The sequence below is a fragment of the Panthera leo genome, chromosome B4, assembly GCF_018350215.1.
Source record: "Panthera leo isolate Ple1 chromosome B4, P.leo_Ple1_pat1.1, whole genome shotgun sequence".
In the NCBI taxonomy this organism is placed as follows: Eukaryota; Metazoa; Chordata; class Mammalia; order Carnivora; family Felidae; genus Panthera; species Panthera leo.
Window position 1 is genome coordinate 113,739,809 of NC_056685.1, and position 270,193 is coordinate 114,010,001.

A 270,193-nucleotide genomic window follows, 5' to 3' on the forward strand; every position below is an offset into this window, starting at 1 on the left:
TCCTGTGAGACTTCTATAGCATATGAAAATCTCATTGGAAACTTCCCCTGGACTTTACCTCCCTCAACCCCATAGTATATAACCAGTCTCTCCATCCATCCCGGACAGCTCTTTCTGCCCACAGGTCCTGTCCCCATGCTTTAATAAAATGACCTTTTGGCAACAAAGATGTCTTCAAAAATTCCCTCTTGGTCGTCGGCTCTGGACCACCCCACCATCTCCCCAAATACCTCATCAGCCCCCAGTGAACCTAACCTCCTAGCACTCGTCTTCAGTGTGTGTGGCCTGGACCTGCAACTCACTTCTTGCCACCTCCAAGATTAGGTTACAAAAAGACCATGACCTCTGTCTTGAACACTCACCCTGTCCTGGGACACCCGCTCTGAGGGAAGCCAGCTGCTATGTTGTGAGCCGCCCTAGGGAGAGGCCCACTTAGCAAGAAGTGATGTCTGTAGCCAACAGTCAGGAAGGAGTTGAGACTGCCAAGTGACCCTCTTCCACTGGAGCCTCAAGGTGATCACAGCCCTGGCCAACCCTTTGCTTGCAGCCTCTTGAGAAGCCTGAGTCAGAGGCTCCCTGCTAGGCTGCCCCTGTGGGGTTTTGACCCACAGAAACTGTGAGATAGTAAACATTTCTTGGTTTGTTGTTTTTTGTTTTTTTTTTTTAATTTTTTAATGTTTATTTTTGAGAGAGACAGAGACAGAATGCAAGTGGGTTAGGGGCAGAGAGAGAGGGGGAGACACAGAAGCAGAAGCAGGCTCCAGGCTCTGAGCTGTCAGCACAGAGCCTGACGCAAGGCTCGAACTCACGAGCCGTGAGATCATGATCTGAGCCGAAGTCGGATGCTCAACCGACTGAGCCACCCAGGCGCCCCAACATTTCTTGTTTCACAGTCACTAAGTTGTGGGATAATTTGATCTATAATGAGGAGACAGATCCATGGTTGAACGCGAAATGGTGACCCCTAATGCTTCTAACAGATTCACCTGTTAATACTCTTATCCCTATAATTATCTGTGGGGGAGCAGAATTTCTTTGGGTCCCTGACATGGTAGCAAATAGGGCTTGGTGAGTTTGCACTTGAAATTTCAAATATAAAAAGCTCTGCTTTCCTGTCCTTATCTGCCCCTGTCTAGCCCAGCACCTGCCTCTTCTAGAAGAGCAAATCATGTCTGTGTCATCAGCTTCCTTTATGAGGACCTCTCCTAAATTATTAAGTGTCTTTTTTTGTATGTTTCTGTTCTTCTTTAAGTCTCTCTATACATAAGCATGTATATGACATATTTTCCTTATATATTGATACAAACTGTCAGCTCAATTATATGAATGAATGAATAGGATTGTATTAAATGTGCTATACATTTAATAAAGATGTGCCTTTATCCACAGGGAAACTGCAGAGTCATTGTGCTAACTGGTAAGTGCTTGTAGCAAAAAAGGAATGGAAACTGCCCTTGCTTTACTAAGGAGCAATGGAGCAGATTTGCACCACATAGAACAATTTACCTCCTAACCGAATATGAAAACAGAAATCGTTAAGTGTCATTTCATCACCAAATAGTTCATCAGTAAGAGTTCTTTTTCAGCATCTCTCACTTTCCCATTATAACTGCCTCTCCATGAGTTTTATTTTCCTCATATAAAGAAATAATTTTTGCAGACAAACACTCTCTCCCATTTGTTCAAACTCAACTCTCAAACTCTGAAAAGCTCATGACCCCATTTGGCTCTGGAAAAGAGAGAATGAGGATCCTCTACAAATGAACCCTACTATAGAAAGACAATTAATTGGTCTTCCGTGGTGGGTCAGAAGGATGAACACCACTGTGAATACAGAATAAGATATCCTTGCTCTTGTGAGGCATATGCACACACTCTCAATCTCTTCCCCCAAAATAGCTATACTTTTCCCAATTAAAATCTGAACAGTGATAAGGATTTAAACCTCAGTGCGTAATTGGTTACTATGTGATGCTTAAGATCTCCCGAAATACAAGAGAGTTTCCAAAGCCGGATAGGCTCTGTAACGCCACACATTAACTTTCCCAGAGGAGAAAGCAGGTAAAATATCCTGCCTCATAAGCAAACGAGGCACTGACTTTCATGCTTTAGGGATCACATTTGCACATTCTGGAAGCAAACATTGTGTACAAAACTGTCACCAGGTTGACCCTTTCCTCACAATGCTTCTGCCTGATGCAATTTCCGTCTCATTAGAGCCATCTATGCAAATAAGATGGAAAAACAGGCAGCCAGGTTACCATTAACAATGAGGCGATGCAGTGTGGATGTGTGTTGTGCTTGCACGCACACACAGCTGTTAAAGGTGGGGCTGGGACCAGGCGATGTACGGTTTTGTCAGCCCGGCAATTCTCTGCACGTAGAAGGCACTCAGTAAATACTCGTTGAGCGAACCACTAAATTTGATTCTCACAACAAGTTATGAATTAGAGCTGGTGTTCTTCCATTTTACAGATAGGAAATCAGAGATTCACAGGAAAAAATGTCTAAACTTACATAACAAGGAATTAGAAAATCTGGAAATCAAATCTGATCTTTTCACTTTTGAGTTCGTGCCTCTCTCTATCATTAAGTAAAAGCACTCAGTAGACCGAATCTACTGTATTTACAAAGTGTCTATAACGGTGCAATGCTATGATTGTTTTCATTACTTTGTTATTATTGCTAATATTGCATCTTAAGATCTTTTAGATGAACAAAATGTACATGAGCTTTGCCTTGCAGGAGTATATCATTTAGGAAATAGAATAAGACAAGTACATAAATAAGTATTTGTGGGGCAGGCACCTGGGTGGCTCAGTCGGTTAAGCCTCCGACTTTGGTTGAGGTCATGATCTCGCAGTTCATGGGTTCAAGCCCCGCATTGAGCTCACTGCTGTCAGCCCGTTTGAGATCCTCTGTTCCCCTCTCTCTCCGCCCCTTCCTTGCTCTCTAAATAAATAAATAAATAAATAAATAAATAAATAAATAACTATTTGCTGCAACCTGGACAAGCTTGGCTTGAACCACTTTCCAAGATTCAACAGGGGCCCCAAGCTTTCCACCGGGTCCAGTGGGAGTGGGCACATCCAAGCTCTTGCTTTGCTGCCTGTGCTGGCTCACTTTGGGACCACGCTGCAACAGACAGACATGTGCACATGGCCACACACCGAAAAGATTTCCGGTTATGGTAGAATTTACTGAAGGTTTACAATAGCAAGGTTAACATCTAGTGGTGCATTCCACTTCAAATTCAACCGCTGGTTCAGGTTAGACAGTAGGTCTCTCCGTTCTTAAGATGCCTTTTAGCCAACCAAGCATCCAGGAAGTTTGGCCACTTCACCCCTGAGGAAACCCAGCCACAGTGCTTGTCTGGATGTCTTCTTACTACCTGCACACACACACCCCTCTTGCTCCGCTGTCCTTCATCTCCTTCCATTTATCTTTCCTAAAGCACAAGACCTTCATCTGATTGTCCCCTTTATAGGAGTATAACCATCACCTTTGTTCTCTTGGCTCCTGCTGAACGCCAGCACCATCTTGGCCTGCAAGAACCTTATCAGCGTATCAGTGTTTTTTCCTCTTGAAGAGTTAGTCCAGTGCCAGCTGTTAAAATAATCCACTAAATACCTTGTTACAACTGTATTATTCCAAGGTTGATTGAGAAGCTTAAGAAGATAAAACAAAATTTGTAGATAGAAAGAAAAGGAAGACTTCCAGTTATAGATATTGAAATCTGAAGTGAGGAGGTTAGAAGGCAGAAGGGAATCCCAGGCAACGGGGACCCCATAAGCAGAAAAGGGGCACAGTTCTACCCGGGAAAGATGTTTGTTCCAGGACCCAGGATTACAAAGATAGAAATGGGGGAAAGGATGGGGAAAGCACTCTGAAGTCAGAGTGTGGAGGGGTTTGAAGAGAACTTCATTTCAGTCTATAGGAAGTGGGAAGCTATTTTTGAGCAGGAAATTATTTTACAGTCTCAGGGTAGGGATGAGAAATAGAGAAGATCATTTATCAGCACAGAAATAACTTTCCACAATAACAAAGAAATGTGCACGAAGGATGAAGGAAGACCAGAGTTCAGGTTCAAGAGTTCTCCAGACCGAAATGGTCTGGAGAACTGACCATTCTCCAGACCAGCCAAGCGAAATGGTCTTGGCTCCTTAGGAAGCTCCTTAACTGTGCTGACCACAAGGTAAGCAATCGCTCATGTCTGCCACTGTTGTCCGTCAACAGTTGTGATCATCCACTGATTACGATTTTACCGCTGGTAGTTTTCCTCCAACTTGGAAGAGAACAAGGATCTCACCCTGCCTGTGATACTCCTCCTAACTATGAATAGACTTTGGCCAGGAGGTGCCAGTTGTGAAGGTGTCTGAAGGCATAATACATAGGAGAGTGTGTAATCTGACTATTGATACACAAACAATTTGTACATAGACTTTAGAGTGGGATGGATTTGAGATGAAACCTAGTTCTGTATTTACCAGCCATGTGACCACAAGCAGGTCAATTAACTTCTTTGTGAGGACCAGATACAATTGTAGCCTAGATTACATGAGTGAACCTCTGTCAAACAGATTCAAAGAGGCAACGTATGCAAATATGAAATGCTCACTAAATAAAAGCTATCGTCATCATTATCGTCACCTTACTCTTCCTACACCAAGATGCTAGGGAATTGAGCAGAAATGCCATGTGTAGGTCTCTCCTACTGTACTTTCCTGGGCATCAGGATCCCTACATAAATCACGTTAGGGTGCTGCCTCATCCTGGCCTTGCCAGTGATAAAAGATGGCTGACCCCAGGTCTGTTCAACTTTCCTGTCAGCACACCCTTCTGCCCTGTCACCACCTCGTGCCCACCTCCTTCCCCAGCACATCCTGTTCATACTCAACTCCAGGTTTTATTGGAAAGCGCTTCTACTTCTCTGTGCTTAGCCAAATCCCAATGCTACTGCAACAGGAACTGGGCCAGGCGCTGGGAGAAACACCAAGATAAACGAGGCCTAGCCATGCCCTCAAGGAGCGTGCAAATCAGCAGCAACTGTGTCTTATTCATCATTCTGCCTCTGAATCTTGGCACAAAGAACTCTACGTTGCTGTTGCCACTATTGTTGTTATTGCTTTTGTTAATATTTAAGTGCTTGCTATCCTGAAGTAGTAAATTAGTCTTTAGTTCCGATGTGGAACTCTTTTCTTGCACTAGAACTCGGGAGAATAATGAAAAGGGTAAGGCAGATAGGCAAAGAATAAACTAAGCATGCTTTTAAATAGGCTTTTACTGGTGTATATTTGATTAGGAAGTACCGTGGCTAATGAACCAAATGTTAGAATCAGAACAATCTATAGTAAGCTTCTTGGAGCCAACTCTCAGAGATAATGACAGAAGCAGGGGAGCAAGAAAGGATCAGAGAAATCTATAAAATAAATAATAATAAATACTACTGATAAAAATCTAATACCTAGGGGCACCTGGGTGGCTCAGTCGGTTAAGCAGCTGACTTCAGCTCGGGTCATGATCTCGCGGTCCGTGAGTTCGAGCCCCGCGTCGGGCTCTGGGCTGATGGCTCGGAGCCTGGAGCCTGCTTCCGATTCTGTGTCTCCCTCTCTCTCTGCCCCTCCCCCGTTCATGCTCTGTCTCTCTCTGTCTCAAAAATAAATAAACGTTAAGAAAAAAAATTTTTAAATAAAAAAAAAAAAATCTAATACCTAGATCCATAAAACAGAGATACTCTATGACCACATAGTCATTTTGCTTCTCCCAAATCAAAAGCCATTGTTTCTCACTATTTCTTTGGCGCAACAGGTGCTGTGAACTCACACAAGACTACGCCCTGAGATGGTTCTTCAGTTCTGATAAGAACGACCCCTCCTTTGTTGCTGAGACCTCCACAGGATAGAAAATTCTTAAAACATGGCCAAAGACAAAGCTGCCAGAATAAGTGTTGCCGTTAAGTTCTTTGGTGTCACAGATAGTGGTTATAAGGCCTGTGGATGTCTTGGCTTACCTGAAAAAGGTAAAAATGAGGATTCCTGAGATGCTAATTGATGAAGGAAAAGTCATAAAATATACATGGTGGTATCATCGTCCTCAACATTTACTATGAGTGGCTTTATAACAAAGGCTTGGCCAGTGATGGGCTTTGGAGAGAGCACTGAACACGGAACCAGAAGTCAGGATTCCCAGGTTTCGATGCCAGCAGCACACTGGAAGCTGAGTCATCTTAGGAAAATCATTTAATATCACTGGGCTTTCTTTCCATGATTGAAAAATGAAGGTGTTTCGACTGGTGACTCTGTACCTTCCTCCGAGGAAGTTCTCTTGAGAAGGCTGTGCCAGGAGGAGAAGCCATTGTCACCATCCATATTTTCTGTGACTTTCTTTTTGTTTTCAGCCAAATGGAAATTTTTGAGACTGATTTTGCTGCCGGCAGAAACCACGGGAAAGGAAGGAAGCACGTAGGAGTTTTGACCAAAGGTATCTAGAAGCTAAGAAATAAAAACATGAGAAAAAAATAGATATAATGAGCCAGGATAACTCAGTCATGGACCTTCTAATGAGACAACTGTGTCTGCAAAACAGTGAAGTAAAACCACATTCAGAACCAAGGAAAACATGTTGGAACAATGAGTGAAGGATGCTTCCATTTCCCTAATCTCTGGACAATGCTAATATCAGGAGAGAATAATTAGAGCCAAAACTTAGCAAAGTTAGCCTTAGTTTATGGATCCACTGAATTAGAATTGCTTAAACAGGGGTACCTGGGTGGCTCAGTCGGTTAAACGTCCGACTTGTCATGATCTCACGGTTTATGGGTTAGAGACCCACATCAGGCTCTGTGCCGACAGCTTGCTCAGAGTCTGGAGCCTGCTCCAGATTCTGTCTCCCTTTCTCTCTGCCCCTCCCCCCACTCACACTCTGTCTCTGTCTCTCTCAAAAATAAAGAAACATTTAAAAAAATTAGAATTGCTTGTATATCCTTCAACAACAACAACAACAAAAAAAACAGGGTTCTGCTACAGGGTTCTGCTGATGAGAAAATGTCACCAACATCAAAGTGGTGCTTAAGTATGGGGCCTTAAACATTTTGAAATCCAGTCATTTGGGAGTAGAACAAGAATTCACTTGAAATAATCCCAGAAATAAATATGAAGGATCTGTCCTGATAAATGTCAAGACTCTATTCCTGTGGTCTTCCCAGGACAGTTTTAAGTGAGAAATATATATGGCAGTGAACGGCCATTGGAGTACATCTGCTTCATAATGTGAATAGGTTCATTCCGTATGACAAAGGTGCCATTATTATGCCTTGTGACTTATAACTTCCAACGTCCTTCTCCTGACAAATGTTACTAGTCCAACGACTGAGAGAAGCAGAAGTCAGATAGACCTGGTTTGAGTTACAGCTCTGCCGTTCATTAGCTGAGAGCTGAGTGACAATTTGGACAATGTACTTTACTTCTCGGAACTTCAACTTCTACATCTATAAAACAAGGATATGATAATGCCTTCCTCCTGGGGATTTTGAGAATGGGTTTAGAAAACTACCTAAAATATAATACAGGGACAATAAATTGCTTTTATCTTGTTGTTGTTGTTGTTGTTGTTGTTGTTGTTATAACCTGCAAGGGCATGGTCCTGGAAGACTTCTTTTTTTAAATACCAAAAAGCTATGTGTATATCCATTTGTTTGTGAGTTCCCAGTGACTTAGAAGGGTTGAAATATATGGGCCTTATATGAATTCAGGGTGGAGGTGGTTGGGGGAAGCTGCTATGAATTACTGGGTCCAAGATATTTCTTTCATCTAGTAGTGGTAGTAGCAGCAGAAGTAGCTAATAGAACTAGTAACGAGGCATCATTTCAGCTGCAATACTAGAAAAAACGAAAAGACCTTTCTATGTAAACTGAGACTGTTAGCTATGTTCCTCCCTGGAGACATACGCTAAATCTTGCATGAGTTGAAGACTGGCTTGACAGAGGCAGAGGGACACAGCTAGAAGCTGAGAAAAAAAACAACCCAGTTTTTGATAGTTACATGAGCTGGCATTACAGATGAAATCCAGAAAGCCCTAAATGCATGGCCATTTTTCCCTAAGGCATTTATGAAGTTTCCCACAGTCTTGCGATGCTTAGGCAATGAAATTTCACAGAAAGGAGTACTCTGTGACAAGCATGCCATAGACCTCATCCTTGAGACATCTAACAGAGGTGGACCAAAATTAACTAAATTCAGTGTTTACGTATGTGACACCGAGTCAAAAAACTACAAGACATGTCAACAGTCATGAAAAACAGGCTAGTAATCAAGAGCAAGAAAAAAGCAATACAATTAGGTCCACATATGACCCATACATTGGAGTCAGCAGACAAAAACTTTAAAATAGCTATAATAAATGTGCCCCCCAAATGGTAGAAAGCTGAGAAAAATAAAAAGGAAGGTAACACAGAATCGTATCTATTAAAATAAGAATGGAAGTTCTAGAACTGAATGAATAAAATATCTGAAATTAAGAATTCATGGGTGGGTTTGACAGTAGACTAAAAGTGGAAGACAGAATTAGTAAAATCAAAAATAGGTCAATAAAAAATTTGCAGACTGAAGCCCTGAAGTTTAAAAAAAGGGGGGGTGGGGAGAGAATGTTAAAACAATGTTCCAATGTTAAAACAATTTTGTATTCTTAGAATAAGAATATTCTTTGAATATCCTTTGAAGTCTTAGAATAAGCCACCCCCACTGCAGTCGAGCAGCGCCTCTCCAACTTATGTCAGTCCAGCTCTTTCCCCTCTTAGAAGGTCAAAACACTACAGCTGACATCCCTTGGCTTGCCCCAAGCTAGAGCCTGAGCTTCCCTCATCCTATTATCACCACCCTTAAAGACCTGAGGACCAGGAGCTGGGCCACAGCCACAGGTATCCTTGGTTAGCATAGAAGTTTCTTGCCACCATATTACTGCTCCAGGATATAGCCTTCTGAACACTGACAGAGCAGATCTTCATTCTGACACAGCCCTAAGTGTTACAAGTGTTTATTTATTTAGAGCCAAAATCTGCCTCTCTCTAAATTACAACCTAATTCTGGTGTGAAGCTATCCAGAATAAGACTATTACCACACAAAAGTTGTTTAAATGCAGGAGGGTCTCATATACTCCCAGCTGTCTCATATAAGCTAAACATCTCCATTTCTGTTGACTAAACCTTACCTCTCTGTTAAGTGCGACTCTTTTAGATATCTGTGATAGAAACCTAGCCAACCTCGGCTTTAAAAGGGAGAATTTATGTCACAGCTGGGAAATGTAAGGGATTAGAACTGGCTTCATGCATCCATATGCTTTATTTTCCTTGAGTTGACTTCACTTTGGAGAAGGTGTTTCCAAATGGTAGCAGGTATGGCCACGAGCAAAGCCCAGTTGACGCCATCTTCACAGCATGTGATTGAAGATCAAGCAGTACCTGCTTCTTGGAACCCTAGCAAAAGTCTTGATTGAGCTGGATGGTAATTCTTGTCAACTACCAACCAATCACATTGGTGATAAACTGTTCTGACTGACCAGCCCTGGTTCTGTGTTGAGTGGAAGAGGGAAGGAAAATCAGCCCCATTCCAACCAAAAGAAAAAGGATACAATTACCAGAAGGGGCTGAAGAAAACCACTCTCATCTAGCAATGTCCTGCTACAGATTACGGTGATATCAACAGTCTTGATTACATTTTTTAAAGTCTGCACAATGGTGTTGGAACTTGTGAAATAATAAGAAATATATATTTTGGTTTCTGCCCCTGGGTCCTGACACAGAGCTCCTAAAACCCTTGTCATCCCCGAAGCAGTAGGGGTTCTTAGAGCATCTTTTGTTCCAACATTTGGTCTTTGACCTGAGTTCCTGACACAAAACTCCTAAATCCCTTGGAATTTCCTGGGTGATAGCAATGTCTTTTGTTCTAATGAGATGACTGGGTGAGCTCCAGAATAGCTCTCAGATGGGGCTGGTTATCAGAAAGATGGGTCATAATCAGCAGCATGGAATGTTCAACCCTGTCCTCTATCCTCTGAGGAGGGGAGAAAGACCAGATATTGAGTAATAATCTAGGCAGTAGTAATGAAGCTTCAATAAAAATCTCTAAAGTAGAAATTTGGAGAGCTCCCAGGTTGGTGAATACATGTATGTGGCAGGAAAGTGGCATACCCCAAATCCATGGGGACAGAGCCACTCTTGTATTCCTTATCATAGCCTTTATTACATAATAAACCAGTACATGTAAGTATCTCCTTGGGTTCTGTGAGCTGTTCTAGCAAATTATTGAACCCAAGGAGAGGGTTGTGCGACCTCAATTTACAGCCAATTGATCAGCAACACAGGGTACAACCTAGGATTTCTAATTGGCGTCTGAAGTGGGCACAGTCTTGTGGGCTGAGCCCCTGACTCGTGGAATCTGCCGAATTCCAGGTGGATCGTGTCAGACCTGCACTGAGTTGTAGGACACCAACTTGGTGTCAGAGAATTGGTCAGCATGTAAAAAACCCACATATCTGGGTACAGAGTGTTGGTGTGAGTAGGACTAGTGGAAGCAGAGGGAGAAAACAGTACCAGTCCCATCCATAAGGGTCATGACCTAATCGCTTCCCTGAGTCCTCACCTAATACCATCATATTTGAGGGTTAGGTTCCAACATATGGATTTGGGGAGGACATGTGCAGACTATAACGGGACCTAACTTTACCTATATATTTTTCACAGAGCAATGTGGGGAATAAGTTTAGGAGTTCCCTGAGCTTGCACCAATGGGTTCACAAGGCTTCGGACGAAAGCGTATAGAACGGGCAAACAGGTAAACAGGGTGATAGACCACCACAGCAGCGTGAAATTGCCTGGAGATAATTAACAAAAGAAAGGTACCTTGTTGAGCCTGAGGTAGCATGCACTGTCCATCTTATCCCCTAGAAAAGTTAAGATCAACAGACATGCTACCCGGTGCCTGCCATCTGCTCGGCACCAGGATTTTGTTTTGTATTGACCCAAACCCCTAACACCACATATCTTCAAACCCTCCTTTCTCTCATACACATGAGTTAATAATCACTGTTTCTCTGTCTCTTTCTGCATGTCCATCACGTTTGTAAGCCTTCTGATCCTAATACATATGGAGCAAGGACCCTTGCTCGGGGTGGGGGGGTGGGGGGTCTTGTCTCCTCCTAGACATTAGCCTCTCTCGTATTCAATTCTGCATCTGCTGTCTGGCTGACAAGAGAGAACTCCAGACTCAAAGTCTGCCACAGGGCAACACGTTTCTGTATTGCTTATATCCATCCACAATATATAAATATAAATACATGTATGAGCATGTACACACACATACACGCTCATATTCTTTTTAAAATTCTATAAAGCATGCTGAAATGCTACAGTTAGGAAGTGAGTACATACGAAACTTATTTCCTTTTTTGTATGATTTAAAAAAAATTTTTTTAAATATTTATCTTGAAGGAGAGAGAGAGCATGAGCAGGGGAGGGGCAGAGAGAGAGGGAGACGGAGACAGAGAACCTGAAGCAGGCTCCAGGCTCTGAGCTGTCAGCATAGAGCCTGACGCGGGGCTCAAACTCATGAGCGGTGAGATCATGACTGAGCTGAAGTTGGATGCTCAGCCGACTGAGCCATCCAGGCGCCCCTGTATGATTTTTAAACACTTCTTTAAAAGCTTATTTTTGAGAGAGAGAGGGCAAGGGAGGGGCAAGAAAGAGGGGAACAGAGGATCTGAAATGGGCTCTGTGCTGTCAGCAATCAGCCTGATGCAGGGCTCAAACCCATGAACTGTGAGATCATGACCTGAGCTGAAGTCAGACCTTTAACTCACTGAGCCACCCAGGCACCCCAATTTTGATACATTTTTAATATCTAAAAATAAAATGTAATAAAGAAAAATTTTAATCTCTTTCATTGTGTATCCTAGTCATACACCATTTTCTTGGATTTCTGTCCTACTTCAATCAGTGAGGGGGGTTGTCTTGTGTAATTTTGATCATCTGTCCATTTCATCAGCCACACCATCTATCAGGGGCATCCACAAATCTGATAAGCAGGACTTCTAATCCATCATACAAACATTTATAAAAATGTTGATTGACACAGAAACTTGTGACCCCTCTGTATAGCCTGCTGTCCAACTTACCTTCATGAGTTTTTTCAGGGTACAATTGATCCCCATTATCCTACCTGAACTCCAATTTAGCCCACATTTGCCCTGAAAGATAGCTGGAAAATCTTTGTTAATTTCCACGTTAAAATTAAAGTATACCTCATACACATACAAAATTCTCCTTACATATGAAAAGCAGAAAATAAAAATATAAAGCATTGGTTTTTCAGACAGTGACATATAGATCCCTGGAATCTTTCCTGAGTTGATTGACCCTGTGAGCTGAGTTTCTAACCATGTACAAAGAGCACTCCTAGGCTAAAACAAATTGGATAGCCACCAAATACAGCTATCTCTGTCTGCTAAAAGAAACAAGAAATGAAACTAAGTAATTCCAAGTGATTATTTAACTTTCTAATGTATTATCAGCCTTGTACACTGATAATTCCCCAACAAATGCACTTGCCATGCTAATCAGTTTCTGATTATAATAATCTCCGGAACAACAACCTGAGAAATATTCCTGCATGCAAAGAAATAAAAAATATTATCAGGTAAGGTGCTTTTAGTCATAAAAGTTTAAAGATGACTTTATTTTTATATAATAACTGTAGGTTGTACAACAAATAGTATATACCTATTACATTTTGAAAAATATTTCCATCTATATACAACAAGACAGAAATATGACCTATCTCACAAAGTCCCTTTGCTTGAGAAGGACTCATAATTGTCATTTGAGTAAATGGATCCACCTTCTTTCCATTTAGAAATGATTCTAGTTTGGGACACCTGAGTGGCTCAGTCATTAAGCATCTGGCTTCAGCTCAGGTCATGATCTCACCATTCGTGAGTTTGGGTCCCACTTTGGGTGAGCTAGAGCCCCACTTTAGTAAAACACAAGCCCTTCATGAGCCCCACTTCTCTCTCTCTCTCTCTCTCTCTCTCTCTCTCTCTCTGCCCCTCGCTCACTTGCACTCTCTCTGTCAAAACAAACAAACAAACAAACAAAAGAAATGATTCTAGTTTATGTAACAAACCATGTTTTCTCTCTCCACCCCCCACTTCCTTTGCTGTCCTCAGGAACATTTTCAGAAGAGCAGAAGGTTTATGCCTCTCCGTTTCTAGAGCTCCTGCTGCTTCTGCTTATTCACCTCCTGAAGTCTTAATTCTCTGTTTATAACACCACAGTTGGCTACTGTGGAGATAATTTTGACATAATCACACTAGAATTATGACTTGGGGACAGAGAACATAGTGAGGTGGGGGAAGTCTTACAATGGTTCCTAAACCACAACGAAAAACCAAAACCAGGATAATTTTCAGCCAAATTATCTGTTCTAGCTTTACTACATTTACAAATAAAATTCACAGACTCATTTTCCCCCCTATTGGGCTTTTAAGACTCATTTCTAGGGTTATTATTGCAGTCATTAACTTCTTCACAGCCAGAATTCTGACAAGGGAGGCAAACTCAGTCACTTTTAAAATGTCATTACGAAAAATTGGTTGAGTCAAGCTGGATGAAATGTGCTGGGTAAGCCAGCAGCAGCTCAGGACTTCAGCACCAGTCAGAAATGAATTTCACACGTAAATCTCATCTCCACTCTTTCCAAAGTAGGCGATTTGCTGCTGGTTTAAGCAACATCAGTAGAAATTCATTCACGGAAGTCTAAGTGTTACTGTAAGCCCCTGTTGAACGTCAAAGCAAAATTCAAAGCAGCCCACACTACAATTAAACGAAAGAAATAGACCCCACGGTGCCTCCGTTGGGTGTAGGCAAACACAGATGGGCTGGTACAGAGCCAGGGACAGCCTAAGGAATTGTGAAATCGTAGCTGTGCCTACTTCGTGGGTTTCTGTGATGTGTGGTTGCTTGGTTTATTTCTACTTCTCCAACTGGCTTCTATCCCTCAGAAACACTAAAATCATACTTCAGGCCAATCTGATGTCAAAGAGTAAAAGAAAGATATGGCTCAAGAGGTTGGGGATGTCTCTGGTATAGCTACATACCAATTCAAAAACATTTTTTAAAATACTTTAAAATTTAAATTTTAAATTTTAAAATAATTTTCAAAAGTTAAATTACTATCGAAAAGACGGTAGTTGGCACCGCCTATTGGGCCCCCCTCCCCAAGTCACACTCTTGAGTAATCCCTTCCCTAAGAAAGTGGGTAGGACCTATGATTTGCTTCTAATCTATAGAATATGACAAAGGTGATGGAATGTCACCCCTGTGCTTATGTTACAGTAAATCTACAAGACTCTATCTTACCAGACTGGAGGGAAAAACTGCCCCCTGGCCTTGAAGAAGCAGGCTATAGTATGATCTGCCTATGGAGAGGAGAGTATGGCAGGGAATTATGGGTGGCTTCTAGGACTGGAGATCCTCAGATCTACCATTGCAAGGAACTGAATTCTTCTGACAACCACATGAGAATTCCATATCCAGGATTCCTAGATGATGGCAAAATAAAGACAATTTCAGATATGAAACCGTTTGGAATATGTACTGCCTAGAAACCTTTTGTTTTTTTTTTTTTAATGTGTTTTATTTATTTTTTGAGAGAGAGAGAGAGAAAGAGTGCTAGCAGGGGAGGGGCAGAGAGAAAGAGGGACAGAGGATCTGAAGCAGGCTTTGTGCTGACAGCAGAGAGCCCAACATGGGGCTCAAACTCATGAACCATGAGATCATGACCTGAGCCAAAGTCAGATGCTTAAACAACTGAGCCACCCAGGTGCCCCAGCCTAGAAAACTTTCTTAAATAAGTACCTCAAAGAGGTTGAGATATATTTAGAGGCATGGAGACTAATAATTTTAAACATGGTTTCATTGAGTTGTATGACCCTAAGACCTACAAGAAAACTCAAATAAAAATCCTACCTCTTTCAAACACTAGGGAAAATTTTTTTTTTTTAGAAATTGGCCAATTCAAAGATATGTATTAGCCAGCAAGTCATATAAACAAGTAAGCAAACCAGGATATAATCTGTCAGCCCAGACGTACTTTTTTAAGGACACTGTTTACTCAAGCAGAGCATACATAAACAAAAAAGTGCTCCTAGCATGAGCATACCAGAGAATGAATTTCCACAAAGACAATACACCCAGGTACCAGCACACAGATCAGAAAATTGAACATATAAGCATCCCAGAAGCCACGCTCCTGCCTCCCCCCAAAGATAAAAACCATCATCCTAACTTGTAAGACTATTGATGAACTCTGCCCATTCTTGTTCATGTGAATGGAATCACAGAGTCTGGCTTCTTTCATTGAACATCATGTTCAAGGCTAGAGCAATTGTTCCTTTATTTTCATAGGTTAGTATATCAGTGTATCTGTCAGTTGGCGATGGACATGATACTGAAATTAGCACTGGGGTTTTTCCAGTTTGGGGCTATTATTTGTAGTGTTGTCAGAAGAAATAAGACCACATACACAATGACAAATAGGACGCAACACTAGCCTCAGGAATATTGTAGGAACTGGCAGAGAACGTGGTGAAATGGATGCTGTTTGTCCCATCTGAAACATAAAGCCTGTCCTCAGGTCTACTCCTTTTATATAGATACGGAAGTATTGGAATATGGACATCGCGTTGTCAGATTAGTTAATAAAATTAGCACTTTCTTTTTTTAATTAATTAATTTTTAAATTTACATCCAAGTTAGCATATAATGCAAAAATGATTTCAGGAGTAGATTCCTTAATGCCCCTTACCCATTTAGCCCATCCCCCCTCCCACAACCCCTCCAGAAACCCTCTCTTTGTTCTCTGTATTTGAGTCTCTTACGTTTTGTCCCCCACCCTGTTTTTATATTATTTTTGTTTCCCTTCCCTTATGTTCATCTGTTTTGTCTCTTAAAGTCCTCATATGAGTGAAGTCATAGGATTTTTGTCTTTCTCTGACTAATTTCACTTAGCATAATACCCTCCAGTTCTATCCACGTAGTTGCAAATGGCAAGACTGCATTCTTTTTGATTGTCAAGTAGTACTCCATTGTATATGTATACCATATCGTCTTTATCCATTCATCCATCGATGGACATTTGGGCTCTTTCTATACTTTGGCTATTATTGATAGTGCTACTATAAACATGGGGGTGCATGTACCCCTTCAAAACAGCACACCTGTATTCCTTGGATAAATACCTAGTAGTGCAGTTGCTGGGTCATAGTGTAGTTCTATTTTTAATTTTTCGAGGAAGCTCTGTACTGTTTTCCAGAGTGGCTGCACCAGTTTGCATCCCCACCAGCAGTGCAAAAGAGATCCTCTTTCTCCACATCCTCACCAACATCTGTTGTTGCCTGAGTGATTATTTTAGTCATTCTGACAGGTGTGAGGTATCTCGTTGTGGTTTTGATTTGTATTTCCCTGATGATGAGTGATGTTGAGCATTTTTTCATGTGTCGTTTGGCCATCTGGATGTCTTCTTTGGAGAAGTGTCTATTCATGTCTTTTGCCCATTTCTTCACTGGATTATTTGTTTGTTGGGGTGTTGAGTTTGATAAGTTCTTTATAGATTTTGGGTACTAACCCTTTATCTGATACGTCACTTGCAAATATCTTCTCCCATTCTGTCAGTTGCCTTTTAGTTTTGCTGACTGTTTCCTTCACTGTGTGGAAGCTTTTTATTTTGATGAGCTCCCAACAGTTCATTTTTGCTTTTGTTTCCCTTGCCTCTGGAGACGTGTTGAGTAAGAAGTTGCTGTGGCCACGGTCAAAGAGGTTTTTGCATGCTTTCTCCTCAAGGATTTTGATGACTTCCTGTCTTACGTTTAGGTTTCTCATCCATTTTGAGTTTATTTTTGTGTATGGTGTAAGAAAGTGGTCCAGGTTCATTTTTCTGCAGGTCGCTGTCCAGTTCTCCCAGCACCATTTGCTAAAGAAACTGTCTTTATTCCACTGGATATTCTTTCCTGCTTTGTCAAAGATTAGTTGGCCATACATTTGTATGTCCATTTCTGGGTTCGTTCTCTATTCTGTTCCATTGATCTAAGTGTCTGTTTTTGTGCCAGTACCATACTGTCTTGATGATTACAGCTTTGTAATACAGCTTGAAGTCCAGGATTGTGATGCCTCCTGCTTTGGTTTTCTTTTTCAAGATTGCTTTGGCGATTCGGGGTCTTTTCTGGTTCCATACAAGTTTTAGGATTGTTTGTTCTAGCTCTGTGAAGAATGCTGGTGCTATTTTGAAAAGGAATGCAAAAATAAACATTTTCTTTAAAAAGCTTGCAATCCAAATTTTTCTGTAAAATCTCTTAATTTTTAACGTTGGGTTAATTTTTTTTAAGCTAAAGGTCCAATCAGAACTCCAGAGCTTTCTGTCTCAGATGCAGATATTGATGAAAGAAAAATAGCTTGTGGACTTTAGACTGCACGGGACACATCCCAGGTGGCTTTCTCCACAACCAAGATTTATCCTGATCCAATAACCTAGACCAGAGACAAAAGCATGCAGAGAGCTCCCCCTCTACAGTATAGCTCCCCCTCTTCACGTGTCACACTGAGACTTAAAGGGCCACCTTCACTTTCAAGGCAGTTGCCCCAGGGTCTTGAAGGAAAAGCTGACCTAGGGATTGCCTGGTCAGCCAGGGCTCCCCTCCCCATCCAAAATTCCTCCCAACTGTCCTTCTCCTTAGAAGTTGCGCTATTTTCTTTCTTGGTAATAACTTTGTGACCTTTCTGTAGACTCTTAATTTTCCTATTTAAGTTACAACCAGAGGTTGGAAGTTTCTGGATGGGGATCAAATATTCCATTATCATGTCTCCCGGGAGAGACAGTTTTATAATCATGCATGCGTGAGGAGACTAGGAGATAAAGGACGACCTTCCTTCTACAAACCAAAAGCTGAAACATTCTATTCATTTTTCTTTCTTCCTAAAGTGAAACAATTCATTTCTAGCCTTGGCAGGAACTCAGACTCTTTTTTGTACTGGCTTCATGCTGGTAAAATAGAGAAATGCCCTTGATGCCTCATTTTTGGTATGGTGGTGGGGATAGTGGTAATGGTTGAAAAGGGAGGAGTTCAAGTCATTTTCCACAGTTCTAAGTGAGTGATGTTCTAATAAGGCCAAAAGGGGAACATTAAAGACTAATGCAAAGTTTATCGCAAAGCCAAGATGGATAAAATTAGACCCGGTTTTCCCTATGGCAACAGTTCTCAAATTTCTAACAAATGTGAAAATCCCCCCAGGAGGACTTGTTAAAACACAGACAGGCAGCCCCACCCCAGCATTTCCAGTGCAGGAGGTGGGGGAAGGTGAAAGTTTGCCTTCCAAAGGAGTTACCAAGAGATGCTCATGCTGCTGATCCAGGCACCCCACTCTGAGAACCACTGACAGCAGAAACCTTCACAAGAAGTACATGTAACGATTCTAAGCAATGAACACATCAGTAAATTAGGCTTAATTCAAGTTTGTTTGAATTTGTTTTTATAAAGATTCTGCAGATATTCTGTAGCATTGCATACATTCTTGGGTCCTGCTTAAATGGGAATGCTGTACCTGCACATATTTTTCCATTCCCATTTTAATTATTTGAAGATTAACACTCACGGATTTGTTCCCAAGTACGATGATCATTTCCTCTATTATTCGGTGCTTATCAAAACAGCCCACGAATTAAATAGAGCCACACAAAATGTTTTCAGATGCAAGCAAAGTCAAGTTGAAAGGAATGATTCTCACAACTTTAGAGAAAATAAAGAGAAGAGAACCACCTCGCAGAACAATCAGTGACTATTACTGAACACCTGGAGGTAAGGAAAAAGCCACATTTGCATCATTTCTGAATAGGATCATCCATTGTTCAACAAAAACAAATCACCAGACTTTGTCTTAGCCGGTCTTAGTCTTAGATTCTGAACTTTCTTTCCTTTGGGCTTTTTCATAAACAAATAACTAGAAAAGTCTCTAAGGAGGAGAAAGGCCAGTTCCTCATTCAAATTCGCCTCAAGTTCACCTGCACTCGGCCTGGAGAGTCCATAGTTACAGGTGTGGAACCTGTTCTTCCAAGCCTTCGCCTGGCCATTCACTCTGGATCTGCTAACTCCCTTGTCGGGCCACACTGGGACAACGTCACCTTCGGAGGTAGACCATCCCACTGGTGGTAAAGCCAACATTCTGGGGCTGTTTCCCTCTCAGACTTTCCATTTGTTTAGATCCTGTTGCTACCAGTTTCTCTTGGTTCTGGCTGGCTGGTCTCTTCAGGTCTGAGTAGAATGGGTGAATCATTAATCTGTGTGGTTTAAATTTGAGGACACAGAGATTCCTTCCCCGACTGTGTGGGTGGTGTTTCCTAGGTTCTTACAAGGCTTGGGAGGTCAAAGCCTGGTAAATCTTTTTAATGATCATGTGTTGTGTTTGTCTTTCAGAGAATATAAAGGAGAAGAGTTAGCCTTACTTTTCTGTTACCTTTTGACTCCTTACCAGATCCATGGGGGTAATCATTTAGGGAGGGCCTCCCAGGAGCCCATGCATTATATCCACTAATCCCTGCAGCCACCCAGGGAGGGAGGTACTCTGACGCCCTTTCATAAATGTGGCCTGGAGGCTGACAGAGGGGGTCACAGGCTAGCTGGCAGTGAGGTGGGGATAGCCAGCAGGTGGTAGACTCCAGAGACTGGGCTCTCTGCTCTCTGCAAACTGCCATCGAGAGACCTGCTGTATTTAAAGTTTCTCCGGTTCTGCGGTGAATCATGTCAGCCATCACTGCTGCTTTAGTTCCAATATTTCAGACACCGACCAATAAATAGTATTTAATGACTCTTACGTTATATGGGACATAATGACTTCCTACTGGCCACAACAACTGGAAACAAAATCCAAAGCAGGGTCCTAAACCCTCAGAGGAGGAGAAAGAAGTCACAAAGACCAAGGGGAAACCCAAGGACTAAGAATTCTGATAAAGCTCTTCTTCAAGTGCCTATGGAAACGTACTGAATCCTTTAGTGGTGTTGCTGCCTAGAACTTGGACGTGGCTATAAAGGAGAAAATAATACAATTTCCTGGGTGTGTATGTATGTGAAAGTACCTGTACCTCAACTTGGCCATTTGTTCCTTGAGAGAATGAGGAATAGGCCGCTCCAACTCAGGAGCTGAAAAGAAACCTAGTATCATCAATGGTGACAACAGGCCTCTCATTCTTCTCCATCAAAGCGGGTAGCAGCCTTTCAAGCAGCAGCAGAAATTATTAATCTTAGAACAAAATCAGTTCAACCTCATTGTAGCTAAAATGTAAGTTTCTTCGCTGGTATCACCCTCTTCCATCGTCCCCAAAATAAGGTACATCGCAAGGTACGTCACACATTTTTGTCCTACATGTGAAGTTTTGTAACTCGGCTCAAAATATTAAAGCAAATATTTTTTTAAATGTTTATTTATTTTTGAGAGAGAGAGAGAAAGTGAAAGAGAGAGAGAGAGAGAGAGAGCGCGCAAGTGGAGAAGGGGCAGAGAGAGAGAGGAAGACACAGAATCTGAAACAGGCTCCAGGCTCTGAGCTGTCAGCACAGAGCCCGAGGCAGGGCTCAAACCCACGAACTGTGAGATCATGACCTGAGCCGAAGTCGGATGCTGAATCAACTGAGCTACCCAGGCGCCCCTCAGCAACTCAGTATTAATAATTGCAGATTTCTTTTGTAGGTAAGAGTCGAATTGACTTTAATTTGTATCTAAGAAGTTCCTTGAACAACTCTCCAGTCTAAAATCTAGTATTTTAGTTTCATTTGGCCTTAAACCAGATGAGAACCAGACAGTAAACATAAAAGAACATGGAGTCCCCCAAATCAATGTCACAGTATTGTCATGACAACATCATAACATTGGACTCCTATTCTTTATTGATGTGAGAACCTATGAATCCTCTCTACATAGGGTCATTGGACCTCTATGCCTGAAACAGACTGGAAGAAACAAAGGGGAGAGAGGCTGCTTTAGGCAAGTACCTCAACTGTAATGAGAAATAATGAATATGAACTTGAGAATATATCGGTGTGAAGCCATTTAGTCATATGCTATAAAAATCTGTAACAATTATTGTATTCTTCATAAAGCTATGGTAAACATAGTAACAACCATTGCATGTCAACTAGTACTATGAGTGATAATCAACATAAAGAGACTAGGTCATCAAGAAAAGATATACAGCTGTTCAGTGTTCTCTATTATCAAGTTGAGGAGGTAAATAATACACTGTAGAAAAAGATCTACTAAAAAGTGTTGTCAGTGCAATTAAAATCATGGAGTACTAAAGAAAATTATTAGTTATCCTTAAAATTTGGCTATTCAAATGTGTTCATTCCCAATGCATTCCAGATGGCTGAGTTTTGCTTTAGAATTACAGACTTGCTAAAATTGTTACTGGAGATCCCATAATATGTGATCAATTACTGATATGTCATCTACAAACAAGCCATGCACAGTCTGAAACCACTTCCCACGTTGTCCATGGCAAAGGAAGATAGTATCTTATCCACAGCCCCACACCAGGCCTGTAAGTAATTGAGAGGTGACTCTTACACAATCTTTAGCAGGATGAGTAAGGATCAATGCTTTCCCACACAAAGCTACTTTCTTCATATGGTAAACTACAAAATAACAGAGCTGTAGTAAGTCGTTTCCACGTTGCCATGGATCAAGTTGTCAAATGGTATAATCAGTTTACCTTGAGCATGAGAAAAGTATAATCGAGAGATCATTCTGCATTAGTGAATCCTAGAAAGCACCTCTAATCACAAGAAGTGGGGCATTTGGGTGACATATGGGTTTTTCTTTTCAGATTTGCAAGTTATTTTTCCAAAATACAAGGATAGACAAAAACCTAGAACGCCTTTTGCAAAATTCTTTACAGCGATGACTGAAACCATGCTTCATCCTGTAATTTAAATCTTGAGGGAAAGGGTTTTGTTGTCGTTGTTGTTTTTTTCTTAATACATATATATTTTTAAACTTTTATTTATTTATTTTTAAAAGAGAGAGACAGAGAGCATGAGTGGGGGAGGGGCAGAGAGAGGGGGGGAATAGAAGATCCAAAGATGGCTCTCCATGGACAGCAGAGAGCCCGATGCAGGGTTCGAACTCAAGAACTGCGAGATCATGACCTGAGCCAAAAGCAGATGCTTAACCAACTGAGCCACCCAGGCTCCCTGTTCTCCTTGTTCTTATAGCCTTATATCCCTGAAATACACCAAAGCATAAGATAGATAGATGATAGATTAGATTAGATAGATAGATAGAGAATGTAAGATGTTATGTATGTATAGATGTATACATGTATACATGTATAGAGAATGTAAATGTTAATGTATATTTAATTGTCTTAAAATGGAATAATCAAAAGGTGTTGAGCTTTGTGGCTTCAGAAAGTCTCATAGGTCACTAAGGTTCTTAAAACATTTTTTGTTTCAACCTGGAAGGCATAAGTAAACAGTATACAAATTTCAACATACAAAGTATTCAGATGGGAAGGTTGGAATCGTTTATGTAATTTATCCTCAGAACTTAAAGGATGCTAATAACTGGTTTCTACCGATGTCCCGTGACAAATTAGAGGTTTTCACCTGAAATTTCAGATACCTTTTTTTTCTCACGTTGCTCTCCCTCATTTGCAAAAGACTGCACACTCTGCTCTTCCTCACTAAAAATGCAACAACCTGCATGTAAATTTTTCCTCTGGAAAAGGGCAAAGACATACCAGAGGAAGAGTGGCACTTGAATTCAGAAACTGAACAACTCCAGTGTTGTCCCAGGAACAGCAAGTCCAACAATGTCCCCTGGAAGCTTCCGGCAATAGGGGCTCTTAGCCGCATAGGAAAGATGGAGCCACCCTGCCCAGAGATGCAGATAAGAGGCTGTGGGGCGTCTCCTCGGTTCTCCATGAGGAGTCTGTCAAAGAAGCACTGTGAGAACCAGGAGAATCTTCTCCACTTTGACCAGCAAGCCCCAGACCGCATCTCTACGTCTCCCACTTACAGGAGATTAAGGGGCAATGTCTGTGGAGCGTTGTCACACTGCTGCCTGAGCAAGAGACCTAGGAAGTGCTCACCTGGAAGGAGCCTGGAAGCCAGCAGGAGCCTGCAGGCTCTCCATGTTACCTCTCCAAGAGTCCGCCTGGAAGCCCAAAGAATTCTTCACATTCTCTATCGCCCTTGAGACTCCAACCAAGATTCCCTCCAGATCCCCAAAGGTCCTCAACACAACTGGCTCATTTGAACCCCGTCTCCTATCTACGGCCATATCACCCTGAACACATCCAATCTTATCTGAACCCCTTCTCCTGCTTCAGCCCATCAGTGGGGGGTCTTTTTCCCAGGCCTCTCTTCCAGAGAAAGGAAGCCACTCACCACCCAGCCCTGCCACAAAGCCTCCTGATTCTCGGGTAATATGGTGTCAGACCTCCCATGCTCGATCAGAGCACTACAAGGCAAGATGGGTCTCTGGGTTGCCATATTACCCCAAATGCCACGAGGTCCTATGATGGGAGACAGCACAGGAAGTCACACACTTTTCAGGACATGTTGGCTCCAAGTAGTTTGGAGAAGAGGGAGAACAGAGGTCTAGTTCACTTTCTTCTTCTAGAGTAGAAGGTCAGGTTAGCGATGGTCTGTCGGCCATTGGATATAGTAGAGGCAGCCCTCTTGCGATCCAGGCCATTGAAGACAGCGTGGTAGGGCTAGTTTAAAAGCAGAGGAAGAACGAATTGTTCAAATATCTAATCTTCTCCCCCTCCTCACCAAAAAGAAAATATCCAGAACATTTTAGCTAGGAAAGTTCATTGCCTCTCTTTTCCAGATGTCTGCTTTGGAATTTGGGGTGGATTTAAGCAAAACTGAAACGTACATGTGAAAAACTTATTTCAGAGAGAATTGCACCCAGCCAGCTGTGCACGTCTTTATTTTCTCTAATGCTGTGAAAACTGTCCACTGCTGACTTTTCCCTCTCTGTGGCTGTTCTGACATAGCAAACCTGATGGCACATTAATCAGGGCACTTTGCTTTACAGCCCCTGAGTCGCTTAACATTTATGGGTGACAGAGTCTTAATTTCAAGAGTCTCCTTGAAAGGCAGAGCATTTTGCTGTGGCTTTTTGGGGCAAGGTATGACGGCCACATGCGGTCATGGTTTTCATTTTGAATTGCCAATGACTTGGCCCTGTGGCTTAATTAACATCCACTTAGTAATTGGTTTTGTCAGGCTGAGAAAATATAAAGGCCAGAAACATTCAACAGCTCTTCAAAGAGAAACTCGGAGGACAAGGATAAAAACAGCAAGATGCGCTGTTTGAAGCTAGGACGACCTTTCAAAGGTCTCTTCTGACAGATCGTGTCTGTCTTTGAGAAGCAGGTAGACTGTGTCAGAAACCAGCCCTGGATTTTCAGCATGGTCCTCAGGGATGCGCCGGTGGGCTTGCCATTCTTCCCGGGGATGAAGAGCCTCTGTGACAGCAAGGGCAAGATCCATGCTCAGTTTCACCCACCCCGTTTGCAAGCTGGGCAGGAAAGCCCTTATTTCATTTGGAAAGTCACGGAGAAATTGTCAGGAAGTGGCCATTGTTTTATTACAGGACCTCAATCCTCAAGCAAAATATCGCTGTTTTCAGTCGGAGGAATGCGATCCGTGTATGCCATCTTTGTTGATTTTAGCCCTCTTAACCCCAGTTGACCTAAACATATCGACTAAGGCTGAGGACATCTACAAAGCCACACGGGAAAATGCAGATTATCGCGTCAGTGTTTCCATTAGCTATTCCTATATGACCAACCACCCCAAACCTCAGGGGCTTAAAACAACAACCAGCTATTTTTTCTTATGTATCTGTGCATCTATCAGGTGTGAGTTGAAGTAGGCTGGTCTCAGCTGGGTAGTTCCACTCTGCATGTTCCTCATCCTTTTCACGGAACCAAAGGGTATATTCTTCTTATGGTGGAAGGAGAGGTTCGGGAAGACACTTGCAGCATGGGCTCGGTGTCTGTCCTAATTCTACTGGCCAAAGCAAGTCACATGACTGAACTCAGTGGGGGTGGGGTAGGAAATTATGTGTCACCTACATGGGAGAGCACGGAAGTGTTACTTGGTAAAGGGTGTGGATACAAAAGTTGGTAAAGAATGGAATTATTGATACAAATCTTCTACAGACACAAATGAGAATAAAGCTCTAAAATAATACCTGATTCAGGTGTGTCAGAGGAAGGGAAAGAGAGAGCAGTCTCAGAGAAAGATGATGATGTTAGAGTCGATCATGCAGAGTCTAATAGGGTGTTTGGGATTTTGTTCCTTACCCTAAGAGCAGTCTGAAACCACTGACAGGACGGACACGGCCAGATGGATAAAGGGTGGACATGACATTTAGGTGAGAGAGGACTCCAGCAGAACAATTAGAATGTTCAGATACGAGAAGTTAGTAGGCTAGGCTCTGATGAACGCACCGGAGTTAAAAAGAAGTATTTCAGTTGAGGAGGTATTAGGAGGTAGAATCATCTAGACTTTGTGAATAGTAGACCATCAGGGTGAGAGGAAGGAAGTTGTCAAGAACGACCTCCAAGCTTCTGGCTTGCATCTCTGGGTGGCAGATAGTTCCATTCACCAATCTAGGTAACCATGTGCGGACGGGTGAGGGAGGAGAAGAATGGGGGAGGGCGGGTTATAGGTCTTGATGTCAAGTTTGGGCATCTGACCTCGGCTCAGGTCATGATGCGGTTCACGAGTTTGAGCCCTATGTTGGGTTCTGTGCTGACAGCTCAGAGCCTGGAGCCTACTTCGGATTTTGTCTCCCTCTCTCTCTGCCCCTCCCCCTCTCGTTCTCTCCCTCTCTCTCTCTCTCTCCTCTTTCTCAAAAATAAAACATTAAAATAAATTAAAATTTAAAAAAAGAATGCTTCTTAGAGCAGGTAAAATCTGTGTGCAGCTCTGATTATAAGATGGAGTTAGCAGACATATAGTTTAAGTGATAGGACACAACCAGCCATTTGCAAAAGATAGCACGCAGGTAATTTTTACTGACATGCAGAATCTTTGTAAGATGATAACAGAACTAGTTTTGGTAAATTCAAAGGAACAACTTGGCAGGGAACGTGGGTGACTTAGTCAGTTACGTGTCTGATTCTTGATTTGGGCTCAAGTCATGATCTCACGGTGGTGACATTGAGCCCCGTGTCAGGCTCCACACTGAGCATGAGCCTACTTAAAGTTCTCTTTCCCTCTGCCCCTCTGCCCTGCTCTGTTTTTTTCTCTCTCAAAAAAGTGTTTTTAATAAAATAAATGAATGAATGAATGAATGAATGAATGAATAATATGTGTATTAAATGATATAAACCATGAGCTAGCAAACTACGGCCTCTGGGCCAAATTCAGTCCTCCATCTGTTTTCATAAATAATTTCGCTGGAACACAGCCACACCCTCTGATTTGAAAACTGGTCTTGGCCCTCTTACAAGCCAATGGCAGAGTTGCACTACAGTCACTACAAAGACCATAGTGCCCATCGAAGCCTAAAATGTTAACAACCTGGCAGTTTATTAAAAAAATTTGCTGACCCCTAGGATATTCAATGAAGAAGTGCTTGCCTATATGTGTATCAGTCAGTCACAACATTTTTTGCCTTATAGAATAGACATGAACCCTTTTGTAAAAATACTGATTCTTCTTTTATTATGGGGTTTTAACATGTGGCCTGACAATTGAGCAGGCTCATATAAGTGAGGGTCCAATCTACTCTCAGTTCTGAAATCAGCTCAGGGTTATGACCTTGATTCCAGGTTTTCGTGAACTTTTTTTTTCTTGCTGCCATTCCCTCTCTCCCTCTGTACTATTCCTTTGCACTCACACTCACTCCAAACCTTCTCCTATCACCAAAATACACCTTCTGGAAAAAAAAATCTTTACAGTTCATTCTTACTAAAGTGTGAAGGACTTTAGGCTTAAGGGATATCTGTGCTCATCTTTCCAAGTAGAGCAGTGTATCCTTTCCTTTTGGGGGAGGAATTGCTCCCTAAACCTATGTCTAAGACACTGCTGCATTTCTTTTCCATTTGTCTGCTTCCAGAGTCAAGACCTTCCTGAGGGCAGAGACCTCTTATTTACCTTTAATCTTTGTAAGACGATGCCTCGGTCACTTAGTCGGTTGGCAGGCAGACTGGCAGGCGGCTTGACTTACAGTGTCACTTATCAATCCCTGATTTATTTGCGTTTTGACAGAGGACATGACTTGAGGCCAAGCGATGAAAGGGCATTGGTGGGATTTTAAACATCAGGAAGCAAACAGGGAGATTTTATGGGCAGGGAGATCTTTCTAGCCCCCTTAAAATTTATAACAGAAAGCCATCTGCCTCACTTAATTTTTCAGTCTTCCCTGAAGCTGAAAACGGAAATGGACAAGCCACCTCTAGGAACCATGCTGGGCGTGTCTGACCACAGCAAACCCCTCAGGCATAGGCTCCTCTTAAGAATGTAACAGACCCCACCTACTCCCTCTCAGGTTTCCCTTAGGAATTTGACAAAAGACCTAAGTATGGCCCCAGACCACCCCTCATACAATGGAAATGAGCCAATCAGGAATGGACAACCCAGCACCTAGAGCTCTCGGGGTAGAACCTGAGAAGGAACAAGGGGGAAGGGAGGGGGTGGTGACCAGAACCTGTCCCCTCTCTGTAAAAAGAGCTTTCCTACTATTCTTCTTTTCTAATCTTATATTCTAATAAATTTTTGCCTGCTGCTCATTTCGTGTCCACCTCTTCATTCTTTGAAGCGGCGACACAATGAATCCTGAGTATTGTGGGTAAAAAGCCCTACAACAGTAACATCGGCACAAAACCCAAATAGCAAGGTATTCGAAAATCTCTCGAGGAAGAAACCAGACAAAAACATTGAATGCCAGTAAGACATCCCCCACCCCCACCCCCTCAAGTCAGATCTGAAGTAGCACAACATAGTGTTAGGGAGCTTTTAGAATCAAACTCCCTGAGTTTGAACCCTGTTTCTCTCTGGCAGTGTGGTCTCAGGCATGGTTCTTAACTCAAAACCTCAAAATCTTCATCTGTGAAATGGGGATGCAAATAGTACTCACCTAATAGGCTTTGGATGTGGTAAATAGAGCAACACAAATATTAGTGTTTTGGTTTTTTTTAAACCATGTACTCATTCATTCATTAAGCACTTCCTGTATGCAAGTTACGGACCTATTCTTTCTAAGATATTCTGATCTCAGAGTAAAATGGTCTATCACCCGAAGTTCATCTGAGGTGTCTGAACATTAAATTCAATACAATGTTATATCCTCCACAGACTTTTATTTAAAACCTGACATACACGTAGCACTGTCTCTAAAGCTTGGGTGTCACCAGAGAGGGAGAACACCCTGTCCTGGCTCTTGCAGAGCCTACAAGCTTGTTAGAAATGTATTAACTAGAGACTAATAGATTGTATATTGATTGTTGGGTTGTTTGTTTGTTTGTTTGTTTTTTAGCTTTTTTGAAAGATTTCACACTCCACAGGATCATATTTTACTGGATTGCACTTTCTTTTTTTCTCTCAATGTTATTGAGATATAATTGACATACAACATCGTATAAGTTTAAGGTGTATATTACAACGATTTGATATATGTATATATTGCAAAATGATCACCACCATAAGTTTAGTTAACATCCATCACCTCATATAGTTGCAACTTTTTTGCCCTTTGTGGTAAGATAGACAGCATGTTGTTAATTAGTCAGAAGAGGGGACTGGGGTCTCAGGGAGACTGAGCTGGGCGTGGCTGGAGGGCAAGGCTGCCGGCCAGCTTCCTTTCACAGCAGGAACCTTGTGTTATTCTTCCACTGGCATCAGCTCCTCTAGAATGGACGCTCCATGTACGCAGGGATCATGTCTGTTTTGTTCATTCCTATATCCTTAGTGCCTAGAACACAGCCTGGCGCATTTATTTAAGAAAAAAGGAAGTTAGTCGGTGAGTTAGTTAAGTTAGGACAAGCCTGGTAGGGGAAATTGTATTATCCCTTTTGTGTTTTGTATATTTTCTCCTCCAGATACTTTTCTCCCTCCAGCATCTTGTAACCTTCCCCATCTTCCCAGCCTGAATTGTGCTTCTCTCTTAAGTGTACCTGGAGTTGCTGGGCATTTGCACAAGTATTGCCTCTTCCCCCTGGGCTGTATTGCAACTTCCATTCCACAAGGACAGTAGCCTGAAAAGCTGGTGAGAGCTGGCAGCTACCAGTACCAGCAGCTGCCCTGGGGGTGGCCCACATGTGTGTTTGGTAACTACTGCGGGGTGAGCCCTGGAGGTCACAGCTTTGGGAGTTCTCCACACTGATGAGACTCCACAGGCTGGCTCTGTTCTGTGTTGAAACTGGCTTGTTAGGGATGAGTCTTCTGTATGTTCACTCCACATTCATGAAGGGGCCACTATGTAGCAGGCCCTGGACAAGAGCCACAGGCTCCCTGTCCTTTCTGAAGTCTCAGTTGGATTCTAGAAAATGGAATCTTTTGGTAGAAAGTTGAGCTGGAAATTATAGTCAAACAGGAAAAGGAACGTTCCCAATTATCTTCTGAGACTCGTAATGGAAAAATGTATCCCAGATTTCACCGACTGGCAATCTATTTGTCATTTCTCTGTTGATTATTTTAAGAGGGGATATTTGGGGCGCCTGGGTGGCTCAGTCAGTTGAGAGTCCAACTCTTGGTTTTGTCTCAAGTCATGATCCCAGTGTCGTGGGATCAAGCCCATGTGAGGCTCCGTGCTGAGTGTGGCACTTGTTTAAGATTCTCTCTCTCCCTCTGCCCCTCTCCACAGCTCATGTGCTCGCTCTCTCTCTCTCTCTCTCCCTTTGGCCCTCTCTCCCCTGCCTATTCTCTCTCTTTAAAAATAAAATTAGGGGCACCTGGGTGGCTCAGTCCATTAAGTCCATTAATCCACGGCTTGTGGATTCAAGCCCCGCATCAGGCTTTGTGTTGACAGCTCAGAGCTTGGAGCCTGCTTCGGATTCTGTGTCTCTCTTTCACTCTGCCCCTCCCCCGCCCATTCTCTCTCTCTCTCTCTCTCTCTCTCTCTCTCTCTCTCTCTCTCAAGAATAAACTTTAAAAATAATAATAAAAAAATTAAAATTAAATTAAAATTAAAAATAAGAAAAAATAAAAGGAGATAGATATTTTTTAAGATTGTTTCTGATTCTTTTTTTTTAACTTTTTTTTTTTTTTTTTTTTTGAGACAGAGAGAGACAGAGCATGAATGGGGGAGGGGCAGAGAGAGAGGGAGACACAGAATCGGAAGCAGGCTCCAGGCTCCAAGCCATCAGCCCAGAGCCTGACGCGGGGCTCGAACTCACAGACTGTGAGATCGTGACCTGAGCTGAAGTCGGACGCTCAACCGACTGAGCCACCCAGGCGCCCCAAGATTGTTTCTGATTCTTAATTTGCTCCTCTTGTATAATCAACCCATAGTTCTAAGCAAGCGTTCCAAATTGCACTGTCTCTCTTGCATAGAGTAAAACACCATGGTTCTTAAAATAGAATACCTACCTTGTCTAGTCACACAATTACTGGAAAACCACCTGCTGGAAAAGGTATATTTACCATGAATTTTACTATCAGGCAAGGATATCACATCCGAGGAATGCAGCCTGATGAGCTTGCCTGGTAAGAAAGAAACCACTGGGCAACATTCATAGCAGGAGGAAGAGTCAGATTATGCCTTATCCAAAATATAGTACCTTCAATAAGATTTTTACGCCATTAAGACACACTTATCACCATAGGGCAGCAGCTAACCCCCATAATCTCTAGTATTTTTCATTATTTTCCTTTAAAATTTGCACCCAGGAATTAGAAGCCAACAGTTCTTGGTTTAAGCCCATTGCAAAAAAATGCAAATGATGCACTAGTCATATTTCTAAAGGAGGAGCTTTCATTATTCATCTTCAAATATTTCTGCCAAGATAAAGGTCACCGTATAATTACTGCTCCCACCCACTGGCCACTGGCATGGAAACTGAGAGCAGTGATCCTAAATCCTTGGTTCACCAGAGACAGAAAGGGTCTCACTACAGGTGTTTTCCACATAACCAAGCTGAGGCCCAGGAAGACCCCATGCCAAGGTCAAACGTAATGAAGGTCAGAGTTGGGAATCAAGTTGGCCAGTGCCCTTGCCACTCACTTGCACTACCCCCTTTATTAGTCTTCTGTGGCCTCTATAATAAATTACCACTAACCAGGAGACTTAAACAAAGAGAAATTTACGCTTTCACAGTTCTGGAAGCCAGAAATCCAAAATCAAGGAACTGGCAGAGCTGGGCTCCTTCCGAAGGTTCTAGGGAAGGACCTTTCCTTGCTTCTTCATCCGGGTGTTCCTTGGCTGGGGCTGCAACCACTTTAATCTCTGCCTCTATCTTCAGATAACCTTCCTTCCTCTCTATGTCTATTCTCACCCTGTCTCTTATTAGTACACGGTGTAGATGGATTTAAGGCCCACCCAGATAATCCAGAACAATCTCATCTCGAGTTCTTTCATTTAACTACACCTGCAAAGACTTTAGCCAAATAAGATCCCAGGTACGTGTTCCAGAGTTTAAGACAGGGACCTATCTTTCCAGGAGCTTCCATTCAACCCACTCCGTTTCTTCTTCTACCCGATGTAACCATCATTATATCAATTAAAAAATAAATAAATAAATGTAGTGCTCTAACGTGGTTTGTAGTATCTTTCTCTTCCCCCTATTTACAAGTCCAACTTGCATATTTAAACTTTGAATTCTGGCTCTGTGTTCACTAGAAAGGCAACCTTAAGTAAGTTGTTTATCTTTCCCTATAAGCTTCAGCTTTCTTGGCTCTAGAATGAGAACAGTAAATTCTACTTTGCAGGGTGCTTGGGAAAATCTACATGATAATGATGTTAAAATACTTAAGTGGCCAATAAGTGCCAGCTGATTTTAAATTAGAATAAAATATTTACCAAGACCAATCTGTTCTTTACCATGTGTATGCATTCACGGTCCACGGTATGGGGGTTGGGGACACATCTCCACCAGCCAGAAACTCTTCTGGCACTAATGTGTAAGAGTAGGCTCATTGTTGACTGTTGATGCATGGGTGTGTGGCCTGCTCAGCAGTGGGAGGAGAATTCTCTGGATTCTCTAAATTGTTGCTCTCCCAGCCCACACCACGGACCTTTGAATCTTCAGTGGAAGATAGAATAAGGAGCCGTTCTGGTACCAGAAAGGAGACAAGATTATTCCAGCAACTATGGGACTAGTCTCTTGGGATATGACTCCCCTGGGGCAACACAACTCAGGATTAGAGTGGTTGTGTTTGGGTTTCTGGATGCTGTGTGGGGTGGAGAGGGAGGGGAGGGGGGATAGGCTGACCAGCCCAAGAGGGCTGCAAAGTCTGGGTCAGGTACCTGGTTACACAACCTCCTGGGTCCAGAATTTCATCCTGAAGCAAATAACCAGAATAGCCAAGCATCGAACGAGCAAACAAAAAAAGAAAAATGCGTTTCTCAAGGATGTTTGTTTAGTTGTACGCTTCCAAACAAATAAAGGCAGGATAAGTTATACTGTATTTACACAGAGACAGCAAACTGCCAGCCCCACCCCAAACCCCAAACATGTTTGTATTTATTGTTAGTCCATCTCCTAGTCTGACGTCTCTGTGAGGAAATTAGGTTTCAAAACCTTCCTTCCACCCCCTTCCACACAGTATGCCACTACCCTATGCACACACCATTTTGTTTGGGGGAGGGAAATAAAAAATTCTGAATTTGTTCCAGTAATTGTTTCTAGTGAATAATCAGTCCAGAACTAGACACAAGGATCCTGCACGCATGCCATTTTTCCATAGAAAGCAATTCTATTTGTAAGAACAAAACGAAGATAACCAGTTTGGAATCACCAACACCCCTCTTACCATGAGACCTAAATTCAAAGTCATTCTGAATTCTCTGCAACCATTTGCATTAACGTCATTAATCCAATGATCCTAACAGGCCTGGCTGCCACAGACATGGGGTTCTTGAGAGAGTACCCAGAAATCTAATCCACTGCCAGGCATGGGTGATGCAGGGGCAGGTTTTCTATACCAATTCATGTCTCTTCATGTTACTATATGCAGATGTTCTTTCTTATTGTTTTCCTAGGTCTTCATATAATTACCCTGTGGTTCTTGATATTTTTATCAACCCATGGCTGCTTCTTATGAACATAAAAGGGCCATGTCCACACAGATTCTGTTTTCCCCTTCCAGGGCATGCCCACCTTTCCAGAATGAGCATCATTGGGTTTTGAACACCAAGGCAACAAAGCCGAGGTCAGGGCTCAAGGGCTGTGCCAGCCAGTTGTCTTCCCTCTGCTCCATATGTGCATACTGAACTCCCAAACCTGGCCTGTGTGCTCCCAAATGGATGCTTTATGTCAGAAGGTATCCTGGATAAGGTAGAAATGGACAGAGTAATTTAACTACCTCTAATGAGAGCGGGGGAGGGGGGAGGAGGATTCATACTGAACTTTGCTGTTGTGAATGCATATGATTACTTATTTATGACTTAGAATGGAAAAGCACATTCATTAGAGGACTGTCTGTGTATCTTTCTATAGATCAACGTGTCTATCCCTTTAAGAAGCTTATTTGAATACCTGCTCTATGTCAAGTGCTATGTGAGGTACTTAGGTTCTGTAATATATAAGACACAGCATGAGCCTTCAATGAAATCATTATAGAGTAAAAAGACAAGGTGAGGGTAGAAGAGGGAAGGAGAGAGAGGGATGGCTCTTCCTGAGAGGATCAGAACAGACTTTTGGAGGAAGAGAGTCAAAGCTGGAATTTAGACATGTATGTGGGTTTGTTTACCAGGCAAAATGGAGATCAGAAGGCAGATGGGAGCTACCTGAGCCAAGGTGTGGAGACGTGAAGGGCAGGGTACATTTAAAGAACAGCGAGCAGCTTGCTATCACTGGATTACACATTCTGCAAGAGTTCATATCAGGAGACGACAAATGATGATTCTGGGCGTGTGAGAACCCTCACATGAAATGTTTACGTTTCATTTATTCAAGAAATGTTTGTTGAGCTCATACTAAACAGAAGGATTTAGAACAGGAGCTAGGAGCTTAGGGTAAGGGAGGAGATAAGACATAAATCTGCAAACCACCTTATAAAGTAAGACACTTTCCATGAGGGAGGCAACAGCAGAGAGGTATTTCATTCGTGTGCCTCAATAACGATGGATTGAATACTAAATGAATACTCACTACATTAAGAAGTAAGACATGTTTGGCAAGGAGCTGGCAATCTAGTAGAATAAATAGAACATCATATCACAGTTTATTCAATAAGCAATGCAATAGCATTTATTGACAGCTTACTAAGTAAGTTCCAGACACCGATCTAAGTGCTTTATGTTGATTAACTTCAATCGTCCTCACCCAATAGGTAAATATCATTATTGTCTACATTTCACAAATGGCAACATCAGGCCCAGAGAGGTTATTAACTCCCTCAATCACAGCTAAGATTAAAATCCAGACAATTTGTCTCTACATTCTTAACCATCACTCCAGAGAACTATGGAAGCAGGGGAGAGAAACACAAGCCAGCCTAGACATGGCTGGGGAAGACTCGTCCTTTTATTCCACGAGTAGTTATAGGATTATAGTTATAGCTTATAGAATCTTAGGAAACTACCAAACTTCTGATACTCACCAGATTATGAAACATCTAGAGTTCAAGTTCAAGGGTAAACCTTTTCCCCAAAATCCAACTAGGTTACATTTCTCACTCACATGATTAAAATTTTTCCATGCCCCATCCAATCCAGGTTCATCTATCCCCTCACACACCAACTCTAATCATATGCTTCTAGGATCTTTATCAAGAGAATTATAAATTTAATGGGGAAACTGCTAATATTTCTTTTCAGGGATCCCCTTACAGGCTCCCAGCATTTTATGTTATCTAATGGCTTTGGAATGGCACTGTGAAAATTCCTGGCTGGATGTGCAAACTGTTCATTTATTATGTATCTGTCTAATTATCTTACATCCAATGAAATTAGAATATATTTCTCATTCAAATCACTGTAACTTTTCCATCTCCTAATTCAGCCCCCTCTATCCTCATAACCACTATAGGCATTGGGTTGGCAAATAGCAAGAAGGGGAGAATTGTAAGAAGTTAATGATTTTCTAATCATCTCTAATGATCTTATTATGAAACCTCATCATATATAGACGGTAAAAGAGTCACAAGAGGTCCAAATGCCAAAAGATGACCTTGTTCTTAGAGAAAGAAGTCCAGGATGGAGAGATCTGTGTAAGTTAGGATAGCATTTGCCTCCAGGTAACAGAATCCAACTAGAATGACCTAGACAAATAAAGAGTGTTTCTCCTGTAATATGACCAGAGCCCAGGCCAGGTGTCAGCAACCTGCCAGGCTCCTTCTGTTTTTCTGTTCTGCTGTTATCTTTGCAAGACCACTGGTATGCTTTCAGATATCAAGCCATATTCCAGACCACAAGAAGAGCAAAGATCAGGGATGCCTGGGTGGCTTCGTTGGTTGTGCGTCTGACTTTGACTTGGGTCATGATCTCACAGTTCATGAGTTCGAGCCTCACCTCAAGCCCCATGTCAGGCTCTGTGCTGATAGCTCAGATTCTGTGTCTCCCTCTCTCTGTACCTCCCCTGTTTGCTCTCTGATTCTCTCTTTCAAAAATAAATAAACATACCATATATATAAATATTTTATATATATATATATATATATATATATATATATATATATATATATATATAAAAGACAGAAGCTATTAACTCTGTCCCCTTTGAGAAAGTTTTTCCAGAAGCCACATCCTGCAACTCCTGCTTAAACCTCATTGCCATATTTGAGTCACATGGCCTCAGAGCAAGTCAGCATGTTAATTCTGCACCTGCCGCCAAGCAAAGCAGGGTTTTGGTAGCAAGAAAAATGGAGAGCACACACATTGGGTTAGCGCCTAGCAGTACCTGCACCATTATCTTAAAATTTTCCAATGAAGATAATAGAGAGGGAGAAGACCAGAGAAAGATCAAGTCAAAACAGATTTTAAAACTCAACGGCACACAGCTAATTAAACACCAGCCTAATGTGAAGTATTTTCCCTTTTAAGTTACTTAACAGATAATCCCTGGCCCTAAATCTCACAAGATGACTAGGAGTCGGGCTTGGGGAGGGCAGGAAGAGGGCAAACACCGCCAGTGTGGGCCGCTCTGTGTGGAAATTACAATCCATTCCCTGTTTCCAGAAAACAAATTGCAGAGTAAGGAATATCAAGAAGGTAAATGGGCCAGGTCATGAGACGCTCACGTGTGTGCTTAAAAACATGACTTTCTGGTACAAGACAAAGAGCCGCTGAAGTGTCTGAAGCCAAGAAGGACTCGGTCACGCATACATTTTAGATAACTTGGATTCCAAGGGGGTGCTGGTGGCCACATCCATGGATCCTACTCACCTGGGAGGCAGTGTGCATCTTTTGCACATGATTTACACTTCTGCCTTTGAGGGCTTTCTCCTGGTATCCTTCTGAGTCAGAACATTTCAGTCAGGTATGTTTGCATTGACATTTCCAGGTAAGCTCTCCCGTTTGTGGGTCAATCAAAATCGTGAATGGTCAATAAGCCTCCCAAAGGTGTTGAGTACATGCGAGTGAGTGAGTGAGTGAGTGAGTGAGTGTGTGTGTGTGTGTGAGAGAGAGAGAGAGAGAGAGAGAGAGAGATCACAGCCCTCCTGTGCTTGGAACGTGCAGTGGCCTCCAAGTCCTTCCGAGAAAGCGGCCATTAACCTGGCAGCTAGCAGTCACTTCCAGATGCCCAAAGGAGGCCCAAGGGAGGACCCTCTCTGTGTGCCAGCTCTAAACTCTCCTTTCATCTCTCAAGCACAGGTTCTATGAGTCTAAGCAGAGTTTTGCGGTGCTCAACTTCCCTGGACTTGATGTGTTCCCATGGGAACATTCTGGTGTCAGATGTAGCTGCAGATTACCTGTTCCATCCCCTTCTGCTACCGAACTCAGGTCCCATTTGCTCCTTCTCCTTTCACTGCAGACATGTCATGGGGACAGCTATTGTGACGAGTAGGAAAGGGGGTCTTCAAAATATTTCATAACTAATAGAACGTGTGCAGTAACCAGTCAGAATGCATGTGTCACCAATCAGGACAGGTATCGGCCATGAATTACTGGAACCAGCTGAATACCAGTCTTGGTATTAGGCGTTAACTTACAGAGATGTATAAGGTATGGGTCTTCTCGCAAAATCTCCTCTTGTCAAATAATTTACCCCAGGTCTAGGACCTAGAATAGGTTCACCAGTGACAGTCACCATCGGGGAGCAGAATGCTCTCTCTGTGCTGGGGGGCACCTTCCCATCATTGTTGTATTGGTGACCCCACCTCCCTCCTGGCCTTCAGACTGGCACTGATTTTCCATCCAGGGTGGTGGCATGTGGAGGCAGAGGTCTTGGTGACAACAGATTACTGTTAGAGCAGATTAGAGAGGGGCAGGTTTAGGGCTAAATTGTCTGCATCTTCAACTTGGTTGTGAAAGAAAAGAACAATCGTGCTGTTCTGGGGACATCCTCCATGAGTCTGAAGGTGAACTTTGAAAGCTGAAGGTTATCCTCCCTGGTAGTCTTTAAACGGGTTTTGTTTTTAGCGGCGCCCTCTTTACAAAAGCATTCTTATTTGGAAATCCAATCCAGGTGGAATTGCAATGCTGAAAGTTGGGGAAAGTCCCACAGGCTCACCTTCAAGGCATCCCCAGAAGCCCTGGACCCCTGACAACATCAGGCTCATTCCTCATTCACAAAAGGGGGAAAGCGAGACTCGGAAGTGATCTAGGCCTGGTGTCAGACGGCTTGAGTCAGACAAATGGCACCTAGGCTTTTAACTGCTAACCATACCCTTCCTCCCCCTCCGTCCCCTTTCCCCTCTTCCCCCTCCAGCCAGCTTGCTTCAGCCACTCAGCATGGGCAGCGGCAGGTTCTGTGTATGGAACCAGGAAGCCACTAGTGAATAAATCATAGCTAACATTTCTTTGCTCCTCACTCTTTAGGGACCCCTTTCACCTCTTCTGTCTTATATGACACAACAATCTGAAGGGGCGGACCTATGCCGGCCAACCATGCCTCTTCCCCTTGAGTAACCTCCCACTCACCTGTTCAGACTTCCCAATCAAAACACGCCTGGCGACCTGCATAACAGGACTCCAACCCTTCCCCAGCCAATTGGCTGAGCCCACAGCCATTACCTCACCAACTGCCCCTAGACCCCAATAAAACCTTTGTGCTTTTGAAACTCACTCTCTCTCCCCGGTATCTCACCGCTGCATCGGTGCAGGTAGGGGATTGAGCTCGAGCTAGCTCGAATAAAGGCTCTTTTGCTTTTGCATCGGACTCGGCTCCCTGGTGGTCTTTGGGGATCACGAATTCTGGGCATAACAAATCCACATGAACATGTACTGTCTCGTAGGACATAATAACCCAAATGAAACAATCAAGTGGGGTTAAGCAATCTACTCAAGGACAGATCCCTAGAAATTAGAACTCGTTCTAAACACAGCAGACACTTAGCACAAGTTAGTACACTTTGAGAGCAAATGATCTGCATGGATTAACACCCAGAACGGTGTTTCCCAAAGGCTGGTGGCCCCAGAGCAGAGCTTCCATATTAACCTGAGAAACTGTCAGAAATGCAGATTCCAGAGCCCATGCCAGACCTTTTAAATTAGAAACTTCAGGGTAGAGCCCCAAACACAGCAACCTATTTTTTTTAACAAGACCTCCAGTTGATTCTGATGCCAGCTAAAAAGTTCGGGAACCTCCACACTAAGGAACACAGTCATATTTCGATCTCCCACGCAGCCCTTACTGGGGGGCCCTCTGAAGAGCAAGTGGGAGATGTCCCTTCCCCTGGGACCTCAGACCTCAGCGGTAACTGGCCCTGCCTGCATTTATGTCAGGACGGAGCCCAGGAAAGTGCACCGCTCATGGTGCTTCTAAATCATACTAATTGTTCTCTCTTGTGTGCCTACCATCACGGGAAATACCACATAGTATAAGATATGCAACATCTTCCACGGTACCCCACCACATCTCCTTTTCAAGGAGTTTCGAACAGAGTCTCCAAGTCCCAAAATCATGGTACATGCACTGCTTCTCAAGCTTTGATGTGCAAATGTGTCATTTAAAGATATTGTTGAAATAGAGATTCTGTTTCAGCAAAACTTAGTATTTGATACAGATAATAAGATTGTGGATTCAATAAAGACTTTCAAGCTTCTCCTGAACACTTGTGTCTCTTCCCCAAGGCCCTAAAATTATCCCCGAAGTTAGAAAAGCAGACAGAAATTTGCTAAGACCAGAGACCCCAATTATTGCCGTTCAAATTGGACATAATAATTTACCACTGGGCATTTGAGGGCTAAGAGTTACGAAGCTGATTCGTCCCTACCAAGATTCCACCATCTCCCCTTTAAAAAGATCAATAAGGTGGTCAGAATGAGCGAGATAATCAGCTAGACAGTTGCCTTTCAGGGTTCCAGTAGGAAAAGTCCCTCAAGCGCATCCTTTGTAGTAAATGCTGCTTGGGTAATTGCTTCTATTTGATTGAAGTATTCTGCAGAGTCTCCTGATGAATTTAATAGAAAGGAGACAGACCCACAAGACATTCATTTTGTAGACTGAGTCATCAGAGCATTTCGTCTAAACCTAAGAGACAGTTCCCGGCTTTTTCTGAGTAGCATTGCAAGTTGATGCAAATGACATAAAAATCGAGAGGCCAGAATCTAATCCCCACTTCCTGATAATCCCCAAAATGACTTTTTTCTCAATTAAAAGAAACTCCCAAGGATTATTTGGATGGTGGTCAAGGACAATAGGGCTCCTATTTCAGGAGTCCTCCTAACCATACATGGGGATTATCAGGTCCATGCAATCTCCATGTATCAAGTCTGGCCAGGCTACTGAAGTTGCAGGTGCTGGCCTGGTGTATGGTAGAACGGTATAAACAGGACTTTCTGACTTTAAGAAATTACTGGACATCCTTAACGCAGTTCATAAGTTTCTCCTCAAGTGATGGGGGAAGAAAGCTAAACAATACTACAAGAGTAAAGAAGCAGGGCAATGTCACCTTAAGGTAGCCAGAGGACACAGACCTTTAAGTTGTGACATTGCTTTATTTTCTCATCTGCATAAATATAAATATTCATTATGTGATTCTCAAGAGGAGAATCAAAGCAGGATAAATTCTGTTGAGCTCATTTGAAAGGGCAGGTTTAGTAAACCGCTGTACTGATCTGTCACCAGTTATTTGAATTACTAATATATGTTCTTTAATTTCACCCGGCAGAATCCAAAAAGCCAAGATGGTGTTTCTCCCAGAGAGGCACGGAGAGTGTTGCACATAGTCATTTTTGTTTCCATTAAGCCTCTGGTAGCTAAGAAAGTAAGAGATGGCCAAAGAGCCCCCTCATCCCACTTTATCTTTGCGTGATAGCAGATGGCACGTGGAGTTTAACTGATATCATCGCATCCGTGACAGTGGCCGCCGAAGGTGCCAAATGATGTCATTTTGTGCAGCGAAACATGCTAATTGCCAGTGGCTAATGAGCTCTGCAAAAACAAACAAACAAACAAGGAATCCTAATATTGTGATGCTTTACAACCCCAGATTTACAACTTGATACAGCTTAGGAAACAGCCCGCTCGTTGAAGTAAACTTGCACAAGCGTATGCCCCAGCTTGCAATCAGCGCCATGCACATTGGGAACGCTGAAAAATTAATGAGCTATTACAGAAACACATTCCACACGTACACATCTACTTCTGGGAAAGCCAGCTGGATTAATCCTAATAGGTTTTTAAAATTCATTCTTGATTCCATCAATTATTGAAGAGTTATAAGTCGAGATCAATGATCCCTGGTTCTTTACTACCTCAGACAAGGACTGGCCATAATCCAGCCTTTCCTTCAGGCCTGCTTCATTGACATATCGACACGCCTACAGCCAGCAGAGCGGTAGGCCTTATGGGTAGTGGCTGTGCCTCATTCTAATAAAAAATCTACCCACGTGGCCTCCAATCAGTTTGTCATCCGTGGACACACACACACACACACACACACACTGATATTTTTTTTATAAGTCCTATAGCGAAATCAAAAGCCCTCTGAGGTTCCAATCTATGCTGTTCTGACTACTGCTCTGTGACCTTGGCCAAATGAATTACCCTTTCTCAGCTTCACGTCTTTCCCTGTAAGGAAGGGATGGTAATAGTGCCTGTCTCATAAGGTGGTCATGATGAGTAAATCAGATAATGTTTGTAGGAGCTTACCACAGAGCTGGGCGTGCGGTAGACGCTCAGTCAGTACTGGCCACATTATTGGCAGTATTATTTTAATTGGAATTTGTGAAACTACTTGTTCTCCTAACTGAATATATGAATGACTTTCACATAATTTTTTCAAGCATAAGAAATCTGTATGAGTGTCTTCGTCAGCTTGGACTGCTATAACAAAATAGCACAGACTGGCTGGCCTAAACAGCAAACACTTATTTCTCACATTCTGAAGGCTAGGAAGTCCAAGATCAAGGTGCCAGCATGGTTGGGTTATGGTGAGGGCTCTCTTCCTGGCTTGTAGGTGGCCACCTTCTCCCTGCAGCCTCACATGGCTGAGAGAGAGCACACTGGTATCTCTTCCTCTTTTTATAATTGCCCAGGTCCCATCACAGGGGCCCCAACCTCATGACCTCATCTAAACCTAATTACCTCCCAAAGGCCCCGTTCTCCAAATGTACCAATGCATTTGGCAGTTAGGGCTTTGACATACAAGTTTGGGAAAGACACATTCAGTTTGTAGGGACACAGTCTAAACATCACAAGCTTCAAATCATAAACTACTGGTTCAATTCTGACACTGTTTGCACCAGGGCTGTGGCTCATCGTTCATTCTCATTTAACCCTTCTTTAGGGACATGATTGGGCTGTTTTCCTGGCAGATCTGAGACTGCCTGCAGTGCAGCCTTTCCTGGGCTCCTTCATCATAAAAATGGAGGCAGGGCCCATTACTAGTCGGGTGTGAGGTGCCAGAAGAAGGGGAATCTCCCACCAGCTCTCCTCCAGAGCAAGGAAGTTCTAAGACCTGCCAGGGAGATAGAACGTGCTATCAGATGAGAGAGACTTACCTATGGAAGGGATGCTCCTACAAGTCTACTCCTAGAAGATGTCCAATCTATTTTTAAATCTCACAGGTCTAGTTTTTCCCCCTAAAGGAGCAACATGTTCCACATGTGCTGGGTGACTGTATGTGCCAAGCACTGGGCTAGATATCTAAGACACCAAGATGCCCTCTCCTAACTCACAATTGAGAAGGTTGGACTGACATGAAAATGAGAAAAAAAAGAACGTGCTAAATGGCTTGCACAATGTTGGAGGTGAGTAGGCAGTGATGGAGATCCACAAAGAGAATAATTAGGGGAATGACAAAACGTTCAGCAAATGTTCTCAGTAGTGAAGGGAAATTCATTTCTTGAAGCCTCATTTTCAAAAGGATACAATATTTTCTCCTCTTCAAATTGACTTGTCTACTCGCTCCTTCATCTTTGGAGCCTTATTTATCAAGTAATTCATATCTCCATAAATGATAATCCACAAGAATATAACAAACGCACTGCTATGTTATAACGGATTCCCCCAATCTATTACAGATTTTTCCTTTCTTGCCATCCTTCCTTCTCTCCTTCATTTCTTCCCAACGATCAACAGCAATATTAGTGGGGTGCTTGGGTGGCTCAGTCGGTTAAGCATCTGACTCTTGGTTTCAGCTCAAGTCATGATCTCATAGTTTGTGAGACCCAGCCCCTCATTGGGCTCCACAGTGACGGCAAAGAGCCTTCTTGGGATTCTTTCTCTGCCCCTTCTCTCTCCCTCTCTCTCTCTCTCTGTCTCTCTCTCTCTCAAAAATAAATATATAAACTTCAAAAAAACAATATTAGCAATAAAAGCAAACACATATATGTTTCCAGCTACCAGGCACTGATTCTGTTATACGTGTTCCTGTCTATGTATGTCACAGTTTACACATGTTGATTCATTAATTCTCACAACAATCCAACAAGGTAGGTCACATGACTATCCCCTTTTGCAAATGGGTAAGTCAAGGTTTGGAGAGGCTGAATAGCTTGCTTAAGGTCACACCGCTCTTAAATGGTAGGGTGGGGTCTTGCCCCCTCCCCAGCAGTCCCAGACAATCTGGCTCTGAGTCTGTTTTGGTCCTGACATTGCCCTGCTTCTCCAAACGTGGGGCTTCACGACCAGACCTGAACAGTCTTCATTCGTTTCTCTTATCAGAGCTCTCAAAAATCTTGCCTGTTCCTACCGATTCAATGTCATTTTTGTCAACCACTCCAAAATGTATATATCCACATATGTCCATTTTACTCTAGCTCCAAGATACCAGTGGCTACTGCAAACTTCCATTCCATCCACCTTTTAATTATTAAGTTTGAGACCCCAAAATTAACCTTGGCTTATTCCTTCTCTTTGCTCTCTATATCCTTTCAAATATGCTTCAAATGCTTCTCATTGCCTCTCCTAGCCAATACCACCAAAGCAGAAGCACCAAGGTTTCCAACAAGGGGTCTGTTACCCTAAAGAGCTAATATGACCTCTCAAATGACTGTCCCCTCCCTCCTCACTGGTATGTCCACCAAGCATTTTGGTCAAGAGGTTGGTCAGACCCATGGAAAGTAACAGTGAGTGCCCCTGAAGATAGAGGGCTGGTGCCCACTTTCCCACAGCTCCAACACTGCTTCCATTGTCTCAGTTTCTTTATTTTCCCACTGCCTGCTGATTTTTTAATTTCCACAACATGCAGTCACTATGGTTTCAGACAGCAACAAAAGGCATATGTCCTAAATCCTGTAGGAGGTCTCCAGCTGGCTGCAAGATTCCTTTGCTACTGTGGAAGCTAATGAGCCTCTAATAGATTTCTTTCTCCGGTGCCATAACCCTACCAGAAAAACCAGCCACAGCCCATGAGCACATTCTAGAACTATTACAGTTCTCCTTTCACATATATACAGGGAGCCGTCTGCCCACAACAGCAGATAACTCATACCTTCTCTCGCTCCTTAAAGTAAAGTTGAGTAACTTCACCAAACTGCTTAGATCCACCATTATGCACCATACATCATGCACCCTGAGGCAACAGAACAAGTTAAAAAATTATCTGTGATAAACATTCATTTGAAATGCAGCCAAGTAGACTTCAGAAAGCCCTCCACATTGTTATGAGCGTTTCTTCCCGGTTTCGTTGGTAAAATGAACTCTTTAAGTGGATAATTCATGATGTTGCAACAGACTACTGAATGAGTTAAATAAAAATATAAAAAGATCGCAACATATTAAGTTTAAAAACCAAGTTGCAAAAGGATGGGTAAATATGACACCATTAAATATGAATCATAAATACCATCAGAAAAAGGTTTTCAGGAGTTATCTAGACATAAGGATTATGGGTTATTTTGATTTTGTGTGTCTCTCAAATTTTCTGTCATAACCATGATTATCTTTGTAATCAGATTTTTTAAACTAATATTATTTTTAAAAAATTGTAACAATAGCAACAATGACAACAAAAAATGTGGGTGGTTCCATTCTAAGGAAACTAGAGTTTCTAGAATATTCTGATATTCTTTAGCACAGAATTATCATGTTGGACAGTCCTTTAACATTGGGCTTTATTTAGTCATCTGCTAAATGATGAGTTGAAATAAGACATCAGAGGCACCTTCTGTTAAAGTTCTATGATCCAGTATTTGGAGAAGTTAGGATTGAGAAGGACATTCTATCTCCCACAAGGCAAGTGATAAACTAAAGTTTATCTGTCTGCTGAGACTGCTATATATGATTGTCCTGAGTCTTGGATTTTTTTCCTTTTTATAAGTAAAACAAGATATTTAGACTAGACATCCTCAGCGGCCAATGTCCTCTGGATCTAAAATTCTGTGGTTCTATGGGTCAGACTATGACTCAGAAATGGCTTTTTTTTTTAATGTTTATTTATTTATTTATTTTTTTTTTTTTGAGAGAGAGAGAGAGAGAGAGAGAGAGGCAGAGAGAGAGGGAAAGAGAAATCCCAAGAAGGCTCCATGCTGTCAGCACAGAGCCCGATGCAGGGCTCAAACTCAGTAACTGTGAGATCATGACCTGAGCCCCAGAAATGGCTTTTCAAGTGTTAGTGGCTTACAGACAAAATGTGCAATCTTTTCTCATGCATATTAGAGAATGGAAGATGCTGTGGCTACTAAAGTTGTGTCCTTAAAGAATTCGTGTTTGAAAATCCTACTTCTAATGTTCTTTAAGCAGGGCAAAGACAAACACAGGCACATACCTGACCTGGAGAACTGCCTGTCCTCAGTGAAAATTACAGACTTCAGGGACTGTGAGTTCCACTGCCATAACGTAACTCAACTTGTTTGCTGCAAGGCTGGGTTTTTTTTTTTTCTTGTGGTCATTATTTTAAGTTGTCAGATTATTCCCTTGTTCATAATACCAGCAGAGAGCAGGAGACAAACCCGAGGCAGAGCAGAACATGGTCTGCTCTCTCTAATGCACACTGAAATCTGGGAGAAGCTATTTTATCTTAACAAAGGTAATGGCTATAACGGCACTTTGTAGACCAGAAAGCCCTGTACAAATGTGGAAAGTTGTTATTATTATTCACATCTCTGGGCCTTTTTAAAAAATGTGTATTTATTTTTTGACACAGAGAGAGAGAGAGAGAGAGAGAGAGAGAGAGAGACAGAGCATGAGTGGGGGAGGGGCAGAGAGAGAGGGAGACACAGAATCTGAAACAGGCTCCAGGCTCTGACTGTCAGCACAGAGCCCAACACGGGGCTTGAACTCACGGACAGCAAGATCATGACCTGAGCCGAAGTCGGACGCTCAACTGACTGAGCCACCCAGGGGCCCCTCTAAGCCTTTTTTGATAAGATAACTTTTTTCTTAAACTCAAGTTGGCTAACATACAATGTAGTCTTGGCTTCAGGAGTAGAATCCAGTGACTCCCCTCTTATGTATGACACGCAGTGCTTATTCTGGAAAGTACCTTCCTTAATGACAGTCACCCATTTAGCTCATTCCCAACCATCCCCCTCCAGCAACCCTGTTTGTTCTCTGTATTTAAGAGTCTTTTATGGTTTGCCTTCTTCTCTGTTTTTACCTTAGTTTTCCTTCCCTTCCCCTAGTTCATCTGTTGAGTTTCTCAAATTCCACATATGAGTGAAATCATATGATATCTTTCTGTCTCTGACTGACTTATTTCATTTACCATAATACCCTCTAGTTTCATCCATGTTGTTGTAAATGGAAAGATTTCCATTTACATATAAATGGAAATAGAAATTTTACATAAATATAAAATATTCCATTTTATGTATCTCTTTATCCATTCATCAGTCAATGGACATTTGGGCTCTTTCCACCTTTTGGCTATTGTCGATAGCATTGCTGTAAACATTGGGGTGCATGTGCCCCTTCAAATCAGCATTTTTGTCTCCTTTGGATAAATACCTAGTAGTACAATTGCTGGGTCATGGGGTAGTTCATTTTTAGTTTTTTGAGGAACCTCCATACTGTTTTCCAGAGAGGCTGCACCAGTTTACATTCCCACCAACAGTGTAAGAGGGTTCCCCTTCCTCCGCATCCTTTCCAACATCTGTTGCTTCCTGAGTTGTTAATGTTAGCCATTCTGACAGTTTTAAGGTGGTGTCTCACTGTGGTTTTGATTTGTATTTCCCTGATGATGGGTGATGTTGAATGTCTTTTCATGTGTCTGTTGGCCATCTGAATGTCTTCTTTGAAGAAGTGTCTAAGGGATGCCTGGGTGGCTCAGTGGTTGAGCGTCTGACTTCGGCTCAGGTCATGATCTCACCGTCCATGAGTTCAAGCCCTGCGTCAGGCTCTGTGCAGACAGCTTGGAGACTGGAACCTGCTTCGGATTCTGTGTCTCCCTCTCTCTCTGTCCCTCCCCTGCTCATGCTCTGTCTCTCTCACTCTCAAAAATGAATAAATGTTAAAAAAATTTTTTTTTAATTAAAAAAAAAGAAAAGAAAAAGTGTCTATTCATGCCTTTTGCCCATTTCTTCACTGGACTTCGGTGTTGATAAGACAACTTCTCAAGGTCTCTTTAAACGTTAAAACTCTTATTTCATGATGCTTCAGTAGTTAATTTCAACAAGCATTGCCAGTGGAACCTGGATCAGACTTCCCAGTTCTGAGGTTGGGGTTCTTTGAGGGTTTGGGGCAATAAACTGGAGAGGGCTCATTAAATTCTGAAGCATAATTCAAAACAACATCAATTTAGATTTCTTCTCATTATGGATACTATGCTTCCCATGCTTTGCATCAGGAGGAATTGGCACCCCAAAGTCCCTCAGAGAGAGGAAACTTCGTTCTTACTGATATGTAAGTTCTACAGTCTGAGTAGTTTGCAGAACCACTAGCAAGAGGGATGCCCGGGGCCTGCAGTGGGAAACATGGTTTTGGAAATCACCTGTTCCTGCTGCTTTGCAAGTCAACTCACCGAGGTGGAAATGTTTTGTTCTCTCTTTTCTCCCATGTCCAGGATAAAACCTGGAATGAAATCATGGAAACATATCAAAAACTTCCTACCAATTAATTAGACTTGAGAAAGCAGCAAGTGGCCAAGTTGGAAGTCTTCACAGGTGAATGCATTGATTTCTTGGACCATTTTATCAGTTCCTAAGATGGTAATGTGGCTTTCAGTTTCATAGTAGATGGAAAATATTAATTTGATTCTTTGGGGACTCATTTCTCCCTGCCATGCTAAAAAAAGGAAGTTGAGGGGAAGGTCCCTTCTTTCAGGGAATCTGAAGAAAATTGCATTTATGGTGTATTTTTGTTTATCTGCTGCTTGGTGTCTCTTTGTTCTCTTTTTTAAACATGGCCTGTTTGGTTTGTGTGAGATCTTCTGAGTAAACTAGTCCAGCTCCCCATCTGATGTCTGAATCTCTTCTGCCTTCTCACCCCATGTTCATACACTTCTAGAGTGAGGGAGCTCACTGCCATCCTCAAAGTACCTGTCCCACCTTCGGTCAGCTCCCTCTTTTGGAGCTCTTGTTCCCTCTGAACAGTGCCAAGCAAATCTTCTTATCAGCCACAGGTCACAGATTTCTGGGGCAACCATTCACATGTGATGCAGTGGGGTCAGATTCCACAGTATATTCGTGGTATCTGTGGGAGAAATGGTGCCCCCGACGTTGTGTGCTGCTGCAGCCGTGATCGAGTGCAGTTATGAGCAGAGAATTCCTTGGCAAAGGATTCCTTTCCAGGGCAAATGATGGGCAGGGAGCAGCTGCCTTCCAAGATGACAGGGGAGGAAGAGCCACATTGCTGCCAAGGTTGCCTCTGCCCATAAGGCTTTGGCACTCAGGCTACTCTCTTACACAGGAAAAAATGCTGTGCTTGGAGACTTGGGTTCAAGTTCTGGATCTGCCTCTGGCTTTGACCTTAAGAAAGTCTAGTCCACCATTTCCTAAATCAGGGGTTGGCAACATTTTCATAAAGGTCCAGACAGTAAATACGTTAGGCTTTGCAGGTCATGTGGTCTTTATTGCAATTACTCAACTTTTTTGTTGCAGTGCCAAAGAAGCTATAGATAATTTGTAGGAAAGAAAGAAAGAAAGAAAGAAAGAAAGAAAGAAAGAAAGAAAGAGACTGAGGGAGGAAGGAAGGAAGGAAGGAAGAAAAAAGAAAAATAATGTGCATAGCTGTATTACAATAAAACATTATTTGAGTAGCAGGCCTGGTTGATCCCACAGGCTGTCATTTACCAATCCCTGCCCTAAGATATAAAAGAGGGATGACGATACCATCTCTGGCTATCTCATAACATCTAATCATTGCCATGATCAGATTAGTTTTCTTTGACATCTATCAGGTGCTATACAAATGTCAGTTAAAATGTAAATAATATTGATTGGGTAGGTCACAATGTTATGTACTTTACCGGCAAAATTTAAACCACAAAGACACTCAGAAAATTAAGACTTAGAGATGATATCTGTTAGGGTACAGAAAACTAGCTTAAGTAATATAGGATTTTATTGGCCCATGTAGCTGTAAATGTCACAGGTGGGAGAGAGTTCAAGGTTGGTTTGATCAAGGAATTCAAAACCAAGGAAAAATTTCTTTCCATCTCTTATCCCTGCTTTCCATAGCATCAGTCTCATCTTATGACAGGCTTCTGTTATAGTCACAGATTGGCTGCTGTCCTTGAGGCCATAGAGAGAGAGAGAGGGACAGAGGAGATCTCTTCTCAGCATTCATAGCCAAAGTCTTCATTTTCATTCTGATTGGACTGGCTTAAGTCACATGCCCTCTCCTGAACCAACCCCTCTGATGAGGAAGGAAAGTGCTAATTGGCTTAAAACAATGAAGGCCCATCTCTAAGAGTAAGGTCATTGTGATACATGGCACAGCCGAGGCATAGGGACGAGTAGATCCTGAGGTGAAAACCAGAAGATGTTAGGGAAGGGGAGTTTTGGGTGGTAACCAATAGATGTTCACTATGAAGCACTAACCCCCTGAGCTATGCTACCGCCCTTGCCCTAATAAATAGCGTAAGAATTATTTAATCCCACTGTAAGCTACACAAGCTTTTCAAACTAGCATTTTCTGGGGTTTTTTTAAAGGTCAATTTGAGTTTATTTATTTTCAAATGTTCCAGTGTATTTAGAGGATACATATCTTCCTTTACACAATCAATACAAGTTTCCCAAAGTTATTTGTTGTAAGTCAAGTGGTAAAATAAATCTACCAGAGGACTCACTATTTTTTTAAGTGGCAAAATTTTGTATAAGGTTAAGAATCTTATAGCAGAAATACTATTTCTTCTAAATTTTCTCAAAGATTCTGTAGCAATGACTTCTGTCTCTTACAATTATGGTTTTTAAATACTTGCATGTTTCCAAATTTCCAGACAACAATACTCAAGGCATACCTCAGAGATATTGTAGGTTTGGTTCCTGCCCACCATGATAAAGTGAATATGGCAATAAAGCAAGTCAAAGGAATCTTTGGGTTTCCCAGTGCATACGAAAGTTATATTTACATTATATTGTAGTCTATCAAGCATGCAATAGCAGTATGTCTAAAAAACAGTGGTTTACCTTAATTTAAAAATACTTTATTGCTAAAAAATGCTAACCACCGTCTGTCTGAGCTTTCAGCATGTCATAACCCTCGTGCTGGTAGAGGGTGTCGCTTCAGTGTTGATGGCTGCCGACTGCCTAGGGTGGTGGTTGCTGATGGCTGAGGAGGCTGTGACAATTTCTCAAAGCAACAATGAAGTTTGTCACATCAATTGACTCTTCCTTTCACTTGAACACTTAGAGACCACTGTAAGACTATTAATTGCCTACTTTCAATATTGTTGTGTCTCAAGGAATAGGGAGGCCAAAGGAGAGGGAGAGAGATGGGGGAATGACTGATTGGGGCAACAGTCAGAACACACACATTGATTGATTTTAACTTCACCCTTTTATATGGACATAGTTCGTGGCACCCTAAAACAATCACAATAGTAACATCAAAGATCATGGATCACAGATCACCATACAAAATATAATAATAATGAAAAAGTTTGAAACATGAGATTTATGAAAATGTGACACAGAGAAAGTGAGTAAATGCTATTGGAAAATGGCACCAATAGACTTGATCAACACAGGATTGCCACAGACCATCAATTTGTAAAGAATGATATATCTGTGAAGTGCAAGAAAATGAGGTTTGCCTGTACATGAACTTTGGGAAGCTCTAAGTCAGTGGTTCTCATAGTGGGGTTCCCTACACTGGCAACATCAGAATCACTTGGGAACTTACTAGAAATATATATTCTCAGACCCCATCAGCGACCTACCGAATCAGATACTTGGGGGGTTAACACTAATGTCTGATTTAACAAGGCCTCTAGGTGATTCTGATGCAAGTTCTAGAACCATTCACTGCATTAATTAATTTTTTTTAACGTTTATTTATTTTTGAGACAGAGAGAGACAAAGCATGAATGGGGGAGGGTCAGAGAGAGAGGGAGACACAGAATCCGGAACAGGCTCCAGGCTCTGAGATGTCAGTACAGAGCCCGTCGTGGGGCTCGAACTCACGGACCGCGGGATCAAGACCTGAGCCGAAGCCAGACGCTCCACCGGCTGAGCCACCCAGGCGCCTCCACTGCATTAATTAATATGAAAATGGAAACTGGAGAAGACTGGTGGTCTAAAGTCCAGTTTTTTCACACCTAAGCTCTTTGAAATAATTGGCCCCTTTGAATGTTTCATCATATTTTTACAAAGTAGTCCTGTTTCAATAAATTGGTCTCTAGTGTATAGAATGAGGGCAAGTTATCTGGAGAACTATAGTTCCTCCTTGATTTGCTGTTGTTTTCCTATTGTATGAAAGCATCTGATCAAGTAATAATAACATAAAGACTCCCTTAATGTCTCATTAATATTTATGCCTTTCTCCAAATCTAAACATCTTCCCTGTTATCAGATATTAACTCATTAATTGTTTATTTTTAATTTCCTGAATGTACAGGATATTTGGGTCTTTTGCAGAGGAAGGAATAAAAGAAAATTTAGTATGAATGTTGTTTTGGTCTCAAGTTAGTGCCATGGCAGGAAGAGAACCTTTGAGACTTTTCTGGCCCCCAGAAGCAGAGAAGGCCCATTTGAACAGATTATGTTCAGCGGGACTGTTGAGGGGGCTCATGCAAGCAACAGCGACTTCGTACAGAACAGCACCTTTCCCATATGTGTTCTATGGAGCTTAAATGTCATCATTTGTATTTAGTAAAATTCTTAAACCTTGAAAATACTGGTTGCTACCTTGTTTTGTAAAGTTATACTCAGGTTTATGTTCAATGTTCTCCCAAAGGGCAAGTTTCAAAATTGAAAAATATAAAGTAATGTGCATTGGATTTTCTAAAAAGATCTTCATGAATACATTAAAATATCTATAAACTCATGAATATCTTCTGGATGTAGATTTATGGAGACTTTTTGCAAACCTAGAAGAGTTAAGTCAGGTGAGTCAAAGCAGGAAGGTTCCAGTAGCCATGTTTTAAAATTAACCAGAAGGGGGCATCTGGGTGGCTCAGTCAGTTAAGCTTCTGACTTCAGCTCAGGTCATGATCTCGAGGTTCATGAGTTTGAACCCCATGTCGGGCTGTGTGCTGACAGCTCAGAGCCTGGAGCCTGCTTCAGACTCTGTATCTCCCTATCTCTCTCTTCCTCCCCTGCTCATGCTCTATCTCTGTCTCTCAAAAATAAATAAATGTTAAAAAATTTAAAAAAAATTGTTTATGCCTTACCCTTGGAAGTATCTGTACTCTTGTCTTCTTTCTCTCTGACCCTAGACAAGCTTCGATTTTGTAAACAGTGTTTTTGGCATCATCAAGGACTATGCTGAGCCTTCTGAGACCTCACTACTGATGGATTTCATCTCCATGCTCACAAAGGCAAAATCCTTCTGGGACATCCCAGTTTCATGCAGTAAATTCACCCACCTCCCAGGATAGCTGTTTACATCCCCTTGATGTGTGCGTGTGTGTTATTGTGCTTGAGAAAGTTCCATCAGCACCCTCCCACAAAGGAACCATCATCTGATGCTCTGTCAGTTGACATTTTCAAAAATAACTGGCAGATTTCTGTTTGCCATTGTCACCTCTCCTGTGTGGGTTTTATTAACAGAAAATTCTGCATTCATGGAAAAACCATTTCCAAGTCTGTTTTTTTAAATTACTTCAACTTACAGCAATATTCATGGCAATAGTTAGTGTAGGCTAATTACATGGTTCAGTTCTTCTTCTAACGAGGTTCCTGGCTCTCGGAAAGGAACAAAATAAACCTTCACATTTATCAACACCCTTAATAAGACTTCTGTATGGAAGGAGAAGAAAAGAGGAAAGTCTGTACCTTTGGTATGATAAATGCTATTTACTTCCTGAGTAGATATTTGGACCTTCTCCCCCACTTTTCCACTTTGACCTTTTTAATCCATATCCTCATTTAGCAAAATTTAAATTTTTACAATCCATTTAAAAACAATGTAGGAAAAAATTTAAAAATAAAGTAAAATAAACATAGATTGAGATTTATTGAGCACTCACTAAGTGCTTAGGTGTGGAGCTGAGACCCTATACATGATAATGTGCAAAATTAGATACACTCCCTGGTCCCGGGGAGTTTTCAGTCTAGTGGGGGAGAAATTAATCCAATAATGATGCTAAAGATACAACCAAATTGAGATAAATGCTGGGGGGCAGGAAAGGAACATAAATATTGTGAAAGAAAGCTTCTAGGTTGGGGCAGATGGTGAAGTAGTTACAGATAGGAGATTCTTTGGAAGGCAGTGATGCTCGAGGTGAGATATGGAGGGAGTACTTACTAAGGTGAAACAAGCATGAAATTAGGTGATAGTAAGGAGATCTTTAGTAAATTCTGAAAACAGATTTGAATAAGAAATGCTGTGAAAAACAAGAGGAAGAATGTAGCATCAGGAATTAGATAAAATCTCAATCCTTCAGAGTCGGAACGTATTTACATGCAGTTTTTAGTAAATAGTCTGGAGAAATAGCAACTTCTCGTCAAAACACATAAGTTGTATTCATCTGCTCCAGCTGCTATAACAAAATATCACAAGAGTGGGCAGCTTTGAAACAACAGAAATTTACTTCTCATAGTTCCGGAAGGTGGAAGACTGAGACGAGGGTGCCAGCATGGCCAGGTGAGGGTCCCTTCTGGTCCCATTGTAGCCTCACAGGGCAGAAGGAGGTAGAGATCTCTCTGGAGCATCTTTTAGAAAGGCACTAATCCCATTCACAAGGCGTCTACCCTCATGACCTGTTCTCCTAAGGGCCCACTTCCTAATACTGTCACATTAGGGGTTAGTGTTTAACATATGAGTTTGAGGGGACACCAATATTCAGACCACAGCATGAGAGCACTTTACAGACTACTAAAGCATGGTGCATCAATAGACTGTTTGCCAAAGTCTATAACGTAACCCACACGTGAATGCTTCACATAATGTTACAAGTGTGCAAAGGTGGATTATAAAAGCTTTTCCTAAATTTAAAAAGTCCTCTATCGGTCAGGTTAAATTCATTTTTGTACCACAATAACAGTCCCCAGATCTCAGTGGCTTGGCTCATATCTCACTTATGCTCTGTTTCCATTTTTTTGTCACTGTCCTCGCTCTGGGACCCATGCTGAGGGAGCAGCCACCACCTGGAATGTTACCAGTCTTCATGGCAAAGACATAAGAGATTAGGGCAAAGCACTCACGGACTCTTCAAGTTTCTGCCTGAAGCAACGCACGGCATGTCTGTGATACTTCAAAGGTCAAAGACAGGCACGTGGCCAAGCTCACCCTCAGTGGAGTGGGTACGTGCAATCCTCCCCAGGAAGGGGAAGCAGAGGAAGGGTAATACCACAGTGCCTCACAAGCAGCTCACCAGGGCAAGACTGGGACATTTGCTATTCACACGGGAGCCATTTAGTACGTCACCATGAAGGAAAATGAGGGTTGCAGAGGTTAGATAATTTGGCCAAGGTCACAGAGCTAATAGGTTGTGGACCTGGATTTCTAAGCCTGAGTCTGTGTGGTCTTAATGATAGCCTCTGGGCAATGGCAGTTCTCAAGCATCTCAGTGCCTCCTGAGAAGACCTGCTCTCTATTTCCTGCCCAGGTATCAAAGCCCCCTACTCAAAAATAAACTCACATCATTGTCTTTCAAATTACTTCTTGTTGAAGCCAAACTGTGACCTTTCTCCCCATAGCATTTTGTCTGCTGAGGTCCTGTAACAAAAATATTTTCTGGGTTTTTGTTATCTCTGTCTTTACTGCTGTCACTTCCCTTAGTGGCTTTTTACACTGGGTCCGCTTTCTCTACTCCCTAGAGTGGTAACATTATCAGAAGCACATCTGTCTTCCCTCTCTCGCTCCATCACATTGTCACACTGTTGGAAAACTCTTAATGGGACACATTACTCATTATTTTAATAAATAGGTCTATCAAGGAGCGCGTAGGTTTAGCAACATGGTAGGCACTATGGAATCCTGAAGAAGAGTGTCTGAAGCATTGGCAACAAGAAAAGAGTGACTGTCATCCCAAAGACACACTTTGCTAGGCTGGTGGCACTTTGATGTGTTCTGTTTGACCCTTAGATATATGAACATATACATATGAATTGGCCATCTGCCTTATACTAAAATAAATTTGAGATGGCTTACAAATGTGAAGTCTTTTTTGTTAATGTTTATTTTTGAGAGAGAGCACAAGCAGGGGAGGGGCAGAGAGATACGGGGACAGGGGGTCTGAGGCAAGCTCTGTGTGGAGAGCAGAGAGCCTAATGCAGGGCTCGAACTAACGGACCGTGAGATCACGACCTGAGTCTGACGCTTAGCCAACAGAGCCACCCAGACACCCCCAAATGTGAAGTCTTTAGAGCAGGTTTCAGACATTAAACAAGAACAATGAAGACAAGGGAAGAGAAGTGCTAAGCCCAGTACATTTAATAGATGCCCCCCCCCCCCCCAAATTTAATGCTATATTTTTAGAAGCCAGCAGGAAAATTAAATTTATGGATATTTTTGAGGACTATTGGATGACGTGTAAAATGTTGCTACTTTAATCACTTACTACTAACACCAGCTTAACTAATCAACCAACATGAGCACTGAAATCAAAGGTGATATTTGTATCAGAAACCATGCGGGATATGTAGGCCTCAACAAAGGCAACAAGAGGTAAAGGGTGAATTAAATTAAGATATCCAGGGCGCCTGGGTGGCGCAGTCGGTTAAGAGTCCGACTTCAGCCAGGTCACGATCTCGCGGTCCGTGAGTTCGAGCCCCGCGTCAGGCTCTGGGCTGATGGCTCGGAGCCTGGAGCCTGTTTCCGATTCTGTGTCTCCCTCTCTCTCTGCCCCTCCCCCATTCATGCTCTGTCTCTCTCTGTCCCAAAAATAAAATTAAAAAAAAAAAAAAAAAAAAAAAAAAAAAAAAACGTTGAAAAGATATCCAAAGGAGGGGTACCTTGGTGGCTTAGTCGGTTAAGCTTCTGACTTCAGTTCAGGTCATGATCTCATGGCTCATTAGTTCAAGCCCCACCTCAGACTCACTGCTGTCAGCACAGAGCCCATTTCAGATCTTCTGTCCCTTCTCTCTCTGCTCCTCCCCTACTCATTCTCTCTCTCTCTCTCTCTCAAAAATAAACATTAAAAAAAAAAAGATGTCTTAAGTAGAATTTTCTTTAAGCATGTGGGAGATGGGGGGAGTTGGTTTCTTGAGGAGTGAACTGTTTATTATGGGAATACCATTTCAGTTTTAAAAATGTTTATAATAAAGACGACCTGTTTCTATCCACGCAGTCACAGCTCCTGCTTGATAACGGTGACTTTCCAGTTTTCCCTGTTGTGATTAACGGTACAGGTGAAGAGAAAGTCCATGCTTTCCTTGACTGTGAGTCTCCTTCTGCTTCTCTTCCTGCGGTATTTCGGAGGCAGCCTCTGTCAGAGCCACCAGACCTACTGCCTGAATGACTTAGTCACTGTCTTTTATCTTGAGAGCCTGAGGCAAAGAGATGACCTTGGAATTTATTTAAAAGGAAAGTACCATTTTCTTTTATATTTTTCCTAAGACTCTTTGGGCATAACAGGTACTGGGAATTATTACACCCCAATTAAATGGGAAAGAAGATGAATGCTCAACAATACATTTTAACTACAAATCTGCTTTCCCCATAAATACATGGTCCACTGCACACTTTGGAATTTTAAATGGTGCACATCTGGAAACATTATATCATCTTTCTTTCCTGAAATTTGGGTAGGGCTTAAAAATGTTTTCTTTGTTCATTGGTTTGTTTGTGGAAGAAATTGGTACAGTGTAAGGAGAAAATAGAACAAAAAACGAGGCTTTGTTTGTGACCAGAAGTTTGGCTTTTGTGCGATTTGGTTACAGGAAAATCCTAGTGCACAAAAGCCTGAAGGACCCTTTACGTTGTAGTCTATGTGAATGGCGGCCCCTTGGACTCCTCATGGAGCACAACAGAAATGTTTGCCCTGACCCTGTACAACATGGCAGCAGTGGCTTCCAAAGTGCCAGAACAAGGAATTTCTGCTGGGGAACTTAAGCATTTGTTAATAAGCAAATCTTGAAGGAATTTTCCTTGACTTCTCTAGCTCCTTTGATCAACCCCCTTCCCTTTGATATTTCTTTAGTCTGACCTGTACCTTTTCAGTATCATGCCAGAGCCCTTCTGTGTGATCCAGAGAAAATGGTCCAAGCTTTTCCAGAAAACCAGCTCTTCCCTGCAGCTGCAAGTAGCCCCGCCAGAGCATCAGCTCAGAGGCAAGGCAAAGGAGGAAAGGCTGCCATTTTCCCCAAAGACTTCGCTGTGGATCAGTGCACCTTTGCCACGGCCCAGATGTGCCAGAAAGCCTGGATGTGGAATGACCCAAGAAAAGAAAAATGATCTTTGGGAAGAGACTTGGCTCCATTTTTGTAGCTTCAGCCTTTCAGTATTTAATTTGCTACTCAAACTGAAGCTCATTAGATTTCCAAATATATGAATAACCCTACTGCAAAAGTTTTCCCTGGAAGCTGATGGATTAGACTCTTAGCCAGGGACCCAAACTGGGAAGAATCCAGGTCCATTTCTCTCCCTTCCAAGCTAGGACAGAGATTAATTTAACAAAGTTCAGCCACTGCTTCCAAACAACTGTGGAAAAATCTCATATCAACTCGTTTACATTTACATGTGAAATATATATAGCAGCCAAAGATAGTTAGGGAAAAGAAATAGGGGGTGAAATGTTGTAATGGTAACATACAATACCCTTACAATGCATAATACTTTACCAGGCACTTTGTCAAACATTTCTTTTAATCCTTAGCACAAAACTATGAAGTTGATTACATGTTCCCCATATGTCCCTGAGGCTAAGAAAGATTATGTGACTTTATAAGGTCACGTGGCCAGTAGGTGGCAAAAAAGAACCTGGATAAGAGTCTTCAGGCAAAAAAAAAAAAAAATCCAATGGTCTTTCCACCAGAACTATTTCCAACTTCTCAGGTAAATTTCCCATTGCTGGGGAGCTGTCAGCCTCATGAAACAAAACTGAGGAGTCAGGTAGAGGCTCTGGAAGAATGGAAGGTGCATCTGCCTTCCTCAGCCCCATGGTACGAAGCAAAAGCATCACCACAGGTAGTTAATCATAATATGACAATACATATAAGATATACAATACATATAAGAATACATATAAGAATTATAATGCTTATAACATGTAATAATTATAAAAATAATAATAATAATAATAATAATAATAATAATAATGTAATAGTAAGTAAAAATAATAAAGGTGACTCATTCTTGAGCCCTTGTTATGGCCAGGCACTGTGCTGCGTACTAAACATCTATGATCTCTTTGTCTATACAGTGCCCCTGTGAGATCTGATATTATCCTCATTTTTCAGGAGCTTAGATAAATTAGGCAACTTGCTGGAAGATACAGTCGTTCAAGGAAGACGCCGGCAGGATTCCAGTTCAGTCCTGTCTGAAGCTGACATTCGTTCTCCTACTATGCTCTGATGTAAGCGTGGTTGGGGCACCTGGGTGGCTCATCAGTTAAGGGCCTGACTTCAGTTCAGGTCATGATCTGAATCATGGGTTGTGAGCTCGAGCCCCACATCAGGTAAGGCCAAGCCCCACTTCAGGTAAAACACGAGCCCTGCTTCTCTCTCTCTCTCTCTCTCTCTTTTTCTCTGCCCCTCACTCACTTGCACCCTCTCTCTCAAACAAACAAACAACAAACAGCGTGGTTGCAGAACTGAAATCTGTGTCATGCTATGGGCTGCCTGGAATTGGGCTCTGAATGCACTGGGATGAATTTACCCCCGTACCACATTGGCCTGGGCTCTATGAGTGTCTGTACGTTGTGTTGGCAAACACTGATGGGAGTAGAATGCTCCCTGCTCTTTCCTAAACAGTCAGGACGAGACAGAGAAAGAGACAAAACTTTATACTAGGTCTCTTCGTGCGGCTCGACTAAACAATGGCTAAGACCTCTCTCTACCTACCATAGACCGAGTGTTTGAGAAATACCAGACACTGTTCTGGGCACTTTGCGTAGATTATCTCATCAAAACCCCTCACCAACCTGATGAAATCATCATTCTCATTATCCATTTCACAGATGAGGTTTAGGGAGCTTAAGCATATTTCCCAAGATCCCACAAACGCTGGCTGCCCAGCACCATGCTGTGTCCCACCAAGACAGATTTATGAGAAGAATGTTTGATTTGGGGCCCTGAATTCCTTTCACTGATCCCCTAAACACATTGGATACTTAGTATAAAACAAAAGCAGATCCTATTGATCTAGACCTATCCATTGAAAGGCCTTTTATGTCTACTCTTTCTTGATAGAGATGTTCTTTTCTTCCCTAATGCACCTGAAAAATAAAGTCAAAAGGGGAGATAAAAGAAAAACTCATAGCTATTTTTAGAATCATCAAATAGCTTTATTCTCTCTTCTGAGGACTTTCAAAACTCTAAAAGCTTCCAATTACCTGCCTGGATCTTTGTCTAAATTATTTACCACTGATACTTCTTGCCTGATATTGTTATGTGGGGGAGATTGCGTGTTGCTACGTTTACCTGCACTAAAAGTGGGTGCTGGCCACCAGAGCTGTCCCCTGAGGCGTGGAAATATGGGGCAATGGCCTGGGCCTGTGTGTTTTGAGGAAACCCATTACTGGAGCTCCCAGTCACCCTGGCTGGAATGCAGCTGCCAGTGAGTCAGCATGGAAATCAGCCACTAAGCCTACAGACGAAGGCCCTCTTCCCCACTCCTCTTCTCACAGTTTCCACCCCCAGCCTCTCCACACCTGCAGTTCCAGCGTCCTTCCTCATCCTTCCCAACCTTGATGAGAATCACAGCCATTTTGACCAGATGAGAACTTGGAGGTGGTCTAGAGACTTCTGCAATTTTCCAAAACAGGAATCTGGGGTGCAGAGAAGGGAAGGGGATCCTCAGAAGACCTTGAAGCCTTGCTCCTAGAGTTCCATTCATCATGCACCCAAGTACTCACTTTCATGACCTGCCATTGGTATATGGGGAAGTGGAAAAGACTGTGTCTGGCAGAATTCCTGTGAGGAATGAGCCCTAAATGTTTTCAGAAGAAATACTTTGGTAAAGCTGCTAACGTGGCCAGATGAGAAGCCTGTCCGTGGTGGACGAGGTCAAACTGTGAAAGACAAGCATAAATTGCTAAGCAAGAGGCTGAGAGAGAAAGGGGGCAAAGTTCAGGGGTAAGGGAGACAAAGAGCTCTCTTTTCAGAGAAGAGAATAGCACCAGAAAAATGGCGGAGGGCTGTGGGCTGTGTATTTGACCCCGCCCCACAACCCAAAATCTTCAGTAAAATAAATATGTAATTCATAAAGTGTTTGGCAGGAGGGGGTTAACAGTGGAAACCAACATAGGAAACCAACCAATGGACCTGGCTTGGCATTTGTCCCATGTTGTTCAAAAAAGAAGTATGTGTGCAAACAGGAGTCCAGGGGCCAGAGAAAGCCATTGGAATCTCCGTGTCTCTCAGTGAGTTTCTAAATATCTACATAAGGGCTTTGGACTTCCCTGGGCCATTGAGTCAGCTGTACCCAGATCTCCAAAATGCAAGGGCTGACATGTGGGCATAAAGATGGATGCGGCTGTCTTTGGGGAAGCAAAGAGAATCTCTATAGTGTGCCTTAGCCCACTTGAGACTGGTCCTGGAGTGCCTTGGTCACAAGACAAAGGATTTAACCTGGGCCTGGACTGAGCATAAAAGTGGAAAAGGGGCAATAGCCTGCAGCACAAAAAAATGTTTTAAAAAATTTTTAATGTTTATTTATTTATTTGGGAAGAGAGAGCACAAGCATGGGGGGCTAAGAGAGAGAAAAAAATATCAAGAATCCCAAGCAGGTTCTGCGCCGTCAGCTCAGAGCCTGATGTGGGACTTGATCTCATGAACCATAAGATCATGACCTGAGCTGAAATCGAGTCAGATGCTCAACTGTATGAGCCACCCACGTGCTCCAAGAAAAACATTTAGTTAAGGGTAGGACCCTTTTACAGCTCAACTCAGGTGGGAGAAGAGAAGAGGGAGAGAACACACTAACAGTACTAACAGTACTTTTTGATGCACCTGTGTGCATAGCAGCCAAACACTGGGTTCCATTCGTCATGTGTCATCAAAAGCCAGGGCCCCTCCGTTCAAGACCATGTCGCATTCCAAAAAACAGTCCAGCAGATGAAAGAAATGGAAGAGCCGTTCGCACCTTTACTTGTGTCTCTCAAATGCCTTTGATGGAAATTCAGTGTATAACCCATAGCAGTACTTACTAAAATCTTCCCGGTGCTTGCACACCTTGCAACTGCCTTTTGGCCCAACCTCTCCCTATTGAAAATTGTCTGTCTTTATCCCTCCTCGTTCCTGTCTCTGCTCTATATCATGTAGATCAACTTAGCCTCTTGAGTTCTGTTTTCACTTTCTCTTCATTGCCCTGAATCTCAGCAACAAAGGAGACTTGAAGAACTGCCCCATGAACAAAATTCCTTCCTTTCCCTTTTACCCCCATGTGCATCCTCAGTTCTCTTAACTGTGCATCACAGTGAGGACGGGAGCAGAGCTGGTGAAACCAGAAATCTCCACCAAGGGCCAGGGAGAAGGGAGAAACCAATGGGTGAAACTAAACTCTTAAGTGAGAAGGGAAGACAAAGCTGGAACATGTATATTAATATATCTTATCACTGCCATGGGTAGACCACGCATTCTCTGGGAGATTTAACAAATTTCACACTTTTCCAGCACATCAAAATCATGATGAATTTCCAAACTATTTAGGAGGATTGGGTGATGTCACATGGAGGGCTGAGGACGGCTGCCTTCATCACCATTACTGGGGAGACAAGACATCTGAACAAGGAGTCTTTCGTTTCTTTAACTGGAAAGTAACAAGTCAGTAATATTCAATAATACTTCTTTTTTTAATTTTGTTAATGTTTATTTATGAGAGAGAGAGAGAGAGAGAGAGAGAGCAGGGAAGGGGCAGAGAGAGGGAGACAGAGAATCAGAATCAAGCTCCAGGCTCCAAGCTGTCAGCACAGAGCCCGACTAGGGCAGCACAGAGCTCCACCTGCCTGAGCTGCTGGTGGCCCCACTGGACAGGTGGGGTGACTCGGCACCTTGTTGCTGAAGAATATCTGGAAATGGAGTAGAGACTCTATGGAGAAAATCATGATCTACAGCATCAAGGAAAAGATGGAAAGGTCAATCAGTAAGCCCCTGAGATAGGTGACCCAGAGCTCCAGTCTAAGTTTACTCAAAGCGATGGAGGGCCCCGTGGCTGCTGGGAACCATTTGGACTTCCACACTAGAAGGCAATTCCATTGACTTGAGGTCATGGCTCTCGGAAACATGGATTCGAGTGGGAGTGCATTGTAAATCAAACACGCAAAACAATGGACTCCAGTCACATCCTGGCAGACCCGATGAGAACTCCCACGCCAAGTTTGTGCAGGACGTGGCTCTGTCTCTAAGGCGTTCAGAAGTGAGTTCAGGCAGGAAAGACCTACTTCCCAGATGATTGAAAGCACTTTGTGTTTCACATCCATGCTGAACCCACACACAAAGCAAATGGGGGTAAACACCATGGGGAGCCTTTCCGGAGGCTAAATTACCATTCATCTTTTTTTTTTTTTTTTTAGGTCACTGAAATCCAGAGCTCATCTAAAATTATGCCAGCTGCAATCTCGGGAACTGAAATTTGGGAATAGGAACTAAGCAAGTCCTCTGATGCCTTGAGTTTATTTGTGGAGCTTTCTATAACTAAATTCAAATAAAGAAATCTTTGATATATACCCATAAACCAAGATTTCCTGGGAAGCATCCAAAGGGAGCAACTCAAATTGACGATTATCAGCTGTACAGAAATAATATTTATTTGCAAGTTTCAAAGTAAAATGGTCATTCAGTTGGGAGTTTCTTCCCTCTTTCTAAATTTTTTGTTCAAATTCTAAAATGACCCTAGGAACTTGAATTGAGCTTATTAAGTGAACAAGACAAAAACTCAAAGCAAGACTTTTTAAAACTTTGTAGATTATTACTCATTTTGATAGGTTTGTGAGATGGGGAACAGCATCTCTTCTGGAGATTTCTCAATAAAAAAAATAGATCCTTATCATTGAGGGAAGAGACTCCTGTGGCTTCCTATAAGTCTATGAGATGAAAGATGAATTCTCAAGAATCCCACCCACCATGTGATTCTGTGGGTCTATGACTTGCCCTCCATATTTCCAAAACTTATTTCAAAAGCTCATTAGTAATATGTTATTTTAATGTGGGAAAATTAATATAAGCCTTCAGAAGAGAAAATGAGTTCTTGTCAAAAAGCAATAATCATCCTTATGAAGTTAATGTAGGTTTTACGATTAGTACAAAAGATACGTTTGTCCTTGTTTGTCTGATTTTCCCCCCTCTAATTAGAGACTATATGGTGTAGGGACGAAGAGAAACCTACAAAGGCTTTATTAATATTATTGAAATAAAAATGCACAATACATTTCCAACTTACTGAATTAAATTAATTAAGCTTCATTTTTCTCTTCAAGAGGCTGATTTCAAATTAGTGCATTTTTCTAAGACATTTAAACAACAAGCAATATGTTAAATGAACCTAAGATACGGTTTGGCTCCAGGGACAGTCAGTGTTTCTAAATGATTTCTGTGGATCTTGGTTAACTTTTATGCTGCAATGTCACATGCATTTAAAAATATATTGATTGTGTCTCGTTTTTCAGGGATCCTTGAAGGAAAAGTGAAGTGGCTTGACAATTGCCAAAAATGTAGACATCTACGGAAGATTACTGTGTGGCCTCCACTATGGGATAGAAACAAAAAGCTTCATTTCAGAGGTACAAAGATGTTCAATTAGGACTTACGTCCCTCCCCAGAAGTTTGGTACGTAGATGGAAATTGTTAAACTAGTCTTACAAAGTCCCCAGCTGTCCACTTGAATAATAAATCTAATTTTATGAACCAGAAGTAAAGCCTTCATCCACATGGCATTGTATGTGGGAGGCTGACATCATCAGACATTCTTGGGGTGGCCCTTCTGAGCAGTTTTCCATTCTTTCCCATTCTCAGGTCCACCTTCCAGCATTTCCTAATGTTGCAAACCTTCTAGGTAAAATGTGCTGCCCCGGTTCCTGGAATGTGTTCTCTTTTAATCACTAGCAATATCTCTGTGATTTTCTCTCCTTGTTTTTCCTGAAACATATTTTTAAAGAACACATGGCAGAAAACATCTTGTCACCAACCACCAGACAACTTTTCTATGAAGGAATATTAACTCTTGCAGGCAAATAGCTGCTTCCTTTAAAAATTCAACATCTTTGGGGTCACCTGGGTGGCTCAGTCAGTTAAGCATTCAACTTGGGTCATGATCTCACGGTTTGTGGGTTGGAGCCCCATGTCAGGCTCTGTGCTGACAGCTTGGAGCCTGGAGACTGCTTCAGATTCTGTATCTCTTTCTCTCTCTGCCCCTCTCCCACTTGTGCTCTGTCTCTCTCTCTCAAAAATAAACATTCAAACAAAATTTTTTTTTGATTCAACATCTATGCTATCTTGTAACTTGTCCAATCATTACTAATTGAAGTGTGGGAGGAATCGCATTTGCTCTGTATGGCCAAAGGCAATGGAAAATGTGGATCAGAGCATCCTAGGGACTCATGCAGACTCTGGCTTGATCAAAGACTTCACAGCATAACTAGCTCCAGGCCCTCCATTTTCTCCCTATGAAATGGGATGACCATAAAGCTGTTGTTAAAATGAAGTAATATACATGAAGAGCTTCGCTCATGGTCTGAAATACAGTAAACACTCGACATCACCTGTTATCATCATCATTTTACTCCCCCAGTGACTGGGGCGGCCACCCTGTCAATTGGGACCCTATTATGTAATACACGCTGTGCTAGGTAGATACCATTGGAGAATATAAAGTAATTGTTCTGTATAATCCTTTCCCTCTGGCTGAGAAGCTCTGCCATAATGAGCAGACCTGCAGCGTAAGTTCAGAAAAGCTAAGAGTCTGTGAAGCTGGCGTCCTGGGGTGGTCCATAGGGCTGGAGGTGGGTTTGGGGGTATAGAAAGGATAGAGGTCCCTGGAAGGACAGGAGGGATTACATCCCAGATGAGAAGCATAGCAGGAAGAAAGTCTTGGAGGCAGAAGCCACCCGGCAGGCAGGTGGAGACTCTAGCAACATGGTTTGAGGTCCAGAGGGCAAGCCCCGAGGCTGACTGCCAGGCTCACTTCCTGGCTCAGCCTGTTGTGCCTGTGTGACCTCGGGCCCCTACAGCAATCCTGCCACACTTCAGTTTCCTCTCTTTGTTGTGAGGATTCAATGAGCTGATGGATAGGCACTCGAAAGAATGGCTGGCGCCCAGCCGGTGCTCAGTAAATACTATCATGATCAGAAAGGGCTGCCAGACTGAAATAAGATTTGCATTCACTCATTTATTCATGTCTGCATAGACTCTTGATTAGTCACCTGCTGTGTGTGAAGCCCTGCCGGAAGTGGGGTTGCCTATTTATGGTCATGTGATCCAGGGGGCGGAGCTGGGCGCTAATTCCTTATTGAATACACCTCGTTGAGAATCTCCTCTAATTTAGGGAGAGCGCTAGATGGCAGTTCAGGACACAATGCCCACCTGGCAACTGCCGTTCAGGAAAGATAGACATGCCCAGCAATTGACCTCAAGGGGCTGTTTCATGCATTTTCTCCTTCCAGTGAGTTATGCAGAGAAGTTACACTTAATCCCATGTTATAGGTAAGGAATCTGAGGCTTAGAGAGGTTCTAGAATCGTCCTCAAGGCCACCTGGCTGATTAAATGGCAGAGATCAGACCTGCACCAGGCCACCTCAGCATAGCAGGCTTCCAGAATCACAGCAACTACCTTGGAAACCAAGCAGAGGGACCCAGCCAGAAAACTGCTGGCAACAAGAAGTCATTGAGCTCTTGGACAGGAGCATGATAGGTTTAAAGGGCTGTTGAAGAAAGAGTTACCAGAAGCAAAGCACAAAACGGCACGGAGCTACAGGAGGGTACCAGAGCACAGAGACCCGCTGCAAATTCCTCAGTGAAGCAGGGTGGGGTGAAAAGAGCCGGGCCTGGGCTTCTCAACTGTTCTTGACCTGCAGGCCACGCCCCTCCCACATCCTTTCGAAAAGATGACAATTTTCATTTTCTTTGATGTTATCACCACTTTAAAAATAATTTTGCATTGTGACAAAACCAAATCAAAGTAATGAAGCAAAACACAGCCCTGTGCTCAAACATGACTCTCCCTCCAAAATCCGCCTCCACCTGGAATTATCAGAGATTTTTATGGACCCCTGCCCTCTATCTACCAAATTCCCAACACTGTGAGGGGCACTGACCTATCCTAAAATGTTAGAAAGGGACAAAAATAGAAAAAGATAAATGGGAGAGATGTTTCAAAGGCAAAAGCAGGGGGACCTTTTGATGGACAAAGTGGGTGAAGAGGGAACGAGTGGAAGCCGTCCCCGGGTGTCCTAACCTATGTGCTGAAAGGCTGGTTGAGCAACACTGAGACTGGCGGAGAGAGTGGGTCAGAGAGTCAGTTTTGAGGCTCGGGTTTGGGCATCATGAGAAGTCAGGTGGAACCTGGAGGACATGCCCATGACCATCTCTCGGTGAAGAGCCACGTGAAGATGTGCATTCACATGTCATGCGTGAGCGAGGTGTTTGTCGTGGAAACCCGGATGGGATGCTGGCTCTGCCATCCCTGGGAAATCGCTTTTTCTGTGTGGTCCAAGATGAGTCACCGGCATGTCTCCATTCTAGCCGGGGGGAAGTGGAAAGGGGGACAGGAGATCAGAGCCTTGCTGTTTAAGGACATGGCCCAGAAGCTGCACACTTTTGTTCATATTCATTGGTCAGATTTAGTCGCTCGGTCATATTTAACCACAGGGGAGCTTGGAGATGTAGTATTTATTGGAAATGGACATGTACCCACTAAAACTCAGAAATGCTGCTACTACAAAGGAGGGGTGAAAAGTTTTTGAGGGACAATCAGCAAGCAGTCTTTGCCACAACCTGATTTGCAAAAAGTAAGTTTCGTAGTGATGAAATACAATTTGTAAAAAATATTCAAGGACAGGGGTGCCTGGGTGGCTCAGTTTGTTAAGCGTGCAACTTTAGCTTGGGTCATGATCTCATGGTTCATGGGTTCGGGCCCCACAGCTGGCTCTGTGCTGACAGCTCGAAGCCTAGAGCCTGCTTCAGATTCCGTATCACCCTCTCTCTCTGCCCCTCCCCCATTCATGCTCCCTGTCTCCCAAAAATGAATAAATGTTAAAAAAATTTTTTTTAATTTCTTTTTAATGTTTATTTATTTTTGAGAGAGAGACAGAGCATGACGGGAGAGCGGCAGAGAGAGAGGGAGACACAGAATCTGAAGCAGGCTCTGAGCTGTCAGCACAGAGCCCAATGCAGGGCTTGAACCCACAAACTGCGAGATCGTGACCTGAGCCGAAGTCAAACGCTTAACCAACTGAGCCACCCAGGCGCCCCAAATTTTTTTTAAAAAAATTCAAGGATGGGGCACCTGCGTGGCTCAGTTGGTTAAGCATCTGACTCTTGATTTCAGCTTAGGTCATGATCTCATCATTAGTGAGATTGAGCCCCACGTTGGGCTCTGTGCTGAGTGGGGAGCCTGCTTGGGATTCTCTCTCTCCCTCTCTCTCTCTCTGCACTGCCCTCACTCATGCTCTCTGTCTCAAAATAAATAAACATTTAAAAAATATGTTCAAGGACAATTCCAGATTGAATAAAATATCTGATATGCAAATATAGAATCTTTCCTCTAAACTTAAAAGAGAGGAGAAAATAGAATTGAATTCTAAATATTTTATCTACCAACTTAACCTTAAGCCACATAGTTTCCTGGGCTTACAGCACCTGAGAAAGAACTCCTAGACTAATATTAATTAGCTTTTTAATTAATTTACTTATTTTTCTTATATTTATTTTAAACATGTTACATCTGCCTCTGAATGGACTGCTTTTTCCTCTGAAATCATTTATATTTAACCATTTATTTTTCTAATTTCTAAGGGATAGAGTAGAATAGGGAGGCGCAATTCCTCATTTTATTATTTTTTTTAAGTTTATTTGTTTAGTTTGAGAGAGACAGAGTGGGGGTGGGGCAGAGGGAGAGAGACAGAATCCCAAGCAGACTGCAAGCTGTCAGCGCAGGGCCCAATGCGAGGCTCGAACTCATGAACCGTGAGATCATGACCTGAGCGGAAACCAAGAGTCAGACGCTTAACCGACTGAGCTACCCAGGCGCCCCTCCCCATTCTATTTGATTTCTCTTCTACTACTATCCCTTTCTTAGGGAAAAATATAAAAGGCATTTGCTTTAAGTAACTATGAAAAGTGATACCAGAAAAGTTTATAAATATAAAGCTACATGACGAACGTTTAAACATGGATGGACACACTGGAAAACTCAAGAGGCAAATCGCTTTACTGACTGTCTTAATCAGCTAGCGCTGTCATAACAAAATACCACAGATGGGGCCACTGTAAGGACAGCAATTTATTTCTCCCACTTCTGGAGGCTGGGAGTGCTTGATCAAGTTCCCAGCCAATTCAGTGACTGATGAGGGCTCTCTTCTCAGCTTGCAGATGGCCTCACTCTCAGTGCCCACACATGGCAGAGAGAATCGGCTGGCTTGTACATCCTCTTGTGACGGCACTAATCCTAATGGACCAGGGCTCCACCCTTACACCCTCACTTCATTTTACTTACTCCTCGTAAATTCACATTGGAGGTTAGGGCTACAACATATGATTTGGGGAGTGGGCGGGGGACACAATTCAGCTCACAGCAATAATAAAATGCCTTTTTTTCTGGTCAAGTATACCTTGGCCAATGACCACCCAGATGGGTCGAGAGGCGAAAATATTGCAAATTCCATTAGTGGATAGATGTGTCCTAGGCTTAGCTGAATCCATTGCAAATACCAACTAAGTTACCTTGGATCCACATGAAATACATCACAAATACAATGTCTTTAAAGGCGGAAGCATGGGCTTACATCAAGTCTCTGCTTTAGGGGGAAATCGGTTTAACAGTAATGCAATTTTCTGATCAACATGATCGGAGTTTCCCAAGCTGCGAGCCTCCTGTGCCCTGACACTGCCCTGTCTTGCTTTCTAAGGGATTCTTTGATTCAAAAAACACCACCTTCTGCTTACTATCTCCAGCCCCAATTACACCTTTTTCTCCTCAGAAAGCACAAGATTCCTAGGTATTTATATGTTTCTCTTTGATGATTTCCTCTTAGTTGTGAAAACTAATTGCAACAAAAAGGTAAAATGCTGCTATTTCTAAATAAGTCTGCTAAATAAGCTTAGAAATATTTCTAAATCAGTTGTGTTAAAAAATATAGAAGATTGTTATACATAAGATTGGATTTCATCCTCTAAAAAATGGAGGCATGATGAAATGGGGGCATCCTCTAAAAAATGGAGGCTTTTTTTAGTCTTACAGGTCTGAACTGAAAAACAATACCAAAAGCAAATTACATTTCTTAAAGACGTCAAAGAATGCACACATTTTTAGAATGACTTTGTCTGTGTACTAGTGAGGTAAGTCCCAGAAGCCTGGACTTTTGGCCTCACCTGCCTAAGCAAATGAAACAAACGAAAACAAACCACTTTCATCCATGGTGGCCTTTGTCCACCACGGTGGCATTGCCGGGATAGCAGTGCGCATCAGTGCCTCCCCAGGTTGTCCGCCACAGCAAAAGCAGCTGCTGTCCTGTGCTGAGGTGATCTCCATCCCTCATTCTGATTTGAAAGCTCACGGGGGGTTCTGAGAAATGATGATTTGGGAGCCAGGGGTGGGAGAGAGTCCCGAGCTCTCAGTGCCTACTTGTATATAAGAGCTGCAGAAGCCAATTCATGGGCAGCTGGCGTCACAGACAAAAATGTGTGTGTGGCTAATGCCACAAAATCTCTTCTGAGAACAGGGATTTTTCCCATCACTTAAGTGTTGATGGTTACCACGATGGTTGTTGTTACCGCAGGTTAAGCCACGGCCTCGGGGTCTGCTAAAGGCTTTCTGATCTCCCCCTTCCCAGCGTGCTCCAAGTGGTAGTGGGAGGGGGGCCTCCTCAAAGGCTCTCAGACACCTGCCCTTAGAGTGGGGAGGAGGAGCTACGGTCTGTCTTAGGTCCTCGGAGATGTCCACTGTTGTTTCATTCTGCCTCTTTACCAAATGACTAGCTTTGCACAGATAATAAGATCGCGAACTAGATAGTTCACATCCTTTAATAACCTAAGCTTCTAGGCAGCATGGTGGTAAGCTGCGCTAAATAATTTAAGGCTCTTTAAGCAATAAAATAGATACCCATTAATCAATCTATGAATAGCTGATCGGTGTTTGGGAAGGGAACGGTGCCACCAAATATGAAGAGTCACAGTTTGGAAGGTCGGATGGCCTCCTATTTTAAGCTACCCAGACCATCCTATCTGAATAAGTCAAGCCCTAAAAAATCTCTATCCCCTTCACAAACCTTGACGCGAACACAGCTTGCTTTCACTTCAAATAGTGGCAGAAATGAGAGCAAGTGAACGAATGGCAGCCCGTATTAACCACAAGCTAATATGCTGGTTTCATGCTTCACAACCGGATTCCAAAACAAAGAATGGCATGTTTTAAATTCCTCTATTTTTTCCTCTTTGCTATTTGATGCACAATATATGTCGTGCAAATCACAATCTTTGACATTCTTTTTAAAAAACTCAGCATCTTATATTCAGCATCTTAAATAATTCAATTATTTACAAATAATAGGCATGGAATCTATTTATCAGTGTTAGATTCCACGGATGGATGGAGTTGGCCAAAATGGGGCTCCCCTTTCTGATTCATCTAACATAGCACTAGAGAGACTGGAACTGAAAATCTTCCCACTCATGTGATGGAAATTTAAATGTTTCCCAGTCATGGACCTCACCCATTATTTATACAGACAATTAAACTTGGGGACCTGGAACACTATGTACTTTACGGCTTTAAATCACTGTGTATTGATGGAAGGCTTTTGTGTGTCTCACGTCCATGAAATACAGCCAGACCAACACTAAACCATCCTACACACCTAGAAAATTGATTGGAGGATTAACACAACAATCTGTACAACGTGAACCACAGAATTCAGCAGGTATGCGGCGCGGAGAAGTGAACTTGGGGAGTGAGAAGGTGCAGGAAGGGAGGTACTTTTGCGAGTGGAGAGAGGACGGAAACTGGGTGGGGCGGGGGAGGGGGAGTGGAAAATACGGGAAAAGCACCCCTCCCCAAAAGCAGCTGGAGAGAAAGTAGAAAATTGGAAACAGCCGCAGGGACTAAACTAAAAAGGGAGAAAGGAGGAAGGAGAGGGTTTAAATTCCATTAAGACTGTAAACAAGGGGAGCGCAAAGGCTGCAACTCCACAGCTCCATACCTGGAGGCGCTCTGGTGGGAAGGGCAAATCCCCAGGAACAGAGTGGGGTCCGGGAGGTTCTCGGGCCACACAGGGAAAAGCAGTTCCACTGCTGGAAGGACATTTGGTAGAGACTGTTGAAGCCACCTGGTCCCAGCAGACCCCAGAAAACGGCCACATTGGCTGGTGCTGGAACAAGGTCCTTAAGGGTGAAGCCTGGTGCCCGATGTGTGTTGTGATTTTCTATAATCCCTGACGCGCTGCTGCAACACTATCTCGCGAACTTTTTCTGAGGCGGGCTGGCACCTGGCCGTAGTCCTGGGGCACTGGCAGCAGCAGGGTCCAGCAAGCGTTCCTGGGTGCAGCCGACATTCAGCCATTGCTCATTCGGCCATTGCTCAGTGAGACCCTCCTGCAGAGGGGTGGAACGGGTCAAAGCCGCAGTCCTTCAGAAGTAAGGGGCCGGGGAAAACAGCCGCATCTGAGACAAAATTCAGGAGAGAGGTACTGCCTGGGGCCTGGTCACAGAGAGTGAAAAAGTGGGGAGTGGATGAAAGCTGAAGACAGAGGACGGGTCCGCGATTGCTGATCCTGAAGAACAGACTGGGTAACTGGCCCCATTTTTCACCGCCCCCGCGCAAGCGCATACGCACCTATGAGCGCCGCAACAATCCACCCCAGTAGGCTAGCAGCGCCATCTAGTGGAAAGCGGCGCCGTTACACTGAGCCCCACCCAACCGGGCCAACTTCGATCTTCAAGGACACAAGTCTCACTGCCGGCTTAGTTTATCAACTATAAAGCACGGACTTTAAACTATAAAACACTGACTATGAAACACTGACTTCTAGGGGAAAACGAAGTAATTTCAGTCCTACTTCAGTTTGTTAATAGGTCCATCTATTCAATTTTCTTTTTTCTTCTCTTAAACTTATTTTTCTTGAATACAGAAAGAGAAAAAATTCATTTTTATTTTCAATTTTTACTAAAAATACTTTTCTTTAATTTTTATTACTATATTTTTTACTTTATGTAAATTTTTTCAAATTCTATTTTACTTCCATTATTTTATTTTAGTCTACTTCAGTGTATTCACCTTTTCAAATTTTCAAACGATCTCCTTTTTTTTACTTTTCTTGTTTCTTTTTCTTTTTTCTTTTTCTCATTTTTTTTCTTGAATGCAGAAAGAGAAAAACTTCATTTTTACCTTCAATTTCTATTAAAAATATTTTTCTTTACTTTTTTTACTATATTTTTTGCTTTTATGTAAATTCTTTCAAATTCTATTTTACTTCCATCATTTTATTTTAGTCTACTACAGTGTATTCACTTTTTCAAATTTTCAAACGATTTACTTTTTTCCTTTTTTTCTTTTTTCTCTTTCTCATTTCTTTTCTTTTTCTTGAATATAGAAAAAGAAAAAATTCATTTTTATTTTTAATTTTTAATAAAAATATTTTTCTTTAATTTTTTTCTACTACATTCTTTACTTCTGTGTATATTTTTTCAAATTCTATTTTACCTCCATCATCTCATTTTAGTCTACTTCAGTGTGTTCATTTTTTTCAAATTCTCAAATGATTTCTTTTTTTTCTCCCCCCCCCCCAATTTTTTTTCTCTAATCTGTCAAAGCACTTTCAACACCCAGACCAAAACACACCTAGGATCTAGCATCATTTATTCGATTTGTGTGTGTGTGTGTGTGTGAGTGTGTGTGTTTAATTTTTTTATTTTAATTTTTCTACCTCATTCATTCCTTTACTCCCTTCAAAATGACAAAACGAAGGAATTCACCCCAAAAGAAAGAGCATGAAGAAATGGCAGCCAGGGATTTAACAAACACAGATACAAACAAGATGTCTGAACCAGAATTTAGAATCACAATAATAAGAATACTAGCTGGAGTCGAAAATAGACTAGAATCCCTTTCTGCAGAGATAAAAGAGTAAAAAATAGCCATAATGAAATTAAAAATGCTATAACTGAGCTGCAATCATGGATGGATGCAGCGGTGGCAAGGATGGATGAGGCAGAACAGAGAATCAGCGATATAGAGGACAAGTTTATAGAGAACAGTGAAGCAGAAAAAAAGAGGGAGATTAAGGCAAAAGAGAATGATTTAAGAATTAGAGAAATCAGTGACTCATTAAAAAGGAATAACATCAGAATCCTAGGGGTCCCAGAAGAGGAAGAGGAAAACTTCCAAACTCTTTCTGTGAAGCCAGCATTACCTTGATTCCAAAACCAGACAGAGACCCCACTAAAAAGGAGAACTATAGACCAATTTCCCTGACGAACATGGATGCAAAAATGCTCAACGAGATATTAGCCAACCGGATCCAACAATACATTAAAAAAATTATTCACCATGACCAAGTGGGATTTATACCTGGGATGCAGGGCGGGTTCAATATCCACAAAACAATTAATGTGATTCATCACATCAGTGAAAGAAAAGACAAGAACCATATGATCCTCTCAATAGATGCAGAGAAAGCATTTGACAAAATACAGTATCTTTTCTTGATAAAAACCCCCAAGAAAGTAGGGAGAGAAGGAGCATACTTCGAGATCATAAAAGCCATATATGAACGACCCAATGCTAATATCATTTAATGGGGAAAAACTGAGAGCTTTCCCCCTAAGGTCAGGAACAAGACAGAGATGTCCACTCTTGCCACTACTATTCAACATAGTGTTGGAAGTCTTAGCCTCTGCAATCAGATAACACAAAGAAATAAAAGGCATCCAAATCGGCCAGGAGGAGGTCATACTTTCTTCTGCGCAGATGGCATGATACTTTATATGGAAAACCCAAAAGATTCCACCAAAAAACTGCTAGAATTGGTTCATGAATTCAGCAAAGTTGCAGGATATAAAATCGATGCACAGAAATCGGTTGCATTCCTGTACACCAACAATGAAGCAACGGAAAGAGAAATCAAGGAATCGATCCCATTTACAGTTGCACCAAAAACCATAAAATACCTAGGAATAAGTCTAACCAAAGAGGTGAAAACTCTATACACTGAAAACTATAGAAAACTTATGAAAGAAATTGAAGAAGACACACACAAAAAATAGAAAAAAGATTCCATGCTCCTGGATAGGAAGAACAAATATTGTTACAATATTGATACTACCCAAAGCAATCTGCATATTGAATGCAATCCCTATCAAAATAACACCAGCATTCTTCAGAGAGCTAGCACAAATAATCCTAAAATTTTTATGGAACCGGAAAATACCCCGAATAGCCAAAGCAATCTCGAAAAAGAAAACCAAAGCAGGAGGCATCACAATCCCAGACTTCAAGCTATACTACAAAGCTGTAATCATCAAGACAGTATGGTACTGGCACAAGAACAGACACTCAGATCAATGGAACAGAACAGAGAACCCAGAAACAGACCCACAAACGTATGGCCAACTAATCTTTGACAAAGCAGGAAAGAATATCCAATGGAATAAAGACAGTCTCTTCAGCAAGTAGTGCTGGGAAAACCGGACAGCGACATGCAGAAGAATGAACCTGGACCACTTTCTTACACCATACACAAAAAAAACCCTCAAAATGGGTGAAAGACCTCAATGTAAGACAGGAAGCCATCAAAATCCTCGAGGAGAAAGCAGGCAAAAACGTCTTTGATCTTGGCCACAGCAACTTCTTACTCAACACGTCTCCAGAGGCAAGGGAAACAAAAACAAAAATGAACTGCTGGGACCTCATCAAGATAAAAATCTTCTGCACAATGAAGGAAACAATCAGCAAAACTAAAAGGCAACCAACAGAATGGGAGAAGATATTTGCAAATGACATATCGGATAAAGGGTTAGTATCCAAAACCTATAAAGAACTTATCCAACTCAACACCCAACAAACAAATAATCCAGTGAAGAAATGGGCAAAAGACATGAATAGACATTTCTCTAAAGAAGACATCCAGATGGCCAATCGACACATGAAAAAATGCTCAACATCACTCATCATCAGGGAAATACAAATCAAAACCACAAGGAGATACCACCTTACACCTGTCAGAATGGCTAACATTAACAACTTGGGAAACAACACATGTTGGTGAGGATGCGGAGAAAGAGGATCTCTTTTGCGTTGTTGGTGGGAATGCAAGCTGGTGCAGCCACTCTGGAAAACAGTATGGAGGTTCCTCAAAAAACTAAAAATAGAACTACCCTACAACCCAGCAATTGCACTACTAGGCATTTATCCACGGGATACAGGTGTGCTGTTTTGAAGGGACACATGCACCCCCATGATAGCAGCACTATCAACAATAGCCAAAGTATGGAAAGAGCCCAAATGTCCATCGATGGATGAGTGGATAAAGAAGATGTGGTATATATATACAATGGAGTATTACTTGGCAATCAAAAAGAATGAAATCTTGCCATTTGCAACTACGTAGATGGAACTGGAGGGTATTATGCTAAGTGAAATTAGTCAGAGAAAGACAAAAATCCTATGACTTCACTCATATGAGGACTTTAAGGGACAAAACAGATGAACATAAGGGAAGGGAAACAAAAATAATATAAAAACAGGGAGGGGACAAAACATAAGAGACTCTTAAATATGGAGGACAAAGGGCTACTGGAGGGGTTGTGGGAAGGGGGATGGGCTAAATGGGTAAGGGGCACTAAGGAATCTACTCCTGAAATCATTGTTGCACTATATGCTAAGTAATTTGGATGTAAATTTTAAAAAATAAAATAAAATTTTTAAAAAATACGTGGTATGAAATAAATAAATAAATAAATAAATAAATAAATAAAAACGCTATGTATGGAGGGAAGTGCTTTTCAAGATCCAGAAAGAATCGTTAGCTGGAGTTTAAGCAATTGTTTCTAAAAATTGATTTGGTTAAGGACGCACCTTAGGTATGTGCATCAGTGTCGATTTCCTATTTATTGCATTATTTTCTTCTTTACTTTGGGAAACTTGAAGGTTCAGGCACTGGTTTAATGTGTCCTTCGCTTACTGCTGAGCCGTGAACAGTAATAAAAGAGGGTGGTTCGTGTATGGTACTTGATCAGCCCATTCCACTAGACCGATTGGTGGTCAAAAGTATCAATCCACTCCACATGTCTGGCATGTGTCTATTTTCATCAGTCAGCTTAGCTGTTTGCCATCATGGAGTTTTATATTGGCCTTGTTTTGGTGATAAGACATGAATCCAATTTAAATCTTCGTAAGATACAACGCCTGGTTCCTATGTGACTAGCACTCACTCTACGAATTAATTCTGAAAAAACTGTTGGACTTGGTTTCCAGTGCTTGGATAACTCAACTCTACCACTCACTAACTGTGGCTTTTTCTTTTTTTAATGTTTATTATTTTTGAGAGAGAGAGAGAGAGAGAGATGCGCATGTGCACGTAAAAATGTAGGTGTATATGTCAAAAATACATATCATCTTATTCATTTGCTCAAGCATTCCCTGAGTGTCTCCTGAGAACCAGGCACTCTGTGGGCACCCTGGAGTTAGAAAGACAAATAAGAAACAGCCCTTGTTTTGGGGGGAGTCCTCAGAATAATCAAAGATCCATAGTAAACCCTGATGTGGAAGCCCTGGGACTCAGTTTCCTCAGTGCTGGGGGAATGGCCTGTGTTCAGAAGGAAGCAGAAGGGGATTCTGCCGCATGTACAGGCTCCTAGGAGACCTGCTGAAGCCAGGCTGGCGGGGGTGAAGGGATCACCTTTCAGTCCTAAGGGAGGAGCAGGAAAAAACAGGAGCACTACCCATGGTTCTCAACTCCCAAACCAGCAGCCAAGTCCAGAGCTTTACTGACAAGCATAGGGTGACCTTAAACACGGCGGAGAAACACTACACAGTGAATGAATGAAAACACACCTGAATAATAATAATGGCAAACATTGACATCGTTGTGTTATGTAACTAAGTTCTGTATGTCAGTGCTTCGCATGTTAACTCATGAGTGGAAGCAAACTTTCCCCAAGAGCAGATGGGCTCCACGAAGAGGCAACATCTAGAACCTGAGCCTTCTGCCCTCTTGTCTGTTTCTTCCACTTCTGCTGGGATTTGCTGAAACGCGACCTGCGCAGGCTGAAAGGCCTCGTATTTGAATCGACTGTGACCCCTTGGGGTCTGTGTAAGCTGAAGTCTGCCTAAGGCCAGAAGACATTTCTAGAGGAAATGTCCCCTAAAAAGGGGAGCAAAGCCTTTGTCCGTGAGTGTGCTCCCCAGCCCCATCCCTGCCACTGCCCCCGGGGAGCCCCCCTCCCTGGTCAGCGACGGCAGAGGGGTGTTGATAGGCAGAGACTCAGCACGGGGGCCCAGAAGTACTTTTGTTTGCTTGCTTAGTTTACTTTTTCATGGGGAAAAATGCCATTACCAGAGGCCATCCTAGGGCAGGAAATTTTTGTCACTCCAGCGGCCACAGTCAGAAGGTGGTAAACCGACTTGAGGGCAGGAGGCTGTCAGAACCCCAGGGCAGGAGTGGAAGCGGCTTACTGAGGCTGGGGGCTCAGGTTAGTGTCGGCCCTGCCGGCTCTAGGAACTCGACTTTCTGGGAAATCTCACATCCCTGGATTACCTTGGGAGATGCAGGTTTTTTCTTCTCTATTCCTTTTTTTTTTTTTTAAATAAAAACTATCTTTTTTTAAAGCTGTGTTTCCACCATTTTTTTGTTATTTTCTAATTTGTTACTACTATCTCATCTTCTATACATTCATGTATTTTTTTCCTCATTCCTCTCATCTATTATTTTGACTGTCCAGATAGTACATGAACCAAAATAGCTGTAGGATGGGAGAGAATAAAGGGCTAAAAAAGAAGAGATGGGGCTTTGGAGTGATTGACAACCTAGTTTCAAATCCCGGCTGTATCATTTGCAAGCTGTGTGACCTGGGGGAAATGAAATCTGCTTCCTTATTCGTAAGTAGGAACTAGATGACTTACTCAGTTGCTGTGTGGTTTAAATGATACAAAAAGGAGGGGAAAAAATATACAGTGCCCAGGAATAAGGATTTAATAAATGGTGTCAGTTATTGTATTAATTATTGTTAATTGCTATATTAGAATGTCAGGCAAGAAAAAGGGCGATTCTTGACCACATATTTTCTCTCCTCGTTTTATTTTACAAGCCTCGCTGGACCAGTTCCCCTGCTTATAATGTTCCCTGTACCCATGTTACAAATCAAGCAGATGACGGATACCTTGAATAATTGAGAACTACAGTTACAATTTTTGAGGATAACGGATTCCAAAATCCAGCCAAGAACAACCACCTCATCTGAAAAGCCTCACTCCCTACAGAATATTTATAAGGAGAAAAATCAAGGGGTAAAACAAATTCACTCAGATCTTTTTTCCCCAGAAAGTCATTTTAATAGTCCTCCCATCTCAGAGAAGCTGACAGAATGTCATGCCCTTAACAGACTTTGTTGTGGTAGAATTTAGGAATTAGGAAGTTTAGACTGCTATGAGTATTACCTGTGATACTAGAATAATTCTTGCAGTTAAGAAAATGAAAGTCTTGGGGCACCTGGGTGGCTCAGTCAGTTGAGCGTCTGACTTTGGCTCAGGTCATGATCTCGCCATTCACGAGTTCGAGCCCCACGCCAGGCTCTGCGCTGACAGAGCCTGGAGCCTGTTTCAGATTCTGTGTCTCCCTCTCTCTGACCCTCCCCCATTCATGCTCTGTCTCTCTGTCTCAAAAATAAACAAACGTTAAAAAAATAAAAAAAATAAAAGAAAGAAAGAAAGAAAGAAAGAAAGAAAGAAAGGAAAGAAAGAAAGTCTTGCATTTGCTCTGATTTTGAAATGAGGCCCAACCTCTTCCGGTGAGTCTGAGTTAAACCCACACATTTCATTGAATACAAATAATGACAGGGGACACGCATCAGCTTATGATCCACCAGGAATAAAAAGTCAGTGCTCTCCTCCTTCTCTCTGAAGTACTCCTTGGTATGACCAGAAAGAAGACAAGCCTGGTTTGGTTTTTGTTTGTTCCCACACATAAATTAACTGCATGGACTGCAGAATTTTACTCCCTGTGTTGTATTAGAATTTCAAGGAAGAAGTTTTTATTTTAAAAGCACCTGCCAGGGGCGCCTGGGTGGCTCAGTCGGCTAAGCGTCCGACTTCAGCTCAGGTCATGATCTCGCAGTCTGTGAGTTCAAGCCCCGCGTCCGGCTCTGTGCTGACAGCTCGGAGCCTGGAGCCTGTTTCGGATTCTGTGTCTCCCTCTCTCTCTGACCCTCCCCCGTTCATGCTCTGTCTCTCTCTGTCTCAAAAATAAATAAATGTTAAAAAAAATTAAAAAAAAAAAATAAAAGCACCTGCCACATTAAAAAAACACAATAAAACAAAATAAAAACACGAGAATTACTCTCTCAGTATCTCCTGTCATTTCTCTAAGAGACCAGCTAGGTAATGACAGAACAGACTTTCTTTTACAAGCACAGAAACCACACCAACACTTATTTTTGTTTGTTTCACATTTCACATAATTTGTAGATGCTGAATTTTGAGTCAATTTTTTGGCCTGTTAATGAAGCACTCAGGAGACTTGGTATTTTTGGTACATCTTACTTTGTCTATAACCCTTGCTTCCATGTGATTTCACTTTAAATACAACAGTAACATTTTAAACAGGAGTGGTGGATGAAAGAGACAACAGTTACCTTGTTTTCCATCTTTTTATTATCTGCATTTTACATACACACTATCCACCTAGCATGCTAAATTTCTTCTAGAAGGTGCCCATTTTCCATCACATAAGCCATAATTGCATTTCATCAAGCTGCAGAAGTTGTTAGCTAAGGAAGAAAGGGTTCTCATGTTTAAGTGGGCTCTCTTTGGGCATGGTAGTGAAGTCTTGCTCTCGGAATCAATTCCCTTTTTTTGTTTGTTATCTACATAAACTTTCCATATTCATTGAGAATATTCAAAAACTCTAGGTTCTTGTCCTGAAAAACTGGATTTAATATTAAACGATTTCTTTTGCCTGTGTAACCTTTTTCTAGCGTTTGGGCTGAGAAATGCTTTCCTTGTACAACATGAAAACAGATTTCGACGGTGTGTACAGCAATGTTCTTATTCCAAACCCAAAGGGAAAATATCAAAGTATGTATCTCAGTTGTGCAGGTTTTGATTCTTCAGACCTGACATAAGGAAGAATCTCCCCCCAAGCCTCTTAAGTAATGGGAAGTGGGAAAGTTTGTGTATTTCCTTCGCCGGCTTTGGGAAGGGCAGAGGTTAAGAAGGGGAAGGATGTGGACATCTAGTCCCTATCATGCTCAGAAATCTCAAGAACTGACCACCTCTTCACACTCACAGAGCCAACACAGCTCCTTCATTTTCGCCTGGAGCAGAACCTCAAGCAGCCTTGGAGTTGCACAGCTTACGTGAAACAACGGGAAAGAACTGCTTTGGATTGCATGATTGACTCTTAAGGTGTTCCGACTGTGAACGTCCTGGTATGCAAATTATGTGACGTCAGCTCAAATGAGGGGCCACCGCAATAACGAACCGCCTTTGAAGATACGCCAGTGTTCAGAAAAGAGGCCAGTGTTGACTCAGCTATGGCACTGAGAAGCAGCCGCCTGACTGGTTTCTCCATCTTAGAAGTTTTCTTTCCCCAGGAAGGTTTTCATCACGGCAACAACGTAGCCAGACAATTAACGCAGTGTTGCTTTAGCCCTAATAACTCAATTTCCAGGGTCACCTCCCTCAGTCTGCTTTGCAAATTATGCCACTTGTTAAGAACCATTTCCATACAAAATGGAAATTCAAGGAATTCAATTTTCAAACTGTTTATATTCTCAGTGCTCGTTTTTCTAGTCATCACGGACTATTATGATTCCTCGGTTATTCGTAACTCTTTTCCCAACTTCCATACCATACTCATTTAATCCACTTCCATTTTCATAGATGATTAGAGGTATTTGTGACATATTAAAGAAAACGGGAAACATGCAAGTGTTTCATTACTCTTAAAGAGCAAGTCAATAAATACAAAGGAAAATATTAGTCCAAATATGGGAATAACTGTCAACATTCTCTATATATTATATATATAGTATATATGTATTATATATTATTTTTAACAGAAAACATGGATGACACCAATAACAGCAGCAATATCTTGCTTCACCAAGAACCAGGAAACCAAGAAGATAACTTTATGTCCGTCGCCTGCAGAATCCTTTGAAATGTAGGAACCTAAAACAAGTGGTGCATTTTTTAGACATTAGGATTAAGGTATTCTTTCATTCAAACTTTCTGACACTTATTTAGTGATGAGCTAGAAAGAAATGTGCATTTTAAAGGAGTTCCAGAATTTGAGAATTTGAGCTAGGAAAATCCTCATTATAGAGGAATAATGACCGCAACAAATTTGAACTCTGAGGAATTTTTTGGCGGGTATATACTGATACCTTATCATGTTTCAGCAGGGCTCGCAAGAGGTTGGAGTGAAGTATGGTGCTATTAGAATTTGTAAAGGGTGAAAGATCAGATGAATGGAGGGTCAGAAGGAAAGCAATGTCCACTGCTTGTGCTCAGTGTGAATTCTAGCATCTCACTTTGTGTATGTCAATAATGAAACCATATTTCCTACATGGCTCATAAACCAGTCTTAACTGCTTTACAGCCCTACCTCACATGCAGTGATAATTCTTTTTTTTAACTTTTTAAAATGTTTATTTTTGAGACACAGAGAGAGAGAGAAATGAGCAGGGGAGGGGCAGAGAGGGAGACACAGAATCTGAAGCAGGCTCCAGGCTCCGAGCTGTCAGCACACAGCCCAACGCAGGGCTTGAACTTCCGAACCGTGAGATCATGACCCGAGCTAAAGTTGGATGCTCAACCCACTGAGACATCCAGGCACCCCTAAAGCGCATTGATAATTCTGATACAACTTTGGTTGCTTTTTTAACAGATTAAGCAATCAATAAGGTCTATATTTAACAGTTTTTAAATTCCTATTTGCCAACAGTTTACTTACCTCAGGTATACTTGGTAATACCCTAAATTGAAAGTAGAAAATCCCAGAGATTAAATGCCCTTATTTTAAGGGGAAAAAAAGCAAGTGTCTGTTCCAGTTTTGCCAGTTAACACTTTTACGTGAGAGATTTTCATAGAAATAGTTAAGATAGCTTTCTCTGAACCTCATTTTTTGAGGAACGAACGATGAAGTTTGTCATAAAACCACTTTCTGGTTTGAGTGGTGTGTGTGCTGGCATAGAACAGCCAAGTTTATTTGGCAGAAAGCACTTGAAATGTCATTAGAATCTTTATCAAGTAAAAGTAGCTTGAATTATTATATTGTCATGGTGGAATACACTATTAACTTCATTTAAAAAAACGGGTTCTTATAGTCAGATCATATCAAGAGGAAATCCACAAATTTCAATATCAGGAATGGTAACTTCCGCAATTTCCAAAACGGACGTATTGCACTTTTCAATTTGGGCTGGAAGATAAGTGATACGTTAACTGATCTCCTTAAGTTGGAGGATGAGACAGAGAGGATGGGCTTGAGGAAGTCATGACGTGCAGTTAATTCTTTGAGGAAAACAGATTTCGCCACACTGCAGCATAAAGGCTCTTGTCCAAGGGCCAAGCACTATTAGAAGGGAGCGGCAGTATCTATATAATCACTTCAGATATTTATTAAGAATAAGTTGAATTAAAAGGAGAATCTCTAAAGCAATTAACTACTGTTAATGTCTAAGAATAAATGAGGGAAAAAAAAAAAACAAACGGGAGGGCCAAGAATGGGGACTAGACTGCAGGTGAGTTCCTAGAGAGGGGACCTGGATGGGATTGAAAGCAATTACATCCAGAAGACAATACAGATTTGTGCAAGAGAAGATTTAGGAAGAAATATCTGACCAAAAAATAATATGTATTTTTTAGAAAAAAAAAATCAACAATCATCTTGTAGAAACTTTTAAATATTTAAAACCAACCTAAGAGGAAGGACACAGACCGGGACTAAGTGATCTCTCAAGATTCCTTTTAAAATCCTCTAAGTCCAGGGGCACCTGAGGGGCTCAGTCTGTTAAGTGTCTAACTTCAGCTCAGGTCATGATCTCACAGCTTATGAGTTCGAGCCCTGAGCTGGGCTCTGTGCTGACAGCTCAAAGCCTGCAGCCTGCTTCAGATTGTATGTCTCCCCCTCTCTCTGCCCCACCCCTGCTCACACTGTCTCTCCTTCAAAAATAAATAAACATTAAAAATTTTTTTTAAAAAATCCTGTGAGTCCAATAAATAATTATATGTATAAAGAACTCATGGGGCGCCTGGTTGGCTCAGTCGGCTAAGCGTCCGACTTTGGCCCAGGTCATGATCTCCCAGTTCGTGAGTTCGAGCCCTGCGTCAGGCTCTGGGCTGACACCTCGGAGCCTGGAGCCTGCTTCAAATTCTTTGTCTCCCTCTCTCTCTGCTCCTCCCCTGCTCATGCTCGGTCTCTCTCTCCTTCAAAAATAAATAAAAACATTAAAAAAATTAAAAAAAAAAAGAACTCGTTTACCCTTAAATCTCATTAAAGGGAAAGACTGAGTAAATTAACATCAAGATGGAAAACAGCTGAAGAAGAATACGCTAGATGCAAAGGACTATTAGTATTCCCATGTTCATCACAGCACTATTCACAATAGCCAAGAAGTGGAAAAACCCTTAATGTCCGCCAACAGATGAACAGGTAAAGAAAATACGGCATATACATACAATGGAATACTATTCAGCCTTTGAAAAGAAGGAAATTCTGCAATTTGCAACAACAGAGATGAACCTCGGACATCACGCTAAAAGAAGTCAGTCAGTCAGTCACAGAGAGACAAATACTGTAGGACTCCACTGACGTGAGGTATCGAAAGTAGTCAGACGCATAGAATCAGAGTAGAATAGAGGTTGCCAAGGGAGGGAGAAATGGGAAGTTACCAGTCAACGGCATAAAGTTTCAGTGAAGTGAGATGAGGAAGCTCTACAGGTCTACTCTACTAGAATTTAAAAGCCGTCAAAGAGGGTAGATCTGTTAAATGTGATCACAATAAAATAAAATTTAAAAAAGAATATGCTACATATTTAAACTGAAATTCTATAGTGCTCACAAAAGAACATGTCTAATATATAATCTAGGAAGTTCTTGAGGATATACACATTGAACTCTTCAGAGGGAAGCACATTAGAGTCAAATAAAAAAAAAAAACACTTCTGGAATTTTGGTTCCCAGGAAAAACACGGTAATAAGCGACTGGTATAGTGAGCCCTCAGAAAAGTGTCTTTAAATGGTCACCTGGGTACTAAACTTAGATGAACAATGAAAGAAGGAATGACTTTAATATTGTTTAGTATTTCTTTGTAGTTTTGTTAATTCTTCACAATAATGAATGGAATGAGAAGGGAATGTCTTAAGCAAAATGGCTTTAGTGATTTCTCTTGCAATTATGAACTTCATTCCTAATTCTAAATTGAACATCAAAGCATACCCACGGTCTACATCCATGTGGAAAGTTCTAACAATCTGTAAATAAGTACAAAATGGTTAATATTTTCTATTCTTTTTTATTTATTTTTATTTGAGAGAGAGAGAGGGCGTGCATGAGCCAGAGAGACGGGTGGGGGAAGAGAGAGAATCCCAAGCAGGCTTCACACTTGGTGAGGAGTCCGGTGCAGGGCTTGATCCCATGACCCTGGGATCATGACCTGAGCCAAAATCAAGAGTCGGACGCTCAACCAACTGAGCCACCCAGGCGCCCCATGTACTCTTTTTTTTTTTAATAGAAAAAAATAATTTACAGTCACAGAATACATCTACTAGAAAGAAATGTTTTTTAATATCATCTTTAACAAATTAAAAAAACAAAATCAACAATTCAATAAGGATCCTTCCATTCTTCTTTATACAGATTTAAATGCTGTTGTGTAATTTATCAGTTACATTTATAATCAATGACCTTCCACTCACTGAGTTTAGAAATTACAGTATTTACTGAGCTAAACTCTCTCACAAAATAAGGCACAACTACATGATCACAAGTAGTAAACACAATACAAACAATGAATCCAAAACCTAAATGAGAAAATATTCATGCAAAAGTTTCTATAGAAACTATGAATATATGATCCAGTTCAAGGAAGTACAGAATGTCATATACATAACTGCATCATGTTACAATAAATTCATTACTTCTACACAGAAAGAACTTAGCTATTTCCAATTCTATTTTATACAATTTTACATAAATTTAGTAAGTTTATGCACAATATTCACATCTGCAACAATAACAAATTGATCATTAAAATTCAGGCAAAGGGCAATTAAGACACGATAATGTGTGGCACATTATAATTACAGAATGCCATTCATCAAGCTCATGTCTAGGAATACTAAATTGATGGCACATTTAACTCTTATGGATCAAATCATCCATGGTTTTATAGCCAAAGTGCATTAAAAAAAATTGCTATAGTCAAATAGGTCATGAATATCAAAATATATGATCATAATTTGCTCTCCACTTAGAAGCTAAACATTTTTATGCAAATGCAAAGTTAAAAAAAAGTGGCTTCAAAGTTCTCAAAACTATAAAATAATCCAAAGCCTTTCTAAGAGAGATGGGAAACTAACAAATTTGGCAGTTACTATTTAACATTACTGTGAGGAAACTATCAAACTAGCTAATTCCACATTAAGAGGTAGTTGAACAAAATGTTATTTGTACACTGCATTGAGGTCTTTGTGTTTCCCTCTTTTTTCTTCAAAATGAACTAATCCTATACCAGCAGCTTTGTCTTCTTCCTATGAAAAAAAAAATCTGTAGGTATACTCTATTGTACTCTAACCCAGCAAAACTTGATTTTAATTCACATTTCTATGCTGGGGTTTGGAATTTACTAACATGTGATGCCAACAGGCTTCGCATTAGAGCCAAGAGCTGGGACGTGCCAGCCCTAACTCACTGACAAATAGTACCAGCAAACATCTAAAACGTAGAGCCAATAAGAACTCAGAAGATGACTTTTTAGTTAAAAGAAAAAGAAAACCCTTTTTGTTTCCAAAACACGTTAAATTAGTGAGAGTTAATAAGCACACACACACAAAAGGTTCATTTCTGATAGCATTAGTGTAGTAGCCTATGGTAAATTATTCAGGACCTATAAAATGAGATTTAGCTAGATGAAAACTAGTGATTACTCAAACACATACAATTTTGTTTGTTGCCCTCCCGACATTTTTTTTGTGAATATGTGGGTGAGTGGATAAGACGGGAAAAGGCCTTCAGCGCACCCAGTTAGGAGATGAAGTGAACAAATATTCTAACCTAGAATCCTCATGAAGTTTTACTATCTTCAAAAAAAAAAAAAAAAAGGTACTGTGAATATCTATTTTTCCAACATAGAAAATTTCTAAGTTTCATATTAACTTCCTTATATTTAAAGTGTAGAATTAAGACTCTTTGAAAGGATTTATAAGCATATGAAAATGCACAAATAATTTTAGCTCAATTTATATCATCCAGCTGTTGTTTTTAATAAAGAGTCATTGTATTTCTTCTTTATGTATGCTCAAGGATGTATGTCTATCCTAGTCTAGGGACACCATCAGGGTCCTTAATAGCTACTGACAGCAGGATTTACTTAACTGAGTTTTATAAAATAATTAAATGAATATGACAATCTCTTCATTTATCGATGTTACAGGTAAAGCATAAACCCGATAACTTTATTTCGGCATGATATTTGAAAGCAAGTGCATATTATAGACTATTGCAAACGAAATATTAACTCCCATTCTTCCTTATTATTACCAGATGATTACACTGCACAAATATATAACTTTATATTTTTTCTCTAGAAAGAATAAACCAATATTAATGACCTCTCTACAGATGTTTCCCAAATTAAGAAGACTATGATAAATTAAAGTTCAATTCCATTGTTCAGCATACAAATAAGCTAACTTTTAATTACCCTTAATTAGCCATTCTGTTTCAGTTCTGATTATAACTTTGGGATTCCGAAATATATTTGTTTTTGGTGATATTCTATTCTCCAATTGTTACTTTAAAGCAATTTCATAGCAGTATTTTTGCAAAGTGAAAAGATTTACCAGTAAATATGGAACCCCAAATTCATAACCATTTTAAATTTAAGTCAACTTCACAACTTTCAAAAATGTTTCCCTATTAGGTAAGAAGATGTAAAGTCGAATATTTAATGTCTCCTTCCCACGTGTATTTGTTTTCACAGATAAGACTAGAGCAATATCAGTTACTGGCTTTAAGATGCAAAATTATAAAACTATTACAGTGAAGCTGAGCTACGGTTCGAAAGGTTAAACCAAATAAAGGGAAAAATAGATCCATTAAAAAAGCAAACTCAGATTCCCAAAATGCTGGAGAGACAATCCGAGGGTATAACATAAAGGCTAATCTCCAAAACCTTCCTACTTACAAGAAACTGACAATAGAACCATTATACAATTTTTACGATTCATCCTCCAGCTGGGGGGTGAGGGTGGGTAGTTTTATAGAATTCTTAACAGTATGTGAGAGTTTAAACATGAGATAGAAAAAGACAAAGAAAAATTAACCCTAATCTTTAAAATACAACCCCAGGATAACCATAAAGTAAGCAAACTGATTTTACAGAGGTTTTCATAAAATCTACCCAAGAAAATTTAATCAATATTGTTAAAACAAAAACCATGTTCAAATTCATGGTTAGTACATATTCCAACATAAACTGTACTTAGAACACATGAGTAGTAAATTTATAACATAACAATGCAACTGAGCTATGGACCTATATATAAGAAAAAAAGAAAGTTTTATAGTTCTGTGCATGACTTCACCAAGAGAGTATCTAATGTAATAATAATATAATGTGCTATTGTGCAACATATATGATGTGATAACATCACCCATGTACATTTTTGTATACTAAATTTGGGAGAAAAAAGTAAGCTATGGAAGCGTATATTCATGTCATTTGTGAACAATGAAATTATATTTAAAAAAATACATTGCTATTTTCTGTCCAAAGTTTATTTACATTTCATTGGCTAATTCTAAACTTGGCATGAAAGCTGTTCCAGGGGTTAAATGGAAAAAAGTAATGAAAGATGAGCCCAAGTCTCACAAAAATAGAAGAGTTTTACTTGATATTGATAACATTCCAAAATATATGAATTCTAATTTGGTCTAATATTGCAACCACTGTCCAAATCAAATAGTAGTCCAAGACCTCTATTAAGTGCATTTATTAAAAATCTAATGTTAGTGTAATACTATTCTGGAGTTGTGATAACCCATTATCCTTGCAAGTCATTGAAACATGCATCACAGACACGAACAGGCTTCTTAGAAGATGGAGTTAAGGCATTTTTGGCCGAACACTCAGCACAGAAGATATTTCCACATTGTCTGCAGTGATGCTGTAAATGACAAAAATTAAACAATTTCAAGCATAAAAACTACACCAAAAGCATGATGAGATATAAGAATACTGCAAACTGCACTGTGAAGGTATATTAACTTTCAAGGGATTAGTGTATTATTTAAAAATATTTCAACATGTCAATTTAATCTCTTAATTTGAATGCTTTCTATTTCTCAGGTACTGTGCCAAACATCTGATATAAAATTCATCAAGAATTCTCAAAAGAACCTTCAGAGGCATTTAAAAAGTGATAATAAAGCACCTCGACCAGCTGAAAACCATTTCTATTTGCCAAGTGTTTCAGGCATAATTTCTTCAGTAGGAATATAAACTTCACATGGTATTATTCAGAATAAACATTTTTTTCATCTCTGCTTTTTCTTTAAAATAACCCAATGATGACTAAAACATATGAGTTAAACACATAATGACTAAACATATGGCCCAGTGGTTCAGAAAATGACTATTCCAGAGAGTAACTGAGTAGGAAGGCAAGGACTATACTTAAAACTAAAATTGAAATACATATGCTGACCAGAAACTAGACTGCGTAAAATTTAATCATTCTATGTAGTTGTAAAGTTAACCAATAAATAGAAAAAATTTTTAAATCTGTCAAATACAAGATTTTGATGGTTAAAACATTAATTGATACTGAGAAATAAAATCCAGAACCACAGCAATATGAACAAAATCATTTACCCGTCTCACTGTTACTGAAAAGCCTTTCCCACAGGCCATGCAGTTTTGTACTTCATTGTCTTCCGCCCACTTCCTATTTAACGCTTGCGTGTGTTTGATCTATCAAAAAAAAAAAAAGGGGGGTGTGTGCATAGATTATAATACTCAACATTTTAAAGAATGATGGATAATTTCTTATTTGGTGCCCAAGTTTCTCAAAATTTAGACTTATAGGCACCATGGGATAAAATTTTAAAAATCAGAAATACTTTGGTTGGCTTCCATTGTCAAAAGCTGCTACACTCTTAAGTCTGAATGACAAATTAAGTCAAATTTTTACCGTCAAAGGCACCGGCAATTTCTAATCTTTGGTGATTTCCTAATCTTCTAACCCTAATGATCAATCCTTCCTAAGTACCCTGAGCACATGTTCAGATCACTTCTTTAACACATAGCAGCTCGTCTATTCCTTGATGTTTCTCAATTTTCCCAGAGCTGCCAATTCGTGAATGACAAGGCTTTCTAACTGATCCCTGGGATCTCTCAGATTAATTCTTTATCACTTTTATTCAACTATCCATAACACTTACAATATTGCTATACAGACAGCAACCATTCAAAAGTTATTTATTAAATACAGGAGATTTTTTTTAAAGATTTAAAATACGCTGGGGTGCCTGGGTGGCTCAGGTGGTTAAACATCCGACACTTGGTTTTGGCTCAGGTCATGTTCTTGCCATCTGTGAGATCAACTCCATGTCGGGCTCTGCGCTGATGGCGTGGAGCCTGCTTGGGATCCTGTCTCCGCCCCCCCCCCCTCACCGGCCCCTCCCTTACTCAGGTTCTCTCTCTCTCAAAACAAAAAACAAAAAACAAAAAAGATTGCAAATATGCTTTTCACTAAGAGTTAACTCTAGACTGAAAAACAGCCTCACATTACCAGATGACTTACTTGAAGGGATTGATTTTCTCTGCCCAGCTCCTGCACCGCTGCGGTCGTATTATCCAGCTTTCTTTGCAATTCTAGTACTTTGGTTTGAAGCTTTTCTATTTCACCTTCTCCTTTAAGACATCTAGAACAGATTGCAAAGCAATCATTAATTTTTTAAAAAAAATTATCAAAGATCCTTCTAGAACAGAGATAAGAAACTACTTTGTAACCTCAAATATAATACTTTAATTTCAACTATCTGATTGTTTTAAGAGTTAGTTTTTAAATGGCTGCATAAATACCTGCGGGACCAATGTACTCTTCTCAAGACTCTTCTATTTTAAAAAATGTGGAAAAAGACAATCTTCTTGTCACTTAGAATGGAAACACACTAATTTTACGAGACATCAATCACCTTTCTAGTAGTGCTCTCCTTTCATCCTGATTATTCTGAACTGTGGCTTCTAATACTGCAATTTCACCCCGTAAGTCATCCGTCTGTTTCTCGAGCTCGCTGACTCTACGTTGACTAGACTGCCACTCCTTCTTTACAGTGCCCAAGTTTTCATTTAATGCTGTAATCTGCATGGTAAGTTTAGCTTCATTTTCTTCATGCTTCTTCATTCCTATTTCTTTTTCTTTTATTTCGGAATGCTGAGAAAAGGAAGAACAGTGAGGAAAAAACCTATTCCTAAAGTAATGCAAAATAAATTTCAGTTAGCTATTGAACTTAAAATACTGGCAACATAAGTAATACTACTTCTTCAGGAAAGAAGGCAGGAGAATGTATTCATGTCATACTAATAAAATTGATTCCACAAACATCTGTGTAATCTGAACTGGCTCAAAGGCCATAATGCTGAAATGAGAGTCAGCAAGCCTCTAAGAAGAACCACTAACATACAGCAATTTGAGGTTTTCGTTTTCCTCACTAGAACAGGGGAAGAACACATAGTTAGGGATAGCAAGGTGCCCTGGACACAAAGCTGGCATTTTCAGTCTCAAAATCCACATGTACCTTTTCTTCTATCAACCTGCCAAAAAACCAATTCCAAGCCATTCAACTCACTGTGTGAACTTGAAATCACAAACCTTCAACTAAAACATTCAGCCCTCAAGTTATGTGGGGATATTTGGACTTAATTCAACAGAGGAAAGCCAGATGCTTCCCATTTTGGCATGCACAATTTAGGGAAGGAAAAGTAGACTTTGGTCATCAAAATTCCACACTGAAGTTTCCGTTCTCCCTTATCAACACTCACTTGACCAAACAAATGAGTTTAACATCATCCGCATTCACGCCATTTACCTCAATCTACATAGCTGTGGATTTGTTTGTTTTCCTGGCACTAAAAGTGTGTTTATTTTTTATGAATTATGTTTCATTGAATTTTCACTTCTCTAAACCAAAATATAATTACAGACTAAAATATTTCCAATCACATATCAGCTATTTAAACAAATCAGATCTCCTTTCTCAATCAAAAAGTAAAATGCTAGGTAAGAGCACTTAAATCCTAACTTCCAAGTAGAAAAATCCTCTCTTACTGGATTGACTTACAAAATCAGTTACAAAACACACTCCCCACCATTAACTTACTGACCAGTTTAGCCTCCTTCTCAGTAAACTCTTTCTTTAGTTCATCTTCTTCCTTTTTCACCTGCTCTTTTAGCATTTGCTGGTTTCTCTTCTCCTGGTCAAGGGTTGCCTTCAGGGAATCTACTTTCCCTTGAAGCTCGAGTTTCTGCTGAATCAAAAGCTGTTTGGCATCCTTGAGATTTGTTACCTCCTATTGAAAAAGGCCGGAACTAAATCATCCTTTACAGTGACTATTTCAAAATGTAGCTGAAATTTATACAACTTATCCTAACAATATAAAAGAGTTTTAGCCTCTTCTCTTATGAGATTCCTAAAGTTCAGTATTTCAAACAACTGGTTAAAAAGATGCAAGATTATTTACTTCCTGCTCAACAATCATTTAAACTCAAGTGACACTTTACATGCACGTTTTGATGAAATTATGTGAAGAACCTCTATCCCTTATTTTCCCTTTTCTCACTTAGCAAGCATTTATTGGTCACCACTGAGGCATCACACACTGTGTTAGGTTTTAAGGATGCAGATAAAGGTTATATACATTACCTGCTTTAAGGAAGTCACAGTGTGTAAGAATATAATAACATAAAGAGGTAATAAGTTATAAAACAAAATGGGAAGTATACTGATAGACATAAAAGGTGTTATTGAGAGCATTCAAGAGAGAATCTAACCTTTGAGAAAATGAATAACATTTTTACAAAGCAAATGATAGACAATTAGTTTCTTCAGCTGGCACCCTAGGTATACTTATGACAGGAAAAATGTTCCGAACAGAGTATTAAAAGATTTTAGGAAGAAAAACAACTGAAACAACAGAATCCCCTGAAAATCTTAATTCTAAACATAGGCATAATTTTCTTTAATTTTTTTTAACATTTATTTTTGGAGAGACAGAGAGAGACAGAGCACGAGTGGGGGAGGGGCAGAGAGAGGCAGGGACACAGAATCCAAAGTAGCTCCAGGCTCTGAGCTGTCAGCACAGAGCCCGAGGCGGGGCTCAAACCCATGAACCCTGAGATCAAGACCTGAGCCGAAGTCGGACACTTAACCGACTGAGCCACCCAGGCGCCCCAACATAGGCACAATTTTCTAAATCAACAGCTCTGTTGATTATCATCTCAACAAATCTAAACTTTTAGACCTACTTTGCTTTATTCACTAATCTGCAAACAAAAGGAACATAGTTTCAACACATGTATATGGATAACACACAACACAGGGATGAGAGCAAGAGTATTTGTCAAAACAACAAAACTGCGTCTAGCACATAGTAGATTCTCAGTAAGATATATACACATATTTTTTATTTAAATGACAATAATACAGGATAGAAGGAGGGACAATGATTATCTTCACATACCTTTATGCTTTCTTGCTTGTGGGACTTGAGTTCTTCACTCAATTTAGCAATTTCTTTTTCCTGTCTACACTTAATTTCCTCTATCTCTGCCAATTTAGACTTTTCATTTACTAGTTCTTTTTCTTTCAGTGACTGTAGAAAAATAATTTAAAAATAATTTTAAGTAAATACTTAGCTTAAAACTAATGTCATGAGAATAACTGCTACTAGGCATGACATGGTCTCTGCCCCTTTCTACCTAAGTTAACGTGAGCAAACTACTTACCTTCACTTGCCTCTGTGTCCTTATTTACACAATGTGAACAACTAATAAGATCTTCATAAGCATTAGTTACTGTTAATACTGTGAAATAAGTAGTGTCTAAGCAAGGAAAGAACACTATAAAATTTAGCCTATCATTCTTATTCTTAACGCTATTATCCTTATTACTATTATTACTATCAATGCCTTTATTTAAGGTGCCTAGCTAGTAGTGTGACATATTACCTAATTTAATATCAATACTAAATATAAATAGCTCTTTTTAATCCTCATGTGATAAGCAACAAAGGTTTAGAGAATAAAGGTTTGGAGAAGTGAAATAATCTATTAGAGATATAGTCAAAATTACAACCGTTCTGACTGAGCTAAAGCCCTTGCAACAAAGGCCTATGAAACTCTCAGAATTTTCTAAATCCAAGACACAAATCATGAATATCATACCAGCTTCAATACCTCTACCTCCCCACAAAAATATCCCTTAATTTTTTTAACTAAAGAGACTTTCAGGAATTGCACAATTAAGATACACCACAAACTTCTGGAATTGTATACTTCAGAATATTATCTTATCAGCTAATGGAAATATATTTCAACCATGAAACCAAAAATAAAGTGCTTCCTAGAATCTGAATTTCTCTTTCATATAGCATCTTAACTTTTAAACATAGTGGTCTTATAATACAAGGCTTTAACTTTATTTTTTTTAAGTTTACTTTTATTTATTTTGAGAGAGAAAGAGAGAGAGAGAGAGAGAGAGAGAGAACGAGAATGGGGAAAGGGCAGAGAGAGAGGGAGAGAGAGAATCCCAAGCAGGCTCTGCACTGTTAGCATCACGGGGCTCAAGCTCACAAACAGGGAAATCATGCCCTGAGCCAAAATCAAGAGTCAGACGCTTAACCAACTGAGTGACCCAGGTCCCAAGGCTTTCAACCGTATAACTCAGCATAATTTATGTAAAATACACTCCCATTTCCCTAAGAAAAAGCTGGCTCTAAATTTTAAGAACTGTAAGAATAAGAGGAGCCTGGCTGGCTCAGTTGGAACAGCATGAGACTTTCGATCTGGGGGTTGTGAGTTTAAGCCCCATGTTGGGTGTAGAAATTGCTAAAAAAAAAAAAAAAAAAAAAAAAGAAAAGTAATAATAATAATTAAAAAAAAGAATTATAAGCATAAGAAGTATTTCTAGATCTTTTAATCTCATTCACACATCTAAAGAATGTTATATAATAGTGGTGGAGCTACGATACCTGTTTCTAAATAACCAGGGGTCTACAATGTGAAAAAGAGTTGTTTATAAAACTAAAAAGAGCAGTAAGAAAAATGAGTAGAAATGACAAGGGGGCTGTTAAGAAGTACTTCCCGGCATTAACATTCCAATTACCACGGTGTTGTATCAGAAACTAGAAGTCCATCTAAGGAGAGCTATTGAAGTAAAGTGATGCCCATATCGGAGAAGAGGTTTGACTAGATGATTTCTAAAGATACCGCAACTCTCAGATTCTAGATTCAGTCAGAAAATGAAATACCTTTTCTTTTTTAATATCTTGAAGCGTTTTACACTGCTCCTTCAACTGTTGCTCTTTCTTTGCTAAATCCTGCTCCAACGTAGCCGTGGAACTCTTCAGTTCTTGAATTAATTTATTTTGGTTTCCAATTTGATTTCTGTTTGAAATCAAGTCCTCCTGTGCTAGAGAAAGCTTCTCTTCTACAGACTTACAAAAAACAAACAAACAAACAAAAAACCAATTTCCCCAAATTATTGTATGTCTTTTTTTGTTGTTTTTAGCAAATGTCAACAGAAACATAACAGTGTAAGTATAGTAGAAAGCAATATACTATAAAAGGATAGCTTGTTATGCCCTTTAGTAAGATCATGTAAAAGAGAAAGGACACTAGACCATTAACTCTCTTGCCTACGAAAAACATTTTAGTGTAAAATATTTAATAAAACTGAAGCAATTCCAAAACCTCTAGAAATAGTAAGTACTACTAGCTAAGTGATATTAAGGACTATCAAATAAAAAGGGATCATATCGAACACACTTGCAATATGCGAAAATATATACATATATGTCCCTTGACATGCTGAAATCCTCAATAAATAGTCTTTGTCTTGGGAAAAAAACAAAAAACAAAAACCAACAACTGTATTTCACATCTGCAAACCTGATCAAGTGAACCAAAAGAAGAAAGTCCACCAGATACATGGGGTTCTGTTTCTGAGAAGGCCTTCACCCCATCCTCTTCACTTCCCATCGATGTGGCAGAAACAGTGTCGTCAGTTAACACTGTCCACAGTTACTGACTGTTCTAAAGCCCAGATATTTTGAGAAGCCAAAGCTTATGAAAAGGGCAAGCTTTTAGGCCCCTTAGATTTCAGACTGGGGTAGATATGGTAACAGGTGAGTAGTGGAAACTGGCAGGGACCTTGCCACTCTCAGTTGCAACTGCAAAGAATCAGAAGGGAAGGAAATGAACTCCATGATACTCTTCCACCATTTGGAAGACGTTCTCTTTCTTATTCTGGAGATACAGTTCCTTTGAAAAGGAGGGAGAAGATCTAATTTGGGAAGGATCCCTGCTGGCTAGGCTTGACTATAGTAAGCAACCATTGGAAAAGAAATAAATGAATACTTTTTAAATGAAGACTGTATTTAAAGGGTTTCTCAAGGTTCCCTAAAGAGACAGTGTATTCCTTACAAATAAACCCAGTTCTGAAGTCTTTCTGATATCAATGAAGTTTGATTTCCAGTGGCTTCTAGAGAACACTAAAAATCCCAAGGCTTCTTTTTAAAGAATCCTAAAGTCATCTAGTCCTTTACTAACCAAGCTGTTAGCCATTAACTGAGTATACTGGTAAGGTAAAAGACAGTCCTTAACTTAAAGAAGCTGGCTATGTAGCCCGAAAAACAGAACCACCACATAAAATGGAAGCTGTACGTAGCAGAAGAGCACTTGCTATAATGCCAAACGCACAGAAAAACAGTGAGTGCGAGAACTTTCCCTGAAATGTGTTTATGTAAGGCTCCATGGTACATGTGGGAACTGACATAAGCATCACAAAGGGTGAGAGTGATTTCAAATAAAGATAATAAAATTTGACAAAACCTAGCCCATATGGTCTATAGCAATTATTATTAGGTAACAGAGGTCCTGATCTAATACTAAAGAACACCAAGGCTTGCTAGAGCCTGAAATTAACAGCTCCCCCAATCTCTGACCACAAGAATTCCAAACTGCCCATGGTTTAAATAATACTCAATAAAATTTTAACTCCCAAGACCCAATGACTAAATCGTTAAAGTCAAGCTCAAAATCTGGGCTATGCTGACATACTGCTCTACCTTGTCTCTGAATATTTGTCAATGCCATTCAGTGATACACTGCCATGTATTTTAAATATTCCTTTTATCTTTCTTGTTATAGGCCATTTTATTTTCACCTACTCAGCATATCTTCCTTTGGGGAACTCCCGTCTCCCATTCAACAGTTTTGTGGGCCTATCTTTAACCCATTGACTCCCACTGGAACAAGCGAATCCCTGAGTAGATCAACTACCAATCTTGACCCTGAATACCACAATCGAATTACAGCAGTGTAGCTAAAAAAGAAATTTCTGCAGTGTTTTCTGGTAGCTATTGTTTTTTGTCTGCTCCACAATTTTACTCTTCTTTCAAAATAAACTTTTAAAATGTTTATTATTTTCTTGATGTCTGATTAAGTGATATAAGGAATAGTATAAAGATTTATATTTAATTCTAAACTTATTATCCTAGAATTTTCACTTTACTCAGGGTGCAAAATGTACAGTTACATTCCACTTCTACCTTTCTTCGACAGCAAAGAATAGCACACAGCACAGCCGTTTTGCAATATACAGTCAACAAACGTAAGTATTTCATAAATAATCCAGCAGATGGGGCTAAAAGCATGGATCAGACCAGCCTGTTTTCCATTCTACTGGTATCTAGATGTACAATGTCAGCCCACAGATGGCAGCCTTGACTTAGGTACGTGTCATGCTACAAAGTTCTCAACCTCTCTCCTTCTCTCTCACATGCAACAAGATCATTCATCACTGAAGCAAAAGAAAAATAATGGCTGATAACCATCTCTTATTCTGGTCCATAAATATCATTTCAAGTTCTCGAGGAATTTACTTCTTCATCTTTTTTTTTTTTTTTTTTTTAGCTTCCTAAGTAGTTCAGATACTTCTCATTTTGGAAACATTAATAATAGAATTTAGCAATATTCTATTTCATATTTAAAAATCCTAGTGATGATAAAAGAGTAAAGGGCTGTGAATCACAAGAACTGAGGTCTAATCATGGTTCTGTTATTGTGCAATTCTGGGTCTGTCACAAACCACGCCAGGCCTCACTCAGTCTTGTCTGCAAAAGGAGGCTTTGGAATAGAGGACCTAGCCATGCCTCTTAACAATTGGAAAACTCCTCAGCAGGCTTGACTCCCTGCCCTTCTCTTTTTCCTCCATGCCTTTGATTTGTTTTCATGTATAAAATTATTAGTATACAACATAGCTTTCGAGCATAATAAAAACCATTGTTGGCTTAATGAAAGAATATTGATCAAAGATCTAAGTCCTGTCACCATGTAATGCTCTTGGGTAAATAATACATCTGTATGAAAAAAAAGTGTGATTTCTATAGGACTTGTACAATCAATCATTAAGTTTCATCTCCTTGATCAGCTAAACACCCTTCTAATCCATCCATATTCCCCATCCTTACTGTTACTGCCCACACCGCCATCGTGTGCACCTGGACCAAGTGCCGTCTCCTCTCTGGTCTCTACACTCAGCCCTGTTGCTCCAAGATCCACTCCTTACTCTCAGCCAGTCACTGGCCCAACCTACAGATCTGAGCAAATCTTTTCTGTGGTTCCCTACTGCTTTTACAATAAAGCCCAAACTCTTCCACAGACCTTCCCTGACTTTTAATAGTGTTCTAAAGGAAAAAAAAAAAAGAAAGAAAAAAAGAAAAAGAATTTAAAGCTACTAAGGGAGCATAGCAAATAAGACATTTTCTAAATGTCAGGTGGTATTTTTTTTCTTATAACAACTGGGCACCATGAAAATTTTTTGACCCAAGTTTCCTATTTCTTTGTCAAATCATTAGTGACCCCTAGTCCCCTCAGTGCCCTTGCAGCCTGTCTGCATCCAGCCCTCCTGTTTCATCCTGTCTCTCTCATTAATCTCTTCTGCTCCATCCTCCTGAACTTTAAGCCCAGTTCTAGTCAATTCACACCTTGATTAATGGAATTTGTGGAGGAAGGGAGACAGCCTCTTCACTAATCTTCCTATGTCTTGTTTCCCCGGGTCCAATCCAAGCTATCTATAAACCTCTTCCTGGTTAAGTTGTCCAAAGTACTGTCTTCTTCATTTTATTCCTTCTTCATTTTATTCCAATCATCTTTGCTCCGCATCTAAGAAACCTCACAATTTGATCCCAACCTTTCCAAATTTATCCTCCAAACACAAACCAGCATGCTAGCAACTGGTAACTGTCTCCTGCCTTTGTTCGTTCCCTGCAGTACCTTTTCTCAAATGTGCCCCTGAGTGAAATGACCTTCCTCAGGACTCTCTATATATTCAAATTCTATATATCCTTGAGCACCTGTTCAAGTCCCACCTCCTTCAGAAAGCCTTCCTTATAACAGCCTATGATAAAATATAGACACAGTATATTTATGTTGTCTAAAAATATCCTGTGATTTTCAACAAAATTCTTCAATAATGTAATTTAAATTAACAAATTAAAAGAAACCAGAAAGGAAAGGAACAAAAAGCATAACATTTCATGATGACAAAAAAAAAAAAAAAGAAAGAAAGAAAGAAAGAAAAGAAAAAAAAAAAGAACTAGCTGAATCTTGTGGGAAAGAACACAAACGTTCCATTTATCTTAGGGAACTCATACTTTAATAACACTGCATAAAATTTATCTTTTTTCCATATTCTTCATTTTAATAAACATGATACATTAATCAAATAGATTTGTCAAGAACAAACAATATATGTTTAGATAATTATTATTTTTTTTAATATATGAAATTTATTGTCAAATTGGTTTCCATACAACACCCAGTGCTCATCCCAAAAGTGTTTAGATAATTAGATTAAGGTTAAGTTTACTTTGAGCTATAATCTCCTAATTTTAATCATTAAACATTCTGGTAGTCTTGGGAAGCTGACCAACATAAAAACTAAAGTCAAAGTTATCTTTTTACATTTATAAGAAGACAGCTTTAGATAAGCTAATAATGTAGCAATTAGTATATTTCCAAATAATTTTACTCTTATGGTTGTTATTTTTAAATGCCCATATTTAACATATATCATATTTTGTTATAATATAAAACAATTTCATTATTAAAAAGCATATTACTCCAAAAATAATAATTTAATAGAAAACAAGCATGATATTCCACAAATACTAACATTACCTTGTCTATCTGGTCTCAAATCAACCTTTTAATGAATGCCTATAAACAACTTCCTAATATTTTTATGATATATTTTACTATACCTTAAGATCTTGCCTTGTGGCAAGAAGTTCAGATTCCTTCCCATAGAAATCAGATTGAAGCTGTTTTAGATTTTCCTGACTTTTTTCATAGGTATTTTGTAACACTGACATTTTCTCTTTCTCTGCTGCAAGTTCCTGGGCTGCTTGTATTGACTGCTGCTGTAATTTATTCTCAAGCTCTGTCTGGAACACACAATAGTTATTTAGAACAGTATGCATATCACAAACCAGTTACAAATACAAAATGAAATCCACACAAGAAGATCCCTGAGAACAAATTGAACTGTATTTATGCCCTAAAAAACTTCAGAGATTTACAAAATACAAAATCCAACAAGTCCCAATTTAAAAACCAAAAAATGAAAAAGCATTACATACAGAAAAAAGCATTTCACTGGATAGTCCCAAGTATCAATGTCTCAGGAGACTGAGAGTAATAACCACATTCTGAAGGAAGATACAGTGCTAGATGCTTTAGAAGATGATATAATTTAAGGTTGAACTAAGGGAAATTTCTATAGGAAAGAAATAAAAAAGTCATTACTGCATTCATCATTTCTACTCCCTGAAATTCTAGAATAACTTAGGACATTTCTACAAGATCGTGTTTATTAACAACAAGGCAGAAAAAGAAATCTTGCAAAGATCTGACTCCTCTAAACGCTAAACTTGTCTTTAGTCTTTACGAAGACTCAGAAGATACACACAAATTATGACATAATTAAAATATATGTGTGCAGAGTATGAAAATAAGCACTGGCTTTTAAAATAAATACACTACCTCAATGCAACTTCTTTTTAAATGACCAGTGACCCCCTTGTTCCAAAACCCACTATTCATGTCCTTGTCCACAGCTGACTTCACCTCCCAGCAGTACTTGAAACAGTTGATGATGTTCCCTCCTAGAAACATTCTTCAACCTGGTTTCCAGGGCACCTATCTCATTGGTGATTCCTTCTTAAATTTTTTTACAACCTCCTCTTCTTCTGTTTAACCTCTCAATATTGTAGGATGCCAGGGTTCTGACCTTCTTTTATTCCATATACAGTCTCTCTCTTTCTCTAGAAGATCTCAACTATACTCAACTATGGCTTTAAATATCATTTATTGACAACTGACTCCAGAATTTGTGTCTCTAGCCCCGATCTCTCTGCCTGAACTCTGGGCTCATTATAACTGAGTACTTCCCTGACCTCTCCACCTCAGTGACTGACAGAGATCTATCTCAAGCAGAACTCTTGATTCCTGACAGCAAGGCTGCTCATCAAAAAGCTTCTTTCCTCCAATAAATATGGTCATCTATCCACTTGCACAAGCCACAAATGTAGAGTTCTTTTTTTTTTAAGGTTGATTTATTTTTGAGAGAGAGAAAAAGAGAGACAGAGTGTGAGTGGGGGAGGGGCAGAGAGCGAGGGAAACACAGAATCCGAAGCAGCCTCCAGGCTCTGAGCTGTCAGCACAGAGCCCGATGCGGGCTCGAACCTACAGGCCACGAGATCATGACCTGGGCCAAAGTTGGCCGCCCAACCAACTGAGCCACCCACATGCCCCTGTAGAGTTATTCTTGATTCCTCTTTCCATCACCTCTCATCATCTAATCTATCAGCAAGTCCTGATGACCCAAACTTCCAAAATAGATTTTCAAATCATCCACTTCTAACACTTTAATTCATTCTATCATCATGTACTGTCTGGACTATTGCAACCATTTTTCAATGTCTTCTCTGCTTGCTCCTTTATCTCTCTGTAGTTAGACTGCACCATTTTCGCTCAAAATTCTCCAATCGATTCTAATTATCCTTAGAACAAAGTATATTATTCTCTGTTACCTTCTAATCTATAAATCTTCATGCATATGCTTTGGCCCTTATTTACTTCTCTGAGTTCATTTCATATTACTCTTCCTCTTTCCCACCACACTTAACCTACATTGGTCTTCTGTTTTTAGAAAATACCAAGTTTGTCATAGCTTAAGGTCTTTGCACTAGTTGTCCCCTTGGACCTTTGTATGGACAGCTCTTGTCTTTTAAGCTCAAATCTCTTCAGGGAAGCTTCTTTGGTCACCCAACACTTAGCAGGACTCAGTCCCATCACTGTCTTTCCCATCACCCTGTTTAGTTTCTTTCCCAGGAAAGTGTAAGTTCCACAAGAACAGGTTCCTTATCTGTTCATGACTATATCTCCAGAACCCGAAACTGTGCCATGGCATAATATAGGTGCCTAGTAATATTTCTTAAGGGAATGAATGGCAAATAGATTGGAGGTGGAAAAGCCTGGAATGACTCTTAAGAAGCTCTTATAATAGCCTGGTTAAGAGAACAAAATGACTTGGGGCGCCTGGGTGGCTCAGTCGGTTGAGCATCCGACTTCAGCTCAGGTCACGATCTCACGGTCCGTGAGTTCGAGCCCCGCGTCGGGCTCTGGGCTGATGGCTCGGAGCCTGGAGCCTGCTTCCGATTCTGTGTCTCCCTCTCTCTCTGCCCCTCCCCCGTTCATGCTCTGTCTCAAAAATAAATAAATGTTAAAAAAAAAAAAAAAAAGAGAACAAAATGGCCTGGACTAAGACTGTGACAGTGGGAAATGAGAAAAGGGAATGGATTCAAGAGAGTTAGGAGGTAGGTTGACAGGAGGTGTGCTAACTGCCAATGGAGGAAAGGGGGTTTGATCTCCCTGTATGTTATCTCAGAACACCCCATGTCACCTCCTTTTCATTCCCTCCAATTTAGATTCTTCATGATGAAGAATTCCTGTACGTCTTTCTTCATCTTGAAGACTATACTGCACTTATATATTTTCTTTTATAGAATACTATTTTTTTCTTTTTTTTTTCCTCCCCACAAATCTAGTTTTCTTTCCCTTTCATCACCTTCATGGCTCTCAACTAAGCCCTCTGCAAAGTCTCAGTAATGACCATAAAAGCCCTTTGGGTTCATACTTGGGCTTTCATTATCTTTACTCTGACAGGCTGATTCATTCATTTAAAAAAATTATCAATGGCTTATTTGTCAAAACACACAGTTCTCTGACTTTGAGAAACTCAAATCTATTAGTGGAGAAGTCAATTTAAAACAAAAACAAAACCAGACCAATGCAGCAGTTTGATAATTGCTTTAACAGACATACACCCAAACTTCCAAAGAAGGATACAGGAGGGTCAGTCATTTACAATTCATCCTTCACAAACCGACCAGTTTTTGCTCTAAAACAGGTCTGATCACACTCCTCCCTTCTTAAAAGTCTTTAATATTCCAATATTAAAATTGTAAAATGGAAACAACTATACATCTACTGTGATCTGACTTCACCTGATTCTTATTCTCCCTTATTCACCTTATTCTCCCCTCACTTCTTCATTTATCATGTACTCCAACAGCTAACCTTCTATAACAACATTTTCTAAGTCTTGCAAACTTTGCTAATATTGTTTTATCTCCTTTAAATATCTAAATTCCTCTTGTTTAAGCTTTCACAATTATAATCATCTTCAAAGGCCCAGTGCAAATGCTAGTTCCTTAGAAAGCCAGTCAAAATTTCCATTAAGTTCTAATTTTTCTATTTCTGTTTAAGTTCTGGTTTCATTCTCCTTTATACATTAGGGTTTTTTTTTTTTCTCTTTACATATCTACTTCCTCATTAAATTACAAACTGATTGAGAGTTGGGGGCTATATCTTATTCATTCTGAATTCCCATAACAGATTCCAAATAAAGTTGGTGCAGGGGCCAATGACTTATAACCTACTTGCAGAATTCTTGATCTTTGGCTCTCAAACAATCATTTCCAAAGTGTGTGTGTGTGTGTAGCCACGTATTATGTAAGTGTACACACACACATATTTACACCCACTTAAACATTATCTTTTTTTTTCCTATTTCACTGTGGGCCAGTGATTAACTGTCACAGACCATCGCTGCATAGCCGACCATGCACACTGACACACTTAGATCATAGTTTGCTATATTTCCACTTAATAGCCAAGAACCACTTTGCTTCCGTACTGCACTGGGCACAGTAGTAGGCATTTTAAATACATTTTCTCAATCTTTACAAGAACTCTATGATTCTATTTCATTTATCTCGGAAAGATAACCACTTCCCTGTGGCCATAACCCTAAGGTGTGTCACATGAAACTTAAACTCAGATCTGACTAGCTACAACATATGTCCTTTCCATGCTACACTGCTTCTCAATAAAACCAGACCATACTTGCCTTTCAGTGATTCTCCAGTTACTCTAAATTTATTTGTTTAAGTTTTATTTATTTTGAGAGAGAAAAAGAACAAGCAGTGGAGGGGTAGAGAGAAAGGAAAGAGAATCCCAAGCACTGCACTGGAAGTGCAGAGCCCAACATGGGGCTCGATCTCATGAATCGTGAGATCATGACCTGAGCTGAAATCAAGAGTCAGATGTTCAACTGACTAAGCCACCCAGGGGCACCTAGTTACTCTAAATTTAAAGTCTAATTTATAGCGACTGGCTATCCATTCAAAATTCCCCCCAATTTAAAAAGTGTGCTCCTTATTTTAGCATCCATACACTAACATAAATTAACTATATCCATGGCTGAATGCTTGTGTCTCCCCAAAAGTTCATGTTGAAGCCTAGATCCACAATGTGATAATATTTGGAAATAGGACTTTTTTTAAAAAAATATTTTAAAGTTTATTTATTTATTTTGAGAGACAGAGAGAGAGCGTGCGCATGCGAGTGCACACACATGCAGATGGGGGAGGGACAGACAAAGGGAGAGAGAATCCCAAGCAAGCTCCACACCGTCAGTGCAGAGCCAGAAGTGGTGCTCAGACTTATGAACCATGAGATCATGGTTTCCTGAGCTGAAATCAAGAGGCGGATGCTTAAGTGACTGAGCCCCCAGGTGCTCCTGGAGGTAGGACCTTTAGGTCATTAGCCCTCATACATGGGATTAGTACCCTTACAAGAAGAAACACAAGAGAGATAATCTCTCTTTCAGCCTTATGAGGCTACAGCAAAAAGCATCTACCTACAAGCCAGGAAATGGGTCTTCATATCACTGGATACGCCAGTGTCTTTATATTGGACTGCCCAGCCTACAGAACTGTGAGAAATAAACATTTACTGTTTAAGCGACCTAGTCTATGGTATTTTTGTTATAGCAACCCAAACTAAGACAACTATCAATAAAAACATTTCCTTTAAATCTCATAATTCTTATGGTGTCAACTAGTAAAGTCATACAAAGTATGGGCACATACATTAATCATAAATCTAAAAGAAATCATATTGTAATGAATAATTCAAGAGAAATTGTGTTAAAAATAGTTGGGCTTTTTTTTTTTTTAATTCATGAAGTTATGATGCTATAAAAATGAAGATGTGGGGAATACCTGAATATGAGGCTAATAGATTTGGGAGAAAAGAATGACCTCAAGACATCAAATCGTACAACAAAATATGTACTGTGATAATTACATCCTGACTTAGGATTATATGTAACACCAAAAATGCACAGGCAAATTTGTCTACTCTTGTTTATTAGAAAATTACTCTTTTGTAAAGTGGCATTAATAATGGTTATAAAAACAGTGGTCAACATAAATTACCTATTTGCAAGGTTAATTTTATTTTCTCTAGTAATATGATAGCCAACTCTTAATGATATGACATACTTTGTTCTACATAATAGAGATTTCACTTTTCTCTTTTCCATGGACCAACTGATATGCACATACCAACAGTAGGGAAAAGCTTTTTGTTCAAATATTAAGTATAATACAACTTTGTCAACTCTTGGTGTGGACAAGTATTAAAACATACTTAAGAATAAAAAAATAGATACTTAATAAAAAATTAGAATAGTTTAGAAATGGAAACCATTAAAGATGTAACTTAAAATATCAAACAGTTATAACTATATGAAACCTACATTCCTTAATTTTTTAAATGCATACCATTTTGTGGTTTTTGCTCTTATCTTCCCTTGGTTAGGATAATTTATTTTTAAATTCCTTTAAAATTTTCTAATACACTAGAGAGGTTATATAAATTACTCCCATCTCATTAAATGTTGTTATTTATGTCTATCAAATCATTAGTACTAGAATTTTAAACAAACATTATCTAAAAATGTGGTTATAGTGAATGGAAATCCAGACTTATATTATTTAATTACATATTTAAGTGCTTTTATACATTAGAAAATACTTTAAAAAATTGTGAGCACATGTAAATTTTTCCTTGTTGCAACTCATCTGTGTTATATTATCTTAACTGCAAAGACTGTCTTCCCATAGAAAGTAAACACATATCATATTACTACCTTCTGTGAAACAGCAATTTTAATTTCTCCTTGGAGTGCTTCAATTTGCTTTTTCTTCTGTTCAGTCAATTGCTTTAGCTCATTTATGTTCCCCTGAAGTTGCTGTTCTTCTTTTTCCTTTTGTTTTAAAGTATTCTGGGCCTGTGCCACTTGTCCCTGCATTGAACTGAGTTCCAAATTCAACTGATGAGAAGTCTAAAGAAAATAAAATCTGTTTAGCATTCATTCCATGAAGACACATTTAGTACCTACTACACACCAAGCACTACTCAGGTAGAAACCACCACTCCCCTGATGGCCATAGGAGATCAACAGTAAACCAAAAAAAAAAAAAAAAAAAAATCCCTACCCTCACGGAGCTTTCATAACTGAGACTATTTGCTATTAGATGACATGCTGGATTAATCGTCAATATTTGTTTAATCTTACCTTCCTTTCTAACTTGTAAATATATATTTGGATAGAGCTTGTAAATGAGCGAAACTGCTATTACCTTGTATCATAGGAAATAGGAATATCAACATCAATCTTTAGACTGCTAGAATGTCTACTGACTTTCGAGAATATTCTCAAAATGCTAACTTAGTCTGATGGCCATGGTTAACCAAAAAGAACAGCTCCATATGAACTATGATAAAACTAAAATCATTTTTCGCAAGTATGTTTAGTATCTGTCTGATGACACTAAACTATACCATTCAATAGTTTCCTTATTTAGAGATCTGGGGCATATTGTGCTATTACTTTGTTTTTACAGTCTACTAGGATCTATTTCTGTTCAAAATTAGGTATTATAAAAAGTCACACTGAGGTTCCTCTGTGGTCAGTGTGAACCACTATGATCTCCCACCCTTCCAGCCAAAGTCATGTTTTCATGTTTTATGCATATTATGAACCTAATTTGAGCATTTGACTATATTCAAAGTTAATTTTGAAAAGTTTCACTGCTACATATGGTTGCTTCAGCTCATCTCCAGCACAAAGGGAAGTATTTTTGTGCAAAACAGAAGACAGGTAGTGTAACAATAATGATGATTATAATATGATAACCAATGAGAAACTGACAGCTAACATTTGAGCTTTTATTTGCTTATTTTGTTAAGTGTTCTACGGACTTTGAAATATATTAACCCATTCATCTCTTATAATAATCCTATGGCACAGATTCTCTTATTAGCCCCATTTTACTGCTGAGGAAACAGGAACACAGAGAAATTAAGTAATGTGCCTAAAGCAAGGCAAGTCAGCATAACGAGCAAATGGCACAGGCAGGATAGAAATCTGGACAATCTGGACTCAGAGCTCGGGTAATAAGTCACCATAATTTTTCCACCTAAAGGCTGGCATCTAAAACACAGGTGTCTTCTTTCCATCAACAACCAGACTATAATCACATTAAAGATTTCTCAGGACTAGGTTTTGCTGCTTTTATCAAATCATAGCTCTAGAAAAACTATATACCTGGGTTCTAACCACAAGAGGTAGGTCTTCAGAGAATAACAGCTGTATATTATACCCATTTATTTACTCATTTGCTGGTTTGTTTTTGATGGACAGCAATAAAAGCATTAACCATAAAAGAATCTGTTGTTATACAACCATTAACATACCATTAAATATACATGTCCATGAAATAAAGAGCCCTTAAAATGTTATTTCTATTGAAAGCCTATCTATTTTTTCAATCATAAATAATGTACCCAAATCTAAGTTATCTAACTCTATAGTAAGTTGATTCAATTAACTTTATTAATTATAATCCTTTATTTTGGGTCTTTTATTATGAACTAGCTTAAATCTTTTTAGTAGTAGGTAGAACGCAAATGTCAATTTTATACTATTTTTTTGTGATCCATTATGTTTCAGAGAAATAAACCTCCTTTGATTTAAGTATCAGTGTGAAAATATTTTGTAAATATAGAACTTATTATTCTTTACCTATTTTATGTTACAGAAAAAGAAAATCTTACTTGCTTCTCCTTTTCAAGTGACTTTTTCAGTTCATTCTGTTCCTTAAGTGCATTTTCTGTCTGTACTTGAAGCTGATGCTTTAATTCTTTGCAAGTTTTTTCCTAAAACAAACAAACAAACAAACAAACAAAAAACTACATTATGCAGAAGATACTTGTAGTAGCTTTAAGAACTCTGATTTATACACTTAGTAAGATCCACACATAGAAATAAACCAGAATCACTGATGGTTTAGAATGGGATAGAATCATCCATTTCAGTTATAAAACTGGCAAATATTACAGCAATAAGGGTAGAGGGACAGGAAAAGGTTAAGAACTTCTATCATCAACCATCAGCAGAATACTCTGGAATTCTCTGGAATCCACATTTTATATCACATAATTAATTATAATTAACTTGGCATGCTATTTTAAAAGTATAACAATCCTTAAGAAAATGGAAAAAAGGAAATTTTTGTGAAAGAAAGCATTAAAAGAATAAATAAGGAATAATCACATATAACTTAAGAGGGAAGATGTATATGTAGGAGATGATTTCTCCAAACAGAAAGAAACATAAAAGTAACATACTAATACCATATATCTTTTGTGCTACTAAACACTTTCACTGATCTTCACACTGAGAACAAAAGAATTTTACCTTTGCTGCTACTCTGTTATTCTGGGTTAAAGTATTTCTAAGAATACACTCCCCATTAAGAATTTCCTGAGACTGTGTGACTTTTTTTCCATATAGTTTAAATGTGTTTTATGGTATCTCCAAGGCATGGTATTATCTAGAGATTTAGAATATTCAGTCGAGAAGAAGAAAGTTTACAGTGCCAGAATTAAAAGTCACGATCTTTCTGATCCTTTTCTGGTTTTTAGGCAAGTGAATAATGTCTGAACCAGCAGCTATATTCTCTGTGAAAATTTCTCTGAGGACAAACAGGAGGCAGTCTCCCAAATCTAGCATCATACCAGCAATAAAGAAAAACTGTTTATTCAACTGAAAGTTTCCTGGGCCTCTGGAAAATTATACTCACAAACACCAATATCTTTTTCTCAGGTTAAGCAATCCCAGTTCATTTCCTCGCAAGAATTAAAATCATTTAAATGTAGGATAAAAAGTCATCAGTGACTTAAGCAGAAACAAAAGTACGTTTTAAATAAAAATCATTTCTACCTAACCAAGTAAACATAAACAACTAACCAAATCTAATATAGCAGCTTTTCCTTTCTGGTTTTCCTTTTCAAATTCACTTTTGGAGTTCTTCAAAGAATCAGAAACTTTTGATAAATTCTCTTTGGCCGCAGAAAGCTCTGTCATTAGAGTTTCTTTCTCCATCTTCGATTGTTGCAGTTCTGCTGCTGCTGTTTGAATTTTGTTATTCAATTCCTTGTGCTGCATCTTTGCATCTTGACTTAAATTTTCAATTTCTTGTTCAAGGATTTTTTTTTCTTCCTCTTGCTTGGTAAGCATTTGCTTAATATTTTCAAGAGCTTCAGATTTTTTCTGTAGTTCCAACTTTGTACTGGATACTCTAGACATTTAAGAAACAACTTTTTAAACGATGCATAATTTACCATGAAAAATTAATAATTATTGAGTTTTGAAACTTCCTTGTGTAGCTCAGAATAAAAAAGAATAAATTAATGTCATAAAACCACACAACTGAAAAAACCTTAAATATGATCTGATCATGTAACAGAGATGATTTTCTTTGAGTCAAATAAGTTAGTGGTAAAGCTAAGACTACCTAACAAGTCTCCTGACTTAATCCAGTCTTATCTATTGCAATAGATGCCCCCCCAAACTGTACATATAGCAGACCTTCTAACATATAGCACACCCTCTAATCTACAACAGCCAGAAAAGTTTTTCGGGTACCTTAAAGAATCTACTCACTGTGTTAGCCCTCAAGCATATAGAGAATTTTGCCTCATTCCTTGAAAATATACAACACATTATGTTGTCTTTTAGGTATTAAACTTCAAAACATGATTAACCCAGAAAAAAATAAAGCAAATTTCATTTCAAGCACAGAGAAAAAAGATTTACTTTAATCCTAGAGCCTAACAGATTATTCAAGAGACTTGTTATCATTTGTCCCTTAACATAAATTTGCTACACCTGAATGAAAAAGCTGTAAGAATAAGGAAATGGAAATATAGCTTCAAGAAAGTTAAAAACTTCTATTGTTTTGATAAAATTATGAATTATGAACCAAATTCAATGAAATTATGCACTAAAAGAAAAACACATTAAAGATAAACCATTTTAAAAGTGAAAATGAAACTGGATGCAAAGTAATATTTCTTGAATACATACTATTTCTGATGCTTTATAATCAGCATAAATTCAATAATATGCTAAAGAGAGGTTGTTAAAAGATGTACTAGCCACATATTTGTGGAGTTGGGTATTCATACAATACCAGAATATTTACACTTTGAAAATTTTCAACTTTTAGTCCCAGAAACTTACTTTTACTTTCTAAGTGGCTAGAAAAGATGGGAGTTGGGTGCATTCATAGGATACTGCACCTCACCGATTTTCAAAGGTATAAACACAAGTCATTACACTGGGGCACCTGGGTGGCTCAGTCGATTAAGTGACAGACTGTTGATTTCAGCTCAGGTCATGATCTCATGGTTGGTCATGAGATCGTGCCCACATCAGGCTCCGTGCTGGGCATGGAGCCTCCTTAAGATTCTCTTTCTCCCTCTCCCTTTATCCCACTCCTGTTCACACTCTCTAAATAAATTAAATAAATAAATAAATAAATTTAAAAACAATCAGAAAAGTCATTACATTAATATTATTTTACCTTTTTAATATAGTTATAATTCCTATCAAGCAACCATAAATTAGGACTTGATATATATTACTATGCTACTTAACTTCCCCATAAATAATTATTATAAAATCATAAGATTATGTAAACTAAAGAAGGCAAAACAGAAATAAAGGCTTTCATGGTCACTATAAAACTTTATTTTTAAAAAGGGTACTAAAGTAATAAATCCACAATCACAGTTGGAAACTTTAACACTCCTTCTCAGAAATTGACAGAACAACCAGAGGGGGGAAAATGGCAAAGATACAGAAGGTTAAACAACTTTACTTGGAATGAATAAGTCAAGGGAACAAAAAGTACAGTATAGGGAACACAGCCAATGGTACTATAATAATGTTGTCTGGTGACAGATGGTAGCTACCATTTTGGTGAACACACTATAACATACAGAGATGTTAAATCACTACGCTGTGCACCCTAAACTAATGTAACATTGTCTGTCAACTATACTCAAACAAAAAGAATTTTTTTAAACATTATCAACCACCTTGATTTGATAGTTATAAAACACTTTATCTAACACAGAATACATATATGCGCACATGAAAAATTAACCAAGATAAGCCATACACTGGGTCATAAATAAGATAGTTTGAAGAGCTGAATTTTATCGAGTATGTTCTCTGTTCGCAATGGAATTAAATTAGAAGTCAATAAGTGTAAGCTATCTAGAAAATCTCCAAATATTTGGAAAGTAAACAATATACTTTTAACTAACCCAATATACTTCTAAATAACCCCATGCATCAAAAAAAAAAAAATCTCAAAGGAGATTAGAAAAAATATTAACTGTACAGTAATGAAAATACATCAAAAGATGAGAGCTGGAAAGAGAATTAGATACATAGGTGTAGGTGGGCCTTGGGAAAGGGAAAACTTTACCCTGTTCTTTGGGTTGAGCCCTGGGATCAGAGATAAGGTTTAGTCAAATCCCAGATGTGTTTCCTTGGCCCTTTTTTTCCTATGTAGTACAGTAGAAATGCAAGACTCCACATAAAAAACATTTCCATAAAGTATATAGGCAAAAAAAACCCTTTAATATTAAAAGGTTTCCCTACCTTAAAATGAGATAGAAGTCTCTGAGAGAGTTCTGAACCATATATTATTAGAACATAGACTAGAAATGGGCGCATTTACACTGAACCCATTAGAAATAGAAAGAAACACTGGGCCCATAGGGACCTCGGGAAGGAGAATAAGAACTAACTCAGAGGTGATCTTCATGGACTGATGACTGGGTTCCAGAGAAGACAAACTACTCAATGGGTGATATGAAGGATCAGATGTGCTCCCCAAATATCTGTGCACTGGTGTGAGAAGGAATGCCATTTAAGGTATCTAATGTACCTCTACATCCTCAAATTCAAAGCATCAGGATCCACTCTACTGGATGTGAAAACAAGAAATCTTTCATCATCACTTCCAAAGACAAAACCATGAAGGTGTCAAACAACTTAATTATCATCAGTCTGATGGGTTTTATTTCATTTTCCTGAAGGGTACCTTTCCCAGGCTCTCAGCTTCCATCTGTAGGACTGAGAGTCAAAACTCTTCATACCCTTGTTACAGATCAAGTCTGTCAACTCACAGTGGCCTACTTAACATTTAAAGGCAAAGTCTACTGAAATGTGACTGGTCACAAGCCCTCCCATAAGACATCCAGATGAATGGGGTGGAACTGGTTTTTACCCATCATAATTCTAGTGAGTTTTGTGTCCATTGTAGATCTTGTAGCAAGACCCAATCCAAGCATCAACATCAAGAGCAAGCTAAGAGATTAATTCTATCTTCGTAGTGAACAAAAGATAGCTCATCTTTGCAGCTTTAATCACTATTTAGGTTATGTCTGGAAGCACATACCCTCTCTGCCACCAAGGACATTTGGAATTTCATACATAAATTAATATTTTAGATTCTAATATCTTCTCAACTAATCCATCCTTATACTCAGAGCTTTCATAAGCCCATTAAGCACTTAGTGCAAAATAGAAAAAAGACAATCTTCCTCAAGGTAATTTACTCCATCTGTTAAAAAACTGTCATACTATACTGATTTTACTAGACTAAGACATGTAACTACCATCTGCAGAAGCCTGACATCTGGCATTGACAAAATACAAAGAGGGTGAGGAACTGAGAAAATGAAACAGATACTACAAAAGGTAAACATTCACAGGGAAGGTTTCACATTAAAAAACTATAAAGAGAAGAGCAAACTAAACCCAAAATCTAAGGAAGAAACTACTAAAGAGAAGATGAGGTATAAATTAAACACAAAAGTGACAAAATCAAATTATAAGATTCTTTTAGAAAATTGACAAACCCCAAATTAGACTGATCAAGAAAAAGAGAATACCAATTACTGCTATTAAGAATAATAAGACATCACTATAGACCCTACAGACCTTAAAAAGTATAATGATACTATGAACATTATACCAATAAATTTAAGTTTAGATGAAATGGATGAATTCCTTCAAAAACACAAATTACCAAAACTGACTCAACTAAAATGTTAGAAAACAATAATAGCCCTGTATCTATTAAATAAATTGAACTCCAAATTAAGAAGCAACCCAGAGAGAACTTCAGGCCAGTTGGTTCATTGGTGAACTCAATCAAACATTTAACAAATAAATAATACTCATCACATACAAACTCTTTAAGAAAGGAGGGGAAGAGGGAATACTATCAATTTATTTTTAAGACCAACATAACCATGATTCCAAAGAACACTGCAAACCAGTAGTCCTCATGAATGCAAAGAAAATTTTAAACAAAGTATTATCAAGTCAAATAGAGTAATATATAAAAAGAATAATACAGGATGATCAAGTGGGATTTATCCCAGGAAAGCAAAGTTATTTAATATTTAAAAAGCAATCAATAAAATTCACCATATTAACAGAATACAGGAGAAAAAACATATGATCATGACAATAGATGCAGAAAAAAGTTAATAAAAAAATTTAAGAAAACTAGTATATACAGAAATGTGCTCAATCTGATAAAGGAATCCACAAAAAACCTACAGCTAATTTCAAAATTAACAATGAAGTATTTCATGTTTCCTGCTCAAGGCTGGAAAGGAATCTACTTTCCTATCAAGGATATCTACTATCTTTTTACATTCAAATGTTCACTGGAGGTGTTGGCTAGCAGTAAGTCAAGAAAAAATAAAAAACATCAGAGACCTACATACTGAAGAAAAAAAAAAAAGGATAACTGTTGCTAATTCACATATATCAAGACTGTCCACTTGGAAAATTCTAAAAACTCTAGAAAACAAAAATGCAAACTTAACAAGGCTAGTCAATAGATAAGACTCAATTGTATGTTTATGCTAGCCACAAATGATCACAAATTTATATTTAAAAAACAATTCCATTTGCAATAAAATTGAAAAACAAAGTTTTTAGGATTAAATTTAGCAACAGATATTCAAGATCCCTATTTTAAAAACAACAAAATGTTGACCAGAGATATTAAAGAAGACATAATTATTAGAAATATACTATGTTCACAGATTAGAAGACTCAGTATTGTTAAAACATTAATTCTCTCCCAAAGTGAACTAGAGACTCACTGAAATTCCAATCAAAACTCAATAATTTTATTTGTAGAAATGGACAAGTTAATACTAAAATTTATATGTAAAAAGCAATGAACTTAACCAAGACAACCTTGAAAAAGAATTAAGTTGGAGGGCTGATACAGCCTGATATCAATACCTATACCAAGAAGATACAAAAATCAAAATAGGACGGTATTGATGTCTGGATATCATAATAGACACATAGACTAATAAAACAGAATAAAGCCCACAAATAAACTCACATATATTAGGTAAACTGCTTTTGACAAAGGCACCAAAGGCCACTCATTGGAAGAAAAAAGTTTTATCCACAAATGGTACCAGAACAACTTAATGATGTACAGGAAAAAAGGTGATCCTGGACTCCATCTCAGACCTCTCACAAAAATAAGTTCAACATAGATCCTAGACCTAAATGTAAAAACTAAAACTGTAAAACTTCCAGAAGAAAACATAAGAGAATTCTTCATAAACCCTGGGAATAGGCAGAGGTTTTTTCGAAATGACACAAAACATTAAACATAAAATAAAAATAAATGGCAAATTGAATTCAAGCAAAATTTAAAACTTTTCACTGAAAGACATCACCAAAAAACAAAAAACAAAACAAAACAAAACAAAAAGCTGTTAGGAAGTCTTGATAATCTATTTGGTTAACTCACTGGCTATCTGGCAAAGAATAAGAACTTTGCATATATAAAGAACTCCTACAAATCAGTAATAAAAAGACCCAATGGGGAAAAATTTTTTAATAGGTGAAATAATTTAACAGACACTCCACAGTGAAGAAACGCAAATTAAACCCACAATAAGACCCCATTTCATATTCAATAAATAGCTAAAATTAAAGGACCGACAACACCAAATACTAGCAAGGATATGAAGCAATGAAACATTCCCAGTAGAAGTATAAAATGGTACAGCCATTTTGGGAAAAGGTTTCGGAATTTCTCATACAGTTAAACATACATCCACTCCACCACAGCCCTGTACTTTCACAAAAATACTTGTATAAGAACGGATAGCATCTTTATTCATAACACCTAAAAACTGCAAACCACCTAAAAATACTCACCAACAGAAAACAGATAAACAAACTGTAATGCATTCAGTGGAATAATATTCAACTATACAAACAAAACTAAAAATAGTGCATTGAGAAAAAAAAAAAAAGCCAGTCATAAAAAAAAGAACATACTTGTATGATTTCATTTCAAAAACACACAACATTAATCTATGAAGGCTGAACACAGAACTGTGGTTTTCTACAAGGTATTGACTAGAAGGGCACCCGAGGAAACTCCATGGGTATGAAAATGTTGTGGGTGGGAGGGCATATTATTACACAGAGTATACACTTACTAAAACTCAAAATTTTATATGTAAGATCTGTGCATTTAACAGTATGTAAATTTTACTTCAATAATTGTTAAAAGGTACACTGATTCTGGTGTTTCCCTTGTGTTCATAAATACGATCTGTCAAGATGTACCACAAAGCTAAAATAAGTCATTTCTTGTAAGAAAGTATACATTCCCTACTTGGTATAGTCCCTCAACACAGAAGCCTGATTGTTCTTGGGTGATATATATAAATACTCCTCTATTTGTTAATTTCAGAGTAATTTATTCAAATCAGTGAACAACTCAAAACAATTGCTTTAACCCAGATAAATGAATACCATATTACTGTTGAAAAGAGACTAGATGACCCAAATTTTCAGTCCTTTCTAGTGAAGGTAAATTTAACCATACTATGATGCTTTTATTTTTCATTCAGTATTAACATCAGATTATAGAACCAATAGGAAAAAACATTTAATAAATCTTTAAGCACTGTGATAGCAAAACTGAAATCCCAAGAGTTTTTTAAAATGTTTGAGAGGGAAAGAGAAAATGGGAATGCACGCACACAAGCGCGCACACACACACACACACACACACACACACACACACACACACAATGGGGGTGGTGGGCAGAGAGAGAATCCCAAGCAGGTTCTGTCAACGCAGAGCCTCACACAGGGCTTGATCTCACAAACCATGACATCATGACCTGAGCTGAAATCAAGAGTGGCACGCTTAACTGACTGAGCCTCCCAGGCACACCTGAAATCAGAAGATTTTAATACTTAGTTTATAATCCTCTCCCTTAAGTAGTTTAGCTTACATTTCTTTCTCCATTTCAAGTTGTTTACTCAATTCTGTGGCTCTAAGCTCTAAATCTGTATTCAGCTGTCTTTGCAGTTGTAGATCCTGCAAAGCTTGCTCCTTGTTTCCTTTAACTTCAAGAGTATCAGCTTCTAGTTTCTATGAAAGAAACAGAATACAGTAACCATTTTAATGTCAATAATTATCCATTTATTATTAAATATAACATTTTTGTTTATACTCAAATTGGTGTTGACATAACACAGAGTAATAACCATAAAATGTTTATGTTATAACAAAAAACACATTTTCCATTCTGAAGCCACTACTGAGTAAAGGAACTATTTATTTTGGAATCTTTCAGAGGACCTACCAGCAGGCTTTGTACATGACAGGCAGTCACCAAGTTTCTGTTTTTTAAAATTAACTCTAAATAACAGAATAAACAAAATAATTGTGTCTATTGCTAGAGTAAAAGTTATTAAGTCAAGTACGAAAAAACTAGGTAACAGGTTCATACATAGGCTCATTAACATATATTATCCTTTATATACAGTAAACAACACTGATGTAATTGTAAATATTCAAAACTAAAATGGAGTTGTCATATCATCCTTCTCCTTAGTACCTATTGCCGCTAAATATAAAGACAGCTGAATTCCTGATATTGCACCTTTAAATTCTCGGTTTAGAGACTGTTGTTCCTCACAGTGTAGTTTCTGTCTCATACATATACATATAACTGTGTGCATTTTTGCAAATTTGCAAAATCAAACTGTTAAATATAAAGTTTGAATATATAAGAGTAATGCATTTTCTTGCATAGTTGTAATAATTTTGCACCCTAAATATTTTATAAACCAACCTAGGTATCTATAGCTCTTATGCAACTCTTACAATAGATTTTGATGCAACTGTAAAATTTTGTAACAAATAATTACAAAAAACATATGGAATACTCCCTAAAATAATTACCAAATGTTAAAGATCTGATTATCACAAGAGACACTCTCGGTTCTAAACAATTATTTGTAAAAGATACCCAAAAAGAATTCTCATTAGATACTTTTCAGTAAAATCGTTTTTCTGTTCTTTTCAAATTATTACAAAAAGTAATGTGTCATTACTATCATCATTGGCCATAAAGAAAAAGAAACTCATAAATAGAATTAAAAATGTAATTCTTCTTCCATGTTATATTGGTGTGGATATACACATATACATGTACACATCCAATAGTTCTACAGAAGTGTTCTGTTTGTGAAGGTATAATTTACATATATATAGTAATTTGAGAAATCTTTGTTTAATCAATAGTAGATCCCATTTCAAGGACAAAGGACTCAGGTCAAACCCTTGTCTGATAGGTCTACTCATTTAATCTCTTTAGTACATCAACAATTTCACTTGGAGTTGAAGTTAAGAAGCAGTTTACCACAGCATAAACTTATTATTAAACTAAAGACAAAATCCAAAAGATATAAATGTAAAATTTAAAAAGTGAAGAGGTCTGTCATATGTGAAATATATTCTGAAATAAGGAGGGAAGGAGATAGGAATGATGGAACAGAAGAGGCTTCATAACAACAACAATGACAACAAAATGGTAAGTTCCTTGTAATTACAGAGTAAATCCCTGGTTGGTTGTTTTTTTTGAAACATTACAAAGGAACCAGTATAACTGTCATTTGTAAAAGCCACTCATTAATAAAGAAATTAAAATTAAGAATGGAATTCAAAATTAAGACCAGAAAAATTCCAGGTAATTTAAAATTCTATAACACAACTTCACCTTTGTTTGCAAATTTAAAACCTTTGATTCCTTCTAGGTCATCAGTTTCCATTACTACAGTAGCAGAAAATATAAGTAATACACTCAATATCTTTTATACAAACCTTAATTTGACCTTCTAATTCTTCAGTTTTTTGTTCTAAAGAAAGGTGTTTCTCTTTATATTCTTTAAGATGACTTTCCAACTGACTGCAATGTTCTTGCTTATCCTGTAACTTTGCAGTGACTTGATCCAACTGAGTAGTGATCTTATTTAACTCCTATAGAAAAGTACAATTGAAAACTTTGGTAACGTTTTCTTTCTTGTATTCCCAAATGTTTGATCAAAGTACTACTGAAAACTCTAATTCTATTTAAGAAACTATTTGAAGGTTAAGAAACTATTTGAACTATCAGAGGTTATTTTACTAGTACAAAGGACCTGAACTGAAATTGTACATAGCATGAGATATTAAGTTTATATGCATCACCACTTAACTTTTTCTAGAAAGAGTTATTTTAGGACTCAAAAGATACAATAGAACATTAAATATACTAATAATAAAATAACACTTTTATATTATAATTAAATGTTTTCAATCTTCAAGATGCTATTTTTATGTTGGGATGAGCACTGGGTGTTGTATGGAAATCAATTTGACAATAAATTTCATATTTAAAAAAAGATGCAATTTTTAAAAATAACATTTAAAAACTATTACAGTGACTACATCTATGAAACTTGTTCATTTGTAATATCTAGAGGCACTGAAAGAATTAAAATCACTAGTAAACCCACCACCCACAGATAATCACTATTAATGTTTTGATAACTTTCCTTTCAGTCTTTTCTGTATGTTTCCATTTTTTAATTTATACTTTTGTTTTTACTTGATTTACTATTGGTATTATTTCTTTTTTTTTTAATATGAACTTTATTGTCAAATTGGTTTCCATACACCCAGTGCTCATCCTAACAGGTGCCCTCTTCAATGCCCATCACCCACTTTCCCCTCCCTCCCACCATCAACCCTCAGTTTATTCTCAGTATTTAAGAGTCTCTTATGGTTCGCCTCCTTCCTTCTCTGTAACTTTCCCCACCCCTTCTCCTCCCCCCACCCCCACGCGCCCCAGTCTTCTATTGAGTTTTTCAGGATCCACATATGAGTGAAAACATATGGTATGTGTCTTTCTCTGCCTGACTTATTTCACTTAGCATAAACTCTCCAGTTCCATCTACGTTGCTACAAAAGACCAGATTTCATTCTTTCTCATTGCCAAGCTGCTAGGAATTTACCCAAGGGATACAGGAGTGCTGATGCATAGGGGCACTTGTATCCCAATGTTTATAGCAGCACTTTCAACAATAGCCAAATTATGGAAAGAGCCTACATGTCCATCAACTGACAAATGGATAAAGAAGTTATGGTTTATATTTACACTTTTAAAATAGAGGTAGAACCTCGCTTTACATACTACAGGTTTGTAAGCCATACAAAGGTTTTATTATAACCTTTGTTTTTACATAACAATGCATCATGAAATTGTGTCATTATTTTCTAAAATATTGTATTTGACTGCATAAATTCCCATTTTATTGATTCAGACCTTTTATTAGCCAAATGTCCTATTTTGGATTCTTAGATTGCTACTAAACTTTCCGTATGTTATTAACAGAAATGTAAATAGCATCCTAAAAGCTATGATTATTCCCTTAGCATAAACGACTAAAAGTGAGCTAAGGAATATGAAAAACCCTAAAGTTCTTGAAATATATTGGCAAACAGCTCTCCCTATCACCATTAAAAGGTTGAACTTACCTACCACCAGCAACATATGAAAGTGACTTACTCTTCCTCTTCTACACCATCTCCAATCCTTCCAGTATTAAACAAACACATTTCACCTCAACAAGGGCATACTGTCTTAATTTACAATTGATTGTCTTAATTTACAATTGATTCTTAATCTGAACATTCACTAATATATTTTTGATCATTTACTCTTTTGTAGCTTCATGCAATTCCTATCTGTTTTAAATATCGAAGATATTAATCCTTTGTCGGACATATTTCAGAAAGTGTATTATTCTTTTGCTATGTGCTTTCTAATTTTGTTAGCAATATTTTTGGCAAAAAATTTTTAAACTTTTATGTGATTATTCTTATCAATAATCTTTTCATTACAGTTTCTAGCCTGATCTTGTGATTAGATCATATTTTCCAGATGTATGTAGCAATGAGTAAAAAGTTGCAAAACATGCATACACAGTAATTCTACGTGCATAAAAGAAAATATTAGTGTGTGTGTGTTATATATGAACATACACACACATATTTGCCCAATGCTTATAGAACTCTGGACAGGTACATACCAAATTTAAGAGCAAACATTCCCTCTAAGAAGGAAAATAGGACTGAAGTTTAGGGTAAATATAGAAAACAAAGCTTTTATTTTGTTAACTTGATATATTACTAGATTGATCAAAAAAAAATTAGGCCAACAACCAGTGTTACCACTCAGATAAAAAGTAAATTTAAAAAATCTCATTTGCTAAAAGGGAAGAAAAATCTATCAGCATTTTGACCTTGGCCCTTAAGTAGGAAGCCTTTATTCTATTAGAAGTATTGAGAAAAGTAACTTATGTATTCCCTGCAGCCCTACTTATTCTTATCCCCAAAATAAAAGAGGAACTCTTACTGCATTGGAATATATGGCGCTCTTTTCCTGCTTCCAAGAGGTAAGTAAATCTAGGTCATGGCCCAGATTACCTACTAAGAACAGGTGTGAGAGTCTGTCTCCCTTTACCAATCATTGGCACTTGATGCAATGAAGCAACAATTCAACAATTAGGAACAGATATTTCAGCTGCACACCTTAGTCAACACTAAGGACTAATACAAAATTAAGAAGCCCAACCATGCTTACACACCAATTGCACTTTATCAAAAACAAAAATGATATTTTTATCTTCATCTGTCTGACTCCTGCATCTAGAACTGGTTCTGAACTCAGGCAGAAATTAAGGGGAAAAAACAAGTAGATCACAATATTAATAAAATTGAGTATCACTTTCATACATGTTTGCAATTAATTTATCTACCAAAACATTAGGTTATGGGATGAGACTGTATCACATTCACCTACCTGCTGTTTATCTTGTAATGCATTTTGGGCTGTGTCCAAATGATTCTGAAGATCTGCTCTTTGAGCAGTTTTTGCTGCTTCTGCTGATAGCAATAATTCAGTTTTGGCTTTAATCTGTAACAAAATTTGCCAGTCATTTAATGTGTATTTATTTCTTGATTTTCTCTTGCTTCAACATGCATTGCTTTTGTCAAATTATTTTAAAAATTAAGCCCTTTGTCAAAAAAAAAAAATAAGGATTTAGACACTGAAAAATAAGTATGTAATAATCCCAAAACAGGAATGAACATGGGAGAAAAGACTCCTAACAATGTTTGGACAAATGATGAGATTTATTATGATATATATGATGATATATATGTCCCTATATGACACCAAAACACTTCTCCCTCTTTTAAACTGGACTTCCAAATATTGGGTTATCATGTAACCCACCTAACAAATATTTATATTTTAATTAGAAAGAAATGTGTATCTTCTTCCTCCAAGTTAATATGCATGCCTGTTATTTTATATTTCTTACTTTCAATAGAATTGTTTTCCTAAAATAAAATCAAGGCTTAGATATGTTTCTATAACTTTCTCTACTTTAGTGTAGAATAGGAAACCAACGATGACAATGGAAAAAGAAACACGTTTTAATTCCCACCCCGACACTGATGCATTGAACGTGAATTCTGTACTGGCCTCTGAAAGAAGGTTATTAAAAATATATAATGGTAGCATATAAAAGTATTTTTTTAACCTAACCTTTAAAGTAAAATTTAAAAATCAAAGTCAAAAAGTGTTTAACATAGAAATCTAATGGTGTAATATCAAATGACTGAATTTCAAAAACAATAATAAGGACTTCATGGAAAAAAAAAGAAAAGCAAAAGGCTCTGGTGGTTTCAGAAGGTGTAGTTTGCCAGAAGAGATAAAGAGGGAAAAAGGCAAACAGGAAAGCTAAACAAACTGTCTAGATAGCACCTTTATTTAATTCTTGTTCCCAAGGTTTTTCCACTACTAAGTAAAGCAGAGAGTGAGAGAGAGGTCAGAGATTAGGGGGAGAGAGACAAAGAGACAGGGAGACAGAAAGAGAGACGGAAAGACAGAGACACAGGGAGAAACAGAATTTAAAACATTTGATGGCCTCAGGGAAATACGAATCAAAACCACAATGAGATACCACCTCACACCTGTCAGAATGCCTAACACTAACAACTCAGGCAACAACAGATGTTGGTGAGGATGCGGAGAAAGAGGAACCCTTTTGCACTGCTGGCGGGAATGCAAACTGGTGCAGCCACTCTGGAAAACAATATGGAAGTCCCTCAAAAAATGAAAAACAGAACTACCCAATGAGCCAGCAATTACACTACTAGGTACTTATACAAAGGATATAGGAGTGCTGATTCAAAGGGGCAAATGCACCCCAATGCTTACAGCAGCACTATCGACAAGAGCCAAAGTACGGAAAGAGCCCAAATGTCCATCGATGGATGAATGGATAAAGAAGATGTGGGATATATATATAGATATCTATCTATATATATGTAGATATCTATAATGGAATATTACTCGGCAATCTAACAGAATGAAATCTTGCCATTTGCAACAATGTGGATGGAACTAGAGTACACTATGTTAAGCGAAATTAAGTCAGAGAAAGACAAATATATGATTTCACTCATATGTGGAATTTAAGAAACAAAACAGGAACACAGGAGAAGGGAAGGAAACATAAGATAAAAACAGAGAGAGATAGGGGCGCCTGGGTGGCTCAGTCGGTTGAGCATCCAACTTTGGCTCAGGTCATAATCTCAACTCAACATTCTGGAGTTCGAGTCCCACATCGGGCTCTGTGCTGACAGCTCAGAGCCTGGAGCCTGTTTCAGATTCTGTGTCTCCCTCTCTGTCTCTGTTCCTCCCCTGCTTGTGCTCTCTTTGTCTCAAAAATAAATAAATATTAAAATTAAAAAAATTAAAAAAATAAAAAATACGGAGACAAACCTTATATAAGAGACTCTTAAATACAGAGAACAACTGAGGGTTGATGACAGGGTGTTGGGTGGAGGGATGGGCTAAATGGGTGATGGGAATTAAGGAGGGCACTTATTGGTATGAACACTGGATGTTATATGTAAGTGATGAATCATTAAATTCTATTCCTGAAATCATTATTACACTATATGTTAACTAACTTGGATTTGAATTTAAAAAAAATCTACAGTCTTAAATTTTTGATGGCCTACAATTGGTGTTTTATTCAGAAAAACTCACATTAAATTGAATAATTCAAAATTACCTGTATGTCAAGCTGGGAGACCTTCTCCTTGCTCTCATTTAATTGACTACTTAATTCATTGACACTAGTTTCTAAGGAAAGGACACGGTCTTGTGCAGCTCTAAGATGTGCCTTCTGCTCTTGCACTTGGTCATGCAAATTCTCCTGGGCTTGTTTATGGCTTTCTGACTGATTCTTCAGCTTCTCTGTTAGTTGAGTTACCTATTGTACAAGGAAGACTAATTATGAAGGTCACAAATGATATAAGAAGAATTAAAAAAAAAAAAAACAAATTTAAGGACCATGAGAGTATTAAAGTGCTCTATAAGTTATCTCATATTTTTAAGAAAATTTATTCATCTTTCCACAAATAAGTAAATAATCTTTCAAAATCATAAGAAAACACCAATTCAATTTTTAAAACCATCTCTACTGAGCTAGAATTTACATGAAATAAAATTCACCTAGTTTAATTGCACAGCTTGAGGACATTTGACAAATATATACACTCACTTAACCATTGCCACAATCAGATAGAGAACATTTCAATTACCCCAAAAGGTTTACTCATGCCCCTTTGCAGTCAGTACTCTCCACTCATCTTTAGCCCCAGACAATCATGGATATAATTAATAAGGGTTCCTTATATATTCTTAGTATTTCTGAATTGTCAGATATGTGTATTTCAAGTATTTTCTCCCACTCTGTCTTGACTTTTATTTTTGTAACAGTATCCTTTGAAGGGTAAACAATTCTAATTTAGATGAAATCCAATTCATCTAATGTCTCTTTGGTGCACCTTGATTGGAATTCAATGAGTTTCTTGAATCTGTGCGTTCATATTTTTAATCACATTTAAATTTTTTTCAGCCATTATTTCAATAAATATTTTTCCCCTCCCCACTTTTCTGTCACACCAATTATATGTATGTTAGATTACATGATCTTGTCCCACAGGTCACTAAAGCATAGTTTTTTTGGTTTTTAGCCCAGTCTTTTTTCTCTCTGTGCTTCCTTTTGGACAGTTTCAATTGCCTTGTCTTAATGTTCACTTTTGTTTTCTATTTGGTTGATTAAGCACATCCAATGAGATTTTAATTCCATATATAGAGAGAAAAGTTCTATTTCTTTTTTTTTAATCATTCCCACTTCTATTTCCATTATAGTTTTTCCTTTACAACCATAAGCATATTTTAAGAGCCATACATGTTTTCTTCTTTGAATGTCTAGAAAGTTTTGATATTTATGGAAACAAATCTTGACTTTGTCGCCTTCTTTCAAAAATGCTTAATTTTGTCCCAGCAGGCAGTTAACCCACATATGGCTCAGCTGGATCCTCTGAGGCTTGTTTTCATGCTTTGTTAAGTCAGGTGTACACCAGCTTTTACCCTAGGGGCTGGTTTACCTTTATCCCAAGGTGTGACATTTCCGGGGTTTCTACTAAATGGCCCCAAAGTGCTCAATCACGTCTTTGTGCTCTTGCATAAACATCTCCAAGCTCTGATAATTTTTCAGTTTGCAACTCCTAACAATTGTTCATTGCCTGGCCACATGAAATCCCACATAAGAATGCAAAGTTTAGCAGTCAGCTGAAGGCTTAAGTTGATCCCTATGCAGATTTTTAGAGCTTCTTCTCTCCACTGTTCCCTCCCCTCTGATATTCTGCCCCACAATTTGAGGTTCCTCAACCTTCCTAAACTTTAATCTCTTAGTACTTTGTTCAGTGAGACCACTGTGCTTTCCTTGGATTCCCCCAACCTACACCAGTCTGGAAAATGCCTCTGGGTTACCAGAAGTTGGAATGGTCAAAAGGTTCACTTCCCTTGCTTCTCTTCTCTCAGGAATCAAACCCCTGCATTGCTTGTTGTACAGTATCTGAAAATAGTGACTTGATACTTTTTTTTTCTTTTCTAGTTGTTTATGGTGAGAGGACAAAATAGGTATCAGTTACTTCAACATGGCCAGAAGCACAAATAACATAGATTTATTTTTATTTATTATTTTAAAAAGAATTCGAGGAGTGCCTGGGTGGCTCAGTTGGTTAAGTGTCCAACTCTTGGTTTCACTCAGGTCATGATCTCATGGTTTCTGGGTTCAAGCCTCTCACCAGGCTCTGCACTGACAGTGTGGAGCCTGCTTGAGATTCTCATTCTCTCTCTCTCTCTGCCTCTCCCCAGCTTGCGCTCTCTCTCAAAATAAATAAACTTTAAAAATAAAATAAATAAATAAATAAAATTAGAAAAGTGGTTGTTACTTACTGATATTTTGTTTTACTATTTTCTCATTTAGATAATTATAACTCTGTTACTGGGCAATTCTTCCAAAAAAGCAACTATAAATTCTTTCAGTTTGAAAATGGATTAAGCCAAATTTTGTTAAGTTTCTCTTAAGCTACATATGAGCAACTTATCAAAATTATTATTAGCTATGTGTTCCAAAGACATAATTACCAAAATATAAGTAACTAGTAAGCCTGCATATTAACCAATACATAGTAATAACTAGCAGTTGATTAGTGCTTTTAGTTTATAAATATAATTTATTATTCTTTTTTTTTCAAAACATCACAAAATGCCATGAGGCAAGTATGTATTATTAACACCATCTCTATCTTTCTAATGAGCTAACAAGATGAAATTACTTGCTTGTGGTCACACAGGTAGTAGGTTATATACTGGGACATGAACTGAGATCTTTGTCAAATCATGCTAACTTACTTTTACTACAATAGCAACCCATCTCTAAGGTAAATTGGATGGTATTTGTCAAAAAAAACATAATATTTAAAAAGTACTAATAATAACCAGAATGAAGAGGCATTTAAATAAAGTACTTAGCAATATTTAGAAAGATAAAAGTGAGTTTTAGAAACAGAACACATTTGGGGCACCTGGGTGGCTCAGTTGGTTAAGTGTCCAAGTCTTGATTTCAGCTCAGGTCATGATTTCCTGGTTCATGAGTTTGAGCCCCACATCAGACTCTATGCTGATGGCGCAGAGCCTGCTTGAGATTCTCTCTCTCCCTCTCTCTCTCTCTGCACCTCCTGTGCTCATGCACACTCTCTCTCTCAAAATAAATAAATTTAAAAAGAAAAACAAACAAAAATAGAAATAGAACACATTCGACAGGCTTACTTGTTCCTGTAATGTATGGTTTTTTTCTTGTAACTGGTTGAGAACAGCAGTCTCTCCTTCACCAGCCTGAATTTTTGCATAAAGATCTTCTCTTTCTTTTTCTAGTAAGGAAATATTTTCTTTACTCTTCTGTAATAAGGCTTCAAGGTTCTGGATCTTCTGGTCCTTATCGCCAATTTGACGTAGTACTTGTTCTAAATCATTCTGTAAAGAAGTGAAAACTACTACCTTAACGATAGAGAACTTGAAAAGTTATTCCTCAAACAGAAAATGACTGATAATACATTTTACAACTCAAATTCTGAGTCTTACGTCTTTTCCTACTCGTTACATTTTAACACAGCAAACTTAAGTAATTAGAACTATGTGTTTAATAATATAAATCTATATTATCAATAGTAAACTAGAATTTAACCCCCCCAAACCTTCAATTAACCACATTCTTACTCTAACACTCTGACCTCATTGCCCAGTACCCTCTTGTTTAATCCATTTCAGACACATGGGACTCTCCTTATTCCTTCATCACACCAGGAACACTCCCACCTCAGGGCCTCTGAACTCACTGTTTCTTCTGTCTAGAATACCTCTCCCACAAGGTCACATGGCTCATTCCCTCTCCTTCAAATGTTTGTTCAAGGGATGCCTGGGTGGCTCAGTTGGTTAAGCATCCAGTTCTTGATCTTGGCTCAGGTCATGATCTCATGATCCATTGGATCAAGTCCCATTGACAGCGCAGAGCCTGCTTGGGATCCTCTCTCTCCCTCTCTCTCAGCCCCTCCCTGACTAGTGCACATTCTCTATCAAAAAAATAAATTAATTAATTCACAAATAAAAAAATGTTTGTTCAAATGACACCTACTCAATCAGGCCTATCCTGACCATTACATTTAAAATTGCAGCCTTTCCCAATATTCCTTCTCCTGAATATTTTATTTCTTTCCATTGCACTTATCTTTTAACACAATAAATTATTTATTTATTTTTCATGTTTATCTGCTTCCCTCCACCTCACTAGAATATATGCTCCACAAAGGTTAGGATTTTTGTCTGTTTTATTCGTTCATGTATCCAAGACACAAATGTTCTACAATGTTTGTTGAATGAACAGAAAAATAAAGGATTGTACTCTAACACACACATACTCATGAAGGCTCACTTCAATACCCCAAGAGGAATCTTCTATCGATACATCAAGGGATCCCTCTTCTTTTACTTTACCGAGGGTCTTAGTGTTACACAGAGCACGGTGTATTAGCCCACATCCAGAACAATGTCCATTAATATTCTGGAGCTATCCGACCCACATTCTTTGGCTCTGCCTCACTTCTCCCCAGAACCAGGTCCTAACAAGCCCTTCCACAAACCTTATACCCCATACCACCTTGCTCGGACAGAGTCAGCAACCACCTGGTACTGGTACTCTCCAAAATTTGCACCAATATTACACTATTTGAGATCACTTTCAAACATGTTTTCTCATCTAAGTTTCAGTCACAAAATGATGAAAGGCAACCTACCTCTCTGCTCTCATTCTCTACTCCTGCCACTAATGACCCTCTTCTCCACATCCCACTCATCTTCTGGAACCACAGTTCCAGGCCTAAGTTTTGTTTCCAGAACAGTCAGAACTGAAATTTTTAGTTCACCCTTTATAGATGCTGATTCCCCTTCAACACTCTCAGATACGTAAGGACCATTCTGCTGGGCAAGCAGGGGAGGTTGACTTCTTCCTGGTTTTTCACCACCATAACTCTCCCCCTCATGTAAAAGCTTCATGCTGCTTTGGGAAGTATGTCGTTCATTTATTCTAGCTTCTATTCTGTGTTGCTATTATCTATAAATCCCTACCTCATTCACTGAAGACTTGAGACCTGATTTAGTCTTTCTCTCAATCCCAATTTCTGCCAATTTCCTGGGAAATACAAAATACACAAAGAATTAAGAGCACAGCCTCAACAGTCATATCATCTTAATTCCTGGACCTCATTCTATTCACTCACTCACATGTACGATCTTGTAATCACTTGAAATTGTTCCAGATGAAAAATTTCAACTGTCCTACTCTGTGACCACAACTTCCTGACCATCTTCCAATTTCATGACCTCATTTCTGTTCTTCAATGCAATGCCAAAGAGACACTGACCTCAATTTTCTTCTGACTTATATAGCACATGCCTCATTTCTCTTCCTGAACCTCATACATGGATATGAACTAACTTAACTATCCTCTCAACTATTCAACATTCTCCATTTCCTTTCACCTACAAATTCCCCACACAGCCACCCTAAAAAAGCCCAATCCTAGATCAGTGTTGCAATCTTCTTACTCCACACCTTCATTTCTAAGAACTGTTAGAGCAAAATCATAAACCTTCAGAGATTGGTGCCACTACAAAGTTCTAGATCGCAACCTCCATTATATACTTAAAATCATCTTGTCAATCCTTTCACTTGAGTAAGATTCTTACCCTCAAACATTCCCCTCAATAACTATTTAAAAGCTTCAAGGGGCACCTGGGTGGCTCAGTCAGTTAAGCATTCGACTTCAGCTCATGTCATGATCTTGCAGATCGTGAGTTTGAGCCCTGCACTAGACTCTGCACTGGTGGTGTTGAGCCTGCTTGGGATTATCTCTCTCTTTCTCTCTTGTCCCCTTCACCACTTTCACTCTCCCTTTCAAAATAAATAAATAAAATAAAAAATAAAATAAATAAAATAAAATCTTCAATATTCTCTCTAGATTTTTAATCTCTGCCTGCCTTCCATTCAACTATCTCCAACTTTATCCATAAAAAACAAAGGGAGGGAGAGGGTATCTTCAGGGAAGATGCACCTTGATTTTTCACTCTCTTATCTATAAAGATAGACAACAGACAGATAAATCCATATTTAGTCTTTTCCTCAAGCTTCAAAGAATATCCTTCAGAGAATAAGTTCAAATTTACCACCACCCACTGTATCAATGACCTCACAGCTTATCAATACCCTATTCCTTGAGTCACCTCTCCTTCAATATCTTCAAATGACTCCCTCTCTCCCAGACTGTCCCAGACTATAAACATGTTCAGGTATCTCTTGTTTTCAAAAACTTCGCAGACCAAGCCCCACTCACTACTGTTCAGTCTTTATACAATTCGTATTTAAATTTCAAAAGGAATTCAAATTTACTTTTGCAAATCTCTCATTTACTCATCAAAAATCAGCCTTTCATCTCTATCACTTTATTGCAATTATGTTTAGCAAGAATATGTAAGAATATTATATAAGAATCCTTCATATATATAAGAATATGTATTTATAATAAATAATTATAGCTTAATATCATGGACATTTTTCACTTATCATACTTGGCATCCCTACGACACATGCACATTTGAAGTTGCTGATTAATCTGAAATTTTGACTCTCCCCATTCCTTTGGCTTCCACTTGGCAGGTTCTCCTTAATTACACTGATCATGCTCTTCCTTTGGGGTGCGCTTCCTCCAATCATCCATCCTGTTAGGTGCTAATGTTTCCCAGAAGTCTTGTGTTACCAGTTGTCTATTCTCCTCATTACACTCCCTCCCTGGCTGATCACATCTATTCTAATAATTCCATTTACCCCATATATACTGTGATGTTTCTCACAGCTTTAAATGAATATATACCACAGGTACCTCAACAACATCCAATATTGAACTCACAACGCTGCCCAATGAAATGGCCATTTGTCTCAGATGCACTAACAAAGTTGATGACACCTCCATTTACCATGTACTCAGTGTTATCACTCTGGAAGTCATTTACTTTCTTTCTCATTCCCTGCAACTATTAAGTCCTACTTTTTTTCTTTTTTTTTTTTTTTTTTACTGCCCAGGTATTATTCATATTTGCCCTATAACATCTTTAACAATTGTTTGAACTAAGGCCATTATTATTTTTCATCTAAACTACTGCATATATTAGTCTTTTAACTGATCTCCTGCTTCAGAATATTCACTCTGAAATCCACCTTTCGCACAACCACAGGAATAACTTATTTAAAAATCAAATCTGGGGGGTGCCTGAGTGGCTCAGTCAGTTAAGTGTCTGACTCTTGTTTTCGGCTCAGGTCATGATCTCATGGTTTGTAAGTTCGAGCCTCACATAGGGTTCAGTGCTGATGGTGCGGAGCCTGCTTGGGATTCTCTCCCTCTCTTTCTGCCCCTTCCCTACACTCTGTCTCTCTCTAAATACTTAAAAAACAATAATCAAATCTGGCTATGGCACTTCTCTCAGGACGTTCAATACTTTTCTATCTTCAAGGACAAATGTCACACAAGACCTTCTATAAACTCACCCATGTCTAATGCTCTGGTCTCTTCTCCAATCTCAGTTTAGTTCATATCAGCTTCACTATCCTTGCCCTTTTAACTCCTTGATTCGGAGTATAATCTTTACTATCACCATCTTCACAACCCAGGAACATCTGCACATGCTCTGCAACTCAAATTGTCACTTTTAAGAAGTTTCCAATGACGGCTCTTTTCCAGACTGAGTTAGATAACTGTCCTCTGTGCTACCATAATAATTTTATACACATATATACACCTGGAACGACACTGATTCTACCTCTTTAATTAGTTTTTAGGACTTCTGAAATTTCCATAATGAGAGACTTTGCCTGGTCTCTTTGTCATCCTTTTCTTATTCTTCTTCCCCAGGGAATGGGGAATTCAATTTAACCAACTGAAAGTCTGGAATAAGAAACTAAGCATGTTTTGCAGAAGAATGAACCTGGACCACTTTCTTACACCATGCACAATAATAAACTCAAAGTGGATGAAAGACCTAAACATAAGACAGGAAGCCATCAAAATCCTTGAGGAGAAAGCAGGCAAAAACCTCTTTGATCTTGGCCACAGCAACTTCTTACCCAACATGTCTCCGGAGGCAAGGGAAACAAAAGCAACAATGAACTACTGGGACCTCATCAAAATAAAAAAGCTTCTGCACAGCAAAGGAAACAATCAGCAAAACTAAAAGGCAAGCGGTGGAATGGGAGAAGAAATTTGCAAATGACATATCAGATAAAGGTTAGTATCCAAAATCTATGAAGAACTTATCAAACTCAACACCCAACAAACAAATAATCCAGTGAAGAAATGGGCAAAAGACACAAATAGACACTTCTCCAAAGAAGACATCCAGATGGCCAAGCGACACATGAAAAAATGCTCAACATTACTCACCATCAGGGATATACAAATCAAAACCACAATGAGATACCACCTTACACCTATCAGAATGGCTAACATTAACAACTCGGGCAACAACAGATGTTGGCGAGGATATGGAGAAAGAGGATCTCTTTTGCATTGTTGGTGGGAATGTAAGCTGGTGCAGCCACTCTGGAAAACAGTATGGAGGTTCCTCAAAAAACTAAAAACAGAACTACCCTACGACCCAGCAATTGCACTCCTAGGCAGGGACACATGCACCCGCATGTTTATAACAGCATTATCCACAATAGCCAAAGTATGGAAAGAGCCCAAATGTCCATTGATGGATGAATGGATAAAGAAGAAGTGGTAAATATATATACAATGGAGTACGACTTGGCAATCAAAAAGAATGCAATCTTGCCATTTGCAACTACATGGATGGAACTGGAGGGTATTATGCTAAGTGAAATTAGTCAGTCAGAGAAAGACAAAAATCCTATGACTTCACTCATATGAGGACTTTAAGGGACAAAACATGAACATAAGGAAAGGGAAACAAAAATAATATAAAAACAGGGAGGGGACAAAACAGAAGAGACTCATAAATATGGAGAACAAACTGAGGGTTACTGGAGAGGTTGTGGGAGGGGGGGCAGGCTAAATGGGTGAGGGGCACTAAGGAATCTACTCCTGAAATCATTGTTGCACTACATGCTAATTTGGATGTAAATTTTTAAAAATAAAAAATTAAATAAATAAATAAATAAATGGAAAGAAAGAAAGAAATAAGGAAAGAAAGAAAGAAAGAAAGAAAGAAAGAAAGAAAGAAAGAAAGAAGCTAAGCATGTTTAATTCAGCCCCTTCCTTTCCCCTCAGTCTAAGAGACAACCTGCCTATAAGAAGTTGAAAGCCTGTCATTTCCAGCTTTGTCTGTCACTGGATGAATAAATTTAATTCTGGGGCACACTATAAAAAAGCACACTTGGGGGGCGCCTGGGTGGCTCGGTCGGTTAAGCGTCTGACTTCGGCTCAGGTCATGATCTCACGGTCCGTGAGTTCGAGCCCCGCGTTGGGCTCTGTGCTGACCGCTCAGAGCCTGGAGCCTGTTTCAGATTCTGTGTGTGTCTCCCTCTCTCTCTGCCCCTCTCCTGTTCATGCTCTGTCTCTCTCTGTCTCAAAAATAAATAAACATTAAAAAAAAATTTTTTTTTAAAAAGCACACTTGGGGCTCCTGGGTGGCTCAGTCAGTTAAGCGTCCGATTTCAGCTCATGATATCACAGTTCGTGAGTTCAAGCTCCACATCAGGCTCCATGCTGACAGTGCAAAGCCTGCTTGAGATTCTCTCTTTCTCCCTCTCTCTCTGCCCCACCCCCACTTGTGTGCACCTCTCTCTCTCCCCCTCAAAATAAATGAATAAACTTTAAAAAAAAAGCCCACGGCTGCAGACCTATGCCAAATTCTCTACCTCAGTCTTACTACTCTATTTCTTTGCTACTCTTTATAGTAAAACTCCTACAGTTATCTACATTCATTGTATCAAACTTCTCTTGCCCCATTTTCTCTTGAACCCCTTACATCAGGCTTCCATTCCTACTTCTCTAAGTTGCTCTTATCAATGTCATCAATGACCTCCATGTTGCCAAATCCAATGGATTCTCAGTCTTCATCTTGCTTGACCTCCATCCTCCTCATTAACCAGGCCAAACTTCTTGAAATCATCCTTGACTTCTCTCTCTATATATCCCACATCAATCTATCAGTAAATGTGTCAGCTTCACTTTTAAAATATATGTAGAATCTGACCATTTCCCATTACTTGCACTGTTTCTACTCTGATCCAAGCCGTATGATCTCTTTATCTGGATCGCTGTAGTTGTTTCATAGCTAATCTCTTTGCTTATAATCACATGTCCCTACAGTCTACTCTCAATACAGCAGCCAGAGTAATCCTGTGAAATTATAAGTCAGATCATGTTACTCCTTTGCTCAGAACCCTGCAATGATTTCTCATATCACTCACAGTAAAATCCTCAGAATTATCTACGAGGCTTGACATGTTACTCCTCTGTGATCTCCAGGACTCTGTGACCCTCTAACCCTCTCATGTCTCACACCACTCCAGTCACCAGCTTCCCAATAGTCCTTAGACATGTTCCTGCCTCAAGGCTTTTTAATGTATGGATGCTGTTCTCTCTGATATCCACATGCCTCACACTTTCTATTCCTTTGGCTCTTTCATCTTCTCAGAGAGGTCTTCCCTGGCAATCCTATCTCACACTGCAGTCCCACCTACAGCTCCCCAGATAATTTCTAATCTCCGTTCCTTTGTCATCTCCATAGCACTGACTGCCATCTAACACACCACACATTTTGCCTATTTACCTTGGCTATTGTTGGTCCCCCTCACTAAGCTCCATGAGAACAGACAGCTTTGTCTATTTCATTTGCTGTCACGTCCATAAAATCACTTCCTTGGCTAAGAGTAGATATTAATACATATTTGTTTACTGAATAAATGAAAGAACAAGTACATGAATACAATAGTTTATCTCTATCCATCTGACTCTCATCCCACTCTCCAAACTCAGAAGGGAAAGAGACATCTTACTTATAGCCTCCTTTAAATAACTCCAACATCGTTTCTGTTTACACATCATTAGACTACCATTTTCTAGAAGGCAAGCACGTTGTCTTACCCATCTCTATTTTCAGTGCTTACCACAGTGCCTGACATGTAGTACGCAACAACATTCAATGAATTAATGAAAGACTGAAGGAATAAACAAATGTCAAAAGAGGGCACCCTCTTCCCCTCGCTGTAACAAAACGAAAATTTAACTTCTTTCAATCTTCTAAGCTACGCTATAGAATCTGTATAAATTTAACCTAATCACTTATATTTTCTATGCCTACAATTCCAATGTTCCTATGATGGTTCTAAAGCAGGAAAGACATGACCAACAAATACTAAGTTCTACTGTAGAATATACAAAATGTTCTTTTTTACTGGGCTAACTAAATCAGGAAATTTGTACTTGCTTTAATTTTTCAAATAAGGTACTTTTAAAAATAATAAATAATAAGCAATAATATATTTTGTCTACATAATAAAGAAATTTAATAAAATTTAAACATTTTATATAAATAAGTACACTTACAATAGCAAATCTAGTTATAATAATTTTAAAATAGAAAATTTCAACATAGCAATCAAAAGAAAAAGATTTTCTGCTCATCTAGATACTGAAAATTATCAAAACCCTTCAGAGTCAAGTTTTTTGCATTATCCAGTTTTAGTACAACAAAAGAATAATGACCTGGTTAAATCCTGTTTAAAAGGCTAATAATTCAAATAATATTCACCTGAGCTTCTCGAAGTTTTGCTGTAGTGCTTTGCTGAAGAGCTTGTTGTTCTTGATGTTGTTGCTTTGTTTTATCTAATTGATGCTGCAATTCTGTGGAATTTGTTACTTTTTCCTTCAACTTAAAAAAAATGTAGATTGTCAGTTAACAACTTAAAAGCATAATGCTATCATTTGTAAATATCTGGCATTACTTCAATTCTCAAAATTCTCGAGTCTGAAGTAAAAACCTAAATTCAAGGGGGCGCTTGGGTGGCTCAGTCAGTTAAACATCCGACTTTGGCTCACACGGTTCATGGGTTCGAGCGCTGCATTGGGCTATGCTGACAGCTCGGAGTCTGGAGCCTACTTCAGATTCTGTGTCTCCCTCTCTCTCTGCCCCTCCCGACTCACACTCTCTCTCTCTCTCTCTCAAAAAATAAACATTAAAAAAAAAAAGAAAAAAAAACCCTAAATTCAGACAATACATAAAATCAACTTTAAAAGCAATATCTCATTACTTATAGAATCCTAATCTCATGATTATGAAACTATTCCCTAGGTATTCCTAGGGACTCATCCTAAGAATACAATTCTTTCTCTAGGTTGGCATTCAGTTTGTTATTGCTTTTTTCTATACTAGTATGATCAAGGAATTAATTACATACAATTTTTTTGTAGCAACAATCTAAATCACAGTACCAATATTTGTTTTATTTTTTTCCAAAACAATCATAATTATCGCTTATTGGGAAAAAACAGAATCCTCTACCATGTCCAAGATTCTGAGTCTAGAAGAAAATCCTAGCTTGATGAAGCTAGATGTAGCTTGATGCAGCTACAGATTTTAACTCTCATTATTTGTTCAATTTTAGTAAAAGACATAATTTAATGATAACTTTAACCAAATAATACTTACCATTTTTAGCAACCACACCTTTAATTAGAATAGCATTCAATCTTATGCTTTAATTGAAAGTGAAAATCCCTAAGTGCAAACTCAAGGTTTACATGCACCAAATATGTGTCATTAATGATCCTCACCAACTGTGTTCATTTTTCACTGTTCTATTGGGATGCTGTCCTTCCTGGGTAGGGAGACTCTTCCCTCCCAGCAGCCTATGAAAGGTTCACTCCCAGAATCTTTCTTGCCTAAAGCTAAAATAGTCTTCTTAACACATTTTAGTTGAGAACTTTAGAGAATATAGTCACAACAAAATGACCCATATATAGTGAATAGGAAGTAGGATGTTTCCAGTGGGGAGAAATAAATGTCACAATTTAAAGTTAAAAAAAAATATCCAATTAAAGCTCCTGACAATAAAAAAATTGAACCATCATGAATATTTAACATGCCTCAAATCTATCAATAAACTTACTAACATAAACTCACTTGAAATGTTAGCTTACCTGTTCTTCTAAACGAGAAAGTTTGAGTTGTAGATCAGCCACTTGTTGTTCTTTATCCATCAACTTTTCACTTGAAAGCTGTCTCTGTTCCTTCAGCCTACCATGAGCTTCACCTAGTTGGCGCTCTGTCTCCAGAAGTTTGCTATGTAACTTTAAAAAAGAAAAAAAAAAAAAAAGGTTGTATACTACCTATGTACAAACACACACTCATCACTACCGTTTAAACAATGTGTTTTTTTTTAATCTTAATTTTCATATACTTTGGGGGAACCTAAGATCCAGCTGAATTTTAATCACATGAATTATGATGGATCACATAAAACTGTGATTAAGCATCACAGTTTTGGGGGTTTTTGTTCTCTTAAAAATATAGTGAACCAAAGGCTCTTTTTTGGACTTAAGTATTACAATCACTTGAGGAACTTAAAATAATAAAATGAAATGTAAAAATCAAGACACTCAGGGGCGCCTGGGGTGACACAAGCGGTTAAGCATCCAACTTCGGCTCAGGTCATGATCTCGTGGTTTGTAAGTTCAAGCTCTACATCGGGCTCTGTCATCTCAGAGCCTGGATGGAGACTGCTTCAGATTCTGTGTCTCCCTCTCTGCCCTCCCCAGCTCATGCTCTGTCTGCCATTCAAAAATAAACATTAAAAAAAAAATTTTTTTTTTTAAATCAAGACAGTCAAGGCACATACAATACTATTCCACAGTATTTTTTTTTTTTTTTAATTTCATACTGGTTCTTATTTTATCACAGTTATGAACCACCACAATTAACTTCTTACATTTGGGTATTGAATAGAGCACAAACCACTCCCAAATCCTCAAACTGGCACATAATTTCTTTTTTTTTTTTAATTTTTATTTTTGAGAGAGAGAGGGCATGAGTGAAGGAGGGACAGAAAGAGAAGGGGACAGAGGATCCAAAGCAGGCTCTGCCCTGACAGCAGAGATTGGCACATAATTTTCTAAATAAAAGAGAATAAAGAATATATATTTTTTTAATATTAGGTGGCCCTCATTCATTGACTTTAAAATTACTACCCAGTTAAAACTAATTGAAAGATCTGCCCGGGAGCTAAGAACCATCACTTTCTCAAATTCGTTATTTTCTCTAATACTACCAGAAATAGCAGTCGGTTTCTCTTAGGAGAGGGGGAGTTCTATCAAAAAAAGAAAAAAAGTTTGTATTAATTTCAGAAGAATTACTGCATAAGTGCTGGAAATATAAAACAAAAATGAGCTGTATGATATTTGAAAAAGTTGCAAGACATTTGGCAAGGCTTATACACTATGAGTGCTCCTCCACACCAGCCTCGTAACACGTTCATGTGCCTCACTAAAATTAGTAATTAATAAAAAGCATTCTGTACAACTGTTCTCAATCAAAGCTATTCAGGTTAATGGTGAGAATATTAAGAATCTCTAGCCTTTGTGTCATATTCCTATATATATGCTCTCTACTTGCATATTTCTCCATAAAAATTCATAGTTGGCCAGGAAAAAACAGAAAAGTTTTATCAGAAAAGTGGACACCCACTATTTTCTTATGCTGTGAAACACCCTGACGCTATTAGAATATATTCTATCCTTAATAAGGAAAACCAAAGTCAATTTTTAAAGTAAAACATGTTTCCATCTAACTAAAACAAGAATCAGTACTAAAGAGAATGCATTTATTTTATCTTTGTCCTTAGCCAGCATCCTGATGTCTCTCTTTTGATTCTTCTTGTTAAAATGCAGTGGATTAGCTCTATAAGGTTAAGTACCCAAACTTCCTTCTTATTACAAGAATTAGGCAAAATCCTGATATGTAAAAGGGAGGCCTTCAAAGTAAACTCACATTTCAAGCATCTAATGTGTGTGATCTCTTACAAACAGGCATCACCCATATCTAGTTCTTAAAACTTGTTGAATAGGAATCTCCTGCTGATTAAGAGGTATAAACTTAGTTATAAAATAAGTCACAGAGATGAAAAGTACAGCACAGCAAATAGAGTTAATAATAATATTATAATAACATGGTAGGGTGACAGATGGTGACCACACTCCCCATGGTGAGCATTCAGTAATGTATAAAACTGTCAAATCGCTATGCTGTACGTGCACCAAAAAAATAATATAAAAGGGTCTCCTGATATCATTGTTAATACACAGATAATCAGACTCGTCCCATATAAATTTAGATTTAGTACATTTGAGCTAAAGCCCAGAAATCCATGTTTTCATCACAAGAATCAGATTATACTGAGTTTCAGGAAACTCTTTAGAAAGGACTTACCAAAAAGTAACACTTCAAAAAGCAGCAGTGTTCAATCTCAACTGCATAGTACAATTACAGGGGAAATGTTTAAATATGACAATGCCTAAGACTATGCCAGCCATCAGGAATTAATAGGACCAGGGGTAAGGCCTTGATAATGGTAATTTTTTAAATCTCCCCAGGTGATTCTAATGTGCAGACAGAATTGAGAACCAACCGAATTAAAGAGAACTATTGCTCTGAAGATTTACTAAAGGGGTGAGATAATACTATAAATAACTTTTTCATTCATTATGGCACAATTCCTGGTAAGTCCCTGATCTTTAATTTAAAAATAATCTCAAATCAAGGCTGTCCAATGGTGGGAGTAGGCCAAAATCACTTAAACAATGATGTCTATACTATTTGTATAAACATATTAAAAAAGAAGAGGTTAAATTAAGAGTAAAAATCATATACACTGGAATTATTAATAGAATGGTCTGTTCTAAAGTCACATTTTAAGATATATATACAATCTATAATAAATTCACTTTGTAAACCTATATATAATATATAATTCTTTATTCATTTTACTCCTAACATTTACTATGTGCCAACATTTACTATTCTAAATGTAAATATTAACTAATTTAATCCTTATATATATATAGCCTTATGAAGAAGATTCCACTATTACTTATTAGAGATGAGGAAACTGAGGCACAAATTAAATAATGTGCCTGGATCACATGGCTTACAAGCCTTAGAAATGGAACCCAGGCAGCTGGTTTCTAAATCCACTATGCTATTCAAGATGTATGTTAGATAATTTTTTAAAATTAAAATGATGACATCTAAGCTTTCAGTTATATAACATCATTATTTGCACATTTGTGGCTACTTAGCAAGTGGTCATAAACCCAAATATGAAGAATACAGGCTGCTGTGTTTTCAGGTCCTTTCATGACAATCACCAGCTATCTACTTTTGTCACTACTGAAATGGGTGCTGAGGATACAATGGAGAGCAAGACAAACCCGATTCATACCTACACTCTTTAAGGATATGAAAAAAGGTTTAAGGTAAGATTCATGTCCATTCTTCCAATAAATATTTGCTGAAAGCCCTAAGTATAGAGGCCGACAGTATAAAAAAACAAATTCCTCATATTAAGGAATGTGGGAATTGCATCCAATGGAAAGGCAGACAATATGCAAGTAAACAAAAACTAATTATATAATGTAAAGTGTTCTAAAGAAGAATATAGGGGTGCCTGGGTGGCTTAGTCAGTTGAGCGTCCAACTCTTGATTTTGGCTCAGGTCATGATCTCATGGGTTCACAAGATAAAGCCCCATGGCGGGCTTTGCACTGACAGCCCAGAGCCTGCTTGGGCTTCTCACTCTCCTTCTGTCTCTGCCCTTCTCCCGCTCACACTCTCTTTCTCAGAATAAATACATAAACTTAAAAAAAAAGGGGGGGGGGGGAGAAGGAGGAGGAGGAGGAAGAGGAGGAGGAGGAGGAAGAGGAGGAGAATAGATTATGGAGATCACTAGAAGGGAAACTTTAAGAAGGCTAATACAGTGGCCTAGGTGAGTAATGATGGTGGCTTAAATTAAGAGCGGTAGCAGTACAGGGGCACCTGAGTGGCTCAGTCGGTTAAGTGTCTGACTTTAGCTCAGGTCATGATCTCGTGGTTCATGGGTTTGGACCCTGAGTTGGGCTCTGCACTGACAGTGCAGAGCCTGCTTGGGATGGATTCTCTCTGTCTTCCCCTCTCTGCCCCTCCCTCACTTATGCCCACTCTCTCCCTCTCTCTCATTCTCTCTCTCAAAATAAATAAATAAACATAAAAAAAAAAAAAAGAGTGGTAGCAGTATAGATGAAGAGAAGTGGACAGATTTGAGACATATTTTGAAGGTAGAATGTAAACGGCAGGCTAAAAGAAGATAAATGGTGTCACTTCAAGGTCTTCAGTATGACCTCTTTATTTATTACAGAATTGTGACTAAACCAACTAATCACATGCTCAAGTCTTTGTATAAAAATATGTTTGAGTAGGTTCTCAAATTCCTGATACCCCTCCTCCCACTGACAACCAAATAAAGCCCAAATTCCTCAGCTTGCTATTCAACACCCTACACAATAAGGTTCCAAATGCTCTTTCTAATCACAATAGCCCATTCCTATTACACACACCCTATCTTAAGAGGAAATCAGTGCCCCTTCCTGGTTCTTATAATACTTTGCTGACACTAGTTTCTTCTCACTAATCCTTCTGCCTGGAAGATTCTTCTACCTTCAAACTGCCACTTGTCAATACCTACCCAAAATCATAATTTCATGCACCACCTCTATCTCTCACACAAAGCTTTTCCTGATCACATACTGGATAAAATAATTACACAAATGAAGTGCTATAGGAGAAGAAAACAGAAGAGGAACTATGCAAAATTCCCATCATATATAGGATCATTTTATTATAATCCTCCCATTCTTTAGTACAGGATAGTACTTGCCTTGTCCTCAATAAGATTTACATAATGATTTAAGGTAAGTACTGTTTCTTTTTTCAGTTCTGTATCTCCCAACAACTAAAACATAATGTCTTTTAGAAACCATAAGTACCCAATTTCTTTATCTGAAATGAACATCAAATATCTAAGTTATCCACTAAAATATCTGCTCATTAACATGCAATGTGCCAGGTAGTGAAGGTAAAAAATGAGTAAGACATGGTCTTTGCATCCAAAGAGTACAGAGTCCAGTGAAGAAAGACACATAAACTATGATAATATACTGTACTGTGGTAAGTAATGCTTAAGCCATCTCTGGGGGATCAGGGTGGGAGAAGTGGCAATGTACAGGAAAGGATTTCTATAGAAGAGTGACAACTGAAGTAAGCCATGTGGTCATCAAGGAGAAGAGGAACAGGAAAAATATCTCAGGCCAAGAAAGAAGGACTGATGCCGTGAAAACAAGTATCACTGCAATATTTAAGTGAAAATAGGTGAATATTATCAAAAAAGTGGCTGAGGACTTTAATGCCTCCCAAATATCCATTCTTCAACTGATTTTTAATGTTATCTATAAGCAATAATAAGAATACAGAACTTAATTTAAGTTAATGGCAAAGTCAAACTTTCATTAATCAAATTACTGATTAATCTGATAGACAATTATTTACTTCTAAAAAGTTATTAGGGCTAATTTGTTTTTTCTTTTAATGTATCTAATTTCGAGGCGCCTGGGTGGCTCACTTGGTTAAGTGTCCTGCTCTCGGTTTTGGCTCAAGTCATGATCTCACAGTTCGTGGGATCAAGCCCTGAGTCAGGCTCTGTGCTGTTAACACAGCGTCTGCTTGGGATTCTCCTTCTCTCTCTACCACTCCCCCTGCATGTGTGCACACACGTGATAAATAAATATTTATCTCTCAAATAAACTTTAAAATAACTAAAATATCTAATGTTTAAATTATTGATTTAACCATAATTATATTTCAAAAATTTAGTAACAAAACATAAGAATTTTTAAATTAAAGAATAGTCAACGATGTGAATTAATTATAGTAACTAATACAAGCGGAGTGCCCTGTGCCGGGTACCATCTTAAGCAATTTATAGGTATTAATTCATAAACACTTCACAGCAATACTATATGATGGGTGCTAACATTTTTTTCTCATTAAGGAAAACTGAAATGAAAGGAAATGAGATCTGATTCAGTACTACCAGTTATGAAAATGAAGAGTTAATTTTTCAAATGACTGTTTTTTTTAATGAACAATATTATGATCAAATAACTACCAAGCACACAAGAAACCACAGGAGGAATTCCAATAAATAAAAGTAACATCTCTTACTTGATTAATTTCACTTTGGAGTTGTAACCCGTGCTGCTCTTTCTCTTCTCTCTGTTGTTGTAGCTGTTTAAATTCAGCCTTGAGATGCTGGTACTTGGCCTCTACTTCTGATAATTCTTCCTTGAGCTTCTGCATAGCTTCCCCCTTTTCACCTAGTTCTGCCTGTATTCTCTGCAGGGAGGTTTCAGATGCAGATAATCTTGACTGAAGCTGCTGACAATCTAGGTCTTTTTGATGAAGGCTTGCTTGTATATTCTTTTTACTCACACATTCTTCGTTATGTTTCTCCTCTAACTGAGTACACTCCAGTTCTTTCTTACGAAGCTTTTCGGTCAAGTTCTGAAATATCGATGAAACAATTTCCTTTCTTAATATTTCTAATTATTCTAATTATTCAAACTATCTTTACAACAATACCACTAAAATTAGCCACACTGCAATATAAAAAAACATTTGGCTGAATATATTCTGGCCAAAATAGGACTAAATTATTACATACTAACTTATTTTATTATTGGCCCACTTGACTAAGCTCTACTAATACAAGGATTACCAACTGAATTTTGACATAAAATGAAACACTAAAATCTACTAGATTCTTTAGGGTATACAATATATTTATACTCTCCCATTTGAATTAAGTAATAAAACTACCTTCTATCATTGAGATGCCTGGGTAGCTCACTCAGTTAAGTGTCTAACTCTTGACTTTGGCTCAGGTCATGATCTCACAGTTCGTGGGCTTGAGCCCTGCAGCAGGCTCTGCACCATCAGCTCAGAGCCTGCTTAGGATTCTCTTTCCCTTTCTTTCTCTGACTCTCCCCTGTTCATGTGCTTATTCTCTCTCTCTCTCTCTGTCCCTCAAAATAAATAAACATTAAAAAAAAAACCTACCTTCTATCATCAAAAATTACTTTGAATAACAATATACAGCAATTGATTTGAGGTGTTGTAATTTTTTTTTTTAATGTTTATTTATTTTTGAGACAGAGAGAGACAGAGCATGAACGGGGGAGGGGCAGAGAGAGAGAGGGAGACACAGAATCCGAAGCAGGCTCCAGGCTCTGAGCCATCAGCCCAGAGCCCGATGCGGGGCTCGAACTCACGGACCGGACCGCGAGATCGTGACCTGAGCTGAAGTCTGACGCTTAACTGACTGAGCCACCCAGGCGCCCTGAGGTGTTGTAACTTCATAGCTGATAAGAGCTTTAGCATAACAATACCACTTGCTGCTTTAGTATGTAGATCCTACTGATTCTTTATTTTTACTCTTCTTGATAAAGACCATTTATATGAGTCACAAGTTTAAGATTAACTCAAATTTCTTTCTAGGTGTATAAAAATAGTGATCTAAACATAATTTACTTGCCTTATGTTTTATTATTTTAATCAGTACTATCAAGTACAAAATACAAAAAAATGACACCTCCAATTAAAGATCTGGATCAACTAGCCTATTCAAATGTTGACATCTAGTCTCAGTGGAGTTGTTACAATTAATATAGAACATTTTAAGTCAACACACTTATATATAAGACCTGAATCAGAACTCTGACTCAATGCTAAAAGAACGATAGCTAGGATAAAAAGCTACTACAAGCATCTGAGAAGTCAAGCTGTGGATGTTGATTATACTCACTTTTTATATGCAGTGTGCTAGAAGGGAATAATATAGAAATAGTAGAGGACAATCAAAGCCTCTGGTCTCTAAATAATCTAAATGAAATACACACATTAAAGAAAAAAAAAACTTTTCCAAGAAAGTTAAAATATAACTCTCTCAAACAAAAATGAATTAATACAGGGGCGCCTAGGTGGCTCAGTCGGTTAAGCATCAGACTCTTGGTTTTGGCTCAGGTCATGATTTCATGGTTCATGAGTCTGAGCCCTACATGGGGCTCTGTGCTGACAGTGTGGGGCCTGCTTGGGATTTTCTCTCTCTCTCTCTCTCTCTCTTTCTCTCTCTCTCTCCCTCTCGCCCTGCCCCTCCCACGCTCCTTTTCTCTCTCTCAAAAAATAAATAAATAAGCTTTTTAAAAAAATGAATACAAAACCTGTGTCAGAAGTGAATAATTTTTCTTTTTTGATAAAATAAGCAAAGTCAGATGGGGCTAACTAGTAATTATAATCACTTGAAAATAAAGTTTGAGCTTAGTCAAGTGGTGATAGGAGTTAAATAATACGTATGCATGACTCACACCATGTCATTGAAACAGACACAAAAATTTACATAAAAAGACACAAGGGAACAAGAGACAAGCAACATACATGTGGGGAAAGTGCAAACACTACTACCTCAAGGGGAGTAATAAATCTAGGTACCAATGTAGCAAAGTTAGCAGTAAAGATTCTTGAACACCATCTGAGAAAAGGTACATTAATGTAAATAGATTACCAGGCAGGAATATACTACAGGAAAAGCAGTGTCCAGAAGATGCTATAGGTATATGTAAAAAAGACAAGATGTGAGACAAACTTAAAGGTAAGAAGAGCACCCAGAAGAGATGTGTGCCTTGGCCAACCAACAGAAACAAAGAAAGAGTAAGAGTCGAAAGACTAGAGGGAAGAAAACAACTTTTGAGTTAAACTATCTGTTAAGAAAATGTTTTTATAAACATTTCTTTGTGTTACTGGCTAGTAACTCCAGATCTTTCTGGATGTAATTTTACATTTTTTTGTTTTAAGAAAATTACCTTTATTTTGGACTTCATATGTTAAATTAAGGCTATTCATTGATGTATAACTGTGTTGCATCTTTTTACATTTTCCCCCCACCCTGACCCTGACATCCTCCCTCCCCCACTCAAAGCTGTGCTGCATCTTTTTAAAGAAAATTCTAAGTCACTGAATTTCATAAAGGCCGCCATGCTCACATATACTAAGAATGTGGGCAGGATATAATTTTAAAACATGCTGCAAAAATTGAAGGCTAGTAATGAGCTAGCAAGGCTTCTCCACAGGCTTACTTATGGTGTGACCAAATATTCCCACCAATTTATACACAGATGACCCCTCAGACAGCCTCAACCTTTAAGAAGTAAAGGCACATAACAACCGTAGACTTTAAAATTCACTTGTCCTAAAAAATTAATTGGAAGCTACCAGGCTTTATAGCACAGATGAGAGATAATTAAATTTTCCTTAAAAGAACCTCAACCACTTTCTTTTTAAAAGACCTAATCCAGGGGCACCTGAGTGGCTCAGTCAGTTAAGTGACCAATTCTTGATCTTAGCTCATGATCTCACAGTTCATGGGATCAAGCCCTGAGTTGGACTCTGTGCTCACAGCACAGAGCCTGCTTGATATTCTCAATCTCTCTCTCTTTGCCCCTCCCCTACTAATGCATGCACGCGCACGCGCACACGCACACACACACACTCTCTCAAAATGAATAAATTAAAAAATATATTCTAAAAAAAAGACTTAATCCACTCACACTGCATAATTTTTACATGCAGAAGGCTAACTATATTTAGTACTACAAATTTTCATTCTTACTACAGTCTTCCCATGAAATCTGAAGCAAAATATTATAGCAAATACATGGTTTTTGAAAACTGATTTAAGTATAGTGAGAGTCATTAAAGAACATAGTAATTGCACTTTCACATGTCCATATTAATTCTTAAAACAAAACATGAGATACATTATTATCTCCATTTTCTGAATAAGGAAGTAAAAACTCAAAGAACCTCTATGACCTGGCCAAGTGGCAGAGTCATATATTATGATTCCAAGTCCAGTAAATTGTCACAACACAATTTAGACACGCAGTGAGTCAATTCATGCTTCCCCTAAAACACTCTATTCAAGTTTAAATTCCAAAATGATTGTTAAGCCTAACTCATAACATAATTATCTTTTGGGTAAGCAAAACTCCTTCCTTCCAAATGTTGTCCCGTCCTCTTGATTTCCTCACCAACTGCTCTCAACAGATTTTCTTACAGAGACAATTTCCCTATATTAGACTCCAGTTTTCACTTATTACTTGCCCAAGTAATGAGAATGAATGCAAAAAGATGGCATTTTTTTAGCTTACAAAGTAGTTTCAGGCATCTCATTTGTTCTTCAAAACAGCTTGGTGAGAAAAAACAAATTGAACTACTATAGCTCTCCAACATCTCATATTCTCTTGTGCTCTTACATGTTCCCATGCCTTCTGCATATCTAACTCTCAAAATGAATGCAATCAACCCCTCTGCCATGTGAAAGGATGTTCCTTAACATCCTTGAAGACTAAGCTAAACAGTTGTCTTCTACAAAAGCATTTGCTGATTTACTAGGCAGTAAGTTAGGAAAACTTCCACCTTGGTCTTGACCCAACCCTGCACCAACACTTACCAAATAAAAACAAAAACAAAAACAACAAACCTTGACTGGGATGTTTACTAAAATCCAGACACTGGTCTAAGCACTTAAACATCTATTAATTTATTTAAGACCCATACCACTCCTAAGAGGCAAATGGGTAGGAAAGGAAACAAACTTGGAGAGGCTGTCACAGTCAGTCAGTGGCAAAGCTGGGATTTAAACATGCCTTCCACCACTGTACTACATACACCATTCCTCAGTGCACCACTCTGCAATAAATATAGTGGTCATACACAACAACAGAACTACTTGTCACATCTGGCTCTTGCTTTGGACTATGAGCACCTTAATACTAGGACTACCGGAAAGGGAAAGCAATAAAAGGATGGAAATAGGATGAGAGGTAAAACCCAAAAAATAACTCAGTCTCTTACAATGACCTATACCAGGAGCTTTAACTAAGCATATTATTTTGTTCAGAATTTACATAAAAATAATTAAATTGAGTTGCAGAACTGTGTTTAAATGTTAGTGTATAAATGAATGAACGAATGAATGAATGAATATCAGACTATGATTCTTATTTGAAACTAAGAAGGAAGTTTTTTCAATATTCCCTTTTATTTTTAAGTTTTCAAAAGCAGTAATTACAAAACATTGGTCTAATACTGAGGATACCTTGATATTAGTGCAAAAGCAATTATTGTTTCCATTCATTATGTGTTAAAATATTGTCTATCCACCTTGATGCTGCTATATAACCTATAATAAATGCCCAAGGCATTTCATGTAATGGTCTTCCTAAGACCAAATACAAAGATTTCCAAATTCAAAACACGTGGATATCACCACTGTCAGCAATCATAGTTTGCCAAGGACATGGGATGAGGAGAGGTGGGAGAGGCAGATAGCAAGGATAATAAGAAAAGGATGCATTTCTGCACTTAACTTTAACTGGTAAGCAAATCCTAACCAGGAAAACATTTTGGAAAAAAAATTGTTAAGCCTTACACTGATGTAAGGATTATTAAGATGAGTAGAAGATGCCATTATTCCCTAATCAATCATATTCCAGTCTTACCACACTAAATCATCTTGATTCTATATACTATTTATCAAATTCTCATAGTACTTCTTTTAATAATACGTGTGTGTGTATACATACAATCTGTGCTTCATTATCTGACCATACATTTCAGTCTATCAATGTCAAATCATGTCATTTATTAATAGTTTAATGCTTCAAAATTATATAATAAATGACACTGATCATAAACATCCACTTTATGTACACATCTTGGTCAATTTCCAAAAAGTAGAACGTCAATTTTTAAGAAATTAAAAATCAAACTGAGGGAGAAAGATAAAACTAAATTGTATATAGAAGTTTTCCACATATAGCTTGACAGGAGACAAAAGGGGGAGGAGGATGGACAGGTTTTCATAAAGCCACAGAAAAAGATCAAGTCAGCATCAAGAGTTGACAGAGAAATGGACAACGGTAAACTGATATAATTACTTCAGAAAATTGAGGTCACGTACTAAACTTGAACGTGTGTAGCCTGCACCCCAGCCATTTCACTTGGGAGACATAACAAAGAAATTTTTGCACGAATGCATGAGATTTAGATGTGAATGTTCACAGCTGCAATATTTGTAATAGCAAGGAAAAATAAAATCTATGTGAAAAAGTAGAAGTATGCATAGATCACTTCTGCTGCATACCAAACAATAGTAGAACTGTCACATGGAAAAGCATTTATGGTCTTAAATTACAAGCTGAGCTAGTTGCTGTTTTTCATAAAACACCATTTTTACTGGCAAGAATAACAAACTATGATTACTCATACTTGGTAGGAAAAGAACCTATCACGTAAGAAAACAGAATTGATACTATTTGTTTCCAGTAATAAAATTCAAGCTTTCAAAGAAGGGCAGAATTTTGGAAAACTAGTATCCATCACCATGAGCTTGACACTTCCTCATACTTAAAGCCTATTCAGAGACTGATGGAGATATTGACAAATGATGCTGTTTTTATATTGCACAAGGTAATGTGTTAATATTTGGAAGATCTGCATAACCAATATTTTTACACCTGACTAATGCATGATGTTATAAAACCCACTCAAAAGGCAAAAAAAAAAACAACTAATAAATTTAATGTTACAAATATATAAACAGCATTGATATGGTTTCAGATTCTAGACTGTAACTAGCTATTGAGAAACTATGCCTTATCTAGTTTTGGTATAGTATCAAATAAAAATAGCTATAATTATCCAAAAAAAAAAAAAAAAGCTATTCAGAGATTCCTCTTCTTCCCAACTACACACCTATGTGAGATTGAATTTTCTTCATACCCTTCAACCATATCACAACAGATGAAATGTAAAAGCAGATGTGAGAATCCATCTGTCCTAATATTAAGCTAGACATTAAAGAGGTTTGCAAAAATATAAAACACCACCACTATTTTTTGTTTTAGAAAATAGTCATCTTTCATAAGAAATAGTATTGTTAATATTTATTAATGTTTTAAAAACACATATTTTTTAAATTTATGTTTTAATTTCTAATATACTAAATATCCATAGATATAACCCCAAAAATAAAAGCTCTTTGGAGTCTATAACAATTTTGAAAATATACAGCTTTCCTGAGATCAAGAGGTTTGAGGTTGGCCAAGGGCACAAGCAACAAATTACCCTAAACCTTAGGTTAAAATTGTGTCTATTATCTCACACAGTTTCTGAGGGTCAGGAATCCAGAAGCAGCTCAGCTGACGGTGACACCTCAGGGTATCTCATGAGACTGTTGTAGTAAGCTGTGGGCCAGAGCAGAGCTACAGTCTCTGATGATTTGAAAAGAACTGGAGGATGAGGATCTGCTTCTAAGCCCATTCGCCTGGCTGTTGGCAGGAGGCCTGATATTTCCAACCAATTATACTTACTTCTTTTTCCCCTCTACCATGTTCTTTTCTTTGGTTCTTCCTTTGCTATATTTTATCAAAATATTAGGTTCAACTTATTAAAAAGCAAGCCAACAAATTCACCATACCATTGAATATAAGGGTTTAGTGACTCTACTCCCCCACGACCAAAAAAGTAAAGACACAGAAAAAAAGTACTAACCAATACTTGCCCTGCCCCCAAACTTAATATTATCTGTTGCTCATCTATAAAGAAACAAGGTGGGAAATAACAACATTCCAAAATAAAGAACAAGGCTGAAGGTCTCACATTCCCTGATTTAAAACTTACTGAAGGCTATAGTAGTCAGAGGCACCTGGGTGGCTCAGGAGGTTAAGCGTCTGACTTGGGCTCAACTCATGATCTCGCGGTCTGTGGGCTCAAACCCCGTGTAGGGCTCTGTGCTGGCAGCTCAGAGCCGGCAGCCTGCTTTGGATTCTGTGTGTGTCTCTCTCTCTGTGTCCCTCCCCACTCATGCTCTGCCTCTCTCTCTCTTTCTCAAAAATAAGTAAACATTAAAAACAAAAATTTTTTTTTCAAAGTTACGGTAGTCAAAACAGTAGAGTACTAGCATGAAGACAGACATATCGACTAACGGTATAAAAATAGAAAGCCCATAAGTAAACATTCACATACATGGTCAAATGATTTTTAACAAGGGTGCCAAGACCACAGGAAAGGACAGTCTTTTCAACAAATGGTGCAGGAGAAACTGTTTATCTATATGCAAAAGAAGGAAACTAAACCCTTACCTTTCACTATTAAAAAAATTAACTCAAAAATGAATCAAAGACCTAAACATAAGACCTAAAAGTATAAAACCATTAAAAGAAAACAGGGGAAAAGCTGCCTGACATTGGATTTGGCAATGATCTCTTAAATATGACACCAAAAGCACTGGCAACAAAAGTAAAAACAGACACTAGATTACATCAAATCAAAAACTCTGTGCATCAAAGGTGTGATAGTAACGTATAAAAAGAAATATACATTTGGTGTTCATCTCCATTTCTGGAACAGAACTCCAAAAACCCTTGCAATTTCCTAAGTGAAAAGAGTAGCAAAGATGTCTTTTGTTAGTCATAACAACTCCCTTTCAACCACCAATGAGTTTATGTTAATGAGGTGATTTTTTTTTTTTAGAAAGCTCCTAAGGATGGGGGCTGGTTGCCATGGGAACCAACCAAAATGAAAGGGTTGGAATTTTCAACCCCACCCCCTACCTCAGAAAGGGGACAGGAGCTGGAGGTCAAATTAATCAGCAATGGCCAATAAATTAATCAATCATGCCTCTGTAAGGAGGCCTCAATAAAAACCCACAAGGACAGGGTTTAGGGAGATTCTAGGTTGGCGAACACATAGAAAGCACCCAGAGAGAGCGTGGGAGCTCCATGACCTCTCCCATACATCTTACTCTACCGATCTCTTTCATCTAGCTATTCTTGAGTTCTAATCTTTTATTTTTAATGTTTATTTATTTATTTATTTTGAGAGAGAGAGAGAGCACGAGCGGGGTAGGGACAGAGAGAGAGGAAGAGAGAGAATCCCAAGCAGGCTCCACTCTGTCAGCACAGAGTCTGACATGGAGCTCCATCTTATGATCTGTGAAATCACAAGCCAAATCAAAATCAAGAGTCGGAAGCTTAAGCAACCCAGGCACCCCCTGAATTATAATCTTTTAAAATAAATCATTAATCTAGTAAGTAAAATGTTTTTCTGAGTTCTGTTTGTCATTCTAGCAAATTAATCCCATCTAAGGCAAGGGTTGTGGGAACCTCCCATTTACAGCCACAGCCATTTGGTGAGAAGTACAGGTAACAAGTTGGACTTTGAACTGGTATTTGTGGGGGGAGGGGGCAGCTAAACCCCTGTGGGATCTGACACTATTTCCCACTATCTCCAAGTAAATGGTGGTAGAACTGAGTTACACTGTAGGTCATCCACTGGTGTCACAGAACTGCTGATGTGTGGAACACTCATATGTCTGGTGTCAGAAGTAAAGGTGTAGTAAAGTACTGAGAGTAGAGGAGACACACAGGAGTGTTTTTCCTCTACAAAAGGTGGTGGTGAATGGGGTGTTGTTCAGAGTATAGAATTTTAGTTCTGGAAGATGGGAAGAGTTCTGAAGATCGGTTCTGTAACAATGTGAATGTACTTAACACTTAAAAAAAAAACCAACAGAGTAATAAGTCACACTGTACTCATGCCAATATATAAATAACATACACGAGATTAAAATTTAAGATACATAAAACCAATTCACCACTCTATGTAGTTTTTAAATACTTACCTGATTTTTTTGTGTTAATTCATTGAGTGAACTTTTAAGTTTTTGTAGTTCCTGCACATATACAGCAACTTCCTGGGGGCCTTTGGCAAGTTCACTCCTTAGCTGGCTTATTGTGGCCTTAAGAAAAAAAGAAAAAAAAAAGAAAAAAAAAATTAGAGGGAACTAAAATGGAAAAGAGAATGGAAGTATCCAAAGGTTTTAAAGTTACACAGATTTTTGTCACTGTTGTTGTTAAATTGATATAATACTTCGAAGTTTCAATTTAGTTCTTTTTCCTACCACCCTACTGCCACCCCACATCATTTTTGACTGAAAATTAATTTTTAAAATTTATCCAAAATGTTTAACCTCATTTATTTAATAATGAATGAAATGAATAGTTGGCATCCTACTTTATGTATCTGAGTCAGCATCAAACTATCAACCTGAATTTACTGGCTTTGAAACTCTGTACTTTAATCCTTCTGAATTTAAAGAACATATGCAAGTTACTGCCTACCTTTTATCCCAACTTCTACAGGATAGCCTTTCTTTTTACTTTAAAAACATGTTAAATAAACACAAACACACAATACAGAATCACCTTGGAAAGGTAGCGAATCATCTCTTTGACTGTAATGGAAAGTATCTGTCCAAAGAAGTTATACAGAGTTTTATTAGATATAATTTTATTAAGCTGGGTCATTCCATGACTAGGTATAATAGCTGGACACGAATTTGCTTTAATGCATCTTAACGAAATTAAGACAAAGGTTTGATCATTTAAAAGTAAGAGAAAATTAAGCAAAGTCTCAGAAATAGAAACTTCCTATACATGAAAGCTTCAATGACCAGAGAGAGAGACTAAGTACTGCTTTTTAAGTATGGTTTCTTGCAAGTGAAATTAACAAAAGAACGTTCTATTTCTAATATTTAGCTTATTGACTTCACTTTTTACATTCTTAAAGCTACGTTTTCATTGTCTATATTCTTTATTAGTAAATAAATTTTATTATGGAAGACATTAAAAAAAATTTTTAATAAACACAAGAGTAGTTATCTACATCAAATATTACAAATACATCTTCAAGGGAGAAACTTTAGAAGGCTACTGATTTATTTTGACAGTAACACCAAGAGATCTGCTACTCTTCTCTTAAAAACCCTTCCAGTATGTGTGGCACTTTTTTGTTTGGTTGGTTTTTTTTTTAAGGATTCTCTTTGGTAGTATATCTTCATCTATTACAGTGCTTTGGTTTTAAGTTTTGGAAAACCATCTAGTAAAGAAGGTAAGTGATTGAACTGAATGATTAAACACTTGGGCTTATATTATTTTAATAACCATAAGTTGATGAAACTAGTTTTTTGAGTGTTTTCCAAACTGGTTTAAAGTCAACTAAAAGAGGTTTCAAAAAAGTTTTTACAAATAGCAGCATGTCTAAGATATCTTCCTGGCCTAACCTTTTAAGGAAAACATTCATGTAAATAAACCAATTCTGATATACTGACAGGCAATCTGTCATATTGCTTTATAGTTACAGCTTCTAAACAGGGTGTTTCAACATATAACAACACACACACACACACGTATATAATATATGCCATATATATCCTATGCTTCAAAGAAAGAAATGTTTAAATATTCATTATTTTTAACTATATTCAAGTTAAAGGCATATCCTAATAATTTCTTTCTTAAACTGATCATGTAACATTTTCATTGATATTGGGAGTTTATTTCAAACTGCTATCCCTAATAACTTTGAATCTCAGGATCATTTTCTGTTAGTAACATTATGGATGTTCAGAGAAATATTAGGAACAGTTTGGCTATTTTAAGTTACCCTATTTTAATCATTAGCGTAGATGCCAACTTATCACAAAAGAAGATATATTATTGTATTTAAATCTTGGCTTGTAAATATCTTATCAAAGGATTTAGCAGAGTGACACATAATAAACAGAAATAATAGTGCATATTAAGATGCAAATTAGGAGTATATTTCATTAAAAAACATGATTCCACATTAAAGTTTATAAGATATAGTAAGCCAAGAGTAACATCTGTCTTGCTGATTAACTCTGACATGTAGAAAAAACTAAACAAGCAAAATGTAAAGCAAATATATTCAACAATATCTTTTTATATTTTATAGTTTTAAAATATGTTCTTATAAATGACTTTATATTTTAATACCTAAAGAATTAAACATTAGGTATATCATTTATCCTTTGTACAAATATGTATATTTTTAACTATAATTTTTTTAAAAGCAACCATTTGAAATTTTTTAGTTTACTCAAGGGTGGAAAAAAGAAAGATGTGGGAAGAGTTTACACCAAAAGGTATACTTTAGTCATGGAGAGGGGAAGGAGGGGAATGAACTACAGATAAGGTTCATTTTCTCTGTTGTACATCATGAATCATTTCAATGTTTTACAGCGATCATGCATTATGTTTGTATTGGGGGAATATACAAATTGAAAAGTCAAAATGTGCAAGAAAATACATTCCCTGTTCAAATATGACTATGGGTCAAATTCAAACAAAGATGGCTCTCCACTCCAGCCACAAAGACATTCCTCCCTGTTTAACAGGCCAAACTCATCTGCGCTTTGAGACTTTACAGTTGCACTCCCTCTTCCTGAGAATGCTTACTCCCAATTCTTCACCCTCTTGCTTACTTCTCACACATTCCTCCTTCAGAAGACCTTCCCTGATCATTCTATCTAAAACTGTCATACATTATTGCCAGCTCCACTACTGCCCATACATACCCTGCTTTATTTTTCTTTATAGCATTTATTATTACCTGATTTTCCATCATGATTTGATTTATTCATGTATTATCTGGCTTCCACAAAAGACTATAAGCTTTATGAGAGCAGGTACTCTGTCTTATTCACTGTTGTATTCCCCACACCTAAAACAGCTACTGACCCTAGGCATTCAAAAACTACTCTCTAAAGGAATGAGTGATTCGTCTCCAAGGAGTTAACAGATACTTGTTCCCAGTATCTGAGACCCGATAAAATAGCCTCCATTTCCTTGAAGCCATGTTACTGAATTCAAGTTAGACTTTTACGAAAAAATTTTAAATTAAAAAATAATTAGAGATATTTTGAGCAAATATCCTGCTAGTGTTTTAGAATTATAATTATTGTCCTAATAATATTCTACTACAATTTGTATGTAATTATTTAAAAACGATTGAAAATTCACTTGATTAACAAAAATAAGCATATCTTTGAAGTTCTGAGATTGCCTTAAAACACAAAATTTCCATTTGACAACAGAAGGAGCTATATTAAAGGTATTACTAACATTAAAAAGCCTTCCCAAAACACATTACCTCAAGTTTAAGCATCTCCATTAGAAAGCAGAAAAAAAAAAATAATAAAATGATGGATGAAAGGTGGAAGACTGACAAAAGTACACACTGAACACATAATAAAAATGTCCAAACATACTGCTAAAACTGATCTCTAATATTAGTACACTTTTAAAAGATATTTAAGTACTCTTTAATAACTATGCATGAGTATAACCATTTTTATTCCATATCTTTGTAAATATTTTAGCTTTTAAAATGAGTTTATTTGGAATTCAAATAAAATTCTTAAAAAACCATTTACATTAAAGACCACACCAAATGTAAGTTGATTATAGCTTTGATATTTTCAGTAATGTAAATTTTTAAAAATAATACTTATTTTAACCCTTAAATCCTCAATTTCTGATGATAACTATTTATAAAGTACTTTCAAATGCTTTAGAATGAATTATTTTTCTATATGCCTTCTAAAATATCTAAACCAAAAACACAACAAAACAAAACAAAACCTGTCAATGAATTCATAGGCATATCTAAATGAATGTAATGGAACATAAGGACATACTTAACAATGTATATTACATCATATGTCTTTAGCTTCAATTAGAAATACCAAACAAATCATTACATTTTTAGCTCCTTTAATTCCTGTTCGTGTATTTTGTTTCAGATACCAGTATTTACGTTCAGTAAAGTAGTAATAAATACATAAAGTAAGTTTTTCATTAAGTGCTATAATTCACCAACAAATTTAAGAATAGGATTTAATTTTAATAAATTAATAAAATACATGCCACATATTTAAAAAGTAAGCACAAGCTAAAAACAAATGGTTTATAACATTGTTATAAACAAATGAGATGGAATATCTAGACATTAATTGTTTTAATATAAAAATGGTGTGAAACAACTCAAAAGTATTTTAAGTTGTACTCAATATAAATATTACAACATATAATATGGCAAAATATAAAAAGTAATAACAGTAAGTATTAGGTCAAAATTAATAGCACGAATTTACTTATAAGGCAATTATCAGACCACCCTAAATGAGAGATAACATGATTCAGAAAAGACTTGAGGCTTTGGAGGAGACCTGGGATCCAATCCTAGTTTCCTTATATGAGGTACATGAACTTAAACAAGTTATTTAACTTCACCGAGCTTCAGATTCCTTACACATAAAACAAACTTAATACTTAATTTACAGAGTTAAAAGAAACAAAAGAGACCATATATTTAAAGTACCTGGCATATTATCCAAAACTTGGTGGTGCTCAAAACCTAAGAGCTTGTTTCCAATAATAATATTACTCTGACTCATGCTACCACTTCCTAAACTTGTTCAACATAATCTGAAGTCTCAATCATTACACACCTATTAGTTAACTACTAGAAAGTAAATATTACCCTTGTTTTACTAAAATGATGATGAAATGTTAAGTGCTATTCAGCAAATCTCTTTATTTTAACATTTATTTCAAAACATTTAAAAAGATAAACCTTTATGAAAATGTAAAAGTTAAGATGTGAAGAATGAATTTCTATGCCATTTTTCTTCTTTTCCAGAAACATCTTTTTGAGAGAAAAAAAAAAAATTGTTTCCCACAATTACTCTTGTTGATAGGAGGACAGTACAGGGAAGTCACCAAATCCTTTTCCCCCAAATCTTATAACTCTAGTTATACTTTTTCACCTTAAATGACGTCTTCCCATAACATAGAAGATAATCCAATCTACACGAATAAAAATACAAATTTACAAAAATCCTCCATATTAAAGTAATTCTTAAATATTACTCAGAAATATTTTCCCACATATATTTTTCCCAAAATGCAAGCAAATATATAAATTTCTTCTCCCTGTTCAAATTCTATTTGTATAACAAGTATATGTATAACTCCACAATTCTCAGCAGGAAACAGTCAGAAAGGATTATACTTTAAAAGAGATATATTCTAGGGGCGCCTGGGTGGCTTGGTCGGTTAAGCGTCCGACTTCAGCTCAGGTCATGATCTCACGGTCCGTGAGTTCGAGCCCCGTGTTGGGCTCTGTGCTGACAGCTCAGAGCCTGGAGCCTGTTTCAGATTCTGTGTCTCCCTCTCTCTCCGCCCCTCCCCTGTTCATGCTCTGTCTCTGTCTCAAAAATAAATAAACGTTAAAAAAAAAAAAAAAAATTTTTTTTAAAATAAAAGAGATATATTCTAAAAGTGCCATTGCTGTGATTCAATTTTAGTCAACCTGTTACATTTGATTTGAAACCTCATATAATATTAAAGGAATTTTTAACCAAAAGAGAGTATAATTTTTTAAAAATTTGAGAAATACCAGTGGGCAGGCAGATTTAATCAAAAGTAATTCTTATTAAAACACAGAAATAAATGACTCGATTCACTCAGATTCAAGCATTTCTACTTTCACATTATCTGAATGGGACTTTTCCTCATGAGACTTCTTTGATTCAGCATCTCCTTGACTGCACATTAAAAGCTTTTAACTGCCTTCAATAAATTTATGAACTCCCTAAAATTGTTGGAAAAATTGTGGGGTCAAGTGTCATTGGGCTAAAAAGATCACTTTTGGGAAGTCTGCACCTGAAGTTCATAAACTTTAAAGTCTAAAGTGTTAAGTAAGCATCATAAAGCTTCACATGCCTATGCATGTTGTACCTACAAAGGTTCACCATTCCCCCTTTACAAAGATACAGGAAGAAGTAAAATAAAGGGTGACATGGTTATCTATAATATTTATACTCCATAGCTCATGTTACTAATTATGAATAGAATGGCTTTTAAGATCACCAGCTTAAAAACTCTAAGAAAAGCAAACTGCAACGTTACTATAACAACCTCTTAAACTGAAAATATGAAAAATAGAGGTCCATGTCACATAAGGCAGCTTAAGAACTACAAATATCTATTAATATTTTGTTAACTGTTAACACAATATCCTCTATAATACTTTAGTAAAAAAGACAAAGGCTACATTTTTAAGCAAATATATTCACTAAAAATCCTAGAGCTTGCCATATACTAACATAATTATATCAAGGATTTACAGGTCAAAGTCAAGCCATGTGACAAATGGCAGAAGGAACTGAAAATGTTTATCCTGAAAAAGAAAGAACTCAGAGTAAATATGAACAGTCTCCAAATATCTCATGTGGAAAAAAGGAACAATTTATTCTGTGTAATTCCTAAGGAGAACTGGAATCAGTGCATGGAAATTCTAGGGAAACAAATGTCAATTCAATGGAATGGCTGACTTATGAAGAAATATGCACCCCTACATCACCTACCAGGAGTTGGGGATCACTTATCAGAGAGGCTACAAAGGAGGGTCCTGGGTGAAATGTTAGTCTAACAGATTTTTAAGATTTCTTTCAACAACATAATTCAATAATCGATAAGTGAAAAACAAGCCTACTAGAAAATAAGTTCTCCTAAATATTTTTCCTAAACAACATTGATAATACAATTGTAAAAAAATGAAATCATGCTTCCTTTACCCCTACACCAAACTGAGATAAACTCAATTACCACTTATTGACTAGCCTGGATCAAATTTAACTTTAAATAATCATTTCTCCACAATATGTACATTTATTAAATAGACAATAGTCTTTTATACATTCTTCTCTAAATGTCTAGCCTTATAAAGCAAAATTAAATATTGTCTCTCAGACTATACTGACTATACACAAATATCACTCAGGGCAAATGAAAGTCAAGTATTGTTTTGATAGATCGCTTGGAAAACTTTCAACTGCTGGCTTCACTCAACAGTATACACTAAACAAGTTAACAACAATCACATTTAGGCACACTGAACTTATTTACCTCTGAGTTAGCATATTCTGCTTGTAACTTTTTACACTCATCTTTGAGTTTTTCAGATTCTTTTTCACGCTCCAACGTCATGTTGTCCATTAGTGTTTGAACTTGGACCAGTTCTTTCTTTAGCACAGCAACATCTTCTATACCAGGTCTCTGAAGCTGTGAAGCATTTTCATTAAAAATTATAGTGAAAAACGAAAATATGGTTTTACTACAAAGAAATCAAAATGAAAATAATCTTTAATATCAAGTGTTAGACTGCAAATGTTGACCACTGATATCTTTTTCCCAAAAAGCCTCTCCTCTTCCCAATCTTTGTCATATTTAATAGTATCACCACAATGTGAAAGAGAGCAAATTCACAATTATCCTTAGTGCTTTATTTGCTTTCTTTTCCTTCACAAACTACACTCCATGGTTATAACAATCACTTAATAAATGCCACATTTTGAAGCATAAATGCCCCATTTTCTATCCTAGGAAACTGATAATAAAAATAAAGGAGCAGATGTAAGCATAATTAGGGTTTGTTGCTAATGGATATGGATATGCATATGGTTGATTTTATTCATATATTTATTGAGTGCTAAATAAAGGGCAGAGAGGCACCTGGGTGGCTCAGTCGGTTGAGTGTCCGACTCCTGGTTTCAGGTCAGGTCATGATCTCATGGTTCATCGGATCGTGCCCTGTTTCGGGCTCCTCGCTGACAGCACAGAGCCTGCCTGGGATTCTCTCTCTCCATTTCTCTCTCTGCCCCTCCCCTGCTCATGCTCTCTCACTCTCTCTCTCAAAATGAATAAACATACATACATACATACATACAGGACAGAAAGGAGACAAGGACAGATCCAAAGTTGTACACCTTGGGAGAGCACTGAAGACGTATAGCACCAATGACAGAAATAGTTGGGGAGGAAATACGATGACCTGATGCTACACTTGTTGAATCCGAAATGAAGCTAGAAATGCAATCAGAAGTTTTCTAAAAGTAGGTGGATTTATAAAACTAAAGGGCAGGGAAAGGTCAGGATCAGAGACGCAGATAAGGAAACTAGTAAAAAGACACATGATATTAAGATAGAAACAACAAAAATGTTAAGGTAATAAATTTTGTATCATACATTCCATTTTTATTTAAAAAATCACATTGGTATATGTGTAAAGGATAGAACTAGAGGGAATTTTCCTTTCCTTCATTTTACTCAACCAATACTTTTAACATTTTTTCAGAGTATATATTTCATTTTTCATTTAGAAAATTATAAAAGTACATTTCAATAAGGTTTCTGAATTACCAGTTCAGTCTTCAGATCTTGAATTATAGTTGTTTCTTTGTTTAATTCCTCTGTCAGATATGTCACTTTTTGTTCAGCAGCTTCTCGAAGACTCCTTTCTTCATCATATTTTGACTTTATATCTAATTAAAGATAGTTATATAAATATTAGTTTCATGACATTAACTCTAGGAAAGGGTAGTTTTATAAATTCTTATCTATTACATTGCATATCTACATATTAATATGTATTAATTACATATTATTATGTATGGATAACTACATATTACTAGTATGTACATATTATTAATATTAATTCAAATTCACATTCCTTAGATCACCCTAAATATATACAATAAACTTTTACTTCTGATTAAATGATGAACTTAAAATAATCAGATGTTTTTGTCTAAATTCCATACAGCACTGTCACTAATTATCATCTTAATGTATACTTAATCACATATAATAGTTTAACCTAAAAGCATGTAGTTAAAGAAAAAGTAATTGATAGCATAACCAAATGTTAAATCTAACTGTATTATTTAATTTCTTCAAAATGTTACTTGTTAATCTTTAAGCATGCCCCAAAGAAAATTCACCTTTTCTAAATTAGAAGAAAAATTCTACAGAGAAAATCGATCCTTTGAAAGGAAGAGGTGAGAAGACAAACAATTTATACAGCAACTCTATTATTAAATTCCAATAATCACTACCATAGTCTATAACAAATGTTTTATCACACCAAAATACAATACACTAAAATACAATGCCTTATTTCCAGGATGTACAATGGCAAAAAGGTAACGAGACTCATCATTGGCTAAAAAGATCTGATTCAATTTACCTGCAATTTCAGTGGCAAGTTGGGCTGCTTTCTGTTCAAATAAGTCTTTCATTTGCTTAATATTAAAATTTTCTGTTTGGGCTTCTTCTAATTGTTGTTCCAAAGACTGTAGTTCTACAAAAATGTATCATAGCTATTTAAATACATAATTAATGCTAATTACATTTCCTAAACTGTTATTACTTATATCCTAATCATTGTTGTAGTTAAAGACAATCAACATGAAAAGAAAAAAAAAAAGAGAATCAACATGAGTCTATCATCCAGTTATAAATGGAGAATCTTCATATTTCAAGAATTAAGCATATCTGATTCATTTAAGACACAAGTCATAATTTATAAATATATAAAACAAATTAAAGGAATATTTAGCATCATACTCAAATAATCTATAAATATTTTTTTCAAAAGTATTTTGCTTTTACATTTCAGTTATTTTCCTATAACCATCAACTGTCCAAAAAGGAACAAATTCTGGCTTTCTAAATAAAATTGATTATATTGAGAAACAAGAACAGGGAGCCTGGGTTAAGCATCGGTTAAGCATCCAACTTTGGCTCAGGTCATGATCTCACAGTTTGTGAGTTCGAGCCCAGAGTAGGCTCTGTGCTGACAGTTCAGAGCCTGGAGCCTGTTTCAGATTCTGTGCCTCCCTCTCCCCCTCCCCTACTCTCTTCCCCTCTCCTCCCCTCCCCCACTCACACTGTATCTCTCTGTCAAAAATAAACATTAAAAAAAGAAAGAAATGGTTTAAGAACAATCCAAATCTTAAATAAAATAATTAAAATATGCAGTCAACTCCTAATACTCCATTCTCCTAAAGAGATTTCAAAAAAAAAGGGCGAGACAGATTTCAGAGGGAAAGTAAATACAACAGCTAACCTCAAAATACAAATTTGATTATTCATTGAGCATTCCTCCAAAGTCAATTACAAAGATGCTAGCTTCATCATTTTATTTCAAGAGAAAAAGAGGACATCATTCTTCAAACTAGATTTAACTTTTCACTAAAATGTACTAATGTGATATTTCAGAAGTTTATAACTTCAGAATATACAGAACAAAGAAAACACTAAGATTTTTATCAACTGATTAAACTATAAAGTTCACAAATAATATTCTAAACCTAAAATATGACTATTAGCTTCACTGTTTTAAAGCCAAAAAGTATAATCACAATACAAATTCATGTAGCAGGGATCAGAGCAAAAGAAAGTAGAAAGTGAAAAAGAAGAATGAGAGGGGTGCCTGGGTGGCTCAGACAGTTAAGCTTCTAACTCTTGATTTGGGCTCAGGTCATGATCTCACAGGTTCCTGAGTTTGAGCCTCTAGCTCTGTTCTGCACTGACCATGTGGAGCCTGCTTGGGATTCTCTGTCTCCCTCTCTCTCTGCCCCTCCCCTGCTTGAGCTCTCTCTCTCTCAAAAATAAGTAAATAAACAACGAAGAAGAAAAAGAAAAATGAAGAAATATCTGCTTTAAGCAAAGTTCAAAGTTACCTGCTGATGAATCAGCCACCAATCCATCAGGTTTAGACTCCTCAATGGAAACAAGACATAAACAAACGCATTAAAAGAAAAAGACAATACTATTATAATTGCCAATGTGAAAAAAGTCTCTACAAGCCACATTCTATCAGGTAAGTAGCAAGATTCTGATTAAATTTTGGTCTGTTCACAATCTTCCAGATTTCTAAAGTACCATTAGGCAGACTGGCATAATGATCTAGCTGCAGTCACTGGTTCTAAGAATTTTTTTTATGTTAACATATATTTAAATTATTGTGAATCTTATAATAGGTACCATCTTAAGTTCTATAAATTCAGTAAAGATTTTAAAATAATATAAACTATCATTATAAATATAGATTCTAAAGCCAATACTGAAGTCAGCAAATAAGATTCAATACTATAATATATAAAAATCTGCAAAAGTGAAAACATGCCATGAACCATCACTACTATAAAGTTTGGCATTAAAAGCACAAATTTTTAATTCATGATTATAAATCATCTTTTAAAAAAGCAGAAATAAAGAATATATTCCATAAGGTTTAATTTATTATGTGCATTAGGAATAAAATACTATACTGCCAAGTCATTATTTCCACATTCTAAAGAATTACACATATCTTCAAGAGTTTAATAAAGCAACTCCTAGTGTATCTGACTTATTTTCCTATACATTAGATTTAGACATATTGGTTGCTAAGAACCATCAATATTTTAAATACATTTTCCCCAAGGTAAATTTCCTACCAAGGCAATTTCACCTTGCACTGTGGAGAATTTAATTTATTAAATGTGAAATAGTCATCTCAAATGTGGTAAACAATTTCCTGTTTTCAAGTACAAAAAAATAATACAGCACATGTTTGATTATTTGTTAATGGCATTTATGTAAAACAGAATAAATGAACTTTAAGTACTTTAGATTACTAAAAACCTCTTTCACAGCCTCAAATACAGAAGCTGAGTAGTAATAAGACTAATAATATCTTGTTAACCATTTATTTGGGATTTTTTTTCTAGTCCAAATGACAATTTTTGGTGAAAAAACAAAAAGGCAAAAAAGATAGACTGAGAGTCACAATGTACTAAGATAACAGGCAACAGGATCACTAATTACTTTATAAAAATATTAGAACTATTATTGAAGGTTATCCACTTTATTCTTACAAATGAAAACTACATTTAGTAAAAATTATTACTCTATGATCCTTCATGTAATTGTAGTGCAAAAGCCAATATAATTTTAATATAAAAATCATAGTTGGTTAAGACATTTAGAAAATACATTAAATTATGTATCAACAGAATCTTACTCCAAAGTAACCACTTTTGTTACCCATGATTTTCGTTTTTTCTACATATTATTTTTATATAAAGCTGTGTGTGTTTGTGTGTATACATACACATATACATAAATACCTTTATTCTGTTTTTTAAAACCTAATACTGTTTACAAAAATAACTAAAATTGTTAATACAACCATTTCCCCATATTTTCAAACAATCTTCAGTAATATTAACAGGGGTGCCTGGTGGCTCAATCGGTTGAGCAACTGACTCTTGATTTCGGCTCAGGTCATGATCTCACTATTGGTGAGATCAAGCTCATGTCGGGCTCCATGCTGAGAGTGCAGAGCCTGCTTGGGATTCTCTCTCTCTCTTTTTATCTCTCTCTCCCTCCTTCCCTCCCTCAAAAATAAGTAAACTTTAAAAATTATTTTAAAAAGAATATAAACAGTAAACAGTTAATAATAGTTCTTTCCCTACTAGTAGACAATTTAGTGATCTCCCATTTGTCACAACACAAATGCTCTGAAGAATCTCACTATTCTCTGAACCTATATTTTTTAACCACTTAGGGATATTTTCAGAAAATAAGAATAATGCAGCCTGGTATTAAGAAAAAAAAAAAAAAAAACCCCACAGGTCACTGATTCTTAATGGAGCACCTTTAAGAAATAACATCTGAGCTTCCAAAATATTTGTTTGCATTCATTAGAATTACAAAGGATATACACTGTAGGCTATTAAATACAGATAAATTCATTAGGAAGTTATTTATATCAGGCCACCTGCTTACAAAATGCTTATTTTTAACAATGAAAATAAACATCTAATAAACACACTTCAAGTATTCAAAAGCATTTACTTGCTGTTGCAGCCCTTGAAATTTTTCTAATTCTTTCTTTAATTCTTCTGAGTACCATTTTTCTTCCTAAGGAAAAAAAAAAGATTTTTAATTAAATTTCAAAAGATTTATTATCTGAAACACTGAAAATACACAAATGTAATCATTTCTACTCTTACCTTAAGTGAAGCCTGAAGGTCTTGGACCTCTTGTCTAAGTAGTGTTAAATCATCTCTAAACATATATTGGAGAAAAAAGGAATTAATAATTAATGTTCTCTAACAACCTGGTCTCTTAATAAATCATGGCTAGTGACTGCACATTAATTTCTAGTTTTTGCAATTCTTAAAAAAAAAAGCTGCTTAGAATTTTATGTATACTGGCATATATATATAACCCTTAGAAAAATAATTTTATTCTGAAAGCTCCTCATTCATAAATGGAAAAACACTTTATCACAGAAATGATATAATCATTAACTGCCTGAGGCCAGAAACAAAATATCTCCCATTAATTTACTAACCATAAGGATCAATACCTTCCTATTGTAGTTAGCATAAAATCTAAACTCATTAACAAGGACTATACAATCTATACAATCTAGTCCCTGTCTTAACACTCTCCTGCTCATTCACTCAGCTCAAGCAACACTGGCTTCTTTCTGTTCCTTGAGTCTTGTCAAACTTCTTACATTCTGTTCTCCTCACCTAAGAGTCAGTCTGACAAGGAATGGTGAGCACACTCTCAAGGCCCTAACACAGGAAAGAGGTAAGATCACATGCATTCATAATAGCATTACACTTCAAAGCAATTGTACTGTACCGCTTCAGAGCAAGAGCCTCTCCTCCATGACTTGAATCATTACCAGCATCATGAACTACCTCATAGTGTTTGAAAAGTTCATCAGCAGACCCAAGGGATTTCATACACTGGGGACATATGAAACCCTATAGAAAGAGGGAGAAAAAGGTTACAAAACTGTGTTGAATATTGTAAAATAGCAATTTGTGTGTTATGAAATACGGTCTAATGTCTTATACCAATGGTGCCATTAGTAAATTGTAACTTACGATGTTAAGCCCAAATTCAGGTATTGTGCAAAAGTACATCACCATCTATTCTGATTGAAGTTTACAAAAAAAAAAAAAAAAAAAAAAAAAAAACAAACCCTTACAACTATCTTTTAGGTTGAGTAAATTGATGGCTAGAGTACAGAATTCTAATTTGAGAAGTTCTGACCTAGACTAGTTGAGAAGTCTGCCATCATATTCCCACCCCTCTCTCTAGATATCCCCTTAGTAAAATAACAGCTGTTCCAATCTACTTCCTAGTAATGATAACCAAAAAATTAAGAATATAAAGCATTCTGATCACTGAGGGAAAAGGTACTGTATTAAATAACTCATAATTACCACAGAGTATCCACAATGCTTGAGAAGTATTCTAGTCAGTAAATTCTTTGCTAACCTAAGATGAACACTGTACAAGCCTAAAATTAATAGACCCATAAAATATTAAACACTTATAAATATTCTCAGAATTATATGGTTATGGCATACAAGGTCCTACATGAATATTTCCTCAATGACCTAATAATCACTCTGATGCTGGGGCACCTCTCACTCTCCACAATTATATTGACACTTTCAACTATTCAGATTTACCTACGTTCTCCAAACCCACCACAGTATCCGACATTCCCGGGCCTTTGTATATACTGATTTTCCCTCCAGCACTACCCTTAGTAGCTTGTCAAGTTTCTACACTCCCTATAATGCACAACACACTGGAGCTTTTCATCCATGTTTCCCTAATGGCTACTGTATTATTTTTGAACACACTCTATATTTTCTATGTTATATATTTATTTTAAAAATATGAATAAAATAAATTAACGACTGGCTGGCTCAGTTGTTAGAGCATGAGACTCTTGATCTCAGGGTTGTGAGTTCAAACCTCACATTGGGCATGGAGCCTACTTTAAAAATAGATAAAAATAAAAAAACAAAAATATGAATGAATCTGGCAGGGCAGAATTTGGCAAAAAGACAGAAGAGCTTTAACATCTTGCAGGTTATAAAACTTTCCAAGGAATAGAGTGAAGTAATAAGTACTCCAAACAAGTAAAAACTTAAAAATAAACTTCTCCTTCATTGGGTGCTATACAAATAGCATATATTCATTTATTTATGTACATTATGTAGCAGAATGAAGGCTCACTGAGTACTAGGGAATACTGATATGTAGACAAACATTACCAGACAATGGTATAACATAAGTAAATATGAGGAACTATAGGAACACAGGAAAAAAAGAATCCAACTCTGCCTGTTGCAAGAGTTAGTGTTTTACAAAAACTACACAGAAACTCATTTATGCTATATGTATGTGTATATACGCTGGACACTGGAATTAGGTACTGAAGAACGAGTAGGAGACACTTGTCAGAAATAAAAGAGAGGCATTCTAACAAAGGTGTGGAAAGAGGTTTGAAACACAGACGTGCTGCGTTTGGAAAACAGAGGTATGTTCTGATCATAGAAGTAGCAGGGGCACAACAGGTGAGTGAACGCAGTGATCACCTATGAAACTCTGAAATAAGCAAAGGTAGTAGCACTAAGTACTCAGGATGTACCTTTGCACATCTGAATGACGCCATTTGGCTCCAGAGGTATTTGATGCGCAGCACTGTCTTTTGAATGAATGAATGTCCCCAGCCTATGTGTTAATCTAGCTCATGTTATGCTCTTTCTTCAAAATCATCTATTATCTACCATTGTTTTTTGACGGCTCCACTTTATACCTAATTTGCCATTCTTACAACTTCTATTCGGTAACTGTTGTACCACAATAGTTAACATGCTTTTAGTGCAACAGCTATACTATTTAGCCGGTCATTTCTCTTTTGCATGTCAGCTTCTACTAGTATCTAGAAGGCAAATTACAGAATGTTCCCCAGAGAAGCCACAGACCAATTACACTATTTAATCTTTACAACTTTGGCTTTTTGACTATTGTCTCCACTTCCAGATTTTGGGTCTAGATATCTAAAGATACCAAGAAAGCTAACGATCACATTAAGGTATGCCATACCTTCTTAAAGCTTCTAAATATTACCAGGTTAATACTCCAGAAAGAACTGATTCATCCCTAAAGAGAAATTTTAGAAATTCAGTAATATATATTTAATCATAGAAATATTCCACCTAAGTGAATTTTCCATATGATTCACCTAAATGAATTTTCCATGTTTAAATAACACTTTAATTTTGGGACATTTCTAATAAAAATAAATCTTTCTAAAATACATATACTTTCTCACCTTCTTAAATAGAAGATACTAAACTGTTGTTTGGTGTTTCAGATGCATAAATATTTATCACTGAACGGGTGATTTTTACTCTATTAATCCTGGCCTCTTTAATTTCTGGACCCACAGTTTATAGTTTTTTCTTACACCCTGTTTTGTCTTTCCACAATCATTTCTTAAAATTATTCACATAGTGGGGCGCCTGGGTGACTCAGTCGGTTAAGCACACAACTCTTGGTCTCGGCTCAGGTCATGATCTCGCAGTTGGTGAGTCTGAGCCCCATGTTGGGCTCCACACTGATAGTGCAGAGCCCGCTTGGAATTCTCTCTCTCTCCCTCTCTCTGTCCCTCCCCCACTTGCAGACTCTGTCTCTCAGAATAAATAAACACAGACAAAAATGTTTTAAAAATATTATTCACGTGCTATTCCTAGTAATGCTAGCCTGATATAGATGGGAAGGATAAAGAAAAAAGCCTATCAAGACTACATCACTCATTTATAATAAAAGTAACACAAGCTCAGAGTGAATATCTGAGGGATGCCCCCTGAATACAGTGCATGATCTTTCATTCATGGGCTTTGTAATACTAATTGTGGATATTAAGAGACTGCTTCTCTATTTCTTCGCAACCACCTTCGAGGGTAGATCGATAACTTCCACAAAAATGCTGTTAGTAAACAGTAAAACACTAAAAACAGCCAGCTACATTTTTCCCTTAATTATTCCAAATTTCTCACCAACTTCCAAACATGCACACACACAGACATACACACACACTCTACTTAAGATTACTCTTAGATTTCAGCGATCTCTAATCCTTTCTCAGATACATTACACTTAAAGAACTTACCTTAACTTGATATTTATGGTATCCTTCTTATACCAAGTGCTCTTTCAGTTAAAAATAAAGTTCTTATTTAAATGACAAGTAGGTGATATTGTCACTTTTGATTTTGGCTAACCCATAAAGAAGAAAAGTTGGCACAAGAGGTATGAAAGACAAGTGGTAAAATGCTAAGGAGAGCTCCAAGAATCTTTTAGGTCTCTCTTTTTGCTTGCACCAGGTAGCTAGTTTAACCAGTTGGTGTCTTCCTATATTGCACCCATTTTCCGTATCACCCTAGAAAATGTCTGGTTTAACTGTTCCCCAGTAAAGCTTTTCTGGGGTTCTCCTCAGGTTCAATCACCACTGCACTCTTTTTACAAATAGTATTTATCACAGAAATTGCCTGGGATAGAGATCATATCTTTTTTTATATTCTTTACTTACCAAAATATATGATGCATAAGAAGTACACTACAAATATGCCAAATAAGTGAATGTTTGGTGAAATCCTTTCTTATATATATAATTGCCAGACAGAAAAACACATGTCTTTTTTTTTTTTTTCTTGTGTCTTTCTGGGTACAAGGAGTTTCATTCTTTTGTGAGACTTGCAAAAGAATCAGAAAAGCTATGTTTCTCTTTGTTTTTAGATTATTGCAGTGATTTTCAAAAGAAAGAGATAGATCAAGACCATCTAAGAAACTTTTTCCAGCCTGCAAAAGGGCAATACTTGCCCTCACTGGCTTCCACCCTCAGCCTTAGATATGGGCCGTCCCACACACTACAGAGAGACATTTGGATGATACACTGTTAATGATGAGTATGTGCCATTTGTCACCTTCCTCAAGTCTAGGGAGTCAAAACAAAGACTGAAACAATGGTACATCCAGGTTCTAATGCTGGATACTTTCTCAAATAAAAACAGCAACAATTAACATGCAAAGTCCTCTTTCTATATACGAGTATAAAGCATTTTAACCCAAAGCATTTTTAAATATGCGTTAATAAAACATTAACTAAATAAAGATACAACTTACAAATGGTGAAATCAGACATCATTGACTTTATATTTTGAATTTCATGGCAAAATTTATGAAAAATATTAACTTAAACGTTTATATTTGTTTACAGATTCACAAAAAAGACAGCTGCAAACAGTAAGAGCAATGAACCCAACTTCCCAAGAGCCTGCTTTCCTTATTGAACCTTCTTTTAAGCATGCATGATTAAAGCAATCCATATTCCCTTTGTAGCAGAAAAAGTTAAGCAACACCAAGGCAAGGAAAAACAAAGCTATTCTGCAACCATAACCAAGCTGCTAAAGCAAAATATACAGGACCCACAGTAACACTGGAGTCATTAAGAAGTTCCTGTCCTCTTGTTTCATTTTCAGCGTGCACTTGCTGGTAATGCTCCGACAAATCACTAGCAGTTATACATCTTTTCATACATAATGGACAGATGAAACCCTGTGAAATAACAACTTTTAGGAGGATATACATAAAAAGTTATTTATAAAACAAAATACAGACAATGAAAACAGACATAACAGGAAAATAATTAGTACATCTCTTTTTAGTATACATAAGGGAAATTTTCAAGTAGTAACTATATACAAAAACTGAAAGATCTATTCAAAGTAGGACGTCTAAAAGTAGGTCCCATCCTTATGCTGGAAATTCCCATTGGTTCAATTTTATTACAATTACCAGTTGCTTTAGTTGGAATATTATTATTCTTTTTGTTTATGACAGTCTGTCCTTACTTATCTAAGAGCCATTATTGGCAAGTTAGCTTTTATTTTCGATCAAGAAATGACAGGCAGTTATAACAAATAGCTTTATGCGACATCATGTTCTCAACAAAAAAAGTTCTTACAATGAAAGCAATTTTTAGTCTTTACCATAATCCACTAGCCTAAGACCCCATATTTGCCCATAGCCGGAATTCCCAGTAGGGGACTCTTCCTTCTAAATTTATGAACCAAATAAAACCATTTTAAGTCAATCTCCCCAATTCCCTATTCCTAACAGTATCTGTATTTTAAAATGTAGGCCATTACACTGATCTATGGTTTAATGTTTTGTCAGACAGGAAAGTAGAGGGATAAGAGAACAGAGGAACTGAGAGTATCGGAAAGTGAATAAAATGGAGAGTGTAGTGAAGGACAATAGGTTATAAATGCCATGAGTTTTTGTGTCAAAAATAATGTGGATTTGAGACTCAACCAATGCTAACTATATGACTTAAGGAAGTTACTTTACTTTGCTAAACGTCAACTTCCTCATCTATAAAATGGGGTTAATGTTAGTACCTATTCCTCTAGAGTTATCATGAAGTACATAAAATGCTTAGTCTAGTCATAAGGCGTTGTTCAATAAATATTCTGTCATTAGATGTATGGTTAGAGAGGAAAGGAAATGAAGCCAGGAAAGTTTGAAAGACCAGAAGATAGGAATTAAAAACCTGAAATATTCAGCAAGGCCAAAGAAGTAGTAAGAACATGAGAAAGTTTTTGAGAAGACAGGTAGTTGTGTAAGAATGGAAAGATACAGTTTCGACATCTCAGGTGAACTATTCTACTGCATAAGATGGAAGGTACTGCCATGAACTTGAGTAGCCAGAAAAAATTAATAAAGATCACTGGCATTGAAAACATTAAAAACCGGGAGACTTGGATGTTCCTTGAGTCACTAATGTCACTAAGGATATAACAAAAGAGAGGATGACTGTAAATAAGGACCCAAAGTGGGAGGGCAGGCAGGGCAGTAGTTAAGAGCTAGGCTTCGAATTCTGGATTCACACCACTCTTAGTAGATTACATGACCTTCAATTTCCTCATCTGTGAAATGGGGTAACAGTAACACCTACTTCATATGGGGGGGGGGGGGGGCTCATGAAAATTAAATGAGATAGTACATGCAAAGTGCTTATCATAGCATCTGATACAAAGAAAACATTCAATAAATGTTAGCAATGATTAATATCATTAATTCCTTTTGTTAACAACCCTTAAAGGAGATTAGCCAGAGGATGAAAGTGAGGAACGTGAATTCTTTGTTGTTTTCTCTTTTTACTGATGAAAGAGTTGTCTTCTAGGCAACCACAGTCCAAAGTGCTGGAACCACAGAATAGTAATTCCTTAAAAGAACGCATCATTTGCATATTTTTTTTTTGCCATGATAGCTTTGTTCTGCCTTTGACTTTACTAGTTTCTTCACTGTAAGTTTCCACATACAATATTCAATCATTCACTCAAAATGTGTGTATCAAGTGTGATTACTGTGTTCCAGCCATTATTCTACGGTGCTGAGAACAAAATGATAAAATAAGGCACAAAGTCCCATCCTCAGGAAGCTTACAGGCTTCTTGGAAAAGTTATGAAAGAAAGTAATTACATTTTAGAGCACAAAAATCAGAAAATCCCAGTAGAACCGCCTTCAAACTATATTTAGACCCTCAGGACCTCCACTGTTAACCACCCTGTCGCAATCAGTCTCACACCACACAGGGATCACTGCAACAGCCTTTCAACAGCCTCTCTGCTTCTATCCTTACTCCACGAACAGTTTATTCTCCACACAGCAGTGAGAATGTATCCTATAAAGATGTAAACAAGTTTTGTCACTTCCCTTGTCAGAACTCTCCAATGGCTTCCCATCTCATCAGCAGTAAAAACCAAAGTCTGTACAAAGGCCTGAAAGGCCCTGCATAAGGTGGACCTGATTAGCTCACAGACCCAAACTCTCTTCACTCACTGTGCTGGAGCCACACTAGCCTCCCTGCTGGTTTCTCAACATGCCAAGCATGCTCCTACCTCAGAGACTTTCCACTTGTTCCACATGAATGAAACATGGTTGTTCCAGAAACCCACATGACTCATTTCCTCACTTCTTTCAGTTCTTCCTGAGCTATGCCCTTCTCAGAGAAGTCTTCCCTGACAATCCTATTTGAAATTGCAACCACCCAAAACACTTCTTATGCCTCCTTCCCTGCTTTATTTTTCTCAATAACACCAGTTGTTTCCCTCTGTCCGTTTTCGTATGTTTTGGGGGTTTTTGCCTATTTCCACCTAAAAGAATATAAGCTTTACCAGGATAAAGGTTTTTTTTTAATGTTTATTTATTTTTGAGAGAGGAAGAGAGAGAGAGACAGAGCAAGACCAGGGGAGGGGCAGAGAGAGGGAGACACAGAATCCAAAGCAGGCTCCAGGCTCTGAGCTGTCAGCACAGAGCCAGACGCAGGGCCCAACTCACGTACAGCGAGATCATGACCTGAGTGGAAGTCGGACGCTTAACCGACTGAGCCACCCAGGTGTCCCTACCAGGATAAAGATTGTTGACTATTTTACTCACTGTCATATCTCCAGCATCCAGAACAGCGTCTGACAACAATAGATATTTGATAAATAAGTGTATCTCAGAATAATCATTATCAAAAGGATAGGAAATACAATTCCCCAGAAGCACATGGAATAAGCATCTATCCTACATGTGAGTCAAGTGAAGTTTACTGAAAAAGTAATTATCTGTAATGAGACCTGAAGGATAATAAGATATTAACCAGGCAGAAAAGTAAAAGAACAGGTAAGACATGGGGATCAGCATACAGATGTCCAGAGATAAGAAAAAACTTGGCACACCTTAAAAGCGGGAAATCTGTATGCCTGGATCAAAGAGCATAAAGAAACAGAACCACACATATAAGGTCAATTGATTTCCCACAAAAGCAAAAATTTAATTCAATAGGAAAAGGTAACATTTCAACAAATAGTACTGAAACAACTATATAAAAAGCTGTGGTTTCCATATCCATATGGAAAAAATGAACCTCAACCACTATCCCATACCATACACAATATTTTAAAAGAAACCACAGACTTAAATATACACATTAAAATGAATTTTTTTAAGTACCATTGGTAAACATAGGAGAAAGCCTCTATGACACTGAGCTAGGCAAAAAAATTCATAGAACGACCCAAAAAGCACTATCCATAAGAGAAAAGGCTGACAAACTGGACTTCACCAAAATTAAAAACTTCTCTTTGAAAGACACCATGAACAAAATGAAAAGCAAACCACAGACTAAGAAAAAAACATAACATCACATATATCTGATTGTGGTGTAAAGTCGAAAATTGAGACCCAGTATTATGCACTCCTTTGTCAACAGGCGAGGGGAGAGCTTCACGTGGCCTAACTACAAGTTCCCTCCCCACTCTGCTCCCACAGATAGGGGCCTGCAGTCAAACACCCCTCCTCTTCACAGAGCCTCCATATGCCTAAACAGCAGGTTTCAGTTCCCTGTCAGCCCACAGAATTATTCTAACAAGCCAATCATATGCTCCAGGAACCAAGGGGCACCTCATCCTCTTGATACTATAAACCTTGCCTCTCTCAGCCCGTGGTTGTTCATTTTGTTCCCGAGTCCAATCCTCATATGGCCCTTCATGGCATACAGTGTCCTCCTGGGCCATGCGTCTTTTGAATAATAAACTGCTGTTGACTTCATCTGTCCAGTGTCAGGTTAGTTTATGTTCAGCCGTCCCTGTGAGCCCAGGACAGGAATCCTTCCCTAGCCAACAGGGCAAATAGGAGGCAATCAAACTATCGACAAGACTTGCACCCAGAGTAGATAAATGATTCTTACAATTCAATAATAAAAAGAGAAATAATCCAACTTTTAAAGTGGTCAGATTTCCAGTTGCAGACAGAAAGGAACAGATACACTTTTCCCTATTCTTCCTGTTGAGCACACCTAACATCCCTAGACATTATATATAAAACAAACATAAGAAAACTCTGAAAGGTGAAGAGAAGGAAGACCAGCTAAGGATCTTGGGATCCAAGCACTGATACAATGATGAATACTCTGGGTTTTCTTTTGCATCATATATTCCAGACTGGGTGCTGGAGAAGCTGGCAACCTGGAAACTTCAGTGAGCGCTTACAAAAAAACCTGCCCTCTCTAACCAAAGGAGCAGGAAAATGCGGGTCATCAGTGAGTAGTTTAGTGTGTACTAAGGATGGAAGCCAGACTAGACAGGGATAAAGAGTGAACAAAGACATTTGCTTCTGGCGATTCATTATACTAAATACTCTGAACAACCATCCTGGTGATAACTGAAGGATATAAAAAATCACTTATTACATTACATATTATACACATTACATGTCTGATATAAACTGAATGTGTATCCTCATATTGGAATTATGTTGAAGTTATATTGAAATCCTAACTCCCAATGTGATGGTATTAGGAGATGGGGTTTTAGGGAGGTGATTAGGTCAGAAGGGTGGAACCCTCAGGAATGTGATTAGTGCCCTTGTAAAAGATCTCAGACAGCTCTCTTGCCCCTTCAGCAATATGAGGATGGCCACCTATAAACCAGGAAGCAGGCCCTCACCAGACACAGAATCTGCCTTGATCTTGAACTTCCCAACCTCCAGAACTCTTGAGAAGTAAATGTTTGTTGTTTAAGCCACTGAGTCTATAGCACTTTTCTTATAACAGCCCATACGAAGACAATATTACACATTATCTTAAATAATAAAATATGACATAAATATCATATGAATAAAGCAAGGCATTGCTTTATTTCTATTTCTTTTTTAAGTTTTTTATTTTGAGGAGGGGAGGGGCAGAGAGAAAGGGAGAAACAATCCCAAGCAGGTTCTTCACTGTCAGTACCAAGCCTGACATGGGTTCAGTCTCGCAAACTGTGAGATCATGACCTGGACCAAAATCAAGAGTGGGACGCTTAATGGACTGAGCTACCCAGGCGCTCTTCTGACTATTTCTTTAAAGTCCCAGAGACATTTCAAATTCCATATAGATGGCTGCTAAGGGCACAGAGTTAAAACCTAGGGTTTGTACAAAGTGGGATGCCAAGGTAAAAGGGAAACAAACTGAAAGAGAGACTGATAGAAAGAGACAGAGAGAGAGAGACAGAGAGAGAAATAGAGATCACCCAAGACCTTGACAAATATGTACCCAAGCACTGGGCATATGAACCTATAGAGCAGTATTATATGCCAATAAGAATAATTCATGACATGGGTAAAAACTAGTGGCAGGAGGGACAGAAAATAAAATGAGAATGTGAGAGAATGGAATCTAGAGCACAAGAGAATGGATTGAAATTTGATAAGAAAAGGAACTGTTTTCTGTGTACTAAAAAAGAGAGAACAAAGGTGCCAAGTATAGCTTTGGACATTCAGCCAATACTTCCCATGATATAGAAGGTGACTGAGGGAAGATGGGAGAGGGGAGCACACATGAGAGATGTGAGGATATAGAAGACAGTAAAACTATCTCAAAGAGTAGGAAAATGACCCTAAGAAGAAAATACAGCAGGATCACCAGGCACTGCTCACTACGCACTAGAGACTCTTTTTTTTTTTTTTTTTTTTGATCCAACTGAGGTCAACAATTAAACTTGCTCTTAATAAAATTCAACTGATACTTTTATTCTCACTTTCATGGTCTTTTAGATCTTCTCAAGGCTAATACCCATATACATGAAATCAGATGGCCAGAAAGAGACAAAACAGGAAGATGAATGCATAGAGACAAAATCAGAAATACACAAGACAGAAAACAGACTCACCAGCAAACAGGTGTGGAAAGGGGAGCACAGAAAAGGGGAACTAGGTAGGCAGTACAACTGGGCCCAGAAAGGGGCAAGTGACAAAAACTGTCAGAGCAGAATGTGAGTGCATCCATATCTTAAGGACATTATTGGTGGTTTTTATGTTCTTCTCTTCCCTTTTCTCATTTTTCTATAATGAGCAAACAATGTTTGTTAAAAATAATTAATCATAATAAAGCAAATACTAAGGCTAACTTCTCAAAAAAATTGAGTTCTTTCTTACTTTCCCCATTACTTTTTAATAAACTATGAAAGATAAAAGTTCTTGCAAAGTTGTAAAGACAGCAAGTAATGTATAAACTTTATAGATAAGTTTATCTAATTTTTTATTAACTCAGTAGTTCATGCCAGTACAAACACTAATTAATTGGTAATTTTTATAAACAGATGTCAGAATCTTCCTTAAGTTCAGATGACATTAGCAATGAAGACAAATCAACAATATGAATTTTCAATTTTAATATACACTTTCTTAGTCTTAGAACTAAACACCGTATTTTTCTAGAAGTGTGATTCAAAAGTCATATTCCAGTTTGTAAGAAGGATGAGACCTTTCCTATGAAAGTTTAAATTACTGACCACTACTTCAAGCCTCTGCTCGTTTTCCTTTAATAATACCAAATTTTATTGCCAAATTATTATTTCCATACCTCTGAAGAGCTTTCATTATTGACATCCACTGTGTTTATAGGAGCAGCTGATGAGTCTAAATCAGAACCTTGAGAGCCAACTCTCCCAGGAGTCTGAAACAGAGAAGAGAGAAAAAAAAAAATCAAAGTAGGTATTAATAATATATTCATAAACTACTTAATAATCTAAACAGTAAACAGGGCTAGCCTTACACATAAAAGAAGACAAATACCACTAGCAGCTATCCTTCATTGCAGAGTGTGCCCAATACCGTATCAAGGTCTCTGTATGCATTCTCTCATTTTTAGTCTTTCTAAATTAATAAAAAGTTTACATTTGTATATAGTGCCTTATAGTCTTCAACTCACTTTAGTCATAATGACATCTCTGAGAGAGGAAGGGTAAATGTTATCTCTAGAGATGAGAAAACAGATTCAAAGTGGCTAAAAGACTTCTCAAGATTGTACTGTTAACAAAAATCAGAAAGAAGACCTTAGAGAAAAACTGAGAGCTTTCCCCCTAAGATCAGGAACACAACGGGGATGTCCATTCTCACCACTTTTGTTCGACATGGTGTTAGAAGTCCTAGCCTCAGCAGGCAGACAACACAAAGAAATAAAAGGCATCCAAGTTGGCAAAGAAATCAAACTTCCACTCTTTGCAGATGACATGATACTCTACACGGAAAACCTGACAGACTCCACCAAAAAACTGCTAGAGGTGATACATGAATTCAGCAAAGTTGCAGGATATAAAAAATCAATGTACAGAAACCGGTTGCATTTCTATACACCAATAATGAAGCAAAATAGAAAGAGGTATCAAGGAATCGATCCTATTTACAATAGCACCAAAAACCATAAAATACCTAAGAATACACCTAACCAAAGAGGTAAAAGATCTGTACACTAAAAACTAGAAAGCTTATGAAAGAAACTGAAGAAGACACAAAGAAATGGAAAAATATTCCATGCTCATGGATTGGAAGGACAAATATTCTTAAAATGTCAATATTACCCAAAGCAATCTACTTATTCAATGCAATCCCCATCAAAATTCTTCACAGAGCTAGAACAAACAATCCTAAAGTTTGTATGGAACCAGAAAAGATGCCGAATAGCCAAGGTAATGTTGAAAAAGAAAACCAAAGCCAGAGGCATCACAATCCCAGACTTTAACCTATATTACAAAGCTGTAATCATCAAGATGGTTTGGTACTAGCACAAAAACAGACACGGAGACCAACAGAACAGAACAGAGAACCCAGAAATGGACCCACAAATGTATGGTCAACTAATCTTCAACAAAGCAGAAAAGAGGATCCAATGGAAAAAAGACAGTCTCTTTAGCAAATTGTGCTGGGAGAACTGGACAGCAACAACATGCACAAGAATGAAACTGGACCACTTTCTTATACCACACACAAAAATAAATTCTACATGGATGGAAGACCTAAATGTGAGACAGGAAACCATCAAAATCCTATAGGAGAAAACAGGAAGCAACATCTTTGAGCTCAGCCACATCAACTTCTTACTTCACACACCTCCAGAGGCAATGGAAACAAAAGCAAAAACGAACTATTGGGACCTCATCAAGATAAAAAGCTTCTCTGCACAGCAAAGGAAACAATTAGCAGAACTAAAAGGCAGCCTATGGAATGGGAGAAGATATTTGCAAATGATATATATCAGATAAAGGGTTAGTATCCAAAATCTATAAAAAACTTACAAAACTCAACACACACACCAAAAATAAATAATCCAGAGAAGAAATGGGCAGAAAACATGAATAGACACTTTTCCAAAGAAGACATCCGGATGGCAGACACATGAAAAGACGCTCAACATCACTCATCATCAGGGAAATACAAATCAAAACCACAATGAGATAATACCTCACACCTGTCAGAATGGCTAAAATTAACACCTCAGGCAACAACAGATGTTGGCAAGAATGTGGAGAAAGGAGAACCCTTTTGCACTGTTGATGGGAATACAAATTGGTGCAGCCACTCTGGAAAACAGTATGCAGGTTCCTCAAAAAATTAAAAATAGAACTACCCTATGACCCAGCAATTGCACTACTAGATATTTATCCAAAGGATACAGGAGCGCTGCATCAAAGGGGCACATACACCCAAGTGTTTATAGCAGTGCTACGGACAATAGCCAAAGTGTGGAAAGAGCCCAAATGTCCATCAATGGATGAAAGGATAAAGAAGATGTGGTGTGTATATGTACAATTGAATATTACTCAGCAATCAAAATGAATGAAATCTTGCTATTTGCAACAACGTGGATGGAACTAGAGTGTATTATGCTAAGCAAAATAAGTCAGTCAGAGAAAGACAAATACTGTATGATTGCACTCATCAATGGAATATAAAAAACAAACAGATGAACTAGGGGAAAGGAAGGAAAACTAAGATAAAAACAGAGAGAGGCAAACTATAAGAGACTCTTAAATACAGAGAACAAACTGAGAGATGCTGGAAGGGGGTGGGGGGATTTCAAATGGGTGACGGGCATTAAGGAGCACACTTTTCAGATGAGCACCGGGTATCATTTGTAAGAGATGAATCACTGGGTTCGACTCCTGAAGTGAAGACTACAGTGTATGTTAACTAACTTGAATATAAATTTTAAAAAAAAATCTAAAATGCTAATCTTCTGATTCCTCTTGCATTGCTCTCTCTACTACACCAACTAAATTACAATCATTTGAGGGTTGTTAAAAAGATCAACACAGCCCATCCATCTGCCATCCATGCCAACCATTACCAATCTGTCTCTAATACTTGATATTCCATCCCAATGATATATACAATCTAGAGGATTAAAGGTCTTCTTCTTTTTCTTCTCTAACATCATCATTCGTTACTATCTAGATGTTACCTTAAAGGAACTGAAAATCTAGTCAAACACTGGGCAAGATTCAGAGCACAACAACTAACTTAATAATCCTCAGCAAAAAACATTAATGGTACATACTGTCATTATTTCCATTTCACACGAGAGAAATGAGGTGTGGAAATAAGTAATTCGCCCAAAGTCACATGGCTAATTAATGGAAGAAAGGATTTTAACTTGAGCAAACCAGCTCATCATCACTAAACCATACTGCTTCTCTGCTGGACATCTCCACTGAGATGCACTGTAAGCACCCAAGACTGAGAGCAATTCACTACACATTTGTCTCAACAAGCAAACATCCTATTCATAACTATTAAATATTTAATATAAAATGCCAAGTAAGGAAAAAGTGATACTACTTTGAAATTCATCCATTAAAATGATTATAAAAGCTGCACAGAAAAATAAGAAAACATACACACTGTAATTATAATTGTGTACAAAAACTATTCATATGAGAGATTCAAAGGATATATATCCCAAAATATAAATAATGATTTCTGTAGCAAAACAGTTATGGATATTTTGGTTTTTAGTTTTTCAGGTTTTGGTGTTGCTCATTTTTTTTTTTTTTTTCGGAATTTTAGATCCATAGTCAAATTACTTTTACAGTGAAACTTTTCTTGATATTAAAAAGAAAAAAAAAAAAAGAAGCAAACCTCAACAGATGATCCACATTCCTGTCACATTTTCCCAAAATGTAACCTTCTAAAACGTTCTAAACTTATCCAGAGTCTGTCTTTATTGTGTTCATTTAAAATCCATAAGATTCTCATGTTTTAACGATTCTATCATCTATTATCTACCCTACTCTAAAAAACATAGTAAGATTCTTTCCCAAAATGGTATGCTTGAGACATGAATTTATAAATAAAAGTCAGGTATCTGGATCTGATGACAACTCCTGCATCTGAGAAAAAAAGAAAGGAGCTGAATGGTGAAAAAGTTAAAGAGCCTTTAAATTACATACTTAATATAAAGAACTGTATAAAACTAGCAATTCATTTTTGACCCATCAACATTTCAACAGTTTCATCCCACAAGAGGTTTTAAAACTAGTGAACCCATCCTCAAAAGCACTGGAAACAAAAGCTGTACCTCCCAAGAACTACATTTTCCCCATTTCTGTATCCTTTATTTTTCCAGAGTAGAGGTGGCTTTTCTTCTGGGATTTACCTTCCCAGAAAAGTAAGCAAGTCAAAGATATAACTACATAACCCTACTACCACCACCAAAAAAATCTTTTATCAAGTTTGCCGAAAATAGTCCTAGTAAACAGACCTAAGTAAGCCCAAGAAGCCTAGGGAGTAAAAGGAAAGAACAGGGGACTAGCCATATTTTGCCAATCCATAGAATATAACGTAGTTATTAAAAATAAACAAATAATAAAAGAAGTAGTTCTGAAAGTGCTGGTACTTAAAGATCTCCAAACTATATTAAGTGAAAAAAATTAAAACCCAATATGAAGACTATGATCATATCTGTATAATATTAATGGATATATGCGTCAGAAAATTGTGGAAAAATACAAAGACACTATTACCAGTGTTCCCTAGGGAGGGGTCCTTCTACTTTTCATTTCACACCTCCTGTATTCCTAATTCTAACTCCTGGCTGTCAGCCTCAAACTTCACGTAAAATTTGTCTCTTAAGTCCTTCTTACTTGCTCTAAGTCTTCAACCTTGAAAATGGTCACTAATACTCTATATTCTCATCTCCATTATAATTCTAACACCTTTAAACTTGTTTCATAATTCATTTTTGCTAATTACTTTTTTTTTGTCCTGAAACTTCCTTCTTATTTCTCTGCCTTCTTAAAACAGAATATATTTGAAGGAAGAAAGCTTACTCAGACTTTTGCAATAATATGACCTAGAAAACTTATGGTACCAATGACTTCACGGAAGCTTCTCTATCCATCATACAACCACATACAATAATAGTAAGCTTCTCAGGACATCTGGCTGGCTCAATCGGTAGAGTGTGTGACTCTTGATCTCGGGGTCATGAGTTCCAGCCCCGTGCTGGGTGGAGAGGTTACTTAAGATAAATAAATAAATAATTTTTAAAAATGGCAAGCTTCTTTGCCAACATACCACATTTAACTAACTCATTTTCATCAGCTTTGAACTGAGAACAATTCCTACTTTCTGAAATGTGAGCAATTCCACCTAACCTGGAACCATCCTACAACTTTAATGAGTAAGCAAATACAATCACTCATGTTGTTAAATTATTAATGCTAAATTGAGTGCAATTCCTATTCAATTTGTCTTTCAAAGGGGCTTCTAAGAGGCTATCCCCCGGTTGTATCTAATTTCAATCCTCTCCAAAATTTCCTAGGTACTAACACACAATATACTTCTGAATCCTAAGTCTTTCCTGGCTAACATACTGACACACAATACTACCCTATGCCAGAGACGGGTGTCAGAAGCATATATTTACCTAATGCAACTGGCTCCTATTTTCAGCAGTGCCTATTAAGTGTTCCAAAAGCAAAAGTCCACCTAAATCTAGGAATAGTGATTCAGAATACAGAAGCCGGAGTCTCACAGATCTGCATTCATTCCAGTTACCCACTAAGAAGCTTTGTAGATTTATTTAACTTCTCTAAGCCCCAAATTCCCATTTGTAAAGTGGAACTAATAATGTCAGCCTCACAGAACTGTTGTAAGAATTACATGAAATAATACACTTAAAATGTTTAAAACACTGCCTAGCATTTGGTAGATATACTGTACATAGTAGTCATTCATATCATTAAGACGAGAAACAAAGTTTAAAAATTGGAAAACATCTCAGAAATTATATTCCAATTGTATCACTTCATAGATGATGAAACTAGCCCTAGAAACTAAGCTTACTTGATTGACATCACTCTGGTAATGGTAAAGTTGCAATTAAAACAGGTTTCCCAGGTCCCAATTCAATATTCTCTCTACTAACCAAAATATTTCTTGGTCATCTGTCTGATCCCCATCAAGACAATTTCTCTAATCTCAACTTCTTCAAGGAAGAATTACAGGGACAGGACAAGATCACGGGTCCTTCCAGCTCTAAAATTCTCATTCCATGATTCATTTGAGTCCTAAATTGGCTAACTTAAAAGCACGTCCAGGGGCACCTGGGTGTTCAGTCAGTTAAGCTTCCAGCTCCTTTTTGGCTCAGGTCATGATCTCATGGCCCATGAGATCAATTCCCATGTGGGGCTCTGTGCTGATAGCAAGGAGCCTGCTTGGGATTCTCTCTCTCTTTCTCTCTGCTCCTCCCCTGTGCTCCCTCATTCTCTCTCAAAATAAACAGGAAGAAAAACACAGAAACAATCAACTATATTTCCAATCTCTATATACACTTTGCTTTCTTATGGACACTTTCAAAACTCTAAAACTTTTACCAGTTATTAATGGTTATGTGAAAGTAACATCTCTCAAAAGCAGCCAGTCAAAAAGAAAAAAAAAGAAAAAGAAAAAGAAAAAGGCAGTCAAATCAGTAAGAGACTGAGACTATTAAAACTAATTACAGATAAGTTATTAGTAACTAAATTGGGCTTACAGACATCATACAATTAAGTCAATATTAAGTAAAGGAGTAAAAGTATTTAATATCCAACATTTTTTAAATATCTAACATATAATCACAATTGAGCTATATATTTGAAGCAAATTTAGAGTATCAGGTGTTTTGATTCAAAAAATACAGACAGGCAGACACAAAAATATACCAAAATAGGGTTCAAAATCTAGTTTTAAGAAGAGGCCACTTTTCAGGGCACCTGGGTGGCTCAGTCGGATAGCGTCCAACTTCAGCTCAGGTCATGATCTCACAGTTCATGAGCTCGGGCCCCACGTCAGGCTCTGTGCTGACAGCTCGGAGCCTGAAGCGTGCTTCAGATTCTGTGTCTCCCTCTCTCTCTGCCCTTACCCCACTCACACTGGTCTCTTTCTCTCAAAAATAAATAAACATTACAAAAATAAAAAGAAGAAGCCACTTTTCATTCTTTAAGTCTTAAAATCTGTTGAGGGAACTGGGAATGGTGCTGATAATAAAACCTCTCGAACAGAGCATCAGTGTGCCACACTTAAAATCCCAGCAAATAGTCTTGCATGGTACTTTAGAATCTAACAAATTCTAATCTACTGACTACAGATTCCTTTTCTAAGAGATCTATAGAGGATCAGTTTAAAGAAGTAGAACACAAAGATAATAAAATTAAAATCCATCCTGAATATAATCATGTTTTATGACACAAAAATCTCTAAGACACACTATCCAAATAGCAGATGATTCATAATCTGGGCTCCCAAGGAAACAGACTCTGAGGCCCTGAAAACTACAAGCAGTTTTACTGGGCAATGCTCCCAAGAACACCCGTACGGGCACAGGGGCAATATGACGGGGCAGAGAAAGCAGACGAACAGCGCTAATCAGTAGCACAATTACAACAGTGGCCTTAGTTAATCCCACCAAGAGTCCTAAAGCTGGATGGTCCTTCACAGAAGTCCCTAACCAAGGCAAGAGGAGGATTCTTTGTATTCTCCACATCAACCAGTAATGAAGTACAGGCTGTTTCCAGGAAAGGGACATAATCTTGGATCAGGCAGCTTCTTTCTGTTAGGGCAACTCCCAGAGAAGGATACAGCCAAGAGCCATCGGCAGCCATGACTCCAGGCAGCTAGGGGAATGTGACTCCATCTTAAAGGAAGATCTAGGTGCTGCATCAAAGCATCTACTGTAATGAATGTCCCTTACTTGCATCTGAGATACTTATAAAGGGCTGCATGCTGGGGGCAAGGAAGATCTCAGTAGAGAAGGGGACCTACTATCTTCTGAAAACTACTACATGGCAGTGCTGTGACAGTAACCTTACACGAGTTATCAAATTTTATCACTGAATTCTTGCTCTAAAGACAGGTTTTTTTTTTCCTTAGCAAAGATGCTAGAAAATAGGTTAAAAGTTATTTTGATTTGTTATATAACACTTAAAATGCTACCTCAGGGCTGCAAATGATCTGCAGACTCAAAATCTTGGTACTCTTTTGGTTTTCAAGTAACAGGCTTACCCTGAAAAGCACTTTAGAAATTGCCTAGGTGATGATGCCCTCAGTGGACAGATAAGGAAAGTGAAGTCAAGAGAAACTCCATGATTTGCCTAAGATCACACTGACTGCAGAGATAGAGAACATGAACTCAAGTCTTCTGATTCAAATTCAGGGATTTCTCTACTTGCCCAGGTGCTTTTATACTCAAAAATTTAACAAAATCAAAATAACCCATGAATCTTATTGTAAAGCTCAGAGTATCTACTTCTTCTAGATTATTTGCATTTTTAAAATGATGCAAGTAAGAAACTTGAATTTTATACTAAAAAAATGTCAATCGGTCATCTGCTAAATGAAATATTCTATCTTTCTATTAACAATAGCTAACATATAACCTCTATGACAGGCATAATGCCAAGCACTTTGTCTACACTATACCATTTAATGCTTTTAACAATCCTTGAATAAAGTCAAAGGGATTGTTCCCATTTAGCCAAGGGGGGAAATACAGTTAAAGAAAGTTAAATAAATTGTCAGCTAAGCTTACAAATATAATAACACACTGGGGCGCCTGGGTGGCTCAGTCGGTTAAGTGTCCAACTTCGGCACAGGTCATGATCTCACAGTTCGCAAGTATGAGTCCCACATTGGGCTCTGTGTTGACAGCTCAGAGCCCGGAGCCTGCTTCGGATTCTCTGTCTCCCTCTCTCTTTGCCCCCTGCCTGTTTACACTGTCTCTCTCTCTCTCTCTCTCTCAAAAATAAACATTAAAAAATGTATTTTTTAATGTAATAATGCATAAAGCTGGGATTCCATCTGACTTCAAAGCTTGTGCTCTTAATGTTAAACCATCCACAATGCTATAGCCCTGTTGCTTCTCAATTTTCCTTTTCTGATATATTCAAACTTCTATGATATACATGGTTTATTTTCATAACCAGAAACATATTTTATTATTTTTAAATATTTTTATTTTAAAACTAGATCATTGCTTCAAACATTCAAAAGGTACAAGCAGATATGAGGTTAAATTAAAAAAATGTTTCACAGGACAAAATAAATGCATACTTCCTTATCAGAGATCTGACTCAATATGATTTACCATTTAATCCATCTCACAAGACAATGTATTCTGACATAGCACTGTATAAAGACAGAAATTCTTAATACATTTTCCAAATATTATTTAGCCAATAAAGTCCAAATAAAGTATCAATGAAACTCTAAAAACTTTTATATTAGCATATTTATGTAAAACTTAGCCATAGTCTGATATTAAAAACTGAAATGACGGGGGAAAGGGTGGTTTTAAATTTCAACTACTGCTACAGTCCATGCAACACTTAAACAGATGTCAGTGCAACTAAATTATTCATGTTATTGTATTAAATATGTCAATTAATCATAGTACAGGCAATGGCCACGGTTCCATCCTAAAGTAAACTATCCTACCATAGCCCAGGTTGAGAATACAGTCCAAGACAGCCAGGTTATATGACCCCATGTCTACTGCCATGACAAAAGATGTGATCACCTGGACCAGACAGCAAATATTCACAAGCTAGCTAGCAGCCAATAACATGGCCGAGTGGCAAAAAAAAGAAAAAAAAGAAAAAAAGAAAAAAAAAAAAAGCACCCCAATACCAAGAATGAACTACTGCTGAGTTCCATGCTTATTAGGCCTTTGAACTGCAAACCATGAAGAAAAGTGATCAATTAGCCACATAAACTGGCACTAAATAGATAAACAGTGTAGTCAGGAGATAAAGTAAAAGTACATGAAAGACTTCAGCAAATCAAAGCTATAAACCAGCTAAGGTTTCAAAAGACCATAGACTCTGAGTATGTAGAAGCCATGAAGAAAAAAAAAAAAACTAGAATAGAGGGTAAGAAAATTAGCTGAGAGCAAAATCAAAAGTAGATAGATATAGGGGACACAAATATATGAAGAGTTACTGAGTCCTTTAATAGCTCAACTCTAGAGTGATAATCTATAAAGCCCTGTCATGAAGTTCCGAATAGCACTGCCTTAGAGCCTCCAAAGCCTTCCAGTAAAAGTGTCTGAGAGGCTCAGCACCATATTAAATGTTTGGTTTTGAAATTCTATGAAATTCCATCTTATTGCCAAGTGCATCCTTATAACCACTACTATGCTATTTTTGAGCTAAGCTGATGGATCCTTTATTCCTAGAACCAAATGAACTTAATCATAACTATTATCACTATTTCAGAGCCATGGTAAAGCTTATTTCTAGAAGAATGATATGCAAAATGTGTGTTTCATGATACCACTCTTAGAAGGAACAGTCCTAAGTATCATATGACCAACTCCACTTCCAACCTCAGTTGACTAAACCGTCAATGAACACCTTTGGCCAGCCAGAGACCTATGCACAACCCAACAAGAAAAGATGCTGAGGACATTTTAGTCTTCTCTCGGATTTTGGGAATTGAGACACTGAGTCAGTTGGCTACACAAAACTAAGGTGAAAAGTAAGTAGAACTATGTGGTCAGATGACCATTTGGGGTCTTGAGCATACTGAGTAGGCAGCAATGAGGAGGATGGACACAGAGACACAATGATGCCAGTGGTCCACGAAAGAGTGAGACAAAGAGAAAAACTCCCTCTGTCCCTGACACCATTCTCTTCAGACCCAACTGTATAGCAATTCTTATTCATGGATCACTTTGAAATTTTACAATAAATCCCCCTTTCAACTTAAACTGATTTGAAGTTTATAATTCTTGAAAATAAAAATCATTAGGGGTACCTGGGTGGGTCAGTTGGTTAAGCAACTTGGGTCATGATCTCACAGTTCATGGATTCAAGCCACACATCGGGCTCCACGCTGGCAGGGTGTGTGGAGCCTGCTTCGGATTCTCTTGCTCTTCCTCTCTCTCTGCCCCTTCCCCCACTTGTGCTTTCTCTCTCTCTCTCTCTCTCTCTCTCTCTCTCTAAAAAAAAAAAAAACAGGGGTCCCTGGGTGGCTCAGTCGGTTAAGCATCCGACTTCGGCTCAGGTCATGATCTCACGGTCTGTGAGTTCAAGCCCTGCGTCGGGCTCTGTGCTGACAGCTCAGAGCCCGGATCCTGCTTCAGATTCTGTGTCTCCCTCTCTCTCTGCCCCTCCCCTGTTCATGCTCTGTCTCTCTCTGTCTCAAAAATAAACATTAAAAAAAATTTTTTTTAAACTTTAAAATAAGATAAAAATCATTTATTAGAACGTGGTCTAAGGATGACAAATTTCATTCATGCATTTAATATTAAATTAGTTTCTGCTTCCTCTACTCTATATTCCTCAGGAAGTAATCTGTGCTCCCTGCTTCTACTTCCTTACTTCCCAATTTATCCCTATGACTCTCCCGAAACTGAACTAGGTATGACTCAACTGTTCCATTCAGTGGACACTTCTCTGTCCTTATTTGACTTGACTTCTCTACAACATCTGTACATATCTAATACTTGCCTCCACTTGTCTCCTGTGTGTTGGACCTATATTTCCACCTGCCTCGTGAACATCTCCACTGGGATGGCCACACCTCTAGTTCACATTCATCTTCCTCCCCAAACCTGCTCTTCTTCCTCCTCTACTCTTTACCTTAGTCCATTCCATCATCCTCTCAGTTACCCAAACTACTCACAAGTCCAAAAACCCTATCAATTTTACGCCTTAATTTTCTTGAAAATCATTCTATTCTTTCTCTATCCCCAAAGCCATTGGCTAAATTCAAGCTTTAACCATCTCCTGAACTGAAAACTAGAGATCCAGAAATTCTGTTTCAATGGAAGAATTTGGATAAGAATTCCAAATGATTCTAATGTGCAGCAATTTTAGGAATAAAAAGTTATTATTCTCTAGCCAGTCTCTCCCCTAATGGAGCCATCCTCTCTACACAGCCACCAAGTAGTCAGAGTATGTTAGTGAAAAACCACCAAGCATCAAACACTAACTTAGAGCCTACCCACTAAAAAAGAAAACAAAATCCCCACCATAAGAGAGCTCAAGTCTAGTAGACAAATAGTCAAGTAAACAAATTACAAAAACAACATAAAAATTTTTCTAGAGACCTGAAGTATAATAGCTCTTAAATACTAAATGTGTACTGAATGCTAGATCCTGTAGTGAGTGCTTCATGAACATTATTGCATTTAATCCTTCCACAACACTTGAGGTATATAAAATCCTCCATTTACAGATAAAGCAACTGGGTCTCAGAGAGCCTGAAATTTTGTGCAAGATCTCACCCTCATGAGTGGAGGAGCCCAGACCTTAAATGACAGTCTAATACCAAAAGCTTGTTCTCCTAATTAGTATGGGATGTTTTGGGAGAAGAGTAGGGGAAAAAAAAAAAAAAAAAGCAGGCAAGTAAGTCCCAGTGTCATCTGAACTGAGCAATGCCTACAAGTGATGGTAGGACACTGTGAGCAGAACGAAGCACTTCTACAGAGGTATGAAGGGATGAGAGAACAGGGTAAACACAACTGGTGGGAAACACAACTGGTGAGAAAGGCAGGGGCAGAGCATGTGCAGTAGACGGAGATGAGCCTGAAATCCTATAAAGGGACCAGAGCATTATGGGCTTTGTGTGCCAAAGTAAAAAGTTTGGACATCTCCTGTGGGCAGTGATTAGTCACCAACAGATTTTAGACAAAAGAGTGGTTTACCCAATTTACTTTTTATAAAGATTACCTGGAAAAAATATTTTTGGAGGGTTTTCCTTATTACAGATTTCATCATTTAAAAAATTCCAAGGCTCCTTATCGCCTATGGTATATAGACCAAAACTTTCCAGTCTCATCTCTTATAACTACCCCCATCCACATACAGAAATGTTCACAATTCCCCTAATGCTGTGCTCGCTATTTCATGCTCTTGTGTTTGCTTGGCCCCCATCTCTAAAGATGGCTCCTCTCCCTTGCTCCTCTTGGCCTGTCACTGCCAGTGTCCGTAAGGCCTTCAACAGTCTCCACCTACCCCTCCCCTCACAGAATTACTCTTTCTTTTGTGCTCACAAACTCTTCCTCTGTGTATCTATTAACACTTAGCACATTACATTGTGGGTTTTTTTAGTTTTTATTTATTTATTTTGAAAGAGGGAGAGCGCACATGAGCAGGGAAGGTCAGGGAGAGAGAGAGAGGAAGAGAGAAACAGAGAGACAGAGAGAGACAGAGAGACAGAGAGAGACAGAGAGAATCCCAAGGAGGCTCTGCACTGTCAGCCCAGAGCCCGATGTGGGGCTCGAACTCACAAACTGTGAGATCATGACCTGAGCCTAAACTGAGAGTTGGAGGCTTAACCAACTGAGCCACCCAGGTGCCCCAACATCTTCCAAATTACTTTGTAATTATTTAAGTATCTGTCTCCCTCATTAAAACTCCGCAAGAGTTTTTTATCCCCAAGCCCAGCAATTTGCACAGAATAAATGCCCAATAGTATGATGAATGACTGTACACACATGCACACACACACATACACAAGGAGATTGATAAGAAAAGTGTTCCTTGAAGAAACCTGGAGTATATAGTAACAAAATACCAACATCAGCAATAGCTAACATTTATAGAGAGGTAGTTACTCTGTGCCAGGTACTGTCACAGACGTTTACATGTATTAATTCAGTACCCCCTCACAACAACCCTATGAGACAGGTACTATTATTATTAAGGAGACAGAGAAATCAAGTAACTTGCCCAAAGCTACTCAGCTAGTAACTAGGAAACAATATCACCCTAGACAGTCTGGCTCAAGAGTTCAGACTGTTAACCACTAATTATACTCTCTCTTTAGCTCAAGCAAAAGACCACCAGGATAAGAAGAGAAAACTTAGTTCGAGCCCTGGTTCTTTTGTATCTCAATCGCTATTCTTAACACACTAAAAATAAATCTCCACAGAGAGAAAATAATACCACTTTTTAAAATGTGTTTCATAAATTAGTAGTAACTGCATCAAACTTAAGTGTGTAACCAATCTAGGAAGCCTTCCCTAACATCTTAGTTTAGATCAGGTCCCTCTTGCTGTATGCTCTTGGGGCTCCCTGTGCTTTTCCTTCCTAAGACTCACCCACATGACCATATAGCTATGGGATTTTTGAACAGTTTCTCTTACACCAAGCTCCACGGGGGTTTATGTCTTTTACTCATCAGTGTGTCCACAACACACAGTGGGCCCATACTACGCATGTGAGGAAGAGATATGTTCAAAAGGTCTTCCTTATACATTACCTTTTCCTGCACACACTGTCGTCATTCTAATGTAAATTCTAATTTCTGAGCGCCTAAAATATCAAAATCTCTCCTATCTCATCTCTACCTATACTCTCCTATGGTTTTAATCCATCACATGCAACACTGACAAATTACTCTTCCTTAAAACATTCCTTTCATACTCATTCCACAAACTTTTTAACTCCCAACTCTGTGCCTGAAGAAAGCCAGAATGTCATTCCAAAATATGCCCGGTTAGCATATTGATTATCTTTAATTAAAGGCACTACAACAGCAGGTATAAGAACACTCTGACCCTCTTTTTTCTTTTTGAAAGCAAGAGATAAAACTCTCATGTGAGAGGCACCCTCGCTGTACCAGGAGGAAAAAAGATTTTCTCATCAGTAGACACAGAGAATTTGGAACTGAGAAATCTGCATAAACAAACCTCTTAAACTAACCTTTATCTTCTTGGCTACTTCTTCACCACTTACTACCCCTAACCCAAACCCACTGTCTTGTCAGTTCTTCACAAACGTATTGTTTCTTTGTCTACAAGGTATAAACACCTGGTCTGGTCACTTCTTTGGGTCCTCATACTCTTGTGAAGCTTCTCATATACATGTAAAATTTTAATAAAACTTGCATGCTTTTCTCCTGTTAGTCTGCCTTATGTCAGTTAAATTCTTAGGCCCAGCCAGACACACCCTAAGAAGGTAGAGGAAAATTTTGCCTGTCTTGCATACCAGATATATTTCACTGCTTAATAAAACCTTTTTTTTTTTTAGATTTTATTTTTGTAATCTCTACACCCAATATGGGCTCGAACACACAACCCCAAGACCAAGTATTGCATTCTCTTACAACTGAGCCAGCCAGGCACCCCTGCTTAATAAAATCTTATTGATTTCATAATGCCTACAGAATAAAGTTCAAAATGTCAGATTTGTCTGCTGAAATAAACAAGAAGAAAAGTTACCCCAGATCTGGATCCCCACTAAAAGAAACAGAGCTCCTCAGAGAATTGGCTATTTTCAGGGCTAGGAAAGAGTAATGGATGAGCTTAGAATACACTGTTATACCAAAAAGTAGCGAAGAGGTTAAAAAAAAATTATTGGAGAATGTCAAAAGGACACAGGGCCACCCTAATGGGCTCCCACTGTTCAAATCTGACACAATTAGAGCACCAAAATAATTAAGAACAGTGATGAGTTATAAACCATTTTTAAAAACTGAAATTAGTAAAGAAAAAAGGAAGCTGACAGAAAGGAAATGGAGAGGGAGGGAGAGAGGGAAGGAGGAACGGGAAACCCAATGACCAATTGGTGAAGGAGAAGGGAATGCTGGAGTGGGAAAATCATCATTTTGCAGTCATTATGGTGAAGACTAGATAGGCAATGAACAACAAAGAATGAACAATGGATGCTAAATTTAAGGGAAATTTTTGATAAGGAGCAAGATATTTGCAGGGTCTTATAAGTAGATGCCTACTAATGGCAAAAGAAGAAAGAATAGTATTATACAGTCAAAAATGGGCTACACCTTGACCTTTGACAAGGTAATCAAATCTAACAGCACCTACGAAGGACAGAAAGACACCCTGGGTCTCCAGATGTGAGGCAACATGTTCTAGGCAACATCCTGGCCAAGAATGCATAATCTCAATCTAATCACAAGAAAATATCACATAAACATAACATGAAGAACAGTGTAGGGGGAAAAAAGCAGGAGGGGATCTGTACTCTTCATAAATACAAACAAATGCCGTGGAAATGTTCCAGATAAAAAGAGACTATAGCAATATGACAACTAAATATAATACCTAATCCTAACTGGACCCTAAACTGGTGAGGGCAAAATGTTACAAAGGACATACCAGATCAACTGACAAAACTGGAATTATAGATAGTAACTGAACCAAAGTACATTTATAAAGTTGGCAACTATACAGTGGCTATGTAAATAAATATTCCTATTCTTCATTGAAGTATTCAGAGGTAAAAGACCATAATTGATCCTCAAATGAGTCAGAGAAGAAGAAAAAAAAAAAAAAAAAGACACAGAAAAAGAAGAGAGAAGAAAGTGAGAAAAATGTTCCTTGTAGTGGCACCTAGGTGCTCAGTAGGTTAAACATCTGACTCTTAATCTCAGCCCAGGTCATGATCTCACAGTTTGTGAGTTCAAGCCCCACATCTGAAAGCCTGCTTGGGATTCACTCTCTCTCCCTCTCTCTCTGCCCCTCCTCTGTCCTTTCTCTCTCTCTGTCTCAAAATAAATAAATAAACTTGAAAAAAAAATTTTTTTAAGCTGTTCCTTGTTCCTATTATTTTATTCTTGCAACTTTTTGTAAGTTTGAAACTAGTTCCAAATAAAAAGTTAAAAGTTAAATATGCATTCAACTAAAACGGCATCACCCAATACACAGGGCTATAGAATAATTGAAATATGATTAGTACAAATTGAGATATGCTGTTAGTACAAAATACACACCAGATTTCAGATACCTAGTTAAAAAACAGAGAGAGAGAGAATGTAAGATATATCATAATTTTTATATTGAATATTTTAGATACATGGTCAAAAGAAATATGTTTTAAAAATTAATTTCACCTCTTTTTACTTTATTTTTTTTTCACCTCTTCTTACTTTAAATGTGGCTACTAGAAACTTCAAATTACATATGAAATTCACATTTGCATTGAACAGGGATGAGCTAGAAGATCAAGAATCTCCACAATGGGGTGTCACACTATCTTTGTAAATTTCTCTCAATTTCTCTGTGCTGTAAACAGATCTCTTCTAAAAGTCACTTGGTGTAAGCTACTTGAGTGTAAGGACTGTATCTTACTCACTGTTGTATCCCCAGTTTCTAGCACATAGCCAAGTGTTACAAATATCTGCTTACTGAAAAGTAATATGTAAAGGAAGGAGGAAGGCAGGAAGAACGAACTCATTCCCATCTCTGCATCTTTACTTATACTGTAACTCCTTCCGAAAAAGAAACCTTCCTAAGACCTCTCCTACACACACACACATTCTTCAAAACCCCACCTCATGCTCATTTTCTCCAAGGAGACTACCCACTCACACAGGATCATTCTGATCTTTCCTCTTTTGTACCACTACAGCCTTCGTTGTCTGTACCAATTTCTCTGGCACTTAATCATATCCTTGAGGAAGAAGTTATGTCTCATATTTTCCCAATATCTTCCACTGTGATTAGCAGAGTGCTAACCATATCAATTGAGTAGTAGTGGAAAGGGCAACAAGGTACCAGAGAAAGAGAAATGGATTGAGTTGGGAAAATCTGGCTCTTGGCTCAGTTTTGACATCTACTAACCGTGTTGCCCTTAGATAAATCACTTAATCTGTTTATACTTCCTCATTTTTAAAATCAAATAGACCTGCTGACCATAAAAAAAGCCTTTTATTTCTACAATTCTAGAATACTTAAGTCCATTTTTTTCTTTAGCAATGTTATTGGCATATACCAGCGAAAGGAAATCTAATACTCTAATTAAACCACTGTAAATTCCTTAAGAAAGAAATAGCAACAAAGTTTACATACTGCCTAAAGTACTAAATGCTGATCATCTATCTGTCTGGTCATCAAGCACTTTATTATTTTTTTTAAGATTTTATTTTTAAGGAATCTCTATACCCAACGTGGAGCTCAAACCTACAACCCCAAGATGAAGAATTGCATATTCCACCAATTAAACCAGCCAGACGCCCCATGGTCATCAAGCACTTTAAATTCGTATTTCTCTTCAAAGGACCATTAAGCGAAATAGTCAATACATACATGTTGAAGCAACCATAAAAAGAATTTTTTTTCTAAATCAGACCCTTTCAAGCCTCAGAAAGACAACTTATAGTAAGCTAATGGAAAAAAAAAAAAAAAAAAAAAAGGAAGAAGAAAACAGAAACATTTTCTGTAAAGTACCCTGGGACCTTATTGGTGATGTTCAGTGACTCAGAGTTACAACTGACTGCAAGCACATTGTCTGTTTCTTCTTTAAAAATGCTTTTTAAAGGACACTATTCAGAAGAAAATAACAGCAGTTAAAATGAAAAGGTCATCCAAAAAGAGAATGTTAAAGCATGGAGACCATTTCAAACAAATCCCGAAATTAGCAACTTTCATCTTAATATCTTATCACCTCCGCCGAGAAATAAGATTATCAGGGTGGGGTAAAATAAAATGGTTGCCATGTTACATAATTTAAAGATTCTAGTTATACTTGTTAGTGAATACCACCTGTGGAGTCAATAAGGTATATACTGTAGGAATATGCCCTCCTACCAGAAGTTTTCCTGATGGTCCCAACACCCTGACCCAGAGTGGCACCCAGGGCACTCTGTAATTACTTTTAAATGGTCGACATCCTCTATCTGGCTGTGAGTTTTAAAGGGAGGACCCATTTATCAAGTGTTTCCCAGCCCCTTGCATATGTCTGACATTTACTGACACTCAATAAATACACAGGGAACAAAAAGTAACTGAGAAACAATTCAAATTTTATACGTATAAAAGAGTATACATATTTAACACAGTGGTTCTCAATCAAGGGCAATTTTGTCCATAGGGGAATATGGTAAAGTACAGAGATATTTTTGGTTGTCACGAGGGGAAAGGGAATGGGGGAAGGGTGCTACTGGTCTGAAGTGAGGAGAAGCCAGGGATCCTGCTAAACATCTCAGATTCAAAGGACAGCCCCCCACAACAAAGAATTATCCAGTCACAAATGTCAATAACGCGTTGGTTAAGAAAGTCAGTCTTCAACTGACTTAAGTCATATGTGATGATTCTATACCACATCTCAGTAATAACCAGAATAAATTCCAATTTTGCAGTTTTAATTAAAACTTCGGTCACAGTTGATGTGTATGTATCAACACGTGGTCTTTATATAAAAATAGTCCTAATATGATGGTAATGCTTAACAACATTAAACCAAGAGTACTGGAAAGTATTCCATATTTCTGAAAACGAATCTATAAATGCCAGAATATTTTTTTTTTAATTAATCTTTTTTTTTTTTTTTAAGTAATCTTTACACCCAACATGGGGCTCGAACTCACAACTTGAACCCAGGCTCAAGAGTCGCATGCTCCCCGGACTGAGCCAGCCAGGCAACCCTACCAGAAGCTGCTGGTAAGTCAGTAAACACTTTGTTTTATTTATAAACTTTAAAGCAGACCATAGGCAAACTAATTTTCAGATGTGGAACTACGACAGAAACACAATCTGAAGCATGAGCTAATCCGTTCCTCCAGGTCCCATAAAAGAAAAATCTCCAAGTACTACAAGCAAATCATGCACAGATGTCTTTACTATGGAACACAGGAACTGACGGCAAGGGTAAAGGGCATGCCCTTGCTACTGCCAAAATCATCGGCTTATCAAGATTTTAAAAGACTCTGACAAAACCACTGCAGAAAATCATCAAATGTCAATACGGGGTGGTAGATTCAAAAGTTAACTATTTCTCCCCCTGACGGATGACCAAGTTTCACATGACTTGAACATTTCACAAAGCTATGCAGGAGCCAGGAACACTCCCTTTCCATATAGTGGATGACTCAACTGTCTTTGGCACATTCCTTGGCTGAATACTACAAACGCACTAATGTCTTTTGTCCTTTGAACTAGTGAGGCTACTTCCCCAGCAGCCATCTAATGAGTTTGGCCCCAACTTTTCAATCATTTACATTTTGTTGCACACCCCCATCACTTTCAAAAAAAAAAAAAAAAAAAAAAAGCTATCCAAAACAAAAACTTGAGTACAGTAACTCTTGTAGGAAAATATGCCCTATTATTATTCCAGGAACTGATTTCTAAACAACACACCTACAGCTTTCCAATGTTCTTATTTTTTATATCTTAAGGGTTTTTTGTTGTTGTTTTTTTTTTTTCCCCCAGATTTCCAATAGGGATAGTAGCACTGGCAGAAAGTGAAGGAGTATGCGTATATCACTGGATAAGGCTTACTGCGAATTTATTCTTGGAGAGCTCAAAAAGGGTCCTGGGCTGAGAGGGGGAAACGCATTTTTAACTGGGGGTTGGGGGGGGGCGTTCCAAGAGTGAGTAATATCTTCTTCCTCAGCTGACTTTGCCAGTAAGTGTCGGTACCACGATTGGGCCCGAGCTAGGCCGGGTTTAACCACATTACCCTGCAATACTGTCCAGCCGAGAGTGGCAGGTGCGTGCAAAGTTGGGGGGCGCGGTGGGCGCGAAGGATGCAGAGGCTGAGCAAGCCTCCCGCGATCTCCCACGGGGCGCTCTCCACCCGTCTGGACGCACTAACTCCCTTTGCGTTGCCATTCCCGGAGCTGGAAGGAACGCGCCGGCACCACACCCTCCCGCCCCGCCGCCCGTCGCACTGACAGCCCCGCGCGGGAGCGCGGCGCCGGGCCTGGGCGCGCGGGGCCGCCGGGGACTCGGCGCCGGCCCGGGCTCCGGCCTGCCGCCCCGCCGCCGCCGCCCCACCCGCCCTCCCTGCCCCCGCGGCCCGCCCCCGGAGAGGACGGCCGAGGCCTAACCGCCTCCCGGGGCTGCGGGGCCTACAGAAGGAAGGAGCCCGCGCTGAGGAGGGGCGTCCACGCCGCCGCCTGGGCTCCTCAGCTCGGCGGCGGCGCCCGCAGCCCCGGACTCGGGCTCTCCCGCTCACGTGCTGCCGGAAAGACGGTTTCACTCTCTTACCCTCTGCAAAATCCTCCTAAACATGGTTTAAACACCACCCGGGCCGCCGCGGTGACTCTCCGGACCTTACGCGGGACCACTCACTACTCGGGGGTGCGCGGGCGGGAGAGACTGAGCCGGGAAGGGACCGGGGAGGAGGTCGGGGCGAGGCGGTGGCGGCAGCCGCTCGGGCGGCCCCGACTTCCCCACAGGCGGCGAGAGGGAGCGCGCGCGAGCGAGAGACGAGGTAGCCAGCGAGCGCCCGCCCGCCGGCCGGGCCGCCCCCGTAACTGACAGCTGGGCGGACCCGCCCGTCGCGCCACGCCCTCCCGGCCTGTCCATCCGCGGGGGGCGGGGCCCTAAGGGGCCCGGCCCGGCCTGCGACCAATCCGAAGCGACGGCGGCGTGGGCGGCTGCGTGACGGACAGGCGGCAGGACGCTGGCGCCGCCGCTCCTTCCGGCGGGCAAGGGGACGCCGTGGCCGCCGAGCGCACGCCCGCGCTCCGTCAGAGGCCGTGCCCGCGCGCCGACCGCGTGCCCGCCGGGAGGTGGATGGAGGGACCTGGGCCGCGGCCTGGGGTGGTCCCAGACCTCGGCGGGTGGAGGGGTTGCGGGGTGCGCACCTGCGACCAAAACTCAGGCTGCTTCGTCACATTTGTCAACGTGACCCTGGTCTCGGCCGAGCCTGGACTGCATCTTCATTTCTGCTGGAAGAGCTTAGCCCCTGGGTGAAAGCAGAGAATCGCAGACAGGATTAACCTGTCTGTTGGGCTTTCCTCCTCTTCTTCAACCCCTGCTTTCCTTTCTCTACTCCCTTTTTGCTTCCAATTTCAGCCAAAGAGAAAGTATAGAATCAGAAGAAAGGATAGGAAGAAACTGGAATTTGAGTTGGCAAGAGAAGTTTAGGGTTCTCCTTTCTGGACCATAACAACAACATTTAATGGACTGATGTCGCTAACATGATACACTTTGTCTTTCTAAAGCACATGTGTGGCCCATTCTCCTAAGGAATTTTAAGTCCTATTCGAATAATAGGTATATGAGTTGAGTCAACATTAATGCGTATGTTTCATAAAGAAAAAATAATAAGGTCACAGATAAACAGTGTGCCAAAACAAGGACGTGGACTTCAAATTGACTTCCAGGCACCATGTCATCATTTAAACTCAACAATCACAGCTCCAGAGTCCTACCATTCTGCTAATATTCACAAGCTAAGAGGTTCAGAAGTTTTACCCTGAGAAGAAGAGAAAACTTTAATATTATTTAAATAGGAAAAGAAGGAGTAATGCAATTGACCTTGTCTACCCAAGCAATGAATGGAGTGCTTTTTGGAAAGTACTTCCAGATTGTTTGAAAAGATGCAGCAAATACTATTTTTCAAATGAGTTAATGTAAGTGTTTTTTCTAAAGTGTAAAGCATATGATATAATATGTTTCTATTCCAAACATGTTCTGTGTTTTAGTGTGTGTGTCTATAGTGCAACAAAATAGTCACACCTAAAACTAATACATTATTAATCACTATTGATTATTGCACTTAAATATTTCCAGACAAACATAGCAAAGCACACACTTTTCCATCTTTCCAGACACAGGGTGCTTTATTTTCAGACAACATGGGAAATACTTTGACCAACATAGGGTGATAAAACTATGTGGCATAATAAATATATACTTGGTCTCTGTACCAAGATCCTGACACAGAGTTTGTAAGACCCTTGTAATTTCCTGACTGGCAGGATGCTAGAAGCATCTTTTGTTCTAATATTTAATCTTTGACCCTACTTCCTGACACCAAAGCTTCTAAGACCCTTGAAAGAAAGCAAGAGCCAGCAGGGGAGAGGTGCAGAGGGAGAGAGAGAGAATGAATGAATGAATCAGCATGGAACACTGAGTCTGCTCAGCTCAGAGCCCAACACAGGGCCCAATCCCAGGACCATGGAATCATGACCTGAGCTGAATTAAGAGTTGAATGCTCAAGGGTCTGAGCCACCCAGGTGCCCCTTGAGTGTCTTTTTGTGTGCTAATGGGATGAGTGGTGGTTGGGGGTCCCTAGATAGCTTTCTCATAGGAGCTAATCTCCAGAAAGGTCAAGGCATGATTAGAAGGTTGCAATTTTTGAGGCCCCCCATCCCCCCCACCTCCTGTAGGGAAGAGGGACTCAAAGAGTTAATCACTAATGGTCATTGATTTAATCAACCATAGCTATGTAATAGAACCTCTATAAAGATCCTAAACCCAGGAGAGCTTCCAGGTTAGCCAACACACCAAGGTACTAGAAGAATGATATGCCCAGAGAAGAGGGAACCCCTCCCCCTTCCCCCATAGCTTGCCCTACGAATCCCTTCCATTTGGCTGTTCCTGAGTTGCATCTTTTATAATAAATCAGTAATGGTAAGTAAAGAGTTTCCCTGAGATCTTTGAGCTGTTATAGCAAATTATCAAACCTGAGGAGGGTGTTGTGGGAACCTCCAATTTATAGCCAACTGGTCCAAAGTAAAGGTGACAACCTGAACCTTGTGACTGGTGTCTGAAGTGGGGGCAATCTTGTGGACTGAGCCCTGAACCTGGAGGGTCTGCACTGGCTCCAGGTAGTTTGTATCAGAATTGAATTAAATGGTAGGACATGTTACAGAACCAGGCCGGAACGCTGGCGGAAAAACCAAGCGGCACTTGGAGATCTTGGTGGATCGGAGATTTATTTAGCACCAGCGGTCTCAGAGGAGACTGTTTCTCCAAGATCTGAGCCCCGAATGAAGGGGGGAAGGGTAATTTATAGTTGTCAGCTTCCATATCTGTGATGGGTTTTCACTCGCGCGGCAAACAGGGCAAAAAGAACCCGGAAGAGGGGTCTCTAAACTAGAGACCAGAGCTTGTTTTAGTCCCATCGGCCATCTTGTGGTGTAAAATTCTATTCATTTTCCCAACAGACACCCAACTGCTATCCAGAGAATTGGCAAATTACCTGGTGTGGAATAAAACCCCGCACATTGGGTGTTGGAAGTGTTAGAAGTAGGGGTTCCTGACTGATACATTCAGTAGAGTGTGTGACTCTCTATCTCAGGGTTGTGGGTTCAAGCCCCATGCTGGGTGTTGAGATTACTTAAAAATAAAAATAAAAAAATCTTAAAAAAATAAAAGGGTTGTAAGTAGAGAAAGGAAACAAGTGTTTTTTGTAGTTGTGAAATCAACATATTTTTTTTGTTTTTTCTTATTTAACCCTTTTTCTTTTTTTTTAATTTTCTTTTTTCTTTTTTAAAATTTACATCCAAATTACTTAGCATATAATGCAACAATGATTTCAGGAGTAGATTCCTTAGTGCCCCTTACCCATTTAGCCCATCCCCCTCCCACAACCCCTCCAGTAACCCTCAGTTTGTTCTCCATACTTATGAGTCTCTTCTGTTTTGTCCCCCTCCCTGTTTTTATATTATTTTTGTTTCCCTTCCCTTATGTTGATCTGTTTTTTCTCTTAAAGTCCTCATATGAGTGGAGTCATAGGATTTTTGTCTTTCTCTGACTAATTTCACTTAGCATAATACCCTCCAGTTCCATCCACATAGTTGCAAATGGCAAGATTTCATTCTTTTTGATTGCCGAGTAATAGGCCATTGTGTGTGTGTGTGTGTGTGTGTGTGTGTGTGTGTGTGTGTGTGTGTACATACACCACATCTTCTTTATCCATTCATCCATCGATGTACATTTGGGCTCTTTCCATACTTTGGCTATTGTTGATAGTGCTGCTATAAACATGGGGGTGTATGTGTCCCTTCAAAACAGCACACCTGTATCCCATGGATAAATGCCAAGTAGTGCAATTGTTGGGTCATAGGGTAGTTGTATTTTTAGTTTTTTGAGGAACCTCCATACTGTTTTCCAGAGTGGCTGCACCAGCTTGCATTCCCAACAAGTTTCTTTTTTTTAAGTGACATTTGTTTCTCTTTTTCGTTTATTTTTCAAAAGTTTATTTAGTTTAAAGCTGTTTGTTAATGTCACATGCTAAGGCCTTCTACACTGGAATTCTGCAGAATCTTTTTTTTTTTTTTTTTTTTTTTAGTAATCTCTATACCTAACGTGGCGCTTGAACTCACAGCTCAGAGATCAAGAGTCTTACACTATTCTGACTGAACCAGACAGATGCCCCTCCTGTGGAATATAATAATATTATAATATGTAGTTAATATAATAATGATATATAATTAATATAATAATAATATAATTATTATGTAATTAATATAATAATAATATAAGAGACTCATCTGCTCAGCTAGGTGGATTATTCAAAAGTTTGTGTGCTCCCCTGCAGCTTATGATCTGACTGGAATAATACACTAGAGAATGTAATTGCTCAAAAGTAAATAAACATTGGGTGAGACATAATAACGTAAGAATAATCTTCACTAATTTAGCATCTTCCCACACATAACTGCTTACTCTCTCTGGCCACTAACCCCTATCTATTCACCTCTCTTACATTAATATTCTTTTCAATTCAATTAATTCTTTGATTCCATCAAGATCTTCACTCCATTGGCTCCTCTCACTTTCTTACTATCAGTCATTTCCCTAGCATCCTCATTTCCACCAAAACCTAACTTAAAGCCACGATCCAGCTTCATAGCCACCCCCACCCCCTTATGAATATACTTAACACCTTCACCTCCCTCTACTTCCTCCACTGTTTTCATCTAGCAGAACCCAAACCCAACTACCCATCTACTGTGTGCTGCACAGGAGGAGCTGAATGTTGTTAGAGGTGCACACATATGTACCACAGGGGCTATTGTGCTCATTTTACATTAATAGCCACAGAGCTCGGGGGCACCTGGGTGGCCCAGTCAGTTGAGCATCCAACTGTCGATTTGGGCTCAGGTCATGATCTCACAGTTCCTGAGTCCAGCCCCAAGTCCTGCTCTGGGCTCTGCGCTTACAGCTGGGAGCCTGCTTGGGATTCTCTCTCTCTGCACCTCTCTGTGCTCCCCCTCTCTCAAAATAAATAAATGAACTTAAAATACCACAGAGCTCAGTCACTGAACATGATCTGGCAGCAGTCTTGCTACCCTTTCCCCACCTTCTTTCTCTTCTCTGGTCTTTGTCCACAATGGCTATCACACAGATAGTGGTTTCACTGTCTTACCTTGCATTTTCTTCCTAACTCACTCCAATCAAGCCTCCTTCTCACCTACTCCAATGAGACTACTCATGTTAATGCTAATGACCTACCTGTTGCCAAATCCACAGACAAGTTTATTGCTTTGACTTTGTTACTGACACTGAGAACAATTGACTACTCTCTCCTCAAATCATTTTATTCTCTTGGCTTCCTTGACAATCCACTTTCTGGCTTTTCTCCTTGATGGCCGTTCCTTCCAGACTCCTTTGACTTCTCTACTGCATAACTTAATGTTACAGTGTCCCTGCTCTGTTCTAGGGTCCCTCCTTTTATCTGTCCCACAGAGCCTAGAAGTGATCTCAACCAGTCTCCTGGCTTTAAATTTCATCTGTCTGCCCAAAGATCCCCGAGTCTATATCTCCTGTGCTGACCTCTCCCCAGATTTCCAGACCTCCACAACAAACCATCTGCATAGTTCTCCTTGGATGTCTAATGAGCATCTCAAACTTAACATGGCCCAAACAAAACGGCTTCATTTTTATTATCAAAATGCTTCTCTGCCAGTTTTCTTGTCTCTCTATATACTTCCACTAGGAACTTGGGTGGATCAAACCCAAAATCTTGGAGTTTGAGTTCTCTCTTTATCTTATCACTTCCCCTTCCGCCAGTCAATCCATCTGAAAGAAAATCCCAACAGGTCTACCTCCAAAGCTAATCCTAAATCTGCCACTTCTTTCCATTATCACCCTAGTCTTAGCACCTTCATCTCCTGTCCAGACCACTGTAAGAGTTTCCTGGTCAGTCTCCCTGTTTTCACTTTGACTTCCCTATCATCCATAAACTACAGAGCAACTAGGAACAACTTTTTAAAATGCAAATCAAATAATGTCACTGTCCTTCTTCATTGAAGCTTCCAATTACAATCACAATAAAATCCAAAGACTTTATCCTGGCTCACGCACCCTGTCCATCTGGCCCTGCCCACTTCTCTGCCTTCCATTTATAACACTCTCCCCTTGGTTTATCATGCCCCAGACTTTGAACTTTTATTCTTCCATTGCACAGAGGTCATTCCTGCCTTTGTGCCAACCTGTTCCGATTTAGGAAATGTTGTTCCCTGAGATCTTATGGCTAACTTCACGGCATTCATGTGGCACCTTATAAGTCACTTCCTCAGGGGAACCTGGCAGGCACAGACAGAAGAGCATGTGACTCTTGATCTCAGGTTCTAAGTTCAAACCCCGTGCTGTGTGTAGATATTACTAAAAAAAAAAAAAAAAAAAAAAAAAAAAAGAAAGCTTTAAAAAAAAAAAAGTCACCTCCTCAGAGATATCTTCAAGGATCACCTCTTCTAATGGGTCTCCAGTCCATTACATCACCCATTTTACTTCTCTGCATAGCAGAGAAAACTATCATTTCTGACTTTTCTTGTTTGTCTATTTATGTCTCCCCAAAGAATGTAAGTTCCCTGAGTATAAGGACCTTGACTCTTGTTCACTGCTGAATCCTCAATAATTTAAACAGTGCTCAATAAATATTTGTTGAGGAAGGAGGGAAGGAAGGGAAGAAAGATGGAAAGGAGGAAAGATTGAAAGAAGGGAGGGAGGAAGGGAAGAGAGAAGGAAGGAAGGGAGGAAGGAAGGAAAGGGAGATGGAGGAAAGGAGGGAGGAAAGAAAAAAGGAAGGAAAGGGGCTATGGTTTGAATGTTTGTGCCCCCACCCAAAATTCACATGTATCCTAACCCCCAAAGGTGATACTAGTAGGTAGGGCCTTTGAGAGGTAATTAGGTCATGAGGGTGGAACGCTCATGAATGAGAGTAGTGTTCTTATAAAAGAAATCATAGAGTTCTCTAGGCCCTTCCTCCATGTGAAGATCCAAGAAGTCTGCAGTCAAAAGATGGCCCTCAGCCAACCATGCTGGCACCCTCATCTCAGACTTCCAGCCTCCAGAACGGTGAGCGATACATTTCTGACACCTGCTCCGTAGAGTTTTGTTACAGCAGTGCAAACTAAGATAGAAGGGTATACAATTATTCTTATAACGGCTGCCTTACAAGGTACCTCAAACTAGTATCTTCCTACTTGTGAAGATATGGTCCAAATCCAACAATCTTGAGAGCAGTTCAATAATCTTTTGATCCTATGTGGTCATCGTTTTTCTTTTCCTTTAGTATGTATGTATGTTGCTTGACTCTTGAAAATTTCCCAGTGTTTCTGGGAAACAACCTATTCCTGACCCTCTGTAAATTAGAACATTTTTCTTCTTGTCAATTTAACATGTGACAACCACATAATTCATTTGCAATTAGAAGCAAAGCAAATCCATGAAAATTCACAACACAATAAGCAAAATGCAGATGATGGCTTTGTATATGTAAGACAAAAATAGTTTAGAGATCCTAAGGTATAGACACAGGACTACCAGACAGCTATTTGTCATCAAGTAGATTTTTTTTTTAACTTAACTGAATTGTTCACTTTTAACAAATTATATTAGCAGCACTGAACCAATTGAAGCCTACTATCAATCGTGCTTCTTTTAGCCTTTGAGGGGATCATGAGGAGGGAGGCAAAGGCAAGGACTTCTAACGCGTGGGAGATACGTGAATTCTCCAGAAGTCTCTATTGGTTTTTTCCATATTCTAGTTGACTTGATTAACCTCAAAAAAAGTATCAGGTCACCACTGAATTTCTTTGGAGGCAGGTTTAGGGAAGATCCAAAATAATAGTTATATTTTAAGATGTAATAAAAATGACGCCCTTAATATATATGTGATAGGCCATGGCCAATTGCATTTAAACCACACATTCATGGAGAATGAAACAAACCAGGGGATCATGTAGAGGTGACACAACAAAAATTCCCATTTATGATAACAGGGCAGAACTCTTGAGTGCTGAGATGGTTCATCCAATCCAAAGTTTATGGTTGGGATTTCTGACCTGGTAGACTTCTCGTTCTGCATGGGTTTTCCAAAACCACACATTCTGGGAACTAAGCAAACAGTGGCAAGCTAGGATAACTCTTTTTTTTTTAATCTTGTGAATATTCTCTACATTGTGTATTTGAAGAAAAAATTCAATAGTAAATCAAAGTGAAATTGATGTTAGGCCAAATCCAAATAATCACTTTAAAAAAAAATGTATTTGTATATTTTTGAGAGAGAGAGAGAGAGAGAGAGCAGGGGAGGGGCAGAGAGAGACAAAGAAAGAAAATCCCAAGCAGGCTCAGCTCTATCCGTGCAGAGAGCCTGACACCACGGAGCTGGGACTCACAAAATGTGAGATCGTGACCTGAGCCAAAATTAAGAGTCAGAGACCACCAACTGAGCCACCCAGGTACCCCCAAATCATCATTCTTATCAGCCTTTAAACTGAGAAACCAACCTGTAGACCCCCCCGCTGAAACAGCTAACCAAACGTAATAAGTAAGGCACATGGACTACTATGAGAGACAGTGCAGATGCCTTGTAGAAATGGAACCAGGATCTAAAGCTGTGCTCTCACATGTTTCCCAAGTGTGTGTGTGTGTGTGTGTGTGAGGTCAGGTGAATTTATTTCATGAGTTTCGTAGAGAGATGCCATCCAAACATGGGTCAGGGCTGGCATTTCCTTGGATTTTCTCAGTCCAGTGTTTTTCTAAGTGTGTCCCTCCAAACCCTAAGTTCTCAGAAGTCACCTCGGTCGATGGGGAGAAGCAAGCAGTTGAGGCCCTGTATTATTCATCCTTGCATCAGCTGAGGCAGCTTCATTTTTATCTTTTTTGCACAATAGAATTCTGAGTAAGATTTGTTACCAAAAAAAAAACAAAAAAAACAAAAAACAAAAAAACAAAAAAACAAAAACAAAACAAAGGAACGTATCAATCAGGGGCCCAGAAAGAAAAAGTGTAATTGAAAACATTTTGGAGGCACCTGGGTGGCTCAGTCGGTTGGGCTTCCGACTTCAGCTCAGGTCATGATCTCGCGGTTCACGAGTTGAAGGCCTGCGTCGGGCTCTGTGCTGACAGCTCAAAGCCTGGAGCCTGCTTCAGATTCTGTGTCTTCCTCTCTCTCTGCCCCTCCTCGGCTCATGCTCTGTCTCACTCTCTCTCTCACAGAAATAAATAAACATTAAAAAAAAAATTAGAAAATATTTTGAAGGAGGGAAATGTTTAAATGGGTATGGTCAGAGGTTGAGAAAACCAGTAAGAAATGGGAAAGCACACCTTTGTTAGCAACAGAAGGAGTTCCCGCAGATCTAGTTGGACTAGTGCCTAAAGGGGCAAGAGGAGGAAGCCGTTACCAGAACTCAAGGAGAACTATGCGACAGACTGGCAGCAGCAGGACAAGAGCTGTGACCTTCAGTAAAGGAATATTTAGAGAACACTTAGACATGAAAGGGAGGATACCAAGGAAGTATACGTCCTGTCCTCTCTCCCTTCCACCTTCAGGATTTCCCGCAGGTGCTTCCCACTGGTCCAGCCAAACAAGGAGCCAAAGAGCAAGGGAGCCAGTGGACGTAGCGAGCAGATCAAGTTCAGTCTCCGGAAGCCGGGCCGTTAAGATCTCACGTTAAATAGGAGTCGAGCTATCTTCCTTCTGGAGAAGTGTTGGAAAATAAACTAGATTTGGAGCGCCCGGGGGGCTCAGTTGGTTAAGCATCAGATTTCAGCTCGATTCAGCTCAGATCATGATTTCACAGTTTATGAGATTGAGCCCCATGTCTGGCTCTGTGATGACAGCATGGAGCCTGCCTGGATTCTCTCTCTGTCTCTCTCTGTCTCTCTCTCTCTCCTCTCTTTGCCCCTCTCCCTCTTTCTGCTCTCTCTCAAAATTAAAAATTTTAAAAAACCTTAAAAAAAAGAAAATAAACTGGATTCTGTATGTTCATATACACTAGATCTAAATAAACTATTAAGAGCAAAGAGCCTGGCCTAGTTCTAGACACCTCATTTATGCTGTCTACAACTCTAGCTAAATATCATAGGTGAATTCACTGAGGATCAGAAGTTGGAAACTTGTCCATGCCTACCAAGCTCTGATTCTTCCCATATACCACATTGAAGGTAATGATAAAAATAATGGTCAGGGTGCCTGGGTGACTCAGTCGGTGAGGCATCCCACTGTTGCTTTCAGCTCAGGTCATGATCTCACAGCTGTGGGATCCAGCTCCTTGTCGGCCTCTGCACCGGGCATGGAGCCTGCTTCGGATTCTCTCTCTGCCTCTCTCTTTGCCCTTCACCCACTTATGCTCTCTCCTTTCTCTCTCTCTCTCTCTCAAAATAATAATAATAATAATAATAATAATAATAATAATAATAAGGGCCAACATTTTAAAACTCTTTTCAATTAAAAAGTTCTGGAAATAGATGTTAGGAATGGTTATCGGATGATGTGTATGTATTGTATGCCACTGAATGGTCCACTTAAAAATAATTAAAATGCTAAATTTGACATTAGGGATATTTTACCACAATTAAAAAATCAGAGAGATTTGAGACACAGGGGGAAGTGGAATGTGTGACAACGGAAATAAGGGGTTGGAACTGATGCCAGCAGGCCGGGTCCAAGGACTCGGGGGGGGGGGGGGGGGTCCCACCGGACCAGCCAAGGGGGGTCCTTGGCTGCATGCAGGATCGAAATCGAATGTAAGCCAGCAGGAAGCGAGAGCAGAGTTTTTTGAAGACCTAAAGAGAGAGAGCAGATACAGAGGGCACGAATGTCTGGGAGACTCAGAAAAGAAAGAAGAATGAATGTCGTCTTTGCTTGGGGTCTAGGGCTTTTATGGAGGATGATGATCTGGGGCACATGTCCTCACAGGCATCCGGGAACTTAGCGAACAAGCCCTTGCTCAGGTGTCCTCTATATGCCACTTATGCTCTGGAGCCAGGGGTCTTAGAAAATGTACATGATGACCTCAGCTGATCACTCCGTAGGTATTCTGTCTGTTGGGCTGGAAGGGTCCAAAGAAATCCTTAACTTCTTGACCTTCATAAAGAGGACGAAAGAAAGAAAGAAAGAAAGAAAGAAAGAAAGAAAGAAAGAAAGAAAAATTAAAAAACAGTAAAAGAAAAGGAGGACATACATTAAGGTATGTGGAAGGCAGGGGTGCAAGTCTTAGGTAGAATAGAAGCAAGAAAAGGAAAGGAAAAAAAAAAACAGCTTGTTTTTCACAGATTCCCTTCAGTTTCCTTGTCTTGGAATGATGTGAGGAAGGGGTCATGAGCCAAGGAGTACAGCCAGGCTCCAGAAGCTGGAAAAGGCAGAGAAACATTCTCTCCTTGAGTCTCCAGAGGGAACCAACCCCTGAAGACACCTTTGACTTAAGTCTAGTGGACTGTAGATGTCTTGCCTCCAGAACCATAAGATAATAAACTTGCATTGTTTAAAAAAAAATTTTTTTAAAGAAAGATACGTGCTTTCAATTTGGAATTTTTTTATTGTGACAAGATGGTAGCCAATCTCTGTAAATGAGTTTGGAAGGAAGGAAGGAAGGAAGGAAGGAAGGAAGGAAGGAAGGAAGGAAGGAATTAAATTTCAGGCCACTTATTCACAGTAAACTTACAGGGTAAAGCCTCCAAAACATGTAGCCTCTGTTTTCCCTGACTGTGATGATTTTAAACTATATCTGCAGATTATTTGACACTCCTCCCACCAAAAGGTAGGCTCTCATTCTTCCCTTGAAGGTGGGCGGGACCTAGTGACTTGCTCCAAATGTGACTTCTGGGGCTACTTTAAGGCTGTTTAACAAATACAAGTGAAATGTTTTTGTTTTATGTGATTGTTAGCTCAGTAAGTCTTCCAAGAGGTTGCCTTGTGTGAAAACAAATCATGTCATGAACCTGGACTCAAAGCCTCTAGTCATGTACTAGAACTACTCAACTCTGGAAGGAGGTTGCCAGAAGGCACCCAGAAGAGCGATTGGTATTATTATTATTACCTACATCCTATATCTTCTCAATGGGTCACCACACATTTTTATGGTTTCTATTACATACTATTTATTTGCTGGTGATCCCCAAATCTGCAGTCTGGCTCTCTCCTCTAAATATGAAGCTTAAATATTTAATAGCCTGCTAGACAAAACCATTTCAATCTACAGAATCCTCAAGCTCAATTCGATATGTCTAAACTCTAAACTGACTCATTCTCTGCCTCTTCTGCTCACAATTTCATCCAATTTCCTGTGACCTCCAGGGTTCCTGTATCAGTGCTGGCATGCTCAAGCCAGAAATTGTCTTCTTTGTTCCCTTTTTATTTTTGTCCATATTCAATTAATCACCCACTCCTGCAAATTCTTTTTTTTTTTTTAATGTTTATTTATTTTGAGAGAAAGAGAGAGAGTGTGAGTGGGGGAAGGCAAAGACAGAGGAAGAGTGAAAATCCCACACAGGCTCCATGCTGCCAGCACAGAGCCCCACGCAGGGGCTCTCATGAACCAGGAAATCATGACCCGAGCCGAAATCAAGAGCCAGGTGCTTTAACCAACTGAGCCACCCATGTGCCCCCCAGTCCTGCAAATTCTATCTCGTATCATCCCATTTTTTGAGTCATTCCATTGTAACCTGAGATGCCAGCTCATCTCTGTTTTTGGTCTGCATTCTTCTAATTCATTCTCTACAGTGCTGCTGGAATGATCTTTCTAAAGCACAAATCTGATCATCATTATTCCCTTGCTTAAATTTTTTCATGAGTTCCCCATGATTTTGAGGATACAGATTCAAATCCCTTACTGTGGCTTACAAGGCCATCACATGCTCTTGCCCCAGCTACCTCTGAGTTCTTACCTCTTGACATTATTTTCCTTGCACTATACAATTCAGGCATGCTGAACTATTGCAGTTTCCTGATTCATCAGTCTTTCCCCTACTCTTGGTCATTACACATGCTTGAAATGTTCCCTACGTTCATCCTCCCTTTGTCTAATTCCCACTCATGCCCAACTCTTACCCCCACCACATACCCCCAACTAAGCTACCCAACCTATGTGCACCCTAATTTTGTACTCAATCCTATTCTGGGGGAAAAGAGACCCTGGCGGTCTCAAAACACTCTAGGCTACAGGGCAAGTCTGTCCCTAAGGTACATCAACCTTCAACTGCCTCCTCTTGTTCTGAATACAGACCCCCTCCCCACCCCTGCCAATTTTTCAATTATAATTGGCTTCCCAGGCAGTGTTGTCTGTAAAGAGTAAATGCCCCAGTCCTGTTGATGCAAGCGTAACAATCTGCATGAATATTTTATTGCCCACTGTAAATTAATAAAATGACATTTCAGTCTCGGTGAGCTTGGATAATATGAGTTTGCCAAGAGAAAACTTTACTTTCAATGTGCTGACAAAAGTTCAAGTTCTGAGCCTGCAAAGCAAAGATTCAGAGCTTGTACCACAGCAAATTTACCAATGTAAATGAACTTCCCGAGGTCTCTTGACAGCCAGTTGCCTTCCCTGGGCTGCATAATTAGAATGATAAGTTGTATAGAATTTAGACCTACCTCACTTCCATCTCTCCTTATGAGTTGATAGAAACTCAGTGCTAGAAGATTCCAGAGGCCATCTGTTTCAAACACTACATTGCTTAAGAGTATGAATTGCTTTAGAATTGTCTGAAAATCTAAAGTAGAATATTATTGTCAGGACTCAAATAAATGATCCTTTATAATATACTAATCTGAAAATGCCTTGCCACAGAAAAGGTGGGATGAATAAGGAATGAGAGATGATAAAGTACTTTACTTAATATTATTATTATTAATAGTTAAATTATTATTATGTAGAAAATATTCTGGGTGGAAGAGGAGCTCTTTCTCACACACTTTCTCTCCTTCCTCTATATCTATCTGTACTTCAAAAAAGAAAAAAGAAAAAGAAAAACCTCTTTTCTTTTTACAGGAGAAAAAAAAATCAACCTTATAATTTAGGGCAATCACCTCATTCATGCTGTCACTTCTACATATATTTAATATCAGCACTTGCAAGATTACATAAAAAATACAAGGTACACCTTTAAAAAATGCTTTAAGGACAATGCTTTTTACAGGTTAGTTGACTAAAAAATGAGATCCAAAAATGCATTTCATTTGGCAGATTTCAGTCAATATATAAAATGGACAAGCAAACAAAGTAATCTGGTGAGAAAATTAAAGGCAACTTTGGGGAAATACCATCTCCTCTCCTTTTTGCCTTGTAGAAGAAGAAAAACTTTCCCTTTCCCTTCTCTCTCTTTTTTTAAATGTTTATTTATTTTCAAAGAGAGACAGAGAGAGAAAGCAGGGGAGCAGGGGGGAGGGGCAGAGAAGGAGAGGGAGAGAGAGAGAATCCCAAGCAGGCTCCACACCGTCAGCACAGAGCCCAACACAGGGCTCGATCTCACCAACCGTGAGATAATGACCTGAGCGGAAATGAAGAGTCAAAAGCTTAACCAACTGAGCCACCCATGCACCTTTTCTTCTTGTCTTTTTTAATGTTTATTTATTTTGAGAAAACGTTTCCTCTACTTTCTCATCTTGAGTACTACCTGAAGATGTGCAAAGTAAAGTAACAAAAGACAGATTAACAGACGAAGCAGACCATTTCTACTGATACTCATTTATATATGCATAAGGTCTTCATGAAGGAAAAAGACAAGAAGGAGGAGGAAGAGGAAGAGGATGAGGAAGAGGAAGAAGAGGGAGAGAAAAACCCAAAGAAGCGGTTGGATTTTCAGGCTTATATATCATTTTAATAAAGGGTGACTTTGAGAAGCGACTACGCAAAGGGAAAAGAGTTTTGGTTTCTCGGGCAGATAAATGGTGGGGAAAGGGCAGGCTGCCCCCAGACAGGCCACTTCAGCATGTGGATTATTTTGAGCTAAAGGCAATCAAGACCCCGAGGGCTCAAGGAAACTTTTACCCCTCCTTAAATCACCTAGAAGAATCTAAATTGGAGGTCTTTTCCAGAATAAGAACCATTAGTAGAGAGGAATGTTATCTGACTGGCCCTTCAGGAGCCCAGGGCAAATATTTGTTTACCAAATGTTTACTCTTTTTCATCTTCCTGTGAATTGCATTCCTTCCCTTTGAAGTCCCAGACCCCTACCCCTCCTCAAACACACCTCCTTTGCCTGTCTTTGGAATTTCCACGTCTATGTGGATTTCCCATATATAACACTTTTAAGTTTGGTTTTCTCATGTTAATCTGTCTCATGCCAATTTGATTCTTAGTTCAGCTAGCAGGCTCTTGAAGGGGACAGGAAATCTTGCTCCCCAAGAATAGGAAATATAAGTCTTGCCCTTAGCTAGGTGGGTAGAATGCTAACCACTTCTGATTTGGAACTGCCCGACGCTAATAAACTTTGCTCAAATAAACTCTTAAAATTTTTAATAAGCCTCAGTTTATCTTTTAACAAGTAGTAAAGAGAGCTTTCCTTAGCTGGTACCGGGAGGAAAGTTTATAACCTGCTTTTAGGCAGAAAGAGGGAGGGCAGAGAACTCTGCTAAAAAGATGATTGAAGGGGTGCCTGGCTGACTCAGTGGAGTGTGCAACTCTTGATCTTGTGTTGTGAGTTCAAGATTGTGTAGAGATTGCTTTAAGAACATTAAAAATCTTGAAAAAAAAAAAAAGATGATTCAAGAAGACAATTTAAGCTGGGGCACCTGGGTGGCTAAGTCGGTTAAGTGTTCAACTCCTGATTTCAGCTCAGGTCATTATCTCAAAGTTCATGAGTTGGAGCCCCAGGTCGGGCTCTGTGCTGACAGCATGAAAAGTCTGCTTAAGATTCTCTCCTTCTCTCTCTGCCCCTCCCCTGCTCATGCTTTCTCTCTCTCCCTCGAAATAAATAAATAACCTTAAAAATAAAATAAATTGGACAATTCAGGGTATATGAACGAACTTTATTTAACATTTCATTAAGTGGACAGTGTTTCAGAGAATGGCAAAATGGAGCAAAAGGCGAGAGGCTTTTACAGGATAAAGAACAAAGAACAAGGAAGAGACAAGTAGAAAACATCTGGGGACCTGGGTGGCTCAGTCGGTGGAACTTCCAACTTCGGCTCAGGTCATGATCTCACGGTTCATTGAGTTCGAGCCCCATGTCAGGCTCTGTGCTGACAGCTCAGAGCCTGGAGCCTGTTTGGGATTCTGTGTCTCCCTCTTTCTCTGCCCCTCCCTCACTCATGCTCTGTCTCTCTCTCAAAAATAAATAAACATTAAAAAAATAAAAATTTAAAAAATTTAGAAAATTCATTTATTAAAAAAAAAAAAGAAAATATCTGATTGGTGGGGGCCACGTCATCAATTTCAGTGAGAAGGCCCATGGTTGCCTTGGCATTAAGGGACTGGTTAACTGGGTATGCTATGTTTCTGGTCGGGCTCCCACTGGAAAGGTTATCTGAGCTTTGATTTGCTTACATGGCAGTCCCCACCCCTCCCTGGCCCCTACAGAAGCAGCTCCATCTTGGGCCCAGAAATTTATTTCAACGTCTCTGGCTCTTTCTGCTATTTCTCAGTTGCCTTTAGCTCAAAATAATTAATACACTCAAGTGGCATATTCCGATCCCCTTCAACCTCATACATCTTGCTCAAGGTGTGGAGAATGGTGGAGCCTTCAAAAACAATGGTTAATTTGCCCCATTCAACTTGAAATCCAGATGAAAATTTTGTTCTGATAGATAGCAGGATTTGTCACCCCAAAATATACCTCTTTGGCAGAAGGATTATTTAGAACTGATTATTTTGAGAAGTGGCTGATGCAGGAACACCTGAGTGGCTCAGTTGGTTAAGCTCTTGGTTTCACCTTAGGTCATGAACTTACAATTTGTGAGTTCAAGCCCTGCATCGGGCTCTGTGCTGGCGGTGTGGAGCCTGCTCGGGATTCTGTGTCTCACTCCCTCTCTGCCCCTCCCTCACACTGTCTCTGTCTCTCTCAAAAATAAATAAACTTAAAAAAAAAAAAGTGGCCGATGGAGATGCTGTGTAAAAAGGGTATAAGTTATCATTTTGTAAGGAAGTCTCTATTTGTAAGAGTGTCCTCTCTCAGTACCAGGAAGAGGGAATATGGCTTTTCCTGGTTGCCTCCCAGAACTGGCTTCCCTCCCCCACCCAGTGAGAAATAAGCCCACCGACCCAGTCCAAGGATGGACACAGAGACTTAGAGCGCAGTGAAGCAAGGCTTTAATCAACATTCTTACAAGAGCGAGTGTCTGAGGGACAGGCACACTTGGGGCAGTTGCAGCAGACAATTTATCTCCTAGCATGCAAGCCCCTCCCCCCCATTCCTCATTGGCTGAGTACTAGAGATTACAGCATTAATCTAGTCAACACCTGTGCCCACGTAAGGCAAAAAGTAGTCTGATTGGAGCAAATGTACATTCCCTGAGGTGATGCAGAGACTTTAATTCCCTCCTCCCTTTGTTTTTTTGGTGCATGCTCATTGTAAAGCCCACAAAAATAAGTCCTCAAAAAGGAGAGGGGAAGAATCGGGAAGTAAAGTGTCTAAGGGTTTGGGACTCCATTGTGGGGAGGAGGGGGTTCATCAATATTTCCAATAGGTTGTAAACCTGCTGTTAACTAGACAGCACAGCTTTTATTTGGTATTTCTGAAGATGAATCATCTCCCTTAAGTCTCACAACCTACCAGCAACCAACACATCTGTCCGCTTTTCTTTCATCTTTAGCTGAAGATGGGTTTTGTTTTGTTTTGCTTTCTTTTGTTTTGTCATTTTGAGACATTTTGAGAGAGAGAGAGAGAGAGAGAGAGAGAGAGAGAGAGAGAGAGAAAGTGGGTGACCAGGGGAGGGCAGAGGGAGAGGGAGAGAGAATCTGAAGCAGCCCCACTCAGGGCATGGAGATCTCACAACCGTGGTGTTGCAGGATATTTTACCTCAGTACCCAGGGTTCATTGTCTTACCACTTCAAAGAATGAAGAGGTGGACACAAAATAAAGTGAGCTGCAGGCAAAAGCTTATTAGAGTATAAGATTAGAAAGAAAGAATTAGTAGGAAAGCTCTCTTAACAGAAAGGGGACATTTGAAGGTGAATGTCCCAGGACTATAAGCAAGGGTCCTTGTTTTATAAGGTTCTGGTCACCGCCCCCTTCCTTCCCCCTTGTTCCTTCTCAGGCCCCACCCTTACTGGCTTGACAACTCTAGGTGCTGGGTTGTCCATTCCTGATTGGCTCGACTCCATTGTGTGAGGAGTCAGACTGGTCCTACTATCCCTCATGTAACATAAGTTTTATGGTTTAGGTATTTTGATTGTCAAATTCCTGAGGGGAACCTGAGGGGGAGTAGGTGGTGTCTGTTACGTTCTTAACAGGGATAAGGTCCCAAACTGCTCAGGCAGTTTGCTGTAGTCAGACATTCCCAGCATCGTTCCAAAATGTGTGTCTTCCCCCACCCAGGGACCTCAGGTGCCAATCCTTTCTCTCTCTGCCTAGTCTATCCTATTTTCCCCTATCATAGTGAGATCATGACCTGAGTCGAAATCAAGAGTTGGATGCTTAACTGACTGAGCCACTCAGGAGCCCCTGAATATGGTTTTTGAACTGGCAGCTTAGGCCTCCTTGGGAAGCTGCTCATTTCTCCCTGGCATCTCTCATGTGTACACAAAGGTACATGTTAATACACTTCTATTTGTTTTTCTCTTCATCTGCCTTTTATTACAGGGTGTCTCAGCCAACAACTCAGAGGGTGAAGGGAAAGTTAGTTTTCCTCCCCTACAGTTCATTCAACAAACTACTACATATAACACAATTGGATTATAACATACTAGGATGAAATTTGTTTTTAAAAAAATTCAGCTGAGTAAGTTGAATTTTAAAGATCTAATTGGCTTTATGCAATGACTTCGGAAGCAGGCAGCACCCCACATAGCAAAGAGAGGGGAGCTCTCCACAAGTTGTAGAAAATGGAAGTTTTTATGGGCAGAAGGAGGGTGGGACAAGGAAGTTTAAAAGCGGATTGCTTCAAGCAGGGTTACCTTCCCCCAGAGGAAGGCAGGGACGCATCAGACAGATTACCTCATTGGTGCTAACCAGGAAATTCCAGACTGATTGGATTAAAATTCCACCCCTGGGAGAGGCTGGAACTGCCATTAGGTTAGGTATTAAGTCTTGGCAGGGCTTAGCAAAAGTGACTATTTGGGGCCCATTGTTTCTTTTTAACAAATTGAAAGCTAATAATAAATACTTTCATCTTGTGATGAGAAATAATCGACAAAAACCATCTTTAAATCCTTTTATATATGGAAGAAAACCTTTAAGGTAGTGTGTCACCAACTTAGTGGAGCCATTTTAAAATGGAAAGTTAAAGGAATTGTTAGTACGTCAAGCTTTCTGTCCCTCGATTTTGACAATCTGGGTGTCAAATACTATGAGGTAGAATAGAATCAAGGGATCTGTTGTGTCTTCTGCTGTGACCTGGAAAGTTGAAGACACTTGAAAAGACCAAGTTACTTTTCCAGCCTGCAAAGTATTTGCTGAACCCAATTAGTACGTTGCTGAACCCAATTAGTACGTTGGCTTGAATCATTGTGTCAACCATCTAAAGGGAGCTGTATCTATTTTTGTTTTGTTCCATTTTATTGTATTTAATTTGGGGAGTGTATTTTATTCTGTTTGGGACATTATTAACTGCTAACATTTTGCAGAAGTGGGTTCAGTCATAAACACTCCAAAGAAATGTTTGCCTCATCTTTCGTTTGTATTGCCAACCACTTACTCAAGTAACAGTTAGTTTAGGAGGTTTCTTTTTCATGCCAAAAAGTACTATTTCTTGAGACATAGATTTGACTAGAAAACAACATTTAATTGTGGTTGTAAAATGTTCTGTTATTCTATAAAATAAAAATAAAATAGAGGACTATTTTGGTGGATGAGAATCCATATTGATTTGAAAGATTTGATTTGGTAACTAGAATTTTTCAATATTGAGAAATGTCATTCTGTTAAACATTGCAAACATTGTGTATTGTTTTTATTTTATTTTATTTTATTTTATTTTATTTTATTTTATTTGAGAGAGAGAGAGTGTGTGAGTGGGGGACACAGAAGGAGAGACAGAGAGAGAGAGAATCTAAAGAAGGTTCCATGCTCAGTGAGAAGCCCAGTATGGGGCTCAGTCCCACAACGTGAGCCAAAATCAAGAGTCCAACACTCGAGGGACTGAGCCACCCAGGTGTCTCTGTGTATTGTTTTTAAATAAAGTTGCAATGGTTACTTACTTGTTCTACATTGCTTTGTGTATCATAACTTTTCAAGGACAAAGTAACCCAACAGACAGCTTACAGGTAACATGAATTGAGCACTCACTAGCACTGCTCAGAGCTCCTTACATTACTTCATTTATTCCTCATGATAATCCTACGAGACTGAGAGAGATTAAATAACTCTTCCAGGGGTTCGTGGATGGCTCAGTTGGTTAACAGCTCCTGTCATGGTCTTGAGGTTCGTGGGATGGAGCCCCAAATCAGGCTCCATGCTGACAGCACAGAGTCTGCTCAGGATTCTCCCTCCCGCTTCCTCTGCCCCTCCCCTACTCGCTCCATATGGGCACACGCGCACTCTTTCTTTCTCTCAAAATACATAAACGTTTTTATAAATAAATAAATAAATAAATAAATAAATAAATAAATAATAAACTTTTCCGAACCAAGAAGTGATTGAGCAGTGGTTGAAGGTGGGTAGTCTTTTTTATTTATTTATTTGTTTGTTTATTTATGTTATTATTATTATTTATTTTAGAGAGAGAGCATGCATGCATGAGCTGGGGAGAGGGTCAGAGGGAGAGGGGAGTGGGGAATTCTAAGCAGGCTCCGTGCTCAGTGCGAAGCTGGACAGGAGGCTCCATCCCACAACCCTGGGATCATGACCTGAGTCAAAATCAAGAGTCTGATGCTCAACTGACTGAGCCGCCCACGCACTCCAGATGCAGACAGTCTAACTCCAGAGCCTGTACTACTAATGATTTCAAGTACTTCAATATCTAGGGGATTGGTATAAGATCCCAGTGAAGTAGCCGATATTATTCTAGGGTTCAAATGTTTTATTTATTTGCCTAAATTACTTAAACAAAGAGGTCATTGATGAGGTGACTTTAACACCTCAGCAGCCTACCCAAGCAAGCCAAAACCTATACCCGAAATGCTTCAAGATTAAGAAATCAAAACCTAAGGACAACTAATCACAAACAGCCAAATAGACTTTTCCAAGTAAGGCAAATGCTTACGCTGTAGCCAATCAAATAATTCCCTTGCTTTCTTCCTGCACTTGCACCCGATCTATGTAAGTTTCCCCCTACTCCTGTTGGTAGAGACTTCTCATTTGACATTGCCAGATTCAAATGGATTTTTGCTCAAATAAACTTAAAAAGTTTAATATGCCTCCATTTACCTCTTAACACTACATATTTTTGAAACATTCTCAGAACCTTTCATCCCTTATAACTCCATGGTCTTCAGGATTTCCATTTTTAATGCCTAATATTCCATCAACATGAGAATATTAAACGTCAACCCATAAGGTTTTTTTATTTCTAGTTTTATTTTTTTAACATACATATTTTTAGCATATATATTTTAGTTATTTGTTTGCTCATGGTTGATGAGATGGTTGGTCAGGGCATCCGGGTGGCTCAGTTGGTTAAGCGTCCAACTTCAGCTCAGGTCATGATCTTATGGTTTGTGGGTTCGAGCCCCATCTCGGGCTCTATACTGACAGCTCAGAGCCTGGAGCCTGCTGAGGATTCTGTGTGCTTCTCTCTCTCTCTGCCCCTCCCTGTTCATGCTCTGTCTTTCTCTGTCTCAAAAATAAATAAAGCATTAAAAAAAAACTTTTTTTAAAGATGGTTGGCAAATCAGAGCTATATAAATCACTTCTATATCTTAATATAGAATTTTCAGAAAGTTAAGCCCATGATGCTCAGAGGGCACATATAGAGTCAAAGAGCTGTTTACCTCATTAATGAGAGTCATAAAGATGACACACCAGGTTCAAAAGGGAGTAAGACCCCAGTTCTCTACCTCTGAGGATTTCTTCCTAAGCACATTTTCACTTCAGCACTGCAGTTTTCAGACTTAAAAGTAACAGGACAACTATAGGTCCAGAGAGAGAAGTGAAAATTAAATCTTATTAAGCTAATATTTGCACTTACTCTGTGCCTCCTTGCAGAGATTACTAATTTCTCTAATACTTGCAGAAACCCTGTACTTTGTTAAGTTTTATGTGTATTATCTCATTAAACCCTTGCAGCAATAATAATAGGCATTATTATTCTCCTCATTTTCCAGATGGGGAAAATGGGGCTTAGAAAGTTAAGTGGCTTGCCTAAGGTCACATAACAGCTGTAGCTAGCATTCAAAACGAAGTTGAACTTCTGCATTTAAACTTTTTACATTCTGCTACACCACAGACCTTTAAAAGAACTTGATATCTAAACAGATTTTTAATTTAATTTTTATCTTTTCATCATGGAGAATTTTCCATGTACTAAAATAGAATGGTATAAGGAAGCATTCGTGTACCCATCACTTAGCTTCAATAACTATTCCCATTCTACCATTATTTTTTCATCAATCCTCTCCTCAAATTCACTTTATTTTCTCTTATTCTATGGTATTTTCTTTATTTAAATTTTTTTAAAGTTTATTTTAGTTATTTTGAAAGAGTGAGAGAGCATGCACAAGGAGGGAAGGGACAGAGAGAGAGAGGGAGAGAGAGAATCCTAAGCAGGTTCCACGCTGGCAGCAGAGGGGCTCTGTGCTGTCACTATAAGGCTCAATCCCATGAACCATGAGATCATGACCCAAGCCAAAACCAAGAGTCAACGCTTGACTGACTGAGCCACCCTGGTACCCCTATCCTAGAGTATTTAAAACTGAATCCCAGACATCATATCTCATCTCCTATAAATACCTTAGAATGTTTCTCTAGTACATGAGAACTTAAAAGAAAAAACATAATAGCCTTATCATGCCTTCTCAAATTCACAAAAATTCCTTCATATATTTAATTTCTGATCCAAGTTCAACTTTCCCTGTTTGTCTCACAAATATCTTTTTACAGTTGTCAAATAAAAATTCAAATAGTGTACATTACATATTTAGACATTCTCTTAGGTCTCTTTTACCTTATGACAATCCCCCTTCTCTTTTTTTCTTTTACCCAATGTGTTTGTTGAAGAAGAAGGGGATTTTGTCCCTGTGGGATTTTTTTTTTCTTTTCACATCAGATGGATAAGGTGCCAATTAAAAAAATTTTTTTTAATGTTTTATTTATTTTTGAGAGAGCACAAGCAGGGGAGGGGCTGAGATAGAGGGAGATCGAGGGTCCAAAGTGGGCTCTGTGCTGATGAGCAAGTCCGATGTGGGCTTTGAGTCACGAACCATGAGATCATGACCTGAGCCAAACTCCAATGCTCAACCGACTAGGCCACCCAGGTGCCCCCGATGGGTAAGGTGCCAATTATGTTATGACAAAGTTTGAAGGAAGCACATCCCACACAGTGGCTGAACACCCAATCATCACACTTGTGAAATACAAAAGGTTCTGTCTTGTGGTATTTCTAATTGCAATTGGCTGATGGCATCCTCCCGGTGTCATTAGCCTGTTCTTCCATCTCCCATCTTTCCCATAATCTAGTGGTTGGTTCAAGACGTTTGATTAAACTCAGGTTCAAAATTTTTGTTTGTTTGTTTTGGCAAGATTACTCCATAGGTGGTGTTAACAGTCTCCTTTTAAAATAAATTATGTACTGCTCCATTAAATGTGCTGAGTCAGTGATTATAATCAGTAACAGCTTTTCTCCTCCCCCCCTGCCTTAATTTTATTTTTTTTTAATTAAAAAAAATTTTTTTAAGTAATCTCTACACCTAATGTGAGGCTCGAACTTACAACCCCAAGATCAAGGGTCGCACGCTCTACTGTCTGAGCCAGCCCAGTGCCCCCACCCACCACTATCTTTAAATAATATCTCCCTTCTCTGCCCCCAATGACATTTCAGGCAGATCCCTTACCTTTGGGGTCACTTTCAGATGTGAAAAGAGTCTCATTTTCAGCTGTAGAAAATTCCAGTCTGGCCTAAATTAACTTTAATTTTTTATCTAATTCAAATATCCCCATTTCTCTCCCTGCCTTTTTATCTTAGTTGGTAGACAGTGTCCACCTTGTCTCCTAGGTCCATGAGAAACATTGCATATTTTTATCCAGCTGAATGGTAGAACCCTATGTCCTCATCCAGCCACTAGGGGCAGTTCCAGCCAGCCTCCAGTCTACTGTCTTTCTATTCTCCTCAAACTCCAGGGGAGCCTCAGTACCTTCCCCCCAAACTCACTTGTCTTCCACTCCTGTAACAGCACAGGGCAGGTGTACACATTCCTTAAGCCTGGCAAGCATCTGGCCAAGGAGTGAGAATCCAGCATTTTTGTCTGGCTAGCACTCACAATTCGCTACGTGGCTCCCTCACTGCCTCCGTCTCTTGGCTCTGGTTGGAAGAGCAATGTCCCATGCATGTAGGGAAGAAATGCTATTGTGCTCTCTCTTGTTGGGAAGTCTCTCTAAAGATGCATCTTCCCAACTGAATCTTTCGCTTTCTCTGCTAATGGCTGTGGGAGGGATGGTTGCTAGACTCATAATAAAGCCTGTGTATATGTATAGAGAACCCTTCTTTAAAATATGGGAGGTGGGGCACCTGGGTGGCTCAGTCAGTTGAGCATCCAACCCTTGATTTCGGCTCAGGTCATGATTCCAGCATTGTGGGAACGAGCTCCAAGTCAGGCTCTGTGCTGAGTGTGGAGCCTTGCCTGAGATCTCTCCCCACCCCCCCATGCCTTTCTCCTCCACTTCCATGCTCTCTCTCTCTAATAAACAAAATTTTTAAAAATTAAAATATGGGGCTGCTTCTCACTCATCTCCTACACCTCTGAGGCTGTATTTTAAATTACTATCAACAGAAAAACTTCCATCTACATCCAATCTATTAACATTTACCCTCAACTTGGCTTTATAAAGTAATTCTGCTAAACCTACAGAATTTCCTACTTTATTTTAAAATAAATGATTGAGATAAACTCAAACTTAAATGATCTTCTCCAGGATACTTTTGCATGTGTCAGTGGGATGTTGGTGAACATTAAGCACAGTGCTAACAAATGTTTGTCTTTGGTCCTTACTCAAGAAGACCCCGGTGGTCTACTAAATAAATATCAAAAACAATTAAGCAAGGAAAGGAAAACATTTCTAAAAACAGCAGAGGACAAGGAAGCAGGTCTCCAGTGATTCAGTTGAATTAAATACACCCAGTCTTGTTTAATATGTCATACACAGAACTTGTTAGATTCCCATTTTTTATTAGATACAACCTATAACCATTCTAATTGACATGTTAAGGTTTACGTGTATTTTCTTTAAATTAGTGGGTTTAATTAGAACTGCTGGGTGGAGAACGGCTTATTCCAGCCTTAACTAGGAAATGAAAAGGAGGCTTACTGACTCACTCAAGAGTCAGCTGAGTACATTTTTATTCAGCTCTCAGCCAAAGGAGGAGTGAGGAGTGAACAATAAAGTAACCAAGAACTGCATGGTGATGAGTCATTATCCATGGATGGTGTGTGTGTGTGTGTGTGTGTGTGTGTGTGTGTGTGTGTGTGTGTGTAGGGGCAATTCTGTTACATCAGACTAGACTCCAATAAGAAGTTTAAACATGAAGGAGAGGTTTCTGGAGGGATACTGTGATGGACCAATTGAATCATGTTAAATCATGTTCATCATGGACAAAGCTGTTAAATACGCCTGAATCCAAGTATTAGATATTCAAAATGTGTGCACTTAGTAGAGCTCCAGCCTCATGTTAGAATTTAATAAATGTTTGTGGAAGAAGAGAGGAAAGGAGGAAGTGAGGGAAAGATGGAGGGAGGAGAGGGAAAATGGTTTTTATTCATTTTAACAACTGAGTAAGCATCAATTGGTTAATGGTCTTTCGATAGTGTGTTTAACGTGGTATTTAGAACTGATTGTACAAGTGAAAGAAAATTAAGAAGTTAATAAAAATCATGTTATGGTAACAACGGAAAGGCTGACAGCACATGAGTTGGAAAAAGAAATCTTAAGCATTTGGGTTTTATGTTTTTGTTTTTAACACTGGCATCGCAAATTAGCTTTGTAACGTATTCAACAGTCCAGAATATCAAGCCATTGATCTGTTCTGTTAGAAACATCATTTTCCAAGTCATTTGAAGTAAGTTACAGACATATTTAAACACAAAGACACTATTCATTAATAGAAAGCAAATGTTCCATTAAGGAATGTAAGATCTCCATTTTATTCACTTTCTTTCTGATACTCTCAGTTCCTCTGTTCTCTTATCCCTCTACTTTCCTGTCTGACAAAACATTAAACCATAGATCAGTGTAATGGCCCACATTTAAAAATACAGATATTGTTAGGAATAGGGAATTGGGGGGATTGATTTAAAATGATTTTATTTGGTTCATAAATTTAGAAGCAAGAGTCCCCTACTGGGAATTCCGGCTATGGGCAAATATGGGGTCTTAGGCTAGTGGATTATGGTAAAGACTAAAAATTGCTTTCATTGTAAGGACTTTTTTTGTTGAGAACATGATGTCACATAAAGCTATTTGTTATAACTGCCTGTCATTTTTTTTAACTTGTTTTATTTTTTATTTTTTTAAATTACATCCAAATTAGTTAGCATATAGTGCAACAATGATTTCAGGAGTAGATTCCTTAGTGCCCCTTACCCATTTAGCCCATCCCCCCTCCCACAATCCCTCCAGTAACCCTCAGTTTGTTCTCCATACAACTCCACAGAGTTTCTTCTGTTTTGTCCCCCTCCCTGTTTTTATATTATTTTTGTTTCCCTTCCCTTATGTTTATCTGTTTTGTCCCTTAAAGTCCTCATATGAGTGAAGTCATAGGATTTTTTTCTTTCTCTGACTGATTAATTTCACTTAGCATAATACCCTCCAGTTCCATCCACATAGTTGCAAATGGCAAGATTTCATTCTTTTTGATTGCTGAGTAACACTCCATTGTATATATATACCACATTTTCTTTACCCATTCATCCATCGATGAACATTTAGGCTCTTTCCATACTTTGGTTATTGTTGATAGTGCTGCTATAAACATGGGGGTGCATGTGTCCCTTCAAAACAGCACACCTGTGTCCCATGGATAAATGCCTAGTAGTGCAATTGCTAAGTTGTAGGGTAGTTCTATTTTTAGTTTTTTGAGGAACCTCCATACTGTTTTCCAGAGTGGCTGCACCGGCTTGCATTGCCACCAACAATGCAAAAGAGATCCTCTTTCTCTATATCCTCGCCAACATCTGTTGTTGCCTGAGTTGTTAATGTTAGCCATTCTGATAGGTATAAGGTGGTATTTCATTGTGGTTTTGATTTGTATTTCCCTGATCATGAGTGATGTTGAGCATTTTTTTCATGTGTCGGTTGGCCATCTGGATGTCTTCTTTGGAGAAGTGTCTATTCATGTCTTTTGCCCATTTCTTCATTGGATTATTTGTTTTTTGGGTGTTGAGTTGGATAAGTTCTTTATAGATTTTGGATACTAACCCTTTATCTGATAAGTCATTTGCAAATATCTTCTCTTGTTCTGTCGGTTGCTTTTTAGTTTTGTTGATTATTTGTAGACTGCATTTTTAAGGCAAACCTGAAAAAACAACTTTGGGACAAGATAGCATATTAATAATTCTTTCCAATTCTGTGTCATGTGCAGAGTTCATAATTATTCTTTTTTTTTTTTTTAGGTTTATTTATTTTGAGAGAGAGTACCCACATGCATGTGAGCAGGGAGGAGCAGAGGTAAGAAGAGAGAAATTCCCAAGTAGGCTCTGCGCTGACAGGGTTCTGCGTAGGGCTCAATCTCACAACAGCGAGATCATGAGCTGAGTTGAAATTAAGACTCAGACATTTAACCGACTGTTTTCATCCTTTCTGTTTTCATCCAAGTCTTGGATACCGACTGCAGAATGGGCAACAGCCACAATCTCATGGCTCCCCACTGAAGGCCACACCCTCAGACTTCCTTCTCCTTCCTCCCCACCTCTGTGCCTCTGCCACCCGGCGTTCTCTATCTCCCACTTCACCCTCTCGGAGAACTCTTCAAGGACCTGAAGAGAGACCTCGTGGAATTGCCTCATGGCCAAAGTAACCCTCTCTCAGGGTGCTCCTTTGGTACTTTTTCTACAACCCTCTAGTGGACATCATAATGTTCGCCCCTAGAACACAGACTCCATGTAAATAGAGTCCGTACCCACTTCTGAACCCTCATTGAACAGTATTTGCTGTGTGCCAACACTGCTTTAACGCTGGTCTGTGATCGATAATATATTTAAAAAAATTTTTTTTCAACTTTTTTTATTTATTTTTGGGACAGAAAGAGACAGAGCATGAACGGGGGAGGGGCAGAGAGAGAGGGAGACACAGAATCGGAAACAGGTTCCAGGCTCCGAGCCATCAGCCCAGAGCCTGACGCGGGGCTCGAACTCACGGACCGCGAGATCGTGACCTGGCTGAAGTCGGACGCTTAACCGACTGCGCCACCCAGGCGCCCCTTTGATCGATAATATATTTAGAGCCGAACAGACTAGGTGATGGTCTTTGCATTCTGGAGATATGCCATCTTCTGAGGAAGAGACTCTTACATGGAAAAACAGGAGAATGCAATTTGTGTTATGAGCAAAGAATCCAGGGCTCCAAGGGGCCAGAACAACAGGAGAGACAGAATCAGACTGAGGGTTTAGCAAAGCTTCTCTGAGGAACCAGTGTTTAACTTGAGGCCCAAGTTACTCAGGAGTTACTCAGGTTATTCAGGCCTGAGTGAAAAGAGTGCCCACCAGACACAACAGTGTGTGGGACGTGCGGCCCACGGGTGGTGGGGGCACAGGTTGGAATGGCCGGGCCAAGCAGACAAGGACGGAAGACAGTCGGGGATCTAGATGTTCTGGAGCCTTTGAGGCCACATCAGGGATTTTGCATTTTATCCTAAGTGTAAACCATTGAAGGTTTTAAGCAGGAGATTAATGTGATTTGTGTGCTTAAGTGCCTTGTGTTTCCTGGTTAGTATTGAATATTTACAAGTAAATGAATAAATTAAACATACACAATGAATCAGTGATACAGTTCTATGCCATTTCAGAGTTTTACCAACCCCAGGCAATTAGATTAATTCAATATAGCTTGTTCTTAGGAAACATGAAGCAGGAATTTGTTGCTTTTCAGCCACTCCCTATTCATTTTTTCTCTTTCTACCAACAGTTCATTTTATGTTAGGTAATGCATCTTCCCACTTGTGTATCCTTGGTGGCCAGCTCTCCTGTGGCCAAGAGGCAGATTCCAACCGGACTCCCTCTTCTGGGACTTTAGCATGTTTAGCAGAGTAACTGATGGGGAGAAATATTTGAAGAAATTCATTTCAGCCATGGCCAAGTTTAAAAGATAGCATGTACTTCAGGCTCTGGTGCCCTCGTCATCCCTAGTTCCTGTCCTGATTTCAAGCCTGAGTCTCTAGTTTCTCATTTTTCTTCCCAGTAAAAGTCCCACTAGTTCATCCACTTTTTTTTTTTTTTTCTTAAAATGGTCACTGTTGGTTTCTGTTGCTTAAAATAGAAAAATCACAATGGGATAAAAATCTATTTTAGTCTTAAGTGGAGATGGTATTTTGGCCTCAAGTTTTTAAAACTTTTCTTAGGATACGTGACTTGGTTATTTCCAACCTAATAGAAACTTTAACCTTTTCTTTTACTCCTCACAACTGATTTTAGTAGTTGGAATGTATCTGTGGGGACTGAAAGATTTGAAATCTTTGAAAATAGTCAAGTTCTCTTTTTCTGTCTCTCAAAGTTTCCTCAAAGACAAAAGTAGTTTCCTAACGTAGTTTTGTCTTTGCAGTATTTATTCTACAAGTTTTGGTTAGAAACCATTCTCTTTGCCTTAAAGACTATTTTCCAAAGTATGTTCCACAAAACACTAGTGTCAATTATTACATAAATCTGAATGGCGGTGAAGACTCTATCCCTCCCTTAGGGCTTCAAAGAATGTTGTAACACCTTAAGGCACTCAAAAAATCCTGCAGTAAAGAAATCTGAGTATTTTCCCAATGTTTCCCAAACGTATCTGCTCATGCAACTCTTCTTCCTGCAAAATCAAAGAGCTAGCATCTTGTGGAACCCACTTTGAGAAGTGCTGCTTTGGAAAATCAAAGGAAAAGTGGGTTTTTTCCATTTTCTCTGGTACCATCTGTTCATGTTCCCTTGGCAGTAGGTTTATTCCTTTTCTTGTTTTTCCTGCTTTAAATACTCGTTGAACATTCTTTTTGTTATTGTCCTTTTTAGAATTTTTAAAGGCCTCCATCCCTCCTAGCACACGCTATACTTTGGATTTATTCTAGAGACGTCCCTGAAATGCCTCTTGAAGTGAAGGCCCACCAAAGTGCTCTGAGGGTAGCCACAGTGTTTATGTTTCATTTATTTTTCTGTGTGTGACTTTTCTGAGTGTCCCTAAAATTAGAAGTGATACAGTAGAGGGAAAATTCAACATCCAGCCCATGCATTTGGCCTGTATTTTATGCACATGCACATGAGAACCCATAAACAAACACAAATACGTATCATAGAAACAGCACAGTCTATTTGCAAGGTTCTCTTAAAGGTATCCAGACTATCCAAGCTGAGATGAAAAATGTGGATGAAGAGTGAGCAATGGGGATAGATCATTGCTCTCCCAACTTGTCCTGACTGGTCCAGTAAGAGCATGGGAAGGGAAAGTCAGGGGCTCCAGGAAAAGGCCAGGTTGGACAGGACGAGGAGCAGGAACCAAAGATTAGCAATGATGGTTTTGACCTTGGTCCAAGAGATGACAGCTGAGCAACTTGTGTCTTTTTTTTTTTTTTTTTGTAATGTGTATTTCTTTTTCAGAGACAGAGAAAGAGACAGTCCGAGCAGGGGAGGGGCAGAGCGAGAGCGAGAGAGAGAGAGAGAGAGAGAGAGAGAGAGAGACAGAATCCAAAGCAGGCTCCAGGCTCTGAGCTGTCAGCACAGAGCCTGACCCGGCTGGAACTCAAGAACCCTGAGATCATGACCTGAGCCTAAGTCGGATGCTTAACCTACTGAGCCACCCAGGTGCCCCGCAACTTGTGTCTTTAACTCTTCATTCATTTACTAATTCATTCCCCACTAACATTATTCAGTATCCATTCTGTAAAGGCATTCTGCTTGGTTCTTGTCTTCAAAAAACTTACTGTTGCAAATGGCAAGATTTTATTTCTTTATGGCTGAGTGGTATTCTAGTGTGTGTGTGTGTGTGTGTGTGTGTGTGTGTGTGTGTGATAATTTCTTTATCCATTCATCCATTAATGGATAGTTAGGTTGTTTCCATATGTTGCTATTGTAAATAATGCTGCAATGGACATAAGAGCACAGGTATCATTTTGAAATAGTATTTTCATTTTCTTCAGATAAATACCTAGAAGTGAAATTGGTGGATCATATGGTAGTTCTATTTTTGATTTTTAAATTAAAAACCATTTTTTTTTGGAGAGACAGAGAGCGTGCACTTGGCGCGTGCACACACACGAGCAGGGGAGGGGCAGAGGGAGAGAGAGAAAATCGTAAGCAGGCTCCATGACCCTGGGATCATGACCTGAGCTGAAGCCAACTGACTGGGCCACCCAGGTGCCCCTATTTTTAACTTTTTGAGGAACCTTCATTCTATTTTCCATAGTGGCTGCACCAATTTACATTCCCACCAAACACTGCATTTCTCCACATCCTTGCTAACACTCGTTACTTCTTGTGCTTTTGATAATAGCCATTCTGACAGGTGTGAGGTGATATCTCACGGGGGTTTTAATTTGCATTTCCCTGATGATGAGTGACGTTGAGCATCTTTTCATGTGCCCGTTAGCCATCTGGATGTCTTCTTTGGAAAAATGTCTACTCAGAGCCTCTGCCCATTTTTTAAACAGATTGGTTTTTTTTTTTTGTTTTGTTATTGAGTTGTTTCAGTTCTTTATGTATTTTGGATATTAACCCCTTATTGGATAAGTCGCTTGCAAATATCTTGCCATTTGCAACACCATAGATGGATGGACCTTGCAACAGCATGGTGTGCTAAGTGAACTAAGTCAGAGAAAGGCAAATACCATATGACTTCAATTATATGGGGAATCTGAAAAACAAAACAAAGAAACAAAACAACAAAATACAGAGAACAGATTGGTGGCTGTTCACAGATAAAGAGAACAGATTGGTGGCTGCTACAGGGGAGGGGGATGACTAAATAGGTGAAAGGGATCAAGAGGTACAAATATACTATTATAAAATAAATAAGTCATGGGGATATTATGTACTGCATGGCGACTATAGTCAATAATATTGGACTGCATATTGGAAAGTTGCTAAGAGAGTAATAGGCATTAAGGAGGGCACTTGCCATGAGGGGCACTGGGTGTTATATGCAAGTGATGAATCACTAAATTCACACTCCTGAAACCAATATTACACTATATGTTAACTAACTGGAATTTAAATGAAAACTTGACATAAAACAAAAGAAAGTTGCTAAGAAAGTAGATATTGAAAGTTCTCATCAGAAGAAAAATATTTTTATGTAACTCCCCGTGGTGATGGATGGTAAATAATAGACCATAATACCATACTATAATAACCATTACCATAATAGATGGTAAATAGTGCTGTGATCATTTCACAATGTATACAAATATCAAGTCATTATGCTGTACAGCCGAACGAATATAATGCTTTTTGTCAATTATACTTTAATAAAATCCTGGCTGTCATATTGGGTGACTGGGTGCCTAAATGAAAGTGTGCAATAGAATCTGGCAAGTGTTACGTTAGAAGTAAGAATACAGTGCTTTTCTGAATTAACTTAAGTATTTAGATACACTCTATAACTTAAGCTTGTGTTGCTCTAGAAATATATGACTTGTTTCACGAGTGTGCTTTCAGTTTTCTCCAGTAGTTCATGTTCATTCATGTTCACCGCTTTATAGCATTTTTATAGCATTGTATTGCAAAATAGAATACAAAGTTTCAGTTACCATAAATATTTATTGCTGAGTCAAATACCCAACCTACTGATGAATGTTTAGGTAATTCTCATTTTCTTGCAACGCCGCAGTGATGCTCTCATGTACCTGATGGGTTTGAAATGCTCCTAATAGTGGTTTTAACTTGTTTCCCTGATTGCCAATAAGGTTGAGCATCTTTCATTTGTTTATTGGCCTTTTGGGATTCTAGAAATTCTTTTATACTTTCTTTCCATAAAATACAGTACAGGGCTATCCCCTCAGCACACTTTCAATGAGTACTTGCGATGGCAAAGTACCTTTGTTTGTCACACTAATCAGTTCCTACATTCTAACTCAGCCTCATTTTTGCAGGTGGATGGGTTCTGGAAATCATTGTTTTTCTGTAGACCCAACGTCTGTGATGCATTTGATGGGTCCACCCACGGAGTTACAACATTTCCCTAAATCTCACTGTGGGAGTTGAATTTGCCTTGATTTCTCTAAGAAGGAGACCCCAGCTCTACTCCACTAGAGCACTGCCAAGCCTCGCTGTTCCTCTTCCTGAGGGTCTGGAGACTCGCCACTGATTCCCAAGGTGCAAGCGGGTGTTTTACTCTAAAAGCATTTGCAAGTATGATATTAATTCCCTGCTAACTTGAAGCATCCCCTGTGTGTGGAGCCCTTTGCTGAAATGCTCCACCTGTCAACTAGACCCCCTTGGGTACCAGCATTGGATGCAATGACATTTTTTTATTCCTCCCCTTTGAACATTAACTTGGACCACCAGCCAGCATCTGCGGGGGTCAGAGCCACAGCCAAATGGTGTTCCTGAGCCTGGATGAGCCCTCACTTGCTCCCCACCAGCCAGACACTGAGGTCCTGCATGCCCTGAGGCTGACCGGCTAGAGTATGGCAATCTGTCTTGTTTCCTCAGTTATTAATGTCCCAATTAAATGTAATTGTTATTGATTTGTACTTTCCAGCAAATAGAACTCCTTTTGCTTCTGTAAAGCTCCTTCTTAGAGGGCAGAAAATAGGGATGAGGGAGTCACAAATCTTTCTTGAGAGAAAGCGTTACCCTAATCCCTCCTCTCCAGCCTCTTCTCATGACTTATTTTTTTCCTGTCTGGAACTCACACATTTCAATCCAAGTTAGATACTCATTTAAAATCATTTCGGGATTGCTAGGCAAGTGTCGCTATCAGAACTTCAGCAAGAAAATAATCAAGCGTGTTCTCTCAATAGATTTTCATATTTTAGGTCAGCATATTTCCTCTCATTTGGATGTGTGGAACTACTGTGGCATTTAGTGTGCAAAATAGGCCATTCACTAAGACGGTAATGTAGACAGAAAGTCCTGTGCGACAACAGCTCGAGGAAGCAAGTGACTATCTGCCAAGCTCACTGCAGGCACCCAAGCGTGGCCCAGTTCTGCACTGGAGGAGAAATCACAATTCTCTAACCCTGTGCCCCCTTCTTTTGTTATTATGCACGAAACTGCACCCCCAACTGTTGCCCTGCACCTCCTCTTCCCCCACCCCTGCATTTCCAGGGCATGACCATGCTGTTTGATCTCACTTGTCTAAAAATACATCAGGCATATTCCAAAATTCTGAGAAGGGAAAAACACTATTCCATTAGGACACGTTATTTTCTGTTGTCACTTGGAACGAATCATTTACAGGTTCAAAGTGTTTTTTGTCATAGATCTTAGAGAGAGAGAAAAAATGCAGTTGCTTGTTAGGAAGCATTTCAGAGAGAATTTTATCCCCACAAATCACTAGTCATGTTTTATTGCTGTGACAGAACAAATGAATAAGAAGGATTCATTCCCACAAGCACACAACCCCTATTGCAAGAATGTTGAAATTTGACTTGATTCTTAGTGGAGGGTCTCAGCCCTAAAGTGGAAGGATTAGGTATATCTTTGAATTCTAGAAGTTTGGACAGTGTGCTCAAAGGAATTAAGAGGTGAATGTTTTTGTTTTTGTTCTTTTTTTTTTTTTTTTTTTTTTTTTTTTTTTTTTTTGCGACAGAGAGAGACAGAGCATGAACGGGGGAGGGGCAGAGAGAGAGGGAGACACAGAATCGGAAACAGGCTCCAGGCTCTGAGCCATCTGCCCAGAGCCTGACGCGGGGCTCGAACTCACGGACCGCGAGATCGTGACCTGGCGGAAGTCGGACACTTAACCGACTGAGCCACCCAGGCGCCCCTGTTTTTGTTCTTTTAAAGCAAGCTTTGGAAAACTGAAAAGGCTTCTCTTGAGTTATTTTACTATTTGCTGGGTCACCCTTTATTGCTATGTAGCCTTTGGGGGGTTATAGTACTGACTAGTGTTCCAATTCACAGTTCCCACAGAAAGGTGAGGTTTCTTTCTTTTTTTGTTTTAAAGCTGATTTTTTTAAGTAGGGAGAAGGGGATACCCAACTCACTTTGCTGAGCCTTCATACATACATAAAAATACATATCTTCAGTTGGAGGGGGGAAATCTATTTTATATATTGATCAAAATCTGGTAACACCCCATAAAAACTCGTGGGACACCACTGCTCCACGCACCCAGGTACAGAATAACTGCCTTGGGTCTGGCTTAAAAACACAGCTTTCCAGGGCGCCTGGGTGGTTCAGTCAGTTAAGTGTGGGACTTCTGCTCAGGTCATGATCTCGGTGTTTGTGAGTTCGAGCCCGATTGGGGCTCTGTGCTAACAGCTCAGAGCCTGGAGCCTGCTTCAGATTCTGTGTCTCCCTCTCTCTCTGCCCCTTTCCTGCTCTCTCTCTCTCTTTCTCAAAATAAATAAACATTAAAAGCCGAAACAAAAAAGTGCACAGCTTTCCTTGGCTGAGGAGCACTGAGCTGTATTTGTGGGTGAGGGTCTTAGCTGACAAGCAAGAGGTGAATGTTAGTAGTGCATGGATGCAGCAGTAACTAAAATGGAATCACGTGATTCCTTTTTCAGTTCTCTTTAATCCTGATGACATCAAAGAGAAAATTCCAGTTTGGTACCAGTAAAGTTTCACCACCTCTCAGGAGTGCCGCAGAGAGGAGCAGGGAGTCTTAGCCTCAGAGCTTTGGGTGGGCAATCTCTCTAGTCTTGTTAGGATGAACATAATTGTTTTGTTTTCCTTGTGATTGTTTTTACGATTGCCTTCTATTTCTGACAAATGGCACTGGCTGTGTAGCACGGTGCTGAAGCAGGTGCAGCGGCTTCCCCTAAAGCAGGGGGAGAGGGAGAGAGGATGGAGGGAGACAGAAGCCAGTCTGTTTATCACCTAATCTCCGCAGTGACAGCCCACTGCTCTGCCATATTTTCTGTTTGTTAGAAGCAAATCACTGAATCCAGGCAACACTCAGGAGAGGGGATTATACAAGGGCATTTAGCAGGAGGCAGGGATTATCTGGGCGATCTCACGGGTGCCTAGCACAGGGACATATTGCAGCTGCCTCTTTTTCTTCTTTTCCCTAATGGATAAAATGCTCCATGGGGGTAGAGAGAGTATCTTATTTGTTGTGGTATTCCTAGCACAGGGTACGGTGCCTGAAACTTAAAAGTATTCAGCGTTTCTTTTAAGGAAATAGGGAAGGAAGGGAGAGGAAAGAAGGAAGAAAGGAAGAAGAGAGGGAGGGAGAACCAAAGTGAGAGGATCAGAGTGTTCTGCTAATCCCTAGAGAGCAGGAGGGAAGGAAAACTCACCTAAAGGGACTCTGGGAATGGAGTTTGTACTTCCACCTCTTCCCTGGTCCTGAGCAAAAATAAGCCTCAAGGGAAATGGAGCATAGCTTTTGTGGATGGGGAACAGCTAAGCTATAAAATAGACTGAGTTCCCCGTGGAAGGCCAGCCCTAATTGGAGTCCTAATAGCACACATACAGGCTCTGCTGAAGGGGCTGTGATCACTGGAGGGTAGACAGGAAGAACTCCGAGGTACTTTTTCCCACTTGCAGAGAGCAGTGAGAAGTTACACTGAATGTGTATAGGCTGCTCTGTCATTTCACCTTAGAAAATAGAGATACTGCTTAGTTGCAGATGCTTGGTAAGCGTAACGTACAGTACAGCTGTAACTAAGCTCTTCAGCCACGACAGTGCTGTTGCATTTATGGGTTGTTCCCATTTGTCCGCTGTTACACACAAAGCCGTAATGAAGGTTTTTGTAAATCTGTCTTTTCCACAATTGTGAATATCTCTAGGTCAAATTCCTAGTGGGAATTGTAGGTAATGTATATGTACACTGTGTGTGTGTGTGTGTGTGTGTGTGTGTGTGTGTACCATCAAATTTCCCTCAGAAATGGTACACAAACTTTCATTCCTGATGTATGAGAGCACCAGCTACCACACACTTGCTGAGACCAGGTTTTATTTATTTTTATAAAGTTACCAAGCTGACAGCCGACAAATAATGGTTCATTACTGTTTTGGCTACCTGTTGTAGTTGTTAATGCTGCACACCAAATATTTCTGACTTCCCACCCCCTGATCACATAGTAGGATTGAATTGCGTGGCCTTTGAGGTTAGGTGACCTGTTCTGGTCACTGAGCTGTGACTAGACATGATATATATCATTCTGGACCGAGTATTTCATTGCCAGCGCAAGACCCTACAGAGCCCTCTTTCGATTGGGCTATTGGTTACCAGCAGTAACATCCCAGAAACTGGCCTCCTTCAAATAACTGATTAATATGGACAGGCCAATGTAATCAATTGCATGGAACAAAGCCTCCAGCTAAACCATGAAAAATATGAGCAAAAAATAAACCTCTGCTGTTTTAAGCCACTGTGATTTGGGGTTGACGAGCATTACCTAGGCCATCATGACTGATGCGTTAAACATCTTTATCTTACTGAAATGAAACACATTTTCCTAGGCTTCTTGACCACTTGTGCTTCCTTTTTTTGTGAATTCTCTGTTCGTGTCTGAGCGTGTTAACTTTTTAAGCTTAGGAAACTCAACCAGACATCTGTCAAGGGTGAACATGATCCCCACTGAGAATGAAGGGAGAAAAATGAAGTCTGAAATACAACATAAAGTACAGGTCTACCACAACAGCCTTTTTAAAGTGTTTTCAGTGATGTGCTTTCCTTGCAATGATAATGTCAAAAAATGAATACAAACATATTCTGGATCATTTGAAGGGCCGCTTTATAACTGAGGGATGCCATTTACTTTTATGATCCAAATGGTTTCGTATGGTGTCAATAGACGAATCAATGAAGAACAAATGTGCACTCAAAACATAAATGATGTGTTTGCGCCAAGTGAGGAATAAGTGATGTCCCAATACATCGTCCACTTAAGATCAGAGGTGTCATAGCAGAATACGTGGAGAAAACAGAATATGTGGATGCACTGAGTCATTACACAGCCTGCATCAACACAAGCAGGATCACTTCAAGAGAATCTGGCACAGCACCCAGTACCATTTTTATGTTGTCATTTGACAACATAACATTATGATCCTTTGCTTGCAAACAGCAGAAACAGATGCTGGCTAACTCGAGCAATAAAGAACTGATTGGAGTAATACAGGAAAATGCAGACTTGAAAAAGAAAACCAGTCTCAGAAAGAAACAAACCAGGACAGCCCCAAGGATCGCAGTACCAGGAATTCCTGGAATAGGGACATTGTGGAGGCTGCCAGCAAAATGACTCAGCCCCGGGCACCTTCCAACTGTGTGTCTTTGTGTTCTGGATTCAAATTCCCCGGGTTCATTTGGGTCATATGCTCATCATTTTCTGGGGTCAGGGAAGGGAAGTCGTTTGGGACTCGGATGCCTGATGAAAATGAAAGGTTGTATACTCTCAAACTAAATGTGAGATGTCAAGGGCCCTTCCTAGAGGGCTTGAGGGATTTAATCCTCCCTGGGCAGGGGAGTACATGAGGCCTCTTCCTTATAAAGGCTTTTCCTTGTAAAGGAAAGGAAACAAATGAATATCCAGAGAGGCATTCAGGAAGAACATAAATTACAAAAGAACAAAAGAACGATCTGTAGACCTGAGGAGAATGTAAAAGAAGGAAGAGTGCTGCTTGGTAAAATGGATGAAGGAGAGGAGGGTGGCCTATTTCTGGCCGTACCGGGCCTCGTGAGGTCCTGTCTCAGAGTCACATTCAATGAAACAGCCGGTTTCAGAAAAATAAAGTCAAACGAAATTTAAATCTTTGCTTAGTCTTTTGATAAAATATTGAAGTTAGGGTATACTTTTAACATACATCAAAACTCTTTGAAATACACTTCAGAGACCTTTTTAATCACCAAATTCTCTTATGTGCTCTACAGAGGCTTCCCCCAGATTCATGTTCTCCATTGTCTCTATTTCAGAAAACTCTACTTGATAAAAAAAATAAAATAAATAAGTAAGATAAATTAAAAAAAACAGAACTCTACTTGACACTTTCCTTCATTTGTGCCTCAGTTCACTATCGTGGCTATCAACCAAGTGTTTTTGGATTTTTTTTTTAGGGTTTTGTTGTTGTTGCTTGTTTTTTGTTTTTACTTTACCCTATTTCTTAGATTCTCTACCACAAAGAAGCATCTAGGCAGTGACCTAGAAACCAACCGAGGGGTGGGGTGGTGGTGGTGGCGGTGTGTGTGTGTGTGTGTGTGTGTGTATGTGTGTGCGCGTGTGGCCAGAAAATGGGTGGGATGTACAATTTAATCATTCCCCTATACCACTAACTGTATGTCACTAACATTTTTCATTTTCATTTAACTCAAAATATTTTGTAATTTCCCTTATCACTTCCTTTTTCAGGCTTATTATTGCAGTTATTTAGAAGTGTGTTGTTTAACCTGGCACTAATATAACACTATGTTAATTACACTGAAATTAAAATTCAAAAAATAGAGAAACACGCGATTTTTTTAAATTTAAAAAGCTTTGGCGCGCCTGGGTGGCTCAGTCGGTTAAGCGTCCGACTTCGGCTCAGGTCACAATCTCTCAGTATGTGAGTTCGAGCCCCGCTTCGGGCTCTGTGCTGACTGCTCAGAGCCTGGAGCCTGTTTCAGATTCTGTGTCTCCCTCTCTCTCTGACCCTCCCCCGTTCGTGCTCTGTCTCTGTCTCAAAAATAAATAAACGTTAAAAAAAAATTTTTTTTTAATTTAAAAAGCTTTTTTTTTTTTTTTAAGGAGCGTGTTGTTTAATTTCCAAATATTTGTAAAGGATCTTTCTGTTATTAATATCTGGTTTATTTCTGTTATGGCTGAAAGGTATTCTCTTTTGAAAGTGTTTTACAAAGTCATTTAGGTCAATTTGGTTGATCTTTAATTAACTGCACTCTAACTTCAAATAATATTATGTCCTATAACAACATACTCTCGATTCATGCCTCCCACCTTCTGTGCTACCATCATGCTTCATATTACTTTACATGTGCTGTATACAATTGTATGGTGATACTAATTTTTCTTCAGTAAACTGCTACAATTTTTGAGAAAATAGAACTTAAATTTTCATATTCACTTCATTTCTAGCACTATTTCTCTGTGTAGATCCAAGTTCCTGGCTGATATAATATCACTTCTATCTGAAGAACTTCCTTTAAGATTTCTTAGGAGCATAGGACTGCTTATAACTCATTCTCTTGGTTTTTTGTTTGTTGGAAAAAAGCCTTCATCTTTCATTTTTGAAAGATATTTTTGACAGTTTCGTTCTCTCGGCACATTAAAGATGTCGCTGTGCTGTGTTCTGGCTTGTATAGCTTCTGAGAAGACGACTGTTGTAATTCTTCTCTTTGATCCCCTGTAAAATGTCTCCTTTCTCTGGCTGCCTTGGAGATTTCGCTTTATCCTTGGTTTTCGGTCGTTTGGGAGAATGTGTCTAGATGCTGGTATTGTTTTGTTTATGGGACAGCTATGTCTTCCGGCAACGCTTTTCAAATGTTGGTGTGCATATGAATCTCCCAGGGATCTTGTTAAAATACAGACTTGATTCCATAGGTCTGCTGCATTTCTAACAAGCTACCAGGTGAAGGCAATGTAGGCAAGGCATTAGAAGGCGAGCAGGGTAAGAGAGGAGAGGAATTTACGTAGCATGATTTCTGATTTTTTGCCTCTCACTGGTGGTCAAAATCTTCCAGTGGGCTATTAATACTTCCCCATATTTCCCAGTGGTTATTACTGCCCTTTCAGGCAGCCACTGAGGAAGCCTTGCCCATCTCAAACCTGGGTGTGAAAGATGCTCCCACAGCTAGGGAGGCAGCAGAGAAAAGGCTTGATGCGGCCATCGGTGTTAGCAAAAGAGAAAAGGGTGACGAGAGCCACCACAGGAGTGAAACGCAGCCAAGGCAAGCAAACAGCAAGGTCAGAGTCCTCATCGCTCTCTGAAAGAAGCATCTCTTTTCAAAGTCAATCTTACTCATCTCGTTATTGGAATGTAAGCTTCATGAAAGCAGGGATCTCTCTGTGCTAGAGCCTTTAAGGGTGGTGAGCACCCAGTAGACAGTAAAAATATTGCCGAGTGAATATACTGTAATGGGACTTGGAGACCATGAGCTTCTCAAAATAAATTGGGGGCAGGACAGACAAAAAGAGGAGTGGAGAAAGAGATTATCTCTTTATTTAACCTCATCTTTCTTCCCCGATTGAAGTGTCGCTGCTTCAGGTAAAGGGAAGCAGCCACCAGACTGAAAGAGAGACAAAATAACCAGGTTTTCTTGGCCTTTATGCCGGCTGATAATCTCAGGGATTTTCACAGATAATTTTGACAAAGGCATTTTTTTTTTTTTTTTTTTTTTTTTTTTTTTTTTTTTTTTTTTTGCTTTAGGCACCGGCAGTAGAAACAGAACACTCCATTGTCAGATGTGGTTTCTCATGCTTATGAAAAGACTGGCCTATAGAGGGTGCCAGTTCACTTCAAAAAACCAAAGTTAGTGCCTAAACTTTCATTGGGTCCTGGAAAGAGTTTACAAAGCAAGCAGAGAGGCAGCTTAGCCAGAGCTAATGAAACACCTAAATTTGCAACATTTTGCTCCATAACCAAAGTTTAAGAAAAGAAGGAAAGCAAATCTGTGAAAATGCCGGACGCATTCAAAGACCTCCCCTGGGAGAAAGAAGTGGCATCATTTTCCAAAAGCAAAGAAGAGAAGCCAGGCCAGGAGAAGCATCTAGAAGAGAATATCATATGTATTGTGAAAGAGAAACCCGAGGCTGGAAGAAGCTGCAAGTCCGGGAGGCCAGGTGGGCAGGCCTCTGCCAAATGCCACCCTGCACTTCGGGCCAAGAAATGGGGCCTTGAAGGCCTGGTGTGAGGTGTCTGTAGACTCTGAATGGTGGGCAGGGGGGTGTTCTTCTGACGGCTGTTTAACTAAGTGCATCATTCTTGAAACTGACACTGGTGTCAGTGTTCCGCAAGCATTGGGGGAGGAAGAACCACTTGAGAATTTTGAAATACGCAGTTGGTCACAGTAGGCTTAGTAGGAAGCACAAGCGAGCCGGGTAGGAGAGAGAAGCCTCTTCAAGGTTTGGATCTGCAAAGAAATCTCCAGGGAAGGAAATGGAACCTGCAAGTGAGTTCTTGTGAAAACTTTTCAGCCCTCTAGATGAACAGCATCAATTGAGGCAGCTTTGATGGCCCAGAGCTAAAGTCAAGATAGAGATGTTAGCCTTCATATTCCAGTGAACAGATGCAAATTTTCAAGGAAAAGTTGGACTCAAAACTCCGTGAGAGTGAGAGCTGTGACGCATCTTATTATGCATGGTCCTTTCAACTGGTGACTGTCTTTGCTTTTGTCAGTTCAAGGTGGATTAGTCGCTTTACTATAATGTTCGATGGCTAAAATTTAAGCCAAATCAATAAAGGATAAGGAATGAGTTTGCAAAAATAATCAGCTACCTCCCTCAATTTAATTGTAAAATCAATCAAATCAGATATTTGGCACAGTGTAGGGAAAACATCTATTCTACCAATGAACAATCTCATGGATTCAATGATTCATTTGGAAGATATAACTACAGTCCAAGATTTAAATCTTAAAAAAAAAAAGTTTCAAACAAATTTTCAAGATTCTGAAGTCAGCTTCTTTTCTCCTAAGGATTTGCTTCCTCTCAGATGTGCTTCTAACCTCTTTTGTGGTTATTTGTAACCATTAGCCATGTATTCAAAGTAGAAAATCTGTTTAAATGCTGAAAAGTCAGTGTAAGCCCACAAGCCTAAATACCAGCAAGTAAAGATGGAGAGGCACCAGTTACCGAGGCCTTACTGGGAGACACGTTATGTTCTATCTTATTTTGACCTCCAAACAACTAAATGAGAGTAGTACCGTTTGCTCCATGCCATGACGAGGGTTAACAATTCAAGGCCACAGACCAGGTTGGCAATGTAAATAAGTGAAGAAGCAGGTGGGTTAAGAAGACTTGTTGCCCTTTGGACAGGTGTAAACGTTTCCAGCTCCTATTTTTCAAGAGAAGCTAGAAGATTTATATGAGTCTCCTGATTTTCAAAAAATGGTGGTAACTAATTAAAAGAGATATTTCCAATGCTACACGGAGCAGATAAAGGAAATCTGAGGCTAAATCTCACCCAGGGACTACCATTTGGTTACGTCTGGTATTGGGGTGAAAATAAGGCTTGGGAAGGTGATGTCACCATGCTGCACAGCTGTGGCAGGTGACAGGCAAGTTTCCCAGAGCCCAGGATTTCCTGACTGCACCGTTCTTAGCTACAGACACATGCTGCTGATGAGTTACATCTATGAAGTCCTTTTAATGTATGCAGATGTAGCAAAATCCTTGTTTTTTAATCACAATACATTGATCCAACTTAATAGGAGGTAAACAAAGGCAAGTAACCACTGGTTTCTGAAGGGAGTCAGCGTCAGGGCTGGGCCTCCTCTGAGGTATATCCTTCCTCCACCTGTAAAAGCTGGCAAACAAAAAACAAATTCGGGTTTGGGAAGGAGAGGCTTCCCAAACCTCAAAAGGATTCATTCAAAAGGATTATTGCAAAGGGGCAGGCAGGGACCATTGCAATAGGGAGAAAGCTCTGACCATAAGATCTGCAAGTGTCTCAAGAGTTAGTCCAAAAGTGTTTCTCTCTTACTGGGAGAAGGGTAAACAAGAGCTGGGTGTGGGGAAGTGAAGGGTAAGGGAGGGCTAGCGGGTCAGAGAATGTCCCACCCTGAGGCCAGCCTAGTTTAAGGAGGGGCCCTCAAGGAAGGGCTGCAGGATGGGCCACGATTCAGGGACCTGGGACTGGGAGGGAAGCTTAACCAAAGTTTGGTTGACAAACACTTTGTCCTGATTGATCAGTGGGAACAAGCTCAACTAATCATTTCTGAGGCAAAGAGTAAGAATTTGGGGGCTCTATGTCTGGCCTTGTGATAGGGAAGCAAGGGGGAGCTTCAGAAGTCTCATGCAAGTCACATGGGGAGGGGTGTTTCTTGTGAAAACCATTTCCTGACACAAAAGGGTGAGGGTCTTTCTTAACCTCCAGGTAAAACTCAACATTGTCAAAACATAAGCATAAGATGGACAAAGACTCATGGTAGGATCAGGCCTGTTGCCCAGGCTCAAGCTAGTTAAGTCCAAGCAAGGTCAGTGTTCCCCACAGGAAAGAGGGAAGGAAAGAAACTAGGAAGGTTTTAGTTTCTTGTGCAGAGGGGTGAGCTGTGGTAGGCTCAAGATTGCGGGCCCCGGGGAACACAGAAGCTGTTAAGGTTTGCTGAGGGCAGAGCTATGGCAGGTGACATCAGCTCCACCAATGTCCTATGAGCAGGTGCAGAACTGGAGGTGACAGGTCATTGGTCTCTGGTCCCCAAAATCCCTGGAAATGATTGGGAGCCATTTCAGAATCAAGGAGCCAAGAGAAAATGTGGGACAAAAAGACTCCTTGGGTTTCATTCACAGCCATCTCCATGGCCATCTTGAGCCATCGAGAAAGACTCCCCCAAATTCCAGGAATTGGTGACAATGGGGGCCTGTGCAAAATAATAGTTTTCTTTTCGTTACCATTATCTTGTGCCCTCACTCTGTCTCAGGTTGATGTGATCTGGGACATCATGTTTGCTGTGTTATGTTTGTATAAATGGTCACATTCCTTGTATGAAAGTTGGCCACTCGGGAATAGCCCTTAAATCAACTTTTATTTCATCAGATTCTCCTCCTGTTTAACTTGGTTTCATCCCTACCATTCAACTCAGGATTTACTGTCCTTGTCTGATGTTCTAAAGAATGGACGGCTGTCTTTGAAGTGGACATGGGAAGTGTCACCCCAAATAGACTACCTATATATCATTGAAAGTTTAAAACAACAAACACAACAAAAATGCTCTCCGCTGTTCTAAACATCCTAGGAGGTCTTCCCATTGTTTAAGTGAGTATAAATTGTTGTCATTCTAGTAAATAAGTTAACATCTGCTGTCTGTCTGGCAATAAAGGCCACTCTCTTAAAATCCAAGTACACCCTAAACTTGACATCCAGGGCAGCACTGTCTCATAGTAACATGATGCAAAACCCATGTCATTTTAAATGTTGTAGTAGTAACCACATTACAAAAAAAATAGAAACAGATGAAATTAAATTATTAATTTAATGATACATTTCATTTAGCCAAGTATATAAAAAATACTATCATTTTAGCAGGTCATTGATATAAAAATTATTAATGAGATATCTTACATTCTCTTTTTCTTCGGGCTAAGTCTCTGGTAGTATTTTACATTTATGGTACATCTGGATTCAGATTTGCTACTGAAGGGAATCAGGATATGCTATCCCCAAATATGCCACTTTGGTATAACGATTATTTGAATGAAAGGCTCTTGGGAATCAACAGATGCAGGAAGAGTTTTCTGTTCTCCTTTATCTGCCTAAAAGCAAGGGTATACATTTCCTTTTGTAAAGATGGGCACCTCCCTGTGCCAGGAAGGGAAGAGCCACTGTTATCACTGGAGATACAGAGATGAATTCACAACAACAGGCCTTACAAAGATAATCCTTATCTTCCATTAGTTCCCCCGTATATTTCCTAGCCATTTCTCCGTGACTTATGGTCCCTCAAGTCCAAACCCCCTTTCCTTTGTTAAAATGGTATATGAGCTCCCAAGTCTTACCCCTTCTTTGAATTTCACTTCCTTTATGGGAACTCTTGTGCCCATAAACCATAATGCAAATTCGGTTGCTTTTTATCCTGCTAACTTGTCTTTAGTTAATTTATTCTGCAGGTCCCCAGTCACTGAACCTAAGCGGGTGGAGAAGACTTCTCAACACTACATTTCAAGCACTCAATAGCCACATATAGCTGGTGCCTACAGTTTCAGACAGAGCAGGTCAAGGAGAATGATACATAGCATTGTTCTAATCTATACCCCATTTCCAATATATACTTTTTTTTTCTTACATAAAACCTCTTCTTGTCAGGACTTCCCATGTTTGCAGAAGTTCAACATAAACAGTATCACAGTTTAGCAACTGTTAACAATTAGCTTAATTGAGACTATAACATCTCACTTTTACATTTTTAAAGGTTCTAGAGAAGGAGAAAAAGGTCAGTCCTTTCTTAGATTCCTTCATATTTTGGTTCTGAAAAAGCTCTTCCTAATAGCTTTCCAAAATGGAAAAAAAAAAAAAAAAAAGTTAGTCTTAATTTAAGAATTGTATGTGGTTTTAATTTAAAGACAAACAAAACAAGACTAAATCAAAGTCAGAATCAGATTCGTACCTTGCTGGGATTTTCTATTATGTATCATATGTCAAGCAACTGTGGGTTCTAGCAGTGCTTTGTTCTGCATCCAAGGTAGGCAAACTCTTCAGAGCCCAAATAAAATAACCACACGTTCTAAAGTTAATTTAAAGTATAAATCATTACGTTATAAATAGTAGGATATCCCATTCAATGGCTTTAATTATTTCAGATCTTTGAAGCAACAAATGGATTTGATTCAAGTATAATTTGCTTTATTAAAATTGAATTGAGGGCATATGTCTTGGCACTTTTATGTTTCCCCAAATGAAAGATGTGCCCTTTTCTGCTTGTATATTTTTTGGTTTCATTTTAAACTGTATACAAGCCTTCAATATCTAAAATCTAAGCTTAGGATCAGGTATAAAATCACTATGTCCTTGTCATTTTATTCTTCCCACCACAACGCACGTCAGACATAAAAATTAATTGCCAGACCTTTCATCTTACTTTTCTCCCTTGCTCTGCTCTGCTCCAGAACATGTTTCCTCCTCTGCATGAAGACTCACGCTGTGGCAGTGAAATGAAAATAATACTCCTTTTTCTTTCATCTTCACCCCAAAGGATATCTTTTTTCATTGTACATTTCCTGGCAAAGGAGAAGATGGAAATTCACCAGGAATGGGCCTGGTTGGGTTTATGGTGGTATCAACTGAATATTTGTAAATGAACGACCATATGAATGAGCAGATGCATGAATGTGTCCATAACCCAGGATGTAACAAATGGCCAGGAAACTGGTGTCAGAATCAATACCCAGTTCTGGGAAGGCTCTGAGTGTCATCCACTGCCCTTGCCGAGCCTTCCAGGAGTACTTCGTGATGACTATACTCTAGAAGCTTTGTACAAAAGTAAATCTGCAAAAGGTTATGTGTGGTTTTGGCTGTTAGCACAATTTCTCAAAGGGCCTAAAGGCCTGATAAGATCTTGTGCACCTCTGCACTCCTTAGACTCCACCACACCACAAACACAAAATCCCTGGCAAGCTGCTACTCAGTTTAGCTGTCACCTGAACTGCTTGCCTACAAAACTGGAACTGTCAAGAAAATGAGCGTTTCCCTTGAGTGACTCTTTTGAAAGTCAAGTCAACCACACTGTGATGTTTCCGGCCTTTTTTTTTTTTTCCTCCCCTATTCTGGCTCTATCTCAAGAGTTTTCACCTATAGACCACAGACTCCTACTCAAACCATGGCTTTGAAATCATGGCTGTGAACTTCTGGAAGTAATCTGCCTCTTTTCTTTTTTTCATTTTTTTCTGGAAAGAGTTTCTAGTGGATTCTTGAAAGAATCCCTGCCCCAAGGAGATACTCATAAACTGGGGATAGAGGAGAAGCACTGTCACAGTCAATCAACAGAGAAGAACCGATGGATGCTGACTTGCAAGCACCTTGCTCAGATGCTTTGCGCCAAGAACACAGACAATCCTGGCCTTGGTGTGTTACACATCAGGGGACCTCAGTCCACTCCATATGTAACTATAAAGCACACTGGGCTTTATTAATCAGAAATTTTAGCTACAAAGATCTTGCAGGAGCAGTATATAAAATGGCTGTGCCTGGGACTTTTGTGCACCTACGCAGTGTTGGTCATTGAAGTTATGGGCATCATCTTTTGATACAAAGAGTGAAGGAGGAACTTGACCACAAGGTAACCACTCTGTCACATGGTGGAATTAGCTGCATGCGACAGATGGGTGAGGACATTCAACCATAGATTAAATGCAAAGTTTATCCAGGTTATGAAACCAAACCATGGAGGAAAAAAAAAGCAACAATTGTATTCATTCTTTTATTCCAAATGTTTACTGACTTCACAAACAAGAGCAATTTATCTCCATGAGAAGTTTTATGTGTCTGTCTTGGCCCATGTTCTTTTGATTAAAGAGGCAGAGAATGAGAACATACTTTTTCAGCAAAATTCAGTTCCGTTGCACTTTTACTCCTATAATTTAATTAATATGAAAAGCTACATGCTTTATTCTACATGACCTAATAAAACAGAGAGTGTTGAAGCGTGAATTATAACAGTGTATGATTTATTCCAGGAATGTAAGGATGGTTCTAAGACAGAAATAGCAATGTGACTCATGTTAATGGACCAAAGGACAAAAATCACATGCTTTTCTCTTATACATGCAGAAAACAATATTTAAATCAATTGTGAAATTTTGAAAAAGGTTGTCTAGAAAACTAGGAATAGAGAAAAGTTCCATCACCTGATAAATCTATCCAGTAAAACTCAGCAGTGAATTTAATATTTATTGAAGAAATATTAGAAGCATTTCCTTTAGGGTTGAGAATAAAACTAGGGTGCCTTTTCTCACCCTTACTTTACATGTGATATTACAAGTCTTGGCCAATAAAATAAATCAAGAGAAAGGAAAAGGAATAAAGATATAAAGGTCAGACAGTCAAGAGACTTAGTTGTCCTTATTTACAGATGATATAAATATTCACAGAAAACCAAAAAGAGATTAGATAGAAAAACTACTGAAAATTGTTAATAGAACTCAGCAAAAGGTCTTGCTATCTTTCTGACGGTATTAACCTAGGAACTAACCCAACAAATATGCACAAAATTTTGGAGAAATCTTTAAAAAGTACTTTCTACAAAAGTACTATTTTAAAAACATTTTTTAAGAAGTTTATTTTGAGAGAGAGAGAGAGAGAGAGCATGAGCAGGGAAGGGGCAGAGAGAGAGGGAGAGAGAGAATCCCAAGCAGGCTCCATGCTGTCAGCACAGAGCACAAGGTGGGGCTTCAACTCACTAACCGTGGGATTATGACCGGAGCTGAAACCAAGAATCAGTCGCTTAACTGACTGAGCCACCCAGGCGTTCCTGAAAGTATTATTTTTAACACTTTAATGTACATGCAAATCACCTGGGGATCTTGTTTAAAAAGCAGATCCTGATTCTCTAGTTTGGGGGCAGGGCCTAAGAGCTGGCATTTCAGAACCTCACAGGTGAGGCTCAAGCAGCTGGGCCACGGACCACACACTGAGTAGCACAGTACTGTAACAGTTAAAGGATAAAGGGAAATAGAAGGTATGCTCATGTGGGGAAACCTAACCATTACAAAGATTCTAATTCTCTCCAAACCAGTCTATGATTTTAATATCATTCCCACCAAAATCTCAATAAAATTTGGGGTTAGAGGGTATTTGCTCAATTTACATGAAAAAAAAAATTCAATTTTTCCCAGAAAAAAAGAGCAGAGTGGGGGGGGAAGGGAAATTCCCCTACCATATATTAAAATATATTATAAAACCAAGGTAATTAACATGCAATTTAGTAATGGCACAGGAACAGATAATAAAACAACGGGAGAGAATAGAGTCCAGAAACAGATCCCAGGATCTTGATCTATGAAAAAGGAGGTATCAACACTTAATAGGGAGAAGATAAATTGGCTGGTAAATGATGTGGAGAAAACTGGCTCACCATATGGAGAGGATAAAAATTTAAACTCTGCCACACACACACACACACACACACACACACACACACACACACACAGAGCAAAACCCTGCAATGGTCTATGTTTCTGGTTGGAATTGATCTGGGGCTTCTGATCCAGAGCCAGAAGCAGAAGCAAGACAAACCCTTTCAGGCAACTTGGGTCCCCACACGAGCACATGATATTTACACTTCCCTCCTTCATTTACTTTGTTTTGGCCTCACAACTCACGGAAATTCCTCTGGGTACCCACATTGAGTCAGTCCTTGTATATGGTCCCACTACACTATATTGTGACTTTTCAAGTTTTCTTTTGTCTTCATAAGTATTTTATTATGAAGTTGAAAAAGCCACATCAGGAGCTACTAAACCAGATGCAGGTTTAACTACTACACTCAACTTTTTGATTATTGAGTCCAATATATTAGTACTTTTCCTCAACTTTGTATTGTCTACAAATTTGATTTTCATATCTTCTTTGTTTTCACTCAAGTTCATGATAAAAACATTTGAATAGATCAGGGTCATGGAGAAAGTTCTCAGACAAATAGTTACGAGATTTCACACAAAGCCAATATGAATCCATTGATTAATCAACAATGTTTGGGGAAAGCAACTTCCTGTTTCCTTCCCCTTGTATCTCTACTCTCTCTATAGCTGAGGCTTATAGACTTATTTCACTTCTATATGTGGGCTTGGCCTCCCCATACGTGTAGGAACACTCCTAGGAAGGTCTCCAGACCAAAACTCTGGAACTCAGCATGGGTCATGTTTTCTCCTAGTACTAGCCCTCACCCAAGGTGTAACAAGTAGGCTTCTGCCATGTGGCCTATTCTTAAAGTACTGCCTTGATAAGCTGCTTTTTAATTCCTATTATCCTATGAGTGGAGACCTGTTTAAAAAAAAAAAAAAGTTAAACTTGCGATCTTTTCACCTACTTGCCACCTAAATCCCCATACAAAGATATACCCCTCCACCCCGTCTCAAGCTCCAACACAAAAATGGGAACCCTGTAACCTGTCAATTTTTCAGTGGTGCCGGCTCTTGCCTACTTAGGTGTCCAATTGTCACTTGTACCTGATTCCCACACACTGTCCATCTTTTAGTATGCCCTGCCATTTGTATTAGACACTTGACGCTTGTCAATCTCCTCCATGCTGATTGCCTGTATCATCACCTATTTGTTATCTATCACAGTACCTTTAATTTTTTTAAGTTTATTATTTTTTTTTAGGAATCTCTACACCCAACGTGGGCCTCAAACTCATGACCCTGAGATCTAGAGTCACATGTTCTTCCTACTGAGCCAGCCAGGTGTCCTGTCACCAGACCCTTAAAATGCCATGACCTGCTGACCAGTCTTGTCTTCCTTCAGCATCTTGTCTTTCTTCAACATCTGTGTCTTCCCCCAATATTTTCCCAACTTGTTGATCAAAATATTATAAGCAATTTTATCTACTATTTGCTGATATCAAGTATTTGATGTCCATGACTTTCTCTGATATGTAATCTACTAATTCTATCCAAAAAAAAAAAAAAGACTTTAGTTTGGCACACTCAGTCTTGTGAAGTCCAAAGTAGGTCCTACTGTTCACCATTCCTTTTTCTGAATGCTTCATATAAATGTTGTTCCATACTCTGGGACGATTTTATATGAATATGGAGATTTGAATGTCAGACTTCAGCAAAATTCTGGACACCAAAAACACCAATTTATAGTCATCAATGTAAACAATAGGAAAATATACTATCTCATATAGCAAGAAATCTAGGTAGTTTAGCTGCAAGCTGACTGATTCAGTGGCTCAGTAATATTATCAAAGATACAGATTCTTCCCAGATCTCTCTTCTCCCATCATCACTGTATGGATTTATCTTTGGCTGGGTCCCCTCATGGATGCAAGGGAGCTTCCGCAGCTCAAGTATCATGCCCAGCCAGAAATAAGGACTACTTTTCCTATAAGTTTCCTTCCAGGAGCAAGGAAACCTTACCCAGAAACTCCAACTGACATCTCATTGCATTTTATTGCATAGAACTGGGTCACTGGCCCTTTACAAACCAATCACTGGCAAGCTCAGACTGACCAGAATTTAATCCTGACAAGTAGGGAAGAGATAGAGACAAGCCCCTCAAACTGGTTCTTAACAAGACAGGAGAAATCGGGCAAAGGCTCTTGGCGAGGCAACCATACTGTCTTCTCCAGACAGAAGGAATTACTCCCTACTTTGAAGGACAGGGATATTTGAAGGCATTTAGTGATGAAGACCTATTAAAATAGAGTGGACTTTTATCTATTCAAAAGAGTTGAAAACAGGATCGTGTCCAAAACAAAGGGGGAGATTAAGTTATCTCTAAAATTTCCTGCCAACAGTTTAGTGCTGTGATTCTGTTTTCATTGTTTCCACTGGGAAACTGCTTGCAATTTGGAATTGTGCACATCAGCAATGTTTGTGCTGCCAACAAAAGTACACAGTTGCTGATCTGTGAGCATTTCCCCTAACAGAACACTTGTGGAAAACTGAATCATGGAGATTCTAGACACCGTGAATCCATTGCCCGAACAATTTTCTGAATGCCTTACATCTTAGATACCAGCAGCTTCCCTCTATGTACATAAACTATAAGGAAACAATTGACTTGCAATGAGGAGTTGGGCAAAGCAGGTTCCACTGACTGGTTTTTACTGGCAATGTGCCTTTTCATTTATTTGGAGCTGAAAGCAGATTGTGTTATATAAGGCAACAGATTAAATGTGGATGTCAGCACTGAGATGGAAGAAAACTTGCAGAAAAGTTGACCTGACTCATTCACTCATGTGCAGAGTCATTACTGTGCTACATGGTGAGCTATTCATGTGAAACGCAATCCGTATGACTTCCACTGGGGCAATCTGAGCGCTAATTAGAGGAAGGGAGGGGAAAAATGGATGGGGAAGAAAGTTATTTCTGTGGCAGTCAAGGTATGATTACTTGTAGATCCATAAATTATCAGCCAAGGTTCTCTCTTCTCTGGCAATACGAATCAAGAGGAGTAGTTGAATGCAAGTGATACCGTATGGGGGGAGTGATCAGAAATCTACAACTGCCTGGATTTGGGGAACAAGAAAGAAGAGTTGAAGATAATGTCGAGCTCTCTCATTGGGAGATTTTAGCAATATCGTTGACTGATTGCTGCATGAGGGGTACTATGCTAAGTGTCAAATATGATTATTACGTCTCTTCTCCCAATAGTTCCATTAAATTAGTACTATTGTCATTCCCATTTTACAACTAAGGAGACTGAGGCTTCAGGGGGTTAACTTCATAAACGGCAGAGGTGAGATTAAAGCCAAGATCCTAGTTCATCACTACCCTCTGCCTTTCTGAGTGAGGAGGAGGAAAATGAAAAATTTCCATACAGGCATACTGAGTTTTAAGCATTGGCACATTCAGTTGAAGATGTCCAGCAGGACATGTGAAACTAAGTTTAGAAAAGGGTTTAGGATGGATGTTACATCTGCCAGCCATTTGCTGAGAGGTATAAACTAGAGGCATGAGCTTGCCCTTGGAGACCCTGAGGCTTACTAATTCAGTTTTGTTGTGCGGGTATTTTTATGCACATCAAACATCAGGCATTAAAAAAAAAACTGATTGACCCATAGGCTCCACTTATTGCTATGACTGGCCCACTGACTGTCTGTGTGACTTTGGTGAAGTCGCTTGACCATTCTGAGCCTCTGTAAAATGAGGTCTCTTCCAGGACAAATGTGTGAGAGAAAAAGATGAATATATGTTACGATAAAGACAATTAATTGGATGCCAAATGTGAGAGCAAAGGAGAGATAGTCTAGAGTTTAGGACAATTAGCACCATTAACCAAGGCAGGAAGGGAGTGGTACCACAGATTTTTGGAGAGATGATAATACCCTTTGTTTGGGATATGAAAAATTTGAGGGGTTGTCCACATAGCATTTCTTTGGGTGTTCATAAGAGAACTGCTGGGCTAGAAATATTTATTATATATACACTGAACACAGATTTGGAGTAAGAGGATGGAGTCAGGCGACTTATTAAATAAGCTTTCAGATCTCTTCCATCTCTCTGCCTCTCCAACCATAGTCTCCATAGCAACATGACTCGCTGCCCATGCTGGATTACCTCACCGTGGATCAGCTGGTTTCTGTGTTGTTTGACAAAGGACAAAGCACCCTCAATATTTATGAACGAGTGGCAATGTAGTTCAGGGTATGTCAGCTATTTTCCCGTACCCTAGTTTATTACATCTTCCTATTGTCTTTATACCCCTTTCTAATAAGCCTTGCCTTTAACTTTTCCAATCATTATCTGCCTTCCCTTAATTTTTCACTTCCCCTCCCCCCGCCTCAGGTGCTTGCTTCTTTCATGGGTAGCTCTTCACTTTTTTTGTGCATCTTTTTTCTCCGTTGCCTCCAGTTTCATTCATGCCCTTTCTCAATCCCCAGGAAAAGCCTCCTGCCTCCTTAATTACCAACCAAAGTTATCCTACCCTTCAGCCTCTCACATCCTCATCCTTATCTTGCATCCTTATCATCATCTTTAGTAGCTAATATTTCCCAGGCCTTGAATTCGTGTTCTGCATGCCTTAGCTCATTTAATTGTTATAATAATTCTATGTGGTAGGTACTCCATCCTGTTATACAAGAAAAGGAACTGAGTTTCCTTTTACATTACTTGCTGAAGACCCACATGAATGGGGGAGCAAGAATGGACCCAGATGGTTTAATGCCAAAGCCCAGTGGTGACCACCATGTGTCCCAGCCTTCTCCAGCCAAGCTCATGTTTTTTCTTTCTTACCTTTTTCATTCCACTTTTCTTAAGTGTTTTTAGTATTTCCATTAAGGTAATTAATACAAAAATTATTTAAGCAACTACTCCTTAAATGTGGTTCTGTAAAAATCCTTTACGGTTTCTGTTTCTCTTTACTGTTCCCAAACCAACCAAACCTACACATCATATTCTCAGAAACATGTACGCATGAGGCATTCACATGCTTTTATGAAATTTCTTTTCCTGCTTACCTCATTCTGATGAGGTTAACAAGAAGATTTTACCTAGTAGGGGAGGGAAGTGTTACAACAGATGAGATCCAATTTTGTTACCAAAACAAAGCAAAACAAAATAAAACAAAACAAACAACAACAATTTGTATGAGATAGAAGATGTACACACATAGAACAATTAAATAAAAGTAAATAAAAGTGAATGATTAAGTGCTCCAGTGAGAAATAAAAGCAGTAAACACTGCAGGAATCCATGGAAGAAGACCTTAAAGATGAGTGGGATTTTGTGCTCGGAGGGCAGGAACCAGAATGAAGACAGAAATTGGCATCTTCACCACTGATAACTATTTATCAAGCACCTCCATGGATTGAACATTAAAATTATCAGGATAAAGAGACTTATAAGTCTCCCAAATATTTGGTTTTTGAAGAAGGCCTAACAGATAGTGAAATAAACAGACAACCAAGAGGCACATAATACACAGAACAAGAGCTGAAACAATTCTGAAAATGAAGGGAAACTTACATCCATGAAAATGATAAGTCTAGGACTGAGGGTAAACTGGTTTGCGTGGAGCAAAGGGTTCGCTCATTATGAGAGCCTTCTCTAAGCCAGGCACTGAACACAATGGATGCTAAGAGCTCAGAGCCAAAAGGAGGAACCGGGAACTCTAATGTGACACATGGGGGGCATGCTATGAGGGGAGAGGAGGCATCAGAGAAGGCTTCTTGGTGGAGAGAAGTGGCAGTGGGGGTCAGTGGGGCCAGAATGGGCAAGCTGGGTGGGAAGATGACACTTAGGAGCAAAAGTTCAGGTTAGAAGATGTACTCAGTGTGTAGAAATAAAAAACAGAAGCTACAGGTCATTCAGTGGTGCTGAAGTACAAGTGAGAGCATGGAGTACAAGGCCAGGAGGGGTGAGATGACATGGGAGCCATGGGCAGAGGCTGGATTGGAAGGGTCTGGTGGTGAGTTTGTTACGATCACTCTTCCTGCAGGTTAGAAAATAAGTGGGCACTGGATATTCCAAGAAGAGAGCCCAATTCGAAGCAGAGCTGCAGAATTATCAGCACTGAAGAGCAAAGGATGCTGCTAATGGATGACTCAGTATTTTTAAAAAAATTTTTTTAATGTTTATTTATTTTTGAGAGAGACAGAGACAGCGCCCGAGTGGGGGAAGGGCAGAGAGAGAGGGAGACACAGAATCTGAAGCAGGATCCAGGCTCTGAGCTGTCAGCACAGAGCCCGATACGGGGCTCAAACCCACAGACAGTGAGATCATGACCTGAGCCAAAGTCGGACGCCCAACCGACTGGGCCACCCGGGCAACCCATGGATGACTCAGTATTTTAAAGAGCTGTTAAAAAGGTAAGATGGCTCTGAAGTCCAATTTCAAAACCTAGACTGTCTCTCCATCTGTATCTCCCACTTACCACTAATTGTGAATAGGTCTAGAGAATTCTTCAGTTCCTCCTCTTCTCCCACTTTTTCTTCTCTATCACCAACCTTTTAGCTCCCCTTGGGTCTTTGTCCTTGGTCCCTCCTGATGTATCATGACTATTGGGTCATAATATCGAGAATGCAGAGTTGAATACCATTACTACCCACTGTGTGCCTGCTGTGTCCCAGGCATTGTTTGGGGGCACTTTAAAGCATTATCTCATTTAATCCTCATAACAGCAGTAAAAGGTGAGGGCCATTGTACAGATGAAGAACAAAGGGCACAGATAGGATAAATAAGTTGTCCAAATTCACACAAGCAGTAATGGACAGAGGTAGGAGTCAAATTCATGTATGAATTTGAATACACCCTCTGTTTCAAATACTGGGTTTGAAATGATTTCCCAATGCTGTTAGGATTCAACACAAAGTCTTTGACATAATTTCCAAAGATTTGCATGGTGATTCCTCTCTCATCTTACAACCAAAGCCTGGGAGCTGGCACCCAGGATCTGAGGTCCTGACCACTCAGGTACCTATCTCTGGGTGCCGAAGCAGTCCATTTAAGTTCCTTTATATACTACAAGGTACAAATCATACTCTGGGAGCTTCTGATTTAAGTTCTTTCTTACCAAGGAGATGTCCAACAAACAGAAAAGAGCCTTTCAAAGAATGATTCAGTCTGATCTGGGTTCCCCACCCAGGTGTATTGGAGTTCTTCATTGTGTCTCTCCCTCCTCTGAGGCTATTCTGGTCTATGGCAGAAAGCTGCCTCCCCAAATGGGGGCTCTAACTTCCCATTTGCAGAAAGCTTATGGTCTTTCTCTCTGCTGAATTTCGCTTTATCATTAAGTGGCTCTGAGCTCTTCACATGGTCTAGTGTTCTTAGCCTCCGCTTCCTCATGTGTGCCCAACACCGCAATCAGACTGTCACTTTCAAAGTGTTGCCCACTTGAAAAGCTTCGACTTTCATGCAAATAGTAGAAAAGAGAATTCTCAAGTGCATTAACCAGGACCCTACTTGTGCTATTGCCCAGTATAATTTCTTAAACTTTCTCTCTCTATGACGTTTATCATTACTTCTTGTAAATGATGACTGATGTGAAGGTCACAAGTTATTTAGTGCCTTTAGATCTCATCCAAAGGTACTTTCCAGCTGAAAAATTCCATGATTCCACTGTGTATCAGTTTCATGTCAGGCAGGATCAGAGGCTTGGTCAATATTATTTTTTCCACACTGAAACTGGGTAAGGCAGGACATCTTACTTAAGTTAACAAATGTGTATCCTTCAAGTGGAAGAACAAATAAAACTATAATTTATGAATCTGCTAAAGGTTCCTTCCTGCTAGAAAATATTAACCTTTTCTCTTCTTTAGCAAGAACTTGATACATATACACAGTTTAAGATCAACATGTTTGGGGGGTGCCTGGGTGGCTCAGTCAGTTAAGTGTCCGACTTCAGCTCTAGTCATGATTTCATGGCCCGTGGTTTTGAGCCCCATGTCGGGCTCTGTGCTGACAGTTCAGGCCCTGGAGCCTGCTTCAAATTCTGTGTCTCCTTCTCTCTCTGCCCCTCTCCTGCTGGTGCTCTGTCCCTCTCTCTCAAAAATAAATAAACATTAAAAAAAATGTTTGGGAATGTTGGTGTCTTACAGTGATTTTCTACAAGCGTATTTCCCATCTCCAAACTCAATGTTCCTTCTCCAAATGTTCTTGAGGCAATATTTGCATGTATTCATCATCATGGAGATCTCAGCTTCCTTTCTGCTCTTCTCTGACCTCACCAGTATTTCTGTATTTCCTAAGTCTTTATTTTCTACAGAGAAATCTCCACCAGATATGTCAGTATTTGAAAGTAGCTGACACCAATAGAGAATTTGCTTTCTGTTTACTTGATAAAAGAATCTACCCCAAAGTAAGACCTGACATATTTTTATCTCCTTACTTGTGGGGGAAAAAAATCAAATTGTAATTAAGTTGTGATAACTGCAGCATATTGTATCTCATATGTTGCCGTAATCAAATTGTTTCTAAACATTAACAGGAAAAACTATAGTACAAGTAACTTTTGGAATACCCAAGTAATCCAAAGAGGAATGACTTCTCAAAAAATATAGGGCGCAACACCACACATTTCAGTCTTCAGGCTGGGCAGGGAAACATTCACAAATTACCCCTTCAAATTTCGCTATTAACACAGATTGATGTAAAACTACCTGCTGTGGGTGAAACACTCAGCCTCAGCAAATGGTCTCATTTTGAAACTATAGGTGTCATGGAAATTGTGCTTTCCTTCTACAGCTCATTGAAATGGAGATGGGATGGAATGGAGCGCAGGGATCTGCTTTCTAATGAGGCAAAATGAGATGCATCTGAATTGGGGCATGGACTGAAATGAAGGGAAAATTCAATCAGTGCCTCATTTTTATATCCTTCGAAAGGCTTTGAGCAGCTGGGCAGAGCAAAAAGACACCCATGCTCAAAATGTCCCAAGTAGGATACAAAATTCATGAGGAAATTATTTTCAACTTTCACGCAATGGCTCTATTGCATATATTATCAGTGTAAAGGAGAAAAACGTCTAACCTCAGAGGCACATTTTCATATTTTTCATCAACTTAGTTTCTTTGACACAAACATAAGAAATCACTCCAATCATCCTAGAGTCCATTTGCCATCTCTACTATCCATAAGATTTATCTGACAGAAGCAAAAATATCAGAGCAAACACACACACACACACCCAACGAAAACAACTACAACAACAAAATCTTTATAATAATCAATGAAAAATATGTATTCTAAAGAATTGTGATATTTGATACTATGCAGCTAGACTATATTCTCATTTCTACCATTGGTGTTTATAAATTAACCTACTATTGCAGTAGAAGGAAGTGAAATTTTACACAATGGATTATGTGAAACACAAACTAATGAAACCAGCCAAATGTTGAGTCCTTTTTTTTTTTTTTTTTTTTGAGAGAGAGAGAGAGATGGAGAGGGTGCAGGTGAGTGAAGGCCAGAGAGAGACAGAGAGAGAGAGAGAGAGAGAGAGAGAGAGAGAGAGAGAGGCCAATGTGGGACTCACGAACTATCAGATCATGACCTGAGCTGAAGTCAGATGCTTAAGGGACTGAGCCACCCAGAGGCCCCTGAGTCCTTAATTTACGTAGAATTCCTCTTAATTTTGTCTATTTCATCATCTTAAATTTCAGAATGATAGCATTCTTAGGTTAGTGGTTCATAGACTTAAGTTTTTTTAGGACAGTAAAACTCCCAAAGCAATGGAGAGAGCTAACGAACAGTTGACTTGCCAAATTGTTCATTTTGCCAACATCAACAATAACAAAAAGCTACCATTTCCAACATTTCAGAAAGGAAAGGATATTTCAACACCAAAAGCGTAGGAAGTTCATAATTTCAGAACAAAAGAGAGCTCTTCCCAAGAAACACTATTTGTTAACCAGAGATAATTTTAAAGGATACATTTATGATTTTCTGTAAATACAGAAACATTTACAACATTAAATTTTATTTTATAATACCATGTATGTTGTGTTTCCCTGGTGCAGGTTTTCCTTTAATCAGGTAGCACTGTTTGTATGTATTTGATACATTTGTGTACGATTGTATTATGAGGACAGGCTATATCATGCAGCTTATTTTGGTGTTTCATTTTTATACCAGTCACTATCAAAAAATTCCCTTCTATATTGAGCACTAGTGAAAATATCAGTCTGAATACTGTTGTGATTAATTGGAAATAGTCTAGGCAAATCCTGATGCTAAGGAACAAGAGCCCCCATGTTCCCAAGCCCTTTTTTCTTCCACTTTGCCCACTGTAGACAGGTAGGAAAGCTGCTGAGTGGCTGGGGCCCAAAGGAAGCAAGCTGAGGGTGCTCTCCACTCACTGCTCCTCATTTTAGGACAGAACCATTTTGGCCCTCCCTGCCATTATGGAGGGAAGATGGACATTTCTTCAATCTGGGTTCTAAGGACTCCAGGTTCAAAGGAGTATAAACTTTGTCCCTGCCAGGGGTTGGGAACCCCTGCTGTGGGTGGGTAGTCTTGGAATCTGTCAATGTCACATGGTCTGAAACAGCCCAAGGGTCAGTGTGGTTGTAGGTTGAGTTCACATCCATCAGAAAGCATCTTTGCATTTGCAAATTAAGCACAATGGAAACTGGTGGTGGAAATGCCACTGTGCTTAATTTGCAAATGCAAAGATGCTTTCTGATGGATGTGAACTCAATCTACAACCACACTGACCCTTGGGCTGTTTCAGACCATGTGACATTGACAGATTCCAAGACTACCCACTCTGGAAAACAGTGTGGAGGTTCCTCAAAAAATTAAAAATAGATCTACCCCATGACCCAGCAATAGCACCACTAGGAATTTACCCAAGGGATACAGGAGTGCTGATGCATAGGGGCACTTGTACCCCAATGTTTATAGCAGCACTTTCAACAATAGCCAAACTATGGAAAGAGCCTAAATGTCCATCAACTGATGAATGGATAAAGAAGATGTGGTTTATATATACAATGGAATACTAGTTGGCAATGAGAAAGAATGAAATCTGGCCATTTGCAGCAACGTGGATGGAACTGGAAGGTATTATGCTAAGTGAAATAAGCCAGGCAGAGAAAGACCGATACCATATGTTTTTACTGATATGTGGATCCTGAGAAACTTAACAGAAGACCATGGGGGAGGGGAAGAAGAAAAAAAAAGTTACAGAGAGGGAGGGAGGCAAACCATAAGAGACTCTTGAATGTTGAGAAGCAACTGAGGGTTGATGGGGGTGGGGGGAGAGGGGAAAGTGGGTGATGGGCATTGAGGAGGGCACCTGCTGGGATGAGCACTGGGTGTTGTATGGAAACCAACTTGACAATAAATTATATTTAATGTAAAAAATAAATAAATATCGGGTAGAAAAAATTAAATTAAAAAATTTTTTAAGCACAGTGGAAAAAGCGCTGGCTTTAGGGACAGAAATGTTGCCTTCCAGTCTCTATTCAACATTTACTTGATTTCTTGATGTTTTTTGATGTTTTTCTCATGCCTGAGCCTGGGGGTGTGGAGTTTTGGTAGGAAGAGCACAGCAGTATAGGGCTATTTTCATCACATCCTATCAAGGATACATACTATCAACACAACTTTATCACTGTTGATATTGACCTTGATCACCTGGTTGAAGTTGTGTTTGTTAGATTTCTCCTTTGTAAAGTTATTCTTTTTTCTCCCTTTCCATATTGTGCTCTCTGGAAGAAGTCACCCTGTGTAGCCCACACTTACGTGAAGACATATGCACCCAGAGGGTGGAGTACCAAATATAAATTATTTGGAATTCTGTGTGAAAGATTTGTCTATTCCCCTCCATTTATTAACTGATTCATCCATTTATTTATGTCAGTATGTTGTCACTCTTTTAATTTTAACTGTTCTAACTGTTCTAATATGTATACAGTGATGGTCTTAAGTTGCATTTCCCTTAATGACTAATGATACTGAACATGTTTTCAAGTGCTTATTAGCCATCCACAAATCCTCTCTGGTGAAGTCTCTGCATGTTTTTTGGCAGTTTTCCAGTTATAACTTTCTGTTTTGAGATTAGAGATTTCTTTATATATTGTAGATACTAGTCCTTTGTCCGATATGTGATTTGCAAATATTTCTCCAGTATTTTGCTTGTCTTTTCATAACAGTGTCTTTTGCAGAGCAAAACTTTTAAAGTGTGAGGAAGTCCCACTTTTCAGGTTTCTTTCTTTTATGGATTGCACTTTTGGTGTCATACCTAAGAACACATCACCAAGACCTATGTCCTGAAGACTTTCTCCTATGTCATCTTTTGAAGGTTTTATAGTTTTACATTTAAATCTATAAGCCATTTTGAATTAATTTTTTTATAAGATGTGAGATTTAGGTGAACATTTATTTTTTACTATCAATATCCATGGAGCCAAGAATGTTTTTAAGGAAGTGATATCAATGGATATGGACTCTAAGCTAGACAAGGAAGAAAATTAAGATGAGAGGAGGCTTGTAGATCATTCTTTTTAAAAGGCAGAATTTAGGGGTGCCCAGGTGGCTCAGTCGGTTGAACATCTGACTCTTAATTTTGGCTCAGGTCATGATCTCACAGTTTGTGGGATCAAGTCCTGCATTGGGCTCTGTGCTGACAGTACTGAGCCTGCTTGGAATTCTCTCTCTCCCTTTTTCTCTGTCCCTGCTCTGCTCATGTATGCTCTCTTTCCCTCTCTCAAAGTAAATAAATAAACATTAAAAAAGAAAAAGCAAAACAAAAAAACATCCTACCCTTCAAGAAGCTGTGGGGAAAGAAATATCCTCTGGAGATCTCTGGGTTTCTGTTAAGGTTACAGAAAATATTGCATTAGCTGATCACCAAGTGAGGGGCAGGGGGCAGCTTCAGAGTCCCAGAGGTGCTGTCAGCAGGGAGCAGGCTTTGTGTCCGATTGCAGTGACTTGAGTGTCATAAAATTTGGGGGGACACAGTTGTTGAACAAGGTCTGGAAGTCAAGGGAGGCAGTTTGGCGGGGGGGGGGGGTGGTCCTGAGAGAATAGGGCAAGCAAGTGTTCAGGCCACTCAGTGAGTCAACTCTGTGAAAGCACTTTGTAAAATTATATCTTACGAAGCTGGAAATTACCAGCCATAGTTAGGTGGTGAAAGACGCTGTACAAAGCAAGTTAATATGTTTGATTCTCGTTGTCTAGAAATTACTTATGATTACATTTACATGCACGACAGTATTTTAGAATATTCATTGGCCTAGACATGATGATCCTACAGTTAGTCATAGAAGATAAATATATGAACACATACACAGACACAAACACAATTTAGCCAAAAACAGTAAGTTCCACAGCTATAAAATGAACAATCAGATATTTCACAGATTGTGTTTTAAGGCCCTAGTTGGATCAGCCCATCTTCTCATTGGTTCCTGCCTCTTCCTCCTTTGTTCCATTTCCATTTTCCATCATGTTTTGACAGGTGAGGTTGTTCGTGCAAAGGGATCCAACAAAAATACAGGAATGCCACCTTGGCCTCCTTATCCAGGATGGAGCAACCCTCCCTTTCCTCCTTGCAACAAAGCAGGCTAAACACACACTCTGTCAGCACCCCTCAACTGAGCGCGATGACGAAAGACGGTGGCACAATTGTTTTGCTTGCGGGGAGGGGATTTGTTTGCAGTCAATAGGTCACCCGCCCTCTCTGCTCAGGATCAGCTCTCCGCCCAAACCCCTGTGCCCTTCAGTCTTAGAATGCTTCAGGCTTCAGCCAGCACAAACATGTCACAGCAAGAGGAACAGGGATTGTATTTGCACATGCAGTTGGTTTAAGCACAGGCTTTCTTTGATCCTTCTCTATATAAAAAAAGCTTTATTATCATATTATAGCCAAAGGAATTTAACCTTTAACCTGTAGTTTCCCTACACTTAGTAATAGAAAGCCTTCTTTTCTGACAACAGCTGAGGTCTGGAATAATTTTCTTCTTTCCCCTCGTTCCTGGGGGTGAGGGAATTAACAACTGTTTTCTATCAATGAACATAATAGAAAGGGGTCTTTGGTAACATGGAGGGAAGAAAGAGAATCTTCTGGCAGAGCAATGCAGAGAAATACACAATACAAGTGACGAATATCTGTAAAAGGAAGATGTTTATCGTGTAGATGCTTTACCCTGAGACCATACCAGGTGAGCCATTTTCCTTTTCGGCCCTCCAGCAGGCAGAGTGGCTCAAGGGGAGCCCTCCCTCCACAGCCCATCTTCACTGAGGGCTTGGGAGCTAGGACGCCAGAGACCACTGAGAGGCAGAGGGCCAGCTGGAGAACAGGGGGAGGCAGAACAGAAAGTTGTACCCCATTCCTACCCCTGCTGCCCCATTACTCACTGAGGAGGAGGTTCTTATGAACTAATTTCCACCAATGGAAAAAGCCTGAAAATGGCTCTGCACCATCCTCTGGACCCTATGTACACGTCTGCCTAATCATCCAATAGCAGGGTTTTGTTTTGTTTTCTCCAAGCAATGATTTCTGTATTAGTTTTCTATGATGTGTATCAAATGACCACAAGCTTCGTGACTTAAAACAACACATATTATCTCATAGTTCCTATGGGTTAGGGTCTCACAAAGTTGCTGTCAAGGTGTTGGCCAGAGCTGGGGTCTCATCAGAGGCTTGAATGGAGAAAGCTCTGTCTCCAAACTCCCTCAAGCTGTTGAGTTTACTCCCTTGCCACTGTAGGAACCGTGGTAAATTGCTTCTTCAAAGTTAGCAACGAATATAGAGACTCTAGTGTGAGTCTACTGGCAAGATGGTATCTTACACAACCTAACATAATCACGGAGTGACACTCTGTGGTCTTTGCCACATTCCATCGGTTAGCTGCACATCACAGGTCCTGCCTACACTCAAGGGGAAGGGATTATACGAGGGTGTGAACCCCACGAGGCAGAGTTCATGGGGGCCACCTTAAAGCTTGTCTGCCTCAGTCTGTGTCCCCCAGCCTCAGAAATGTAAGGGTGTGGCTAGGGAGTAATGGAAGCAACATTTGTAGGGGAACCATGGAATGAGGAAAGATATTTTATACTTACACACATATACTCACGCATCCTCACCTAAAAATAAAATGAACTTAGGAAATTTTCTTGGTGGTTGATGGCGTGAGACTTTGCCACCATACAGCCATGGATTCGAACCCCTGATCTATGGCTTAGTAGTTGGCAAACCCTCGTAAGCCTCAGTTCCCATCTTTAAAAATGGGAATACTGGTACCCGCCTTTGGGTTATTCTGAGAATTAAGTTAGACAAAGTAGATAAAACACTTAGCACAAGAGAAGGGCTCAGAAAATGCTCACTACCATATCCAGGTAAGAGCCTTGGGTACCTTAAACCAGGTAGAGTTTTCACAACATGCTCTAAACACGGAGAACTTAATCCTCCAAGTGGGGGCGTCCTTCTGAGGCTTGAAAGGATTTGGCACCAGCTGGCTTTCAGGCTTCCCACAAAGCTGTGGGTGTCCCCTAACCTCCTGGGTGGCTGTGCCTGCTGTCCTTACCCCTTCTCCTGCATCTTCATCAGTGGAACGAGTAAAGTTTTGCAGAGCTGGACACAAGGTCCCTGCAGACCTCCAAACTTCACAGCTGAAATGCCTCAGTAGGGGCCGGCCTCGCTCCAGATGCCTCCATCCACACTGTCCCTGGGCAGAAACTCTGGTCATAGTCTACCGTTCTGTCACAAGCTTCCCAGCTGCTAGTCCCACTTAGTCCTCGCAACCTGGCTCCCAAGGTGGGTTTACTTAATTACTCACTCACTGAGCCCTTACTCAATACCTACCACATGCCAGGCACGGGGCTAGTTTGGGGGAGGGGTAGCAGTGAGTACCAAACCCTTGGCCCATCAGCCAATGCAGAGGCAAGCCAACAAACTAAAGCTGACTCTTGACTCTGGACAGGGATATACCTGATGCCTTACATCAGTCCCTCGGTCTACAAATATAGGATGTTCAGACTGGCCCCTCACTTCCTCTACATTGCAGATTCACTCAGACTTGCACTTCTGGAATATGGTCTCACACCCCTTTTGTGTTTCCAAGTTCCGCTGCAATTTCACGTTTCATCTGATCAGCAATTTTCATGCTAGCTGGAGTACTTTCTCAAACAGTTTCACAAACCATGTTTTCCATGGAACATGAATGGGGGACTCACTCACTTCACCAGTCTTGGGCACCGCCCGGCTTAAAGTTCCACTTTCCATTTATCCCACTTGACTGATCACTTTCCAGCTAAGAACCATCACTTTCTCAGAGCTCATTACTTTTATCTGCATCACGGGCACCCGCTGATATCCTTTTTAAAACTTTGTTTTCACAAAGAAATGAACTATTTACTATTTCACAAGAGTCGCACTGCATACATCAGTGAATAGAGAAAACAGACATTGTTGAGGTTCACACCAGCCTCCTACACACCAGGTTTCTCACAGCCCAACAGGTGTGCAGCCAACAGCCCAACAGGTGTGCAGTCAAGCCTTGTCAGTCATTTACACCTTACCCATGCTCATACTCATACTAATACTCACAAATACCAACACCAACACTAATACTAATAAAGTTAAAATCTATCAAGAGATTACCATGTGCCAGGCATTTATATGTGTTATGCTATTTAACCTTACAATCACCTCTTGAGAAAGAGACTGGTACCAGCACTTATGTCATCAGGACACTGATGTTTAGAGTTTTTAGGCCATCTGCTCAAGGTCACACAGCTAGTTAGTGTAGTGTGAGATTAAATCCCTAGAAGTCTAATGCAGTGCTGTCACCCAAGAGTGAAGAGAGATGTGTGGGCCTGAGAACAAAGTTAACTTACTTAGTAACTTTGTCCAAGGTCATCCCTGGCTTCAAGCCCAAGGAGAGGAAGCATGATCAGTAGTCACAAAGACCAATGGTTAGCCAGTCACCTGTACTTCAGGGTATCTGTCGCAGCCCAGCTCTGGATATGAGCAAAGAAAGGACAGCAATGGATGTCTGTGCTAATGGGAGCCAATGTGGAATAATCAAGAACAGAAGAGGGGTGTCTGGGTGGCTCAGTAGGTTAAGCATCCGACTCTTGGTTTCCCTGCTTGGGATTCTCTCTCACCCTCTCTCTCTCTCTGCCCCTCCCTCGCTCACTCTCTCTCTCCCTCTCTTTCTCTCTCAAAATAAATAAATAAACTAAAAACAAAACACACAAACAAACAAAAAAGAACAAAAGAGAGGCAAAAGATGTAGGGTGACTTAGCTAGGAAAGACTAGGAAGCAGACACAACTTTCAGATAACTCTTTGGATTGAGGAATAAATGCCTTTCTCTGAGCAAAGCTTATAATTCTGTGTGTCTAGGGTCCCCAACAATGACAGGGACGGATGGGTGTGAAGGGCACTAATCAAAGGCATAGTAGACTTGTGTTTACACTGAGAAGGACGGCGGACCTGGAATAGGCAGGCCTTTGAAGCCACCCTTGCTCACGCAGATCATAACGCACTGTGAAGAAACGTCTTCAAAGAAAAGGGGGGAAATTGAAATACACATGTCTAGCCAGTTATTTCACTAAGGCACTTCAAAGAAACATTTCCTTTGATCATTTTGACTTCTCATTAATAATGAATGTGAATATATGACTCATAGAAATTACTCAGGGAACTTGGGCTAATGGAGGCTTTGGTTTGACCCACCACCGGTGCATGGGGGAGGATAAAGTAGAAAATGGCACGCGGGCTATAAATCTTCTGCGGGAAGTGACACATATCCCCCTACTCATACTTCACTGGCCAGAGCAAGTCACACAGCCCACTTAACTTCAGGGGGGACAAGGAAATACAACCTTGCCTATGTCTGTAAGGGAGGGCGGGACACCGACAATATCTGGTGAACAGTGCTGATGACTAACACAAAGGCCAAGTGATAAGTAGGTATTTTTAGGAGGTCAAATGAAGAAGTATGTTCAAGAGAATAAGGCACTTATGAGTTTTGTTACGTTTCCATAATAATTTCTCAGATAGAATATCCCCATAACAGCCTTCAGCATGAACTCCACAATTGTTTGTGGAAACAAGGTGTCCTGATCTGACAAAACCACCAAGGAAAAATAATACCCCCCAAAATGTGAAATTTATATAATTGGGACAAGAGCAATTTTCTCACGTGTAAGAGGACGATGAAACTAGCCATCTGCCATCCTCGATCACTGGTGGGACTGCTAAGAAATATCATTGTAGGACTCTGCAAAGGTGAACTACCAAAATTTGGATGGCACCATTAACCTTCTCTCCCTTGAACATGCCTATTGTCTTGCTATTTCTCCAAGGCATTTCAAAGTAAACTTCAAAGAATTTTATTGTATACCATCATATCTGGAGCTTCAAACAACGTGATACCGACGGTTTTGTCTCATAATGAAGACTTATTACCTCATTCAACAAACATTTGTTTTGAGGGCCTACTACAGGCAGTATACTTCCCTAGACCCTAGGGATGCAAAGATAAAACATAGTGCTTACCTTCAGGGCACTCACTAATAAACCTAATGTGGGAGAAAGAGCAGGGATTAGAAAATTATAGGATATTGTGTAAGTGCAGTTATAGAACTATGCACCAGATACAGTGGGAGAGCTGTTAGTATTGATATTTATGGTGACCATCACCTGCCTTGGAAGGGGACAGTGAGCCTGTGTGAGCCATCCAAAACACAGGGCCACCTCTTACGAGTTGTGTAAGATGTTTGTCGCAAAACTCCAGGCTGCATTTTCTTGCAGCCTTCTTAGATTTGTATGGATGCCGGTGTGGTGTCTTGAGCCAGAGGCTCCTCTGTTTCCCTCCAAAGTCATCGTTTGAACTAGCTACAGAACTGCCAGCATCTAACCAACATTAAGTACTCTGCAGTATTTTCATTATATGTTTACTCTTATTTTTACTAATATTGATGTAATGGTAATCCTTAACTCATTGACTATTTTTTTCCTGAATAATCATCGATTATACAGCTAGAATGACTAAGAGTCTTCTAGCCACATTGGAAGTCCCAGATGAATAAAAGCCACTATCCTTGACCTCAGAAATCTTTTAAACTAACTGAAGAAGGACAACAGCACATAAATCAATTAGAGGTTAATAATTTCTAATCTGTGTAACATGGAGTCTAAAAACAATCTCAGGTGTGAGAACCAAGAGATCAGCCTTGGATGGGATTTCACCTGGAGCTGGAAGGAGGTTGAATATTTGGATAGACTAGGAAAAAAAGACTGATGAGAGTGTATAATTCTATCAGTCTTTGTCCATTCTACTCCAAACTCATTCCTTGCTATACAGATTGGAAGCTGCCCCTGTGTTATAGCAAAGAGGGCAGCACAGCTGAGAAAGTTAGTGAACTCTGCTCATCTCCCACCCCCCACCCTCACACACCTGCTGTAGCTCCTTTCAGTGCATCTGTTTACCTTGTGCCATTCCCCCAGGCTCCTCTTGGACAGAGCAAGTCACGGGCTACTCCACTGATTCTCAAAGTGTGGTGCCCAACGGCCACATGAGCATCATCTGGGAACTTGTTAGAAACACAAATCCCTGGGCCCTACCCCAGACCTAGTGAATCAGAAATTCTGACAGAGCCCTGCAATCTGGGGTTCAGAAAGCTCCCCAGGTAATTCGGATACACACTGATGTTTGAGGAACACTGTGCTCGTCAGGCATCCTGGTTTCAAACTCTAGTACTGTTGGTACTTGCCAGCTCCACAGCTTAGGTAGATGGTTCATTTTGCTAAATTATACAAGGGTAAAATAGCATTATCCACCCTCTTGGGGTCATTGTAAAGAATAAATGAGTTACTGTGCATAAAGCCCTTAATGTAATCCTTGACAATTAGGAAGCACTCAGTAACATAGTACATTATCACCTGGCAGATCTTCTCTTTACTTTTAAGTGATAGTTTACTTTTTCTTTCTTTTTTTTTAATTAAAAATGTTTTTAGAGAGAGAGAGGGCTCAAGAGGGGAGAGAGGCAGAGAGAGAGAGAGAGAGAGAGCAAGAGAGAGAGACGCTTAAGCAGGTGCCATGCTCAGGGCAGAGCCTGACACAGGGCTTGATCCCATGGCTCTGGGATCATGCCCTGAGCAAAAATCAAGAGTCAGTCACTTAACCGACTGAGCCACCCAGGGACCCCAGTGATAATTTACTTTTAAATAATATTCGTACCACAATATGGAAAATCTTAGAGCTGTGTTTCTTCACTCCTCATCCCCTTCACCGCCCTCACCATTCTCTCTCTCTATGTATATATACATTTTAATAGCATAAAACTTACCATTTTAACAATTTTAAG

General features: G+C 39.1%; 2 protein-coding genes and 1 non-coding gene across 5 annotated transcripts; 1 reads left to right on the top strand and 2 right to left on the bottom strand.

The window, feature by feature from the left end:
- The first annotated feature begins 14,341 nt into the window (after positions 1-14,341).
- PLEKHG7 (pleckstrin homology and RhoGEF domain containing G7) lies at positions 14,342-82,001 on the top strand. The gene is given in 26 exon segments (XM_042948333.1): positions 14,342-14,631; positions 19,045-19,229; positions 21,916-22,013; positions 22,818-23,138; positions 23,141-23,514; positions 23,715-23,802; positions 24,699-24,860; positions 27,177-27,365; positions 37,027-37,092; positions 37,094-37,160; positions 40,493-40,539; positions 45,511-45,606; positions 47,771-47,903; positions 52,134-52,255; positions 52,586-52,686; positions 56,723-56,842; positions 60,417-60,548; positions 62,403-62,460; positions 62,463-62,556; positions 64,079-64,178; positions 64,541-64,638; positions 69,605-69,683; positions 76,754-76,908; positions 80,808-80,866; positions 80,869-80,907; positions 81,894-82,001. Coding segments are annotated over 26 exon segments (3,381 nt in total).
- Positions 82,002-85,603: 3,602 nt separating this feature from the next.
- On the bottom strand, positions 85,604-199,843 carry EEA1 (early endosome antigen 1). 3 transcript variants are annotated; one of them, XM_042947350.1, is made up of 30 exons: positions 199,609-199,843; positions 178,759-178,851; positions 171,798-171,923; positions 167,139-167,263; positions 166,496-166,550; positions 166,338-166,403; positions 164,177-164,216; positions 162,679-162,792; positions 161,853-161,974; positions 160,560-160,715; positions 153,407-153,523; positions 143,833-144,171; positions 137,725-137,874; positions 136,337-136,456; positions 127,784-127,987; positions 124,671-124,871; positions 122,384-122,497; positions 119,362-119,517; positions 117,485-117,624; positions 110,073-110,403; positions 108,878-108,979; positions 106,908-107,102; positions 100,609-100,791; positions 95,593-95,778; positions 93,805-93,936; positions 92,449-92,634; positions 91,260-91,498; positions 90,866-90,986; positions 89,935-90,033; positions 85,604-89,227 (listed from the first exon to the last, which is right to left on the bottom strand). In XM_042947350.1, the coding sequence occupies exons 1-30, from the start codon at positions 199,630-199,632 to the stop codon at positions 89,105-89,107; spliced, it is 4,359 nt and encodes a 1,452-aa protein (XP_042803284.1). In that variant the 5' UTR covers positions 199,633-199,843; the 3' UTR covers positions 85,604-89,104. The 3 variants fall into 3 exon arrangements, with proteins under 3 accessions (XP_042803284.1, XP_042803285.1, XP_042803286.1); XM_042947351.1 differs by lacking the exon at positions 171,798-171,923 and having other exon boundaries at positions 199,609-199,842; XM_042947352.1 differs by lacking the exons at positions 171,798-171,923; positions 178,759-178,851 and having other exon boundaries at positions 199,609-199,842.
- Positions 199,844-223,097: 23,254 nt separating this feature from the next.
- Positions 223,098-223,203, bottom strand: LOC122225753. Its single transcript, XR_006205355.1, has one exon. It is a non-coding gene; the product is annotated as a small nucleolar RNA U13 (small nucleolar RNA).
- Between the last annotated feature and the right edge of the window lie 46,990 nt (positions 223,204-270,193).

Excerpts from the sequence above, each read along its gene's own strand:
- EEA1 (XM_042947350.1), bottom strand. The coding sequence starts at position 199,632 with ATGTTTAGGAGGATTTTGCAGAGG. Across the intron at positions 127,988-136,336 it reads CAAAACTTCGAGAAGCTCAG|AATGATTTAGAACAAGTACT; the intron begins GTGAATATTATT and ends ACTTCTTTACAG. Across the intron at positions 124,872-127,783 it reads ACCATACATTACAGGAACAA|GTAACTCAACTAACAGAGAA; the intron begins GTAAGCCTGTCG and ends CTTGTACAATAG.